This window comes from Muscardinus avellanarius (genome assembly GCF_963383645.1).
Source record: "Muscardinus avellanarius genome assembly, chromosome: 2".
NCBI classification, from domain to species: Eukaryota; Metazoa; Chordata; class Mammalia; order Rodentia; family Gliridae; genus Muscardinus; species Muscardinus avellanarius.
The window spans coordinates 22,748,145-23,029,717 of NC_137787.1; the positions used below are offsets into that span (position 1 = coordinate 22,748,145).

Here is a 281,573-nt window from a genome sequence, read left to right on the forward strand (position 1 = left end):
GCAAACAAGCCTTACCTCGCTGCATCTGTGAGGAGAGGTAGCGACCGCGAGCCGGCCAGCCAGCGGCGGCGGAGAGGAGGGAGGGGCGGGTGGGGGTGGCGGCTGGGCGCCGGCCGCGGCCGCCCTCGGTGGGGGTAGCGGGGCAGAGCCGCTGAGACCCGGCAGCCGCCCTCCTCCGCCCCCACCCACGAGAAGCGCTCTTTCCTGATCATTGGAGAACCGAATTATCACATTAGTATTATTTCGCTTACGATCATCCCCCCTCCTCACTCCCCAGCCGCCCCCACCCTCACGCCGGCTTCGTCTCTGGTTTCATGGCAGCACTGCCCGGGCGCGGGGGCTCAGGGCCGGCCCCCCGGGAAGGAGGAGGAGGAGGAGGAGGATCATGAAGCCGGGAGTCGCGACTGCGCCGGACCGACGGCGGGCAGCAGCCAGGGGACCGGCCGGAGCAGCCCCCGCCCCGGAGACACCCGGACGCCGACCGGCGGTCACCTCTGCAGCCTCAGCAGCGGCGGCGGGCGCGAGCGGACCCGGAGCCCGAGGAAGGCGGCGACGACCCCGGAGAGGAAGGGGAGGAGAAGGCGAGGCCGATCGCGCACCCGGACCTGCCCTTTGCCCAGCGCCCTCACCTCGCCCGAAGGGGCCTTTGATGGAACCCAGGGGAGGGGACCTCGGATTTACAGACTGCAGCAGGAGTGGGCTAGGGGCAGCGATCATGTAACTATTCTTTTTTTCCTGCCCCCTCCCACACGCCCCTCTTTACCCCTTCTCTCTGCTCCTCAGCCCTCCCACCCCCGCATACACACCCTTTAGCCAGGGTCTTCATGCTCGGGAAGGACGTGGCTCTTCGAGGGTTAAAGGGTCTTTTCTCTTTCTCCCTTCCTTTTCTCCTCCACAATCCCCTATGTCCCCACCTCTAATCGTCAAAGTGGCTTTCTTCTCTTCCGTGTAGCCCTTTGGCTGAATAGGCAAAGCTCAAGTCCCTCGCTCAATTTCACCGGCAACCTTTCCTCCTCTGCCTAACTGCTCTCTTAAAAACAACGCTGGTGCTCCGGGGGGCCAGTTGCTCCAGTTTTCTGCCCAAGAGAATTCAAACTTCTTCCAGCCTCCTCCCCCACTCATCTCCCTCAGCCAGTCTCCTCCTACTACCTGAAGAAAACTATCTTTTCTGTTTCACACATGCAGTCCTTAATTCTTAATTGAGCCACTTTCCCCCTAAACCCAACTCAATCCACTCCAAATGTGATTTATAATCTTTCCTACCCCCATATATATGAAAGATTTAGCACTGCCTTGGGGGTTTGAGAAGAACCCAGTAAATTCTTTCCTGGGGAACTTTTAACAATTAGACCTCAAGCTTCAGGCTTTACTAGCCCAGCCTCAAAGCTTCTTTGATGGCCCTGCTTTTTCCAGTGTCCTAGGGTCAAAGGCAGAAAGGAGACACCTTAAGCAAAGTCAGAGGTTGGGTTGAGCTTCGAAGGCAAGAAAAACTTTTTGTTTTGCATTTTCCAGGTAGAGTTCAGAACCAGTGACTCACAGTTCTCAGTCCTGGGAGCAGTTTACTTTGCTGCTTGGAGGGGTTGCAAGAAGATCCAGTGAGAAAGGAGATTCTTCCAGTAACACAGAAACACTGTGGACCCCAGAGCCCATCCTCTCCCTTCTTCAGAGACTCCAGCTGCCCCTCTTGGGTTCTCTGCTTCCTGTGGGCACATGCTGATGCCCCTGGGAGGGCTGCTCTGGTGGTGCTGCTGCTGCTGCTGTGGCTGGTACTGCTGTGGAACGTACACCCCAGCTCCCCAGATGTTGCGCCACCAGGGTCTCCTCAAGTGCCGCTGCCGCATGCTCTTCAATGACCTAAAGGTTTTCCTGCTGCGGCGCCCCCCTCCAGCGCCCCTGCCCATGCACGGCGACCCCCAGCCCCCCGGCGTGACAGCCAACAACAACACCCTTCCGGCTCTGGGTGCCGGGGGGTGGGCAGGCTGGAGAGGCCCTCGAGAAGTGGTGGGCAGGGAGACCCCTCCTCTGCCCCCACCACCACCTTTGCCACCTTCTTCGGTGGAAGATGACTGGGGTGGCTCAGCTACAGAGCCACCTGCCTCCCTGTTCAGCAGCGCCTCCTCGGACGACTTCTGTAAGGAGAAGCCTGAGGATGGCTATTCACTGGGCAGTAGCTTGGACAGTGGCATGAGGACTCCACTCTGCCGAATCTGCTTCCAGGGACCAGAGCAGGTGAGTCTCTTTTCCCCTTTGAAGGCTTCCTCGTGGTATCTCCAGGTCTTGCAGGTGACTACTCGCCTGCTTGCCCTGGGGAACCATTATGACATTGCTAGTGTCAAGGATTGTAAGTTTGAAGAGTTCCTCAGTGATATTACTTGTGGTTACATTTGCCCAATAGGTGTCTGGTTTCTGATGGGGTCTGTATGGTGGTTCACTTGTACTCTGGGTTTTGCATCTTTCTACCAATACTAATGTCTTCAATTCCATCCCAAAAGTTCTATAAACATCTTTAGGATAGAAGATACAGGAACACTGTAATAAAGGGGCTTGGTGGTCCATTCCTTCTTGCTGCTAAGATACACTTTTAGCTGATTTTTTTGCTGATGATGTTTCCCGCAGATCATCTTTGGCCCCATGTTCAAACTTCTCCACCCTCTGGAGTATGCCAACAATTTGTTCCTTCCCTGTCTCATAGGTTGAAATCCAATAAGCCTATTTTTTTCCACTTTGAGACTACCTTACTTTGCTAAGACACTTCTTAGCAGTTTCATGTTTTCCTCTGCTGAAGGCAGGGAGTGGTGGAGTAAGTTTAAGAAAATATGGAATCTTTCATATCTATGACTCTACTTTAGGCCTAATTCACATTGACTAGGAGAGTCCCTTAAAACTTTTCCCATCCAGGATAGTGGATGCCAAGATCTCAAAGAGCAGAGCTTTCTCAAGCCTGGCAGGTTTGCCATTCAGACTTTTCAGACACCTCACATATTACTCCACTCACAACCCACTATCGAGAACACTGGTTAGCATGTGTACATTCTTTGAGAGCCATGGGTTGTGAAAACACTTTCCATACACTGCCAGATAGAAAAAACTCACCTGAAAATCTTATATGGTTAGTGATGCAGGAAAAGGAATATTTGATTCCAGTGAGAGGGAGTTTATGTGCTCACATCAGTCACCCCTTCAGTAGTTTCCTAAGTGGAGGGAGGACTTGAGCAAGCGGTGGTGCAGTCCAATGCCACGCTGCTGCTCCTAGCTGGCCCGCTCTTGTTGAAGGCAGGCTTTATGTGATGTGGGCTTAGCTGACATTTTCATCCATTTTTTTTCTCTTTGCTCTGAATAGACAAAGCTCTTCAGGGACCAGAGATGTCCGGGGCTGCGGCCTGGAAAATTTGAGAGAAAGTGATAGAGAGATCTCAATGTGAATAAATGTCCCTGAGAAACTGAGGGCTGGATTCCTTTGTGTGACCAGGATTATCTGAGGAAACAAAGTAAAAAGAAAAAGATGTTCAAAGTTGAAAACTCCAGTTAGGTGAGAAGGTCCAGATGGCCTGCTCAGTACCTTTCTTCTGGTTTTGTGCTCCACTACTAACCCCAAGCCCCTGGCAGTGCTCCAGAGCAGGGTGGCTCGGTCAACAGCAAAAGGGAGCCTCCTTTTGGGTTGCTGTGGGTCAGGATCTTCCCAGTCAAGATCCTCATTTTTCCAAAATAAAGAATTATTTAGCTTCCTAACTTCCTGAGATATTTTTTTCCCCAGCTGGCTGAGTGGCTCAGGTGTGCCTGCCACAGGGGCTGCTGGGAGTGTGCTTTCTGGCAAGAGCATGCTTCTTTCTAGAAAATTATGGGATTTGGAACATGTCCTGGGGTCATATTTCAGTAAGTGTTGTATGAACTCCTTTAGATAGCTGTATACTTCTGGGCCTCTCTTCTAACTTCCATGAGGCACCATTTGTTGTCTTTTTTTTTTTTTTTCTGGAGGGCCCAGAAGACAAGGAGTGTGAGCATACCTTGGGAGAGATTCATATATAATGAGAATGTATTTTGATAATGTATTTATTTGAAAAAAGAAAAGAGGCCATTAACAATATCATGAATGTCTTCATGCAGTACAAGGTCTGGTCATAGGTCAGGAGCTTCCCCTCCTGTTCATTGTTTGTACTGTGTGTCTGAAGTAAAGCATTGAATAAAAAAGCTGACGCCAATAGAGGAATGGGTTCTCTTATTATGTGGGAGGCCTGTGGGGTCGTCCCTGCATTAAGACTGGATCAGATCAAGCACTTCTTACACATGGTCATGCTGTTTGGGAGGTTTACTATGTGCAGGAGCTGAGAGGTTTTAATGGGATTGTGTTATAGTGGTAATCAGAGTAATTAGGTGCAGAGGACACGGTTTCCTGATTTCTTCTTGCTTTTCTTCACAGCATTTCAATGAGGAAGGGAGACAAAGAGAAGAGATAGGGCTAAACTCTAGAGAAGAAAGTGAGATGGAGATGGAGACAGAGAAGGAAAGAGAGGGGGATGGAGAGAGAAAAATTGGGGGGACAGGAAGGCTGATATTTCTGTATTTCAATTTCTATTCGAGAGAGAACTGTCCAGCAATTGTATACATATGGTCCTAGAGGTAGAGATGTCTGCAATTTCAGTAGCTGAGTGTCTTGGTCTTTTCCCTGTCCAAACAAAGGAACTAGAAACCGTCTCTCCCACCCATTACCTTAGTCATTTGCTACTGCTTTAAGAGCTAAAAGACTACAAAAATACTTGGTTTATTCCTGCAAAGAATATATGTGCAGCATATATGGTGAAGGGAAAGGGGGGGTCTTGCTAGCTCCACCTTTGCACATATCTGCAAAGGACCTTGCATTCATTCATTCATGCTTGCCTTCATTTAATAAATTTTTATTGGGAACCTATAGTGCACAAGATGCTGTTCCAGGCACTAAGCCTCCAGGAGTGAACAAAAGAGATGAGATATTCGCTCTCTTGAAGCTGACATTCTAATGAAGACATAGAAATACATAAGTAAACTCATAGATAAATAAGGTGATTTTGATAGCCTGTGGTGCCATGATGAGACCAAGTGAGATAAAACCAAGACAGAAAAATGAGTTGGTCAGGAATGAAAAGGAAAGGGTGGGAAAGCCTCTGAAAAATGTGTCCAGCAAATACTGAGATGAACCCAGCAATGCACAGATGTGGGGAAGGGCATTCTAGGTGGATGAAATAGTAAGCTCAAAAGCCTGAATGTGAACAGGGTTAGCATGTTTGCAAAACAGATGAGAACACAGGAGGAGAGGGAGATGGGGTGTGAACCAGCACTTTGAGAACCCATTTGACTACATGATGGAAAGTTACTGTAGAGTCACCCTTTCAGCCATTCATCCATGGAGGACAGGAGTTAAGGGCCCATGAAAGAGTAGGAAAGAGCCTAGCTGGCACTCCCACCCCTCGACACTCTTTATTTGTGGTTGAAGCTGTGCCGGTCCATCTCAAGGGACAGTGTACCATGATGGATAAGCCAAGATCTCCAAATCTATATGGCCCCAGTTGAAGGGCTGAACAAGTTACTCAGCCTCTCTGGCCTTAGATTCCTCACTTGTAAAATAATAATAGTCCCCACTTCATAAGATTATTCTGAGCATCAAATCAATCAATACTACAAGAGCAGTGCTGTGACAGCATTTTGTTATTTTTTTCCTATTATCTCAGTTGCAAAGGAGCCCTCCCCTTGCTTTATTGAGGAAATGTGCCCCAGCTCACCGGCTGGCAGGAGGGATGGCTACAGTCATAGAGTGCTTTTTTTTGCACTTACAATGCTCTGGGCACAAAGTGTTGCTCATCTATTTCAGCCACCAAAGTCTTTATTACGCACCTACCCATGCCTTCTGCTGTGCTGAGCAGGAGCTGGAGATACACAGTAGATGTGGCCCTGCCTGCTAGAATGTCCCAGTCTAACCCAGACATCACAGGGTCTGACAGAGATCAAGAACATGTAGACAGTGAGCCTGAGTAAATTACAGTAATACCGGCACAAGAGAGAGAGGTATGTTTAAAAGTGGCTAGTGGATGGGGAGCTTATTCAGAGAGACAGGAGTGGGGGAGGACTTGCTACCTTTTCCCCAATTAGTCAGGGAAGCTTCTCTGTTGCTGCCAAAGGCCAAGTGAGAAGATATGTATTTTGGCTGCAAGGCTGAGGTTAAACAGAAGAGATCTGAGACACATGGTCCCTTCACAAAGAGGTGAAGAGGTGAGCCACCTCCCAGGCCAGGCAGCTATGGAGGGCCTGGAGATGGGCCCAAGGATGATATCCACCATGACACTCAGGAGCACGTGGGAAGGGCCTGTTGAGGACCTAACAGAAAGCAAAAAGACGACTCTGGAGTTAAACAAGCTTGTCTACCTTTCTTGTTCTTTTGGGGATGGCTTTCTTGGAGTATTTTTGTTCAGAGGAAAAAAAGAATAGCATATAATGTCTCAGTGTTTGGGGGTTATTGAGAAGTAGAATAAGAGATTTTTGGGGGCCTAGGAGTAACCTGGAAACCCCAAGATGCAATGAGAACCCTGGGAATAGAAATCAAGTAGAGTATTTTAGGAGGGACCCAAATAGTATACTTATTCTTCTAGGCACAATGGTTTGACTTTACGTTTATTAGTGTGCCTATTTTATTAATATTGGTCTCCATAAAGAACAGACCTGCACCTCACATTCGTGGGCCTTAGGGCGAGACTATAAATGGAGGGTCACATGTCACCGGCCCAAAGACTTAAAATAACAAGTCCAGCTGGCAAACTTAAATATGATGCATTCTATCTCCTCATTCTGACAAATATACCTTCAAAGAAACCTGGAGGACAGGTTTGAATTTAGAATTTTTAGGTGTGTCTGAATTCTGTGCTATCCAAATGAGAATGTCTGGCCCTTGGTCCACATGTCACTCTGATTCTATTAGTACCACTGACTTCATCCTTCATAAAAAAAAAAAATTTGGATGCACAAATATGGATACTTTAGCTGGAGTGTCTGAGCTCTGTTTCTATCAACCCATGAACAATAAGTAGTTCTTCACTTCATTCACCTGCCCTAAGAGGGAACAGCCATTCTCGCACCATGATAGGAGATCAAATGCCCTTCATGTCCAATAAGCAACAAATGCTACAGTGGTCCTAAGGATACAGAACCATCCTGGGCATGGGGAGCCTAATGACCACCCTCAGTTGTTCTATTGTTGCCTTTTTGTTCCTACTACCACCAGTCCTGGTGCCACTTAAAGGGGAAGCCCCAAGGATACCTTTCTTCACTCAAGGCCCTTAATAATGATTGTTTATTGGGAGATGGTGTAAGGATGTTCAAACCCCACCTTCAGGTCCCTGGCTGTTTCACACTTTTATCTACTTATTGCTTACAGGCACACACATGGCCATGCATACACATGAATAAAACATGAGTTTTATGAGTGTTTCTATCTCATGTTCATAGAACGTGGGGTGGGTGGAAGGCAGACACCTGATGTCTTGACCCTTGGGAGCCGTTCACAGATCAGTTGTCTGTCAATCCTTCACACAGTGTTTGTTCACTTTGGAAGAATTCTTCACTTACCTGCCGGCATCAGCTTGGGGTATGTTGACTAATTTATTGGTTATGGCTTCTAGCTGAGCCCCTCATACAGAAACTTAATATTGCTGGTAGGGCAGGAGGTTATGAAATGTGGATTTCAGAAGAGCCTGGGAGAAGAAAAGAGAAAGATCCGGAGTCTCTCTCTGCTCTCTTTTCCAGCTGGTATGTTGGAGAAGCCCAGCTGTGGCCTGTGAGTTGGGGGAGGGGAGGGGAGTAGGCTGGAGGGGGAGGAGATACTCAAAGAAGTGTGGGAATGAGTGAGCTGCTTCTTGCTGGGAAAGGAGCCAAGTTGGAAGCGAGCCGGGATGTAAAGGAGCTGGCAAGCAAATGCTGTATGGCCTGAGCTGCATCCCATCCCCCTCCTGAGATGTATCAAATGTTGGCTAGGATTTGTATATGTATATTACCTATAACACACACCTGATACCTCCCTCTGTGTATGTTAAAAACAAAAGTAGGATGCACACGAGGAGACTGCCTCATGACAAAAGAACAAAATTGAATAAATTATAGTTTGAGCTCCAGGTAGATATAAACTGTCAGATAAAGGTGGGGAATCTGCAAATAAAAGCTCTGTCCAACTTTATGACCCAAGGAATGAGTTTTTGCCCCATCAGAGGATACATGGGCCCAGTCTTGGACTCAGCTAATTGCTCTTATGAAGATTTTTTCAGGGCTTGCCTGAAGAATTACTGGGGAGAACAGATTAAATTATTTTCCATATAGAAAGATTACTTTGGCTGTGTTTAAGGAGAATGAACAACCAAAGAATCTTTCTAAAACAAACAACTCTAGTGGCTAGCAGAGGACTCTATACAGTAGAGGCTTAGTATTTGTTGATCCTTTCTCCACCCTCTTGACACATGTTTATTCCAGATTAATAGTGCTATCTTTTTGGTGTGTGTGTGTGTGGTACTGTGGATGGAACCTAGGGGCATTCTACCTCTAAGCTACACTCCCCAGTCCTATTTTTTTATGGTATTGGGGTTCCTGGAAGCCCTTCTACCTCTGGGCTATGCTCCCAGACCTATTTTTATACTTTTTTTATTTGGAAACAGGGTCTCTTTAAGCCAGCACAGCTGGCTTCGAACCTGCGCGATCCTCCTATCTCCACCTCCCGAGCACGGGGATTACAAGCGTGCACCACCACGCCTGGCCCCACTCCTATTTTTTATTCTTTACTTTGAAACAGGTCTTACTGGGTTGCAAAGGGCCTCAGTAAGTAGCTGAGGCTGGCCGCGAACTATGATCCTCCTGTCTCTTCCTACCAAATGCTGGGATTACAAGCGTGTATCACCATGCCCAGCTAAGAATGCTATCTTTAGCCTGTAATATATCATGGTAGAAAATGTGTGTGTGTGTGTGTGTGTGTGTGTGTGTGTGTGTGGTGTGTTTGTGTGTGTGTATGTATGCATCTGTGGGTGTGTATAAATTAAAATACCAAATAAGGAGAATGGACAATCCCTTAAAATCCCTTCCTTCCTTCCTTCCTCCCTCCCTCCCTCCCTCCCTCCCTCCCTCCCTCCCTCCCTCTCCTCCTCCTCCTCCTCCTCCTCCTCCTCCTCCTTCTTCTTCTTCTTTCTCTCTCTCTCTCTCTCTCTCTCTCTCTCTCTCTCTCTCTCTCGCTCTCTCTCTCGCTCTCTCTCTCGCTCTCTCTCTCTCTCTGTCTCTCTGAATTGACACGGGGGCATTCTACCTCCAAGCTATACCCCCAGCCCTTTTTTATTTCTTGATTTCTTGTTTTGAAGCAGGGTGTCACTATGTTCCTCATTCTCACTACGTTGTTGGCCCTCCAAGAACCTGTGATCCTCCTATCTCAGCCTCCCAAGTACTGGAATTATAGGCATATGCTACTATGCCCAGCCTTCTTTCTTCATTTCTTTTCTTTTTTGTTACCGGGGATTAAGCCCAAGGGCATTTTACCACTTAGCTATACTCCCAGACCTTTTTACTTTTTATTTTTGAACAGGGTCTCACTAAGTGGCTGAGGTTACTAAGTTGCCAAGGCTGGTTTCCAACCTGCCACCCTCTGTCTCAGCCTCTCAAGAACTGAGGTTACAGACATGTGCCACCATGCCCAGCTGATATCCCATCTCATTTCTGATTCTCTAATGACAAGTAGTGATGATTCTTTTCCTAGTAACCATAGTGATCATTATTCCGGCTTGAGACCCCTCAGCCAACAACAGACCTTTCCTCATTCTATTTCAGATCAATGAGAAGAGCACGGGTCTTGAAGTCCAAGGATCATGTATTTTGTTCCCATATAGGACCCTTCCAAAGTTGGATGATCTTGACCTACTTATTTAACTTCCTTGGATCCAGTTTTAGGATAACTGGATAGAATACTGAGCTTGAACACTTGTAAGGACTTGACATGATGTATCACAAATCTAGGTAGACAATAACTGCTCACGGAATAAAAACGATGTTCACCTCATTCCACCTGCGTGTCTCAGGGACTTTGGGTAGCACTTAGCTATGTTCCCGACTACCCTCTTAAAAATCAGACACTCTAAAGCCATGCTTGGGTTACAGTAAAATCTCATCTGATTTTGTGCCTGACCATTCGGAACATATATTAAGACCCAGTATCTCTGTCCTGAGGACTTTCTGCCTGTGTTGCCTGACTCTGCTGAACCTTGTCCTCTCCTCCCTGGTCCCTCAATACCAACATAGACCTCTTTGTCTGTATCCAGCATCACCATGTCCCTGACAGATCATTAATAAACCGCATTCTGCTTGGCAGCCACTGTGCAGAAAGACACTTTCCTCGGCTCTGAGTCCCCTGACGCCAGGAGAGAACAAGTGCACTGAGGAGCACGTGACGCAAGCAGCAGAGGACAGGCCAGTCCAGTGTGGGGGTGGATAGCACGGGGCTCACATTCAGGGTCATCCCTAGACTACTGTTTCAGAGAATCTAGGATGGGACAGAAACTCCCAGGCAGACATGATATTAAACAATGTGATTTACAATTGAGAATGTTGTTCCTCTTCAGTTTGGACTCATGCCTTGTGATTAGGTCCAGGGGAAATGTCTCATTGTAGTAATAACATGCATTTAACACCTTTAGAATGCTGTGGGTATCCTTTGTAAACAAAGGGAGGAGGCGTCAGACTTAGAGCCTTTGGATATACACCAACATCGAGCTGGAACTTGTTAATCTTGTTTTGTTTATATTTGTATGTATCTGTTTTTTTTTTTTACTAGACTTTATTTTAGAGCATTTTTATGTTCACAGTAAAATTATACAGAAAATACAGAGATTTCCTGCCTCTCCATCATCAACATCTCCCACTAGACTGGTGCATTTAACTAACATTGACACATCTTTATTTTACTATTTATTTATTTATTTATTTAGTGGTACTGGGGTTCCTGGAGACCCTTCTACCTCCGGGTTACACTCCCAGACCTATTTTATACTTTTTATTTGGAAACAGGGTCTCGTAAGCCAGCACGGCTGGCTTCGAACCTGAGCGATCCTCCTGTCTCCACCTCCCAAGTGAGGGGATTACAAGCGTGCGCCACCATGCCTGGCTTTACTTATTTATTCATTTTGACTTTTCCATGATACTTGGGATTGAACCTAAGGCCTCATACATGCTAGGCAAGTGCTCTACCACTGAGCTATATCCTCTACCCTTTTAACTTTATTTTGAGGCAGGATCTTTCGTGTGTGTGTGTGTGTGTGTGTGTGTGTGTGTGTGTGTGTGTGTGGTACTGGGGTTCCTGGAAACCCTTCTACCTCTGGGTTACACTCCCAGACCTATTTTTATATTTTTATTTGGAAACAGGGTCTCCTAAGCCAGCATGGCTGGTTTCGAACCTGAGCAATCCTCTTGTCTCTGCCTCCCAAGCACAGGGATTACAAGCCTGCGCCACCATGCCCGGCGAGGCAGGATCTTTCTAAATTGCTGAGGCTGGCCTCGAACTTGTGGTCCTTCTGCTTCAGGCTCCCTGCTAGTTAGGATTATAGGCATGCACCACCATGCCCAGTAACACATCATTATCACCCAAAGTTTATAGTTTACATTAGATTTTATTCTTGGTTTTGTACGTTCCAAACATTTGACAAATGGTGAATGACTTGGACACACCATTATAGTATCATACAGAGCAGTTTCACTGCCCTAAAAGTCTGTTCACTATCACCTGTTTGCCATTCTGCTTCCACTCCCAAACTCACGACATGTAGTCTGGCCTTTTTCAGAATGTCATATAGATGGAATCATACAATGTGTAGCCGTTTCATAGTGGCCTTTTCAGTTAGTAATATGCACTTAAGTTTTCTCCATGTCTTGGTGGGTTTTTTTTGGTTGGTTGATTAGTTGTTTTGTTTTTTGTATTTTTTTTAGTTTGATAGAACATTTCTTTTTAGAACTGAGTAATATTTCAATGCATAGAAGTCAAATCATTTATTTATTCTTTTATGTCAAGTGTTATCAGTTTTTCATTTATGGCAGTGACAGAAAGTCTCCTTTAAAACAAATTGATTGCAGTAAAATTGTAAAAGATTTAGGGATAAATACTAGGCTTGAAGAAAATGATGGTATATGTAGAATACATCATAAAATGTAAATGGGCACTAAAAAGTACTAAAGGAAGGGGGTAAAATGCTGAGTTCCAGGTCCTGGTCTGGTGGTTCCTGGAGTCTGTATTTTTACTCAATGGCTTTGGTAATTCAAAGGTAGATGGTTACTCTAGGAATACTGTGTGTTTGGGAAGCAGTCAAAGGGGAGAAGAAATGTGTCCACCAGACCTGAGATACTCAGATACACAAGGAACTCTGGACAGAGGAGGAGGAGGAGGAGGAGGAGGAGGAGGAGGAGGAGGAGGAGGAGGAGGAGGAGGAGGAGGAGGAGGAGGTGGAGGAGGAGATATATGGGAGGGCACAGGGCCATGAAACTGGGAAGAAAGTGACATGTGTCGCCCAGAGCAGAGGCAAGAAGAAATGGCTTTTGCATCTCTCGCTTTTCCTGCCTCAGTGATCTGAAAGCTGCAAGTTCCAGATGGGAGAGCCACCAGATGGAAAAGTCTAACCCGCCCAGGATTGTGAGAGGAGGGAGATGCTCACTTGATGTTAAGATACTGCGGTGTAGGGGTTTGTCTGTTACCAGTTACTGTTAATTTCTCTGACTAATACAACCATCAATTCCCACTCCTGAGCTTTGTTCAGAGGGTGTTTGAATGAAGTTGAATCAGGGGCTTCCCTGGGGAAGTCCAGGGATCCCAAGCAAAGCAACAGATGGCAAACAGCTCCATCCCTCACAACTCGCTAAGAACCGATGGCGCAGCGTTTCCCTCAGATGACACATCTCCTTTGCCTACAGCTCACTGACTATCTAGGAGCATGGGTCTGCCTACCAGCAACAACGATGGGGAGTGTAATCCTTCTGGGTGCCTGGAAGCAGGAAATCCAGCGATGAGTGAGTTCTAGAAGTCTCTCCCTCAACAGTCGTAGTACCACTTCTCTTAGAGTAGTTGGGAGAGTTGACTGACTCTCACGGGATGAGCCTTTAGAGTGCTACCTGACCCTCAACAGCACTCAAGGCATATCAGTCTCTATTGTTATCATTTCCTCGCTTGTAAAGGGAGGAGGTTGCACTCAGGAATTACCAAGCCCCTTCTACCTCTGCTTTCTTCCTTTGGGCTATATAAGGAGAAGAAGTAGTACCTGGGGCTGGTAGAAAGCCAATTTCTCCTTCTACCAAAAAGAAGTCTCTCTAGAAGAACAGCAGTAAAAGTGAGCATTCAAGATTAAACTGGGGCAAGAATTGGGAGATAAGAAATGAAGACTATTTCAGGCATAGGAACCATGGAAACAAAGAGTCAAAGATACTTTTGGAAGAAATTAGCATGGTGTATAAGAACATGGGACTTATACTCTTGGTCTTAGCCAAAAGGCTGAGAAGCTGGATGGTGGGGCTTTCAGAATCAGGCCTTCAAGCTGGCGTGGAGGTGCATGCTTGTAATCCCAGCATTTAGGAGGATGAGGCTGGAGGATCGCAGTTTTTGGACAACCTCAGCTACTTAGTGAGGCTCTTTGCAACTCAGTGAGGCCCTGTTTCCAAAATATAAGTGGCACACACTTGTAATCCCAGCTCTTGGGAGGCTGAGACAGGAGGATCACACAGGTTTGAAGCCAGCCTCAGCTACTTAGTGAGGCACTCGGCAACTTAGTGAGACCCTGTTTCCAAATAAAGTATAAAATAGGTCTGAGATGTTAACTAACTTTGAGAAAGTTGAATGAAGGATACATGGGAACAGTTTATGCTATTTTTTTTTTTTTGTACTGAGGATTAAGCCCAGGGACATGCTACCTCCCAGCCCTTTTTATTTTTATTTTAAAACAAGGTCTGGTTAAGTTGGTGAGGCTGGCCTCAAACCTGTGATCTTTCTGTCTCAGCCTCCCAAGTACTATGATGGCAATTGTATGTCACCATGCCTGACTTTGCATGCTTTTTTGGTATGTATGTGCTTTTTTTTTTTTGGTTCTGGGAACAGAACTTAGGAGCATTCTATTTCTGAGCTAAACCCACGGCCTTGTTTTATTTGGGAATAGTGTTTCACTGAGTTGTGGAGGGCCTCTCTTAGTGAGCTCTAAGTCACTGAGGCTGGCCTGCAATCCTCCTGTCTCAACCTCCAGGTACGGAGATTCAAGTCTGCACCACCATGCCTGGATTTTGCATGTGTTTTAAAGTAATTTTAAATTTATTTTAAGATAAAAAGTTAAAAAATAAAAATAATTTAAAAGGGGAGGAGTTTCACAGGCTTGGAAAAAATATGAGTTTACTAGTATAGAAAAAAAATATGGATTTGGTAGTTAGAAAAACTGAGGTTAAGCTGGGCATGGTGACACATGCTTGTAATCATAGTACTTGAGAGACTGAAACTGGATGATCACAGGTTCAAGGACAGCCTCATTAAGTAGTGAAACTCTCATCAACCTAGCCAGACCCTTTTTCCAAATAAGAAATAAAATTGGTCTGGGAGTGTAGCTCAGAAGTAGAGTGTCTCTGGGTTCAATTCCCAGTACCACAACAAACAGACAGACAGACAAGCAAACAAACAAAAAACCTGGGTTAGAATGCAGGCTCTAGCATTCTAGCTTTGGCAAAAATCAACCAGTTCCTCTGAACCTCAGTGTGACCTGTCTGTAGCATACAGCTAATAAAAATAGACTTTGAGGAATTGTTCTGAGACTTTATTTATTTATTTATTTTGGTGGTACTGGGGGTGGAACCCAGAGGCTTTCTACCTCCGGGCTATACTCCCAGACCCTTTTTATATTTTATTTGGAAACAGGGTCTCACTAAGTTGCTGAGAGCCTCACTAAGTAGCTGAGGCTGGCTTAGAACCCTTGGATCCTCCTGTCTCAGCCTCCCAAGTGCGGGGATTACAAGCGTGTGTCACCACGCCCGGCTGTTCTGAGACTTTAAGTAGACACCACCTTGCACAGTGTATGAAAGGGGCTCAGAAGAAATGTTGGTTCTCTTCCTGGTGTCTTCTTACCTCTCTCTGTCCCAAATGGATAGTAAGCATGCTTTCCTCCTTTCTCTAGGTCTGAATCTTGTATACTCCTAGTATGCCTTAGGAGTGACAGGGTGTCACCTGAGTAATGCAAAGTGTTGCGTGGGCAGGAAAGTTTTCCCAATATGCGAACTTAAGCATGTAAACAGAGTTAATAACCATCAGCACAAACAGCATTGGCCATTATGTAATGTTCTTTAACACTTTCCAACCTGACACCCAAAAAGGAGCATGCTGGCACTTTGAGTGAGTGTGGGTTGTATATTTTGAATCATCCTGTGGTGATTCCTCCAGGATCCACAGATTTTAAAGCCTCCTTGGAGCAAAAGAAAAGCTTTAGAAAGAAAAGCTTTCCAGTCTCGGGTCTCACACTTCTCCAATGCGTTTGGGAAACAGCTGCCAAAACTAGGCAGCTGCAGGTGAACGTGAGCAGGCGTGAGTGGGTGTGCAGAGGTGTTGCTCCTATTGTGAGCTTGCTTGTGGGTGGGAGTGAGTGAGAGGTGGGGGGTGGGCATGTGTCTGGGTGTGAAATACAGTATTTAATATGGAAGAAAAAGGCACTTGAGGGGGTTGGTCCATTTAGCTGTTCTTGCCTTTTACATATCTTTGTTCCAAAGACAGCCCAGAGGCTCTGGTCAATGCTGACATTCTGCACAATACTCTCTGCTTAGTTTCTCAATTTAAAAGAGTATGTATCATGACTTTAAAGATTCTCCCCCTAAAAAAGCCCTCCCACTTATTGGGAAATGACCCCAGAGAGAGGTTCCTCATGATTTCAATTAATCTTCATCCTTCATGTGAATGCAATTCAAGTCAAGAAGTATCTGTTTGACATAATGCCTGGAGTTTGTTTTAAAAAGAATACAGTGACTCTAGATGAAGTGAGATTGGCCATGCATGCAATTGTTGAAGTCGGGTGATGGGTACATGAGATCTGTTATACTACTATTCTTGCTATTTTATATGTGTTTCAATTTTTATAATATTATAAAAATAATAATATTTTTGGTTGATGTGTTACTCAACTTTTCATTGTTATAACCAATACCTGAAAAAATCAACTTGGAAGAGGAAATATTTATTTTAGCTCATATTTTCTAAGGTTTTAGTCCATGATTGGCTGGCTTCAAGGCAGAAACATCATGGCAGCCAAAGAGCAGGGAGAGAGGAAGGAGCCCTTAATAGGATATAGCCAAGGGCAGGTCCCCATAACCTACTTTCTCAAACCATTCTTCTGCTGCCTATAGTTTCTGCCTCCTTCGAGTAGACCCTTCAAATTATTCATGCATCAAATGGATTAACCTACTGATGAGGTCAGAGTCCTTGTGATCTGATCACTTCTCAAAGATATCTCTGGATATCTGAAGACTTGGGGACCCTTGTCTTCAACATACAAACTTTTGGGGGACATTCCAGACCCAAGCAATAACAGTTAATACAAATGTTACCAAAAGCTAGGTATTAAGCCAGGTGTAATGGTGTATGTTTGTAATCCCAGTACTTGGGAGGCTGAGACAGGAGGATCACACAGGATCGAAGCCAGCCTCAGCTGTTTAGTGAGGTTCTCAGCAACTTAGTGAGACCCTGTTTCCAAATAAAAAATAAAACCGGTCTAGGAATGTAGCCTGGACGTAGAAACCCCCCTGGGTTCCATCTCCGGTACCAAAAACAAAACAAAGCAAAAACAAAGCTGAGTATTAAACAGGTTTTATAAAAAGGCAGATGGAGATAGCTGAGGATAGATATGGTGGCTTTAGGCACCATTATGCTGAGGATAAGGGTCAAAGACAGGCAGGACCTGAGCAAGTCCCATGAGGGGAATGAATTTGCTTCCTTAAGGGAATAAATTTGATGACCTCTTCAAGGGATCTTTTACCATGAAAGGTCATGATTTAAAGATGAAAATATCCTATTGTTCATTTCCTTTTGTCCACCAGTTCTGTGGGCAGCTGAAGAACTATTGTGACCATTTCTCCAACAGACATTGAACACAACTGGGTGTCTGGCCCTGGGAATCCAGAAGTAAGACAGGAGTTCAGAGTCTAGTCCAAGAGATGGGCACGCTAGGACACAATCCCAAGACAATGAGATGAGTGTCCGAAACCAAGGTTGCACACGTTGCATTCTGTGCAGGAGGAGTAGCTAGTATTTCCTGGGAGAGCTGGAGAGGGACCCTGGAGAACCGAATCATTGAGTGATCACGTGGGCATGAGGTCAGATGGAAAGGAAGTAAAAGGTATTCTTTAGATGGAAGAGGATATCCAAGTATGGAGGTGAGAAAATGACCACCGTTCTCCTCACCAGAAACATATTCCTTTTTACTTGGCCTAATCCTCTATCCTTCTCATATCTTTTCAAATTGCCTTGCTATACTTCGAGGTGTAGTATAGTCTGTCTCAGAGAACTGGGTGATTTCTGAGTGGATGGGGCACAGACAAGGAAGGGGTGCAATTACTCCTCCCTAGTGACCAGTCCTCTCAATACTGGCTTTTCAAGGATTGGTACTAATGGATTTTCTATAATAGGAGCCTAGTGGCTTGGCTATGTTAGAGGGTCACCTGCCTGGGAGTAGTAACTCCTCAAAAACCCTCTTGGTTGATTGAGTGGAATTTAAATCCAGAAGCTTCCAAAGAGTCTGGGAAACCCTTGTGAATGCCAAAGCTTTCTTATACCTTAACACATGAAGAACCACCAGTTCATATTTCTGTGGTTAGGATGGAAAAGCAAAAATTATTTTCTAGATCTTTAAAAGAAAGAAAGCAGGATCTGGAGAGGTAAGCTAGCATACTCCGGATGGAAGGCAAGCCACTAAGCTGGGATATTCTGTTCTCAGCCTGGGAATTATCAGTGAATACATCGGCACCTTATCAGAGGAAGAAAATCCCTCCTCTTCCTCCTCTTCTCCAGCCTCAGAACTACTCAGCCATTCACTTCCTAACACATTAATATATTGTCATAAAGGTAAAATGTTTAGAAAATGGAAGAGACAAAGGAGGGAGAATGGATGGGAGCAGTGTGAGTTTATGAGTAATTTTACTTTCCAGTGAATTTGGAGCTAATCCTATAACTATTATTTCAACATTTATAGTTGAAAATCTTTACAAAATGTGAATCCACTTTGCAGTGCATTTGGACATTACCCAAGATTTCTTTTATGTTGAAAGACTGTTGTTTAAAGCTAGGCTCTGTGGTTATAGAAGGCACAGGAAATGAAGTTCTAGCTTCACAGACCACAGGATATCTTGTAGAAGCTGGTGTGTGGGTTTGATTTAAACTGTGACAACCAATTTATTTGGGCTTTCTCCCACACAAATAAAATTTCTAGTTCATTCATTTAGCAAATGTTTATTGAACAGCTGTTTTGGGGCAGAACTAGGTGGAGGATTCGGAGACCATGGTGAACTTGAACACAGATCCTGTAGTCTTGAAGCTTTGCCAGTTATGTGACTACAAGTAGGACAATTAAAACACAGTATAACTAGGACCACACACAATGCAAAGTGCTGTGGGAATATAGGCTGGAGAGCAGGGAGAACTTCTCACTAGAGGTAGCTACGGCAGACCTAAAGTTGGTTAAGAGAGTGGAAGGCATTCCAGGAAGAAGAAAAAACTTCTCCAAAAGATAAAGGGAGAAAGGAGTGTCACCGAGGAGGAATGGAAAGGCCCAGTGCACTTCACTGCACAAGCCTTTACCCATCTCCTTTCTCTGGCTTGTGCCTCCAGGAGCATCAGCTACAGTGGCTGTGAGTTTTGTTTAACTTGGGAGCTTCTTCTGTAGAAGGGAGAACACTTGGGGTGATCACCATGGTAACAACCACTCCAGGTTGAGGGAGTGGGGGCAACAGATTGACAAAGGGGATTATGAAGCCCTTGGACTCTATTTAACTGGGTGAAGTTTCCTCTGAAGCTTTTGGAAAGCAGTGACTTAAAATCCAGGCACACTTTTTTTTTGGTGGTACTGGGGTTCCTGGAAGCCCTTCTACTATATTCCCAGACCTATTTTATACTTTTCATTTGGAAACAGGGTCTCTTAAGCCAGCATGGCTGGCTTCGAACCAGCACGATCCTCCTGTCTCTGCCTCCCAAGCACGGGGATTACAAACGTGCGCCACCACGCCCGGCTAGTCTTTTATTTTTTGAAACAGGGTCTCACTGAGTAGTAAAGGGCTTCGCTAAGTAGCTGAGGCTGTTCACATACTGCAATCTTCCAGTCTCTGCCTCCCAAATGCTGGGATTACAAGCGCCCTTCATTTTTAAGATAAGACAATCAAGATCCAAAGAGGGTAAGCAATGTTTCCATAGTACCATCATACACCAAGGCTGAGCTAGCCAAGGCAATACAGTTGTAAACAGATAGTCTCCACTCCTGTGGAACCTGTGGGCTAGAGGTGAAGTCCAGCAGGATAACAAATTCTCAAGTCCTGATAGTGGTACTGACAATGGTGCCTAGCAGTTGAAGGGGTTCAAAAGGTATCAGAAACAGTGCAATCCAAGTCAATTAGGTATTTAAACATGTTCATAGATCTACTCAAGAAAAGCATTTTTTCCCTCCTAACAGGCACTTTCTCTTGTCTGCAAAGGTGAGGGAGGGGAGCCATCTTGGTGGCTGGCACATCATTCTCCCAGTCATTCCTTTGGCACAACGAGCATGTATGCTGATGCCCACGCTGGCATCATTGCTCTATTTGTAGTTGCTCTGTTAAGAAGCAACTACATGCTCTGCTCTCAAAGAGTGTCCCTACTCACTGTCAGAAGCAGAAACCTGAGGATAGCAGGCATACCTGAGTTGAGAGACACTGGGCAAAATAACTGATTAGTAGCCTTGAAAACACGACAGGCAGAGAGCTGTGACACACTGTAGAAGATCAGGAATAAATAAAAATGAAATTCAACACATGTCCCTGTAACCAGAAAGAGGCTGTCAAGCAGAAAGCAGTGAAGTTTGGATGGGTGTCAGTTTGTGCCACAGCAATTCCCTGGGTCTGACCACCGTACACTGAATATGTATAATGTTAGCCTTGGCAGAGACTTAATGAGGGATATATGGAAACCACTCTATTTCTGCAGTTTTTCCATAAGTAGAGAGACAGACAGACAGACACAGGCATGGTCCTCAATCCCTTTCTTTCTTTACTTCACCTTTTCTCTATCAAGGACACTTTCCAATCAACATCTTCTGTGGCTTTTATCTCCAAGATATCTATCCAACCCATCCACATTTCTGACTCTAAACCACTGCCTTTTCAGTCCAAGCTCCCTCCTCTCTTTCATGGATTACCAAACCTCTCTTGTTTTCACTTTTATTTTCTCCATTCTATTATCTGCAGAACCATAGAGTGGTTGATCATCCTTGGCTTAAAATTCTCCTATGGATTCCCATCTCAGGACCAAGCCTGACTTCTCCAACTTGTTTTACAAAGTTGCTTACAAGCCAGCCTCTGCCTTTTCCTTCATACTCCTTTATTGCCTGCCTCCATCGCCTCTTTTAGAGAGATGTGTCTTCCTTAGAGACATGGCCCTTCTTTCAGGTCCAAGGAACAAGGTTCTTTTTCTCCAGCTGTGGACACCCATTTTTCTCCAGCTGTGGACACCCATTACCCCTGTTTGAAGCTCTCTGCTTTTCATCCCCTGGGTCAACTTCTCCCAGCCCAGAAGTCTCTGGCCCTGTGTATGGGTTGGGCTCTCCTCCTTAAGCCTCTGCAGATACCTGCATTCATTCACAGATCAAGCGCTCACCCACTGTATTTCTCTATCCCCCTTAGACTGTAGTCCCCACAAGAGCAGGTGTCATGCCTACCTTGTGACCTTTGCTTCCCGGTACCTTGTATGGAGGCTGACATGTTGAGGACAATCAATGGATTTTTTGTTGAATTAATGAACTAAAGTTTTAAAGGATTAATGATGTGCACAGACATTGAAGCTCCTAGTTAGGTGTTTATCAGAGGTTGAGGAGTAGTGAGGAAGCTGGAGACCTCACCTCCCATGGCATATGTGTGTGTATATGTGAGTTAATGTGTATGTGTTGGGGGTAAAACCAGGGGATAAAATGTTATTAACATAGTCCTTGACCATTTCAGTTTTCCCAGTGCTGGCAAATAGCTCCAAATGTGAGATTTGCAGTGATAAAACTAAAACAGTCTCAGAAAAACCTGGACCATTGGTCACCCCACAAGAATGCTTCAAGTCACAACACTGTAGACTGTTAAACTCAAGTGCCAACCAAGAAAGTTGCATTCATTCACAGATCAAGTGCTCACCCACTGCATTTCTCTATCCCCCTTAGACTGTAGTCCCCACAAGAGCAGGTATCATGCCTACCTTGTGACCTTTGCTTCCTGGTACCTTGTATGAAGGCTGACATGTTGAGGACAATCAATGGACTTTTGTTGAATGAATGGACCAATGTTTTTTTTTTTTTTTTTTTTTTGTGTGTGTGTGTGTGTGTGTGTGGTACTGAGGTTCCTGGAAGCCCTTCTACCTCCGGGCTACACTCCCAGATATTTTTTTTATACTTTTTTTTTTTTTTTTTTTGGAAACAGGGTCTCTTAAGCCAGCGTGGCTGGCTTCGAACCTGCATGATCCTCCTGTCTCCGCCTCCCAAGTGCGGGGATTACAAGCGTGCGCCACCACACCCGGCTGAACCAATGTTTTTAAGAAAGTTGGCACTTGAGTTTAACAGACTATAGTTCCAGGATGCTGTCTGCTTGTTATAATGAGGAAGTACGTGACAATTGGCTGATGGGTACCTGTTTTCATACTCCAGGAGATAGCAGCCATCACCTCTTTGCCAGGTTTCTTGCAGATAAGGAGGTTTGAGCTCCAAGACCTTCTCATTTGGTTTACCCAAGGCAGGCAAGAGAGTTCAGTGGTTAGATCACTAGCGCAGAGCCTCTCAGACTTCAGTTTCTACAAAGCACCTGGAGTCCTTGCTGAACTGCAGATCTTGATTCTGCAGGGATAGGGTAGGGTCTGAGATTCTACATTTATGTAAGTTTTCAGGCCAATGTGGGTACTTCTGGTACAGAGACCACACTTTGAGTAGCAAAAGAATCAGCAGTTCTCATTCTTAGATATTAGAAATATCAGGGGGAATTTACTGATGCCTAACCACAGGGGAAGGAGGAGACCCATTAAGTTAATCTCTAGGGTGAGGCCAGGCATCAGTATTTTTAACTTTCTCCAGCATTTCCAATGTGCCGACAGGGTTTAAAATCCTAGGAAGGGGAAGTGGAAAAAAATATCACTTGATGATAAAGGCTGATTGATTGGTCCAGATGGGCTAGGCTGTGCTGTCAAGAGATTTATTGGAAGTAGAATCTGAAATCTAAAAGAAGAAGCTTATTTTGGAAAGCCTAGAGGCAGGATTCTTAAAAAAAATTGGGGTATAATGGTTTGTATTCTTTGGCATTTTGCAGAGACCCAACAATATTTCTTGAGCCCCCGCTGTGATGGAGCTCCATGTGCAGTCCTGGGACAGGAAGGCCCATGATTTGACAGTAGACAATGGTAGGGAACAGAGACCTTCTGAAACCAGGGAACCACAGGGCCCACAGAGCAAGGCATCCACGTTGGTCCTCCGACTACTCAGCATTTCTTTTATTCCTTTGCTTGTTGATGCTGCCTAGCAGCTGTTCTGAGCATTTCCCATTCACTTCAAGCTGCCAAGAAAATGACCTTGCCTCCTACTTTACTGAGAAAATTGGGGTCAGCCATTCACATTCCATCATCTCCCCCCTCCTGCTTATCATCACTTCTCTTCGCCTCTGCAAATGTCTATCTTTATCCAGGCTGTCGCCTTCCCTATTTGAAAAGAAGAACCAAGGCACCTCCTTCCCCAAGAGCACATCTGAGGCTCTTTGTATCAGCTCACCCCAGTGCCTTTCATTCCCACCTGCAACCACGTTCACACTGTGGAGACATCTCCGATACCCTTCTCTTCACTCACTCTTCTTCCCTTTGCCCACAGGCATGTTCAGGTCTCTAGCACTTCCCTCATGCCCACTCCTGTTTCAATATGGTTTCCGCCTCCAGCACTGACCTCACATGTGCTCTGGGAGGTCCCAGATGACCTAATTGTCAAAATAAGTGGCCTCTTAGAAGCCTGCCCTTCTCGGTTCCTCCCATTCCAGTTAGGCGCTCTTCATTCCCCCTGCTGGACAAGACGTTTCACTCTCTTGGTTATCTCTTAACGTCCACCTGTGGTGTCTAAAAGAACTGGTTACTCCTCCCCACTCCGCTTTAAAGAAAACCCTGGACATATTTCAGGACCATCTCTACCTGTTGTGATGAGTTCAACTGTTCATTAAATTGCAACCAGTGTTTTCCTTCTGCTTCTTTCCTCCCCCCCAACCTACCAGGCAACAGAGCACATTGGGGTAGGGAAAAAAATCAGAATATATTACATAGAGGAAGGATAAGGATATCTCGAGCTGCATCACGGTGTCTCAATGACAGACCCATGAGAGGACATGGGCTGGCAATGCCGTGGTCATCCTAGTTTGTATAAATACACTGTGTAGTGCTCACATACTGGCCAAACTGCCCCATGAAACATTTCTCAGGATGTATCCCTGTGGTTAAGCGATACCTGACTGGACAGTTAAACATTTACTCTAGCTCTGTATTAGAGTTGGGATGTTTCCGTTCTGGTTTGTCTTTCTTAATTGCCAGGCTTAGGAATAAAACAACATTTCCTACAGCTCCATAAGTAATGCAGCACTTCTAAGAAGAGTTTGTCTTCTGAAAACAGAGCCTTCTCCCAAATTTTCTATATTTATTTATTTATTTATTTATTTATTTATTTATTTATTTGTGGGTCTGGGGATGGAACCCAGGGACGTTCAACCTCCGAGCTACACCCCCTGCCCTATTTTTTTATTCTTTAATTTGAAACAGGGTCTCACTAAGTTGCAGAGGACCTTACTAAGTAGCTGAGCCTGTCCGCGAACCACAATCCTCTGGTCTCAGCCTCCTGAGTGCTGGGATTACAAGCATGAGCCACCACACTCAGATAAATTTTCTACATTTCTAATTGTTGCTAGGTTTTCTCTCTACTAGGACCTTTTGACTTGCCCCTCCCCTTCTAGAAGGTTCCTTCCCAGGACCCACATTCTGCCCCGGCGTCCCTCCTTGCTTCCCTGAAGCCATAGGCAGCGCTGCTCATGCTCAGGCAGCTCTTCCTGCTGCTCTTTTGGCCTCTAGTTTCTTCAAGTCCTTTGGGCTTCAGTTAGAACCCCAGACTGTCATCTACTAGCTGCCGTATGGCCTTGGGAACATTGTAGGACATTTCAAGACTCAATATCCTTACCTGCAAAGTGGAAGTATTCAACACTTTTCTTAAAGGGCAGTACTCAGAATGAGAGTTAGACAAAGGTACAGAAAGAACATATATCATGAAGCCCCTATGATGGGATTAGGGTATTTATATGAAAAGGAGGAGCCAGGTGTGGTGGCACATTCTTGTAATCCTTATACTTGAGAGGTTAAGACAGGAGGATCACAGGTTCTCAACCAGCCTTAGCAACTTAGGAGATGCTTCACAACCTACCGAGACTGTTTGGAAACAAACAAACAAAAGAACTGGGGTTGTAACTCGGAGCTAGAATGGCCCTGGATTCAATTCACAATACCAACAAAGAAAAAGAAAAAAAAAAAAAAGAGGAAAAGACTAAAGCTCCTCTTTCAGACATGTACACAGCAAGAAGGCAGCCTCCTGCGGGCCAGGAAAAGGGGCTTTGCCAGAACAGCCCATGCTGGCACTTGATCCAGGGTCATTCTAGCTCTGAGTTACAACCCCAGTTCTTTTGTTTGTTTGTTTCAAAACAGTCTCGGTAGGTTGTGAAGCGTCTCCTAAGTTGCTAAGGCTGGTTGAGAACCTGTGATCCTCCTGTCTTAACCTCTCAAGTATAAGGATTACAAGTCCCAGCCACCACAACTGTAAGAAAGAAATGCCTGTTCTTTTTAAGCCACCCAGTCAATGATATCTCAACAGACCAAACTAAGATTTTCTGCTGCCAAAATTTCTATGACTCCCCATTGTCTGCTGAATAAAATGTTGTGACTCTGGTCCTAGTCCCCAGACATCCCTCAGCTTGGCCACAACCTTCCAATGGTACCTTCACTAGCCTGGCCCTTTCGTCAGTGGGACAGTCTGCTGTTCCTCGCGCTTCTGCCAGGCGGTTCTGCCTGCCCCGTCCTCCCCGCTGCTCCTCATCTCCTTACAAGATCACAAAAGCCCACCTCACCTACCAGCTGGTAGCCCCCAGGGAGCTGGGCAGCAGCCAGGGCTGGGATGCAACCACAGCAGGGTCTCTGAGGGGAGGGGGCACTGCACGGCAGCACCAGGTAACCCGCTTCCTGGGGCACAGGGCAAAGGAGAGGTGGCATGTGGGCCTTTCCACAGGCCTGTGGGAGACAGAACCACAGCCCTCCCCCAGGTCTCTCATGGGGCTCAGACTCCTCCCTCCACCATGACCAAGCTTCCCTCATTCTTCTGGTTGGAAGAAACTCTAGACTCTAACACCCTGCCCTGTTCCCACATCTAGATATACACTATGCCTGCATCCCAGCCACTCCTTTCGCCATCAGATCAACCTCCAGCCACCTTGCCGGCACCTCTACAGGTCTGCCCTCGCCCCGGCCAGTCCATCAGCAGGACGGGTGCCCATCGGAGCAAGAGCACTAGAGAGGGGCCTTTCTCCTCTTGGAGAAAGGAAGATTTGGGTTTAGCCAGCTGCCTTCTCTTGTACCACATAGATGCCCCTGTGGGCTCCCAGCACCCCATAGAACACTGGCCCTTGATTTCCTCATCTTTCAAGTGTAAGGAATGACAGGAAGCTATGGTGGTTGTGAGGATCAACTTTATAATCTGTGAAGTTCAGCACACTTCTTGGTATCCTAAGGCCAGGGGGCTCCTGCCAGGGCCCCTCGGGGGTAAGTCGCCAAAAATACATTTTGTTTGTCCTGGGCTGGGTATGTAAATTTTTTCTTTTTCTTTTTCTTTTTCTTTTTTGTGGTACTGGCAATTGAACCCAGGGGCTTCCTATCTCTGAACCACACCCCCAGTCCTGTTTTATTATTTACTATTATTATTATTATTTTTATTTTGAAACAGTGTTTTACTAAGTTGCTGAAGATCTCCATAAATTATTGAAGTTGACCTCAAACCTGTGAATCTCCTGTGTTAGCCTCTCAAGTACTGGGGTTATAGGCATGTGCCAACACTCCAGGCTTGTGGTAATTTTTTTTAAATCAGGAGTTCTCACACACACACACACACACACACACACACACACACACACACACGGCAGATCTGGCTCCTCTTGAAAACTCAGAAAATGGGGAATCAACAGCTTCCTCCTCCCATGAGAAAGCTGTTGCCTGTTCCTTATTAGCGATCACCCCAACTTTGGCCCGTTGGTTGCAGTCACCCTCAACACCTTATCTGACCCGATTCTCTGGGATACAGCTGATATTTGACCCCACTGAAATTGCATTTCTTCTGTGCTGACTGATGAGCAGCAGCTGTTCTCTGGTCTCCCTCACTCTGGCTCCACTGACCTCGCCAGGGCCCAGCCACTAAAGGAGTCATGCCCAGCACAGCGGGTGGCCTCTGGAACCCTTTTTAGGACTAATGGGCAGTCAGCTGGTCAATCGCTGTCTGTACAGGTCCTGTTGCTATATACTTGAATAAAAACACCCCTACCCAGATGTTCTGAAGTTGTCCCCTGCCTTCATGACTGGGGCCCTAGCGCTGGGAACAGGGCAGCACACAGTAGGTCAACTGTTGACTGACTGTGGGTTGAGTCCTGCCTGTGCCCTAACAACATTAATTCCTCTCTTCCTCCTCCCCTCTCCTCCATCCACACTAACAGAACACTACCTGCCCTGGGCGCTGCCCAGCGGAGCCCCCTCCCTCCAGGCTCCTGCACTCGCTCCTCAGGGTGGGCTGGGTCCCTCCACAGCCAGAGGCAGGCAGGCAGGCAGATGGCATCCGGCCTGTGGGCAGCGGAGCAGAGTCATCCCTGAGCAACGGGGGCAGAATGAAAGCCATGTTCTTTTTCAGACAATGGAAACAAACACAAGAGCCATCTCAGGCAGGACAGAGACGCAGCGGCTGGGAGCTGTGGAGTGGCATAAATTAATGAAAGCCATTCTGCCTACGCTCTCTTCCTCCTGCTTGGCTGTCCTGGAAGTAGCTGCTTCCTTGCCACCCCGCCCCCACCCCACACTTGGGGGCGGACACCTGGGGAAAGCAAACCACTGAGGATCAGAGGCGAAGAGGAGAAGGCGGGAGGAGGAGGAGGGAGAGGAGGGAGAGGAGGGAGAGGAGAAGGAAGAGGAGGAGGAGGAGCTGCTGCCTGACAGCTCTGGGGTAGCCCACAACCTTGACAGAAATGTGGTGACATTTAACTGGGGAAGCCAAAAGGCTTCCATGTGAATACTGTGCTGCTGCCTGGCTGTGTGATTCAGGCAAGGTACCTCACCTCTCTGGGCCTCAACTTCCAAGACTGGGCTAGTGGAGCATCCAACTCCCCGTTAGTCCCAGTATCTATGGCCCACAGATACTCTTTCATATACACCCCACCACCACCACCCTAGAACTGACTTCGCTGTTGAAATTATTTGAGCTTGCATCTTTCTCTCCCCTACAGCCAGGGATGCTCCGACTCAAGGGCAAGGGTCGAGCTGTCTTAGGTGCTCAGAGGCTGGCCAGTCTGTGCTAGGGTGCTGGGTGGAAGAACAGCCAAGGGTTTGGGCTGGAGCGACTGCAGCAGGTAGCAGCCTCTTGGGACCACTCCCCTAGGAAGGGCAGGGTGGGCAGAGTAAGTTGGAATTGCTATATCCATTGGTCTCGCGTGGGGTTCCCTGTGTTCACACTGAGATGCAAGCCTGGAAAGTTCCTGCCCCGCCCTCCTCTCAACAAAGATAACCTTAAGGTGTAGGCTGTTGGAGATGGGAGGCTGAAAGTTCTTGGTTAAAAGTGATTTTCTACCCCTTCAAAAACTAAACAAACAACATTGAGATGGGCAAGTTCCCTCCCATCCCGCCTGAACAAGCCTCCTTCTGGCTGGGAAACCTCAGCACAGCTGCGGGAGGGAGCCCGGGGTGTCTAGCAAACCTGGCTGCAGCTTCGGGCTCCACCCTCTCCACTTCCGGTTTTCTTTGTTTGGGCCGAGGGATCTTGGGATCCAGAGATCAGGTGGGAAGGAGGCAGCTCAGCGAGGCTCAGAGGGGAAGCAGGGTGCTGGGGAGCGGCTCAGCAGGGAGGGCGCCAGCTGCTGCTTGATTTAAGAAGTTGTTTTCCAATCATCCCAGTAGGAGGCCCAGAAAGATGGTGGAAATGAAGTGCGTAACTCCCCTGAGGCTCAGTGGTACCCTATTGCCCTGGCTGAGTCCTGGTGATAATGGGATCTCCTGGAGGGTCTGTATGGGATCCCTGGTGAGACCCTCCATATACTTGAGAGACTCCAATGAAACCCAAAGCCTGAAGCCAGTGCCAGCCCCATAGTGGACCAATGAATGAACGAATGAACAGATGGATGGATGACCAGGAGGGCAGATGAGGATTTGAAAAAGCTTGTAAAACTGCCAGGCTCCCCGTGTTAATGCCACTTCCTCTCTTGCTAGAAAAACACGTCTTGGCTGAACAGCTAAGACAGAAAAGCATGTTTTACAAGAGGAGGGGGGTGGAGAGAAAGGAATGAATGGATTTTGTGTTTTGACATATTTACTAAGAAATGTGGAAACTGCTTAGCACCTGCTAATTAGAGTCAGAGCAACCCGAATTCCCTGCGATGTACAAATGCCAAGGGAGCTGGTGCCGGAAGGATGGGTGGATTTTCTAGAGGAGATTATGGGCTTTTCAGGATGGAGGATGGAGGACCTTCGGAAGTGGGAGGATGGAAATGAGGGACTGAGGTGGGTGCTCAGAAGGGCAGGGACATTTAACCCTTCACCTTAGATTTCTCAGCATCTCTTTTTCTCTCAAAGGCCAGGCACCTGGTGCTCTTGAAGATGCCCAAGAGGCCCAGATGCTGCTGGGGGTGGGGGGTGCACTGGAAAAAGAGGGTATGGTGTCTATGCTGTCAAACCATAGCTCAGGAACTACAGTAATGGAGAAGGACTGCTCCAAGCTTGGGCTCCATATCCCTTCTCTGTGGTGTTCTCTCCTCTCTTAAGAATCTTCCCTCCCTCCTTTCTCCTTCTTGTCCAACCAGAGGGCAGCCAAGTGATTAGGACCACAGGCCCAGCCTTCAGACTTGCTGGGGTTCCCACCCTGCCTTCAAATTTGCTGGAGTCCTCGCCTCCTGCCCCTGTTTGCTTGCTGTGTCTTTTAGGAAAGTGTCCAAGCCTACCACTCATTTATCATGTTTTAATAAAGATCAAGTGAGATGGTCCAGCTAAAGACCCTGACATTTACGCAGTGCCCATTGAATGTGGGATATCACTTTGAAGATTTTGGAGGGTGAGAGCCATGAGTTTCCTAGCTCAGCCAGTGACTGGGCGTGTGACTAGAGGGGTCAGAGTCTGTTTAGAAAAACAAGCTATGCTAGACAGTTCAAGGAGGGATTCGGATGCAGGGAACTACTACAGAAGTATTGGTGTCACTGTAAATGCAAGCGAGGTTGAATCCCAGCAGAGATATAGCAGAGGAAAAGATACCATCCCTAAGCTAGAGGGACAAAAGGGGGTGGTGGGTTCCTAGAGCCTCAGAATCCAGACTTCCTTGCGAAGGCTGGGACCACCTAGGAGGGGCTATCAAGTGTTGGGGATGAGCTGGGTATGGTGATGCAGGCTTGTCATCCTGGTACTTGGGAGACTGAGACAGGAAGATCGCAGGTTCGCAGCCAGCCTTAGCAACTTAGAGAGGCCCTCTGCAAATCATTGAGACCCTGTTTCAAAACAAATTAGAATAAAATTGGAGTTGGGGGTGTATATCACAGGTAGAATGCCCCTGGGTTCAATCCCCACTAACACACACACACACACACACACACACACACACACACACACACACACACACAGAGTTGGGGGTCTGGAGCAGCTAGAAGCAGTGGTACACACCTATAGTCTCAAATGTACAGAAAGAATGCATGAAAAGCTGGAAAGGGATCCATAAGATGCTGGCACAAGTTAGGGCCTCGGATGTTTTTAGCTTTCAGCCTCAGATCTCATCAGCCTCCACTATGGACCAAATATCTGCATCCTCTTTGTCAAATTCCTATGTGGAAACCCTAATTTCAGTACGATGGTGATAGTAAGTGCTGAGAGCCAGGCATGCTGGTCCCTGCCTGTAATCTCAGTATTTGGGAGGTGGAGACGGGAGGATTGCAGATTTGAGACCAGCCTTGACAACTGAGCAAGACCTCAGCAACTTAGCAAAATTCTGTTTAAAAATGAAAAAAGGTTGGGGTGCATCTTGGAGTTACAATGACCCTAGTTTCACACACACACACACACACACACACACACACACACACACACCTGGAGGTATGGAACCAAGGGGGATAAGACAGCCACAGTGGAGGCTGCTCCTCGAGCAGGGAAGAACTACCATGGTTTCTTCCTATCTTTCTGCTTGGCCAGGGCACTGAGGAAGTGTAGATCGTAGAAGTTGGTGCCCTGCTGTAGAGAGAGAGCAAAAGAGGCAAGAAATAACCTGGACAAATTACTCCGCTGTGCCTGAGTGTTCTAACCGGCTTAAGGAAATGTGGGGAACCCAAGAGAATGGCTGTTATGATGACTGGGAGGATTAGAGGCGATGGGCATGCGGGTGGGTGGTGCAGTTTCTGGTCACCCTCAATATGCAGGGGCACGTGCTATTCCTGCTCAGGATCCAACACCAACATGACCTTTTGGGAACATCATCACTGACCTCTGTGGTCTCACATCACTTGGCTCATACTTTTACTAGAGTGCGTCTCACATGGCAGTGCCATTTTGGATCCAATGTCTGCCTCTTCCACTAGAATGGGCTCGGAGCAGCATCTTTCTCTTCTTGGTACCTGTGTTTCTTGAGAACCTGCCATGCGATGGTTAATGATGTGCTCCCTGTACGCCAGCGTACAACTGTTCAAAACAGTCGCCAGGCAATGCTGGGTCTCTTGGGAGCTGGATTCCTAGTAGTGAGTCACTAACAGGATTTGAAAGCAAGGAAGGGAAAGAACTGGAAAGAGACATGAAGTTTAGGGAGGATGAGAAGGCTTGGAGAATGGCAGAGGGGATTACTCTCCTGCACAGTAAGAACTGTCAGGTCTTCTGGCTTCTAAGCTAATGGGTGATTTAAAACTTTTATTTTCACTTCTAAAAATAACACATACTTAATGTGGAAACTAGAAAATTCAGATAAAAAATAGAACATAAAAATTATCCATGATGCCAAACCCTAAAATAACAATAAATATTTTGGGTTTACCCACTCAGTCATACACATACGGCTTTTTTTCCTTTACCACCAAAGTACCAGTCTGTTTCACAATCTGCCTTTTTTTTAAAGCTTAACAATAATATTTGAACAACTTTCTGAAACATTAAATATTCTTTCACAGCACAAATTTTAAAGCTTCATAATAGATCACTGTACACATTCATTTGATTTATTTAACCAACCCCTTTTATTGAAATTTTAACATCTTTTTAATATTTTATTGCATTATATAATCTATTAAGAAATCCATGTAGCCCAATCTTTCTGCATATTATTGTTGTTTCTTTAGAATAATTTCCTAGAAATAGAATTGTTGGTCAATGAACATGCACAACTTTACAGTTTCTAACAAAGATTGCCAAATTGCTTTCCAGAAAGCTTTTCTTTCTGTCTTTTCTTTTTAAGGAAAAAAAAAAACTATTTGCATTTGCCACTTACTCTAGAGGAAATGGTTCTGAGTAAATTTACCAACACTGAATCAAAATCTAAAGCCATTTTGCCAAAAATCGATTCATCGAATGATCAATTCACAAAATGGCCAGTTGGGATAATAGATATGCAGACGGACATTGGACAGACAGAGAGTAAGCCAAAGCCAATTCATTAAATAACCAAAGAACAGAGTAAATAATTTAACAAACGTACCGAAGAAGCACAGTTATAAAGCAAAATCCTATGGTGTAGGAAGGCTCTCCTGCAGTTTTCGGAGATTGCTATCATGTGTGAGTGGACTGGTTTTCATTTTGTTCTTATGGTAACAGTGTAAGGATTGCTCAGCTTGTGGACATGGTGGGGGTTTGTGTGAACATCCTGAATGCTCAAAAATATATTTCCTCATTGGAAACCAGAATGTTGTCAGTGTAAATGGCAATCTTTCAGCATTTACTTATTTCCTTTTTTTAAAATAATAATGTCATTCTTTCCTGTTATCTTTAATTTTTTCATGAGTCTTCAGTTGATTCTTAACTGCTCCTCAGTCTGTCTCCAGTAATTGGTGGGTCAAGTGTAATGTGGGTCTTGGGTGCTGCTGTCTCTTCTCAGTGCCCCTCAGCTTCCCAGCCCATCAAGCATGTTTAGGATGAAGAACCGTTTGCTTTTTATCTTTTCTTGGCAATTTGATATTGCTGATGAGTAGGCACCGGCGCTGAGACATGCTGGGGCTTTGAACAGTTAGTTCACTCCTCACATCCACCTTCTCCAAACAACTCCGAAGACCTCACATCCCAATGCTCCTCTCTAGAAACCACAGTGTCAGGATTTTCTATTCGATCATGTCTGTTTCCTCCGACATCTTTAGGATGCTGGAAATGTCTTTTAATTTTTTCACTCACAGGCGTTTTTAGCCCTCAGCTTGCAAATTGCCGGTCAGCCTTAATGCATTTCTTCTTCCTGCATTCCTCCCATGGAGGGCATGTTTGGGGCATGCTCCCATGCCAGTTCCTAGTTTCCTAGTTTTCAATCATTTGGGATGTAATTCCATCAACTCTTTGAATAACATACCATCTTTAATTTTGAAGTTCTTTTTTTTTTTTTTTTCTGGGTCTAGGGATAGAACCCAGGGGCATTTGACCTCCGAGCTACACCCCTGCCTAAGTTTTATTCTTTATTTTGAAACCAGGTCTCACTGAGTTGCAGAGGGCCTCGCTAAGTAGCTGAGGCTGTCTGCGAACCGTGATCTCCCGGCCTCAGCCTCCCGAATGCTGGGATTACAAGTGTGCGCCACCATGCCTGGCTTAATTTTGAATTTCTGAAATGAAATTGATGCAACTGTTTCTATCTTTTTCTTACTCAGCCTATCTTCTGAGGTTTATAAGTTTGGGGACCAATTAATGTTTGGATTTTTCCCTAGTTATCTCATATTTATGATGGAACTCTACCCAGATTTGGTCATTCTATTTTGTCTCTGATACTTTTTTTTTTTTAATGTGTTGGTCAGTTTTGCTTTGAATTGTGAGCTATATTGACTTCCTGCAAATTGCTACCAAGATGATATTTTTAATTAACTTTATTTTTTTATTATTTTTTATTGATGCATTATAGTCGTACATCTTAATGGGGTACAAGAAGGTAGAGAGAGACATGCACATGTCACTCATTTAGCCCTTCCCCAATTCCTGCCCCACTCCCTCTCCCTCCCTCCTTATCATGTTTGGCTTAGTGACTGACTTTGATATCTTTGTGAGTGCACATCATGTACATTAGGGAATTTCCCTCATCCCTCCCACCCCCTCACTTAGGTCATCTATTTGCTCATCTATGGTTTCTTCTTCCTCATCTAGAGTTCCTCCTATGACCCTTTTTTCTCCCTAGCTTCCACATATTAGGAGAAGCATCTGATTTTTTACTTTTTGTGACTGGCTAATCTCAGCATAATGTTCTCCAGTTCCATCTATTTCCCAGCAAATGGTGTAATTTTGTTCTTTATGGCTGAGTAGAATTCCACTGTGTACATATCCCATAGTTTTGTAATTCATTCATCTCTTGATGGACATCTTGGCTGGTTCCATAATTTGGTAATTGTGAATTGTGCAACTATAAACATAGATACACATGCATTAGTTTGGTTCCCATTCTTTTGCTACCAAGATGATCTTACCATTTCTTTCTTTTTTGATGTTAGGGATTGGACCCACAGGCCAGAGGTGTTCTACCCTTGAGCTACCGACCCTAGCCTATTTTTTTATTTTTTGTTTTGAAACATGACCACAAAACGTTGCTGAGAATCTTGCTAAATTGTTGGGGCTGGTTTCCAACTTGTAATCCTTCTGTCTCAGCTTTCCAAGTACTGGGGCTATAGGCATGTGCCACCATGTCTGGCCATTTGCTTCTTTTATGACATAGAATCATACCTCATTCTCAGAGGTAGCATGGAGACATCTGAGCAGCGAGAGTAGTTCAGAAGCTCCAGTGCCCTCCCCAGTCCTCACAGTACTCTGGGTCTGCAGTTGGGTTGTAGTAGTTGTAAACCAGCACATTGGATACATCTTCTGACTTCTTCAACTAACTGACCACATGAAAAAAAATCTACATTTTCATGAATTATTTTCTGATAAAATGGGCTGCTTTTTCAGGAAAGTCCTATTTCTTTGCGTCCTTGCCAACTGTATTAGTTATTTTTATTGCTACAGTACCAAGTTGCTACAGACAAAGCAACTTTAAATACCAGAAATTTATTTCCTGATAGTTATGTGAATCTGAAGGCCGGTATGGTTCTAACTGGGCTAAAATCAAGGTATTGGCACACTGTGTTTTTCTCTAGAGGCACCAGGGGATGTTTATTTTCTGCTTATTTTGGTTGTTGGCAGAATTAAATTTCCTATGATTGGAGAACCAAGTCCCTGCTTTCTTGCTGGCTGTAAACTGAGGGCTGTACCTGGCTTCTAGAAGCTACCACATCCCTTGGCTTGTGGCTGCCCTCTTTCCCCATCCTCAAAGCCAACAGTGGACATTAGTTTTCCTGCTAAAGGCCCATGTGATTAGATCAGACCAGCTGGATAATGTAGCTAATCTTCCCATTTGAAGGCCAGGTGATCAGTAACTTTAATTCCTTGTTGTCACGCAGTATAACATGCTCAGAGGTTCCAAGGTTGAAGACACAAACACTTTAGGACACTTTCGGGGCACATGTTCTATTCTGCCTACCAAGGTAACATTAGGTTATTATCAATTTAATAAGAGAATCACTGAAACCAGACTATTTCAGGCTTCTATAGAGGGGAGTGATATAGGAGACCCAGTAGTTGATTTCATACTGTGTTTTAAAATTTTTCCGCAAATCCTTGATGGGAGTGATTGCAGGCTGTGGTCTCCTCCCCAGAGCATCAAAGAGACAAGCCATTGTTTTAAAAGTCACACTTCACACACAAAAAGTGAATTTCTGCTCTTCTTCCTGGGGAGGGGGAGGCTGAAGAGCTGGTGACCCTGACCACAGGTGTCACACCTGTGGCCAGTGGGCTGGAGTGGATTCCTCCCCTCTGCCTGAGTACACAAACATCTGCACTCACGTTGCCAAGTTCACTGCCCTGCCTGCTTTATTGCCGTGTGTGGCCCTGCTACAGCATTATATCAGTATTAGTTGTCAGTGCTCATTCAAGAGCCTGGGACGGAGCTTTCTAGTGTTAAGTGTTGCTAAGCGCTGAAACAGGTGACCGAGGGAAGTTGTAGAAACATTTCCCTGGAGACCTAAAAATAAAACAAAATTATCCACTGCCTCTCCAGGAAGCAGGAAAAGGGCAAAATGACCGCGCTAAGTTCTTCCAGGTTTCAGACTGACTGGGGAGGAGCTATTTTAGAATCTGCCTGTTGGAGGGAGAAATATAATATATGCTATCTAGAATCTATGGTTATATATCTATGTAAATTGTATGTTTTAATACAATTTAGCATTTGGAAAACAAAAAAGTCTCATAATACAAACCACAGAAAGGGCTTGAAGTTTTTTTTTTTTTTTAATCAAGATTAGTCATGGAGCTGGGCATGGTGGCACACACCTGTAATCCCCAGTACTTAGGAGACTGAGAGAGGAGGACCACAGGTTCACAACCAGCCTCAGCAACTCAGCAAGGCCCTCTGCAACTTAGTGAGACCTTGTTTTAAAATAAAACATAAAATAGGGCTGGGCATGTAGCTCAGAGGTAGAATGCTCCTAGGTTCAATCTCTAGTACCTGCCACAAAGGAAAAAAAATAGGCATGGGTTTGTCAAAAGTTATTAAACGGCATACTTAAAACTGTGAATTTCACTCTTTGTAAATTATATCTCATAATTTTAAAAGCACAAAATAAAAACAAAGTTCAAAAAAGGAGGTAAGATGCCGGGCATGGTGGCACACGTTTATAATCCCAGCGCTTGGGAGGCTGAGACAGGAGGATCACACAGGTTCAAAGCCAGCCTCAACTACTTAGTGAGGCTCTCAGCAACTTAGTGAGACCCTGTTTCCAAATAAAGTATAAAATAGGTCTTGGAGTATAGCCTGGAGGTAGAAAAGCCCCTGGGTTCCACCCCCAGTACCACCACCAAAAAAAAAAAAAAAAAAGAGATACAAAGCAAAATATAATTCTAACCTGTATCAAGCACTTATTGTGTGCTAGACAATGTACTAAGCACCATACATAGATTGACTGGATTATTTTATCTTCACAGTATCTTATAAGGGAGACATTATTATTATCTGCATTTTACCATGCATTGAAATTAAAGTCCAGGATGATGAAAGAATATACCAGTTTGTTTGTTTGTTTATTTTTGGCTAATAACTGGGAGATCCAAACCTGAATCCTAGATTAAAAGATTCCTGTGCCTGGGTTCTCACTCATTATCTTTCTACATCCTAATCACTTGGATGAATGCAAAGAAGGAGAAAATTACTGTAAGCTTGAGGGAGAGATGATATAAATGTAACTCACTGTGGTCTCAGTTTGGACATCAGTTGATGATCATACTCTGCTAATTCCATATCAGGTTACGCAGTTTGGAAACCCAAGCTGCACATTAGAGCCACCATTGGGCTCCCATGGCAGCGTGGTCACTCTCCCCGCCAGAGGGAAAGAGTTCTGTGACATTCATTACAACTTCATGGTAAACAGTTTTGTTTTCTGACAGGAAATTACATGGCAAGATATTTCTATCTTCATAGAACACTCTGATCCATCTAGGTCTGTGATCTGGGACAAGCTCTTAGTTTGAGAATCTGATGAATGTTAAGAACCTTTTCACAGAAAACATGTGCTCTATACGTATGTGCAAAATAATATAATTTCAGGAGGTTTAAAGATCCCCTGAAGGCTGCTAATGGACCACAAGTTCAAGGCCTTTGCACAGAATGAGGTTGGGGCCAGATTCCAGGGACCCCAAGTCAGCCTTCATTTTCTCTGATTATTTCAGGCATCTCAGCACCAGGAAGCCAGTCATCTGGTTTAAGTTTTCTCTTCTGCTAATGACTTGATGTCTACCTCTTCTCTTCTTCTTGTCTTTTGGTAAGTTGGTCCCAGTAGGCACTTTCCAGGATATGTTGCTTTGCTGGTTCTCATTCCTATACCTCCCCTTGGACTTCTTTTAGCCATCTTCGGCAATTTACATTTGTTCGCAAGAACAGAGAGACAGACAGACAGACACATCCTCAAGCATGCACCATCATGCACAATACTTTTGATCAGTCTGGTTCTAGTTTCATAACCATCTCAGACAAAAAGACTTGATAAGAGAAGTCTGTTCAAGGCTCCCATGTATAGATGTACAGTTTGTTTGCTGAACAGCAGTGGCTCGTTTGGGGTGGGGGAGCTAGTCACTGGAGTGGAAACCAGTTCTCAACTGAGGTACTCTGCCCAAAGCCGATCCTTCTAGAGGAATGGGCAACTTCTTCTAAATCACACAAATACAGTATACGGGACACCGCAGTCCTGCCCAAGTAGTGATGTCACAAAGGAGTCTAGAAGACAGATGTCTCAGAGGATGAAGCCCTGAGGGTCCTGTTCTGGTTTTGTATCTCCAGTGACCTTGTCTTCTTTCTCCATAAAGAATAAAACTTTCGCTCTTCCCAGGGCTGCATAGGCCTTGAAGAATGAGACCTGAAGGACCCTCGTCCTATATTGACTCTTCTCTTCATAGGATTTGAATTTCTACTCTGGCAAGCTGAGAGGGGGAGAGGAGGCGAGGGCTGGATAATTCACTTGTGTTTTCCTGCTTCTCTTTGTTCATTTCATCTCTAGCCCTCATTTATACCTTGGCTCAAACAACACCTCTCCAAGGACAGACCGCTTCCCTCTATATGCTGTTATGGCACTACATTGCGTTCTTGGATGGAACTTGCAACCATTACAATTTAATATTCAGTTTGGGGAGATCATGTATGTGTATGTTTACATGTGTATATATGTATGTGTATCAAAATAGTACCATCTATCTATCTATCTATCTATCTTTCTTTCATCTATCTATCTAATACCCATTATCTCCTGAAAAGTCAGCAGTGTCAAGAGAGTTGGGACCATTCAATTTTTACTGACCATTGCAACCCTATTTCTTGACACATAGTAGGTGTTCAATTAAATATTTGTTTGAATGAGTAAATGGATGAGAAGGAATGAATCCAAAGTGTAGGAAGCCTTGGAGTTTTTGACTGGGGAGTCAAAGACCCTCCTAGAGATAGTAGGAAGCCCATTACCTACGTTAAATGACCTATTCTTATACCAACCTTCTATTGTATTTTGTCTTACATCTCTGGCATTACAACATTATCATTCTTCAGAGAAAATGTCTCAAACTTTACTTAAAGGAAAACAGACTGCTATACATTCCTATCTGTCCTGAGAGGCTGTATCATGTGTTTTTTTTTTTTTTTTTTTTTTTTTTGCGGTACTGGAGATGGACCCCAGAGGCATTCTACCTCCGGGTTATACCCCAGCCCTATTTTATAATTTATTTGGAAACAGGGTCTCACTAAGTTGCTGAGAGCTTTACTAAGTAGCTGAGGGTGGCTTCGAACCTGTGCAATCCTCCTGTCTCAGCCTCCCAAGCGCTGGGATTACAAGTGTGCACCACCATGCACGGCTTATTGCATGATGGTTTAAAACTTGGGCTTTGGAATCAGGCATACCTAAAATATGGAACCAACCTAGGTCTCCATCAACAGATGAATGGATTCCAAAATTATGGGCAATACACAGAATGAAATTCTACTCAGCTATAAAGAAGAACAAAATCATATCATTTACAATAAGATGGGAAGTCCTGGAGAACATTATGTTAAGTGAGATCAGCCAATCACAGAAAGAGAAGGGACATATGTTTTCTATAATATGCTCAAGCTAGGGAGTATTAGGGACACCAGAGGGCCTCCAGACAATGGAGAAGAAACCTCACCAAAGCTAGAATGGAAGGATGGGAGAGGAAGAAGGCTGAGGTTGATTAATGAAGGAGCTACATCCGAATGTGTGTAAAAATATAAATATAGCATGGTTAACCTGGACACTCATTGTTGGGAAGGGGAAGGGTTCTGAGGGGGGAGGGCACTAAGCACAGTCTGAATGTATGCCATTTTCAATATGTTCCACATAAAAATAAAAATGTTTTAAAAAGATACAAAAATGGCCAAAAAAAAAAAAAGAATCAAGCAGACCTAGGTTTTAAACCCATGTCCTTTTCTTGCTGGCTCTGTGATTGTAAACAGATAGTTTAATGTCTCTTGAGCCTTGTTCTGTGGAACAAGGATATTTCCTTCCTCATAGGACTGAAAGGCTTAAGCTATGTGAAATGTACACACTGATCCACAGTATGTACTCTAGGAGTAGAAGAAGTTTTCTGATTACCTAAACTGGATCCTGGTAAAAGATATAGAGAATTAAGCACCCAGAGGACCTGGGCCCAAAGGCATCCTCCTTTCCTCTTTCCTGGAAAATGGGGGTGGGAGGAACTCCCTAAAGAGCCGATAGACTTTATTATTTGGTTTGTCTACTATCAAGTGTGTTTTGTTTTCTGAATATATCTACATATCTTTGTGTCTTCTACAGGTCCTAGGTGTGTGTGTGTGTGTGTGTGTGTGTGTGTGTGTGTGTATGTGTGTGTGTGTGTATGTGTGTGTGATGGTATTAGGGATTGAAGGCAGGCAGCAAGGGATGGTAGCGGTGGGGAGGGAGCTTTCCAGGCAACAGTGCCAGTGTTGTTTGTGAGGTCAGGCCAAGCAGCCTGGGTGTTAGCTCCATCATCCCAAGACAGGTGAGCCTGGGGGAGGTTGGCCTCTCAATCCCTGGGGAAGGAGGCACTGGGAGGGGCTGGGGAATTAAATCCAGGCTGGGCATGGTAGCGTATGTCTGTATGTAGTACATGGGAGCCTGAGATAGGAGGGTCACAGTTTAAGGCCATTCTCGGCAATTTATCGAGACCCTGTACCTCAGAGGCAGAATGCTCCCAGGGTTCAATCCCCAGTACGACCACGACCAAGAAGAAAACAACAACAAATTCCAGCATGTAGAGGTGGTTTCCTAATCCAGTCTGTTTCTCCCACCACTACCCAGTTTCAGCAGGAAGTCCAGCAGCCTTCTTTCTCGCCATGTTTTTAGCAAAGTGTCAAGGCCTGGAGTCAGCACCGAGAGGCTCCTCATGTTTCCTGAGAGGTGATAGAAGGTCTGTAGCCTCTTTGCTTAAAATCAAAGCATTTCTTTAGTCATCAAACTCTCTACAAGATGTGAATAATTTGAAAGTAGCCACCTCTGAAGATGAAGATTACCCCGGTCTTTCTTGGATGGGGCCTGGGGTTTCTTATTCTCTTGTTTTAGGGGACAAGAGACGGCCATCTCAGAGGCCCCCCTGACTGATTCCACCAGCGTTTATGAGTGTACACCTTGCACTGGGTACAATGCTATGTACTGGGGGTACAGAAAGACATGTTTTATATTTTAGAAGCATTGCACTAATCAGAAATTTACTTTTTGAAGAAAAAAGGAAATGAATCCCATACTCACACCTCTCCAACACAGACTACTTTCATTTTCTCCCATCTTGTTTTTTAGAGACTCCTGAAGAAGTAGTTTTACTGCTGATTCTTAATCATATCAGTAAAGAGTTGGGGCAAAAATCTCTTAAGCTGTAAGTGCTTTCCATTAGCTAATCCAAAATCCCCTCCAGCAGAGCCCCTGGTTTCTCCCTGATTTCATTTCCTGACTCACTCCCCATTTGTGGCAGCCTTCCTGGGGTTCTTTTTCCATACCAGTCTGCTGCTACCTCAGGGCCTGTGATTACCCCCCCTCTGCCTAGAACAGCTTCCCCTGACAGTCACCGCTTCATTCCTATCTCTGTTCAAGTCCATCTCCTGTGAGAGGCTTTCCCTGACCACCTGCTAACATCTTCTGTTGCTTTCTACCCATTTTTCCAAGTTTAATTATCTTCACAGCACCTAGGACTCCCTGATATATATTTTTAAAGTTCCTCATATTTTATAGCGTTGTGCTTCCCATTGGAATGAGTCACCTAACAACAAGGGCTTTGTCTGATCTCTCTGCTGCTGTAGCTCCAGCTAGAGAGCATTTGTTGGCCCAAGAGAGGTGCTCATCTGTCTGTTGAATAATGCTTCTGCTTCAGGTTCAACAGAGGTGGTGAAGAACCACCTGCCTCCCTTAGTATAACATCTATTCAGAGAGATCTGTGCACAGGCAAGTAAACCCAGATATCCCCATTGACTTGCGGATCCTTGAGATTAAGATATAGAGACCACTCTGCTTTCTACAAGTGATTTGGATCAAGTTTCTTGCTGCCAAAAGAGAAGATGTTCTGATGAGTAACACACTACCATTTCTGCAGCTTGTGCCGAAGGCCTCCTGGGAGGGGCTGGTTGCATTTACTTCGAAGAATCCTACTCTTTCCTGGTAATCTTCACATGCCCACCCTTTACCTACTCAGCGTCAAATAGCTGGTGCCATGGCTGAGATCTTTCTATTGTCTTCCATCAGCACAAACTGTCCTGGAATCACAGAATTCTCCTGGTAGCCAACGTGTCCATTGTTCATCTTTTATTCATACCCTTCACGCCATCACCACAAGAGCTGGACATATTCTTTCTCTTCTGTACCTGCCTATGGAGAAGTGTCAAAGGAATTTACTTTAAAATGAGTAGGAGGCTGATGTACATGGTACCCAAAGGGGCTGCACACAGGAGGAGAGGGGTTTCAGTGACCAGTGAAATCAGATCTGAGGTTTTAAAGCCCAACCTCTCTGCTGTACTTCCCTGACAACATATGATAAAAGCTAAATACATACAAAAATAGTCTCATTGCCCTAGAAACTTCTATGAAAATAGGAAAATAACACTGCCAAGCAGTAGCTCTGCTATCATCCAGCCAAAATCACTGGAAAGTGGTCTTCCATAAATATACTAATTAAATATTAGGACTTGGGTTGTGTTATGGCTTAAATATGATCTGTCCCCCCTGAAACTTGAGCTGGAGTTTAATCCCCATTGTGAGGTATTAGGAGGGTAGAAACTTAATCCAAAGACGGTGCTTTAGAGGTGGGGCTTTGGGAGGTGATAAGGACTGGGGTGGTGCTCCCATGGTTGAATCCTGGTGTCTTTATAAGAAGAGGGAGAGATGCCAAAAGAGGCACACATGTGTGCTCCTGTCTCTTGCTGTGTGATGCCCTGTGTCACCTTGGGTTTCTGTGGTAAAAAGGCCATTATCAGATGCAGGCCCTCAACCTTGCATTTCCAGAACAACGAATCAAAATAAAACCTCTTTTCTTTTTTAAGGAGCCTCTCTTAGGTGTTCCATTATAGTAATGAGAAATACAGGGAGGCATCATATTAGGCTTCTCCTTGTCAGGCTCATGTCTTTCTGGCCGTGTTGGACTGGAGAAGCTAGAGGGTTTTGTAGGCGTCTTCTTCTCCCACCTGACAGGTGGACCTCCTTGCCCATCCATCCCATCACAGCCTGTTATTCGCTTTCCTCCTAGATTTATCTGATGTTCCCAGCAACTAGTTTCTCGAACATGTCCATCTTCATCCCTCAGGATGAGTTTTTATTTTTTATTTTTTTCTGCTACTAGGAATTGAACCTCAAGGTGTTCTACTTCTGGACCACACCCCAAGCCCTATTTTATTTTTTATTTAAAATAGGATCTACGTCTCACTAAGTTGCTGAGGCTTGCCTTCAAAACTGTGATTCTCCTTTCTCAGCCTCCCAAGAACCAGGATTATAAGCATGCGCCACCACATCTGGCTAGGATGTGATTCTTAAAGCAGAGTGCCCAAACCATCTGCTCCCAAAGCACCCTGAGTGTTTTTGTAAAATGCTTCTTTCTGCACAGCTCTCCTGATAGAATCAGAATTCCCTTGTAGAATCGGAATTCCCTTTGCAGAATTACAATCTCCTTTGTAGAATCAGAATTCCATTGTGGAATCAGAATTTCTGTTAGTGGACCAGGCTGGGAGCAGGTCTTCAGAGTTTGTCTGAGTAGCTTCAGGCGCTATTCTTGGTTCCTTCCTATAGCAGAATGATTTTGGGGTGTGTCTATGTCTCTGACTCACCCTCCGCACTTCCCAGGGGCCTGCTTCTCTTCACCAAGGATGCACTTTCCTTCTTCTACTAGGTAATACCTATTCCTAGAAATTCATTTTGCATCTCTTTTGTTGAATCTGAGAGATGCCCCATTTTCGCAAGGTTTTGACTCCCCCTCCCCCCACTAACCCAGGTTCTAGAAGGACTAAGAAGATGGGACCTCCATTATTATAAGGATTGAGCAGGCAGGCGCACAACAATACAGGAAGCGTAATTAAGAATGTTCCCAGCAGGAAGACAGCTCTCCAGGAAGCACAGAGAGCTGTCAGGACAAGTGACCTTTCTAATCACGCCTGACATTTCACAGCCTCGAAGGCGGAAGGGCTGCCCTTATTCCAGAGCTGTGGTGTCGCGCTGTGTCACCCCAGACACCTGCGTCGGAGGCTGCGGTGACTCGGCCTCCAACCAGGCGATGAATCAGAGCACACAAAGGGCTTTGCTTCTCAGGGAAAGAGACAACGTTGAGCAGGGGGCTTATGTGGAAAGGGTGACTGTGTTTAAACCAGGGACGGAAGGCTCTGGAGTAGGATATTACCTTCCTGGGGATTAGCCGTTCTCCCAGGGCTCAGGTGCTGCGGATCAAACAGGCCTGCTCCCAGGAAGCCAAGGAGACAGGATCGTCTTCCAGCTCCTTCTGGCCTGAGGGGACTCTGGTGACTCACGTTCCACCCACCTCCATATGAAAGCAGCTTTAGCTTCCTTTTAGTATAAAAAAGAATACATGCTTACACTAAAAAGGTCACACAACCTATAAATGCATAAGGAAGAAAGTAAAAATTACATTCAATCACATCATTCAGAGATAACCATTGTTACTGCTTTAAAGACATTTCTATGCTTATAAACAATAGTTCAAAACAGAATGCAATCCTACAATAAATACTGCTCTGTAAGTTGCATTTGTGTGTGTGTGTGTGTGTGTGTGTGTGTGTGTGTGTGTGTGTGTGTTACTGGGGATTGAACGCAGAGGCATTCTAACTCTGAGCTATACCAGTCCTATTTTATTTATTTTTATTTTAAAACAGAGTCTCAGTAAGTTGCAGAGGGCCTCACTAAATTGCTAAGGATGGCCTCAAACCCGAGATCCTCCTGTCTCAACCTCCCAGGTACTAAGATTATAGACATATGCCACCATGTCCAGCGGAAATTACATTTTTAAAACTTAACCTCATAAACACATTTTAAGTCAATAAAATACGAATTGAACAAAGTCAACTTTAACAATTTCAGCATCATCCATTGTATGACTATAACCTCCTGGGGTTCTCTCTGGTTTGTGATTATCATGATAGAATATCCTAGAATAAGCATACTTCTGCTGAAATCTTTCTGCAGAATTTTGAGTATTTCCTTATGACAAATCCCCAGACATGAACTTTGCCAAGCTGAAGAATATGCATATTTTTAAGTCTTTTGCTATCAGTCTGCTATAGAAAGGTTTATACTAATGTACATTCCCACCACAAGGTATAGAAGACATGTTGCTTCCTACTCTTCTTGATTCCGTGATTACCATTGTTTTACATTTTTGTCAGCCTTGGAAGCGAAAAACTATACATCTCAATTGCTTTATTTGCATTTTCTTTAGGAGAGTTAAAAAGCTTTTCCTATGTGTTTCTTGTTCTGTGGATTCTCTTGACTTCCCTCTCTTGGTGTATTAACCTTTCTAGTATTTTGTCTGCTTGTTTGTGGTTCTGGAGATTGAACACAGGGGCCATTCTACCTCTGAATTACACCTCCGGCCCAATTTTATTACTTATTTTGAAACAAGGTCTTACTAAGTTTCTGAGAGATGGCTACAAACCTGTGATCTTCCTGTCTCAGCCTCCCCACTATGAAGATTATAGGCATGCACCGCCATGCCCAGTTGATATTTAGTTTTAAGGACTTTGTATATGGTAAGGATAATAACTGATTGTGATTGAAGTTCTTATTTTACCTCTTGCCTTCAAATTTTACAATTTGGCTTCCATTTTATGTGGGCTCTGCCATGAAGAAGTTAAAATTGCTGACATTGTCCGAACATGTATTTGGATTCGGCTGTGTTTGGAAGCACGTTTTGAAAAGCCTTCTCTATTTTGTGGTTACAAACATATTTATGTCTTTTCTTCTTGTGTGTTCTTAATCTCTCAACTCTCACGGTCTTTTGACCACTGTCTCCTGCTCGAATTGATCTTCCTTCTCTCTCCAACTGACTTTCTCCTTTTCCCAAGTCTCAAATAGAGTGCCACCTCCTCAGAGAACTCTTCCCTAGCCATATAACCTAAAGAAGGCCCCCTCAAACCTATTCTTTCTCTTAGAAGTCTGTGGTTTTCCTTCACAACTTTTATCAAGAAGTGTGGTTACAGTTTGTATACTCATTCAATGTCTGCATTCCCATAGACTGGAGGACAGAAATCACACCTGTTTTGTATTTAGGCTTCTAACCTAACATCTGGCACTGGTAGAGATGCAAAAAGTGTTTGTTAAAAGTCGCTATGTAGGAGCTGAGTGTGGTGGCGCACGCTTGTCATCCCAGTACTTGGGAGGCTGAGACAGGAGGATCGAAGGTTCGCGGCCAGCCTCAGCTACTTAGTGAGGCCCTCTGCAACCTGTTTCAAAATAAAAAATAGCCGGGTGTGGTGGCACACACTTGTAATCCCCGCGCTTGGGAGGCAGAGACAAGAGGATCACGCAGGTTCGAAGCCAGCCACGTGTGCTAACTTAGGAGACCCTGTTTCCAAATAAAAATGTAAAAATAGGTCTGGGAGTGTAGCTCGGAGGTAGAAGGGCTTCCAGGAACCCCAGTACCAAAAAATAAATAATAAATAATAAAAAAATAAAAATAAAAAAATTAGACTGGGGGTGTAGCTCAGAGGTAGAATGCCCCTAGGTTCAATCCCCAGCACCACACATGTGCGTGCACACACACACACACACACACGCACGCACGCACGCACACATACACTATGTGGTGGCACACTCAAGTAATCCTAGTACTAGGGAGGCTGAGACAGGAGTGTCACAGGTTCAAGACCAACTTCAGCAATTTACGGAGATCTCAGCAACTTAGCAAGACTGTTTCAAAACATTTTAAAAGGGCTGAGAGTGCAGCTTGGAAGTAGAATGCCTCTGGGTTCAATACCCATCATCCCTCCACACACATATATGAGCACATGAAGTCTCTAAATATAGCTAAACATGGTGGCAAACTTCTGTAATCCCAGAACTTGGACTTGGGAAGCTAAAACAGGAAGATCATAGGTTTAAGGTCAGCCTCAGCAACTTACAAGACCCTGTTTCAAAATAAAAATAAAATCCGCCCCTTATTAAGGGCTGGTGTGTGTGTGTGTGTGTGTGTGTGTGTGTGTGTGCAGCTCAGAGGAAGAATGTCTCTGAGTTCAATTTCCAGTACCAAAATAATAAAACAACAACAAAAAAATGAATGTCATTGCATGTTAATTTCATCTAAACTTTATTTTAGTATAAGGTGCTAACTAGAGATATAATTTAAAATTTTCCAAATAATATCTTATTAATTTTTTCCAAATAGCATCTTATAATTACAGCACATACTACTAAGCAAACTAGTTTTTACACTCCTCACCCGGCTGCCATGACGCGGGAGGAGGATAGAATCAATGGTTCCCATTACTGCCATTCTCCAGCCCGTGGTCTCCTCTCTCTACAGTGATTTCCCTTTCTCCATTACGGCCTTAGGCCTAAGTGCTTCCTATGATGCTTACTTCAGGGCTTAGCCTAGAGTGGGTTCTTAATTAATGGTACTTACTGACTGAGTCAAATCACTTAAATGGCAGGGGAATCAGATGTCTTTGATGTGTTTCTGACAATATTCACATTAGCCTTTGGAAGCCCTCAAAAATCTCTGCTCCCTCCACAACCCTGAGAAACTGGAATTCTCCACAGCCTTTACTTATCTAGGTATTACCTCTAATAGTGGGGAACAGGGATGAAAGAGATGGAGGTCTGTTGGAGACACAGAGGAAAATGGCGACACTGGCTTCCATGTGCTTTTAAAGTTCACATGCCATTTGCTCTTTTGAAACTTACCTGTGAAGTAGTGCCGACAGCTTTACAATCAGGCTTTAGGCAGACATGACTTTTAGTCTTTAAAACGTAATATTAGCCTTTACTTGGGAGGCTGAAATAGGATGATCACAGCTTTGAGGCCAGCCTCAACAATTGAGTGAGATTCCCAGCAACTTAGTGAGACCCTGTTTCAAAATAAAAATAAACTAGCGCTGGGGTGTAGCTCAGAGGTTTAATGCTCCTTGTTCAATCCCCAGTAACCTTTCTCTCTCTCTCTCTTAAACACACACACACACACACACACACACACACACACACACACTATCAGAGTATTTTTCATAAAATTTAGGTAATCTCCTTGGGATGACCTCCTCAGATGACTTAGGTCATGTGACCCATTTCTACCAATCACTGTGCCCCGGGGAAGGAGCACTCTGATTTGTCAGGACAAATTAACATGCTTACTTGGAACCCAGACATGGTGGGGGCAAGTTAGTGCCATGTAGACTATATGGCTTGAGCGGGCTTGGGAAGAAAGTGTCCTGTATCCACTATGGGGAGATCTTGCCTGTGTTAAAAATATTTGGAAAACACGATGTAACAACTGCCATGGAAATCTACTTCACGTGCAGACCAGCTGGTCACTCCACCTCTCATCTAGCTTGAATTCCTCCTGCTATAGTCCCACCCCCCATCTTATTCAGTTCCATCTTCAGGGTAGACGTAGATCAAAATCTCTTCCCTCACAGACACACTGTGAGGACTAATGAGGTTTTCCAGAACCATCTGTAAAGTACCATAGGATCCTCAGGACCAGATGCTTTGTAAAGATATGTTGCTATTAGAATAAGCCCTGCATTTTTATGCATATGGGGGATGGGGATGAGGATGGATCAAAAGGCAAGGTGATGGAAATCTACACATTTTCCCAAGACTTTTTTTTTTTTTAACCATGATGACCATTCTTTTCTCTCTCCAATTACTTTACCAGAGGCAAACATGAAAACCACAAATGGATTATTCTGAATGTCCATGCCCTTCTCCAAAAAGAATAGAAAAAGGTGTGAATAGGGAGTTAGGAATGACTAAACAGGTTGTAGAATCTGAACCAAACCAGGATCAGTGCCTGGAGGATTAGCAGCTGGCTAGGTCGAGTGGCTTTCCTTTTTTTAGCTCGGGTTAATGAGCTATGAATGATGTATAACTGTCTGGGCAGTAGGCAAGCATCAGAGTCTGGGCTCCTCTCTCTGCCTGCAAGATGCCTTTCTGGGGATTGTCAGGGGCACATGCTTTGAGGCACAGAGGGTTAGCAAGAGGATCACAACTTGGTGTTCAGGAAGTAAAGTGCAGACTGGCTCAGCAGCCACTCCTTAGGCAGGAGCCCGCCCCTTAAGGGCTCTTCTTTATGGTCTGCTCATGGGCCACGTGGACCCATCATTGGCAGCCGGGGCAAGGTGATGCAGAAAACAGGTTTCCATAGCTGTTTCTGGCAAGACTAGAAATCCAGGATAGAGCTCTATGTGCTTGACTTTGTATAATGAGCACCCACATACCTTTCACCCAGATTTATTTCTCATTTTAAATACTGTGCTCTATTCCTTACTCCTTGTCTATCTCTGTCGCTCTCACTGTAATATATATATATATATATATATATATATATATATATATCATACATTTCTATGTCTACTTCTCTATAGTTTCTCCTAAACCATTTGAGCTCCAGTTACAGGCTTCATGATACTTTACCTCTGGATATTTCTTTGTGAAGCTCCGAAGAACCACCTTATGTTCATATATACAACACAACACACTCAAGAAATTTCGCATTGGTACGACAGTAAAAGCTACTGCAAAAATCTATAATGTTCCGCAATGTCCTTTAAGCTAATTCCCCCTCAACTTGCTCCTCCACCTTTGTCGATTACTCAAGCTATCAGTACTCTGGAAGAGTTAAGTCTCAGCCAGGTGTTTTTCCCTCAATTTGGATCTGTTTGATCCTGGTCAGATTTGAGTTAAATGCAAGAATTCCTACGGAGCCTCAATTTACCCATTATGTTACATACTTCATAGGGTTATTGTGGGAACCAACAAGAGATGATAAGTAAAGTTCTCAGCATGAGACTGAGCAGGAAAAAAAGCATCTGAAGATCGTTAGCTCTATGATTAGCATTTTCATTGTCATCACCACCCAGAGCCTGTCAAATCCTGCTAAGAAACAGGTTCCCATCTTCCCGGGAAACTTCCAGAATCTCTAACTCCAGTCTCCTCATCTGCAAATGGCGAATAGCCCTATCCCAAATAGCTTACTGGGCTATTGCAAGAATCAAATGAAAAACATGTGATTCACAGCACAGTGCAAACTAGAACATGATATAAAAACATAAGAAAACATTGTTATTATTTTCTCTTCCCATGCTTTTAAGTTACTCTCTTGTATAACAACAAAAACCCAAAGTGAGAGTCCAAGTAAAATCAGCATCTAACAAAAATCTTGTTCTTAACTGTTTTTAGTGCAATCATTTTCAGCCACTTTTCAACACTGGCAGAACCCAATTTTCAAATGAAATTCACAGAACCCCCAAATATCAAGCAGACTAAAATAAAGCCACTCGGGTAAAGTCTTTGTGATGGAGGTGAAGTACCTAAGTCCACCCCTCTAGAGCCCCCAGCACAGGCCCCAGTGCTCACAAGGAAAGGGATTGCCTGGGTCTCCCTAGGGCACCTGCTCACAGAATCAGGCCTTCACTTCTTTTCTCCTTCTCATTCCTGGCCCATTTCTGCTGAGGAATGGTAATATCTATAAACCCCAACGATGATTTACTCAGTTCATTATTAATCATTATTAATTGCTTATAAACATCCTTCCCTGGAAACAGCATTAAATGCCTCACACTCAGCAAGGCAGACGTTGATAGATCACATAATGAGAACCGCTGTGTCCCAGACAGAGCAGCTCACGCCAGGAGTCTCCAATACAAGAATCATTTGCGTCGGCATGACACATGTCCCAAGCTGGACCCAAGGCTCCTGTATCCCACCTTAGTCTGAAAACTACCCCATCTTACTTGTAAGGGTAGGGCTTCATCTAAAGCCTGATCAGGTAGGCGTTGGTTACACCAGAGCAAGACCCTATAATGAGACAGAAAACTGATGAGTTCCGTCCCTACCGTGTGCCAGATGGGCCACCCACTTCTCATTTAATCTTCATAATCAACCCCACTGGGCAGGCAGGAACATCCTCACCTAGGTTGCTCAAGGTTATCTAGATGTAGAAGAAGGGGATTCAAACCAAGATCCTTTAAACTCTAAAGACTGTTCCCAAACACAGGGTCACACACTGACCTATTTTCTTGGGACTTCTGGTAGCACCATCTGTGCCACACGGCATCCCTGGATGACCGCCATGATCCTCTCCCTTTACCCTTTCCAACAATCATGTGAGCCAAAGTACTAATGCTATGAGTTACTTATGTTACCTACCATGTGCTAAGTGCCATTCCAAGTACAAACTATGTATTACGTGTGCAATTCTGAATATGACCAAATGAAGACTACTCATTTTATTGATAAGAATGAGGAGGAGCAGAGAGCTTCCGCAATGTGTACAGAAGACTGTCTCATAGCCAGATGGTGGCGGGGCTCGGATTTGGACCTAGGGAGTCTAGCTGTAAGGTCGAGGCTCTTAATGTCTGTGCTAACATTGAACAAGGGCTAATTTCTAGCTCCCATTTACTGACAAGGGAACTGGGAGGTTCAGAGGCATTAGGTGACCTGCCCAGGATCATGTTGTGCTCTTAAAGAAAAATATGAATGAGAGAAAGTCATAGAATAATGCAGACAAGGGAGCAAAACCTGGTCTATGAATAGAAATGGAGTTCCCTTCTACTGGTTGGAGCTGTCAAAATAGAGCAGGGTATGTCCAAAGGCTGGATTGTGAAGGCAAATCTGGAGTCGAAACTAGGAAAGTTGGTGAGAAGACAAAGTGTGATAATTAGGGCCAGATATATGTATTCCAGGTAAACTCCTGGGATAGAAGATAAATCCTGGAAGGGCCTCTTTTGAAGGGGTATGATGCTGTATTTAGGCCAATCTAAAAGGCTCAGGATTGTCAAGGTTCAGAATTTTACAGCCAACTGTAAGAGTTGGGCCTTATTTGGAATGAGATCTTCTTAATTCATCCAAGCCTGAAGCTTCCTGGGAAAGACTGCATGTGGGATGTTGGGGGGTTTCCAAGGAGGGGGACAGGTGGCGAGACGATGGTGGCTGAGAGGTTTGAAACTCACTGGGTGGTAAGACAGGACTGGCTTTCTTTGGTTCTTCTTTTTCTAGCGGTCCATCTTCTTATCAAGACATGAATGAGAATGTTCCTAGTATCCCTAAACATAAGCCATCCCAATTTCCATTAACAGTAGAGTGGACACTACACTATGGTGTCTTCACACAGGGCAACATACAGCCATGAGAATATCCATATCACTGCTGTTCACAACAACCAGAACCCATGGCAACTGTGTTCTGCCAAGAGTCCTTCAAAGGCTGGGGATCAGAAGTGCACCAGGTCAAAGTCGAGCCAGGCCAGATCAGGCGAGAACAAATGTAACCACTGAGCCCCAAAGGAAGGCTTGTTCTGGTTCTAAGGAAGAATCCCCTTAGAACCAGATAATCTGGAATGAGAATAGGGAAGGGCTTGTCCAGTAGACAAACAGGGACTGATAAGAAAGGCTGTGGCACTTGAGGGGCATGGAAGAGTAGGCAGAACCTGAACTCTTTTGCGACTAGCCAGACAGGGTGTTCAGACAAGAAAAGCCTCCAGGGTGCCTGGGGTCAGCTGGGAAGAGGGCAAGGGGGCATGTCTGCTTTTAAAAGAGCACACATGGGACCTTTGTCTCTATCTCTAGGTAACACTTCCAAATTGTAATGACTCACAACTCTAAAGCTTAAGCCAGTTACTGTTTGAACTGAAAGCTGCCTGTCAGGCATTACTACGTGCTAGAGGATCTCCAAGACTCCATGAGTGAAGCGTTTCAATGGTCTCCTGTAGTTCCTGGGGTCCAGGTGGCCACAGGCAGGTTGTATACTGTACCTCAAGGCCCTCACTCATATAGCCTACAATGGGACAGTGGTCCTTGGGGTTGTGCTGTACACAAATGCTCGTGGAGGTCCCGCCTGGGTAACGGGGCTCTCCTTGCAGAGGCCTAGGCAGGCTGACCTGACCCTCTCTCTAGCCTCTTCCCACACTGCTCTCTCTCTCACTCTGCTCTAGTTCCACTGGCCTTTCTGTACCATGCACCTGCTGAGGTAGATTAAAGGTGTCTACGTTTTTGACACTCTGCCTTTGAGGGATGGGGCCCATGTTCCCTCCTTTTGAATTTAGTTGGGCTTCGTGGCCACTTTGATCTATAAAGTGAATCTCTGCTGGTTTCTTGGTCCAATACTCTTATTCTCCTTAAAAGATGTGAGCCACCGTGTATAAAGGCCAGCTTCTCCAAGTCCACCATGCTGTGGTCTCCATGCACAGGCCAGCAGACTCAGCTAAGCCAGCTTTTCACCGTCCCCACTAAGACACCAGGCATGTAGAAGAAGCCAGCTGGGGCCTCCAGACCAGCTCACCTGCCAACTGAATACCACCAGCTGGCCTCAGGGAATGTCACATGGAACAGATGCCCAGGCAATCACTGTCCATACGCTGACACATACATTTGTAAGGCTAATAAAATGGTTGTTTAGCTGGGTGTGGTTGCGCACGCTTGTAATCCCTGCGCTTGGGAGGTGGAGACAGGAGGATCGCGATGGTTCGAAGACAGCCCCGCTGGCTTAAGAGACCCTGTTTCCAAATAAAATATAAAATAGGTCTGGGAGTGTAGTCCAGAGGTAGAAGGGTCTCCAGGAACCCCAGTACCACCAAAAAAAAAAAAAGTTTTGTTTTTTTTTTTAGCCAGTGAGTTTCAGGAGGGGTTGCTAGGTAGGAGTAAGTTATAGGAACCCTATCCCTGCCCTCTCCTGCCAAAGGACACTAGGATTTGCTGTCCCCTTTTTCCTAAATGCTTCTATATCTATTCGGTGTCTGTCTTTCAGCTCTCAGCCCAAACACGGCTTCCTCAGGACAGCCTCCTGTGGGGGACTCTTCTGGTCCCACATCCTCTTTTGCATAGCACGAGTCAAAGCAACCGTTTTACATGTGTTTGTGTGGTTATATCATGAATATTTATTTTCCCTACTAGGCCACAGTATCCCCAGTACCTAGTATGGCACTAGGCACATGATGTGCACAGTGTTTCATGAATGAATGAATGCATGCATGCATGCATGAACATGTGATTCCATGTTTCCATCTGCTTTCAGTAGAGCTCCCCCGGGAAGAAGCCAAGTGGGTGGGGATCTAGTAGCCGCCCACCTCTCCTTTCATTGGTTTTATATGTTGGCATTCATCGTGGGATACACTCAGGGAAAAGGTTCCGACTACTAAAAATGTGTGTTTGGAAATCACTATCCTAGACTCTGCTCTCCTCAGCAATCTCTTGCTCCCTCCCATCTTCCTTCTTCCTTCCTCCCATAAACTTCCACAGAAATAAGGCCTGGCAAGGGTTTAAAAATAGAAACCCTCACCCTCCCTCTTTTCTTCTATTTCCTTTCCTTTCACCACCCTGTAATTTGTTGTAAAAAAAAAAAAGAGAGAAAACTGCCTGGATGTGCTCCACCAAAAAGACACCGCTCGTCCTGACTAAATAAAACAACAGGCTGCTGCCTTCCCCAGCTGGAGGTAGGAGCTCCGGGGAGCCACCATGAGCAGCTGAGCCCTGGCTCCCTGGCAGCAGCCTGCTCCTCTTCCCTGTGGAGGACGGTCCTGTGCACACTTGCGTGGACACATGCAAATACACACTCACACATGCACACACATCATACAACACACGCCTGCTTTATTCAGGTTTCTCAGCTGAAACTCAGAGGCACATAGTGTATGAACCTGTGCGAGTCCATCTGAGGTGCTGCCCAGGTGGTCTCCTAGGCAATGTGGGGTTCACCTGCCCCTGGAGGGAGGAGAGTTTAAGTCAGGCTGCTTCTGAGAGTCAGGCCTGGAGCCTGACTGGTGGCAGCTTGGCTTGCTTTGTCAGAAGCATAAGAAGGGCACATGGCAGGGAGACGGGGGAACAGGAGGCAGGCACGAGCAGGGCTTAAGATGTGTTAGGAGATGTTGGAGATGTGTGTGCAGCCAGTGAACACAGCATATTTATGAATGAGGCAAGAGACACTGTGATACAGTAGGGGAAAACCACACACACAGCTTTTCACACTTGAAAACCTACTTTTCAATTCCAAGTCTATCACACAGTTGCAGCATGACATTGGGCAAGAGAACTTACTTCTCGCCTTGGTTCACTTATCTATGAAATGGGATAATCACACTCACCTCCCAAAACTTTTATGAGTTAAATAAGATCAGATTACTTGATGCCCACATCTACTAAGCAGTTAGTAAAGGGCCCTTGCAGTTATGTGGCAGACATCTTCCTTCACTCTGCTGTTGTTTATAAACATCCAATACAAGATAAAACTGATAATGGCTAAAACAGCCCTCAGTAAAGTTTGACATTAAAGTCTGGCAGAAGATTATAGCTTTTCGACCAAATTCAGATCTGTAAACTTTGACCTAGAAAAATTTAATCTTGGAAGGATAATAAAGCCATGAAACAAAGTCTTCAATGACAAAGCCATAATTGGTAAATTCTAATATGGATTAAAAATTTATCAACTAATAAAAATGCAGTGGTTTGTGCCTATTTTATTTTTATAATGATTTATCTTAATGAAAAGTTTCAATGTCATTAAGTAAGAAATTAGATAAATGAAAACAGTCTAACTGCTCTTTATTTAAAAAATGATTGATCAGAAAGTAAATTGACTTAAACTAAGTCTCTTTGGAGAATACATTATCAATGATAGATTTGTTTTGTGTTTTTTGTGGTACTAGGAATGGAACTCAGGGGCATTCTACCTCCGAGCTACACCCCCGGCCCTATTTTTTATTCTTTATTTTGATACAAAATCTCACTGAGTTGCAAAGGGCCTCACTAAATAGCTGGGGTTATGAACTGTGAACCTCCCGTCTCAGCCTCCCAAATGCTGGGATTACAAACATGCGCCACCATGACCGGCTCAATGTGAATGTTTAATGCAGATATAATTTTGATGAAAACTTTGCATACATAAATGCATAATCAAAATATCCCAGTAGTCCAAATGGTGAAATAAAATAGTGTGTTGGATGGTGATGATGATGATGATGATGATGAGGAGGAGGAGGAGGAGGAGGCAGAGGAGGAAGAGGAGGAGGAAGATGACAACTATTATGAAGAATGTTTTGGTTAAAGAAAGGTGAGGTGTGGTTAGGTAGATGAATTGGGATGTCCTGCTGAGAAAAGAGAATGGTCAGATACATGACAGCTGAGCTAAGAGGTATGTGGTCCTTCTGTCTCTTTATTCTTTTGGATTCATACTGTTATTTCTCTGTAAAGCTCAGGCAAAAGGAAAAGGGATGGGTAAAGGGAGTGATGGCAGTGAAAGTCAGCCCTTGATTCCCTTCATACACATGGCCAGGACTGCTCAGGATAAGACTAGCACAAACCACTCAGCTTCCCACAGCCCCATCACAGCTCCAGGCTGAGAGGTGGTAGGTCCAACGTGAACAGTCTGTGTGTATGGGTGCATGTGTGCCAGTAGAGCTGGAGTAAAGAGGGGCCTGCCACACCCATTCCACCACTTTTCTTGATGAGTTTTTATCAGCTCCCAAGCACCCCAGGTTGGCTCTTTTATCCTATGTCCTCCCTTTTTCTCCTCCATCTCCATTCTTCTTGCCTCTGGTATTTTCATTTGAGGTTTAGAGTCAACATGAGAAAGATTATGCTCGGGGCAAATGGGGATTTATTCCACAAGACAGAGATGGGACAGGTGATGGGGAAAATTGTTGAGGAAATGCTGGGAAAATGCACTTGGTCCATGTGCCATGGCCACACACACATTCAGAAAAATCCAGCGACCATACCTGAACTTAATATGCCTGCTTCCTTTCCTGTCCACATGCACGACAGTCTCCCCAATATAGATATATATCACCATGGATTCTGATCACCTTTGCATCTTTAGTAATGCCTTTTTGTAAGGCTTTCTCATGGCCCTGCCCTCCTGAAGCTTATAACTTAATATTTGTCCATCCCTCCAGCAAGCATTTGTTGCCTGGAACTCTGTGGTGTGTGTGTGTGTGTGTGTGTGTGTGTGTGTGTGTGTGTATGTGTGTGTGTGTGTGTGTGTGTGTGTGTTACTGCAGATAGAACCCAGAGGCATTCTACTTCTGGGCTACACTTCTAGCCCTGTTGTTTGTTTTTGTTTTTGGTTTTGAAACAGAGTCTTACTAACTTGCTGAGAGCCTCACAAAGATACTGATGCTTAGATTCAAATCTATGATCCTTCTGTTTCAGCTTCCCAAGTACTGGGGTTTCAGGTGTGCACCACCATGCCCAGTGGCTGGAATGATTATTTTTAAAAATGCAGTTTTTGTGAGGTAGCACCCTGCCACTGAGAGGCTAGTTAATGATTAGGAATGGCACACATAAGATGCTTGCATGCTGAACTGAGTGGCTTTCATGGGGTCTGTGAATGTTTTCTACACTGCCCTAGGGTGGCAGGCAGACTTGGCTAATGGGTATTTACAGAATGAAAACAAAGATGGAATAAAAACAAAACATATAATATTGGCCTAACATCATATACATCTAAAGAGTGATCCATCTCTTTTGTTGGGTGAGGATTTAGGGAGAATTAGAAGGAGAAGGGAAGAGGCAAACAACTTAAAGAGGAATTTCTCCCATACCTCCCTGCAGGTTTGAGCGGAGGGAAGCCAGTCGTATTTGTTCTTGCTTACTCCAAACAGCTTCTCTCGCCTCCACTCAAGGATGTAAGTATCAGTTTGGCAAGTATGGAGTCTTGGTTTAATAACCTTTTACTCTAGGGATCATATTCTGTAAAGACAAAAGTCGGGCTAAGAAAACTAATAAGAATTCAAGGTAGAGACCAGCAAACTGGTTTATACGTACAGTGGAAGATGTGCCTTTTCAATACCTAGAGTGTTTATGTCCCCACATCAGGCGAGCTCAATCTAGGATCTTACACAGCTGAAAAGCAAATGAAAGATAAGAAGCTTGCTTAGTGACCTGAGGCATTAGGAGGTAAATCAGATGCTTTTTAAAAGTGATTTTGAGTGAGCAATAGAAATCTACCTTTTTCCACTCTAGGGAGCAATTCTTTCCTGAGTACTACCATGGCAGTATGTCTCTCTTTACCATGTTGGAGATGCACAACCATAAATTGTTCTCCAGGTCCTTGTTTCATGGTTTTGGGATGGGCAGCGATGCTGGTGGTGCCATTTCTTGAGCTTCCTATGAAGTATGCTCACTTTAATTATATAGAGCTTCTGCTTCCATATCTATGGCCTAGTTTACTTTCAAGCAGTTCCTGGAATATGGTATTGGGTCATTTAAAAAATATCTATGAGGCCTTTGTATGATTTATAGAATCTTAAAAAGTCAGAAACTACCGGAGATTAGTAAAGATGATTAATCTAATACCCCTCTTAACCAGTAAACAAACAACAGCCCCAGAAAGAGAAATAGACTTATTTGAGTGGCAGGTGAAGGGGTCACGAATGAAAGTTAGGCATCCACCCCATTTGTTCCCAAAACTTCTTCTTTATCCCTTCTTCTTTATCCCTTATAGCATCAGGGATGCACCCACTCTGGGGACCCAGTGTCACCGTACTTAGCCTCACTCCCATTCAAGTGACCCCCCATGCTTTGTTTCAGTACCTTGGACAGCAGGGAGTGTGCAGGCTCTTCCTCCACTGATTCTCCTCACCTAGTAGCAGAATCAGAAATTATGAGGGGGAAAAAAAAAAAAAACACCTTCTTTGAAAGGGTGGGCTTATTTTTTCAGCCAATTCCTTCTTTAAATGGATGTCCAGTTCACTTCCCAAGCATCTGTGGGCCAGCTGGGAGAGATTAGGCACAGGAGCCTGGACACCCAAGCATAGTCTGAAGATCAGGTGTGGAGGAGAAAGGGCTGTTTGCAAGAATGCAAAGCCTGTTCTGTCTTCTAAGAGCACAAGCCACTGTCTTCTTCCTTGAGCTCTGTTTCCCAAAAGTCCAGACTTTTGTGGGACATAAAGTTCACGCTATTTTAAAGAAGATGCTGTGCTTTTCTTTTATCCTCACTGAGATATTTTATCCTCACTGAGATATTTTATTTTTTATGTTCTGAGCTTAAACCAGAAAGACATCTTATTCCTCATGAAGTATGAATGGGAAAGAAGAAATTGATAGGGAAAATAGAATTGAGTTGTGCTATTTGTTGTTGTTGCTGCTGCTACAAATTAAATGCTTGCCAGCTTGTCATTATATCTTTATAAATTATAAAATGTCATCTTCATGATCTCCTTCAGTGCATTGCTTTTCTTTCTAACTGAATTTGTGATGAACTTGCAATAAAAATTTGATAATGAAAATCAAGATGCACATCAAAATAAAACTTAGTTGTTATAAATGACGGTCTACTGCTTTGAGCTTTAAAGTATTAATGAAGTAGAGCTTCCCTAAAAATTCTGAGTTTTTATCAAAGTTTCCATCTCACAAAATAGTCTTCTGGAAGTATTAACTTTGGCTGTCTTTTTAAAATTGTTCTGCGGTGCTACTAGCATCTACTAGTAGGTTCACTACACCAACAGATGAACAGAACATGGGTCACTGAATAATTATCTCTGGCCTTCAATTTCCCCCAATACAAGTACCATGAAATACATATTTATCAAGTCTCTGTACTATTTTAATCTCTTTAAATATCATTATTCTTTCCAACAGTCCTATTAGACAAGTACTACTATCACCTTCATTTTATTTAAGACACAAAGAGCTTAAATAACCTAACAGTCTCCAAAAACTACATACATCATTGTACATGTGTGCTTTTAACATGTTAACTTGTTTCTCATAGTCACATCTATTGACCTTCACATGTCATTCTTTTTTACATGTGTTCCAGGAACTGCCATGGCAGAAAGGACACACAGACATTGCTACAAGAATAAGTTTTCCGCAAACATTATCACATTAATTTATTTGAGTGAAAAGATATTCATATTGCTCTGGAAAAAAAACAATACAAGGATTCTTTGCCATTGCTTCAAACCACACAAGCCAATGTACACACACACACACACACACACACACACGTGCACACGCTAGGAGGTTAAGCTTATTTTTGGAGAGTTTGCTGAAGTAGAAACTTGCTTGTACAAGTGACAGTAGCTATATAGTGCTTCTCCAGGAAAATCAGAGGAAACAGAGTCAGGAAAGTTTACCAGCATGATGCCCCCGTACTGAGCACCCCACCTGCATTGAGTTAGAAGATCCTTCACCCTGGACAGAGTCCAATCTTGGAGCCAAAGCTGTGGTGTCACAGCTGGAACAGCCTCTAAATGTGGCCTCCTCAGGGCTTTCCCCTTGAAGTTTCTCTCACCTGCTCAGGGTTGGGGAGGACCAGCCCTTCCCTGTGCCTCCTGCCACGATGCTTTCACAGCCAATTACAATTCTATTCCATTCCCAGCAAGGGAGCTGGCAGCTTTGGGTCTCCCCAGCAGGACTGGCTGGCTGCAATTAATGTCTCTTCTAGAGCTTGATTAGCGAAGGAGAGGCCAGAATACTTATTTTACCCCCAAGGCCACATTTAAATTAGGGAATGGGGGCCTCCCATCCTGTTGTCTCTACTCAGAGTCCTCAGTTAATTCAAACATGTTAACCCTTTTGTGTTGCATTCTTGGTAGCAGAGATGGATAAAGACACCATCTCTGGACTGGAAAATCCCAGGCACGAAAGGAGGGGAGACTCCTTGGTCCCTTGGTTCTAGGTCCCCACATTCTAGATCCTTGGTATGAATCTAGGCACAGGCTAAGAACTGGGAATTCAATAGAATCCATAGACATAATGTTTGGTGTTCTGTTGGAGCTTTGCATGTAGAAAGTAATGCATAGGAATAGTCACGTAAGAAGCAAGAGAAAGTTCAAGTGAAGGAAAAGGAGGAAAGAAGGAAATGAATAGAAATGAAATGCTTATTATGTGGCAGACATTTTATATATATCATAGCAAATGATTCCTACAGAAACTGCACTTTTACAGACTCTGGAGTTAAAAGCTCAAATTGAGGAAATTGTCCAAGGTCATCCAGTGATTGTGGTAGATTGATTGTGCTAATGGCCCTGGATCTTTATACTTCCCTTTGCTGATGCCCACTCACATTGACTCTGGACCGACCACGTGACCTGCTTTTTGGCCACTGGAACTTTGGCAAACCTGATGAAAGCAGAAGCTTTGTTGTCCCTCTCTTGCTGATGGGAACTCCCCTACCATTATACAGACAAGCTGTACAATCCTTTTTGATGAAAAGAACATGTGGAGCAGAGCTGAGTCATCCCAGCCTAGATTGGCCACCTCTGGCCAATTCACAGATACCTGAGTCCAGCCAAGATCAACCAAACGAGATCAGCAGAACCACTCATCTACTTGTAGACATATGAAAAATAATAATTGGTTGTAATTTTAAGCTGCTAATTTGGGGGTACACTTGTGGGAGTATGGTTAACAGCTGGAGTTAACTGATACAGCTAGCATATGGCAGAGCCAGAAGTTGTGTGACCTGAAAGTTTGTGAGTTATCCATTCACCATAAAAAGACAGGAAATGGCTGAAATTGCAGTAGGAAAAATACAGATTAGATTAAGATACATTTTATCCACATTTTTATCCACAAAGCCTCCTAGGCACACAAAGGTCTCACTGGGGAAGAGTGTGGGATTCCTATATCCAGGTATCTTAAAAAAACAGTGGTAGCCAATTATTTGACTGACAGGCCTTAAATGTTGTTCTTTCATGGCGGAGACCCTCCTCCAGGATTGCTTCAGCTGCATAGCTATTCATTCTTAATGTATCTCCACTGCATCCACATCCTGCCCCTTCCCTACAGTGCAGAGGAAGGTAGAAAGGCAAGGATGATTTGCCTTTTCTGCGCCTTCCTTCTCAGGATCACAGCTCTGATATCATTGACAGTTGTCTATGAGAATGCAGAGAAACACCAAGACCTCAAACATAGGGCAGTAGCAACCAATGCCGGCACTCTGATGACGTGAATGGAAATCGTTGTCATCTTTCCAAAGCCTAATTTGGCAACCTGTGCCCACAACCTTAAAAACATCCCTGCCCACTGAATTAGTAATTCCATTGCAGAATTGTTTTCTGAAGACACTCATGGGCATGACCCATGAAATTATGGATCACTGTGAAAAAATTTTATAACACAGTGTGAATGGAAAACAAATTAAAAATGGGTTCCTGATTTGGGTGGGGGGTTATATGTGTGAGAGGGGGCTGTAGTTATGATAAAAATTTAACTTATAGTCAATCTCTACATGTTTTTTGGCACTGAGGATCGAGCATCTACCTCAGAGCTGCATCCCTAACCCTTTTTGCTCTTTATTTTGAAACAGGGTCCCACTATGTTGTTGAGGCTGGCCTCAAACCTGCAATCCTCCTATCTCAGGACTCCCAAGGACTGGGATTACAGGCATGTGTCACCACGTCAGGCAATCTCTACATATTTTTAAGATGTGCCCCACCCTGCCCCCAACCTCTGGGCTGTTCATCTTTGGCTACCTGTACATAGCAGGAAAAATGGCTAATAAAAGACTGGGAAAGTTCTATTAAAAAGTGGCTGAAATGATCAATGAGATGAGAATAGGATTTAAAAATAGGACTTTTCAGTGTGGATGGATGATAGCTGACGGGAAAAATGAATCAAGTTTTAAACAGTCATGAAGTCTAGGAAAAGGGGAACATAGAAACCGGGCGTGGTGGTGCATGCTTGTAACCCTAGTACATGGGAGGCTGAGACAGGAGGATCGCACAGGTTCAAAGCCAGCCTCTGCTACTTAGTGAGGCTCTTGTCAACTTAGTGAGACCCTGTTTCCAAATAAAAAATATAAAAAGTAGGTTTGGGAGTGTAGCCCAGAGGTAGATAGCCCCTGAGTTCCATCCCTAGCACCACAGGGGAAAAAAAAAAAAAGAGAGAGAGAGAGAAAAAAGAGGAACATATTTTCAAGCAGCAAGTCTCAGTTGCTTTTTTAAGTATCTGGTCATCTGACAGAGGTTAAAAGCAAATAAAAGAAAGTAATATTTTATATACCAGCCCCTAATTAAGTGAAATGAAGACTAAACTCTCATGGCCAATGCTGAGAAGATGGCAGGTCTGAGAACTTGTGCCCCTGTGTATGGAAGCCTCTAGGCTGGGGCTATCTTGAAATGTTGACACCAGGTCTGAGTGTCTGTGGCCCACTGATGCTGATGAATGGCTGCAGGGGGGCTTGGCCATGGCCTCAGTCCTTTGAGGGAAGCAGAACTGGCCTGTGAGTAGCCTCCCCCGCCCCACCCCTGCCCCTGAGTGTAGAGGCCCAGTTATATTAGGAGTTTTCACCGTGTCTCATATCTGTTTTTACCTACAACTTGAAAACTGGGAGGCGCTGGTGAGCAGGGGATACCCTGTGTTCTTCCACCTGTTGGGGCTGGGGGCAGGCCATCTGAGCAGAGGCTGGGGGATGGGCAGGCTGTAGAGCCCTGCCCAGATCCAGAAGTAAGGAAGACAGAATTCTTAGAAACCGAAGATAAAATTGCCAAGATGACAGAAGCCACAGCCGCTTGGAGCAGCTTAGCAGAAGATTGGAGCCAACAGAATGGGCTCTATTCACACGCCAGAGTCATTCAAATTCTACTTAGCATGCTTTTTCCTGACAGGGAGCTGGAGCCAAGATTTCAGGAATAGTACACATCCTTAAAGGGATGGAAAAAGAAAAAAACTGGGCCAGGTTTGCAGCAGACTGTGGCATGGGTGTCCCCTGCCCGCAGGGACTGAAGACCCACTCTTTGGAGCTCTGGACTTGGAGGGGTGCAGATTTGAATCTTTTCCTGTGTCAGTGTACCATCATACCATTCTAGGAAAGGCCTGGACCCTCTTTCAGGTCCAGTTTCAGTTTCAGATTTTTAAGTAAAAATGAAGTATAATAACAATAAGGCTAATAATGAAGAAAGGCAAGTCCTGAATAGGGGAAGAATTGGAAAACAATGCACTTGTTAACCACAATCTCTAAAAAGCAAACAGGGGAAATTATAGAGCAAAAATCTTTCTTCCTCTCCTGCTCCCCTTTTGTTGCTACTCTTTCCCAGGCAGGTCTTTTTGGCTTCTCTGCCCTACTGTTCTTCCCTTGATGTCCTGAAGGCATCACAAAGCCCTCAGTATGTTCCATGAATACATTAGGTCACAGCTCTACCTGAAAGGGGGAAAGGGAGTGTCTCCTTCAACATTAGCACTGCTGTGACCCCATACGCCTGGCCACACGCAACTTAGGGGAAGGAAGATTTATTTGCTCACCGTTTTGGGAGATTTAGAGGTTTAGTCCATGTGAGGCTGAATCTGCAGAACTCAGGACATGGCTGTGGGAAGCAGAGAGGAGAGAGCAAGGGCTCTGCTCTCACATGATGAAGGCTGAGAGAGAGAGAGACAGACAGACAGACTTCAGGGGACATTTTATATCTAACTATACAAGGAGAAAAGAGTTATGGCCATACATACTCGCTACTTAATACCCTTCCATTTTTCCTGTCTCAGGGGGCAGAAATGCTTTCATGTGAGAAGACTCAGGGAGGGGCAGGTCCAGAGGCAGACAGATGAACGAAGAGCTAGGGCACCTGTTTCCTTCCCTCCTCCTGCAAGTAGCAGCACCTGAAGCCTGCTGGCTTTCTACACACTTATTACCTATTCATATCATTCCGGCTCCCAGCAACTGACAACTCACAGGTTTCACATTTACAAGCCTTATTCATAAAGCAGTAAAGTGAGGTGTTGATAAGGCAACAGACAGCAGGGCTTCCGTCTCCAAGAGTGATAGAGTGGCATCCTCTACCTACCTCCTTCCATTAGGGTGAGAAGGGATTCAGCCAGGATAGGTAAGCATACAAGGGACAACCAGCAGCGATGCTGCCATGAGGACTTCCTCTGTCAGTCAGGGTTCAAATCACTTCTCATTATGCATTAGCTCATTTCATACTCCTTAGAACCCGGGAAGGCAGGAAGTATCTTTGGTCCCACTTCGCCGCTGACCATGATGTACTGTCTTGTGATTTCAGGTGCTTAGGACAATAAATGATCAAAGGCATGAGCCAGCAAAAGAGGCAGCAATAACAGCAGAAGCACTAGTAAAACAGTAGAGATCAGACGATAGGATGGAAGCTGGAGAGGACATTTTGCCTATTGTCCCAATTTGCCCATTGTCCCATACCTAGCAAGGGGAGTTCCAGGATCTGAACCCAGCAAAGTTTGCAGACAAGGCTTGGCACACAGCCAGTGCTCAGTGATTTTTTAGCTATTGGCACTTATTTTTATCTTCGTATACATAAAAGTCTTAAAGTACTGTAGGAGACAGAAGGTTTGCTGAGAAGTATCTGGTCCAGCGTTTTGCAAAATGAACCTTAGCCAACCTTGCTTCAAGAGATGGAGAGCAGGTCTTTATGGAATCAGAATCTCTGGAGTGAAGTTGGCATGGGAATTCTTAACAAGCTTCCCAAGTGATCTTTATGCATGCTACACTCTCAGAACCAGTGAATCAAGACTTAGATGGCTTAAGTCCACAGTCACCAGACAGGGTAGCAGACTGGGACTGGCATCCAGAAGAGATCTGGTTTTTGTGCTTCGTGAGAGTTGGACCTCCATAGACATGGTCCCAAGGACCTTAGGGCAGGGATCTGGAACACTGTGAACTGCACCATGTCATCAGAGCTCATTTGCACCGGCAACATCTGCTGTATCCCTTACACACTCAGAATGACATTAATTACAGTGAGTGAAAATTAATTAGGGAAGGATTTCACTACAATCCCTCCAAATAGCAGTACTAGGGTTGTGCACATCCCTCTGCCAGAGTGGAGGCACCAGGAAAGGCTGACCCCAGGGGACAGTAAGTATTTGCCCCTTTACTTGCCAGATAACTTGCAACCTACCTTGGCCTGATTTCTGGGAGAGAAAGAGAACATGGTGACCTGGCACACCTGAAACTTCAGCCTAGTGGCCTGAAACCTTGGAAACAGGCCCAGCCCATTGTATGCAAATAGCCCACTTCTGACTACTCAAGGTTTATCTAAATTATGCCTTTCTATTAAGCCAGGCAGAGGACTGAGAGAAGATCAGCCTTTAATTTTAGCTCTTTGGTAATGATGGTGATGGTAATGAGTTATACAGAAAGACAAACAGACAGTATATTGCATATTTAGGTTGCTGGAAATACAGATATGATCATGAATATGCACATTAAACATGACCTTCTTTCTTCCTGCCGGCCTCATAGAGCGTGTTTTGTTTACTATTCAGATCTTGTTTGACTTCATAGAATTGGATGTTATTTAAATTCAATTATTGTGAGGTTAAGTTCTTCTTTCTAGTAGCAATTGAGTAAATTTAGAGGCAGTTAGAGGGAATAGGTACATTTGTCTTATACCCATTGAATTATAGGGAGAGAAGCGCTGCAGGAATAAAATAATTATCACAGAAACGAAAACCTCAGTTTGGAGGGATGGTCTGGCTCTATTTATTTTCCTTGTCTCTTTTTGCATTCCCCTTCTCCTCCTTTTTTTTTTTTTTTTGAGTTGACCATCAGATAGGCTAGAAATTTCACTCTGAAGACAGAGGTAGTGTGTGTGTGTGTGTGTGTGTGTGTGTGTGTGTGTGTGTGTGCACGCGCATGCACACACGCATGCATGCATATGTTTATGAAAGTATGTTGCTGGTATGAGAATAGAACTAGAAATCATTATGTAGTAAATTAGATTCAGTGTAGATAACTACAGCTCATTAAGGCCTTAATATTTTTCTTTTTAGTAATAGAATCCTTTTTTTTTTAAATCAAATGATCTCAAAACAATTTTTTCAGCCAGTGTTGACACACTGTTGGTCCCTTGGAGCCATGATTTGGCCTTGGTGCCTTCGAGAGGGGAAATGGGAAGTCTGGCTATGGCCTGACCCGGACGGGAATATGTTCGTGCTAAGAATGGTTGGTGCAGCTAAAACATTGACTGGAAAGGTCTCCAGCCAGAAGACTGCCCATACACCATTTGACCCAATATGCACAGAACTCAGAATGGCTTTTCTTGTGGAAAAAAATAATCTTTGGAGGTCATCTTGTCAACCAACCTGCCTTCCCCAAATAAGGAGGAAACTGTCTTATCATCCTGTGAGATAAGAAGGATGCACAAAGGACAAGCCATTTTGTTTTAAGCAAACTTTGCTGACAAGAAGGTCTCCCTGACCTGGTTGTTTTTCTTGATCCTGATATCAGGATATTAGGTTTGACCTCCCACAGGTCTGGAGAGTGAAGAAATCTTTGCCTGCTGTTTTGGAGGCAGAAGGTGCGGGAATCTTCTAGGATGCCCTAGCTTCTATTCACTATCCACTGACCCTGTTTGGACATCTCCTTTGTTTCCCTTCTCCCCAACTCTCCTCCACTAATGCAAATCACAGCTTCACAAATAGTTGATCAACATCATGGGCCAGTTTCAGTGTGCCTATGGAGTTGAGAGGGTATGTTATCAATAAAACTCCCTGTTAGCTAGTCCCCCAACTATGGGAAGCCCAAGAGGTGATAGTTTTTTCTGTCAAGTAGACTATCATCATTGAAATTTCCCAGGATGAACATTGGAAAGTCCCTGCTTTCTTTGCATCCTGCTTTTTCTCCCGACAATCCCAACGATCTTTTTCTACTCCTGTGACTATTCCTCTCCATTCCAAAACACACGGTTTCCAGCTCTATCCTGGAGGGGAAATTCTGTTTTAAAAGCTTTAGATCCTGTGCGTTTTCATAGTGGAACATCTACAAGACAGCTGGACTCTTCCTTGCTTATACAGACCAATCTCAGAGGGATCTTTAATGGATCACCATGCTCGCACACAAAAAAGTCTCAGTTTCTTTACTTTGTCTTAATAAATGTCTCTTCTGCACCAAGGGCATGAGTGTGAAGAAGTGAAGAAGTAAGACCCCATTCTGTCCCCATAACCCAGACATCAATTACTGTCCAGTGAATACAGCCTGGAAATAGGTGCAGAAAAGGAAACTGGGGGAGAGGGAGGGAGAACCATCAGGTTATCAGGTTTCTTAATGGAACCCAGCAAGGCCACCTCTCCTATGAGGATTAGAAAGGTTAAGGTCTGATGTACAGGCTACTATGAGTGGGAAAAGAGACAACAGGCAGTGACACTGGGGTGTTTGGAGATGATCTGGTTAAGTTACAGGCAGTCTAATGAACAAAGCTGGCTTCAAAGACTTACTCTTCCATTTTTTGAGCAGCTAATGGCCTTCCTGGGTGAGAAGATGGTCTGTAAAATGGGGCAGTTAAGGGTTTTTTTTTGGGGGGTTATAGGGGTAGTAAGTGGTATAATGCATGTGAAAGTGTCCTGCATACCCGGGGAATGTTTATAATATTGGGGTTATTAACAGGAGGAGACCCAGTACTTGGGAGGGTGAGGCAAGAGGATGGCAGATTCGAAGCCAGCTTCAGCAACTTAGTGAGATGCTACTTCCAAATAAAATAAAATAAAATAAAATAGGGCTGTAGATGTAGCACAGAGGTAGAATGGTCCTAAGGTCACTCCCCAGTACCATCCCCCAACACACACACACACACACACACACACACACACACACACACACACGGACACTGTTACAGAAAGAAGAGGAAGAGGAAGGAAGGAAGGAAGGAAGGAAGGAAGGAAGGAAGGAAGGAAGGAAGGAAGAAAAGAAAGATGGAAGGAAATTGATCATTTTAAAGAGGTGTGGAGGTGGGGTTAGAGATCTGCTAACCCTTATTGAACCCCCTGACATACTCGCCAGCATCTCCTGAGCGCTTCCTGTATACCAGGCATGATGGGATGTCTCTCACCACCTAGTATCACACATGAACCATTTTGTTTTAACCAAACTCTCTCTAAAACCCTCCCACATGACCATTTTATACAAATCTCAGTTCCCCATCTTCACTCTCAGCCCATGACTTTTGTCATATTTTTCACCTAGAAAACAGAAGACACCAAGATAAAACTTGCCAAATCCACAGCTAAGTCTTGGTTCTCCTACGCGGCATTTGATGAAGCCAGCAGCTCCCTCTTTTTATAAAATACTTTGTCTTCTTCCGTGCCTCTTAGAACGTCTCTTCTCCTCTCATCTTGCTGACCTTCCCTTCTCAGTCTCTTCTGGTTCCTCTACATCTCCTGACCCGTGGACACTGGCCTCTGAGTCCTCTTTCTTTTCCTCCCTATACTCACTGCTTTGGCTTCAAACCCATGATTTGGGCTTTTATTTATTTATTTATTTATTTATTTATTTATTTATTTAGATACTGGCAATTGAACCCAGGGTCATTCTACCTGTGAGCTACATCCCAAGCCTGATTTTTTTTTTTATTCTTTACTTTGAAACAGGCTCTCACTAAGTTGTGGAGGGCCTCACTAAACAGTTGAGGCTGGCCATAAACCCAGATCCTCCTGTCTTAGCCTCCCAAGTACTAGGATTATAAGCATGTGCCACCACACCTGGCTGCTTTTGGATTTTAGCCCCATCTCTCTGCCAGTGATTCTCACTTATATCCGCATCGCTCCCCTCAACAGCAGACTAACATGCATCGCTGGGCTTACTTGATGTCTCCACCTAGACAGCTAACAGGCATCTTCACTGCTGACACTTTCAGTGCTGAGCTCCAAACCTTTCTTCAAGGGCTGTTCCTCCTTCAGCCTTTCCCATTTCAGTTCAAGGCAGCTCCCATCCTCATTACTTGGGTTACAATTAGCATCATCTTTGACTTCTCTGCTTTACTAACGTAACATATACAATCCATCAGCAACACTTGACATCTATTTCTTCAAAGTATATCCAGACATTGACCACTTCTCAGGATTTCCACTGCTACCCTACTGGTCACTTATTTGAATTGTTGCCACAGCCTCCTGGCCCTGTGTTTTGTCTTTATGCCCCTCCACTCTGTTCCCAATAGAGCAGTCATTATGATCTTATGAAACATGTTCAGACTGTGCCATTTAAAGTAGGTGAGAAGTTGGGCTCAGAGACAAGGAAATATCTTCACTCTCTGCTTGAAACACTATTGATTTCTCATTTAATTCATAAACGTCAAGTACTTAAGATGGTCCATAAGCTTTGGCCGATACACCCCACTCTTGATCCCTGTTGACTTCCCTCTTCCCCTTCCTCTCACTTGCTCCATACCACATACACCAGCATCCTTGGTGCTCCGAGGACATGCCAGGCATGCTTCTGCCACAGGGCCTTTGTGCCTGGGCTTCTCTTAGGCCAGAATGTGTCCTCACCCCCATTCCCATATCTGCATGGTTTTCTCCCTAACCTTTCTCATGTCTCCCTTCCAATACTCCCTTTGGTGAAGTCTTTGGTAGTCGTTCTTTTTCGAAGTTCAACTGCCTCCTCCCTCACAATCCATTTTCCTTTGCCCTGCTTGTTTTTCTCCATAGCACATGACAGCATCTTGGGTGCTTATAGTTTTCTCGCTTATCTTACTTCCTTTCCTTCTCTACTAGAGAATTTAGTCAGTTCTATTTGTAGCTACATTCTTATAGAACAGAACTTGGAACAGTAGGTAAATATCAATGAATAAAGCTATGACTGAACAAGGCCCAGAAAGGTTAAACATCACACCCAGGTTCACACAGATCATAAAAGCCTAGATATACACAAGCCTGTCCAGGATTGGAGTATGCTCTTACCCACCATATTAGTCTCAATAAAGGAATATATTCCTAAACGTCAACCAAAGCTGGTGTTTTTATTCTCTTTTGTTCTGACCTCCCAGAGCTGTGAACTTGAGTAGAATGTAGGGCTGTCTTTGCTATACCAGGCTCTTTCTGCTCCATGGCAGGGATGCCTGGTGCTTGTGAGTGAAGTGAAAAGTCCTTGGCTTACCTGCCATTGCCATGGCAACCAGGTAACCTAAGGACTCCAGAAGCAAGACCTTCAGATCAAAAGAAAAACAAAAATGAAGCTGGGCACACTTGTAATCCCAGTACTTGGGAGGCTGAGACCAGATAACAAGTTCATGGCCAGCCTTAGCAATTTAGTGAGGCCCTCCACAATTTAGTGAGAACGTGTTTCAAAATAAAGAATAAGCCGGGTGTGGTGGTGCACGCTTGTAATCCCTGCGCTTGGGAGGTGGAGACAGGAGGATTGCACAGGTTCGAAGCCAGATGTGCTGGCTTAAGAGACCCTGTTTCCAAAAAAAAAATTAAAAAGTATAAAATAGGTCTGGGAGTGTAGCCCGGAGGTAGAAGGGCTTCCAGGAACCCCAGTACCACCGATGATAGATAGATAGATAGATAGATAGATAGATAGATAGATAGATAGATGATAGATAGATTTTAAAAAATAGGGTTGGAGGTGTAGCTTGGAGGTAGAATCTTCTGGGTTCCATCCTCAGTACTTCAAAAAATAAAATAAATAAACAAAGAAATCTATGAATGGAGAAACAACTGGAGGCTTGCACCTGAGTCATTGGCAGGGAGGAGAATCCATCCTGTTTTTAAGTGACATCGTAGGGCCAGAGGATTGTCTGTCCTGCCTCCTGCCTCAAGCATGACCTCAGGCCAGGAGACTTGTGCTCTTCTGTTTGGCATTCCCAAAGAAGAAACTTCCTCAAATGCTCTCGGTAGCTCACAGTAACAGAAGACAGTCCTGGGCTAGATCCTGGGAAAACTGTGCTCTGATTTCCTTATCCCAGAAGGGCAGACTCACACAGAAAGTTCTGCAATCTTTCACCTCTCTGTGTGGCTCAGTTGACTCTTTTCTTGAGGCATTTGCTTCCTCCTTGCCTATTTTATCTATCTTAGACTGATCGTAGGAAAATGAAATAGAGTTGAAGTAGAAAAAATGGTGACATTTAAGTCCTTACAGTAATGTGAATTAGAATCGTCACATTTTAACAGTAGGGTTGACTTGTGCCAGACACTGTGTCAGCATTTCACTCTTGATCTCATGTAAACCCCCCCTTTGGGGAGGTAAGAGTCATCTGCTCTGAGAAAAGGAAGAAACAGAGCCTCAGAGAGGTTAAGAAGCTTACCTAAGTTTGCACAGCTGGTAAAGGGGAAAAAGGCGTTCAAAACCAAAGTATCTGTTTTCCAAAAAGCATGTCAGCCACTCCCCACATGGTGCCCCTTAGGGGCCGGGGGATTAGAGAAAATCTCCTATCTCTTGTCTTGGCCATTCCCAAGTGGTGTTCTACCTCAGAGCTCTAAGCAAATCACTTAGGATGTATCTGGTGCCCTTTGCATTGACTGAATCCCTTCTGATCCTCAGAGCTGCTGAGCTCTACAGACAAGATCTTAGTAATCCTCCCAGCCCACATGCGGAGCCGCAAGCACTGGGCCACAGGGACCTGCCCTTTCCCACACTCTGGTTCCTGTCTAGTTAGTAAATACACCTTTCTTGTGCATCTCTGATGGATCAAATCAATGGGACATGTAGGAACACCCCAAATCCCAGAGGATTTGAAAACAATGAAGTGGCCAGCTGTGGGTGACAGGTCTGGAGCAGAGTCAGAGGAGGCCTGGCTGAGGGGCCTCAGCTGGGCCAGGCTAGATGGGATCTGGAGAAGAGGACACAGAGGGCAGAATCAAGGTGCAGGCGCAGCTGGGACATCTGGAATGGGGTCGAGGTGCAGGGAAGCTCAGAGGCTGACGTCAGAAAAGTCTGGCCTGCTGCCCTGCCACTCACCAACTGGCTCTGAGACCTTCATTTGGTCATTTAGCCTTCCTCTTCAGTAGGATCTTGCTTATACTTTTCCTTGAGGCGGGGACTTGTCCATCTCAGTTTCTGTGTTATGGTGTTCTAGTTTGAACAGTATGTGGCGAGGAGTCTGTAGTTAGTCTAACGTGGCCTCATCAGGCTGTCGAGCGTTTCCATTTCTGTTGTTCTTGAACACATGCAGGTCTGACCAGCAGGAGATGGGAAAGTGTCCAGGTCAAGGGCTTTTAGAATCCCTAAACTCTAAAGAGATTACGTCCTCCTCCAAAGGTATACAAAAATATAATATATAAATAACAGTATACTAAGTAATGCCCAGGTTTACAAATTTTCTTTCTGAGCCAGGCATGGTGACACATGCCTAATCCTATTACTTGGGAGGCCCAGACAGTAGGATCACAGGTGTGAGGTCATCCTCAGCAACTTAGATTCTCAGCAATTTAGCAAGACCCTATTCAAAACAAAAACAAACAAACAAACAAAAAATAGGGCTGAGGGTACAGATTAGAGGTAGAATCTCTCAAGATTCAATCCCTAGTAAAACACGCGCACACACACACGCACACACACACAGATTCTTCCTGAATTTTTTTTTCTAAAATTCTGGATCACTTTGCTGGGCATGGTGGTGCACACTTTTAATCCCTGAGCTTGGGAGGCTGAGACAGGAGGATCACACAGGTTCGAAGCCAGCCTCAGCTACTTAGTGAGGCTCTCAGCAACTGAGTGAGACCCTGTTTCCAAATAAAATATAAAATGGGTCTGGGAGTGTAGCCTGGAGGTAGAAAGCCTCTGGGTTCCACCCCAGTACCACTAAAAAAAAAAAAAAAAAAAAAATCCTGGATCACTTTTTTTTTCTTCAAAAAACAAACTTTTCTAACAGATTTGATGTCCTTGCTTTCTAATCTTTGTAATGCCAGAGCAAGTCCTCGTTCTGCCTTTTGGGCTTCCAGTCCCAAAGGCAAGTGAGAGGATCCGCAAGTGTGCTTCCTGGGCTCCAGGGTAAGTGGCAAGCCCTGGCCACCTGGCCCACCCAGAGCCAAGATGGAGAGCCCAGTCCTCGGTGTCCCTCGTGCCCCAGCCCACAGCTCTTCCCGCTGTTTCTTGGGGCTGCTGCTCCAGAAGCAAGGAATGTAGACTCTGCTGTCACTTGGCACCGTCCGGGGACCGGAAGTAATGTCTTTTACCTGATCCGCAATTTGACGTGGCTGTTTAACAACCCGATTAATCAAACCCAGCTCGTCCTGTTAGAATTAATGAGCCTAGGAAATGCTTCCATGAATAATGCGGGCCTCTGCCCCTCCCCCAGCACCACTCTCCCCTCGCTCTGCTCTCTCCTGGTTCCTTCTCAGGGCCATGGAACAGCTGCTCAACCCGAAGGCCGTTAGTCCTCAATGAGGGTGATGAGTGGCCAGCAATGTGGGCATCTGCTGCCTCTTCTTTTCCTCTCCCAGGCACCATAGCTGCCCACCAGGTGCCAGAGGCTAGCCCTGTCTCAGAGGCGCTAACCCTCTGACTCGTCAAACAGATATGCCTGCGCTCGGCTGTGGAAGTATGACTGTCTAAGCATACCAGGCACTGCACTAGGTCCTAGGGATGCAAAGATAGGTTAAAAAAAAAAAAAAATGGTCCCTGTGAGGGCATCACAGTGGAGTGACCCAGAGACAAATAGAGGAGTGCCATAGCGGGGGGTCTGGGAAAGGACAGAGGAAGGGGGCTGGTCAGCTTTAGAGGAAAAGAGTGGGGAGCCAGGGGAGTTTTGTGAGGCTGAGCCCTCGAGACTGTCTACCATCAAGTTCACTCGTTGCACACATATGCATGGAGTGCTTGCACTGCAAAAGGTTCGGCATTCCCATTCTCAGAAAGTGCGGAAAACTCGAGAATACACTTCATTTATTTGTATTCACTCATTCCAACCCAACAAGTTGCTGAGAGCCTTCTGTGTAGGGCTCGGTGCCGGGGGACAGGGGTGAAATGATGTAAACCTCACCCCTACCTCCCAGTGGTTCTGTGGAGCGTAGACAGGCACAGGCTCAGGTCCTCTGGTTACATGCTGAGTGCTCCTGCAGGGATGTGCCAGAGCACTGAGCACGAGACACTAGATCAAAGGGCTCAGCTCAACCTGGAGAAGTCGGGGATGTCTTCCTGCAGAAGGTGGCTTTAGAGCTATCTTGATGACAAAGAATACAGGTTTGGCAGATAGATCAGGTGCCAAAGGACCTTCCACACCTCTTCTAGGGCAAGAATAGGGTTATTAGTGATAGGAATTAAAGTAGAAGGGAAAGATAATTCCAGAAAACTTGGAAAGAAATAGTTGGTTCTATAGTCTGTGGCCAAAAAAAAAAAAAAATGTGATTAAATTATACAAATAGAGGTCTGATGCTTGGAGTCTAGGAGTTCCTAGACTTGCTTATTCATGGTTGGTAATGAGGTGTGGTTTCAAGAATGGCAAAATCCCTACGTTAGCAGGGATGTGGCTCAAGTGGCCGTATCACAAAGACAGCAGCATGGGGCTCAGGGATTGGGCTACACAAGGCATCTCCAGGGTCTTATGATAAAAGCGAGGCAGAAGAATTGGACCCAAAATAAATGAACCAGAGGTGGAGACACGCAGAGTCGGGCCCCAACTGCTCAAGTATCTGGGAAGGTAAATAAAGGATCTGGATGGATGGGGATGAACAAACATGGTAGACCCTGAGCAAGGAGGGAGAAAGAACAGACAAGTGTGAGAGAGAGCAAAGGGGGGGGGGAGAGGAATGGATGGGGCTCACAGAGGCACTTGGAGTGGACCCTATTAGGAGATGCAGACGCAGGCTTCAGTCAGGGCCATCTGACATATCACAGAGAATGGGAATGAACAGCCCAACTCTGTGGTCCACTCATGAGGAGTTTCAGGTCCGGAGCCCACTGAGGTTGGCCAGGTTCTTAGCCTCTGTGCTTCCAGGGCCCACAAGCTGGGCTTTTGTCTTTTGTGCCAAAGCTGGCTGGAGCGACTCAGGCCTTGGGCGAGGGCGTTGGCCTAACCCCCAGGGTTTCCAGGATTTGGGCTACCCCAATGCATCCTTTCTCAGGACCCCGGGTGGTAGACTTCCCCGAGAGGACCTGGGTGTGTATGCATAGGCCTGCAGGAGAAGACAAAGGCAGACCAGAGCTCTACCCTCACAACATATTTAGAAGCTACATTCCTTGATAGCAGTGGACTGTCAGAGGTTTTACATAAGGCTTCGCTTCGCTCTAGGGCTGGGGATGTGGCTCAGTGGTAGTGTTTGCCTAGCGTGCGCAGCTACAGCTGGCCCAAGCTGTGGTAGCTGTCCTTTTAATCCGGGCCTGAGCTCTCCAATCTACACCAGCTGTCGGCCTTCATTTGTGCTGCTTCTCAGGCTCTGAGGGAACTTCAGTTGGAGACCCTTGGCTGAGCTTTGAAAGAGAAATTCACGGAGCTTTGAAAGGGGAATTTATGGAAATTTAGTCGAACCCCCTGTGGACTGCAGAGGCTTCCACAGAAACCAACCCACTCATGTTCACAGCAGTCCTAGGACTTGGGTGGTACAAGAGATGCTGGCTTGTATCTTATCAAGTAGGAGCAGCGGCTCAGAACTCTTAGTGAAGCTGAATGAAAATGCTTGACCCCCATGATGGGGACACTGGAGCCCAGGTCTCCCCTGTGGAGTCTGGTTACTCCAAAGCAAAGCATGTGGTCTGGCTCAAACCTGTCCTCCAGCTCCCAGGGGCTCCTGCTCACCGCCCTCTGCCTCTCTCCCTGCAGGGGGAGCTGCTGAGCCCGTGCCGCTGCGATGGCTCTGTCAAGTGCACGCACCAGCCCTGCCTCATCAAGTGGATCAGCGAGCGGGGCTGCTGGAGTTGCGAGCTGTGCTACTACAAGTATCACGTCATCGCCATAAGCACAAAGAACCCTCTGCAGGTGAGCCCGGGGCTGCGGGGAGGGGGCCCCGATTCCCCTCAGGAGAATCACGCACCTTGGATTCAGGGTGGCTTAGACCCCAGGAGCGGCCTGTGACCAAGGGGAGGAGAGGGTTTTTGTTTTGTTTTGTTTTGTATTTTTCCTTGTGTCTCAACAAGAAGAGGAGGGAACTGGGCAAGGGAAGAAATAGATGTAGAAGAAATGAAGAGAATCTGATGGAAGACAGAGAATAAATAAGAGACTGGATGAAATAATAATGAAAGGAAAGGAAGATAAGAAAGAAAAAGAGAGAGGGAGAAAGAAAAAAGTCAGAATGGAAGGAAGGGAGAAAGGGAAGGAAGGAAGGAAGGAAGGAAGGAAGGAAGGAAAGAAGGAAGGAAGGAAGGGAAAAAGCCAAAGGGCAGAAGAAACCTGGACATGGCATAAAGCCAGGGTGAGGAAGATGGGACTAAGTTAAAGCTGGGGGCTGGAAAAGGAGAAAGAGGGGCAGCAAGACTCAGCGGCACTTTTCAAACTTTAAAGTGCACGTGGCTGTCCGGTGGCCTTGTCAAAACGCCAGCTAAGATGCGGTCAGTGCGGGGCCGGCCCCGCTCTGCATTCTCACAAGCTATTGGCTCCTGCTGCTGCCAGCTCACAGACCATACTTCCTGTGACAGGGATGGAGAGAGAAAGGGAGAAGAGACCAGAGGGGGAGAAAGGGGGGAAATAGGTTACCAGGAAGGAAGGAAGGGAAAGAACAGCGTGAAGAGGCTGCTGTGAAGACCAGGGCCGAGTAGGGCCAGGGCTGGGTGGGGGGACGGCTGCCAAAGGGATTCCAGCAGAACTTAGGCCCCCTCTGGCCACCTCTCCTGCCTTCCCTGACACACCCATCTGCCCCCAGTAGGTGGCTGGCCCCGCAGGGACCTTGGGAACACTCCCATATCAAGCAGTCCTCCCTGCGAGGTGTGCATTCACATTTTGCTTCTGAAAATACATCCACATATGCATGATCAGCCAATTAAGCTGCTACATAACCAATTAGCCAGTGTGGCGGCGAGGACGGGACTCACCCCGAGGAGGTGGGAAGGGAGCTGATCCTGAAAGCCCAGGGGGGGCTGGGGTTGGGTGGCAATGGTGGGATGAGGGGGTCTCTGTTTGGAGGTGCAGCTAGAACACCCAGAGTTGTGTTGCCTAGGGCCTTTCCTTTCAGACCCAGTGAGGTTTTCCATTGTGGCTTTCCCAGGAGTGTGTGTGTGTGCACGCGTGCACGTGTGTACACATGTGGGCCAGGGTGGGGACATTTTAGATGATGGCGTTGAAGCCCCAGGCACCTTAGCTCTTGATGGCGAGCCAAGGGGCCGGAGTAGGCGCTGTGCCTCCCCGCTGCTGCTTCCATCTCCAGCCATCCGATTCAAAATCCTGAAGTGTCTTAAAATAGCAGTGTCACAAGACAGCAGATTCCACATCCTCGGGTGCCAGCCAAGGTCTGAGTGCATTAACCCACCCCTTTCCAATCGCCCAGCTGAAGCCTGAGAAAAGGTCAGATCTCAAATCCATGAGCCCAGCCCGAAGGATCCATTCTTGTCTCTATCCATGGCTCATATAAGTAAAAATCATTTCAGGGATAGCTTTTCCTGGGAGTGAAAAAATTAGAAATAATAATAAGAAGCCGGGTGTAGCAGCGTACATTGGTAATCCCAGTATTTGGGAGGCTGAGACAGGAAGATCGCAGGTTCAAGGTCAGCCTCAGCTACTTAGTGGGCTCCCTGCAACTTAGTGAGACTTTGTTTCAAAATAAAAAATAAAATAGGTGTGAGAGTGTTCTTGGAGGTAGAATGTCCCTGGGTTCAACCTCTACCCCCCCCAAAAAAAAATTTCTAATCTTTATAATCCAGGTAAGCAAGTGGCAGAGTTGGCAATATTTGATTATTAATCTCATCTCAATTGCCCATCTTCAATTGTGAGTTTCTAGATACTGGGGTCCCCTCAGATTCTGTTGGTCCTCAAAATTTAAGGTGTGGGCTCAGCAAATGCCAGTCTGCTTTTCCAGATGGCAGTGGAAGTCGTCTGGATTAGAAGCTGTGTGTGTGGTTGTGGCCCAAAGCACCCCCAACTGTGTTCCTGGGCTCCGAGGGCCTAGCCAAGTGTAAGAGAGCTGTCGCATAGCTGCGCTGGACAACCTCTGTGCCCAAAGCCCTGCCGGACCACGTGCAGAGCAGAACGCGGCACACAGAGCCAGGGGCCTGCTATCAGGTCATTCCAGCGCTCGGGAGTCTCTCACCTCTTGGTTTAGGCCTCATACAGAGCTATGAGGAAGAGCACCACTTTCCAGGACTGACTGTCATATCAGGACTCTCTGGAAGCCACATTTCTAGCCTGCAGACCCGCTGAGAAAGTGTCACAGCACAGCCGTGTGGGTCACAGGCTCCCTGGCTGCTTCCTCCCCCTCTCTGCTGCATCTGAACTACAGTCACAGTGGTTCCTTCCCTTCCCCTCACATCCCTGGCTTTCCTTCCTATGCTTCTAGTTATCCATGGTCAGCTCCAGTCCAAAAAATATGAAATGGAAAATTCCAATCATTTATAAGTTTTAAGTTGCATCCCCTTCTGAGTAGCGAAATGAAATCCTATGCCATTTTGCTCCCTCCTGCCCGGGACATGAACCACCGCTTTGTGCAGCGCATCCACGCTGTATACTCACTCTCTGAGTTACCAGCTCAGCCGTTGGGATCACATGTCATAGTGCCTGTGTATAGGGTTCAGTACTTTTTGAGGTTTCGGGCACCCACTGGGGATCTTGGATTGCACTCCGCCTTAGGGGAACTAGCATATTAATGGAGATGAAGTTAGCACTTATTAGGTGCTAGTCAGTGCTCTAAATATTCACATATATTCCCTACCTTAACTCAAAAAAACATCCAATGAAGTAGGTCTTGTTACTATCATTCTCAACTTACAGGTGAGACAGTGACGGCACAGAGGGGGTTGTCTAGCTGTTAAGGGGTAGAGCAGGGTTGCTGCCTGTGGGAACTCTGACCCCCAGGTCCTGGCTCTCAACCCCTACCCTGGAGTGCCCAGGCACACTTGGGGTAACTCCCACCTTGACCTGCTTGTCTGCTTCTGCTCAAACATAGTAAAGCTTGATGCTGATGTCACCAACCCCCACAGACTCTAGGAAGCTAGAAAGACTATTTCTCTTGTTAAAGGAGAGGAAAGTGATGCTCTCCATGATGTATTGGCTTCTCGCTCCTGCTCAGTGAGGTGGAACGGAGCTCGACTGGAGCTCGACTGGGCAGGGTCACCTGAACCCTGCCCGGTGCCCCTTTCTGTTGCATATTCAGTCTTCCTGCCCCTCCTGCAGGCTTGTCTCTCTTCATTGGGGCTGCAGGAAAGGAATTTAGGGGATGGAAATGTCTCCTGATTTTGGAATCAGAATCTCGCTGAGCGAGGTTCTGAAGCTCCAGGCATCTCCCTGGAGGTCTCCCCCACCAGCCTTCCCTAAGACATCAGTGTCCTCGCCTGACAACGCCCTCCCCACATCACTGTGGAGTGGCACACAGGAGGGACAGGAGGAGGACTTTTGACCACAGCATCCCACCCAGGCCCTTCCTCATCACACAGAGGTCAGGGGCCCCGACAAGGCTCCTAGTTTCTAAAGGTGTCTGGGGGATAGCAGGAGGGGACTTGGAGACGAGGAGGACCTTTCTGTGCTTCTATATTTGGGATTCTTGAAGTTCAGACTAGTGGGAGGAAGTGAAGGTAATTGTTGTTTCAAAGGGAGACATAAAAGGCTCACTCCTTCCAAGCAGCAGGGCAGGCCCTGGAAAAAGCATTTGTGGTACACAAGAAAAGACTGTGTGATAAGGCCATCTTCTGGAAAATTCCTTTGCTATATGTAACCCTAGACTGGGGGAAGCAGTGGAAAATTTAAAGGCCCAATTCCAGGTAACGGGATGCTCTCTGTATAATTAAATGTCGAGGCCTGCGTCCTACATCTGGGCTGGCAAGTGAAATGTTTTCCAATGGGTACCATTCCTCAGGAGGCTACTGGCAGGTCCCGGCAGAAGCCAGAATTGGAACTTCTCTCTAGACCTGGAAGGCAGAGTGAGGGCTAGCTCAGGCCCGGGCTCAGGGTGGCAATGCTTCCTAGGGGTGTCCCCGCAGGGCATTCTGCAAAGCCCCCAATCAGGAGGCATCCTTCCCTCCACCCTCCTGAATCTGATCCTGCCAGTGCCCTGCTTACAACCATGCACAGCATCGCATTTACTCATAGTACAGAGTCCCAAATCTGTGCATCCTCTGCCTGGTCCCCCTTACTACTCTTGCATTCCCTCAGTCTCCTTCTGTCCCTCCACTACACTCACTGTGATCTCCTTCCAGATTTTCAAGTCCATCAGGCTTCCTTGGGATCTTAGCATATGCTCTTCCTTCCACCTGGGGCACTCTTTCCCTGTCTCTTTGCCTGCCTTAACTCCTGCTCAACTCAAGCATTACTTCCTATGGGAAACAAACCCCCCCCCCCCAGCACAGGCTTTTACAGTACCGTGCACCTCCCTTTCTTACCCTGGAATCACATCTGTAAATCCACAGGATTGTCTGTGCTTCACAGACTGTAAACTCTGTGAGGGTGGGAATCTTGTTTGGTTTTGCCTAGTATCGTGGCCAGACATGTATCAAGTGGCATATTTATCAAGCCCAACTCCTGGCTCATTTAAGCCAGTACTGCCTGAGCCAGTGATGGCATCATAAAATCCCAAAGCTGAAACTTACCCATACTCTAGCCTTCAATCCATCTGTCAACACAAGCTATAACTAAAGTGATCTAAGAACATTACTTTTTGTGTAAAAGAAAAAAGAAATGTCAGCATTAATATACATTCCTAAATTATGCACTATTTTTCTTATCTCTCTCCAACATCCTGTGTCCTCTCCTTATCTATCAAATTGGTTATCTCTAGAATGTATATTAAGTAGCGTGCAAGATACTGTAGTAGAAACAAAACAGATAAAAAGAAAGACCTATGCCCTCTTAGCACCTCTTGGTGAGAAAGTAGACCATGTTGCTCTGAAAAAAAGATTCGGGGAGCCCAGAACACCACCCACACTAACTCGTTGTTTTCTCTGTCTCCTTCCCATTTCTCTAACTATATAATAATCAAGTAGAAAGGTCTTCTTGGGAGCCCTGCCTGCCCCAATCCCCTTCATACAATAATTTCTGATCATTTCATTCCATACAGGTTTTCTTTGCATCAAAAATACAATGTAAAATTGCAAAATTATCCATTGTAATACAAGTTGCTGGGTTTATTTTTTATTTATTTTTTGGTGGTACTGGGGTTCCTGGAAGCCCTTCTACCTCCAAGCTACACTCCCAGACTTCTTTTAAATTTTTGAAACAGGGTCTCTTACGCCAGCACGGCTGGCTTTGAACCTGCTCGATCCTCCTGCCTCCGCCTCCCAAGCGCGGGGAATACAAGCGTGCGCCACCACTCCTGGCTAGTTGCTGGGTTTAAATATTATGGTCAGAGGGGAGATGTTGGAGCAGCAGAAGAAAGAGGAATGGGAATGGCATCCAAGCTATAGCTAACCTGCCGCTCTCTTCTCCCCAGTGGCAGGCCATCTCTCTGACGGTCATCGAGAAGGTGCAGATTGCAGCCGCCATCTTGGGTTCCCTCTTTCTCATCGCCAGTATCTCTTGGCTCATCTGGTCGACCTTCAGTCCCTCAGCAAAATGGCAGCGCCAAGACCTCCTGTTTCAGATCTGCTATGGGATGTATGGCTTCATGGACGTGGTGTGCATAGGTGGGTCTGGGGGATTGTCTCCATGGGAAGTGGGGAGCCATGTGCTGATGAGGTGGATGTATCCCTCAGGATCCCTCTCACTGGGAGGCCAGAGCAGAAATGGCACCAGGCTTGAGACCTGTGAGCTCAGGAAAGGCTACAGCTTAGATATGAAAGGTGGGTGGGAAGGGGACAGAGACAGGGCAAAAATGAAAGATCCAAGTCATACCCACATGCATCTGTCCTGCCCAACTGGATGCAAGGATGAGGAGGCTTGCTGCTAGGGATCCTGGAGCAAGGTCAGTTGGTCAGTCCTGTCCAGGCAGGCTCTTGAAGGCCTCTTCTTGGTTGCTGTCCCTCAGCAACCAAGACAGGGGTGTCTATCAGTCATTTCCTTTCTCTTTCCAGCAAAATGCCCAGAAGCGGCCGAGATGGTATCTGCCTTTTATTTGTTTGTTTTCCATCTTTCTATAAGCCTATTCCAATGTCGTGGATTTCTCAAGGCCAGTGGTTTTCATAGACCACTCCAGAGCTGCCTTTGAGAACAGGAAACAGAATGCTGCACAGACAGGCTGTGAATCCTCAGCCTGGCTCACCTGGGCTCCCGGGCTTTTATCTTTTTGCATATAGTTTTGTTCCAGATAAGATGTTTTTTAAAGGCCCCAGTGTTTTAGAAAATAATGGGGACCCGATTCTTTAGTTTCTATTTCTTTCCTTACCCTATCCCCAAATCTATGTCCTCTTCTATTCTTCTACTACTACTACTACAGCAGATAATTATGGCTGTTGACTCAAGGCCTTTGTCCAAACAACTGAGAAGATGAGGAATGGCCCTGGCTTCTGAGCGGAGCATGTATAGGCCTTGGCCATACATTTTATCCTGGAACTTTCAGGGTATTCCATAAGCTACAGTCCTGGAAGTGTTAGAATTCCATAGTTGTCTTCTCTGGGCACGAATGTATGTATTTCATCAAATAACCTAGGCTGCTCTGTTTGGCAGGAAGACATCTATTAGCTAGAATTTGGCTGGGATGATGTTGATGTAAATTTCTTCACAATCCTTTAATATTAGGAATCAGAGAGACCTGGAGACTTGCATACTGATTGCAGTGGCCACAGACTGGTGATGCTAGAAACTTGTAAATATATCTCAGCCATCGTTCTGCCTCTCCATGCTAACTAGATCAATATATCAACCTCGAGTTCAAGAGCCTTTCAATTATGGCACCCAGGCAGTGAGAGAAGCAGCCCAGGTGTGGGAGACTGTAGAAGAGAAAGGACAGTGAATAGGGAGGAATTTGACTTTGATGCATTTCAACCTACTTTCCTCTCCCACCAGACTCCCTTCCTGCCCTGCTGAGGCCTGGGCTGTTGATGCCAAAAGCCAGGTGTGCCTCCATATGGAGGAGTGTGGCATCTCTGGCACAGAGGGGAGAACAGTGGAGGGGGTTCCTGCAGAGACCCCTCCAGCTGTCCTTCATTCTCCTTCAGGCAGGTTTTACATCAGAGGTGTGCTTCTAAAGACTTTCCTATCATGTTGTGTATTAGTCAGCTTTGGCTGCAACAACAAATAATTCCAAACACCACAGTCCCTTACAACAAATATCTTCCATTCATGGATTTGAGACAGCTGAGTCTCTGCTGGGCTTGGCCGGACATGGCATCTGACTGTGCATTGGGTTCAGGCCCATTCCAGTGTCTCTTTAGGCTGGAATATAGACTAAAGGAGCTGGGTCTACTGGGCTGTTCTCATTTCTTAGGAGCACAAGAGGATTAGCAGAATCTTGCAATGCTTCTTAAAGCTTCAGCTAAGAACTGGCATGTTGTCCCTTTTGCCCACAGCCCATTGGACAATGCAAGTCACCAATAAGCCCAACATCAGTTGAGTGATGGGGCAGGGAAGTGTGCTACTCTTTCCCAGGGGACAGTGTGGGTAAGAGAGAGAAATATAAATACTGTCTACCACTGACAGCCACAGATTTGAGGGCTGCATTGAACAGAGACAAGACTGTGCAATCGAACAGTACAACTCCCTTGTTTTGCAGCTGAGAGGACTGGGGCCCAGAGGATGGAAGTCATTTGCACAGGTACTGTATGGTGGAGATTAGAAGCAAGGCCTTCCAACTCACAGCCCAGTGCTCTTTGCCTCAGACAGGAGTCTTGTGGTATCATTGAAGGAATATGTGCAGCTGCAACCTGTGACTTCCAGTACTGCAGGCCGTATTATAGGGGCACCCTCAGGAACAGGCCCTCTCTCTGTGCTTCTCAGCCAACCTGCATTCTTGCTTTGGCCTGCATAAAGCTCTGGTTTTTCCTGCACTCACTCGCTCTTTCTCTCTCTCTCTCTCTCTCTCTCTCTCTCTCTCTCTCTCTCTCTCAGTTCCACTCTCTCTGCCTGCCTCCCCTGGTCAACTCCTATCTCTCTAATTCCTTCTCCTCTTGTATGCATGCAGCACTCTGTCCTTTTATTTCTGGGAGAAGCATTGTGGGATGAATATTGAAAGCATTCGCAGGATTTTTTCTTTCTTGCTTGCTTTTAGGAAAACACAATTTCCCAAGATGCAAAGCCACACCACAATCTATCCATTCTGCTCAGACAATCCAGTGACAGCTTGTAGACAGCCAGTGGACAGGAGGAGAACACACAGGGCCCCTTGTGGCATTCGGTGCCATCTCCAAAAGGGATGGGATGGATTGACATGCAGACTCTCTTAGAGAGTTCAGACTGCTCTATTAATTTATTGGTTTCCACTGGAGTTAATTCCACTTCAGGGAATGTCTTTAGGAGCAAGGGCTGTTCTCACTTTTCAGATTGTAAAACTCTGAGACTGAAGGATCTGTCTTGGACTGACTCAGGCGGCACAGCAGGACTCTTAGTTCAGTGTCTCCCTAGGAGAGCTGTCTGTCCACAGGAGAAGATGCTGGGAGTTGATTTAAAACAGGGAGTGCTATGTGGTTAGAGAGGGGAGAGGCAGCAGCTGGAACCCACACACAGGTTCTTGGGGTTGTGATGGTGACTTTGATGATGGCGATGAGGTGAGGCTGGAGGTTCTGAGGGTAAAATCCAAGCAGCAGCCACGCCTTCTCTGCTGCCTTCTGACAAGTACCTCTGCAGCCAGCACAAGTGAGTGTACAGTACCTGCTTGGTAGGGCTTTCTGGACAAAGTATCAAGTGGAGGCACCAATGGCTACTGGAGATATCTTTACTTTTAAGCCCAACTAGACATTCCGACTCTGGGGACAACTAGAGAGTCCTGGACCTCAGAGTCACTAGGGAAGGGTAGGGGCAAGTCGGGCTGACCTCTGCAGGAGAGTCTGCTCTCCACGTCCCCAGCCAGGACTCATCTCTTAGCTCAGGATCAAGGAGACAAGATAAAGTGGCTAAAGGGTCCACTTGGGCATAGTTTATGGGGGTCTTCTGGAAATACTGACTGAAAAATATTGAGTGAAAGAATTTATATTCGGAGACCCAAGCTCCTTGGATGGATGGAACAATTCAGCACCCAGATAAAAACATTATCATCAGGAAAAAGGAAAATGAGCCTGTCCCTATGTTGGCTCAAAATGTTGGCTAAACAAAGAGGAGCAAAGCCATCTGCTGCTATGAATGGGTCTCTGGACTCTATTTTTTCAGATACCAAGATCAATTTATCTATTCCTGGAGACTTGGCCATAGATAATAAAGAATGTGAGTGAACATAAAATGGATAGTTTTGATGAATCCTTACAAATATATACACTTTTTCTTCTGGAGTAGTGTGCTGAAGGAGAGTTCATGAGAGTGTGTTTGGGGGGTAGGGACTCTGAGAAGATCCTCACCGGGAGCCAATAGCAGATGCTCGTTGTCACCAAGTCAAGAAGATGCAGAGGCAGGGGCCAGGTCCACTTGCTGCTCGTGAAGCTGCTTCAGCTGTATCCATCTAGCTGACTTCCAGAGCCATCAGTGGCTAATGATAAAATCCCAGGACCATGACTCTCTTAGATAATGGTCTTCAATGCTCATCAAAGTATTTTGCCTGAAATGGTTGCCAGGAAGATCTGGGTGCCCTATTTGATGCAGCATAGCTCGAGGTCTGAGGCCGACAGCACTGAACTTGATTATACTAGAGGTTTGTACATTTAGTGACACAAGCTGCCCCTACAGACAAAGCATCTCCAAGCTTGGAGTCCTAATTCCCCATACCAGTGCATGATACCGTGAAAGCCAAACGCCAGTGTTGAGGACAGAACAATCCACCCAGTTCCTGCAAGGAGTTGATGAAGGGTACAACCGTCCTAAGAAATAAGCAGGGTGGGTACTGCAATCCATATTTAACAGGTGAGAACAGGCTGAGATCAGCCGTGCTCTAGGTCAGACCACTGAGCAAATGGTAGAGCTGAGGATGGGATTAGGAAACTCTGGCTCCAATTCCAGGGCACTTGCTACTGTCTATTTCATCTCCGATTGCTCTGAGAAATTGCACCCACCAATCAGATGTTGTAACAATCAATGTTGTAACACAGCAGAGCTTAGGAGAGGCAGGGGGAGGAGAGGGTAGCCCAGTGATAACTGTTGATACCAGTCAGAACTTCAGTGAGATGGCTGCTCCTGTCTTGTGCTCAGGGTTCAGGAGGCTAGCCATTGTCGAACCTCCTTTTGAATCAGTTCTGTTTTGACACCAACTGAGGAAGGAGCTTGAGAAGTTGAGGTAAAATTTGGGTGGATTATTGCCCTATGAGATACTTTGATGAAAGGTACTTTGGATGAGGGAAGCTAAGTCTATTGATTAACATGAACTTGGGAAATACATTGATTCATTAAAAAATAGTGAGAGCCAGGAACAGGCACAATGGTACATGTCTGTCATCCCAGCTACTCAGTAGGCTGAAGTAAGAGAATTGCTTAACCCAGGAATTCAAGACCAGCTCAGGCAACATAATGAGACCCTGTCTCCAACAGCAAGCAAACAAATAGAGATATTTATTGGGAGGGCACTGGTTATGCACACTCAAATAAGAGAGTTGCCTACTCTTGAGGCCCTGACACCTCCTGGGGGCAGTGGAGGAGGCAATCACTGATCCTCACGTGACAAGAGCTGGCACTGAGGTCCGGACACAGGGTGAGTGAGCAGAGGGTTGAGGGACCTGAGCCAGCGGGCTTGGGATGGTCATATCCATTCACTCGCTAGCATTTATTAGCTGCTTTGTTTTGTTTTAAAAATTAGGAAATGAGCCAGGAGTACTGGTGCACGCTTGTAATCCCAGAACTTGGGAGGCTGAGACAGGAGGATCACACAGGTTCGAAGCCAGCCTCAGCTACTTAGTGAGGCTCTCAGCAATTTAGTGAGACGCCGTTTCCAAATAAAATAGGTCTGGGAGTACCGTCCAGAGGTAGAAAAGACCCTGGGTTCCACCCCTAGTACCACCAATAAATAAATAAATAAATAAATAAATAAATAAATAAATAGGAAATGTTCACAGATAAATGAGATGCCATCCCTTGCCCTCAAGGAGCTTTCAGCCTGTAATACATCACAACACAGTGGGGTGTGTACCAGGCAGAAAGAAGGCAGAGCAGAGCAGAGAGCGATCAACTCTTGGGGGAGTCTTGGGAGGCTTGCCAAAGGAAGGAACCCAGTCCTCGAGCTAGTTTCAGAAGATAAATTAAAGATTGCCCAGAGGAGGGAGAAAAGCCTTCCAGGCAGAGGGACTTGTCTACACAGAAACAGACAGAGTGAGCAAGATATGTCTAAGAAACCTCAGGTGGATTCACAAGGCTCAATGCCAAGAGTCAGTGTGAGGCTGAGGTGGGGTGGGACGCGGGGGGAGGCTGGCAGAGGGTCAGGAGTCATGTGCTAAGAACTTGGACTCTACCCTGCCGAGGAGGGAGGCATTGGTAACATATCACACAGGAAAGGAGTTTGATCAGATGTATGTTTTATTTTTTATTTTTTATTTTTTTGGTACTAGGGTTCCTGGAAGCCCTTCTACCTCCGGGTTACACTCCCAGACCTATTTTTTATATTTTTATTTGGAAACAGGGTCTCCTAAGCCAGCACAGCTGGCTTCAAACCTGCAAGATCCTCCTGTCTCCACCTCCCAAGCGCGGGGATTACAAGCGTGCGCCACCACGCCCGGCCACATGTATGTTTTAAACCCATAATTCTGGCAACTATGAGGAGGATGCGTCGGAGCTGGGCAATGCAGGTAGGAGAGACCAGATGGGGAATGCTTGTCATAGCCCAAGCATGAAGTAGAGAGCTTTGGTGCTGTGGCAGTGGGAGAAGTGCAGGGGTGATCAGCTGAGACCTGAGACCTGTGCCAGATGTGGACTTGATAAAATTGTCTGGACACCTTCCAGGAGAATGCAAGCCCAGGGCTCTGGGCCGGGATGGGATTGCAACCGTGGCTGAGCACAAGAATGGTGGACAGTGGGTGAAACAAAGGAGACCTAAGGGACATGTTTTTAGCAAAGGCAGCAAAACAAAAGGACCATCTCAGGCTTAAAATCTAGGCAGAAAAGCAAGAGTTAATTCCTAAGCCAAAGTTTGTTTGTTTGTTTGTTTGTTTTTGTGGTACTGGGGATTGAACCCAGGGGCATATTACCTCTGACCTATACTCCTAGCCCATTTTGAAAGAGTATTTCAAAATACTCTTTATTTTGAAACAGGGTCTCACTAAATTGCGGAGGGCCTTACTGAGTAGCTGAGGCTGGCCGCAAACCCGGATCCTCCTGTCTCAGCCTTCCAAGTACTGGGATTATAAGCATGTTCCACCACGCCCAAGCCAAGGGTTTTCTTTTTTTTGGTGGTACTCGGGGTGGAACCCAGAGGCTTTCTACCTCCAGGCCATACTCTCAGAACTTTTTTATATTTTATTTGGAAACAGGGTCTCACTAAGTTGCTGAGAGCCTCACTAAGTAGCTGAGGCTGGCTTCGAACCTGTGCGATCCTCCTGTCTCAGCCTCCCAAGCTCAAGGGATTACAAGCGTGCGCCACCACGCCCGGCAAGCCAAGGGTTTTCAAAAGAGAGAAACAAGCAAGACACAGGGAGTATACTGTGAACTGCTGAGAGAAGGCAGTGCCAGGCAATGTCTCTCTGTAGGAAAAAAAAGGGAGAAGGAGTTTCCTAGTGCATAGGTGGTCCCCTCCAATGCACAGAGGAAGAGGTTGAGGGCACTCAGCCATTTCTGGTAAGAGTTGGTGACTGCTGGGAAATGGGGCAGGGGTAGGAACCTCCCTCCTGTGCACACCCAGGTTTCTGTTGGCAGTTGGTTAAGGCCTGAGGACAGATTTGGAGGTCAGTGGTGAGAAGTCACTGAAGCTGTAGGTTTCAATGAAATAATGTAAAAGGAGTATTCACAAAGGAGAAGGCTAGGGACAGAGGAATGGGAGGTGTTTTACATGTAAAGGATAGATCAGAAAAATAGAAGGGACTGAGTATTCAAAATCAGACCAGTAGGTTTTCAGAGAGGCAGAGCAGGGCTACAGAAGGTCTAGGGCCTGGACCATGTCTAGGGCCTGGTCCATGTGAGTCTTGAGTGATTTGCATAACCTCTCCCTGTCCCCCTTTTTTTGTCTGTGAAATGGGCTGATAACAGCATCCTCCGAGGGTTGTTGAAAGGACTAAGATGGCATATATAAGGGGCCAGGCACTCAAAAATACCAGTGACCAGGCTAGGAGGTCCTTGAACAGGGTAGATTCTCCCTATCGTGGATACTGAAAAAAGGTTTGCCCAAATTGTGACACTCTGAATCTAGTAACAGCTGAGAGACAGGCCAGCCTGACCTGGTGTCCTCCCATAATTAAGAATCTGCCCTTATGTGGAGCAGCACATTTTCTTGAAGCTTCTTGGTTCCCTCACCCGCATCTCCTTGCCGAGATCTGATTACATCTAATGGCCTCGTTCCACCTGCCTCCTCGTCCATCATCTCTAGTGATGCTGTCTACTGCAGCCTGCAGGCTGACAGGGCCTCCAGCAAACGGATGGGACGCTCTCTGCTCCAGTGGGTCAAGTTATTAGGGCTTAACAAGAGCAAATTAATTAAGGGCTTTGGCACCAAAAAGCATATATATTTTTTTCTTTTTTTTACTCTGCCGACCTGAGAGATTAGCTGTCCGAAAGTCAACTCTCCAAAAACGACGGCCTTGCCACACCGTGGTTGTTTCTCACTTGTGAGCTAAGTAGGGTCGGGGATGAAAGGAGAGGAATGTTTCTGAGATTACCCCCCAAAACTCTAAAACAGTGGCATAGGAGCCAGGCGTGGTGGCACATGCTTGTAATCCCCGCACTTGGGAGGCTGAGACAGGAGGATCGCACGGGTTCGAAGCCAGCCTCAGCTACTTTAGTGAGGCTCTCAGCAACTTAGTGAGACCCTGTTTCCAATAAAATATAAAAAAGGTCTGGGAGTATAGCCTGGAGGTAGAAAGCCTCTAGGTTCCACCCCAAGGATCACCAAAAAAAAAAAAAAAAAAAAAAAAAAAACCAGTGGCATAGGGTAATCCACAGAACTGTAGAAATATATTTTTTTGTTAAGGTTTCCTCTGCACGTGGTTCTTTCAGGTTCTTTTCAGTGATGTAAAGATGCCTGCCCCCTGCCCTCTGATATACAGAGATTTAAACCTTACTTTATAAGCTGGGCCTGGTGGGCAATCCTAGTACTTGGGAGGCCGAGATAGGAGGATCACAGGTTTGAGGGCACCTTCAGCAGCCTAGTGAGACCTCGTTTCCAAACAAAAAATAAAAAAGGGTTGGGGTATAGCTTGGGGGTAGAATTCCTCTGGGTTCAATCTTGAGTGCCATTCACACAAATTATATATATACACATACATGTATATATCACTTTATAGCAAATGGACATGGGCAGCAAATTTGCAAAAAAAAAAAAAAACATTTTTTTAACCTACTTCTTTTGTGTGTATGTGTGTGTGGTACCGAGGATTGAACCCAGAGGCATCCTACCTCTGAGCTACACCCCCAGCCCTATTTTTTTTATTCTTTATTCTGAAACAGGGTCTCACTAAGTTGCAGAGGGCCTCCCTAAGTAGCTGTCAAACCTACTTTTAACTCACATTAACTAAACAACACATATGCCACAAAGACACATATATGTCACGTATCATCCCATCTGTCAAACCTGTTAATTCCATTTGAAAATATTATGAGGCAGCCTGGTGCGATAAGAGAATAGGAAGACCAGATTAGCCTCTCATGACCTCTATGACCTTAGACAAGTGACCTCCTCTCCTACAAGTGGTTTCTATACTTGATCATAGCCAAAAGGCCGAAAAGCAATACAAGTGGTTTCTTCATCTATAAAACGAGAGTCAAACTTGATAACCTTCAAGATTCCTTGCCGGGTCTGATGCCCTAAAATTTGGAAGTCACTTCCATCGTGATGGCACGGCAGAGCTCTCAGAGGCTGACAGCAGTGGCTGTGGGGAGCCCCAGCACTGTCGGGTTAGACTTGAGGAACACCAGCCACATATACGGGCATAGGAATGCGCAGCCATGTTCCGTGAGTTGCACGTGGCTCCTCCAGTTTGCCTGAATTAACCGTTAACTCATATGCCACCCCTGGGCTTGCGCGCAAGGCCGCCCCACTCCACAGCTGAGCTGCTGGGTACCCAGAGGATGGAGGTAACTGGTGAAAACCACAGACACCAAGTGAGCGTGCACTGCCCACTCAGAGGAGACCCCCTGGGAGGCACTTCGCTTCTTCCACTAGTGCTGACAAAGCTCAGAATATTTTAGGAACATCTCTTAGGAACTGTCCTGGACACAGAACCGATTCAGGAGCAGCGTGTCCACTAATGCTGGGTTTGTGGCTAGAAATAACTAACCCAACCTGATAAATAAAGCAGGCGCTCAAGACAGTTAATACATGCGGCATGAAACATGCCATCCAGTCCCAAACTGCTCTTCTTTCACACCCCAGACTGATCCCTGGGAGGGACCCAAGCTTTCCATCTTGTGACTCCACCATCCTCTAGTGGCTTTACATCTGTTGCCTGTAGCTAGTAGAAAATGAAAAAGAGCCAGATGTGGTGGTACATGCCCATAGTCCCAGTACTTGTGAGGCTAAGACAGGAGGATTGCAGGTTTGAGGCCAGCCTCGGCAGCTTAGCAATATCCTATCTCAAAAAAAAATATATATATATATATGTGTGTGTGTGTGTGTGTGTGTGTGTGTGTGTGTGTGTATGGGTACTGGGGATTGAACCACCTAGGGGCATTCTACCACCAAGCTATACCTATACCCAGCTTTTTGTTTGTTTTTGCAACAGGGTTTTGCAACTAGGTTGCTGAAGCTGTCCTTAAACTTGAATCCGTCTGTCTCAGTCTCTCCAGTATTAGTATTAGACATTTGCCACAGCACTCAACTCTAAAACTAGAAAAAAAAATTAAAGGGCTGGGGTGTAGATCAGAGATAGAATGGCCATGAATTCAGTCCCCAGTACCAACAACAACGACAAACATGAAATGAAAATGAAAGAGAACATGAATAAGGCGACCCCCCACACATACCCATGTCTTCCACCTTGTCCTGACCTATGTGCAGTTCAGTTCCATCACCTGACCCCTCTTAGAGACAAAGGGCTGGAAAATGTCATTCTGCTGAGTGGTAACTCAGTCCTCAGGAGGGATGGTGTGGATTTCGGGCAGACAGTTGGCCACCTCTGTTACAGAGGGCCTATCCCAGTGAGTGACCTTCAGAAATCTTAAAGCTGGGATAGTTTGATAGGAAAAAAAATACCTTGTTTCCCAAGGGTAATCTTTTAAAGTCCCAAGGATTTTAAAAAACAGAACTCTTTTTGGACATAGAAGTTTTGGCATGTCTGCTTGAATAAACCACTTTGTGATAGCTTATATGAAGTCTGGCCTGGCCACGCCGAGGGGAAGCGTGAGGTTGGACCACTGGAAATCGCTGGCAGGTGGAGGCCTTCCCCTGGCAACACCAAAAATAGCTGGTCATATTTACTTATTTATTATTTATGTAAGATAAAACCATGCAATACTTTTTAATAATAGTGATAAAATGATAACTCACATTGATTATTCATTATGCGCCCAGTACTGTGAAAAGTGCCTCTGTGCTTTCAGTGCATCATCTGGTTACTCCCTACAACTCTATGAGGTAGTCACTATTGTAATGCTCATATTCCTGACAAGAAAACCGAGGAGGAGTGGTGAATCACCCAGTCTTTCGTCTGGAATCCAGTTTCACCTGATCCCAAGGTCTCCATCCTTAGCCACTCTATTCAAACCAGGTAATGCACTAAGACACATACTGCAAAAGACATCATATTCTGAATTCCAATAAAAACTGAATACGCACAGGCACATTCTAAAACATTCTCGAGACTCCGCAGTTACTCGCTATTCGAGGGGTAGTCAGGACCTGGAGCAGTACCAAACACACGGTACTGTTCTGTTTCAGACAAATCTAGGGTTAAGTCCCACTTCAGGGACAAGCTGTGCATCCTAGGGCAAGACGTTCAGTTTCTCTGAGTTCAGGTTCCTTTTCATAAAGTAGAGACAATGTGGCTGTCCTCAGAGGATTTCTGTGAGAAGCATCCTGTTTTGCAAAGCCATTTCAGAATGATAGAGCATGGTGAGCACACAGTAAATACTGACTGTCACCATCACTGCCATCATCAACCATGACCCTCATCACCTCCACGCCCTGACACCACCCAGTGTGGCTGAGAAATGCAGTGTTCTTGTTCTTTCCAGACAGTGAGAAACCTAGGCCTCACCAACTCCCAGAGGAAAACTCCCCAGTATTTTGTGTTATATCTTCATAAATACATGGCCAGGAATGGGCCCTTTAGTGATATCCACACATGTTTGGGGCTCCAAAATTTCTCTCCCCTATCCAATCCTATTGAGTTAAGCTCCCTTTCCTCCCTCCCTCTCCTTCCTTCTTTCTTTCTTTTTTTCCTGGGGATTAAACTCAAGGGCATTCTACCTCCAAGTTACACCCGAGCCCTTTCTAATTTTTGTTTTGAAAAAAATAGAAATAGAGTCTCTCTAGGCTGCTGAGAATCTCAGTACTTGGTGAGGCTGTTCTTGAATCTGTGATCCTCCTGTCTCTGCCTCCCAAGTACTAAGATTACAGGCATGCACCAGCATGTCCAGCTAGCTCACTTCAAAGCATCTCCGGCTCCAACTGGCTTCCTAGGGAAGGGCTTCTCAAGGGCTGCTCTGTCCTGGGTGAGGACAGGGGCTGCAGTGGTTTGGTCCTTGAGAAACACTCAGTTGGCTTGTCCAAGGTCAACTAGCCTAGCAAGACCTGCCAGGAAGAGAACTGTGACAGTCGTCCCCTCCAAGGGTCATGCACCCCGGGCAATGGCCAGCCTCAGAGGAACGGAAAGAGCAGGGAAGGCGGCTACACATGAGCCCTCATCCAATACTTTTGGCATCTTTGTCCCTTGCGTCTTTTTTTGTGTGTGTGGTATTGGGGTTCCTGGAAACCCTTCTACCTCCAGGCTACACTCACTCCCAGACATATTTTTATACTTTTTTAAATTTGGAAACAGGGTCTCTTAAGCCAGAGCAGCTGGCTTCGAACCTGGGCGATCCTCCTGTCTCCGCCTCCCAAGCATTTGGGATTACAAGCGTGTGCCACCACGCCCGGCGTCCCTTGCGTCTTTATTGCTGGATGCCGGGGTATCAGGGTGAGCTTGCCCATTGCGGGCTCGGGATCCATCTCTTGCCACCTTCTTGGCAAGCTCCCCAGAAGCACAGCCAGGCCACTCCGTGAGAAGCATGAAGATGAACCCTGGAGAACATTGGGCTGGTGGTGTCCAACATGGCATCTCCCAGCGGTGATTCTCAAATCCACCCAGCATAGCTGGTTATGTTGGTGTCTTTCCCACACTTGCCTGACAGGTTCTCTGGCACAGTTGCTTAGCAGGGCTGGGTCTTTGATGGGTAGAAACTGGAAAGCGGGTGTCTGACCATTATGCTGCTTCAGGGTGTGACACGGGTACCCCCAGAGCTGTCTGGCTGGGGGGAATTCTGCAGGGGAGGGGCACTGAAGGCTGTGGCGGTGCAGGAGAGGTGCAGGAGGGAGGCCCCGTTGCTCCCTAGGGTGCCTTTCAGCCTGTTAGTCTCTAAACAAAGACTCAGCCTGAGGACTGGGTGTGAGATGAGTTTGATGGAAGAGCAGGTCCTTGTGGTGGGGATGGTTTGGCAATGAAGGAGGAAGAGATACAAGTGTCCTGTGGTCTCCCCCACCGCAACCATCTCCTGTGGCCTTGAGTGTTGAGTGTGTGCCAAGAGCAACATGTAGTACTTGTCACCTCATCTAACCCCCTCACAACCCAAAGAGGAAGAGGACACGGGCCCAGACCTGCTGATGAGAACACTAATGCCCAGAAAGAGGAAGCCATTTACCTAAAGCCACAAGGATGGCAAGGGGCAGGTGCTTATGATCAATGTGTGCTCATCATTAGTGAGTTAACTCTCAACTGTAGAGCCCAAAGATCTTTGAGGCTCAGGAGATGAAATATCCATTTCTTCTGTCACCCTACATCTTCATTTCTGTGACCTCTGGAAAGAGAGGGTTTTTTAAAAATAAAAATTAGTTCTGTTTTATTTATTTACTATGGGGGATTGAACCCCAGGAACATTTTACCTCTGAGTTTCATCTCTAGCTTTTGGTATCTTTCAATGGACAGGGTCCCCCAAAGCTGCTGAGTCTGGCCTCAAACCTGCAATCTTCCTGTCTCAGCCTCCCAAGTGTTGAGGTTAGAAGTGTGTGCACCATGCCTGGCCTCGTTCTGCTTTTGATAAACATTTGGAGGCTTCTGTGAAGGACTCTGCTCTAGGCAGTGCTGCTCAGGTGTGGCCCACCCACAGGCAGATCGGCATCACCTGAGGCTTCTCAGAAATGCAGATTCCTGGGCCTTGCCCAGACCTACTGAGTCAGACTCTCTGGGGGGTGGGCCCAGGAATCTGAACTTTACCAAGCTTTCTGAAGATTCTAGAGTGTGCTGCAGTTTGAAGAGCACAGTTGTGGGATTGTTGGCAACTTCTATGCCACTAAAGCCAGGCTTGTGGCAGGAGGCTGTGAGTGGGGAAGGGGTTCTGAGGGGCTCGGCAGCCTCCGCAGACCCCTCGCTCAGCCCCGGCCTCTTATTGGCTGCGTGGCGGGAGCCAGTGTTCTCTTCCATCACAGGTGCTCACAGGAGCACGTAGCAGGTACTCAGGAAAGACTGGATTAAATTTAACTGTTTCTCACTGCTCTGAACACAGGAAGGGGCAGTGGTCAACATCAGCGGGCAGGAGTGGTTTCTGTGTGCCATTTGGTTTCTTTTTTTAAATAATTTTATCTTTTTTATTGGTGCACTGTATTCATACATCATAATGGGATAAAAAAAACACTTTTGTAGACATACATGCACACATCGCCCAATTAGCCCCTTCCCGATCCCCACCCCATTCCCTCCCCATCCCTCCTTCCCATGCTTGGCTTAGTGGTTGACATCAAGTATTATAGCAATTTATCCAAAATTAACAATGATAATCTCACAGAACAGTTTCGTTTGTCTGATACCAAGCTTTTGATGGCTTAAAGATAACATTTCAATATTTCTTTTTGCTTTCTTTCTTACCAGAGAATATTTATTTTCTTTTTTTTTAGGTGAAACTATCATACATTTATTTACTTATTTTTCAGAAAAAAAAACTATCCTAATGTGGAATATAGACTCTAGATACCCAAAACGATCTTGAAAAAGAACAAAACTAGAAGATGTATATTTTTTTATTTCAAACCATATAAAGCTACAATAATTGAAACAGTGTAGTACTGTTCTAAAGGCAGATATATAAACCATGGAGTTAAATAAAAGCCTAGAGCTAAATTCTTCCCTATATTGTCAAATTATTTTTGACAAGGTTTCCACGAACATTTGGTGGGGGAAATAATAATCTTTTAACTAAATATTGTTGAGAAATAATAATTACATGAAAAAGAATAAAATTGGACACTTACCTAACACCATATACAAATATTAACTCAAAATAGATAAAAGACCTAAATATAAATCTTAAGACTATAAACTTTCAGAAGAAAATCTGGGTCATTAAACCTCACAACATTGAAATTGGCAGTGATTTCTTGGATATGATTTCAATGGCACAGGCAACAGAAGGGTAAACAAACTCCCTAAAAATTAAGAAAATATTGTATATCGAAAGACAATGTAAACAGAGTTAAAAGTTACTGATAGAATGGGATAAAATATTTCCAAATGCTATATCTGAAGGTACATTAATATTCCAACTAGAAATCCTAAAAATTAGCAACAATAAAAGCAAACAATACAATTTAGAAATAGGTAAAAGACTAAAATAAATAATGAATCTCCAAAGATAACCAATCTTAGTTGTCTGTTGAATGGAAAATCTTGTTTCTCTGGTTCTGATGTGTGTTACCTAACTCTTCTTTGTAGTTAATCTCTTTGAGTATTTTCTCTAGCGCTGGTTTTGAAGATATAAATTCCTTCAGTTTCTGTTTGTCATGGAAGCTTCTTATTTCTCCATCTAATTTGATAGAAAGTTTTGCTGGGTAGGAAATTTTTGGCTGGAAGTTGTTTTCTTTCAGAGTTTGGAATATGTTACTCCAAGCCCTTCTGGCTCTCATGACTTGGTTTGGGAAGTCTGGAGTGATTCTAATTGGTTTGCCTCTGAATGTCACTTGGCCCTTTGTTTTTGTTGCCTTTAAGATTCTCTGCTTGGCTTCCACATTGGTCATTTTGACAATTATGTGGTGTGGGGATCCTCTTCTCCGATCCTGTCTAAAGGGGGTTCTATAAGTTTCCTGGACCTGTGTATCAACCTCTTGCTCTATGTTTGGAAAATTTTCTGCTATTACTTCCTTGAAGAGATTGTTGATCCCTTTGGTTTCACCTTCTTTTCCCTCCTCTATTCCCATTATTCTTAGGTTAGCTCTCTTAAAATGGGCCCATATTTCTTCAATGTCAGATTCCTGCTGTCGGATTTTTTTTTTTCTAATTTAGAAACTATGCGTTCATTTTTTGAGTGATCATCTTTTAAGAGCGATATTCTATTCTCCATGTGGTCTAATCGGTTGTTTGTACTTTGAATTGAGGACTTTACTTCATTAATTGCATCCTTTATCTCTTTTTGGCTCTCTCTGAATTCTTTTCGAAACACCTCTATTATTTCTACAGTTATTTTCCTGATTTGATCTTCTAGAAATCTCTGAATTTCTGTTTTATCGGGTTCTGATGTTGTGGGGTTGTGGTCATTCATTGCTCCATTGTTATTCCTCTTTCCCATGATTTTGGAAGTTTGTGCCTTCTCTGGGTTCTTCCCTTGGGTCACTAAGACTTCACTTAAGTTGCTCTGGATCTCGAGTCTGTGGTATCTCAGTCCCCACTACTCCTTTACTAGATTGTATCGCAGACTCAGACCCAGGGAGTCAATCGAGGCTGCTTTAGACCATGGGGGATGCCAGTTTGGGCGTTCTCCTATGGTGTGATATCTCTGCCACTGCCACTCCCCCACTGGGTCAAGTCCCTGGGAGTACAGTACTGGGATTTCTCCTCTAGGGGCCACAATTGACTCACTGTTGTTGAGTGCACTGATGGAGCTGTAGTGGACTCGGTGGAATTCGCTGCTGCTGCCACCGGTGGCAATATGGCGCCGCTGCCACGTCCTTGGCCATGAGGCTGGCGTATTTCTTCTCTGGTTTTGCACTCCGCTCTGAGTCCCTGCAGGGTGTGCTGAGCCCAGCCACTGGGAGCTTTAGATGCTTCCTGTGCCGAAAAATCTGCCGAATCCCGCCCGGCTGATCTGCAGCGGCTCACTTCGGCTTGCTGTCTGCCGCTCCTCTCTGGAGCCTGGTGGGCTGTTGAGTGCGTTCGTCTGGAGCCGTCCAGTGAGCTCACCGCTGCCGCCGGCAGTAAGATGCTGCTGCTGCGTCCTTGGCCATGAGGCCGGCGTATCTCCTCTGTGGCTCTGAGCTCCGTTCTGAGTCCCCCGCCTCTCTGGGGCCTGTTGCTGCAAGGAAAGATGGTGCCCGCCACTCCGTGCCACGGCTCTGGCCGCAGCACTGCGATCTGGTTTCTTTCTGGTGTCTCGTTTTTCCAGCCCTCTTTTTCTCTGTCCCTTGTAATTACATTTTTTGTTTCTCTGCTGATGGTGTTTTCTGACTATGAAAGGCGCTGATTTTGTAGTAATAGAGATTGGTTGTTAGCGAGTCTCATAAGCCCCACTTTTATCCGTCGCCATCTTCCCAGAAGTCACCATTTGGTTTCTAAAGGCCATTTCAGCTGGAGGCTGGGGGAAGAGATACACGACAAAAGAAAGACCTGGCAACCTGTGACTTCTACAACTGTATGAGAAAGAAGGGCCCCAGAAGATGGAGAGACACTGGAAAGATGATGTTTGTGATTCTGCCCCAATTGGATTTTCCACAAATGTGGCCCAGTGTTGGGTGGTAATTAGATAGTTGTTAAATTAAACACACACACACACACACACACACACACACACACACACACACAGAAGAAAAGATTCACTCAAAACTTACTGATTATTATTTTCTTTTTTGGAATTGGGAATTGAACCAGGGGCTTCCTTTCTCTGAGCTACACCCTCAGCACTATTTTATTTTTATTTATTTATTTTTTGGTAGTACTGGGGTTCCTGGAAGCCCTTCTACCTCTGGGCTACACTCCCAGACCCATTTTTATATTTTTTTTATTTGGAAACAGTGTCTCTTAAGCCAGCACGGCTGGCTTCGAACCTGCGCGATCCTCCTGTCTCCACCTCCCAAGCACAGGGATTACAAGCGCGTGCACCACCACGCCCGGCTTTATTTTTTATTTTGAAACAGGGTCTCACTAAGTTGCTGAGAGCCTTGCTAAAGAGTTTCTGAGGCTGGCTTTGAACCTGCGGTCCTCCTGACTGGGATCACAGGCGTGTGCCACTATGCCTGGCACTTACTGGGCTCCTGATTTTACCTCACACCTTCATTTTCCATTTTCTTCTATAATATTTCTATCCCTTTCACCAATCACCTTCTTGCCATCTTGCCCAAATTCAGCCTTTCTCTGCACTACTGCTTTTCACCCGCTTCCTTACGTTCCACCATTTTAACCTCTCCCGTGTCACCTGCTCCATCAGATAATCCTTACCCATCCTTCTCATTTGTAAATCTCTGTCATCCAAGAGATCAATAAGTAATCTTTAGAGTAGGGAGCAGAGCAAGAGCTGGGGGGAGTGGACGTGAATGAGGTGGCTGCTTGTGTTTCTTTACCTTTTGCCAAACATGCATTATCTAGAAAAATAGATGTGCCTTCCTCCGCTTCAGCCACCTATCCATTAAGAGGGTTTAATTACTTCCTGAATACAAGACAGATCATTTTAAAAAAGCAGCATTCAGACCAAAAATTTAAGCCACCCTTTCCAATCAGGGCTTGTCAGATTGAGAAGCTAATTAAGAAGTGGAGTCTAGTGGCTCTCACAGGAAGTTAGTTTGGAGTTTCGGGAGATCCTGCTTCTCTCTGCCTGAGCCCGGGCTCCTGTACCGTCACCAGGTCTATTTTGCTCTGGATGTACCAATAGCTGCTGGAGACTCAACCAGACCTGGCCCTGTTCTCAAGAGGCCCATAGTCTAGAGAAAATAATGTAGTAGTGTTTGAACAAGGCTTGTGGGATACATGGACAAATGGACAGCGTCGGTGACAAGGGTGCACAGGTGCATCTTTAAGAGGTGGACAGAAGTAACAGATGGTGGTACACTTGGGAGAGGGTGAGAGGAAGTTTCCTGGTCTAGAACAAGTCTGTCAGGCCAGATCCAGGAGCCACAAGTGGCTGCTTGGGAACCCTCTGAAGCTGTAGGGATGGCCTGGATGTCTGCTTTTTGTTCTGCTTTGTTTCCCAAAAAGATGATTCTTCCCTTTTATCAGATCCTCAAAAGGGCAAGTAAAGGGCGAGGAGCCGGAGACTCCGACTTCCTTAATGAACGCTTGAGTGCTCGCTGAGCCAAGTGAGAGCTGCAGGGAGACTGGAGAAGTGGCTGTGGATGTCTACTCCTGTCTCCTAGAGTCTCTGTGTGTTCTTGTGTTTGTGTGTTGGAGCATCAAGAGCTTTGCGGTGTCCCCATCTGGACCCTTTGCTTTACATAGAGGAGGTGGGGTGACTCATCGCCATCTGCTCCAGTGAGCAGGCTCCTCCCTGGGACTGCCCATCACTGCAGGATGAGCCCCAGCCTGCCTCGATGCCTGGTCGTCTCTCTCAGCACCAAGGTACCCACCATACGCATTATCACCCTTTCTTGTTTTCTTTCTTTCCTTCTTTCCTTCCTTTCTTTTCTTTCTTTCTTTCTTTCTTTCTTTCTTTCTTTCTTTCTTTCTTTCTTTCTTTCATTCTTTCTTTCTTTCTGTGGTACTGGGCTTAAAATCCTAGGGCATTCTACCTCTGAGCTTCATCCCCAGTTCTATTTTTATTATTTATTTTGAAACAAGGTCTCACTAAGTTGCAGAGAGCCTCACTTAGTAGCTGTGAACCCCGATCCTTCTGTCTCAGCCTCCCAAGTACTGGGATTACAAGTGTGCACCACCATTTCCAGCCTTTTCTTTTTTTTTTTTTTTTTTTTTTGGTGGTACTGGGGTTCCTGGAAGCCCTTCTACCTCCGGGCTACACTCCCAGACCTCTTTTTACATTTTATATTTGGAAACAGGGTCTCCTAAGCCAGAACGCGCGGCTGGCTTCGAACCTGCGCGATCCTCCTGTCTCTGCCTCCCAAGCGCGGGGATTACAAGCGTGCGCCACCACGCCCGGCATTTCCAGCCTTTTCATGGTGCCCTCTGCCACATTAACCATCTCTTCTGTATATTTCCCCCTCTTCCTTTGATGTAAACATAGCAGGCTTCTGAGGACACCGTTTCCCCCACAGCTGTCTCCAAGGATAGCTGTTCTTTCTCCCACGCCCAGTGTGCTATGAGACCTGTAGGTGGCAACCCTGTACTTCTTGCTCCATTCCCACACTTCCTCTTCCTTTATCCTGCAGAAGCCCCAGACCCTTGAAGTTCATGTCCTCTTTCTTTTCTATCCTTCCCCCCTTCCTTTTTTTTCTTGTGGTACTGGAGATTGAGACCAGGATTGTTCTCTGAGCTCCAGCTCCAGCCCTATCTTATTTTTTATCTTTGAAACAGGGTCTCTCTGAGGGCCTGCCTGAGATGCTGAGGTTGGCCTCAGACCTACAACCCTCCTGTCTCAGCCTCACACATACTGAGACTATAGGTACACACCACCATGCCCGGCTCTCCTTCTTGATGTGATTGGCTACTGACTCCTGGCTCAGCCCTCACATCCCCTGATATAGATGGCTGTGTGGTCCCTCCTGTCATCCCTGTCCTCAGAGTCTGTATGTGTCAGAAGTACCAATGCATTTGAAGGCATTTTGAAATGCACGGGGTTTGTTTGTCTTCTAATATAGTTGTTTACTAGTATTTATATTGAAATTTATGTTATTTTGTGACAGATGATTTCTCTTTTATTTTACTTTGTGATATCCATTAGGACATTCTACTTTTTTAAGAAACCATAGTAGCTTATACCATCTTATGGATTTCATTTCAGGATAGGAGAGGGAATTTTAAAATACACTTGTTATAAAAAGGGGGCATGCCGGGCATGGTGGTGCACACTTGTAATCCCTGCGCTTGGGAGGCGGAGACAGGAGGATCAAGCAGGTTCAAAGCCAGCCTCGCTGGCTTAAAGAGACCCTGTTTCCAAATAAAATAGTATTAAAAAATAGGTCTGGGAGTGTAGCCCGGAGGTAGAAGTGTTTCCAAGAACCCCAGTACCACCGAAAAAAATAAAAAAATAAAAAACAAAAAGGGGGCTTGTTGTCCATAGCATTGAGGATGGCTGATACAGATAATCTATGTGACTCCTTGGTTTCTCTATTACTCCAAAGATCTTTTCCTCAGCTCCTAACCAAGAGCTCATCCCCTAAACCCGTAACAACACCACTTCCAAAACCTAGATTTAAACATCCAACCCTCTGACCACCATCCTCAATCTAGTTCATTGATTCCAGTAATCTTCCAACCTCACAAAGACCTCCGTATACTGTCACGCTCCATTTTCAATTACCCTGTATAGTTTTTGTATCCTCGGTTCCTTCCTCTCCAGCCTACACTACATGGTCCAAAGCGCGAACGTGTGTGTCGCGTCTGCCTGCCCCACCCAAAAAGCGGTTTGCAAAATTAGTTCATCCCAACTTTCTTTTTACTACACACATACACCCAAGTTAACAGGTAAAGGAATGGAGAAAGCTGCACAGCCAAAACCTAAATGTACTTAAGATTTATGGCCATGGACGTCAACGGGCCCTCAGCATCATCAGATCATCCCACCACATCTCCCTCATATACACTCTTCCCGAGGTCATTATTTCCCACCTTCTCTCTTCACAAATGCTCAGCAGATCCTCCCTTTTCCCTCCACCTTAGCTGATGACTCCATGGAGATGAAGGTACACTTGGATCAGAACTGCCTGCTTCCCCATCTCCTCTACCCTCTTGGCTCTGCCTGTGGCCACCAAGCCGGTGGCCGCTCCTCAGTCTACTTGTGTTGATATCTTAACACCATTTAAAATTAACATATTCTTCCCGGAAATATCCTTCTCCAGATGTCTGGGTCTCTGCCCTTGCTAGTCTGGATTCTTCAGAGCTCCCTTTTCTGGTCCTACCTCTATAAAAGCCTTCACCAAAGCCTGCACCAAATCCATAACCATCAGAAGTCTGGGGCTCTGTCATTGGCCCTTTTCTATTCCCATGACGTCTCGGCTATTTCCAAGGCTTCAATTCCTACCTGTTGCAGTCTGTTTGTATTGTTATAACGAAATAACCAAGGTTGGACAATTTACAAATAATAAACCCAGGGGCATCGTACATCTGAGCTACACCCCAGCCCTATTTTTTTTTTAGTCTCTTTATTTTTGAAACAGGGTCTCACTGAGTTTACAAAGGCCCTCGCGGAGTAGCTGATGCTGTCTCTGACCCTCAATCCTTTGGTCTCAGCCTCCCAGATGCTAGGATTACAAGCGTTCGCCACCATGCCCAGCTGAGGGATTTCTTCCTACACCTTCACAAGGCAAACATTAGAAGGGCAAAAGAGAACCAACTCTCTGTTGAGCCCCTGAATAAAGGCACAAAATCACATACATGGAGGAGCCCTCACAGACTAATCACTTCTTAAAGGCCCCACTTCTTCATTCTATCTCAGTGGCAACGTCTGAGATTTGAAGGTGATACATTCACCCTCTACACCCAAGACTTCTATTTCCAAGTTAGACCAAATCCTTAAGTTTTAGACTCTGTCTACATGCCCACCTAGCCTTCCGGTTAGATTTCTATCAGACATATCAAATTTATCATGACCAAAATATAACTAATCACTGTGGATGACTGAATGATTATCCCCCAAAACATTCACGTCCCAATTCTTTTTTTTGTGTGTGTGTGTGTGTGTGGGTCTGGGGATGGAACCCAGGGGGCATTCGACCTCCGAGCTACCCCCCCCCATGCCCTGTTTTTTATTCTTTATTTTGAAACAGGGCCTCACTAAGTTACGGAAGGCCTCACTAAATAGCTGAGGCTGTCCGCGAACCGTGATCCTCTGGTCTCAGCCTCCTGAATGCTGGGATTACAAGCGTGCACCACCACGCCCAGCTACATCCCAATTCTTGAACCTTTTGATGTTTCTTTAGATAGGAAAAAGATGTGATTAGTTTAAGTACCTTGCGGTGGAGAGCTGATCCTGCATTATTCAGGTGGCCCTCTGCGCGACCACAAGTGTTCGGGTAAAAGGGAAGTAAAGGTCTGATGACAGAAGAATAATAACAGAAGAAAGAAGTTGGAGTAATGTGCGAAGGGGAGGGAAATGCTGGGAACTTCTAGAAGCTGAAGAAGGCAAGGAAAACAGATATCCCCGAATGCCTCCAGGAAGACCCACCCTTGATGACGCTTTCATGTTGGCCCAAGGAGACTGACTTGACATCTGATCTCCAGAACTGTGAGATAATATATTTATGTGGTTTTAGGCCACTAAATGTGTGGTTATTTGTTACAGCAGCCATAGGAAACTCATACACCACAAATCCACCCAGTGATACTGGTGTCATCTCAATAGACAGCAGCCCTCCTTATCTAGCTGCCGAGGCCGAAAGCTTCAGAGTTATCCAGATATTTCTCTTTGCTCACACCTCACCTGTCAGGAGGTCTGTCAGCACTACCCCCAAGATACATCCTGTCACTAATGACATCTCCACTGCTAACGCTAACCTGGGTTCCCATCGTTTCCAACTTGAATCACTACATCACTTCCTGTGTAGCTTCCCCTCCTACTCTTGTCCCTACCAGCGCCTGAAGAACAAATCAGATCACATCATTCACCCTATTAAGTCTTTTAATGGCTTTCTGTTACACGCAGGATAAAATACAAATTCCTGACCGTGGCCTCCAAGACCTGATGACAGATGGGGCTCTGCCCACTGTGGCTCCCCCCACCACGCCCCCACACACTCACTGTGCTGGGCATGCGGACCTTCATTCCCGCCCTGTTCACCTCTTCATCTATTCGTTCCATTCCTACCTCCTGGCTCTTTCACTTGCATTTCCTGCCAGTAAAGTGCTTGCCTCCCACCCAGATCTTTGCATGGATCCTTCCTTCTTATCATTTAGGTCTCAGCTTAACTTCGCCTCCTCCAAAGGCCTTTCCCATCACCCCTGCTAAAGCAGAACCCTCAGTCTCAGCACTCAGTGGCTATTTCACCCTACTTTATCTCCCTGGTAGCTTTTGTTAGCACTTGAAATGGTCTGCCTGGTTTTCTACATGTCTGCGGTGTGTCTCTCCACTTGAATATAAGCTCTCTGAGGGTAAGTCTCTGCCCCTTTTGAGCACTGCAGTATCCCAGGGCTTGGCGCACAGTAGGCACGCGAGTCACACTTACTTGCCTTGTTCCTGGTGTGGCTTGTTCCCACTCTACCGCTCTCTGTGGCCAATACAACTGCATCAACATTACCTCTCCCCGGGTATTTGTATTTCAGTGGTTCTGGGCTATTTGTGCAAAGAGGTAACTGATGGGACTTCAGACATCATTCAGCAGGTATGGAATGACTATGGGGTTTCTTTGATGATGCTTTTAAAAGCACACTATTCACTCATCTGCCAAATACTGGGTGCCATGGATAGGTAATACAGGGAAGAAAAGATATTTATGTTATGCTTCAGTGAAAGGACTTGGATTCCATGAAGCTCAAAGGGGGCAGATGGAGAAGAGGGAGGCAAAGGCTTTGCATGTAGATGAACAATGACTTCATGAGTTTGGAGTGGTGGCTCCTCCAGCTTCTCCCTGCAATGTAGCACTCTAGGGAGGGAAACTGTGGTCCAAAGCTGGGAGAACACAGCTCAAACCAGTGAAGCCCAGCTTGCTTCAGGGTTAGCGCGTGCGCGTGCGTGCGTGCGTGAAAGCGTGTATAATGAGGGAGGGTGGTTCTCTCCTGGCCGTGACCCTTGTTCTTCTCCTCCCACTGCTTCAGGTCTCATCATCCATGAGGGACCCTCCGTGTACCGCATCTTTAAACGGTGGCAGGCTGTCAACCAGCAGTGGAAAGTGCTGAACTATGACAAGGCAAAAGACCTGGAGGAGCAAAAGTCAGGAGGCAGGACCAACCTCCGGACCTCGTCCTCCGCCCAGGCTGACATTCCCTCCTCGGAGGCAGCAGCAGTGGCCAGCAGCCCTGCCCCGGAGGAGGGCCCTGCCCGGGCAGCCAGCCACCCCGCAGGCCCCGAGTCCCATCACCACTGTGCTTACACCATCCTGCACATCCTGAGCCGCTTGAGACCGCACGAATCGCGGAGTCCCCAAGGGGGCAGTCGAGAGCTCGTCATGAGAGTGACCACGGTGTGACCCAGAGGAGGAAGGGGAGGCCCAGACCACGCGGATGCGGCCGGCGGGAGGGGTCGGGGAGCTGGTGTGGGAGGCAGAGGGCACCCGGCAGAGCAGAGGTGAGCAGAGTGGTGGGCCTCCGCGGAGCTGGGAGGGCTGTGCTATCCCACCACTCGCTGCCCTTCTCCAAAGGCAACAGTGCAAGGCCAACCCAAGCTCAGCAAGAAGGCAACATGGAGGGAACCTAACTAACCCACCAGAACCAGCCTCGGATGCACGCCTGGGCCAGACACCCCGGAGAAGAGGGGGCCGCAAAGCAGGGCCTGTGTGGCTGGTGGCGGTGCCTGCGTGTCCCTCCGCGGTAGAGAGAAAAGGCCAAGGTTTGCGGCCTGCTCTGTGCCAACCTGGAGTTTGTTTTCGTTTGTCCCTGGGCTGTGTTCCCAGGCAGTCGGGGGAGGGGGCAGGACCCATGTAGGCTGGTAGGGAGGCACAGGCTTTGGGGACCCAGGCGGGTGGTGTAGGGAGGGAGAGGTGGGTGTGAGTGGCCAGAGGGTGGGGCGTGTCTCCTCCCAGAAGAACCTCCCAGCTGGAACCCCCAATTTCAGATGGGCTCAAAGAGGGCTTTGGTTTGGAGATGGGTGTCTTTCTGTACCCTTGTTATTCTATTTTATGGTGATCTGGCTCCGAGATGTTTACATCACACACACACACACACACACACACCCCACCACCACCACCAATACCACCACTATAGGAAAGATTTCCCGTGGGTATCTCAAGCACATTTCTGCTTCTGTGGATTCAGCTTTCAAAGCTGTAGATCCTGAAGTAACTCTCCTAACTACCAGCCCCACCTACCGCCAAGACAGGCTTGGTGCCACACCTGTCCTGGGCATGCGCAGAGGGTCTCCCAAGGAGAGCGGCTGTGGCGCAGAAGGAAGTTGGTCCAGGTGCCCCGAGGAGCGGAGCAGAGGCTGGTCTAAGCGTTCTCTGCTGCTTTGGATCTTCCTGAAGAGGTGGTTTGGTGAATGCTCAGTGCTGTGTTCTCCCTGGTCCTTCCAGTTACAGCCAGGCGGGCCAGGGTTCTTGGAAGGGAGCACTGTCTTTGGAGCCCACCTGCGGTTCCTGGGACCTGTTGGGGAAGTCCGCTGGATGGTTACCTGCAGAGTTTCTTGTCATTTTGCAATGGCCGCGTCATCCTTGGGTATTAAAGGGACACTGTCAAATACTTTTTTAAACTAGTTTTTAGGGTTTTTTAAAACTCTCTGTTGTTTGTAATATTCTCTTAAAAGCTTGAAAATAAAATTTCTTTCCCTACCACTAGTGTCCCTTTCCATCCTCGAGTTCTTCCTCCCTCTTTCCTCTGTGATGTAATCTGCCCTCTCTTCCTGTGCTATTTCCTTCAGCCCTATAGAGTCTCCTCCTTAGCAAGAACCCGAAAGTGTTTTCATTTGCCCTTTGAGGGTATAGACAGGGCAGGGGAGGCAGGTAGGGTCCATCAGCATGAGCGCACGTGTATACACGGTTCATGTATGTGAGCCCGAGTGTGTGCATGTGAGTGTGTGCACATGTGTGAATGAACCTGCAGAAGCACTGGCACTCCAGGCCTCTTCTTGGTTTCCTAGTAGATGGAAAAAAAAAACTAATACTCCCTAGGATACTGACCAAGAAGCCTAGGAGCCAGGACATGGATGGTGGGAGAAGTTTTGGGAGCTCCACCCCAGGTCATTCCACAGAAGTGAAAAGACTAGAAGGGAGGGGTGTAGAACATGTTCCCCACAGCTTTCCTCTGAGTATCAGAGAACAGCACTCAAGTCATGGCCCCAGGAGAGGCGTGGAAAGGTCGCATGGACCAGGAGAGACCTTCCCTCCCTTTACCTCCAGGCCCATAGGTGGTCAGGTAACATCAGCAGCAGGAGTTGCACACCCTTAGGAAGCTTCCTCCCAGTGAAACATAATTTTGAGGGTCAGAAAAGACATCCCAATCAGTGAGAGACCAGAAGTCATACAATGCACAAAACAAATGGAAACCAACCACAAGCCACTCAGTGTAAGGAAATACTTATGACACCATGGTTATAATTCAGGGATTATTTATTTTCAAAAAAGCATTGAGATGAAATAAAATCTGCATATCATCAGAACTATTTGTGACCACCGTGCTATTTTCTGTGGTCACAGAATACCTGACAATCTTGTGGTGGTTCAGGGCCATCACTATGAACACATTTTCCTGGAGACGAGGAAAGTAATGAAAGGTTCTCAAAGAAGGCTGGAGATTGTGAGATCTTGATCCTGCACACTCCAGAAGAGAAAGGGCGTGTGATCTGTCTTGTTAGCTGCTGTATAATCAGGCCTTACAGTAGCACCTGCACACATTTGGGCTCAATAAATAGTTTAAAATGAATAAGAGTCTCCTGGAAGACTACAGGAGTATGTACCGTCATCATCCAGGAAGCATCCTTCCTCTTCTCTCAATTTACACACTTGTTGAAAAGGGCAATCAGAGTAGAAAAGAAAGGTCAAGTATTGACTTCTTTCTCCATTCAATAGGATGATAAACTCCTTGCTCCTTGGGGAATGGAGCTTACAGGTACCATGCCTGGGGCCAGATACTAGTTCTAGTAACAAGTTAAGTTTTTATTATGTGTAAGGCACCCAATTCAATGTTTTAGTCCTAAAATCTTTCCCCCACACGTCCTTTTCTACCCTTTCTAGTAGAATGGCGTATTGGAATTTGGGAAGTACTTGGGGTGCTGTGTACCCCAAGTACCTACCAAAATTCCAGGGTGCTCCCAGTGGTGAGTATCTATGGCTTGTCTCACCCCAGCTCAAAGCCAGGGCTGTCTTGGTGGCCAGCTGTTAGCCAGGCACTCATTTGTCCCACCACAGGCCCTGAGTCATACTGCCTCTCCCACCTCCCACATGTCCTAACTATAGCAAGAGTCCAGCACTTCCTCTCCCTGTCCACACCCCTGTACCCAGACCTACAGAACTCCAGAGTCTCTGGCTCCCAACCTCTGATCTTTAGGATGAGTCCTTCCTCTCTAAATGTGTTGCCCGTAACCACATATCAAGACACCTCACCATCAAACTTGGTCTAACCCAAGAGCCCATTGGCTGTTTAGATTAAGAGGAAACGCTGTGACTAAGAAGAATTTTAGGTTATAGATGAAAAGAGAAGGAGACTTTCTCTGTGCCTGTGTCCCCTTAATTTTTGAGAGGGGAAAGTCCTAAACACAGAGCAATCTCTGACCTTGCCGCTGGTCACAGCCCAGGTCTCTGCTGTCCATCTAAGGCCAACTAGCAAGGAAAGCATGGCATCTGGCTTGTCAGCACCATAGCTCGGAGCAGCTGTAGGGGACCACACTCCCGAAAGGCCCCCTCTGACACGGGACAATCTGTTAGTGCATTGATCCAACAATGCAGAAAGTAGGATGCTCAGGACATGCATCTCATAATACTGTCCTTTCCCCAACCACTGTGGGGTGACAGTAAAAGCTAAACACACTTCCCATCTGCAAAGTTTTGTCTCAAACCTTTGACTGCATCTTAACTAAATTAATTCTCAAAATCAACTGCACAAGTTGGAAAGTGCCGTTATTTCCATTTCCCAGGTGAGGGAAGTGAGGTGTTGAGACATTCAGCATGATGCCCAATTCCATGCAAGTGTGCCCGGCAGGGCTACAATACACACCTCAGCAGTCTAGTGCCGACATTGGGCTTCTAACCACTACGCCCCACTGCCTCTCAGAGAAGTGGAAAGGCATTTGGGAGGTCCTCATTGAAGAGGAAATGAAAGGAAATGAATGAATTCTACACCCACTGGATGGAACCCAGATCCACCTGTGTCACATGCCCTTCAAGGTCAGCTACGGTCAGCTGCAACTTCTCCATACCTCATCCCATGGGAAGCTTGATACCTTCACCAGGGTTTCTGATCATTCAGACCCTAAAAATGTCCCCATTTGCCTCCTACTTCAATATCCAGAATCTGCTGAACTCAGATGTCTATTCTCTATCTTACAGAAATTCCTTTCATTTGGACCCTATTTTGAGTTCAAATGTTGGATATGATTCCTGCACCTTGATTCTCCTTCCCACCCCAAATATGTTTAACATAACTTTTGGTTATGTTAAACAATTTTACTAAAAACTCGGAGGAATTAGAAATTTATTTTTATAAAAACCTGTGGTGAAAAACTGCCATGTAGAAGTTTCTTGCCAGGTGTATATCTCATATATAACTGAGATAGAATCACCTTCCAGGATCCCTTTGCCTCATTATTACATTCTAGTGAGAAGCTCAACATTTCCTATCAAAACTTTCTGAGCCAGGTGTGGTGGCACACGCTTATAATCCCAGCATTCAGGAAGCTGAGACAGGAGGATCATGGGTTGCGGACAGCCTCGGCTACCTAGTGAGACCCTGTTTCTAAATAAAGAATAAAAAAAAAAAATAGGGCTGGGGTGTAGCTCAGAGGTAGAATGCCCCTGAGTTAAATTCCCAGTACCGCCAAAAAAAAAAAAAAAAAATTTCTCACAATGAGCTTGTCAAGCTTAGTCTTATTGCCCATAAATAAGCTAACAGAATTCCTCCCCTGGGAAATTTGAATTTTTAAGTGAAGATAATGCCTAAGCAAGAAGAGTATCTACAGGGGGTGGGATGGATTGCAATAATCCACGTGGCAGAGTCGTGTTGCAATCTTTTAGCCAGAGGATCAGAGTCGTGTATGTGCAAATTATGACAGATAAACAGATACAAAAACATAAACACAGAGGGTGGATGCCAAATGCGTCCCCTAAAAAGCACCCTGAGTCAATGCCCATTGACTGAGCAGCGCTTTGATGTTCATTAGGAAGGCAAGACACCCAGGCAATGGGCGTAGAAAGGCAGAAGTCCCTCAGGACTCTGCAATGGCCCTGGCTTGAGCAGTCATATTGTGGAGGTTGGACGAGTGTTATCACTTCTGCACCAGCCAGTGGCCACTTCCAGGGGTAACTTGTTGAGGGGGAATCTTCCACACCCTCTAACCGAGAACACTATATCTCTTCCAAGAAAAGGTATATAATTCTGGAGCTTCCACTGCCCTGAACACGCTGAGTCCGCACCTACCCAGTGAATCATGGTGACATTATTTTAAGTGCTCGTCAAAAGACTCAAGGCTGAGGCCTTACCTCATATCATCCATCACTCCTCAGAACATTTCAGGGACACCTGTTGTTTTAGCACACAGAAACTCTTTCCCAGCACATGGGAAACCAGTACTGTATGGTTATGGTAGGGGTGAACCCTGACAATCAGTATAGGCATAGAAGTGGGACTGTGATCCAGGTTTGGATAATTAAAGGATCTTATTTCCCTGTCCACAGGGATTGTCCCAGAAATGGGTATGTGATTGAAGCCAGTCTGAGTCCTCCTTAGTACTTATCCATCAGGGCTAAAGGGAGACACTGTTTCCTCCCACAAGGATGACTGAGAGTCTGGTAAAGCGAAAGGCCCCATCTTCTTTCATGGGAGTAAGCATCTGTCTTAAAAATAATGTTAAGTAGACACACACAGAGCAAAGAGAAAGAGAGAGGCCCCACGCACGGTCCTGCTTCTCCTGGACCCACACATGACTGAGCGAATTCCTCCACCAGCTTTCCCAGGACCCTCACCTATAAATACCATTTTGCTTACATTATCCTGAACTGGATTTATGTCACTTGCAGTAAAAAACAAAAAGTTCATTGTGAATACAGAAGTTTCCAAATATCCCCACCACAAGCTTTGAGTTAAGCCCCTGGCATGTTGGTTGAGAGGCCTAGGAACCTGTAAGGAGTCTCCTCCCTCCCCCTCAAGTTTGCAGTGTCAGCCTTTACAGCTGTTAACCTCCTTCATTCTATTTGTGAGTCTGCCCCAAGTCATCGAATGGCTAAAGAGGGAGACAATATGATACCCGTGCACTTTTAAACCATGTCTTCTAGGAACTGTCTTCACAGCACATCAGGTGAGATAGTGAAAGCAAACCCAACTGTGACCAGACTCTGACCTGAGGACGGGATCCAGCAGTGAGGCCACTGGACAGAAGCCAGGGTTCCAGGATCCAGAGCAGAATGTAAGAGCAAAGCTGGGAGAGAGACCTCGACCCACTCGCCAAGGCCAAAGGGTTACCCATTATCTCCGTGGTATTGACCATGGCACAGCCCCGCACATGGGCCCCGACTCATTGTTTATTGAAAAATATCACCTGCAGGACAATATGCACAACGATTCCATATTTGAAGAAAATTCCAACATTAAAAAAATTTCGATGTCTTATATCTCAAAATGCCACAGGTTAATTACCAGTATTATTCCTATTAGGTTAAGTCACCCATTATGAGTTCCTGATTTTAGGAATAGGAACGAACCAATGGAAGTGACCAGAATTAGGATAAAATCTTTTGTGAATGTGGGCAAGAAATAGCATTCTTGGTCTCTGGTTCTGTGTGTGTGTGTGTGTGTGTGTGTGTGTGTGTGTGAGAGAGAGAGAGAGAGAGAGAGAGAGAGAGAGAGAGAGAGAGAGAGAGAGAGAGAGAGATAGACAACAGAGAGACTGGGTATTGAGCCCAGGGGTATTCTCCCTCTGACCTTCACCCCCACTCTATCTTGTTTTGACACTGTCTCACTAAGCTACTGTGCACTAGCCTGGAGCCTCTGATCCTCCTGTCTCAGCCTCCCATGGTTTCCTCTCTTTAAAATAAAGACAATCAAGTTCCCTCCTAAAGTCTTTGCAATATCAGAGATAATATATATAAAGTAGGCAGTGAATAAATTATTGTAATTATCTTTTTTTATTGTATCATTACCATAGCATATAAAAAGCACGATTAAATCAGAGAAAAATGGGTACCTGGAATCAACATTCTTTCATTTAAGTGTCATTCAGCAACAAGTAACAAATATCCAAGTAGGAGGTGCTTAAACCATTAAAGGTTTATTTTTCTCTTATAACAAGCCCTCCAGAGCCGGTGTCTGCTGACATCCATCTAGCTATTCAGCTATGTCACCAGCAATCCTGGCACTCTCTGTCTCTTTGCTCTGACATTCATAGCATGTTGATCTGTCACCTGTGACAGCAACCCCAGGCTCAAGTGGGCTGCTATCGTTGTCTCACAACCATGTCCCAGCTCCTACGTGCTTCTATGTGTATTATTTAGCCAGACATGTGCCACATAGCCACCTCAGTGCTGGAGACCCTGGGAAAGTGATTGTTTACCCTGTTTGACTCTTGCTGGGGAGGCATCAAAGGAAATAGAGGTGGGATTGGGTAGTGGGTAGGCCAGCCAGGGCATCTTCCCCCCACTGAGGGTAGGAGGATAAATCCATGTGCTATTTTTGAGGACCATTTGGTAGTAGAGTTCCATTAAAAATAAAATGCACATTCCTGTAGCCCAAGAATTCCCTTCCTTTGAAACTGTCTTAGGGCCGGGCATGGTGGTGCATGCTTGTAATCCCCGTGCTTGGGGGATGGAGACAGGAGGATTGCGCAGGTTCGAAGCCAGCTGCGCTGGTTTAAGAGACCCTGTTTCAAAAAAAAAAAGTATAAAATAGGTTTGGGAGCGTAGGGGAAATAAGGAAGCATTCAGTGTCACTGTAATAATGAAATACTTTGGAAAGAACCTAAATGTTGGTCAACATAGGGGTGATGCATTTAATGATAAGAATTAATTCATGTAATATTTTTGTAATTTTTATATTATGGTACATGGCTACAGTGGAATAGCAAGTAACCATTAAAAAACGACCATTACTCTCTTTTTAGAAAATAGACCTTGTACTTGGAGATGGGCTAGCTCTCCTGAGAACCCACCTGGAGGAGGGGCTTCCAAGTTTCTGTGGTTCTGGAGTAAGCAAAGTTTGAGACTTAACTTGCTGATTTAATGGCAACAGGGGCAAAGGATCTCAAACTGGATTACAGGCGTTATCTCCTCACCTTTAGTAAGGCCTTGGGTCTCCAGACCAGACGTTTTCTAGAGCAGCCTCTGGAGCAACCAGAGATCTAGAATTTTTGCTACCAGCACCAACTTTAGGAAAGAGCTTACCTGGATGAGAGGCACTTAGTACACCTGCTGCAGGATCTTTGAGACTGGCCACCTGCTATCCCAGTTCTGTTTGTGCCCAAAAGAAGCTGTAGGTAAAGCTGGTGAACACAGAGGCAGGATTGTCCAGGCAGCAGGCTGTTGGTTATCTACATTCCTTTCTTCTTCTCTTCTCCCACTTTCCAAGTTCTCCCTAAGCTAGGGTTTTCCTTCCAACAGCAGATGATGGCCGGCAAAGTGTGAGATGCCATGTGCCACCCCAGTGCCCCTGCAGCCTCCAGCCCTCAGGACCCGCTGGGTTCTGATAAGAGAAGCCAGGCAGTCCTTGCCCAGGGCCTTGGCAGCGGGAGATGGTCACCGCAGGTTGTGTTTGTCCAGTTGAAGGTCTGACCCACCCCCCGGCATCAGGCTGGCCTCAGAGCCTGCCAGATGTGACTCGGGAAGGTCAGTCAAGGAGAGTGACAGTGAGAAGGCCCTGAGCACACAGAGCAAAGGCAGATGGACACCTAGGGAGTCAGGCAGAGCAAATCAACGTCGAGTACATAAAGCCTTCTTTGGCTAAAATGATAGAAGAAGAAAGGAAAAGTGAGCCACTTTTTTTTTTTTTTATGTATGTAAAAAGAAGTTAGCACAGTGGGCCTTATCATCCCCCTGCCAGGCTCTGGCCAGAAGAGAAAGCCCTTCCTCTTTCCCCTCCTGTATCAATCCCATGGGTCCCACAGAGCCTGGTCCGAAGGCTGCATTCTCCAGGAAGCCTTCCCTGATTCTTCCTCCCTCTTCCACCACCAAGTGTGAAGAGCTGAGCCTTCCTGTGGGCTCTTATTTCGCTTTCACTGCAGAGCATTTGCAGGGAGTTGTGGCGGGACCACCAGGGAGCAGCCCAGGCATCACAGCCTTGTCGTGAATGTCGGGGCAGAAGCAGGAGGGCAGCAGCCAGGGGCAGGCGGGCGTGAGCGCCACTCTGGCTAGCTGGAGCACGAATTCCCAGGAGCTGTGGCTCTCCTGTTGAGCTCCATTCATTTCCAAGGCCAGATGGTGTCTGCCTCATTGACTTTCATTGCTCATGTAGCCTTGTGTGCTGGGTTTTCACAGGTTGTTTCATCCCCATTATTTCGTTCTTCCACTCGTCCCACTTTTGGGCTTTGTACCACGTTCATCACGATGGCAGAGAGACAACTGGAGCTCTCAGCAGGTGGAGGTGTTCAGGGAGCCAAACAAACCTAGTTCCCACAGCTTAGCCCCCTGGATCTGGGAAAACCGCAGCGGGAGCCCTGAGGACAAACGGTAAACACAGTTTCATTGAACAACACTGTTGAGTAAGTAAGATGGTAAGGCCATCAACTGCAGCCATGGCCAAAAGGATGAATTTCTGCCTCAGACGGGCCTCTTTCTTCCAAGACTTTGTTACCATCGTGCGTGAGGACTAAGTCCAAAGAGCAACTTCACGGATGTTTGCCACTGAGGTGATCTGATGTGATGCTTGTACCCCTTTGGTCGCCGGCAAGGGCAATCAGCCTCAGGCACCTACCCCAGTGAAAGCTCCGTCTTTCCTTCCTAATCAAACACCATCTCCATCCACCTTTAAAAATTCAGTTCTACTTTCTGTTAAAACCTTTGCTTTTAGCATTCTCTGTTACTCTATAGCCCCGTGTAGTTTGTTCTGGTCAAAATTTCCTCAAACATGAGGTGTTTCTGTTCTAGCGTCTTCTCCAGACTCTTGGAGCCTCTAGAGTGAGAATGAAGCCTCTCCTTCCTTCCAGGTCCCCAAGCCTCTGGAGACAGCCTGTCATTGTGCTACTGAGCAATGTCAGGGGCCGTGACTGGCTTCTTCCATTCTAGGGACGCTGTGAGCCTCAGGCCGGCACTGAGCAGGAAGGGCAGGTTCTGTCACCCACCCGCTTGGTCAGGGTTCGGACACAGTAAGTGTGATCTATAAAGTGCTTATGTCCAGAAAGTGCTCCACACCGGGGAAGACAATCCTGCTCCATAGTTCTCCTCTGTCTTCACCCCTCCTGTGTACCCTCATCCTTCCTATTTGTCTCCACCCTCTCTCATCCCCCTCCCTGCTTGCACTTATGACATTATGCAACTGCCACACATTTGGATTTAATTGACTCTAAGAGTATTGTCCCAAAATCTTTTACTGACTAGCATGTGGTTCCCTAGGCTCTGACTCTGCACTTGCATGGTGATGGTGGTGGTGGTGGTGATGGTGGTGGTGATGGTGGTGGTGGTGATGGTGGTGATGGTGATGGTGGTGGTGGTGATGGTGGTGGTGGTGCTGGTGGTGGTGGTGATGGTGATGGTGGTGGTGGTGGTGGTGATGGTGGTGGTGGTGATGGTGGTGGTGGTGGTGATGGTGGTGGTGATGGTGATGGTGGTGGTGGTGGTGATGGTGGTGGTGGTGATGGTGATGGTGGTGGTGGTGGTGGTGGTGATGGTGGTGATGGTGATGGTGGTGGTGGTGATGGTGGTGGTGGTGCTGGTGGTGGTGGTGGTGGTGATGGTGGTGGTGGTGGTGGTGGTGGTGGTGATGGTGATGGTGGTGGTGGTGATGGTGATGGTGGTGGTGGTGGTGGTGATGGTGGTGATGGTGCTGGTGGTGGTGGCGGTGGTGGTGGTGGTGGTGATGGTGGTGGTGATGGTGATGGTGGTGGTGGTGATGGTGGTGGTGGTGATGGTGGTGGTGATGGTGGTGGTGGTGATGGTGGTGATGGTGATGGTGGTGGTGGTGATGGTGGTGGTGGTGCTGGTGGTGGTGGTGATGGTGATGGTGGTGGTGGTGGTGGTGGTGGTGATGGTGGTGGTGGTGGTGGTGGTGGTGGTGATGGTGGTGGTGATGGTGATGGTAGTGGTGGTGGTGATGGTGGTGGTGGTGATGGTGATGGTGGTGGTGGTGGTGGTGGTGATGGTGGTGATGGTGATGGTAGTGGTGGTGATGGTGGTGGTGGTGCTGGTGGTGGTGGTGGTGGTGATGGTGGTGGTGGTGGTGGTGATGGTGATGGTGGTGGTGGTGGTGGTGATGGTGGTGATGGTGCTGGTGGTGGTGGCGGTGGTGGTGGTGGTGGTGATGGTGGTGGTGATGGTGATGGTGGTGGTGGTGATGGTGGTGGTGGTGATGGTGGTGGTGATGGTGATGGTGGTGGTGGTGATGGTGGTGGTGGTGGTGGTGATGGTGGTGGTAGTGGTGGTGGTGGTGGTGATGGTGGTGGTGATGGTGGTGGTGGTGATGGTGATGGTGGTGGTGGTGATGGTGGTGATGGTGGTGGTGATGGTGGTGGTGGTGGTGGTGGTGATGGTGCTGGTGGTGGTGGTGGTGGTGATGGTGCTGGTGGTGGTGGTGATGGTGATGGTGATGGTGGTGGTGGTGGTGATGGTGGTGGTGATGGTGGTGGTGGTGATGGTGATGGTGGTGGTGATGGTGGTGATGGTGGTGGTGGTGGTGGTGGTGATGGTGGTGGTGGTGATGGTGATGGTGGTGGTGGTGGTGGTGGTGATGGTGGTGGTGGTGGTGATGGTGGTGATGGTGGTGATGGTGGTGGTGGTGATGGTGATGGTGGTGGTGGTGATGGTGATGGTGTTGGTGGTGGTGGTGGTGGTGATGGTGGTGGTGATGGTGGTGGTGATGGTGGGGTGTGTATGAGTTAGTGGGGCAAAGAGGAAAGAACACAACTGCAAGTGCCAACTGGCAGCCTCTCTAGATCAATAATATTAACAATTTCAGAGACTTCCAAAGATCTACTGCCAACTCTTCTGGCTTTTTCAATACTATTATCACTATTACAAGGGCACCCCAAGGCCCTTTTACTTAAAGAAATGACAGAATGCCCTAAATGAGAGCACTGCTGATTTCTGTCTTAAAGGAATGCAAACCCAGTGCTTCCTACAGGGATGGGTGGTTGGGGTTCAGCTTGACCTTAATTTGGGGATCAAGGTTTTGAAGGGAAGAATGGGCTGATCTCCTGAGAGCTCATTTTGCCAATTGGTACCTATGTGACCACTTATTCTGCCTCACCCCAGGAATTTCCACCTGCCTATATAAAGGTGTATTTATAAACACCCAGGGCTTCTCTGGTGAAAAAGGTAGGATATAAGTGCCTAGTTTTGGGGAAAGACATTCTGGTTCCACTCACTGCTCTGCCATTTATAGAGTGTGTTCTTCTCAAAGCCCTCCATCTCTCTGGGTCTCCATCCTCTGTCATGTGGAGTGTGGGGCTGAGTTGGCTAATGATGAATGACACCTGAGCTTCTGTGGTAATCATGCATTGTCAGGGAAGGGGGCCGCCGAGAGGGCACGTGGGTAGAGCAAGAAGACAAGGGCCTGAGAACTATGGAAGCCATTTGCTCATTCATTTACGAACACCTGTTTCTTAAGAGCCGACTCTGTCAGCCAGTGCTCTAGGTTTTGGGCCAATGCTGTACAGTAGAAAGTTAATGCCAGCCACTTCAACAATTCTATTTTTTATTTTTCTTCATGGCACAGGGGATTAAATCCAGGGGCATTCTACCTCTGAGCTACACCTGCAGCCCCGTTTTATTTTTAAAAAGGTCCTTGCTAAGTTTCTGAAAGCTTCACTAAGTTGCTGAGGCTGGCGGTAAACCTGAAATTCTCCTGTCTCACCCTCCTGATAACTAGGATTATAGGTGTGCACCACCTCACCCAGCAGAGTTTTAAACTTTCTAGTACCCATATTAAAAAAGTAAGGAGAAACAGGTGAAATTAATTTTAATGTTATATATCATTTAACCCAATAAAGCAAAAACATTATCATTTCAAAAAATCTATAAAGTTCTAATGAGACATTATATATTCTGTTTTTCATCCTAAAATGTTGAGACCCAGTGTGTATTCTACTCTCATGGTACCTCTTAATTCTAGCCGTCCTGAATGTTCAACAGTTGCATGTGGACAGTGGCAATCATATTGGACCATTTCCAGAATATTTCCCCATCCCAATGAGGGTGAGTGAGCCTTTCTGAAAGTCCAAATGCAATCACGAGGATGATGGTGATGAGCTAAGACCTTTACACCAGCCTCAAATAAAGGCTGCCTGGGCTTTGACATCTGATGATTTGGACCTATAAAAAAATTGTCATGGCTACTATCTACAGAGTTCTCATTAGGAGAGAGGCACTGTGCCAAACACTTTTCATATGTTAAATAATTTCAGCCTGTAACACTTCTAATAGGTATTGCTTTTACACTTATTTTATGAGATAAGGAAACAGAGGCTTCGGAACTCTAAGTTGCTCCAGACCATATGGCTGTTGCATGGTGAGCCAAGGAGCCCAGCCTGGCTGATTCCGTGCACTTGGGCATGTATTTACTATTCCACTTCCTGTGTTCCCTCAGGGGAGTTAGCCCATCTGAATGTGCGAACAACATGTGGTTGTTTTTTCGCTCTCAGGGCTGTTGCAAGGGATACAATGCAACTGCGTCAAGTGGTGTGAAGTGCTTGCTCTGTCGCACTGAGGATGCCAAGAATGGTCACGTTCCTTTGGTTTCTCTGATTTAAACCAAGCCACTGGTGACTACTGGACATTTCAGTTTCATGTTTCTGGGGTCTTCATCCATGGGACTTACAGACGCCAAGAGGAGATCTGCCTAGCTCCACAGGCACCTGCTGCTCTCCCCGTGGCCACCCCCCACGGGTGGGGAGGTCACCCTCAGCTAGACCTGCGGTTCACACTGAGGTTGACCAGAGGTAACCCACAGGACACTACCATCCCACAGTGGGCTCTCCAAGCTGCAGTACAGCAAACTTAATATGTCCACCTTTAAATAACCAATAATTTTCAAACAAAAATCTGGATGGATGGTTTTTCTCAAAAACATTTTTAAAACGGATGACATTAAGTTCATATTCCCACATGGTCACCGACAGCTGGCACAGAGTAGCAGCTGTCTCTTTTAGAGGAGATACACATTGCAGTTGGCCACGGTCCTCACTACTCTCTGTTGTATCCCAGGCACTTGAGATTATAGTTTTCGTTTACCATCACATTTGCCATTGCTTCTGATTGTAGAGACCTGCCTCTCTGGATGCATGTCTCTACAAGACAGAGCACATGGGACAGTCTGTTTGTTTCTGAGGCCCACGGCTTTACTTTTTTCTTACTTGGTGCCATGTGTCACCTGCTTAGCCCTTGGGGTGCCATCCCTCAACCCCCCACGCAGCCATTCTCCTCTGCAGATCTGCCTGCTCAGAGGCACGGCGCCAGGGCAGGTTCTGGCATCCGCCCTCAGATCCTACAACCGCCATGCTTTCTTTCCCGTTCTGGAGAGCCTTTGAACCACTCCATGTTCACTCTGTTGTATGACAACACAACCTGAGTGTGCAGTAGGCTTCTGAGGAACAAACTGTGAAACCCCAGGGTCCATTTTCCCTTTGCTAGGGGTTGGGGAGGCATTCAACTGTCTTCCTAAGGAGAACAGGTAGTTAAGTGGCTGGGTGCACACGTCTGAAGCCAGACTGTTCAAATGGGAATCTGGCTCCCACCACTGACCACTTGTATGAATTTCCAGAAGTTACTCGCTCTTTTCATGCCTCACTTTCCCAAATGGAGACATGGGAGGATAGAAGGTGCTCATCTGAGTTCCGGGAACAGGTAGGGCTGTGCGAGAGATCGCCAACATCCCGACAAAAACACGAACCAGGTTTTCAGCAGGTTTCCACTCCTACCCACTCTGACTGGCACACAGGAGGCACCGCAGAACTGGTAGCCATGTTCTCTCTGAGCTCCATCGCCCCAGAATGCCAACTCTGACACTTCTTTTAGAAAGTTTCTAATTTTATATTTGGGATTGAGGTATGTTGTCACTTTGGGGCACAAGTAAACATTCATGATGACATGCTACCAGGAAACAGCCCAACAAAACTGTGTTTATTGCTCAACAAACAGGGCGATGTGTCCCATGGAGCGTGCAGACACCCAGCCCTACCTAGTGAGGAGTCCCAGGCCTGCCCTGTGCGGACACTCTCTAAGTGGACAGCCTGGCGCCATGCGCAAGTCCACCTTCATGGCTCAAGCTGCAGCAGAGAGGGGTCACTGGGCAACGGTGCCCCCCCACAAGACCATAGAAGGAGAAAAGTGGGATCCTGCTCAGAAGAAAACCCATCTCAAAGGGCAGGACTGGCACAGGAGAGCCAAGGACATCGGGATCGCGCAAGCAGGTTGTGGTTGAGGGTTCAGGTGGCCTGGGGATATGGAAGGGACAAAGAGGGACAAGGGCCAGACACCTGGGTCCCAGCAGGCCTGTGCTCTGGCCAGTGAGTGGCCTTAGATGAGCCCTTTACCCTGCTGCTCCTTGGATGCCTCAGTCCCTGCTAACCGTGGCCCTCCGTGGCCATTTTCTGGCCTGCCTCTCACACCTGAGTGTCATTCTCATTACATGCTTCGTCTGGCCCAGTGCTGTTAGTGTTGTATGCAGTCCCCAAAGCAAAACCTACGTCTATGGTAAGATCCAGGTTTCTGCATTCGGAGCCGCTTAGACTCTCGGATTCAAATTGGGCTTAATAAAAAGCCTTTTGTTCTATAGCTACGGCTTCCACGCTGGGCATTTGCTACTTTTTATTTTTATTTTTTGGTATTGAGGATTGAACCAAAGGTTGTTCTATCTCCAAGTGATATTCCCAGTCCTATTTTACTTTATTTTTAAAAATTTGAACTAGGATCTCATTAAGCTGATAGTCTTGCTAAATTGCTAAGGCTGGCCTTGAACCTGAGATCCTCCTGTCCCAACCTCCCTAGTAATGGAATTAGAGGTGTGCATCATGACACCCAGCTGCATTCATTCACTCCTTCTTTCAACATTTATAACGTGGTGTTGGTACTGGAAAGAATAACTCAGACAATGCAGGAACATAGAATCCAGCAACTCATCCATGGGGCATGACCCCTTCACCCGAGAACTGCTAGGTCAAAGCTATGATGAAATGCTAGCAGAAAAGAATACGTGCTGCAGCTCACACTCACCTTTTCATTAGCTAGGTAGGCACAGGGATACCAGTGAGCTGGGACATTTCGAACATCATATGAAATAACAGGCCGTCAAGATCTCGTCCCAAGGACTGGGGTGTAGATCAGTGGTCGAGCCCTTGCCTAATGTGTACAGGCCCTGGTTTCAATACCCAGCCCTGAAAAAGGGGAGGGGCCTCTTTTTCACGCAGCCTGAGCTACAACCTCATTCCACAGCACAATTTCCCTTTTTAAGGGCTAGTGGAAGTTCTGAAATCAAGATATTTCCAGAGATTTTCCCCAAACTGCACAGATCCTGGGCTCTGGCGTTAGAGGTGCCTCTTTTTTCCCCAGAAGCCTAGATGGCCTCCCACTGATGAAGCCTGATAATAAATGAGTTCATTACCCTGGCTGCTGGGGCTCGTGACAGCCCATCTGCTGGCATGATTAATTAAAACTGACTGGCAATGGAGGTGCCATCTCAAGGCTGGAAAGCAATTAATCGAAGCATCTTCCAGATCGTCATTTCTTTTGAACCCTAGAGAGACCCACGCCGAGGAGATCAGGGGCTTTGCGGATCAATCCTGCTGGCACTCTCCTTTATATTCCCTGCAGGGTCTCTTTCTCCAGGCAAGTTCACACCCTATTTAAGTAGAGGCAGAGTGCTGGGGACCTGATCTTCAGGCCTCTAAGTTGGTCAGGGAACACTTCCATTGAGGAGGATTTTTCAATCTTTCCAGGAGCAGGGAGAATAGGGGTTCAAAAGAGGGCTTTATCCACTTTTTCTGACCCTGGGTTCAGGCACAGTGAGCCCCCCCACTTTCTATCTCTGTATTTATCAAAGTTCTCCAGAAAAACAGAACCATTAGGACCCATATACGCACATCTCCTCCTCACCTCCACGGTTGTTCTTTGACTTAGAGTGGGGATATGTCTTGACAAACCCTTCATAAGAGGAAAATATCATAAGTTTAAAAATGCATGTAATAACCTACTGCTATGATTTGGGTAAGTTTTGAGGTAAGCTTTAACACAAAGGCACATGTGTTAAAGGTTTTGTTGCTAGCCTCTGGAGCTACTGGGAAGTAGTGAAACCCTTAAGCGTGAGGCTTAGAAGGAGGAAGTTAGGTTACTGGGAGTGAGATCTTTTTTTTTTTTTTCCCGGTACTTGGGATGGAACCCAGGGGCATTCTACCTCCAAGCTACACATCCAGCCCTATATTTTTAGTCTTTTAAAAACATTTTTGAAACACAATCTCACTGAGTTGCGAAGGCCCTTGCTACGTAGCTGAGGCTGTCCGCAAACCTCCGTCCTCTGGTCTCCGCCTCCAGGATGCTGTGGATGTGATCTTGAAGGAGTGAGACGCGGGTCCCTTCTCTCTCTCTTTGCTTTGGAGCCTCCATGTGGTAAGCAGTCCTTCGCCACTTACTCCCATGATGTACAATGCCTTGCTACAGGCCCCAGAGTAATGAGCCAACCAGTCACGAACTGAAACCATCAAAACTGTGAGCCAAAATCATCTTTTTCCTCTAAGTTGATTATCTTAAGGTACTGTGTAACAGTAATGCAAAGCTGACTAACATGCTTATCAAACATAGTAGCTCAGTGACATGGCACACTCGAGATTATTCTTTACTTTGTGATCATGCGGCTGACATAACTGTGGCTTGCTGCCACGGCCCAGCATTAAGAGTAATGGTTCTACATATCACTAGATGAGGAAAAGATCAAAATTCACAATTTGAAGTACAATTTGTATTGAATGAGTATTATTTTCACACGAGCATAAAATTGAAAAATTGCAAATAAATGAGTCGGGGACTCACTTAATAAATTAGAGAGAACCATTACAGGAATTGGTTCTCTCACAATTATGGAGGCTGGAACATCCCATGATCTGCCATCTATAAGCTGGGGAATCAGGAAAGCCAGTGATAAAATCCTCCAAAGGCCTGAGAACCAAGAAGGCCAATGTCCAAGGGCAAGAGAAGATGGATGTCATAATGCCAGGAGGAGAAAGAACATATTTACCCTCACGCATTTTGTTCTATCTGGGTCTTCAATGGATTGGATGGTGTCTACTCATATTAGTGAGGGTAGATGTTTTTTATTCAGTCTATCAATGTAAATGCTAATATCTTCCAGAAACACCCTCAGACACACCCAGAGATAATGCTTAACCAGCTATCTGGATATCCCCTTGGCCCAGTCAAGTTGACACATGACACTAACCAGGAATCACCATGTGGAGACATTCCTGTCTGTCTGTCTGTCTGTCTGCTCCCTCTCTCTCTTTCTCTCTCTCTCTAACTTAATCTGCAGCCAGGACCCTCATCAAGATGCAAATAATAAATGGTTTAAACTATTACCTTTATTTTAGCAATGACTAATGCCTTGAACTATGGGGACAAGACAGGTGCAACCTGTGGTCAAGATGTGTGCCCCTCCTGCCCCAGCTCCTGTGTTGGACAGAATCCCCCAGTGTTGAGGAGGGATCTTTAGGAGGGCACTAAGTCACAGGGCTCTGTCCTCCTGAGAGGACTGTCATTACTGTGGGAGTGGGTCCATTACTGCAAGGGGCATCCTTGAGTTTGGCCCTCACCCTTTCTCTCTCTCACCGTGTGATGACTTCAACTATGTTATCATGCAGCAGGAAGGCCCTCATCAGACGTGGGCCCGTGAATTTGGACTTCTCAGACCTCAGAACAGTGAGCAAAACAAATTTCTACTGTTTATAAATTGCCCAATCTGTGGTATTGTTTTAGCATCACAAAATGAACTATGCATTTTCAAAACAGTGAGTGAAGACGGGAGTTTTGGGGTCTCTGGACTTCCTAGAAATGACTTCTTATGCTAACACATTTGACATCCCTTCTCTCTATATCCCCGATACCAGCCCTTATTGGAATTAGCACCATTTCACCATATTATTTCCAGGAAAAAAGTGGGTGGCAGCCCTCCTCAGGCTGGGCTTGTCATGTGAGACTCACTCATGGAAGTGAGATGGGGTAGTCTTAGGTTAAGTATAACCTTGAATGATATAGTCCAGTAGGCTTTTGTGCTTTGAGGTACCATGTAGGCACAGGAGATGGCTCAGAGACAGGAGTGGGAGGAATCAGGCTGAGGGGCACTACACAGCATAGGTAAGAGAGGAGGGAGCAGGTGGGAACTGGGGTCATGTGACTTGCACCAAGAGCTGACTTAAGAGTTCAGCTCCAAGGGAGAGACTACAAGAGGATTCCCTGTCCTGTCCTTCCTATTCCTGAGATCAGGAGTCCAAATGCCTCCATGCTATACCACAAGTAGCAGGTAGCAGCCTCAGCCAATCTTGTACCACTCAGATAGAGCTACCCATTGCCAAGAAACACCAAGACATAGTTCCTAAACTTGGCTGTACATGGATCAGCTGACTATCTTTAAACACTACTGCTGTCTGGCTCCTATTCTTTAATTAGCTGGCCTATGGCCTGGACCTTGGGAGTTGTCAAAGCCCTCCAGGTGACTCCAAGTGCAACAAAGCCTGAGAGCCACTGCCCTAGGAGCCCATCTGCAGTCCTGCCTGCTGCCGCCCCTGACCAGCCTCTGTGATCCTTACCTCTCTTTCCCCAAGGCCTGGGGCCCAGGGCAGGAGCCCAGAGCCGGCCAGCACAGAACTTCAGGGTGCTCAGGAAATGCGCCTCTCACGCCCAAGGGCAGGGCCGGAGCACCTGCAGCCCTGGGGAGGCAGTGCCCTGTCCTGGTTTCCTCTTGCTGTGGATACAAGCAAAGGCAACACAGCAAGGGCTTTGCAGAAGGGGCTGCAGTGAACAAGAAGCACTTTCCTGAAAACAGGGAAAAGGGGGTCAGGTGTGTTGGGAGGAGCAGTGAGCAGGCCAGAGGCTGTTCTAAGGGGACAGGCACAAGCTAACCCAGCCTGAAATGTGGGCTGAGAAGCCTTGGGAGCGCGTGCCCTTCACACTGGGCTACTTCCCCTCAAGAATCTCAGGATGCAATGGGAGGGGAGAGAGAGAGATTCCCACCACAGAGCAGCTTCCAGTCCTCCCTTAGCCTCCATTCCTCGGGGGATGCCCTCGTTTGGACCCTTGTTATCTCCCGAGGCTGTGACAGCAGCTCTCTTGCATCCCGTATCTTCTGTGCATACTGCTGCCGACACAACCTTGCCGATGCCCACCCGACTGCTTTTCTCTCTAGAAATAGGGGTTCTCCTGTGATAATGACTCTTTGCAGTTCAAGTGCTCTCTGCTTTCCTTCAGGTACCTCGCCTCCAGGCAAACCACACCACTTACCCTTCCCTGCAGCTGTCATGAGTCTGCTGTGTCCTCCATTTGAATGGCCTGCCTCTCCTCTCCATCAAATTCTTGTTTCACTTGTGTTCATCTTAAATGCTACAAAGGCCAAAAATCATCCCCAGTTAGAGACTGAATGAATCTCTTCAATGCCGCAGAAACTCTTCTCGTGGTTTTTTTTTTTTTTAATAGCCCTCTCACTTTGTGGGTTCTGGTATTTGTGATCTTCTCTCCCTACTGGCCCATAACCATAAGGTTCCAGAGGACAAACGAGGTATGTTCTTCAAACTTTGTCCCCTGGGGTGCCTAGGGGGGCTGTAGATAGGACAGGTGCTCAATGTGTGTTTATTAAATTGAATTCTATAGAAGGGGAATTGGTAGGCACAGGGACCTGCTTGTAGGGCAGCTGGAATACCAGAGGCATCCCTTCCTGCCACCTTGGTGTCTGATAAGATCCCTGCAGCCCACAGGAGGACAACCATAAAAGGATAAGTAACGTGCCAGGGACCACGTAAGACACTGTGCCAGGGACCACGTAAGACACTGACCTTGTAGTTTCTTTCCTCGTAACACAGGATCCGCAAATAAAAGGACCTGAGGCGCACGCACATCAGTAGCAGCTAACAGTGATAGAACATTTGCAATTTCCCAATCGTGTTCTCAATAAATGCAGACACAGATAATTTTGTTACAATTCAGCAACCTGATCTTCACTTACACCAGAGGGATAGATGTCCATTACCTCTGCACACAGTGGGATCTAACATACATACATGTTTATTATATTAGTAGAAATAAGAAGGGATTCAAATTATTGAGCCCCATATATATTTCAGGGGCCGTTTCAGATAGCTGACAGATACAAAAACACCCCCCCCCCAACAGCCTGCTTGTATGTCCTCAGTTCGACCTTCCTCCCTTCCCACAACCACATCATATAGATCTCCCACCCCCCCAAACTTCACGTGTGTATTCTCTGCAGTCATTAATAACCAGTCTTAGTGGCTGGTGTAGGTTGTTGGGTTGTGCTTCCCCCAAAAGCTATATTGCGGTCTGAATCCCTTAGAAGTGACTGTTAGGAAATAGGGTCTTCACTGATCTGATTATTTAAGGTTGCACTGGAGGAGGATGAACTCCTAATCCAATATGACTGACCCTTGTTAAAGGCCCCAAGGAGACACAGTAGCCCAGGAAGGGCACGTGTGCTGGGTCCGGGGAGCAGACCCTCTATGTGGAACGGCAGTGCCTGTGTGTTACAGGGCTTAAGCCTGTGTGAGCATATAAATTATGCCTGTAAAGCTAAGAAATTAATTTTGCCCCTCTACCAGCACACACTTACACAGCAGTGCACTTTCTTTCGTCATGCCCGTCAGTCCTGCAACTTCAAGTGTCCGCGTGGACTTTTAATTAGAAGCATGTACTTCCCTACCTCCCTTTGCCCGTGGGTAGATGGTAGTTTATGAGTGGTGATTAAACCTCTATCAGAATACTAATCAAAGTGGCCCATAAAAGGCACCTAACCCTGTTACTATTGGGAGGACCCATGGACCAGATGGGGATCAACTGATCCGCTGAGATTCCAAGGCCTGCCTCTGCCTGCCTCCCTCCCTCCCTCCCTCCCTCCCTCCCTCCCTCCCTCCCTCCCTCCCTCCCTCTCTCTCTCTCTCTCTCTCTCTCCCTCCCTCCCTCTCTCTCTCTCTCCCATCTAGAACCTAAGCTAAGCTTTCTTTCTATTCTTTACTCTTAAGCAAGCTTCTGATTCCTCTTCTGCCGCCAACCTCTCCCGAGAGGCAGATGTCCATTTTGTAAGCCTATTTGAGAAATGCGCACTGGATCACAGTGCACATTATGGAAGAAGTTGGAGCTGCCTGAATGTCATTCTTTACTGGCTAACCTATGTCAGGCTAGGGGTATCTATTCTTCAAAGGCAGAGCAGGGGGCTGTAAAACTAAACAAGTGCTGAGGTAGAGGAAGAATAAATATAGAACTAGAGGAGCCAGTAATAAAGGTAACTATTTACCAGACATCTCATGCCAAGCACTTTGTGATTCATCCTCATTTCATCCTGCAACCCTGGAAGTTATATTAATATAAACCCTGTTTGAAAGCTGCAGAAGCTAAGCTTGAGAATAGTTGAGTAATTTCGCCCAAATTGCACAGCTAGACATGGTACAGGTCCTGTGTGAGTCTGTTTTCTACCACTATAATGAAATGTGTGAGTGGCCTGCTTCTTAAAGGCTTGTTTTGGCTCATGGTTCTATAGGCACAAGGTCTAGGGCCACAGCTGACGAGGGCCCTCTTGCTGGCAGAGTCCTGAGGTGGCGTAGTCACATGGTAAGAGAAAGGATGCTTGTCTATGTCTGGTCTCTCTCCTTACAGAACTGCCAAGACTCAAACATGGGGGCTCTACCTTAATGATAGCATCTAATCCTAACAATTCCCCAAAGACCTACCTCCAAACACTCTAGTTTCTATACTCTTACACCTCCTGGTGATTAAACTATAATGTGAGCAGAGGGGGAAAAAAAACTCAAACCATAGCAGGCAAGATTTGAAATGAAGCCAGGTGTGGTGGTGCGAGCTTATAACCCCAGTGCTTGGGAGGTTGAGACAGGAGAATCAGAGGTTTGAGGACAGCCTCAGCAAGTAATGAGACTTTCATCAACCTAGTGAGCCCTTGTTTCAAAATAAAAATAAAATAGGGCTGGAGGTATAGCTCATAGGTAGAATGCCCCTGGGTTCAATCTCCAGAAACACACACACACACACACACTGATTGTCGGCTGGCCTCATTCATAATATTTGGTGGAAATTAAAAAGTAGGCTTTTAGGAAAAAAAAAAAAAAGAATGGAAAAGGAGTTGTGTTGTGAAATCAACTAACATTGAAGCCCCGGATTATGGAACTAAAACTCCATGTCGGTATCCCTCCAGTTCCACAGGTGCCAAGTGTGGGACAGCTCGATGCCACTGGGGATCATGGTGGGGGTAGCTCCAGCTCCTCAAAACATTCACCTAGATTCTATGAGAGCTAAAAAGGCTGTGGAAGGGACATGGTACGCCTTCCCAGGCTGGTTCTGGGAGGCCTGCGCCGTACGACAGATGGTGGGATTTGTTCCAGCTCCATTTCTGCAGAATCTCTGGCAGTGGCACAGGATGCGAAGAAAGACAGGTGGAGCAGAAGGGCTGGGAGAGACTGAAGTTTCTGATACTCCATGGGAAGTGTTACTCCAGTGAACTGATTTTAAACCTCAAACAAATCTAGCAATTACCATCTGTACAGTAGACAGAACCAAAGTCTAAAAGCTGAGGCCACTTCGGAGTTTACACAGGGCTGCAGCCTCGGTGTGTTCCCAAAGTCCATGTGTTGAAACTTGATCGGCAACGCAGCAGTGGTGAGAGGTGGGTCCTCAGATCATGGAGGCCACGTCCTCAGGAATGAGATAACGCTGCTATCTCACAGGTGGGTTAGTGATGGGGATGGTGAGTCCCTGATAAACAATGAGTTTCCCCCTTCCTGCTCCTAGTTCTTCCATCTTCGCTAGGGGATGACACAACCAAGCCCTAACCAGAGGCAGGTTCTTCTACTTTGAACTTCTCAGACTCCAGAATTTTAAGGACCAAATCGCTGTTCATGATAAACTAATCACTCTCAGACACCCTGTTAAAGCAGCACGAAACTGACTAAGACACACAGTACGTGTAGGAGCTGGGTGGCAAGCTGCCAGCTAACCCAAGATCCATTCTCTCCTCACCTCTCCTTGAACAGTCTCGACTGGAATGGCCAAAACAATGTTCTCACTTTTCCAGCCTCTCTTGCTGAAACATGCAAACAACTTCTGCCCAAAGAGGTCTGCAGGATTAGGACCAGCTTTTCCAGCCACAGCTGGCGCTCCCTTTCTACCTTTACTGATTTGAAAGGGAACAAGATGAGGAAGAGGACAAAAGAATAGCAAAGTCTCCACCTTACTGAGCTATGGAATCATCTAACAGCTGCCTATGACAGACTTCTTGCAATGTGGGTAAAAGAGGCCTGATTTTATTTTAGCCAGCACTAGTTGGCATTCCTGTGTTTAGTCAGAGCCAAAGCACTCCTATCTGACGGCAAAACTCACATCTACACCACGGCACCCGTCAGGACGGCAGGAGACAGGCATTCTTTCATGGCATTCCTTCTAAGAAAAATTGGGATACAGATTAAAATGGTCACCAGTGTTTTAACCCTAAGCGTAATTAATAGTATTCTGGGTTTGAAGAAATGCTTTATTTGAAAGATTCTGCGGAACGGATTGTCAGAACTCTCAGTGTTCTGGGCTTTGCTAAGATCACTCTGTCCTCACACTGCCTCATTTGCCAAGTGGAGAGACAGATAGGGACAATGGCTCTTTACTGTGAGGACAAGAGTCCACGAATCTGTTTAAATATGTACAGCCGGGCATGGTGGTGCACGCTTGTAATCCCCGCACTTGGGAGGCAGAGACAGGAGGATCGCGCAGGTTCAAAGCCAGCCGTGCTGGCTTAAGAGACCCTGTTTCCAAATAAAAATATAAAAAAATAGGTCAGGGAGTGTAGCCCAGAGGTAGAAGGGCTTCCAGGAACCCCAGTATCACCGAAAAAAAAAAAAAAAAAAAAAAAAAAACAAGTCCTGGGAAGGACCCTTTGAAATGGAAGCATGTCATTTGTACCAAATGAGTAAAATTTTCTTTCAAATTGTCTTTGGAGCTGGTGAAACATCATTTTGATTATCTGTAGTGATCTCCAACTTTTTAGAGTATATTTGATGTTTGAACAGTAAAAAGTTACCTTTGGTCAAACCATATGAATAATGATCAAAACAATCATATGGCCTGCTTTGTAAGGATGAAAAAGCTGGGCATGGTGGCACACACTTAGTACTTGGGAGGCTGAGACAGGAGGGTCACAGGTTCAAAGCCAGCCTCAGCAACTTAGACCCTATTTCCAAATAAGATATGAAATCAGGCTGGAAATGTAGCATGGAGGTTGAATGCCTCTGGGTTCGATCTCTAGTACAAAAAAATTTTAAAAATAAAGCCAGGTATGGTGGTGCACGCCTGTAATCCCAGCTTTTGGGAGGCTGAGACAGAAGGATCAAGGTTAGCAGACAGCCTCAGCTACTTAGTGTAGCCCTTTGCAACTCAGTGAGACCTGTTTCAAAATAAAGAATACAAAGTAGGATTGAGGGCGTAGCATGGAGGTAGAATGCCCCTGGGTTCCATTCCCAGTACCTCAAAAAATAAAAATAAAAAGGATGTGTAACACAAAGGTATCACCTCCCTAGCCTTTTTCCCCCTTTAGTCCTCTATGTTAACTTTAACAAGTTACTTATTTGTTGTTGTTGTTATTATTATTATTATTATTATTAGTAGTAGTAGTAGTAGTAGCAGTACTAGAGACTGAACCCAGGGGCACTTTACCACTGAGCTACATCTCCAGGCCTTTTCTCATTTTTTATTTTGAGACAGAGTCTAAGTTGCCCAGGCTGGCCTTGAACCGGCAATCTTCCTGTCTCAGCCTCCCAAGTAGTGGAATTACTTTGTAAGGATGAAAAAGTACAAGTCCTGGGAAGGACCCTTTGAAATGGAAGCATGTCATTTGTACCAAATGAATAAAATTTTCTTTCAAATTGTCTTTGGAGCTGGTGAAACATCATTTTGGTTATCTGTAGTGATCTCCAACTTTTTAGAGTTGCTGTGCTGTGCTCTGCTGTGCCTGGCTCCCCGTCGGCTTTAGGTGCCCTACACGCGGAGCACTTCCAGCAGCCAGAGGCCCCCTTTGCCCACTGTCCTCAGACAGAGGCAGGGGAGACTTAGCCCGCCTCAGTTCTATCCACTTGATGGGCTGATGGTCTCATTCCTCAGTTTTTTATCTGGCCCAAGAGAGAATCCATCTTTTCTGAGATAAAGTCCTTTCTCACCTTGGAGTGGTGGCAAATGTTCCTCATCTCATCTCATCTCATCTGGTGAGTGCTGGGACACAAGAAGTGAATGTTGACAAAGAAGGTTCCTGGGTGTTGCTAAAGCTGTGGGAAAAATAGGACAGACCCAGGAGAGCTTTTGCTACTTTTTTTCAACGCCTCTTAGACATTCCCCAGGTGGGACTTGGGTATTATACCATCTGGCTTCAGAAACATCCACATTTCTGTACCCAAATCCTCTGCCAACTTCTGTCAACGCAAACTGATAAGAAATGGAACATGTTTTTCAACCTTTTATTCTTACTAAAACAGAGACAGAGAAAAGCCATGCATATATTATATGACTGCCTAGATCTGCCAGGAATTCACGATATCCATCCCTCTGCCTTTGGCAGAATTGTTTCTAATCTGAGTAGGAAGACTACCAGAGAAAGAGAAAACATCTTTCCTGTTTTCAAAATCACCAGGGGAAATCCTTCAGTAGGAAAGAGTCTTTTTGTGTATGTGTGTGGTACTGGGGGTGAAATCTAGGGGCATTCTACCTCTGGACTATACCCTCAGCCCTATTTTTTTATTTGGAAACAGAGTCTTGCTAAGTTGCTAAAAGTCTTATTTTGCTGGCTGAGGCTGTCCTTGAACCCGCAATATTACCGTCTCAGTTTCCCAAATACTGGGATTACAGGTGTGTGTTGCCACATCTGGCTGGGAAGAGTCTTAATATCACCATCACTTGTTGGGGGTGGCGTTAGATAGGCACCTGTATGTCAAGTTTAACTCAGGCGTGCAGAGTCAAGGGTTCTAGAGACTCAGAAACTGCTCCTTTCTTTCCCCAGTGGAATGACTAATGCTTCATCTTGGAGATCCATTTTCAATCAATACACAGAGGGGCTTTACTTTTTAGCACAGCACTGAAGTTTTTTTTTGCACACAATTAGTTAATTAGCAGTCATCCACAGAAGAGTGATTCACTTATGCCTTTAACATTGCATTTGCAAAATGAAGTCTATCCACAACCATTTAATGGGGGTACTTAGGATATAGATGATCGGGCACCAAGAAGTCTGTGATACCAAGGAAGAACAAGGAAGAAGTTGGGGAAAGAATGAAGGTAGGAAGAAAAAAATACAGACTTTGTAATTTTCTTATTTTGGAAAAGGAAACATTATCAAAAGAGAATGAAAGTTGACTTAGACAGAGATGGGAGAGCCTGGAAAATTGAAGTGCTTTAACATAAACCAGATTTTCTCTTTTTGAGATTTGTAAAAAGAGAGTAATGGGCTGATAAAACCTAAATCCTGGCAGTAAATTCTGTTATTGTTTTTTGCCAAAGTTCACTGATGTCGCAGAGCTTGGGCCAAAGAGGGCCAGTTCTTCATGAGAACACCACTGCCATTTTCTGCTTCAGATGCGGATGCAGGAGGCTGTGTTCCGGTCCCACCCCACTTAAAGAGAGCCATCTATTTACAGAGTCCAGAGTCCCAGTAATGCAGTGATTAAAAAGGCTTAACTAAAAAGAGAAGTGGGTCAGTCCTTACCCATGATTTTCCTAACTCAACTACTTACTGGTAGGAAACAGACATTCCTACTCCATCAACATAAGCTGGGACTGTAGCTGGAGATCAGAGAACTCCTGGGAAGGGTTGCAAAATGCACCAGTGGCCGTGCCACATCTCCAGAGGGAAGGCCGGTCACTTCTCAAGGGCTGCAATCCTCACCAGCATACCAGGCCAGGGTGAAAGTCTTTTCCTGAAACTTCAAAGCATGTGTGCAGTATACCAAGAACAAGACTACAAAAGAAATGATGTACCAATCAGAAAATCACAATGACTCTTTATAAACGCGTGTGGGGTCTATAACACGTATGTGTGTGTTCACTCCACAGAGACTAGGTGAATCATTCCAAGTCACTTCCTGGGATGATCTCCAGGGCTTCCGTTCCCCTGAATGGCCTCCTCCAGGGCGTTCTATTAGAGTCTCCAGCACCACAGAGATGGCAGCCCTCAGAGAGTCCCCAAACATCCACGACCTACATCATGTCCAGCTGCAAACAAGAACAACACAGTTAGAAGGGGACCAGGCCAACTTCAGGCCACTGTTGCTGAGAGTTCAATGAAAACATCACTGGTCAGGCACGCATGGACTCGCACACTTATTTTAGGAGTTAAAAATCAGTTATTTCCTCATTTCAGTACTAAGAACTTTCACAAAAAGGCAAGAAGTGAAGTATGTCGTTTCGGTTGGACAGTTATCATGTGAGGTAAAAGGCAAGGAATTCCAAACTATAAAAGATGGATGCAAAAGTCGACATTTACACAGCCTCCCAGCACCCATAACGTGGTGTAATGAGGTACAGAAATCCTCACATGCCTATCGGTCTGTTTTGTTTATATTAAGTTAATTGAGAACACTTATGAAGTAGGTTTCTTACAGGCTGGTTTTATTTGTCAACCCACACAAATTGCATGTTGTATTGCTTATTTTTGGTTAAGAGCAATTTTGGTAAATTATAACATTTTGCTACAAAGGAAATAGCCTCCCCTTTCAAAGATTAATCTGAATGAACAATATAGTTGAAACCACAGAACACAGGAATTTCTATTATAAAATTACCTATCTGGTTAAATTTATAATGGCAATAAAAATAGTATAGAGAACTTCTCGAGTGTTAGAAATTAAGACACAAAAAACAAGTCTTGGATAAGCAGCTTTTGTAGATAAATTTAAGCTCAATTTCAATCTCTAGAACATCCAGTATTTATTGAAAGCACTTACTAAGTCATCCACGTCGCCAACTTCTTCCAATACAGCTGCTGCACCTTCATTGGGTTTTTCTTTAGGGACCAGAAACTGTGAACAGAAAGTCAGTCATGTTACCAAATGACATTTTTGCCTCTTCTGATGAAGAGAACAGTCTGCTAGCGTTGCCAAGGGCAAACGGCCCAGAAGAAACAACACCTGAACGTATTCTCCTTCCTTTGGCTCTGGATGAGAGGACCACTGTTGAGGTTCAACAGTACACACTAATGCCTAAGTACCAGAGAAAGGCCTTAGGAGGAGGGAGAGTATCAGGGCTTGTCAGGATGGCATCTGAAGGAGGGCCCCACATCAGCTTGATGGACACCTGGCATTTAATTTCTGCTTCCATAGGGGGCGAGCTGGTATGCTGAGGTTACAAAAATAACTAAGTACTCCAAACAATATGTCTTGGCCTCTTGAAAGATGCATAAAAATCAAGATTATAATGATCTATTCTAGACTCTCACTGAGGACAAGAGATAAAAGGAGGACTTATTTTGAGAGAAGTCGCACAAAAATGGATGCGGTTGGGAGGTTGCTTAATTCTGTTTATGGAAATTCTTCTATTTGCATTAGAAATTCTTTGAAAACAGGCAAATGAGAAGTGGTTGAGAAAACTTCTGTTGAGTGTCAGTGTTCTAGACCTGGAACCTCCTAAAAAGCAGGGACGTAGGCGGGCATGGTGGCACACGCCTGTAATCCCAGTACTTGAGAGGCTGAGACAGGAGGATCACAGGTTCGAAGACAGCTTCAGCAAGATAAGGAGACTCATCAACCTGGTGAGACAGTTTCAAAATTAAAAAAAAAAAAAAAAAAAAAAGAGCTGTGGGTATAGCTTGGAGGCAGAATGTCTCTGAGTTCAATCCCAAGTACTATAAAGCAGGGGCATAGAAAAGCAAAGGCCCTATGTGAAGTCTGTGAGGATCTAGGAATGACATTCTGATTTTTAAAAATTACTGAGTGCTTCTTTTCTGTTTTCTTTTTCTTTTCTCTTTCTGAGGGTTTGGGAATGAAACCCAGGGGCATTATACCTCCGAGATACACCCCCTGCCCTATTTTTTATCCTTTATTTTGAAAACGGGTCTCACTGTGTTGCAGAGGGCCTCACTAAGTAGCTGAGGCTGTCCTCCAACCACGATCCTCTGGTCTCAGCCTCCGGAATGCTGGGATTACAAGCGTGCACCACCACGTCCTGTTCCCCCAAGAGATAATGGTGGGAGTCTTTTCAAACTTCAAGGCACTGGCAACTGCATCTGAGAGCTGGATTCTACCAGCTCTTTACCCTGTGAAGTGTCTTCTTGCAGCAGAGGCAAGCCTAGATGAGGGAAGGGGGTCTGCATGCAGCGGGGCCTGCAGGTGGGAGGAGCTCCCAGGGCTGCTCTGCTCCCCTGCAGCTGCCTCCACCCAAAAGGAAAAGTGCAATTGTACTTTCCTCATTTTCTCAACATGAAAAAAGTGGCAAGAACTGCATGCCTTATACCTTTCTGTTATTATTATGGTAATTATTATTATGGTACAATGACCTCTGAAACCTAAGATCCAGGAAATAAAGTAAAGCATGTCTAACAAATTATAAACCAGGAAGTAACCCACTAAAAATTAGGCTGCAGGCAGCAAGTCTCAGGAAGCAAGCTCTGCCTGTCCACCCATTCCTGCAAAGTGTCTGCATTTCGGGGCGCGGCCTTCGCAGCACCTTGGATGTGGCCTTGATGGCAGTGGGTGGACTCAACTTCTCTCTGGATACTTTTCCCTCACTATTCATTAGCTTTCATTTTGATTGAGAGATTGAGCAATTTATCTTCTTTTCAGGACATTTCTAGACCTTTTCATAAGCCTTTTGTTGACTGTAAACGGAACCATGTGCAGAACCAGGAATCAATGCTGTAAGATGCAGAAATCCTAGCAATGGCAGACAGTCTGGAAAAGAACCGTGACGCAGCTTCTGTATCATTAATTCTATTTATTCTCGGTGTTTATTAATAAAGATATTTGAAGGCCAAATACAGGCATAAGTGAATAAAATGAACATTTTTTTTGCATACAGTTTATGTCAAAAGGTTAAATACACTTTACTCCAAATTCCCTCAACTCTCAAATTAATCTTTAAGGTTCTCCTAATTATTATCATTATTAAGATAATTTTTATTTTGCATCTTGCTTCCTTTACTCACTGTAATTAACTGCTGGATGCTTTTTAGTATAGCAGAAATATATGCTTAATGGATAAGACTTCTCAGGTTAGCCTGAGGACTGGGGGTGTGTAGCTCAGTGATGGTGCGCAGGCCTAACTCACACAAGGGCCTGGGTCCTAACCTGCGAAGCTTCTTTCATAGTGAATTTAAGGTCAAAATTATGACAGGCCTGTCTGCACAGGATGATCCTGATCCTGGTATATATAATTAAACACAAATGGCACTGCTTTGAGACCAGGTCAGCTTCCTAGGAAGAAAATGGCGGCAGCAGCAGAAAAAAAAAAAAAAAAAAACCTTCATTTCCATAAATACTAAACATCTGCAGCTGATTTTCTTGACAGATCAGCATCACATTCCTGGGTAAGCAAATTATGGCTCTAAGCTGGGCTACCATCCATTAGTCTTCCCCAAGCCCCAGGCAAGGCTAATCTCTAGTTCTTACACATATCACTCCTCCTCATCAGTTTTTAACTGCAAGTAATTTCCAGGCTGTGCATCGACAAAGAAGCCAGAGAAGCAGCAGCGAATTCAAGGATTGGCCTTTCTCAATAAAAGGAACAGATTCTCTGAACACAGCAGAAAGGGGTAGGAGTCAACTCTAATCTCTCCTGTACTTTCCCTTTGCAATATGCTAAAAAAGTAGAGAACAAATAAACGGATACTGTGTGATATACTACTCAAAACGACATCGTCCACTTGGAGGTACCACAAAGAGCCTCCTGCCTGGAGCTCTTCATGAATTGAATAAACTACTACTTTTTAAGTGTACTGAAATACAAGTTTGGCCACTTGCACAGAAATGGATCACTGACCTCTGTATACAGAGGGAGTACTAGTCCTGTCCCTCCGTAAGATTAAAAACTAACAATCGCCTAGCGCTCAGACCCTTATCAGTGCCTAAATTAAAAACATACAGCTTCTGTCCAGCTGATTCCAAAACCATCAAGTGATTCTAGATGTATAAAAAAGAATCAAGATGCAAAGTTTGCCTAAAGTGACATAAATTTGGATTTCATTAATGTCATTTTTAGATTATTTTATGTGATAACTGTAATAAGAGTGCAGAAGAAGACATTTAGCAGCTTAGTTCAGAGAATACAGCTGTAACCTTGGCAAACCACAGAACCATTTTAAAATTAATATTCTTTTTTTTTTTTTGCAGTCCTGGGGATGGAACCCAGGGGCATTCTACCTCTGTGCTACACTGCCAGTCCTACTTTGTATTCTTTATTTTGAAACAGGGTCTCACTGAGTAGCAAAGGGCCTCACTAAGTAGCTGAGGCTGTCCACCAACTGTGATCCTCTTGCCTCAGCCTCTCAAATGCTGGGATTATAAGCATGCGCCACCATACCCAGTTTATAATTAAAATTCTTTTTTTGGGGGGGGGGGGTCTGGGGATGGAACCCAGGGGCATTTGGCCTTCGAGCTACACCACCTGCCCTATTTTTTATTTTGAAACCAGGTCTCACTGAGTTGCAGAGGGCATCACTAAGTAGCTGAGGCTGTCCGCGAACCGCGATCCTCCGGTCTCAGCCTCCCAAATGCTGGGATTACAAGTGTGCGCCACCACGCCCGGCTTAAAATTCTTAAAAAACAAGTGGATACACTACATTTGACCCTATCTTTTTAGGTGTGGTGAGCCTCAGATGAAATTAAGTGTACAAAAATGCTTTGTGGCCGGGTGTGGTGGCGCACACTTGTAATCCCAGCATTTGGGAGGCTGAGACCGGAGGATCGTGATTCATGGACAGCCTCAGGTACTTAGTGAGGCCCTCTGCAACTTAGTGAAACCCTGTTTCAAAATAAAGAATAAAAAATAGGGCAGAGGGTGTAGCTCAGAGGTCGAGTGCCCCTGGGTTCCATCCCCAGACCCGCAAAAAAAACAACAACAACAAAAAAGCTTTGTGGCAGTGTAAGCTTTGCTTTGATTTTCAGAAATATACTTAATATATGTCCACCAAGGATAAGTAGGGGAATATCTATCATATTTTTATTTATCTTTGCCAAAGTCTGGAAATAATCAAATGTCCATCACCAAGGAAATGGATGAGAAAAATAATATAATTACAAAAAGCATACTACATAGCTATAATAAAAAATGAATAATTATAATATCGATGGTTCCAATTATAGATAAGTCAAAAACAGATAAAGTTATTCTCAAGTGACAGAAGTCAGTAGTGGTTATTTTGGGGGACAGGAGAGTTCTGACTGGGAAGGAAGGTACCAGTGAGCCTTTTGCGTGTTGATACATGGGTTTATTATTGAGTAACTGTCAAGTTGCACACCCATGATGTGTGAATTTAGCACAGGTTTATTCCACCTTAACAAAGGTTTAAACATGTATCTTCAAAGTACCAAGTTCTAAAGAAATATTAGGTAACGTAATGATACACATTATTGCATCAGAGATTTAGAAAAGCAAAAAATGAGCAAAGGGAAATGTCACAGGTCTAAACAGGGTTGGCAGTTAGAGACGGGATTCTTAACCTGTCTTAGGATCCCCTTCACCAGGCTTTGGCAGTTGCTCACCCCCCCCCCACACACACACAACTGGTGTACTCGTGAAAGAGGGAGCACGAGTATCTCTTCTCTGGGTAGGTGGTGAGGGCAGGAAAGGTGGCCCCCATGTTGTGGGGCTGTGGCTGCTCAGTTCTGCAGGCCACTAGCTTGTCCACTGAGCTACTCAGCTTCACCTTTAGAGATGCCGGTGAAATAACCAGCTACATTAAACTCTGTGCACCTATGATACTACAGTGGACAACCAATAAATGCCAACAAGAACAGATTAGGCAGTTGCAAGGAAAACAAGTGCCAAACCCAACCCCCAGAGCTCGTATGGAATCATTATTTAGATCTATCTCCCCAAAGCCATGGGCTAAACCCCTTTCCTCCTGTGCTGTCAACATGGAGTAGAAGGAATGCATGCGGTCAGTCCTAGAACTGCTTTCCTAACGTGACCTGCTGTGAGGTCAGAGCCACCTTGGCTCCCTCTCCTGCTCGCCACAGAGTTGTGCGCGTGGCTGCCCTGATGTCAAGGCACGCCAGGGGTACACAAAGACTTGACGACCCAGCGTCCAAGGGAATGGGGTGTCTAACACCACAGCTGGAAAGAGAAGAGCTTGACTGAAACTAATGCCAGGCTGTAAAGACAATGAAGACGAATTACAAAATATGGATAATATTTATTACCCAAGCTTCCACGTGAAGTGAGAGTGCCAGAAATGTAAAAGCAAGCGGCTACCTACATTTATGAAGAACTTTCTGTGTCTGCAGCAGGCCTGACTTGCCGCTATTTCTCAAAGGAATCATGCAATCAGGTATTTCTAGAAAGTCCTGGAGGGAAATGGCTCTTCCTAAGATGTTGCATAAGTGTAAAGTTATAATTTAGTTTTCTCTTAAAATGGGCATCCCTGGATAATTATTTCCTTTCAAATGTCAACATTTCGTGGCAAGATTCAACTGCTTGCTATCTTTAAATAACTTATGATAAATATCTGGAAATAATTTAAATGGACTGTGGGGATTGTTCTTCCATCTCTCTTCTTATAGTCAAGTTTCCTTAAATGATTATTTGACAAGTAACCAAACTTAACACACAAAGGTAATGGAAATGAATATTTCAGTGCACGGCCAAAAGAGATTATACTTCCCTAAGCTAATGGAAAAAACTGAAGCATATGTGTCTCTCCTATTAGAACCATGTCAGAATTTTAGTCCGTAATTCTTCCCTTATCAATATATGCCCTCTCCCTGCTACACTTCTCAGTAAGAACCATAGATGCCATTAAATACAATGTTAATACAAAGGATCACGTTTTCACTCTGAAAAACAAAATAAAGCGTTCCGATGATATTAAAGCAAACACAGAGCCTACTTTTTTCAAGTCAGAACTGAGATGGGGAGTCAGAATCTAGGCTCTACTCTGTGGCCCTGCGCTCACCGTTACCACCACCTGGCTGTGGACCAGAGTCGTGTGTTGAAGTAGACAGGGATGACTATAGCTTAGAAATTCCTGTCTAAAATGTGTCCACTGTGTGTCCACTGTATGTCCACTGGTAAGACTCAATCCCTTTAGGAATGAAGGTTCAGTGCAGCGCACAGGGACCAATTTAATCCTCCTGCTGCCTCTGAGTACTCGTGGCCTAACACCATTTAACCTTTCTGGGTCTTCAAGTCCCAAAGGTAACAGGGACAGAATTCAGCTCCTGCCACTTCCCAGAAGGTCACTATGAGGATCACAGATATAATTCTAGATATTTTGGATCTGTAGTTAAGATACATTAAAAAAAAAAAAATTGTGTTTTTTTTTTTCCTTTGGGTGGCGCTAGGGAATCAAATCCAGGCCCTTGTTTATGCTACTCCAGCCCCATACACAATTTTATTAACATTATTTTCTACCATTATCTAAATATGTATATATGTCTTAGGCGAACACCATATATTCACATATAATGTAAACTTTTTTTAGAAGTAAAAAAAAAATTTTTGGTACAAATATTAAATGGCCAAAGTACTTGCATATGTGAAAAAACAGAAAACAGCATTTTCTAGACGTAAAAAAGAGTCTGTTAGGCTAATGTGCAATATGCTTCTCCAGAGGCTAGGAGACGACCGAGAACGTGCAGAGCTGATGCTCAGGACATCTTGTTGAATTTCCCAGCTTCTCAGCTGCCGGGACAGTGACATTCTGCTGGTACGGCTGGATGCGTACGTACCGTGCCTTCACCGTCAACACTGATACTAAAGGATGAAGATGCCGGTCAAAACCAGGCAAGTTACGTGAGATGATAATGTACCAATAAAAGTATGTTGTTGTTCTCTTCTAAAAAAAGGGCCAGGTAACAAGTGATGGGAGGAGAAGAGATTTTATTTATTTTTATTACGCCCTCTCTATTCAAAGATGGTGACACGCCCACAATTATCTTAAAGCACAGCTGATGTCAATTTTGGTGATATCAGAATCATCTAAGGACACCACCTCATACCTAGCAATTAACTCCAGTTTCTCTATATAGCTTAATTATCAGACTCTGTGCCCTTAAATTCCAAAGATGATATCACTTTTGCAAGAGAGAACAAGCCTCATGCAATTTGAAAGTGCATTATCCCTTTTTAGATTTCTTTCCTGTCTAATATTCTGAACTCACTGAGCGGTGACACTTTTGGTTAAGATATACTGCTGAGAGGGACATTACTTTTGCAGATCAGTGCTCTCTATTTCTGCTCCCAACTGTAATATGTACTCAACTCTTAGCTGGATGATAAAATTTTTGTAATGCAATAATGACTAAAATTTTATGACTTGACTTCTTTTGCTTTTACAGTTTAACAAACACCGATAAGGCTTCTACCTATGTGAAAATATCATGTGTCGACTCGGATAGGTATTCCATCAAGTACTACTGTAAATATCCTTGTGAAGGTATCTTGTAGGTGAGATTAACATTCACGGCTAGGTGAGAGGGTACATGCCTGTACTCTCAGTCCTTTGGAGGCTGAGACAAGAGGATGGTAGGTTAGAGGCCAGCCCTAGCAACTTAGCGAGACCCCGTTTCAAAATTAAAAAAAAAAAAAAAAAAGGGCTGAAGGCATAGCTCAATCCTCAATCCCCAGTGAGTGAGAGAGAGAGAGAGAGAGAAACACTTACAACCAGCTGATTTTGAGAACATTACCCTCAATGTTAGTCGTCCTCACCTTATTGAAGGCCTTAAGAAGAAAAACACGTTTCCTGCAAAACAAATTCTGCCTCAAGACTGTAACACAGAGACCCTACCTAGTTTCAAGCCGGCCAGCCTACCCTATACATTTCAGATTTATCAGCCTCCACCATCACATGCGTGAACTCCTTAAAACCAATCAATCAATCCATCTCTGTGTGTATGTGACTTTTCCTGTCTTTATGTCTCTGGAGAACCCAAACCCCTGGCATTCGGCACTGACTACAGAAGCAAAGGGCAGACAGCACACACCCCTCCAAGGCGACAGTCAGCAGTAATCCACACAACAGTCAGCATGCATCTAACATCCCAGGATGTCACTCCCTGAAGGCGGGGACCATATCTATTCTTTAACAACAAAAACTTTAGCCAGGCACAGTGCTTATTGGGAATTCAAAACTGGGTGTGGCGGTGCATACCCGTAACCCAGTACTTGGGAGGCTGAGACAGGAGGATTGCAGGTTTGAGGCCAGATGCAGCAAGATCCTCAGAAACCTAGTGAGACCCTGTTTCCAAATAAAAATATAAAATAAAATAGGGCTGGTGATATAGCTTAGAGGTAGAATGCCCCAGGGTCAACCCCTGTACACCCCACCACCACCACACACAAGTTGAAAAGAAAATTCTTGTATATGCCGACTAACTTCTCTCCCAAACGATATTAAGATTTCTGACAAATGCTTTTGTTCCGTTAAAAAATGCAAAGCCTTTTCCATTTTTCCTGAACTGATGTACGATGAACATTTCAAGCCTTGCTCCTGCCATCCCCGTAACAGATGTCTGTCTGCCAGCCCCAGGTAAGATGTGTAGTTATTTTTTGAGTCTCAACTACCACCGCATTCTTTCTTGCAACATGTTATTCAAGCATCTGGGGCGGGGTATGGTTGGCACCCAACACAGACTACGGCAGGATCTTCACCAGGCACCCGCCACTGAGCCTGGGTCAGTCAGTGATAGTAACTGAGTTGAATGACACAAACCAGAAAAGAGCATCACAATCCTGAGGTCTAATGAAAGATCACTGAACTAATGAAGTGCACGTGGCTTCCAACAAACACACATACTTGACTCAAAACGTCTACATCAAAGGAGAGGCCTTGGCTTAACGGCCAACGCAATCAAAAGCTCCAGGGGCCTTTTACGGAAAACACCTTGATCTCCCTTATGTTAAAATATGGGTATTCACCATCAACAGACCAATGGATAGCAAAACTTTGGGAAATGCACACAATGGAATTCTATTCAGCCATAAAGAAGAACAAAATTATATCATTTGCAAGAAGATGGAAAGCCCTGGAGAACATTATGCTAAGTGAGATCAGCCAAGCACAGAAGGAGAAGGTACATATGTTTCCTCTACTATGCCCAAACTAGGAAACACAGAGGATACCAGGGGGACTCCTGATAATGGAGGGGAAATACCAGCAAAATTTGAATGGAAAGATAGGAGAGGAGGAAGGCCGATCTTAATGAGGGTCTACATCTGAACATGTGTAAAATTATGAATAAGACATGGTTAACCTGGACAACCATTGGTGGGAGGGGGGAAGGGAAAATGGGGGCGGGGGAGAGAGGGCACCAAATATAGTTTAAATGTATACTATTTATGTTCAATAAAAAATTGTTAAAAAATAAATAAAATATATGACTGCAAAAAAAAAAATATGGGTATTTCTCTGCCTGCTACACATTATAATCACCTCAGAGGCTTTAAAAATTTAAACAAGCCTCACCCAGGACCTATCCATATCAGACAAGCAGAACAGAATCTCTGGCATGATTCTGATTTTTAATCAGTATTAAGAAAAACTCCCCATGTGACTAATGCATGGCTGGGGTGGGAAATCACTGGGCAAGATGGATTCCACAGTGGTGAAAAACTGAGTGGGGTGTATCTCCCATGAGGATGCTGCAGTGGCAGCAATGTGCTTATTGGCTGAATAAGGACTGGGCATACTGCTTTAGTTACCCTTAAAAATGCAACTACTTCAAGGGAGTCAGGAAAAATAACATTCACTGCCGTACACTATCTAAAGGAAAGGCGTTTTCTCTCAATACCTTTTTGGCTTCCTCGGCTGTGACAGAGCTTCCAGAGGCTTCATCTTTGGTGATGAGAGTAATCCCATCTGAAAAGTAATTCACAGAGTAAACTCCAGACACAGAGACGAGCCCAACCCATGCCTCCCTCCTTCACTCCGGAGACTCAAAACTACAAAGGCGCTCTGTTCTAGAAAAAGTGTAAAACTAGAAAAGCCGTTAATGAACACAACTCATCTCACCTTCACTCCCCTTTCTATCTTTGTCGTGTAGTGAGAAGGCCACAGGTCAAGCCCTACTCACTCCATGAAGTCTGCCTTAGCAGACTCCAGAGACAGCCTCTCCTTGAGAACTCTCACCTCATTTGTTGATCTTGTTGAAGCCACTCTCGTCACATCCTAAAGAACTATTTGTATATATGTCATCTGCCCAGAATTAGGTCATATTCGTCTCTATATTCCCCTCCATGAACACGCAGTTCAATAAATAAATGTGTGAATGACTGGATACTTCTGTCCAAACCCATCAGGTACCCAACGCTGGATTTGACACACAAAATGACTGGGTCAGGAGGAGACGCACTCTTACAACTGGCATGGGTATCATTTAATACAATGCAACACTTTTAGCTCAGCGAGGGCAAAAGATAGAAAATCCACCCTTTAGTTTTCTCTTCTTCCTAAGATTCTTTCCTATCTCAAATGGCTGTTAGATGCTACACTCTCAGAAAAGCACATCCATTCAAGATCTATTTGTACCTGGAAATGGCACAGGTTGTGTTTATACTCTTGAAGTATAAACCAGTAATATGCATCTCGTGCATGCCCCATAGGTTTCTCTTCAACAAATAATATGCTTTAGGCATGCAAACCAACCTCACCTACTGGGTCAGCAGCAGACACACAGCGATCTGAGTAAGTCCCATTCACCACACTTCCTAATCACTTTTGCTCTCCAGTGTGGAGGCTAAAAGGCTAAGATATTAATGGTTGGGAAACACAAGCTTGTGTGATAAAAGGCTGCCTGTCAGAAGTTGCATAGACAGGGGTGCAACTCCTCTTACACAGAATTTACACAGAAAGGCAGGTTGAGACTCATTTTGCCTCTTGATTATGAACAAAAAACTTCAAGCCATCTCTTTAATGTATTTACATAATGAACAGTGTGTGAATGTGTGTGTGTGTGTGTGTGTGTGTGTGTGTGTATGTGTGTGACACAGTAAGAACTGAATCCAAGGGTGTTTCACTTCTGAACTACACCTTTACCTCCTTTTATTTTTCATTTTGAAACAGGATTTTGCTAAGTTACCACACTGGCTTCAAACCTAGGCTACCATACGCAGCTTCACAATAAGTATTTTTTTTAATAGAAAATATCTTTTTTTTTTTTGGTGGTACTGGGGTTCCTGGAAGCCCTTCTACCTCCGGGCTGCACTCCCAGACCTATTTTTACATTTTTATTTGGAAACAGGGTCTCCTAAGCCAGCACGCGTGGCTGGCTTTGAACCTGCGTGATCCTCCTGTCTCCGCCTCCCAAGCGCGGGGATTACAAGCGTGCGCCACCACACCCGGCACTATTTTATATTTTTGAAACAGGGTCTCTTACACCAGAGCGGTTGGCTTTGAACCTGTGTGATCCTCCTGTCTCCGCCTCCCAAGAGCGGGGATTACAAGCGTGCGCCACCACGCCCGGCCAATAGAAAATATCTTACACTTGGGCTCTAAACATAAATTGGCTCATGTTTGAAAGAACGAATAAGTCATGAAGAATATGAAATGTGAAGACTAATGTTAAAAGCTTGCATGCTTCCTTCTCTCTGGGACTGACTCGCAGTGGTCACCGTGAAGAAAGGACTTAGTGTCTCTGTGCCCGAGGGTGCTGGGCGATGGGCATGAGGAGCCCAACAGCGCAGCGATGGACGGCAGTGGGAGGCAAATGTGGGTGGTGTTTGCCCACAGCCGCTCAACAAACAGCACGGCACAGTCTTGGAAACAGGTCAGGCTAGACAGGCTGGAGTGTAAGACAGGATATCCATGTACACTTGTCATCTGTCACTCTCGACCAATCTTTTGAGTTCAACTAACCCTGAGCATCTCCCAAAGCCAAATGGAAAGTCGCCAAGACGCCGTAAGATAGAATATAATTTATATGTATAATTTGTTATAGGTATATTTTGAAAAATAGCATAAATATTTAGAGAAAAATATGCCTTACCCTGAATGATAATTTCCCAGAAATGATTTAATTGTTTAGTTTCCACTTTCTCTCGAAGGGCTTTCAGGAATTTGTTAAAGCGCTGTTCTTCTGAAAACTGTGGGGCAGGTAGAGGTAAAGGAAGCGATAAGTCACAGCAAACACGAGATCAACTTATCCCCAGACCAAAGTACTATAGATTTTGAATCTATCACACTTATCAAAACAATCATTTCTTTTTTGGTAACTGGAAGCTGGAAATTCAAATTGAGCTTTGTTGCAAATCAGAAATCCTTCTGTCTATGGAAGGCACACAGCTTCCCAGAGCCACACAGTTTTTGGATAGCTGAAGCTGTTTTTAACTTTTAATACAGACAGTTGTAAATAAAAATTACTCTGTTTGAGAGAAGAATTTAGTGAGTGTTCATGTACTACCATTCAGCTTCAATAATTATCAACTCAGTTTTGTCTCATCTATAGTTCTACTTTCTTCTTCTTCTTCTTCTTTTTTTTCTGTACTAGGGTGGAACCCAGGGGCCCTCTACCTCTGGGCTATACTCCCAGACCTATTTTATATTTTATTTGGAAACAGAGTCTCACTAAGTTGCTGAGAGTCTCACTAAGTAGCTGAGGCTGGCTTCGAACCTGTGCGATCCTCCTGTCTCAGCCTCCCAAGCGCGGGGATTACAAGTGTGCGCCACCACACTTGGCTCTACTTCTACCTTCTTTTCCTACAACTCTCTGATTATTTTGAAGCAAGTTTCCATCTTATTACTTCATTTATGCATATTTCAAAACATGAATAACAATATTATTATTATTATTATTATTATTATTATTATTATTATTATTATTACAGCACTGGAATGGAACCCAGGGGCATTCTACCTCTGAGCTACACCCCAGCCCTATTTTTTATTCTTTTTTTGACACGGCCTCATTGAGTTGCAAAGGGCCTCTCTAACTGAGAATGTCCGAGAACCGTGATTCTCCTGTCTCAGCCTCCCAAATGCTGGGATTACAAGAGTACGTTACCATGCCCAGCTAAGAATACATTATTAAAAAAAATACTTAGGCATCACATAAAAATCACTAACCCTTACCAGGAGCAAATAACTATTTATTGATATTTTCTAAATTTTCCTTTTTCAAAATATGTTTTTTTGTGGAATTAGGGATTGAATCCAGGCCTCTCAAACACTGAGCTGCACCCCTCCACACACTTTTTATTTTGAAATAGGGTCTTAAGTTGTCTCAAACTTGTGATCCTCTTGTCTCAGCCTCCCAAGTACTGGGATTATGGGCACCACTAAGGCTTAAAAATAGTTTTGCAGTTTAAAAAGGTTTATATTAAGATTGACTGATAAAAGACACATGTGATGATGCAGGCTTGTAATCCCAGTACTTGGGAGGCTGACACAGGAGGATCATGGTTTGTGGACAGTCTCAGCTACTTAATGAGGCCCTCTGCAACTTAGTGAGACCTTGTTTTAAAATAAAGAATAAAAAATAGGGCTGGGGGTGTAGCTTGGAGGTAGAATGCCCCTGGGACTGAAAAATCAATACCCAGTACCAAAATGAAAAAAAAAAAAAAAAAAAGATTGACTGATATATTTATAAAGTTCCTCCTGTTCCTCTTCCATCTCTATTTCTCTTTTTATTTATTTTTGTAGTGCTGGAGATTGAACTCAAGGCCTCAGCTAAGTGGTCTACCACTGAGCTACAGCCCCCACCTTCTCTTTCCTTTTTTGGGGGGGCGGTAGTACTGGGAATGGAATCCAGGGGCATTCTACCTCCAAGCTATATACCCACATCTATTTTATTCTCTTTTTAAATTTTGAAACAGGGTCTCACTAAGTTGCAGATGGCCTCACTAAGTTGCTGAGACTGGCTTCAAATCTGTGATCCTCCCGTCTCAGCCTCCCAAGTACTGGGATCACAAGCATGTGCCACCATGCCCAGTTTCTCTTTCCTTTTTATAAAAAATCCAAGCTGGGTGTGGTGGTGCACGCTTGTTATCCTAGCATTCCGAAGGCTGAGACAGGAGGATCGTGGTTTACAGACCTCAGCTACTACTTCATGAGGCCCTATGCAACTCAGTGAAGCTGTTTCAATATAAAGAATAAAAACTAGGGCTGGGAGCATAGCTCCAAGGTAGAATGCCTTTGTGTTCTATCCCCAGTAGTGCAGCCAAAAAAAAAAAAAAATCCAGTGTCCTGGTACTTTTAAAGATATGTGGTGGCAACAGTGCACAAAAGTATTATCAGATGTTCCACTGAGCTGTGGGGGGGGGCAGTGCTTATGTAAAAAAGCAACACATTTTGCCAGGATTGATGCACATGCTCCTAATCCCCGCGCTTGGGAGGCTGAGACAGGAGGGTCGCACAGGTTCGAAGCCAGCCTCAGCTACTTAGTGAGGCTCTCAGTAACTTAGTGTGATCCTATTTCCAAATGAAATAGAAAAATAGGTCTGAGAGTGTAGCCCGAAGGTAGAAAGCCTCTGGGTTTCATCCCCAGCACCACAACAAAACAAAACAAAATACATTTTTACTATCTTTTTCCATTGAACCAAATCTTTTTATGCTTAACTGAGTCATCCTTAGTCTTACCTTGACTCTACTTTTCTGAGGATTTGTCTTTTACCTTTAAGGTATTTGTGTCATCTACTTTTGACTCTTTTATTCTAATTCAGTTTTAAGGGTTTTCTCATTTTCTTGTCATTCTTTGTAAGCATCTAAATTATCCAAGCATCAATTTGTTCATCTATTCAGTAAGTATTTAATAAGCACCCACACAAGAACATATACTACAACTTCTTTAAAAATACTTTCTGCCAGGCATGGTGGCACACGCCTGTAATCGCATCATTCAGGAGGCAGAGACCGGAGGATCTCGGTTTGCAAACAGCCTAGCAAGGCCCTTTGCAACTTGGTCAGACCCTGTTTCAAACAATAAAAGACTAAAATATAGGGCTAGGGGTGTAGCTTGGACGTAGAATGCCCCTGGGTTCCATCCCCAGTACCACACACAAACACACTAAAAAAAACAAAAAACAAACAAAAAAAAAACTTTCTAATTTAAATTTGTTAACCTCTTGCCTAAAGGTATAATGTATAAGATTTTTAGGCATTTCATAAAAATTCCTAATAAAACAAACAAGCACCCTTCAAAATGTGGTAGTGGGGTGCTGATTGTTTTTTCTTTTTCTTCCTGGCATTCAGATCCCTACTCCTGTTCTTGTAAACTTTTTTTCATTAATTCCACCAAGATATGTTTTCCATCAATTTCCCCAAATAGCCCACCCTTTACAATAATAATTGGACTATCAGAGGTTACAATGAAAATTTCCTGGGTTCCTCAAGGACCATAAGGCTAGGGCTTGAGTGTCATGACCAGCTAGCTTCAAGGCATCAACCCCCCCACCCCATGCCATTTATTCCTCCTCAGGATAGTACAGGAGCGCAGTCGTTATCATTTCTCTTGGCACACACTGCTATTCACAGTGAGACGGGTTATTCTGAAAGGCCAGATGTCTTGGTGGGATGTGGTGTGTCCCTCCTGTGTGACAGTTGCCAGATGTTTGGGAGGAGAGGACAGGTGAGGACAGAGTTACCTGAATGGCTTCTTCCCGAAAGGCTTTGATGCAGTCCATGCTCTTCATAAAATAGGGTGTTTCGTTTGTATCCAAGAACTGCTCAATCTGATTTACTAGTTGGTCACTTGCTAGAATATAAGAACAAAATGTATTTTCATAGTGTGAGCAATGCATGTTAGAGAGAGAATATGGTTCTTGATGTGTGCCTACAAGAACAGGGTCAAAAGCCTCATGATCAGTATGCACCAGAGCCAGATTCTGATTTCAAAGGTCTACATATGAGGGATCTGGGTGATACTTATTGGTATTTGTCAAGAAATAATATCTACTTTCTAAAATGTCAAGCACTGGGTTTTGATAGTTATTTTTTTAAATCTTACTGCTGTTTTTAATATTCCTCCCAAAATTGAGGGGACATTTGGACAACTCAAAATGACCTTTCCTAATACTATGTTCTCAGTAAATAGAGCCTCAAGTCCTTCCCCTAACTCTACTCAGATTAACTGTCAAACAGTTCCAGACAGTGAAAGGTAACGCGCCAGAGATATCCTATCTTTTACCAATCCCATGTAAATTAGAAAGAATGGTCCCAATCCTAACACTACGTAGGTCCAGGAGGAATGAGAAGCCATTACTACGTATCTTTGCTCTTAGGTGAACCTGAATATTCTCCATCTTGTAAATCATTTCACAAACTATGAACACAATAAAAATAACTGTCAGCAAAGTCATAAGTGCTCAGAAAGAGGAAATATATTAATAATGTTATCATTTTCAAGGTGGGTTGCAAATTGAAGCTGTCTTACAAAGAAACCAAAAATTCTTCAGTATGAAAAAAAGCAGAGGAAAATAAAAATCTATGAAAGCCACAAGGGAACTTAAATTTTCTGAGTGGATCAAACTGACCCTTCAGATCTCTGTCAAAGGATAAACCAGAGATGTGAAATTCAAGCCCTCAAGGTCACTCTCCCTTGTGCTCTGAAGCCATTCACTAGCTGGCTGTTCCAAAATTTATGCTGAGTGGTCAAGAGATTCTGCTACTGCCATATTTTTCAAAATCATGATCTCATTTGAACATTCTAATAGCTAAAAATGCATATTAACACAGTATTAAAGAAAATTACTCTCCAGATTCACCCACAAAGGCTCAAGGCCACTAACTTTAGAGACCTGAACACCGTTCATGCCTTATGAAATGCATGAAATTGGCACTATCTACTTTATTTCCTGAGGACCTTACAGCATGTAGAAAGGTTTAAAAAACTGGACGAAGCATTTTCTTATTACAGCAATTTTACAGCAAGGGAAAAATATCCCCAGTAACCATTTCATCTCACCTATCAACTAAGAGATTACAATCTCCATTATAAAAAAGCATTTAAGAAACTTGAGGGATTAAAGAAACACTTCCTTGCAATTTCATAAACCTTTATCAATATATCTCCCAGCAGTGAGTTAATATTCAACTAAAATTCAAAGGAGAGAAAAAAATGTTCAGATGGTCTTTTTAAACAAGGTAAATAATATATCCCTGATTAGTAGGCAGAACAGGAAACCATCAATAAGAAACTCAAAGCAAAGAGAATCTATCTTCCCCTTTGAGCTTAGAAAGGCAAAAATAACAGAAATGTTTGATATTTCTTACATCACTTACAGAAGCCTACTTTCTCAGAGAGTTTGATATAAAATTCACTTGGTGTTATATGTCTACACAAATAAAAGCCTTTATAGGCTAAAGGCAGTAATAAAAGAGACTCCACGTCCCCTATTTCTTTTGAAATAAGAATGAAAAAATATTAGGAAGCTCTAAGTGTCTCCTTTTGCTTGATTTAATGCTACTTTCATTAACTTATCCAAGTAAATATTTATTGTGCAACTACTATGTATATGTTATATTAATGTGTGGGAGACACAATTAAGTTGAAGTCCCTGGCTTTTAAGGAGTTTACAGTCTACTATGGGATATCTACATGCACTCAAAAATAATAGTAGGAGGTAAATGTAAAGGGGGCTATGAATGCTATAAAATACATTAATTGATCTGATCTGAAATATATTTTTTGTATATTTATCTTAATTTTTAAAAATCTCTGGTGATTACAGAAAGTATCACAAGTTAACATGACTTTTTTTTTTTTTTTTGGTGGTACCGGGGTTCCTGGAAACCAGTCTACCTCTGGGCTACACTCCCAGACCTATTTTTTTAAATATATTTTTATTTGGAAACAGGGTCTCTTAAGCCAGCGAGGTTGGCTTCGAACCTGCGTGATCCTCCTGTTTCCACCTCCCAAGCGCGGGGATTACAAGCATGCGCCACCACGCCCGGCTACAAGTTAACATGACTCTTAAGTGGGGTAATGAAAATGAAATACACACACACACACACACACACACACACACACACACACACGAAGGAACCCAAATGTAAAGAACAGAGATAGCAAAGTGGAGGATATATTTGGAGAAAGGCAAATGGCTCAAAGCTGGACAAGAGTAGGCAAAGGAAAAAAAAAATCAGCAAGAATTAGAAAAGGTTGGAAGGACCAAGTCCTCAAAAGAAGTAATAGTTTGTATGAGGGTCCTGAGGCATCATATAACTTGGGTCCATAGAAAGTATTAAAGAAAAAAGATTTAAGACCAAGCCTTTTAAGGAACTATACCACTTAGTGGTTGGGTAGAGGAACTGGGTTGTCTGGTGTGTCCAAAGATAAAAAAAAAAAAAAGGAAAAAAAGGAAAAAGCACAATGGATTAGAGACTAAAATTTAGGGAGTCCTTTGGCCTACAAGTCTATGTAGCAACTAACGGTACTGAACTGCTTTACAAAACATATTTTCTGGCCCATTTTTATCCTGCTCTCTCTCCATTTTACAGAGAAAAATATATAAGACTAAAAGTAACCAAATGCCAAAGACACCAATTCATTTGCAATAATGATATGGTAATCAAGGCAGACAGAAAAATAAGGAGTCTCCATACCCAGTTTCTATTTAAGAATGAAGTCCTCAGGTATCTGTAGACCTATCTGAATTTATTTTTCCTTATTTACATGTCAGAATTTTTGTCCTTTCTTCCACACTTCCAAGTCCAAGGAGTACAAAGAGGCAGGTTTTGCCCTTCTAGGGACAATCCATTTTATGGCCAGTGCTTCTGGCCCATTGTTCTGCATTCTGTCCCTCTACCTAGATTATTTTGTAGTTCACTGACTATAATGAACTACTTAACACCAGGGAATAGTAGTAGTGATGAGGATGGTTTATATGTTAAATATTAGAATGGAATGTGGACAAGAGACTTCCTTTCCAAAGTCTGGTATTACTTCCCACTTCCCTGACATTTTTAATAAAAGTAGAATGCAGAAATCGCTGACAAAAATAATCTTCTACTTTGGCTGGATCATGTTCTTGACTCTTCTGCTATCCTCTGCCCCATATAAATGAAATGCTGCTCATCAGGGTGCTTCTACAGTAATTAGAGGGCGAAGGAATGGCTTGTCAGTCTTCATACTCAGTAAATCATAGCTCCAATTACAATTCACCAAGATGTTCTTCAGAATTAGTCAGTGACTCAGTAATTCTCATTAATAACTAATATAAAAAATGGTCATTGGAAGGACCATCCATCTTAGGATACTAAGTCAGGCAAAGGCTGTCATTTATCTCTAGGAGAACTTCAAGATTTTGAGGTATGGCCATATATTGACTCATATTATTACATGTGTGCAGATATTGATATACAAAATTAGTCTCAACACAGTAATACTTTAGTGTCATATTCAAAATGTTATCCAGATTCAGAAGTGTCATGTAACTGAAATGACAGAATTTAATGTGAATACACGTTCTCCTTTTCTACAAACACTCAGCACCATCCAATGTCCTACAAAACAGACCACCTCCCTGCGTGGTGCATGGTTGAAAGGGCCAAACACTCAGGGCTATGGGTTTATCTACATAGATGCTTTTTTTTTTTTTTTTTTTTAATAACCACTCATTACTTCTGTTCTCTACAGAGAGGTTTCCAATAAAGTGAAAGGAAGTCATCTATCGTGACTTCTTCCCCTCTATCTGGTAGAGACAAAAAAGTAGGTTTGCTTATCTGCCACACATTATATAGAGAGGGCTGTTAAAGACATCTCAAGTGATTCTGCTGAACCCAGGTAGCATTCAGGATATTTCTCAATTTAATTATCCTTACTATCTTAATGCCTCATGTGGATTCTACTTACTGAAACGATGTTCATTTTCAGGTGGCAGCAGTTAATCATTTTTAAATGTTAAGAGGAGATTGATATGCCCACTAACAATATCTTTATAAAACAAACTTAAAGAAAAGGTGACAATAAAAAACACTTAAGTAAAAAAGTACAATGCAGGTCATTTATTATTATTAATAGAATAAAAAAGTAATATTCATTAGCAAATAAAACTCTAAGCAAATAGTTCAGTCTGCCATCATTAAATCCACATGTAAATTACATTACTGTTTTAAGCTATAATCTTCAAAGAGACATCTGTCTGGTTACAAAAAAGGCATTTGTGGTTTTAATACAGGTAACCAAAACAGAAACAGACCACAGGCTTCCTTTACATCTTTTTAGGCTATCAATTGGCCATTGTGGGTAAAGGGTAAAGGCTGTGTGTTTATCAGTCAAGTCCAACCAGAAGAACAGAAATTAAGAACAGAGATCACTCTAAATATTTAACACAGGAGATTTACTACAGGTAATTTTTTCTTTGGAGGTGAAGAGCTGTAAGCCAACTGAGAATGGTGTTATAACCCAAGGACCAGAAAGAGCAGGAAGTGTTTAGCTATTGTGGCATGTAGGAAAAAGAAAAGGGTGGATGTAACTAGAGTCCAGAGACCTGTCCTGTGGGAGGCAAAGTCACGAAGGACTAGTGATGGCTGCCCAGCAAGAGGAAGCTGCCTAGGCTCCTCCCTCCTCCCACCAGAGTCTCGCAGTGGCTCAGCCTAAACCTTAAACACGAGAACCCAGAAAAGACAACTTACAGGAGCCAGGTCCACTCGACCTTCCTCCTTCCCCCACATACGGAAGCTGAGGAGTAGATCTAAGAGCCACTTGGTGTACTGCGTGATTAGGAGCTCACAAAAGAGACCCCCATTTTATGAACTGGGTATTTCCAGGAGACAGAATTAACAAGGCATTATGTAATTTAAATAATAAGGAAGATAAAATTTACAGGGCTGTTTCAGTCTAGTGTAGTGGGCCACAATGAACTTCAATGAAGTCACTGAAAAGGTTTACAAGCCTATTCCCCAGCCACTTTATTTTTTGAAAATTATATATCTGCAAATACAGAACTGTATAAACAACATTATTTATACTTCTGCTTAAAAGATCTTTAGAGCTGCATACCTTTTTCTTTCATTCAAATTTCCCTGACAAAAGAAAGCAAAGAGTTTCCACACAGCCTGTGGATCATGACAGGAAACTTGAGATACTGAAGGTATCTGAACCCCTCCTGGTATATTCCTGTTCTCTCGGAAATCAAATATACTCCTTGATATTTTAGGTACAAGAAGACATCTTAAATACTTTCCCTCTAAATGACAAAAGATAAGCCCACATAAATATCCTTTATGTTTCTTTCTGAAAGAGTTCAAATCTAAGATTCTGGGAAGAATATGCCCTGAATATCTACTCCTTCTGATATTCCTGTATTTAGTTTTTGCAATCTTTAATGAAATATTCTTAATGAAAATAAAATCACTGACTGGCAAGAAAAGGAAATCTATGAAAAAAGCATAAGCCTTATGGCCCTGACAGTGACTTTCAAAAGTTGTCTCTCCATTCTCTCCCCCGCCCCTCTCTCTCTCTGCCTTCTCTTTTAAGCAGCTACAATGTGAAGTAGGAGGCAGAGCTCTGCTCTGCTGATATTGTCCTCCTGTCTTTTAGAAACTGTTCTGCTTGACTCTCTGCCCTCACAGTTCTTCAGCTAGCAGAAGTGGCCTGTCTCCCTCCTAAGAACAGAGGGTCAGGAGATGTGGCACAGATTCAGAATATCACAGCCATAATGAAGCTATGCATGACCGGTGGCACAGGAAATTGAACGAAGGTATTTATAAGTGCTGGTCACCTCAACAGTACAGATGTAGCCCTGGGTTTTTAGTATTATTATTATTTTTCTTTCCAATAACTAAAAAACTCAATTAAAACCTCGCCATTTAAACTCCACAAGTTCCGTCACAGGCCATTTTTTCATGCTTAACGATTTTCTCATTAAATGCAGTAATTTCTTACAAATTGCACTAATAAAAGTAAGTCCTGCTGGGTGTTTTCCCCCCTTTTAAATGCTGCCTTTTCATTGATGTGTTAAATTAAAACCCCAGGCACTAGGAGCAGAGTAAAACCAAAGTCTTTATCGTCAGAATCCACTCCTGCAAATTCTGAGATCTCTCTTGTTTTATTTTTGTTTTCATTTGAGTTATGAGTCCTACTTTGTAGGCACAGGAAAAATAATACAGAAGGCCTCATTTCACTTTGTACAATAAAATGGTAGAGTTAGCTCATGAGAAACTAGAAGAGGACACCTAGTTAGTCCACTGACTGTAAGCTCACCCTATGTAAGAGAACATTATGACATACCTTTTTTATTATTCTGGATGAAAAATATTTCTTATCTTAAATAGTTTGGACAGAAGATCAGATCTATTACCAAGTCAGATGGCAGATTTTAAGCTCCATGGTTGCTATGGGTTGGGTTTAAAATGTCACCTCAGAAGCTCATGTGTTGGAAAGCATAAGCCCCAATGTAGGACAGTTAAGAGTTGGGGCACGGCTAAAGGAAACGGGTGAGTGGGGGTGTGGCCTTAGGGACTATTGATACCCCTAGTCCTCTCCTCTTGCTCATTCTGCTTCTAGTCTTCATGATTGGCTTTTCTCTGCCGTGTGTCCTGCTTTCTGCCTTGCAGCTGGCTGACCATGGACTAGACCTCTACGACTTGAGCCAAATAAACCTTTCCTCCTCTAAGCTGTGCTTGTCAGGTATTTTGGTCACAGTGAAAAAGCTGAATTAAAGAAAAAATGGTTAATGGATGATTTCCACGAAATGCTATTGTCTAATAATTTTTTATTTTCTTAAAAAGAACTCCTAAACATTCCCTGTAAGCCCAACGGTCATCAATTAATATTTACAGGAAATCCAGGTCTTAAATGCAGGATAAAGATTATTCAATCTCTAGTGAAAGCGATTTTCTCCAATTTTAGAAAGGAGTATATTTAAATACAAAGTTGAGACATGCTAATAAAAAAAGAACCTACAGGAAGACTTTCTCATTAAACAGCGCAACAATTTCTTTGGCTCATTTATGTAATGTACATGCTATTTGTTTATGTAATATATATGCCATACTCCTGAAACAACATGTTGGAAGTGGAAGTGAGGGGTAGGGAGGGCAGAGGAAGAAGAAAAACTGTTTCCACAGTTTCTCAAGGCCCTAGATTCTAAAACTTGGCAAAGGTTAGCAAAATTTGCTAAAATAAAATGTATATAGAAGAATTAAAAATGCAACCATCTCAACTTGACTTGGCTTCATACCTGAGTAGATGTCATCAAACTAATGCAGGAAGTAAGCAGAAGAAACCAAGTAGCCATAGAAACAGCACAGCCAAGAGGCAACAATCTGGAACAGGAGGCCAATTTGGCAATTGGATCCAATTAAAAGTTGATAATTGAATGGCACTGAAATTCATGTATCAGTTGAAAAGATACAGGAAGTGAGAGTCAGGTTCTTCATCAAGGGGAAAATAGTCAGCCACCGGTTGAATGTGCTTTTCCTGGAAGCACTGAAGCCCAAATATGTATGACCAACTCAATCTGTCTTTCCCTCCTTGGTCAATGGCAATTCCTTGCAGTTGCTCAGGTCAAGAAATCTGGGAGTTATCCGCAATCTCTTTCTTCTCCCACATCCCACTCACATGATCTGCCAACTGCACTTTCAAAACATATCAAGAATCTGACCTCTTCTCACTGGGGAAGTATCTCCCTGTCAAGACTAATGCAGTTGCTTTCAAACTCCACTACTTACTTTGAACTTGCTCATTCTCAATGCAGCACATGTCAGTCAGGGCATCCTCAATTTAGAACCCTGCAATGGATCCCCATCTCACTCAGAGTACAAGCTGAAGGTCTAGGTAGACCTGTGTGATATGTGCCCAACTTCTCTGATCTCTTCTCCTACTTTCCTCCAGACATTGGCCTCTCTGATGGGTGCCAAGCACATCCTCTCAGAGAAACCTGCTGCTCCCTCTGTCTGCAAAGCTCTCCCCACCATCCTCAATCCTCTGTTCAAATGGTGCCTCAACAGCGAGTCCTTCCACCATACTCTATATAAAATCACAAGCTTATCTCAACCCCAGCACCCCCTACTCCACCATCCTGTTTCAATTTTTCTCCATAGTGCTGTCATGGGTTGAAATAGATCCTCCTAAAATTCATGTTCTTTCCAGAATCTCAGAATGTGATCTTATTTGGAAGTAGAGTACTTGCAGATATAACTAAACTAAGATGTGGTCATTACGGTGGGCCCTAATGACTGGCCTCGTTATAAAGAAGAGAAATATTTGGACACAGACATGAAGGGAGAACTCCAAGAGGGCAGCAAAGTTTAGAGCAATGCATCCACAAGCCAAGGGATGCCAAGGTTGGCCAGCTGTCACCAAAAGCTGTGAGAGTTGCTCAACAAACTCTCCCTTTGAGTTTTCGGAAGGAATCAACCCTGCTGAACCTTGATTTTGGACCTCTAGCTTCCAGAATAGTACAAGAATAAATTTCTATTGTTTTAAGCCACTCAGTTTGTGGAACTCTGCTATAACAGCCCAAGAAAACAAGTAACAAGTACCTATCACCATTTGACACATAGAGTATTTTCTTATTTATTATCTGTGTCTTGTCATAATGACTGGCTCAAGGAAGGTATTCAATAAACATTCGCTAAGCAGATGAACAAATGATCTAGGTCCCACTCGTATGCTCCTCTAAAAGCTCATGGAATGAAGATGGTTTTCTCTTGTTCCTTCAATTTAAACCCATATATAGTATTTAATGCTTGTTATCATTGAGGGCAGTGAACAGTATGTAACTCTCTTTTATAATATTATCTTAATTCTATCTAGAGGTGGAAATGGTTATAATAAAGCTGTATGGAAGAAAAAAATATAAGAAAAATATATACAAAGAGTAACAGGCTATGAGAGACTGTATGCTGACATACAGGAACGAGACTGTCATGATTATATGCATGCACACATCTTAGCTTGTTGTTGCCTACAAAGTATAACCTAGCCCCTTGTAAGATCTTTTCCTTCTCATAGACAAAGCTGCTTGATCCTACTGGGCTTTGGGGGATTTTCCTAAAAAGTACTACCAATGGCAATGACTTATTGCCCCATTTACTATAAACCATAAAAAAACAACTGATTACAATATAGAGCACCAGCAAGGATTAAAATGGTTATTTCTATGAAGAGAATGAGAAAGCAAGATCGGGGGAGAGTTTTGGAAGAGGAGGGACAATGAAGAAGCTCACTTTGTTAACTATATATACATTACTACTTACATTTCTTCCAATAGGCAGGCACTTATTTTTTTAATAAGCAAAAGCTAGGGAACAATTAGATCATTTTAAAACATGTAAGAGGCTGTCTTATAAACAATAAGTTCTAAATGGAAAGACAGGTTTTCATGGGCTGACATTTACTTCCATGTCATTGATCCTTCCATATTTTTTTTGTTTTTTTTTCTGTACAATAGAATTCATTCCTTTTGTTTATTACTCATATACTCCAAGAGAGGCAGTAAAAAGGACGTTATAAAATATTGGTTTTCCTCTACTGTCCTCTATTGAACCAGATTTGCTGGAGGCAAATCTTATGTTTGATTTTTAAGTTCTATCCTCCTTATATTCTCACACACTTAAATCCAGAGGATAAGTCTTGTGGGCTTCAGTATAGTCCACCTGGGTAATTTAGAAACAAGGATAAGTTACAGTTACAGGATTAAGAATTCTAGTGTCTTCTTGCACTGCAGGGTAAATATTGAGAACAATGAACAATAATGTAGATTTCAAAAAGCTAGAAGGATTGTGACAGTATTCGCATAAGAAATGATAAATCTTTGAAAAGACAGATATGTTTAAATTGATTTAAGCCTTATATACTATATATATGTACCTTATTAAGATATTCAATTTTGATGTTACATATTAAGTTTAAAAATTAGATTTTAAAAGTTTATTGATAAAGAAATGGGGCAAATCATGACATAATCAAACCTTAGTTATTCCATATATTTTATTCTCAGTGTATGAAACAAATAATGAACTACACAAAACAAACACATGCTTGAGAAAAATGGCAAAAAATAAGAAACAAAAAGAGGGAATAGTGAACCTCTAAGCTTTTCAAATCTATAAACACTGGTCTTAGCCTTATCGTAAAATATCTATTTTCACTATAATTGCCTTTTATTTCTCAGAACTAATCACCTTCATAATCTAGCAAGTTCTTAAAGTCTACATAATTTTATGATACTGAAGAAGTTTACTGTTTATAAATGTAAAGGAATTCTTCCCATGAAGCAGAGGCTTCTGAATAACAACCAACTTGCAGCATGTGCATCCAAGTGTACTTTTCTTAAAGCTCCAATGCCTGAAAACTTTAATTTAAAATACTCTATTATCTAAGCTGGGCGTGGTGGCGCACGCTTGTAATCCCAGCATTCGGGAGGCTGAGACAGGAGGTGCGGACAGCCTCAGCTACTCAGTGAGGCCCTCCACAACTTATGAGACCCTGTTTCAAAATAAAGAATAAAAAATAGGGCAGGGGGTGTAGCTTGGAGGTCGAATGCCCCTGGGTTCCATCCTCAGACCCGCAAATAAATAAATAAATAAATAAATAAATAAATAAATAAATAACTCTATTACTAAACAATGTTTTCTTTCTGGTATCCTGTAGAAATTCATTTGGTTCTCTTGACCCATGCTAGCTAAGCCAGATGAGGCAAAGAGTACAGAGGACTTACTACCCATAACGTCTCAAGGTGAAAGCTTTCAATACTCAAGACAGCATGGAAAACGACTAGATAGAAAATCAACAAAAACATAGAGCTGAACAAACTATCAACTCAACCCACCTGCCATCACAGAACCCTTGATGTAACAACTACAGAAGCTCGTTCTTTATAAAGCCGTAGAGAACATTTGTTGGAGCAGACTTTGGGTTAGGCCATAAAACAAGTCTCAGGAAATGTAAAAGGACGAATGCCATTCCAAAGATGTTTTTTAATTACAACAGAATTAAACTAAAAAGCAGTGAGAAAAAAAAATTGAGGAATCCTCAATTTGGAAATTTAAAAAACTATACTTCTCAATAACCCAAGGGTCAAAGAAATAATCATAAAAAAATGAAAACTACTTGAAGTGAATAAAAATGAAATCATAACACACAATTTGTGGTGTGCAGCTAAGAAACGCTTAGAAGGAAACATGTAGATTTAAATGCCTGTATTAGAGAAGAGGTACCAACTTTAAGAAAATAAAAAGAACATATAAAATCCAAAGCAAGCAGAATGAACGATAAAGATCAGCACAGAAATTAATTAAATTAAAACAATAATGGAGAAGAACCAACACAACTAAAAGGTAGGATCTTAAAGTTGTAAAATCCATAAGCTTCTACCTAGGCTGGCTAAAAAAAAAAAAAAAAAAAAAGAGAGAGAGAGAGAGAAGAATCCAGGTATGCTGACACACGTTTGTAATTCCAGTACTTGGGAGACAGAGACAGGAGGACTGAAGGATTGTAGCCAGCCTCAGCTACTTACTGAGGCCCTCTGCAACTTAGTGAGACCTTTTTTCAAAATAAAGACTAAAAAGTAGGACTGGGAATGTAGGTCAGAGGTAGAATGCTCCTGCGTTCCATCCCCAGTATCACCAGAAAAAAAAAAAGAAAAAGAAAAAGAAAAAAGAAAAAGAAAGAGGATACCAAATACTAAAATCTGGAATAAAAGAGGAAACAGAACTCAAAAGTACTAAAAAATACTACAAGAAATAACAATGTGAACAATGTCATACCAATAAATTAGATCACTGAGATGAAATGGACAAATTCTTATAAAAATATAAATGACTAAAACTGAGTCTAGAAGAAATAGAAAATCTGACTAGATTTATATATAAAAAAACACTGAATTAGTTATTTTAAAAGCTTCTCACAAAAAAGCCTAGGCCTACCTAGATGGCTTCACTGGTGAATTCTATTTCATATGTAGTAAAATATTACTTGAAGAGAACACAACTTTCTAACACATTCTATAAGTCCAAGATTTCCTTGATATCAAAGCCAAAGACTTCAGAAGAAAAGAAAACTACATAGAAATATTCTTCATGAACATACATCCAAATATCCTAACAAAATATTAGCAAAATAAGTCAAGACATATAAAGAGGACTTTATGCCATGATTAGAATTTACGCCTTATTGATTTAACTACAGATCAATTAATGTAATATACTGTATTAATAAAAAAACCCACAAGATTATCTCAACAGATCCAAAAAATGCATTTGACAAAACTCAGCACCAGTTTTAATAAAAACTTCTAATCAACTAGAAATAGGAGGAAATCTCCTCACACTGACAAAAGGAACTGGGGAAAGACTCAAAACTAATATCCTAGCCAGGCATGGTGGTGCACACTTGTAATCCCAGCATTCGGGAGGTTGAGACCAGAGGATCGTGGTTCGCAGACAGCCTCAGCTACTTAGTGAGGCCCCCTGCAACTCAGTGAGACCCTGTTTCAAAATAAAGAATAAAAAATAGGGCAGGGGCTGCAGCTCAGAGGTCGAGTGCCCCTGGGTTCCATCCCCAGACCCGCAAAACAAAACAAAACTAATATCCTATTAATACCGAGAAACAAAGGTTTTTCCATAAGGTGAAGAACAAGCCAAGTATGTTTACTCTTATCATTTCTATTCAATATTGAGTTGGATAAAGTTCCTGCCAGAATAATTAAGCAAACAAAATGAAAGGCATATAAGTTGAGGAAGAAGTAAAAAATTTTAATTGCAGACAACATATCTTGTTTGTTCAAAACCAGGGAGTATGTAATAAAAAAAAATGACTAGAACTAATAAACTAGTTTAAAAAGGTTGCAGGATATAAGATTAATAAACAAGCAAAAAGCCCAAGGCAGTACAGTGACACATGTCTGTAACCCCAGCAACCTGAGAGGCTGAGGCAAGTGGATCACAAGTTTGAAACCAGCCTCGGTAGCTTAGTAAGACCCTGTCTTAAAATAAAAATAAAAAGGTCTGGGGATGTGGCTCAGTGGTAGAGTACCTTTGGGTTCAAATTCCATTATTTCAAACCAAACCAAGCAAAATAATTATGAGTATATATTTTTATATACTTGAAGCTGCCACCACAAAAACAATTCCACTCACAACAGCACCAGAAAGAATAAAATATGTGGCAATAAATAGACATGTATTACTTATACAGTAAAAAACTATAAAATATTATGTTGAGAAAATAAATAAGATTTAAATAAATGCAGAAATATTCCATGTTCACTGATTAGAAGGCTCAATTACATTAAGATAGCATTTCTCCCTTAATTATTCTATATTCAATATATTACCTGTCAAAATCAAAGTGAGCTTTTTTACATAAATTGAAAAACATTCTAAATTTATATGGAAATTCAAAGAATCTAGAATGGTCAAAATAACTGTACAGAAGAGTAAAAAATAAATTTATACTCATGATTTTAAAACTTACAATAATCAAGCCAGGTGTAATGGCACATGCTTGTAATTCCAGCATTTGGGAGGCTGAGACAGGAGGATCGCAGTTCGCGGACAGCCTCAGCTACACAGTGAGGCCCTTTGCAACTCAGTGAAACCCCGTTTCAAAATAAAGAATAAAAAATGGGGGTGGGGTGTAGTTTGGAGGTAGAATGCCCCTGGGTTCCATCCCAGTACTACAAAAACAAAAGAACAAAAAAAATGACAATAATCAAAACAGTATCTTAATAAAAGGCAGACATGTAAATCAATGTAACAGAATTGAAGAATTATTGAATAAATCTTTATTTACAGCCAACTTAAAAAAAATGTGCACAGTAAATTCAATGGGAAAAGGAATCCTTTCCCATTTACATGGATAATTGATTGTCACCTTGTCACCTGGTATAACAATGAACCTAGACCCTACATGTTCACAGAGGTTAACTAAAAATAGATCTAAATAAAAGAACTAAAACTTTCAGGGCAAAATTTGTGATCTGGGCTAGAAGGTGATAGAAATTTTTATATATGACACCAAAACAACAATCAAACAAAGAAAAATAACAATAAACTGGCCTTAATCAATATCAAGCACTTCAAAATTCAAAAGACATGAAAAAAAAAAAAGTAAGCCACAGACTGGCAGAAAATATTTGCAAATCACATATCTGACAAGGGACTTTATTCAGAATATATACAGGACAAGTCTCTCTACAAGTCAATTAAAAGTGATTGAAAGATCCAAAAATACATTTCGCCTAAAAGGAAATGCAAACGGCTGGTGAGCCCATGGAAAACGACCTCTAGCTTCAGTTTTCAAGGAACAACATACGGCATGTTAACATTGAAATGAACTAACATAACACAACCATGTTTAGTTAGTGTCCGTTAACTACAAATGAAAAGACCGACAGCATAAGCGTTTTCAAATATGTGAAGAAACTGTGACCCTCATGTGTTGTGGGTGGGGACAGAAAATGGTAATTGGCTCTGAAGAGTTTGGCTGGTTCTAAATGGTTAAACCTTAACTTTCTACATGGACTGGCAAGTTCACTCCTACCAAGAATAACAAAAACATACAAATGTGTATGTCAATGTTTGTAGCAGCAGTATGCTAGTGCCAGTCTATAAACAATTCAGATACCCATCAACTGGTGAATGGATAAATACAATGCGATGCTTTACTACAATAGAATGTAATTCTGCCATAAAAAGAAATGAACTATTTCCATTTTTCTGCATGTGGATAAACAGTTTTGTCAACACCATTTGTTGAAGAGTATCGTTTTCTAATGTATGTTTTTGGCCCCTTTGTCAAAAATCAATTGGCTGTAAGTGTGTGGATTTGTTTCTGAGTCTTCTCTTCTGCTCCACTGGTTTATGTGTCTGATTTTGTAGCAATATCATGGGGGTTTTATTACTATGGTTCTGTAGTATAGTTTGAAGTCAGCCATTGTTATGTCTCCTGCATGGGTCTTGTTGCTGACAACTAGTTTGGCTATTCTGTTTTTTGTTATTTCAAATGAATTTAAGGACTGATTTTTCTATATCTGTGAAGAATGACTGTGGTATTTTAATGGGTACTGCGCTGAATTTGTAGATCACTTTGGGAAGAATGGCCATTTTGATGATATTTATTCTGCCTATCCAAGAGCATGAGAGGTTCTTCCACCTTCTAATATCTTCTTCGATTTCTTTTTTCAATGTTTTGTAATTTTCCTTGTAGAGGCCTTTTGCCTACAGAGTCAATTCAAGACAGACCAAAGACCTGGAAATTAGACCAGAGACCTTGCAGCTACTTGAAGAGGGTAGAGGAACAACACTCCAACATATAGGCACAGGTAAAAACTTCCTTGACGAGAGTCCAAAGTCACAAGAAATTAAAATGAGGGTCAATACGTGGAACTGCATTAAAATGCACAGCTTCTGAGCCAGGCGTGGTGGCGCACGCTTGGGAGGCTGAGACAGGAGGATTGCGCAGGTTCAAAGCCAGCCTCAGCTACTTAGTGAGGCTCTCAGCAACTTAGTGAGACCCTGTTTCCAAATAAAATATAAAATAGGTCTGGGAGTATAGTCCGGAGGTAGAAAGCCTCTGGGTTCCACCCCCAGTACCACCAAATAAATAAATAAATAAATAAATAAATAAATAAATAAATTAATTAAAATGCACAGCTTCTGTGCAGTGAAGGACACTATCAAGAACCTCAAGAGAGAGCCAATGGAATAGGAGAAGATCGGCCAGCAACTCCTCTGAGAGAGGACTAAATCTAGAATATACAAAGAACTCAAGAAACCACCAAAAAAATCCAAATAACCCAATTTAAAAAATGGGCAAGGAACTAAATTGACACTTCACAAAATAAGAAATACAAATGGCCAATAAATGTATGAAAAATGTTCAACATCATTAGTAATAAGAGAGATGCAAATCAAAACTACCCTGAGATTTCACTTAACCCAATGGCAATATTAAACATACAAACAATAACAAATGTTGGTGAAGAGGTGAGGAAGTAGGAACTATGATACACTTGGTGGGATTGTAAATTAGTGCAACCACTTTGGAAAACAGTGCGGAAGATTCTTAGAAGAATGGGAATGAACCTACCAATGACCCAGCTATACTACTCCTGGGTATCTACCCAAAGAATGGAAACCAAACTACCAGAGTAATGCATGCATACCTTATGTTTATAGCTGCACAATTCATGACTGCCAAACTATGGAACCAGATGACATTTTTATCAACATATGAATTATTACAAAGCTATGGGATATGTATACAATCAAGGAGAACAAAATCATGTCATTTGCAGGGAAATGGATGGAACTAGAGAACATTATGCTATGTGAGATTAGTCCGTCACAAAAAGTGAAAACTCACTTTTCTCTTTTCCACATATTCTCCTTAATATGTGGAAGCCAGGGAGAAATCGGGACATAGGAGAAACCTTAGTTGAGTGAAGAAGGGGCCATAACTGAGGGAGACAGGAGGGGGAAGAGGGAAACACCTCTGTGGACATGATGTGTGTACACAAGCTTACCAAAGCCAATCACTGTGCTGACAGGGGAAGGAGAGGAGAGAGAAGGAATAGGGTGGGAACTGGGAAGGGCTCACTGAGTGCTTGTGCGTGTCTGCCTTTATCACTCTAAACTTCATCAAGACGTATGATTATAATGCACCAATTTTAAAGAGAGAGAAAGAGGCTGGGCGTGGTGGCGCACGCTTGTAATCCCAGCATTCAGGAAGCAGAGACCAGAGGATCACGGTTTGAGGACAGCCTCAGCTACTTAGTGAGGCCTTTTGCAACTCAGTGAGATCCTGTTTCAAAACTAAGAAGACTAAAAAGTAGGGCTGGGGTGTTGATCGAAGATACAATGCCCCTGAGTTCCATCCCCAGTACTGGGGAAAAAAAAAATCCAGGAATGAACTATTCATAAACACGACAACAGGGACAAACCTCAAAAACATTATGCTACTGAAAGCATCCAGATGCCAAAGACAATATGATATACTTATGCAAATTTCCCAGAGAAAGCAAATCTATAGAGACAGAAAGTGGTTGTTTGGGGTGGGAGTAAATGAAAAAGTTGACTACAGGCATGGGGAACATTTTGGGGTGAGGAAATTGTTTTTTAATTGGATAGTGGTGATTACTGTACAAGTCTATAAATTTATGAAAGATCACTGAGAAAGAATACAAGAATACGTCATAGTAGAAAAGTTTCCTTCAATAAAGCTATTAAAAACTGAAAATAAATTGGGCATGATGGCACATGCCTGTAATCCCAGGACTTGGGAAGCCGAGACAGGAGGATGGCAGGTTCAAAAACAGCTTCAGCAACTTAACAAGACCCTGTTTCAAAATAAGAAAATAAAAATAGGACTGAGGGTGTATCCTGGATATAGAGTGCCTCTAGGTTTAACCTTTAGTATTTAAAAAAAAAAAAAAAAAAAGAATGAGCAGGGTGTAGTGGCACCCTCTTGTAATCCCAGTACTTGGGAGGCTGAGACAGTAGGATTGCAGGTTTGCAGCCAGCCTCAGCAACTTGTGAGGCCCTCTGCAACTTAGTGAGACCCTGTTTCAAAATAAAGAATAAAAAATAAGGCTAGGGGTGTAGTTCAAAGGGAGAATGTCCCTGGGTTCAATCCCCAGTACAGCAAAAATAGATAAATAAATAAAAATAAAAGAAAAAGAATAATATATACATGCAATTTATCTCTGAGATTTGTGGAGATCTATCACAAATAGTAGGGAGATACTACATATCTTTACTATAGGATAATTATTAAAGCTCAGATCCCCAAACTTACTCTCAATGTGCAAAAAACATTACTAGATTCCAAGAGGAAAAAAATTATAAGAAGAGAGTCATATACGAGGAATGGATCCTGACTTTTGAAAAATGTTAATTTTTATTCTATTTCCAAATGTTAATATTCATTTAATTAAAAATTATTTTTGTATTGGGGATTGAACCTAGGGCATTCTACTTCTGAGCTACACCCCTAGACCTTTTAAATTTTTTTAGTTTGAAACATGACCTTGCTAAGTTGTCAAAGGTTTTGCTAAGTTGCTGAGGCTGGCCTGAAACCTATAATCCTCCAGTCTCAGCCTCCTTTAGTACTGGGATTACAGCTGTGCACCACTGTGCCTGGCTTGATAACGTTCTTAATCCCTGTGGAAACTGCCATCTTTATAAGAATCAAACTTTATTCTCTCTTCCCCTCTAGTGGCCAGAGAAGCAAGCATGCTATTTTGTTTTTAAAGTTTTAGGTGGACATGCACGGATGTAAGAGATGGGACCAACTGCACTAAATTGCACTCGGCACTTTTTCCTGCATCAGCCAATTTCTGGCCTTGGGCTTGCAATTTGAAAGGAGAGGACCCAAACACTTTTATTACATGTAAGATGGATTCCAAGCTGTTCCTAGGCTCCTCTAAACACGTTTTAGCTGATTAGTGACTATTTTAACAAAAGCCGAACGTCCTTTCCTAAACATCTTAATTGGTTAAGAGCTTCTGCTGCTTGCCACAAGCAGTCACTCTAAGTCACTGATTAAAGCAGTTTGCGCGTCAGCACAATCTGAAATCAGTCTCCTTTTTCAACCAGCTGGGCTTTAGAAGCAATCTCGAAGACAGCTCAATTCAAGAAGAATCACATGTAATGGCCAGTATGACAATGATCTACCATGCAAGGGAGAATCACAGAATTTATAGGAGGAGAGAAAGAGCCCAAATGCCATGAGTAAGTACTTCAACCATTTTCTGCCTCACAAATCATACTCGTGTGCACTAACTGCCAGGGTGAACTCCAGTAGTGAGCTGGAAGACACACCCAAGAACGCTACATCTCCACGGGATCCACCTGTGAGCACGGTGGCTTGCTACCCTGGTGGCACAAGTCACCAACAAAAGTGTTTGTCTGTGCCTATGTGTTGCAGTGTTGGACCTATGCCCTCTTCAAGGAGCCTCAAGGTCTCTGGTCTAATTTCCAAGTCTTTAACCTATCTTGAATTGACTCGTGTGCAGGGTGAGAAAGTGAGATTTATTTCCATTTTTCTGCATATGGTTAACCAGTTTTGCCAAGAACATTTGTTGAACAGGCTATCTTTTTCCCAGTGTTTTGGCCCCTTTGTAAAAAATCAGCTATAAGTATGTGAACATGATTCTATACTTAGAAGACCCAACAAACTTAACCAAAATGCTTATAGTACTGATCAAATTCAGCAAAGTGTGTCGGTATACAAAATCAATCTTTAAAAAATCATCTCATTCTAAAACAAGTTACATTCCTTCTTATTAGCTGTCTCCATACATCCATCTTTCCTGACAGGCTCTTAGAGCCTGTTTCTGACACACAAGGAACATTTTAGCAATTTTACATAATGCCCCACACTCAGTGGGAATTTATAAATTCAGACATATCTCAATCACACAGGAATTGTATAGAAGACTAAAGCAATGCAGCTTTTCCTTCTCCTCCAATTTGCTGTCTATCTTTGGACCATTGTAGCATTCTTCCTAAGTGCAGCAGGGAAAGGGTAAGGAGTTAGAAATCTAAGATACTCCTCCTCAGCCGTTTTGCGGATGAGCTGGATGGAGGAGTTTGTTCAAACAAGTGGACAGACTTGATTTGAGGACCCCCCCCCCCAGAACTCTGGTGTCCATGGTTGCAGATGACAGACCACAGGCGGTGGTGACGCTGCACTTAGTGTATAAGAAACGACCCCACTGTCACAACTGACAGGTGACTACTATAGATATAAAACTATGGTGACAGAATGACAGGGCAAATAGGGAGGGAAGAGGAAAGAGACCAGAAAAAGAAGGGCAACTGACAGCTTCAAAGACAGCTCACAGAAGCACCAGCAGCCAGGAAGAAGTGTAGCCTGGGGTTCAGCGCGTGTTATCTCCTCTCTGCTCAGAAGGCCAGAACAAAAGCATTCCTCATCCTGAAAACCAAAGGATAAGATGTACAACAGCCTATTCTAGACTGATGAGGTCAGGAGATAGTAAAACATATTCTCAGTGTGCTTATGCTACATTTAGGATAGACAGAATGTAACCACACCCACATTTCAGTCTATTTTATATTTTATTTTTTGGTGGTACTGGGATGAAACCCAGGGACTTTCTACCTCCAGGATACACTCCCAGACATACTTTTTATATTTTGTATGAAAACAGGGTCTCACTAAGTTCCTGAGAGCCTCACTAAGTAGCTGAGGCTGGCTTTGAACCTGCACGATCCCACATACTGGGATTACAAGTGTGTGCAACCACGCCTGGCCACATTTCAGTTTATAACAACTGAAATGGCCAAGTTTTACCTATGGGTTTAACAACTCTCACCAACTGTCTACTGATAATCACATTTTTGGCAATTGAATAAAAAACAGACTGAAGGGAAGGGAAGGGAAGGGAAGGGAAAGGAAGGGAAGGGAAGGGAAGGGAAAGGCTTCCCCTCCTCTCCCCAGACAGCTGTCCTCACAGGGAGAAAGGAGGTCAGCGCCGTGGAGGCCGCTTTACATCTGCAGAGTACTCGTCAGTGGGCAAGGGAAGTGAGTCCTGGCTCATAAAGGGCTTAGTAAGGAGATGCCCACGCTGAAGAACAAAAGCAGGAGAAGCAAAGAGGAGACATTTCTGGAGCAGGGAGGGATAGAAGAGAACCTGGAGAGTCACAGAGCAGAACCAGTGGTTTGTGAGCATGGAGTCCCATCTGCGGACAGTGCGTGGAAAGGCTGGTTTTATGACATCACAGGAAAGCTCTGATTCACCAAGTCCTAGAAGGAGGGACGGAGGGATGGCCACTGTCACAACATCAGCGAGGCCCTAGGACTGCAAATCACATTCAACATAAAAGGGCAGTCAGCTCGCCAAAGTCCTGTCTTCGTGCACAAAGTTTTACATACGTGAAAAGTTTACATACATTATTATGATACTTTTTCTTTTACTATAGGAAAGGAAGCTGTGAGAAAATAGGAGAGTCTAGCAATGTAGAAAAATCCAGCATGTGAAAGAGACATGGTGTGAATCCCTCTGTGGTGTGGGGGAAGTCCATCTCTGCCAATTGTATAGTTTTTTTTCCATTAGTAAAATGGAGATAATAAACACCTATTATAACCTACATGCCATCTGGGTCCACTCAACCTTGTTTTTTCACAAGACTGCTTCAAATCTCCAATTTCCTAGCCTGGGGGAAATCATGTTTTCCTAAGATTGAGCCAACTCCTAGGAATCTCATGCTCTTCAGACTCTGGCCTCCTGGCTTCTCAGGTGTGTTCTCTGCCCTGCTTGAAGTGATTCCAGATACCAACCTGCCTCTTCACTAACCTCCCCAGCAGAGTCCCAAATAGCATCTTGGAGCTATGCTGACCCTGGGTATTTGTGCCAGGATGGGAGGCATGCTGTAGAAGGCTCCCACTTCCTCCTCTCTCCTTCTCACCCCTCCTCTCCTCAGCCAGCTCCAGGTCTTCTTCTTCTAAGAGGCAGAGGTGCCTCCCCTTCCTCTAATCTGAGCACAGGCTCACCACCAAGCCTGGGGACGGAGATTTATTCTCTACATAAGCACCTGTCAAAGTATTTTCCCAATAAACATAATTCTCTCCTTCAGAAAACTGTGATACCAGCTATTAAAGCTCTAACATTTTCTCCACTTCATCACATGAATTTGAAGGACTGCTATAAATAAAACAAGGAGTATAATATAGTGCTAGCATAGTGCGTTGTACATGGTAGACATGAAATAACTAGTGGATGCCACATAGTAATGATCCCTGCCAGATGTAACCCCTGAAAAGAACATGTATATGGGTCTCCCATCCTGGGAGCATAACTATTTCTAAAGAGAAGACCTTGAACTTTGGTCACCATAATTAACAACATGCAATTAAAAGTTAAGAACGTCTAAATCTCTGTTCAAAAACACAATAATCTTGACAAAAGAGTCCATTATATTGTCTACCTCTTTCAAACACAATCACAGAATATTGAGCCAAACAGAAAATAGCAGAGGTACACACAACACCATGAAAGTCTCTTCTGATTCACACAGAAGGAAATTCCGAAGCACTGTTTCCCCAATCCTTATGGAAGACTGCCACATAAAAAAAAATTGGAGGTCTTTATTAAGATGAACTTTTGTGTTATAATCCAAAAATCTCCCCTACAGAGCAACTCCGAGCAGGACAAAAAGCTCTTGCTCATCTCAAAACATAGAACATACAGGCTTAAAACCCACTTAAGTCTGCAGAGGATGGTGAAGCTGGTCCTCCTAGGAAATTCTCATGGGCGTGGCCTCTGGTTTTCCTGCCAACAGGATTTGGCCTGGTAGACTGCTCTGAGGCCCCACTGGTTATAACTGCCTTTGGGCAACAACACAGCAGGCCTCATCATCTTGCCAGATTCCTAGAGTATTAAGTAGTAAGGCGCCTTACATCTAAATTAAGCGTTTAAGGGTTAGTTCCTTCTAAAATGCCACAATGTTAGAAGAGAAAGTTGTGTACATACATAAACAGAAACACACACAGAAAGCAGTTCACAAAGAGGCCCAACCCTGGGCAACAAAAGATAATACACTGTATATAAACACAAACCTACAAGATTAACAACCTTAGTTGCTGCTCTCCAAGAGCAAGTGGATGAGAAGCTGAATGCAGTCGAGTGAGTGAATGTTGGCCCTACATTCTCCATCCACCCCTGAAGGATGTTTTGATATTAGTTCCATCCGAAATGTAATTCTAGGTAATATCTGATAAGAAAAATATGAGAACATATTCAATTTGAGAGGGATCAAATTTAGAAGGAATAGGCCTTTTTTGGACTACTATGAATGGGGCCTAAACTCTCAGTACTGGAACAAGAATTGCAAATCTCTGAAAATAGGAAGAGATGATCCAAGTTCAGTCACAGGACACCGAGAACTTCAATGCATGGCACTAAGAGTCCCATGGTTCTGCTTCCCTGCTTCAGTAACAGGAATACCTACTACTAAGTTCTCTACCTTTGGGCAGAAATGTGGTGTTTACTTTCATGTGTTCATAATGTAGCCTCAGTGAGCAATTACATTGTAATTGTCAATGGACAATTACAAAATCTGCCAATAAATATAAATACTATATAAAGCACAACAACAAAGTCTACAAGTATTAATCTGGACTTGAAGCCAGTTAGCCTAAGTGGCTTCACTGGAATGCCAAGCCAATGACACACACAATTTACCTTCTTCAAAGCTGGCATTCTTCTGTCTCACTAGGGCTCGGAAATTTTCAGCAGGATTCACACTTCCAACCTGAAAAAGACCCACAGACAATAAACCTGTAGGTCACTTCTCTTTGGCAGCCCCCAGGAAACCCAAGATGGCTTAAAGTAGTAAGTGTGCTCTTAAAGACAAAGAGAGGCTTTGTCTATCATTTTCATTTCCAGAGCCCTGTTAACAGCTAGACGATTCAAGTGGTCGCATAGCTGCCCAACTACTTTCACTATTCTTTCTTCATGCAAACTGACTTGTTTCCAGAGGGGTCAGAAGTATTACAACCCAATCCACCAGCCAGCGCAGCTTGAAGGCTCTGTGTGGTATAGCTATTGTCTATATATCCTGATACCCAACCAATTAGAAGAAGGAGAATGCCACAGTGTAGGGTCATACTAAACATACCTGCCCCAATACAATGATATGAAAAGCAGTAGCTTAATGCTTGATTCACTGAACAAGCTTTCTGGAGACTGTTGCTGGCTCTTTGGATAGAAGTTTTGGTAAACACATAAATGTACCCAAGCTGAACATGTCCTTAAGAATAAAAACAAATTATATATAAAGATTTACTATAGGTTGGAGATGTAGCTCAGTGGTAGAGTGCTTGTCTAGTATGTGCAAAGCCCTGGGTTCAATCCCCAGTAGCAGGAGAAAAAAAAATGACTGCAATGTTAGGTGGGAGAGTTTCAACACTGCAACTCTGCCATACTATATGGCACTTTCTGACCACACCTATGACTTAAATTTGTTGGTTAAAACCCTAAGGGGCCTGAGTACTGCTCAGCTCACAGGGGAAAAAAAAAAAAAAAGGAATTTCTCTTCAGGCTGGTAAACTGAATAGAAAACGTATTACTGTTTTCAGTTTGCTTTAGAATAGCAAGCAGGAAAACTCTCAGAAAAAATGATTGTGATTTTTTCCCCCCTAGAATGTAAAACAGCCAAATGAAATCCAAATCACTGACTTTCAAAAACTCAATTTTTTTGAGCGCATTTCTGTTTGAGGGGGCATAAAGGCATGGCCTGGTGCTGACCATCCTTCCTAGCATAAGTTGCTAATAATGGACAATTTTTAAGATCCATTAGTTCAAGACAATACAATTTAAAATAAGTAATATTTTCGGTTCCACACCATTCTCATTGGATGGAGTTCTCAGGTGTCAAAGGATAATTAGTTTGGAGAAAGCCTAAACTTGTGAATCTTGTCCTGAAGTTGAGTGTTAGAAAAGAAATAGGAAAATAATAATAACTTAAATTTTACATACTTAGAAAGTAAGTCTCATATCTTATGCCACACCCACCTATCCATCATTTTTATTTAATGGAAAGCTGTAAAACAAAGCTGGCAAGAAAACTTTGTATAAAAAGTGATACCACTGAGCATTCTATGGTCTATATATTATTTGGAGCTCTATAACATACAGAAAATTCTATAGGTAATTCACCAACAATTACTGGAAATAAGGATAGGATGGGTCTTTATGGTTCACACAGGAGGAACAGAGAAGGTATGCTAACAAGATAATGAAACTTGATGTGATCTGACCCAAGCCTGTCCTTCCTAAAAGGGAGCATACTGCATACTGGAAAGGCTCTGCTTACCCTGGTGACACTGCCTTCAGCCAGGCTGGAGATGCTAAAATTGGATTCACCTTCTTCAGTCTTGCATTTTTTAGAATTGGGACCCTCTTCATGGCTAGAAGAAAAAAAAAAATTAACCTTAAAACAAAATACAAAACCCGAAGTTCTGATCTGAAAAGTATAAACTTATTTCTTAAGCATCAAAACCAAAAAGCCATAGCACTAAGTCCTGCTTTACGCAGAGCTCCCTCTTTTCCCAGCCTAGGCTTTGTTTCACAGCAGTAAAGAAATCAAAACTAACAGTCACGCCACAAGTCCTCACAAAAGATGAAAGTTCATGCACTAGTGATAGAAATTTAACAGTGAAACCAGAAAAATCTATCTGCCCTTCAGATATTATTTGCTAGTCCCTGTCTTGGAACTGACAGATATTAGCTTTCCATGTATACTGAAGAATTTTGTGTCTAATAACCCATCTGCCCCATCCTGTATGCAAGATCTTTATAAGCTTCTACTTTTAACTGTCAAAACTTACTAGACAATCTTTAATTAAATATTTAAGAGCTTCTTAAAGAAATCTTAAACTATATTTTTAAGAAATTTACAAAAATTCATTTTAACTTTTTCTTTTATAACCCTAACTCTGTTTTGGGGAACGTGTTACTAAAGTCCAGTATCTATATGATAAGGAAAAGATGAGCCCAAGAAAGTGCATCAAACACCTTGCCTGGAGTGAAGTGCTGGCTTTCACAGCCTGCCTAAAGTCCTGAGGGCCAAGTTCATTATGAGGGAGAAGAAAATCAAACTCAAAGACTGCCTACAACCTTCCGTCTGTTGCAGAATATACAGATATATTTTTCTGCCAGGAAAAAAAAAAAAATCGATGTAGGTCGAAAGTAGTCAAGAAATGGCTGAATAAAATTAGTAAACAATAAACTAACATTTCTTTAAAAAAAAAAAAATTGTTGTAATTGCCAGGCGTGATGGCGCACGCTTGTCATCCCAGCATTCGGGAGGCTGAGACCAGAGGATCAGGGTTCATAGACAGTCTCAGCTACTTAATGAGGCCCTGCAACTCAGCGAGACCCTGTTTCAAAAGAAAGCGTAAAAAAATAGAGCAGGGGGTGTAGCTCAGAGGCAGAACGCTCCTGGGTTCCATCCCCAGACCCGCAAAAAAAAAAAAAAAAAAAAAAAGTAATGAGCAAATGAAAATTATATATGCATATCAATGTATAATATAATGTTTGAAACACGGACATTGTCAACTACCTAATTGAGCTATTTAACATGCATTGCCCACACGGTTACTGGTTGTTTGGGAAAGATCAGTTACAAAGTACTTTCAGTGATTTTCAAGACTAATATCAAAAATTAAAAAAGACTAATATTTTTAAATGTGTTAGTTTTTAGTTGTTGTTTAAAACCCCAACCTTTAGACAATGAGGCTTAAAGAAGCTATCTTAAAATCAAGCAAGGAAAAGTAAGACAACGACTGGCTTCCTCAACGTTCTTTCAATAATGAATCTTTTCCTAAGTAGGCAAAAGAATGAAGTAATCACATCCATCCATACAAAAATTGAAAAGTTGCAATATTTGACATCTTTTTCATTTACCACTGACTGTTTTCTTTTTTCCTTTGAGAAGCAGAGATGAGATAAGCAGAATACAGAAAGACTGAGACCAGGAAACACAAGTAAGTCATCTAGGGTTCTTTCCTTGTTAGTAGAGTAAAAAAGAAACACATAAAGCCTTGATGGCAAAAATGGAAGAAAAATGCACAAACCAAAGGAAAAATAAAATTCTATTAGAAGTTGAGTCCATTAAAAAAAAAAAAAAGAGCCGGATGTGGTGGCTCACGCTTGTAATCCCAGCATTCAGGAGGCTGAGACTGGAGGATCGCGGTTCACGGACAGCCTCAGCTAGTTAGTGAGGCCCTCTGCAACTCAAGTGAGAACCAGTTTCAATATAAAGAATAAAAAATAGGGCAGGGGATGTAGTTTGAAGGTCAAATGCCCCTGGGTTTCATCCCCAGACCCGCCAAAAAAAAAAAAAATGAAAAAAAAAAAAAAAGCCAACTATTTCAGTTAACTTTGCCAGTTCCCGAGAGAAAGGCAATGACGGGACTGCTGGACATCTGGAGACAGAGGGCTTAGATTGTAGTGTCAGTTTTGCCACTGATGAGCTCTGGAATCTTATGTTTTTTAAATGTTCACTGTGTATTTTTTTGGTATATCTAAAATTCAGTAAGTTACTATCTTGGCTAAACTTCATTTTTTTCCCTAAGAAACATTAGGTGAAAAGTACCATTAGAGTTGGGCGTGGTGACACACACCTGTAATCCTAGTACTTGGTAGGATGAGACAGTTCAAGGCCAGCCTCAGCAACTTAATGAGATCCTGTTTCAAAGTAAAATATAAAAAAGTATATTTCAGAGGTAGAATGCTCCTGGGTTCAATGTCTGGTACCAAAAGATAAAAGTCACCATAAAACAAATACCATGACGGAAGTGGTGGCGCACACTTGTAATCCCCACGCTTGGGAGGCGGAGACAGGAGGATCGCACAGGTTTGAAGCCAGCCGCACTGGCTTAAGAGACTCTGTTTCCAAAAATAAAAAAGTATAAAATAAGTCTGGGAGTATAGCCCAGAAGTAGAAGGGTTTCCAGGAACCCCAGTACCACACACACACAAAAAAAACCCCAACAAATACCATTAGTATATCAACAATTTCGTTCCAAAAGTACTAATTAACTTATATAGTAATATTAAGAAGAATTATACATGCAAGACACTAGGATAGTTCTGTGGAAATATAAGGCCGAATCACATGAAGAGTTTCTTAAATCTTTCAAAATAAAATACTAGGAAAGGAAAGGAAAAATAGACTTATATAGAAACACTTCAGAAAATAGTGAAATTTAACATGGTTAGTATTCCATGGCAAGTGGGTTACAGTATGAAGTACAAGTTAAGAAGTAGAGACAGCTAGAAAATATGTAAATTAACGGCATGGAAACTTTGTGGAAGAGCTAGAGTGTAGCTCTGGCAGAACACATGTTTAGCACACATAAGGCCCTGGAATTTAATCCCTAATACCTTAAGAAAAAGAAAGGGGAGGAAAGAAAGGGGTTTTCTCTAGGTAGCTGGATTACAGATACTTCTTTTCTTTCTGCTTCACTGGGTTTCCTCATTTGTGCAACAGAGTCTGATGATATTAGGCTGAAGGTAATGAGAGGCCATTGAAGGCAAGAGTTTTTAATCAGAGTCCAAAGATGAAGTCAATCAGTGAACTGTCTGTAATCATATTCAAAACACAGGATGTAAAAACATTTTTCTGGGAGGAGTGTTCACAATTTTAATATCGAATAAGTCCATCACCAAAATAAATAAATAAATAGAAAAGATTAAGACTCATAGCATGAAAGAATTTTAAGAAGGAGTGATATCAAATTTGGTTTTAAAAAAAAATCAATCAGGTTGGTTGAGAGCTCCAGGTAGCTTCAGGATGAAGGCTGGCCCTGAGAAAGATGAAGTTAGAATTGGCAAATTGAAATTTTCACCCCAACCCCCACCTTTCGGGAGAGGAGCTGAGGGTTAGGCCGACCGCCAATGACCACTGATTTAATCAAATCAATCCTATGTAATGAGGTCTCCATAAAAATTCAAAATGATTAGCTTCAGACCGCTTATGGTAGCTGAACACAGGAAGGTTTCTGGAGAGGGGCACGCTGGGGAGGGCGTGGAAGCTCCGCGCCCTGCTGCACACGCCTGAGCTTACGTATCTCTTTGTGTCCTTTGTATAGCTTTTATAACAAATCAGCAAATTAAAAAAATCACTCCAGTAGAATAGATTGGAAAGGAATGAAATTGGAAAGAGAAAAAATCAGTTAGTTATGAGGTTATCTCAGTACACAGGGTAAAGTGAGAAGACATACAGAAGAGTAATGCCAGTGAGTGATGCTGTTCAGAGGTAACACTGTGCGCTAGTCACTATGCTAAGCACATCTAAATATCTCAGTCAAGTGAAGAGCCCTATCAGTTACCTGCTGCACTGTCCTTTTAGAGACAAGCAAATGAATGCTCGTCTAAGGCAGGTATCTGTTACTGCCACTTGACACAGGGCGACTTGCTAACTTCAATAGCTATTAAAGGGAAATGCCTGGGTTTGGACTGAAATCCAGCTGACTCCCAAATCAATGCAATTAGCCACCATACTAAACTGAAGTGGAAGGAGGGGATTTGAAGTTAATTTACTACAACTTGGTAAACCAGTTATAGATGGAAAGTAAAAAAAAAAAAAAAAAAAGGTGACTCCCAAGAAATTAGGTATCATTCACTGAAATGGAAAATAACAGCATAAAGAGGGGCTCAGAAGCAGTGTGGAAGGAGAAAGATGATGATGTTATTTCTGGATGTGCTAATCTTCAGGTAGCTAGAGACACTGAAGTTACCCAGTGGATAGGATGAAAATCCGGGCTGCAGACAGATATTTACAGGTTTTTGAAGCCCTGTATGCAAAGTAATACAAGATCTAGGGACATACATTGCTAAGGCAAATGGAATTATGGCCCAGAATAAGCTCTGGAGCCTGCCTGCATCGTCAATCCAATACCTATCAAGTAGGATCTTAAGAAAGTTTCATATCTTCTCTATTCCCCAGCCTCCTCAACATTAAGATGGCATTAAGAGTGTATAGAGAGAGCCTACTGAATGGGACTAGATCTTTGCCAGCTACTTCTCTGATAGAAAACTAATATCTGGAATATACAAAGAAATTAAAAGGCTTAACACTGAAAACACAAATAATCCAATAAAAAACTGAGCACTTTAACTAGATAGTTCATAAAATAATGCAAATGGCCAATAAATATATGAAAAATATTCCACATCATTTGCAATTAGGGAGATATAAATCAAAATGAGACTGAGATTCCATCTAACCCCAATTTGAATGGCAATCATCGAGAATGCAAACAACAGTAAGTTATACACTGTGGGTGGGATTGCAAATTAGTGCAGCTGGCAGCATGGAGGTTCCTCAGAAGACTGGAAATGGAACCACCACATGAACCAGCTATACCACTCCTCGGTATCTCTCCAAAGGAACCGAACAAAGTCAGAATATTATAGTGATACATGCATATACATGTTGATACCAGCATAATTCACAAGAGCCAAATTATGAAACCAACCTAAGTGTCCATAGACAGATGAATGAATTACAGAATTGTGGCATTTTACTCAGCCACAAAGAACAACAAAATTATGTCACCTGAAGGAAAATAGAACTAGAGAATATTATGCTAAATGAAATTAGCAGCCAGGCACGATGGCACACACCTGTAAACCCAGCATTCGGGAGGCAGAGACCAGAGGATCGCAGTTCGTGGACAGCCTCAGCTACTTAGTGAGGCCCTTCGCAACTCAGTGAGACCCTGTTTCAAAAAATAAAAAAGACTAAAAAGTAGGGCTGGGGTGTAGCTTGGAAGTAGAATGCCCCTGGGTTCCATTCCCAGTACCACACAAAGAAAAAAAAAAAAAAAAAAGAAATTAGCTAGTCACAGAAAGTGGAGAGTTTTATGTTTTTTCTCAATGTGGAAGCTGAGAAGAAATTGGGATAGAAGAGGAACTCTGGATAAAGGAAGAGAAACAGCAGTGGAGCGATGGGAGGGGTCAAGGAAGGAAGGCAGGGGAGGGGGGAGACTGAGGGAAGAAAACAGTGCAGGTGACATTCAAAACTATCAATGCCAATGTCAATGTCACACACAGAGAAGGGGCGGGGGGAGAAGTGGGATCTGGGGGAAGCTCACCAGGTGTCGTGTGCATGTATAACCCTATCACTCTGAGCTTCCTTATAATGTGTGATTGCAAGCATCAATAAAAATATTTTTAAAGAAAGAGATGGCATTAATAAAAATAACCTACTTCATAGAAATGGCCAAATGAATTCAAACAGCTAAAGCAGCATCGTACTTGGTTCAATGAACGATGGCTACTTCTGAGGACATGTACTGTAGAACATAAACAGTTAAGGTTGTGGGGAAAGAAAGGCAGCCTCCAGCAGAATCTTGACGCAGTTGTCAAGATTAGAAAGAAAAATCTGGGGAAAATGAAGTTAAGGAAGATACATGAGTTTCAAAAGGGAAAGAATAACTGACAATGTCAAGTGCTAAACAAAAAATGAAAAGGTCACGGAAGGAAGGGACCACAAAGCAGAAGGGAACTGAGCCGCTGATGTCTTTGGGAGACCATGTTCAGAGATGGGGGCAGGGGCAGAATAGAATGAGCACAGAAGAAAGCAGCAGCGCAGACTTTTCTCCAGCAAGACTGGCTTGTGGCAGGCAAGCTAACAGTTAGATTGGTAATTAGTAAAAGGTAGCAATTAGAGGGAGGAGGCTGGGGGACTATTTTATTTTGTTCTAGATGAGAAGGGAAAGGAGCTGGGAGAGAAGATGGAGCTCAAAGTATGCAAAGAGAGCAGCTGTTAAGGGACTGAGGTACCAGATGAGGCACAAGACAGGACTCAGGGCTCAGGTGAGAGGATGAACTTTAAAAAGGATGAGGTGCCCTATTCCAGAAACAGGAGAGAAGAAAGGAAGATGCAAAAGAGATGTTTATAGATTACAAGGCCAGAAAATGGAGGCGTTCCTACCTATCGACTTCTAGTTTTCTCTATGAAATCATCACTATCATTGTTATTGTTGTCTTTGTTGCTTATATGCTAGGGACATAATTAAGATTTTTTAAAATCATTTACTCATAAACGCTGTTTTTTGTTGTTGTTTTGTTTTGTTTTGTTGGTGGTACTGGGGTTCCTGGAAGCCCTTCTACCTCCGGGCTACACTCCCAGACCTGTTTTTACATTTTTATTTGGAAACAGGGTCTCCTAAGCCAGTGCACGTGGCTGGCTTGGAACCTGCGGGACCCTCCTATCTCTGCCTCCCAAGCGCGGGGATTACAAGCGTGCACCACCACGCCCGGCTATAAACGCTGTATTCTTGATATGTGGTAGGTACTGTGTCAGGTTCTAGGTAAGCAGTATATATTACTCAATTCACCCCCAAGATAACTATGAGACAGACATCCTATCATCCCTATTTTACCCACGAGGAAACCAGGGCTTACAGAAGACAAGCAACCTGCACCTAAGCTCTTTCTGCAGAGCACCAGGACCAACTCACACTGGCTGACTCTGGAGTCTAAGGCCTGACCCATTAACTAGGTGACGGTGTTGGCTGAGTGTGTGGGGAGAACTCCTAAGGGACTTGAAAAGAGCAGAAAACTTTTGACTTATCTGCACAGAGACAAAAAGAAGTCAAGATTACACATGTGTCCATTGCACGAGCATTATACCCTCCGATATCCAAGTTCTGACATTTTCATTTCAAGGTTATATCCCAACATCAAGGGAAGCAATGCTTTCATAAAATAAGAGTACTGCTTAGGACACTGTAGGACTAGTGTCAAGTGGTGCTCTTTCCTTCTTAAATTGCTAAAACTACTTCGAACACTAGGTCTTCCACAGGTCCATGATAACTAGAAGTCCTCATATGTTCAATGTTGTCACTTATGACCCTATTGTTTGAGTTTTGACTACCACCTTCCTTACAGATAACTCAAAGTGCTTTAACATCTGTGATTTTGTTGTTATAGTAATCTCTTAAGATGAAGAAATGTTTTTATTTCATTTTCTTTTATTTCGTACCCAAGATTGAACCCAGGGACACTCCACCTCTAAGCTATAACCCCAGCCCTTCAATTCTTTTATTATGAAACAAGGTCTCAATAAATTGCTGAGGGTCTCACTAAATTCCTTAGGCTGGTCTTGAACTTGCTATCCTATCTTAGCCTCTCAAGGACTAGTGTATTTCATGTGTGTGCCTGGCTGAGATGAAGCTACCTTCAGATGGAGAGAATCTCATAAAGATAAAATTATTTAACTAGAATCAGATCAAAAGCGACAAAGCTAGAAAAAGCAGTCGATCCCAGCTCAGGCCTCTTGTCTGACTATAAAACTTTCTGAACAGACATTTGCCACTCACTCCCTGATCTTAGCCCCCTCTACCCTCCACTGGAAATACAAACCCTGGATTCAGGAATGGTGAATATACATAAAATAGAGCTGAATGTTAGCAATCCTCCTCCACTGCCCTTAGGGAAACAACCTCTGAAGCCTTCTCATAAAACTGGAGGTTTTTAAGAACTTTGCAGAAGAGAAAGAATCATTCTTCTTGAATACAGAAGGTATTTAATAAGTATTTGCTAAGTGCACTATTTCCACAGTTCTTAAAAACTAAAACTTCTAAGAAGAAAGGGCAGAGAACAGGAGAGTGGGTAGGTGTGTATGAGTTAGATAATTCCCAAGCCCCAGGCAGATAACTTGGTGTGTCACAAATCATTATAGGAGCGAAGAAAAAGAAGCCCAATACAGCCAAGCTTCCAGAAGATTGAGTGATAGGACTGCAGCTGAAGGTGTAATCACTGCGAGGATCAAATCACAGAACAACAGCCTTTGGGCTCTCTGCAGTGTGTTTTTAACCAGCTAATTTACATTTTAATCAAAGGAGGAAGAGAAAATGGTCCATTTCTTTCCCACAACAGGAGAAGGCAATCCCGATCATGAACGGGAGCTTTAATACACAGAGGGAGAATAGCCCTGTGATTGCAGTGAGACCAGAGAAGGCTGTCAGGGGAAGAGGCTGCGGACTTTCATTAAAGTATTCTAAACTACAAACCCAGACCCAGAGTCATATATGGAGATAAAGACAGAAGGGGGAAGGGGGATTTTAGAGACAGTCTTTTTGTGTAGAAGAAAGCATGACAGATAAAAAAAAAAAAAAAAAAAAAATCTCTCCAGGATGTGTTAGGAACACATACAAAAGAATCTAGAGGCAAAGGAATCTAGAGGGTAGAATGTTCTTTCCCCCAATTCTGACTACATTTGGGATGTTAATCTCTTGGAAGCCACAGAAAATACAAAGCTTTCTATTCAACATGGACGATAATTCACTAAATCGATGATTTATAGAAACCAGTGAAGATTCCTGGAAATTACTCAATAGTCCTCCACTGGGGTTATTTATAAGTAATAAGCTTTACTTTGTCAATGAAGACACAGCTGTGGGGGGAAAAAAAAATCAAAGGAAAAAATAAAAAAAAACAAGAAAGTACCCATTGTGGAATAAAGCCACATCTTAAAATGCAGTATAAAGAAATGGACAGATTATTTTGGTTTGAGAAAAAAAAAAAAGTCATCAATAACCAGTTGAAAACTGGTAAAATCAGTGTTAGATACACGAATGATTCTGAATAATCAGAAACAATTTCTTCTAGCTTATTTTTGTTTTGTTTAAATGGAAATGAATACATATTCTGAACAGAATCTAATGAGGAAAAAAACATAATAGCTACTTGAATAAATCGCTTGAATGATCAGATGAAAAGCACTTTGCAATCCTTAGCCCATATGCCTCCCTCGCAGCATAGCTAAGCACACACTCACAGAATAGTTAAAGGGCTGGTTTTCCACTCCCGTTTCCACTTCTACAAAAGTCTGATACCCGAGCTCCCTACTGAACAATCTCATGACCTTCACCTCACTCCTCTTATCTCCAGTTCCTTATTTTGAAACTGGTAAAATTTAACCTTAGATATTAAAAGGTTTGATTAGCTTCCATGTATATAATCACCAAGAATTTGATGATGACCCAAAAGTCAACAACCTACAGCATGGTTCAAAATCCCAAGTGAGCAGTCAGGATAAAACAGGACTACAACAGCCATATATGAGGAAATACTTCGACACCAGGGCCAAGCAGCAGAAGGCTTCTTCCACCCACCTCTGCACCTCAATTCCAGAGCTCCTCCAAGACAACCACAAGTCTGAAATGCGACCACACTGGGTGCTTACTTGTCTTGGAAAATGTCCTGAGCAGTCACTTGTTCTCTTTTCTTGACGACTTCAGTCAGAGGGAAAAGGGTTTTTATTTCAGAGAGAGGAGTCTGACATTTTGCTGTCACTTCTGTGGGGGGATCGAGCATTTTCAAAATATGCTGCTGAATGGGGGGCAGAGGCTCCTTGGGATGTAAAGCTCTGTGCAGCAGACACTGTTGGGAAAGATATAAGGATTTTAAAACACAGACACGAGAGACGACATATGCAGTTCCTTTGCATTTTTGGTCAGGCCCCTCCACCTTCAGTTTGGGAGGGCTATGTGACTCACCAAATATGGGATAACTAAGTTTGGCTCATAGAGCTTTTGGTTGGCAGGACACTGGTCATGTCTAAAACCAACTGGGGAAACTGACACAAGCAGCAATACCTTCTGCAGACTTAGAAAGGAGCTTCCTCTTACACAAAGAAACTGTCGCTTTAACTACTCGGGGAATAAGCAAAGTTCCAAGAGAGTCTGACAACTGGAGATTCTAGCTGGCACATTTTAAGTCCTTCATCTCCCGTAATCCCACTGCTTCCTCCTCAATCTCACAAATCCACGTGTGGTGGTGAATGGGTGGCTCAAGGGAGCTAGCTGCCTGTGCTGAATTCCTGAAGGACATCTATGAAAGAAGTGAGAACGCTGAGCTGTCCCAAACCTCCCGGATGTGCAGTGTGCGCACGTCTCCATAAGGGTCCACCTTCCTCCCCCATCCCCACTGCCACCACTCTGGCCCACCACGGCCACCTGCGAATGGCCTGGCTTCTGTTTCTACTGTTCTCCCGTAGCTAAAGCCGTCTGAAGATGAACTCCTTACCCTATCCTAGGCGGTCCTCCATGATACATGCCCTGCCATTCTCCCGGTCGCTCACAACCCCACAAGGCTGGCCCCTTCCAGTTTCGCACATGCCAAACTCATTTCAGCCTTTGGGTCCTGGGCTTGCTGCTCCCCTGCCTCTTCTGAGTCCCTTTAGACTTCAACAGAGTTTCTCCTACCCTTTTTGCAGAACTGAGGATTAAACCCAAGGATACTCTATCACTGAGTTATATCCCTAGCCTGTTTTATTTTTTATTTTGAGACAGAGTTTCAGGTTGTTCAGGCTGGCCTTGAACTTTTGACCAACTTGCCTCAGCAGCCCAAACTACTGGGATTACAGGCATGCACTACCGTGCCCACACTGGTTCACCTCCCCGCTCAATTTTAATCATTCTCATCTTTGCTCATATATTATCTCTTTAAAGAAGCTTTTCCTGATATTGTAAATACCATCCAGTCATATTCTATCATTTCACCTATTTAACATTCTGTCGCATTTATCATCTAAAACTGTCAATTTTTTAGTTGACTTCTTTACTATCCAGTGCTCTTCTACCAGTAGAGATCCTGTTTACTGCTGAATGTCAAGTACAAACCATCAGGCCTGGCATGTAAGCAGCACCGGGTAGAGCTGACTGAAGGAATGAAGCTTCTTTTCTGTGGACAGGCATCAGGAAGCAGCTCCAAGAGTGGGCCAGGTTCAAGGCCAAGGCAGGTTCTCCACTGCTCACAGGAGCGGAGCGGGATGGGAAGCCACTTCCACTCAACACCTGTGCTGCCTGGAGGCTCCTACCACGGCCCTCGGCAGCACTCACACCTGCTCTGAGAAGTAAACACTCTCACTCTCACAGGAGGTCGGGAAGACAAGCACTGAGATGCTATTAAGAAAAAAATTCACTGATGTTCTCTTCCTGTGACACAGACAAATTCCAAAATAAGACTGGAGAATAAGGTTCTAACTATTCCTCTCTTAAGGTTTGGCCATGCTAGGGCTAGAGCCCAGGGCCTCACACATACCAGATAAGTGCTCTACTACTAAGCTACAGCCCCACTTTCAAATAATTTCAATTAACAGTTTTGAAGGAAAAAAAAAAACCTAGTAGCTGAATAGCTCCTGCAATTTCAAACTTCAATATCACAAAGTGGATGACTCATATCCCATGAACGATTCCCTACAATGATGAAAATGTAAACTAGGAAAAGCCAGAAGCTGCTTAGGTTTAACAGTTGTTAGGGCGTGGATGCGGAATGTCCTCAGAAGAGCTGCGTGCTGCAAGGCTGCCTCAATGCAGGGTGATGGGGTGTGGCTGGAGGGCTGGACTGTCCCTGGCTGCTCCCGCCCCTGGCCCTGACCGCCAGGAGTTGACCTGCTTTTCTTTGCCACACCAGACCACCATAATGTTTATGACTCGGAGTCAGCCAAGTATGGGTGAGCCTCTGCAGCCGGCAGCCAAAGCAAACTTTTTCTTCTCTAAACTGTTCCTGTCAGGTATTGTCGCCACAGCAATGAAGAAGCAGATACAATAGTGAATCTCCCCCAAGAGTCAATGCCCTACAAGTCTGGAAACTCCTCAGGTAGGAATCAGACCTATTTCCTCTAGAAACTCCACGTGCTACCTCTCTCCTCCAAGTTAACCATACCTCTTCCTTCTCTGTAGAACATTCACTCCTTTCAGAGTTCGACTCCTTTCCTCTTTCTTTGTTGCTTGATTTTCCCTCGAGCATCACCATGCCTTTTTAGTGTAATGCAAAAGGAGAAACCAAAATGGCCCCAAGACCTCTGAATCTACCTGCAGCCTTCTTGTGCACAATCCTTGCTCAGTGCTACCCCTCAGATCGTTACTGTATCTCAGCTTAGAAATCCCTAGACCTGGCAGACTTCTATTTTTAAAGGTACTGTGATATCCAACTGGCATGTTTAGAAAAGAGTTAGGACAGCCAGTAGACGTATATACTAGCCAGTATTCCTAACGGGAAAAGTAAATTCCAGGCAAGCCTCTTAAAAACTGCTGTCACCCATCAATCGATAAAAAAGTATCAACAGAGATGTTTTGAAGCCTCAACCACTCTCTCCCATTTTCGTAAAGGTCACAATTTAGATAAATAAAGCTAAGTGGGGGGATACATATAAAATTTACTGGAGAAAAGAAAAATCTCAATTTGCTAAAAAAAAAAAAAAAGAGGGTATGAGAAAGTGACATTTTCTAAGCAGCTAGGAAGGTCTATTTATTAATTTTAAGGAACTGTTTACTCCTTGGTGTGATTTTTACAATTTGAAAAAGTTTAGGGAAAAAAATTAAAGGCTGCATGGCTAGCGGAGAGAGTATTAACACATTGATTTCAGAACTACTGTATCAATTATTTAGAAGGTGGTTTTAACTGTACTCCTGACAAGATACATTTTTTAGCATTTCATTCCAAAATTAGAATTACCCTCTTGCCACCAGATTGATTATTTATCTCTCTATTCTCCTAGCATATTCACTGTCAGTTACAAATATTTAAAATGGAAAAAGGTGGCTTCCTGGATCCCAAGTCCCCCTGTGGGCCCATCGGATCCTCCCTGTTTTCCTGCATCTGGAAAGCGGTCTCCTCCAGGTTTTGCAACTGGCTTCCACCTCTACTCGATGGACACTGGAACTACCAGCACCCAGAGTTCCCCTGAGCTTGCTTTAGCAATATCTGCAGTGGGATTCTCCCTCTGGACACTCTTCTCTCTCTGTGCCTTTCCAGATGCCAGCTCCCCCTGGCTCTTTCCACCTCTCCCCTCTGCTGGGGGTATAGGCAGGAGCACTGGTTTTTTTAGGAACACCGATGTCTGTTCCTAATTCTTTGCTCACAGACTGCAGTTCAGTACTTTGCTTTCTTTCCTGCTCTCCCAGGCCATCTCATTCCCATCTCTTTCTACCTACATAAGGAAGACTCTCAAAACTATTTACTTAGACCAGATTTTCCTATGGGCTTTATTTCTAACTTTCCAATGTGTGTCTGTATTGGGATAGCCAATAGGTAAATGCATACACTTGTGAAAATAGATGTGTTACCTTCCCATCTGCTCATTCTACATTCCTTATCAGTTAATGGAGACACCATCCTTTTAGTCACTGCAGCTCAGATCCTGTTAGCTTGGATTTCTCATCATCCAGTCCCTTAAGTACCATCTCTTTTCCCCTCTTAATGTCTGCAAAATCTATTTCCCAGCCAGGTGTATAAGCTATTATCTAAGTACTTGGGAGGCGGAGACAAGACAACTTAGTGAAATAAGTTGCTGATTCTTCATCCTGGTGATTATAAGGACTTATATATTCTTTATATAGATAGGCCATATTAAACTGCCTACAAAAGAAAGCAAAGTGGAATATGCTATAAAATCCATGTAACTAGTGCTCACAGCGTTAAGAGATGAAACTGCTGGTATTTTTAATTATGTTTTTATTGAATATGAACAGGGCCCACCTCTAAATAAACCTGCCAAGTAGCAGAAGTTTCTCCATTTTCAAAAGCTTTCTCATTGGTCATTTTGCCATAGCTTTCAGGTTTTCACTTCCACTTATCAAACACCAAAGAAGTTTATCCCAAGCATTAGACAACTACTGCTGCTGCTGCTGCTGCTACTGCTACTAACAACAGCAACAATACTAATAAAACCCAAACCAACAAGAACCAAAAACAATAAGGGAATCCCTTGAATCTCAACAGGCCTAGTACGACCTTGAGTTTGTGAAGGATGATTTGTGAAGTGAGTCCAAACAGACATTACATGGGCTCTACATTATACACTTAGCCAGGAGTGAGTGGGCCCTCCACTCCTCTGTGGGGAAGTTTCCTTCATAAAGCTGCCTGTTATGTTCTCCAATTTTGTGGGAGTCAGAGAAGTCTATGTCCTGCTGACATGAACCTCACCCGGGACTGGAACGTCCCGTCCCCTTCACTCGTGGTCTATCGCTCACACTCTTTCATCAGCATAATAAAAAGTCAGCTTTCTTGTCAACTCCCCTTTTACCTTAATCCAGTCTCTAACTTACAGTTCCTCTAGCCCAAGATTCAGAAATACATATTTTATATCTTTCTATATTTTAGTTTCATAGTATAACCCTTGAATAAATTCATAGAATAACTTTTGTAAGTGACCTCTATGCTAATTTAATTGGAAAATTTTTTGACAAATTTGACTTTTCCCCTAATAGTGGTTATATTATTACACAGCTCATGTAAACACTTCTATTATTTTAATAAAAAAGAAAGAAAAATGTCTCCTTCATATAATATATAAGAGAAAAGCCTGAAAAAGCAAAAAAGAGGAATCTGTTTATTAAGCCATCTTGTATTAAAAAAAAAAAAACTAGCCTTCTTCCAGAAAAAGAGAAAAATTCTATATTTACATTTTCCCCCTAAAAGCTAAGAACACATTTTATCTTTTTAAGTACAATGAGGAAAATGTTATTCTTCCATTAAGTAAAACAACCTAGGCCCCCAGAGGACAGACGTTTCTTTGGGACTAACCAATGCCCGTACCTTTTCACTTAGCTTTCTTTCATTTAAAACAAATGTACCTGGTTTACCCTTCTTCTCTCACCTGAAATAATCTCTGAAATTCAGGGTTTGGGATTTTAGTGGTCTGAAACAAGTCTTCAATAGTGTCTTCCTCCTCGTTTTTCCTTACCAAGCTCATGGAGTCAATCAAAGCATCAACAACACTCAGCTGTGCCTCTTAAAACAGGGACCAACAGAAAAGCAGAAAGAAAAAAATGATCATTTCTATTATTCTCCACCAAAACAAATACTTTCCATTTATATACAATTACAGTAATATTGACAGGTTACATAGTCCTGTTTCTGCAAAAATATTCTCTACTAATGCAAGTACTTAGCCTGAGTCTTGCTTTTCTTATGTGTATAAAGAGATATTTCAGACTTCTTAGGTCCTTTCCAGATCTGTACAATAGTGATATTCTACATTTAGTGAACCCTGTACAATGGAGTACCATATCAAAAGCGAAGGCATATTCCAGAAGACTGTACTATAGCTACACGAACTCAGATTCCCTATGGAGATTCAAACAAAATTTTCAGTATTCAATGAGTTACAGAAAAGAGAAAAGAGCTTTTGGAAAGAAAAGCTGGAACCTTTTTGCTTGTTTGTTTGGGACAGAATGCAGCTGAATGCAGAGGCATTCTACCTCTGAGCTATACTCTCAGCCCTACTTTTTATTCTTTATTTTTGAATCAGGGTCTCACTAAGTTGCAGAGGGCTTAAGTAGCTGAGGCTGACCATGAACCTGTGATCCTCCTGTCTCAGTCTCCAGGTACTAGGATTACAAGTGTGTGCCACCATGCCTGACAAACCTTTTTTTATTTTTCTTAAAGAAAGCTATAAAAAAATACACATGTGCTTAATAAAAAGCAGATTCTTCTTTTATGGTTTTTAAGCTTTTTTCCCCCCTATATTTTAGGTGAATGAGATTTTTCTTTGTTTTCAATATCAAAATAACAGGAAAGCTTATATATGAACTGTATAATGTCACTATCAGGGAAAAAGTATTCTAGTGCCAATTTGTCTAACAGGTACCACAGAGGTCACAAGAGGTTATACTATGAAATTATTCAACAGTAACAAAAATACAGAAAAATATTAAAATATGTTTCTGAATCTTAAGCCAGAGGAACTAGAAGGTGGAGACTGGATTAAGGTAAATGGGTAGTTGACAAGAAAGCTGACTTATGCTGAGCGATACACCACGGGTGAAGGGGAAGGGACGTTCCAGTTCCAGGTGCAATTGATGTCAGCAGGACAGTCTTCGGACTCCCACAAAACTCAAGAATGTTACAGGCAGCTTTATGAGGGAAACTCTTTCCCACAGAGGAGTGGAGGCCCCATCCTGGCCAGCGTGAGTAAATGACAGCGACCAGGGATAAGTCTGTTTTAACCAATTTTTAAAAATTAGTAATTAGCTAAAACAAAAAAATTAAAAAGCAAAAGAAGACCCCTCTAGAAGTGAAACATAAGCTTTTCTTTTTTTTAATTCAGTACTGGGGATCGAACCCAGTCTACCTCTGGGCTATACCCTCCCTCCTTTTATTTTTATCTGGAAGCAGGTTCTCACTAAGTTGCTAAGAGCATCACTAAATTGCTGAGGCTGGCTGTGAACCTGTGATCATTTTGTCTCAGCCTCCCAAGTACTGAAATTACAAACTTGTGCCACCACGCCAGACGAAGCATAAGCTTTCTATGGCATGGTGACTTATCACCTTGACAGGAAGACACCACAGGACCGGGGAAGCTGACTGCCTCACTGTCTCCCGTCAGAACCAGCTCTCTCCTTGGGCCAGCCTCCTGACACTAAGCACACTGCATGCTTGCACACCTCTGTACACTTTTTTTACCCTATTCCATTCCAACTCTCAAGTTCCTTGCAGCAGAAAAATGACAACCTCTTCAATGTCTTTTCTAATACCCAACAGAAAGCAAGTGCTCCTCAGCAAAAATCTACCAACTCAAGCCCAAAGGACACAGCCCACAGTAGCGTGGGTGACGGGCAACTCTCCCCAAATGCTCTGTCCTGTGGATCCACGAGTCAGACTTCCAGTGAAAGCACGGTTTATGGGTTCAGTCACTAGGCAAAAGGGAGAAAAGAATAAGTTCCTGAAAATGCCTTATGCTTCATCTTTTCAGACAGCCCCTTTGTACACCTACAACAAAATAAAATTGCGTACAGGCATTTACTGTGAGGCAGTCCTTTCTATCTGCTTCTGAACTTTCCAGGGGAGGTTCAGGAAATCAGTGGCATAGCCATTACCATCTTAAGCTGACTGGTGGAGGGTCCACGTGGAAAGAGCTGGGGGCTGGCACCTGAATGTAAGAACAGTCAGTGACTGCCACCTGCTGCTGTCAGCTAGTATAGGACAGTACCAGGACAGTTATGAAATCCTACATCAATGTTGACTTGGGAATACACCAAACAGCTTTAAGGATTTGTTTTTCCACTGGAGAGGATGTAAACAGAAATATGTAAACTCATAGAAAATATACCAACAAAAAATACACTTGATTTCTTAAGTTCTGAGTGATTTATGCTTACAAAATAATTTGTCAACAAATCCCCCCCCTCTCGCTTTGTAATACTGAGGATTAAGCTTAGAGGAGTTCTACCTCTTAGCCACATACCACCACCCCAATTTTACTTTTATTTTGAAACAAGCCCTTACTAAATTATCAAGGCTGGTCTTGAACCTGCAATCTCAGCCTCTATGTACTGTGATTATACAAATGTACACCACCATGTCCAGTTGGCAAAGTTCTCTTTTTTAAATATTCTCATTTAAAGATGGGTATGGTGGTGCGTGCTTGTAATTCCAGCATTCAGGAGGCTGAGACAGGAGGATCACGGTTTGCGGACAGCCTTAGCTACTTAGTGGGGCCCTTTGCAACTCAGTGAGATCATTTCAAAATAAAGAATAAAAATAGGGCTGGGGATGCCCCTGGGTTCCATCCCCAGTACCGCAAAAAAAAAAAAAAAAAAAAAAAAAAAAAATCTCATTTAGGCCTGGCATAGTGGTGCATGCCTACAATCCCAGTACTTGGGAGGCTGAGACAGGAGGATCTCACTTTTAAAAATAGTCTCAGCCAAGTAGTGAAACTTTCATCACCCTAGTGAGACCCTATTCCAAAAACAAACAAAAAAGAAAATAGGGCTGGGGACATAGCTCAGAGTTAAAATGCCTCAGGGCTTAATCCCTAGTGCCAATAAATAAATTAATTAATATTCATTGAAAGTCTGAGAATGATCAAGAGGTAGAGGCAGACTGAAAACAATGCCAACTTCTGTGCATTTAGGTCAAGCCTGCCTACACTGTGATGCAGAGGGATTTACCTCTAGGAGGAAGGTAAAGATGCAGCCACAGGGACCCACCTGATTCTCAGGCTTTGTTCAGCCTATTGCTCACAAAGGGTCTGGCCAAAATAACACTCAAGGAAAACTCAACTCACAATCCCTTAATCCTAAGAGGAGACAGATAAAGTAACACAGCTGACATCACTCGCTCTTCTGTTTGGTATGTTCTCTACATTCTGTCCTCTACTGCACTGTACTACAATTGTCTTGGTGAGCTCTCTGGACGACAAGACCTGTGGCTGTAGGAATCACTGTGTAGCAACCTGACATTTGTAGCCAGATGCTTAACAGCCTTCCTCATCAAGCCTGAAGTAATTCCCAGAAGCTAGAATTCAGTAAGAATGGGACTTACACTCAAAAAGGGCAAAGGGAAAAGCTAATCTCCAGCACTGTCACGTTTATTTCAAAGATACATCAGCTTGCACGCAGGACTAGTGTGCCAGGTTTGATACTATACACAGCATACAGCAGGGCAAGCCTGCTCAAAACTAGAGAATGAACATCAGCACCAACAGCCCACTTCTCAGATACACACGTATGGTCAGAAGGGGGGTGAGACAGTGTTGGGAGAGGGCAGGGCAAACCGATCCCTGCCATGGAAAAACAGCTGGTAAACCACCGCCATCATACCCACATGTGAGTGCATGACTGGAATCCAACGAATTACACCCCGTGAAACCTCAGCCCCTAAGAACCGCCGCAGCCGGGCGACTTCCCAAGAACAGTCTGCACTTGGAGCCATTAGAAAGCTAAACAGAAATAAGCTCACCTGTGGGAGTGTATTTCTTATTATTTTTCAGGGATGGAAACATGTATTGCCGCAAGTCTTCCATGAAAGGCAGCTGCACGTATGCCAAACACTAAAGAGAGAAAAATGGGGAGAAAAGAAACAACCAAGAAATAAAAAATATATAAAAACGATCCTGAGTGTTGTAAAAGTAGCACAACAGAAATACTTTAAAAATTCGATGGCTCAAATCTGGCACATGAAAAAAATAAAGTGAGCCGAGCATGGTGCCACATGACTGTAATCTCAGTATTTAGGAGGCTGAGACAGGAGGATGGCAGGTTCAAGACCAACCTCAGCAACTTAGACCCTAATTTAGTGAGATTCGTTTAAAAAATAAATAAAATAAAAAAGGGCTGGGCATGTAGCTCAGAGGTACAGTGTCCTTGGGGTCGATCCCCAGTACCACAATAAATAAATAAATACATAAATAAGTAAATTGGTAGGTAGGTAGATAGTGTTTTGACTTTTGCTCTTGACTCCACAACTGCCACCAGTATGATGGAAATTAAACACAAAAGAAATGCTTAAAAGAAAGACCACTAAATGATGACTATAAATTGCATGACCAAATAAAACAAATAAGAAAAGTCAGGGTGCCTAAAGGCTGACCTGGAAGTCAAGATACTTGCTTTTCTTTACAGTTGTGCCAAATAGGAAGTAAGGAATCCTGTCCTGCATTTTAAGTACAGGTCTCTTTAAGTAAAAGGGCCCCATATAAACTGAACTTCACAAGGGCCACAACAAGATCACAACCTCGGCCTTTATGCATAATTCCTATTTGTTAAAATGGAGGTAATTTAGCCGGGCATGGTGGCGCACGCTTGTAATCCCCGCGCTTGGGAGGCTGAGACAGGAGGATCGCACAGGTTCGAAGCCAGCCTCAGCTACTTAGTGAGGCTCTCAGCAACTTAGTGAGACCCTTTTTCCAAATAAAGTATAAAATAGGTCTGGGAGTATAGCACGGAGGTAGAAAGCCTCTGGGTTCCACACCTAATACCACCAAAAAATTTAAAAAAAGAGGTAATTTTTTTTCCCAATTTGGTTCTGAGAAGTCAAGAAGGATGAGAACTGCGAGGTCAGCTAATCTTACTAATTTAATAATTTTAAAAAGTTCCTTAAGTACTTTGATAATTCATATTGCTTCTTTGAAACTGAAAGCATGTTTCACAGACCAGCAATATCAACATGATTTGGGAGTTTGCAAGAAATGCAGAATCTGGGCCCCTCCAACCTACGGGATCGTAATGTACACTTTAATAAGATCCCCAAGTAATTCTCATACATGCCCACAAGTGAAACGCGCTGCTCAGAATAAAAGAATGGAAAGAAAAATAAACGAATAACAAAGACCAGTAGGCTTTACCTCATAAGCATCCTTCATAAACGGAAAAGCCACACCAACTTGTGGATTCGTTCTTTTGTCATACGCATACCGCACGATGGCCACCATGTCCAGTTCATCCAAAGCACGAACCAGCGAGGAAAGAGCAACTGCTGCTGCCTTTAAGAAAGATTCGTGTATTAACAGCCCAACACGCAACGGCTTTCACACGAGAAAAAAAATACTTATCTACTTTCTTCCTAGTTCAGATTATTTTTCAAAAGTGTCTCTCAGGGCTGGGGATATAGCTCAGGGTATAACCTGCTAAGCACACACAAGGTACTGGGTTTGGTCCCCAGCAAGGCCAAAAAAATAAAATAGCCCTTTGATCCCTTTCAAAGCCAAACTGTACACTTAGTGTACCTCTTCTGGGACTTGATTAGCTCAATCTTCAATCGCCTCAGTCTTCCTTCTCCTATGAATGATACCTTTGCCCTATTAACAAACTCAAGTCTCAACCTTCCTAATCAAAACCTCTCTTTGATCTTCTCTCTCCATGAATTACTACTTTCTTTCCTTCTCTCACCCTCAACATTTCATGAAATAACAGCCTTACCATTTCCACAGCTTTGGGCACAATTATTCCTCAGTCTAATCTGGCCACTACCTCTGCTTGCTTACTGAAGCCATCCTGCGTGAGCTGTTGCAGCCGGCTGACTGGCAGTACTTTTGGCCTCTCCCCTTGTCCTGCACCCTGCCCTGGCTCCGAAGCATCACCGCTCTCCCCTGATTCTTCTGTGTGGGCAATCCTTTCCAAGCTCTTCTCTTCTCCCAACTAATTCTTAAATTTGGTCTTTCCTCCTCTTACTTTAAAATTTTACCTGGGATGATTTCATCTAATATCCAGCTTTAAAAAGTCAACAATGTCAATTTTAAGTCTCCAAAGATACAGACTCAAGATTGCCTACCATTTAGTTTATATCTCATATGGTATCTAATATAGTATTCGGGCATCTGAAACTGTCCATGACCAAAACTACACTTTTTTTTCCCAGTACTAGGGATTGAGCCCAGGGACCCTCTACTTCCAAACTATACTCCCAGCCCTACTTTTTTATTCTTTATTTTGAAACAGGGTCTCAATAAGTTGTGGAGAACTTCACTAAGTAGCTGAAGCTGGCCGCAAACCTGTGATCCTCCTGCCTCAGCCTCCCAAGTACCGGGATGACAAGCCTGTACCATCATGCCCAGCTCCCAAAACTACACTTATTATCTTCCCCTCCTCTTCCGGAACTCCCCATTTCCATTAACACTACCACCCACTCAACCAGAGTAGACCTTAAAGTCTTTGAAAATGGCTTTCTTATCCCTCAACTTAATTCTACATCTATGTGGTCCCTCAAATTCATCCCGGCCTCCCCAGTTCAGAGCTGATCATGTCACTTCCATCCATAAACCTCCATGGTTCCTGAATTCCACCCTCACTGAGCTCGTCAGTGACTGGAGGCAGTCCTTGTACTTTCCTTCTCTTTTGCTAGTTTTCTCCCAGCTAGTGTGCCCCCTCTAAATCTCTGGCTCTCTGGCTTCTAACCCATATTCATGCTCAGTAAACTGATACCCTGTCCACTTCTGATTTGATTTATTCAGTCCTCTCCCTTTCCCAAACTCCCCAAATACCATATACTTTTCTTAGTATCACAGCTAGCGTCTATCAAGTTAGCTATGTATATTCTCATATCCTCTGCTAAAAATCTAAGGTCTCAATACCTCGCCATCAAAATCCTCTACAGATTTCACAATAGATACAATTCCCTTTTCAGGTTAGTTTAAGGATTGTTTACTTAGTGCCCATTCTGTTAGATACTGTCATAGGCCCTAGAAAACAAAGATGAGTCCCTGACCTCACATTCTGTATTAGCAATAATGAGGTACATACCAAATACAGGATTCGCACAGTCTAATAATAAGTCCATTAAAAAAAGACCACGTAAGTACAATGGGAGTCTGAGGAAGAGATTCCTTCCCATTTGTTTGGAAGTTTTTGTGTGTCTTTGATTGGACCAATTAAGACATTTAAAGGAAGGATGGGATTATGAATGATTTCTACCTTGTAATACAATACTAAACTCATGTTTAACTCAACCAAAGCTCCGTTTCCTTTCCTCTCTCTTTTCCCCTTCTCTTCCACACACAGTGCAAATTGGCACATAAAAGTATAGATCATACAAAAATATTTATATGCTAATGACCACTCAGGTGCCTGATCCAGGAATGATCTCACAGAACCACTCCAGTAAGACAGCCTGACCTATCTTTAAGTCTATCTTTACTTAGCAACTGATGACAGAACTACCAACTATAACCTTAAGACCAGCTCTACATGCACCTGTCACAGGTCACCAATCAGAGTCCACTACCTCCCTCAAGCACCAAAAGTGCCAATGAACTTTCTCTCATAACAACTGCACAGATTTCTCTGTCCTGTAAGATCCCAAACTTTCTTTGTTCTTCAAACATACCAAAGCCAACCAGGCCTGTGCACTGGATTGCAATCCTACTCTTTATTTCCAAATACAATTTCCTTTACTAGAGATTTGTTTCTACATTTTTATTTGCTAAGAGAAATTAGTTAGCACTATGAGGCCAGATTTCCATTGTGTAATTCACAAGGATGCCCGTAGAGGACAAGTTCACTTTGTCACCCAGTGTGCGTGCCCCGACACAGCTTTACGATACGACAGTCTTCACAATTCTTGTGAAGTGATCAGAATTTTCTTTGTGTAAAGGGACGATAAACAGGAGTTAAAATTCCAGCAGAGGTTAAAAAGAAATTGTGGTTTGACAGTACATACCAAACCTGCACGATTTCTGAGGATTTGATTCAGAAGAAACTCTGAAGTAGAATTTCTACATTTGAAGACTCATTTATTATCTACTGTGCTCTAATGAATCTGCTCAGGATAGTGGAAGCCAAGCACTTTCTTCTCCTAATTTTAACTGTTCTCATAGAATAATGCCATTCCCAACCGCTACATCAGCAGCCAGTTCCCTTTTAGAAATGAAGAGAAAAAGAGGACTGACTATACCTGTTACACTGACACTCTACTCCCACCCCAAACAAGCCTTCTGCATTCCATTTATTAATTTTAATTGCAAATATCTCAGAAACTTGGAAACCTGTTTAAACTGTCTGAAATAGATACTAGACTGCAATCTTCCAGTTCAGATTAGCATCTCCAGGAAACTTTAAATTCTGACTTGGAGGCAAGAAAGAAAATATCTACAAAGAGAGTAGGTATGAGTATAGGATGCAAAAATCATGGGTTGTTAGCCAGACAGAAACCAGCCTGGGAACAGCATCTTGGGAAAGTGGGAAGAGAGTATGAAAAGGATGGGAAAGAGATGGCTTCCTCAGTGATGGAAGCCATCCAGTGAGTCACTGAAGTGCCTCTCCAGCTGCTTTTACACTAGCATTAAATGTTCAGTGTTTATGAAAATCACCATGTTAACCTGACGCAACCCTCCTAACATTTAACTATGAAATTTCCACACCTAAATAAAGTTGTTCCAAGTGTTCTGGTTCCTAATGTACTCCTGGTCTCTAATAGCAGAACTATGTCTTCAGTCTTCTGCCCATGGTGAGACAAACTACTTATCATTTCTTTATTTCAGAGTTAAAGGTCAGTGAATTTGTGTCATTTTAAACTATAAAAAGAGCCAAAAAACCTATTTTCATGAGATGAAAATTCCATTCCACAGCACTACTGCAAGGATCCACTGTCAACTCACCTCATCATCTTTTGCCGGAAAGACCTTTAGAACTTGATTTCCCATAAAAAATTTTCTATGGACCTAAAAAAGTAAAAGAGAAAAACAATTGGTTTTGATCCAATGTAAGAAAAATATGTAACTATAATGCCACACAGTGTTAAGAAATTCTACTCAAAATGTTCTCAATAGAAAACATTCAGTGCTACTAGAAAAAATTTACTGCTGGAAGCTCAAGTCAATTCAACACAACAAATACCTGAGTACTTAGTATGCATCCTATATAGTTCTGGATACTAAAAACACAATAATGAACAGAATATAATCTTGTCCTTGAGGATCTCAGACGGACAAAATATGAAATTAATTGCTATGCAGTATTCTAATCCAAGGTTATATGAGGTTATAAGAGGACATGAGAGCCGGGCGTGGTAGCGCACGCTTGTAATCCCAGCATTCGGGAGGCTGAGACCTGGAGGATCACAGTTCGCGGACAGCCTCAGCTACTTAGTGAGGCCCTCTGCAACTCAGTGAGATCCAGTTTCAAAATAAAAAGAATAAAAAGTAGGGCAGGGGGTTTAGCTTGGAGGTTGAATGCCCCTGGGTTCCATCCCCAAACCCGCAAAAAAAAAAAAAAAAAAAAAAAAAAAAAAGAGGACATGAGAAGGGCAAAGTTTGGTCATGAATGCTTATGCAAATGGTGACACCTTAGTCAAGACTTACAAAGTAAGTAGGAACCAGCCAAGAGAGAAACCTGGGCACAAGGTCCTGGGCAGAGATAATAGTGTGAATAAAATTCTGGAGTGACGGAAAAGTGTGGTACATCTAGGGAATGGCTTTGGAGTAGTGCAGTGCCACAGTGTGAAAGATAAAAACTTAAAGATTAACAATTATATCATGACAATTCCTTAGGAACAAAGTCAGTTGGCAGTCTTGTTTGGACTCAATCTGAAGAGGAATGAAAAGTGCTGATGTATTGCAAAGAAAGAGACTCAAGAACGAACTAGAGGGTCAGAGCTGGAGCAAACACTATTAGCAAAATCCAAAGAACAACATGTCCTATTCCAATTCAATTAAATTACTTAGCAGAGTATCAGCAGGGGCAAAGCAGTCTAACGATACCTAATTAGAAAGTAAATATTAAAGAGATCCTGAAATCACAGCCACATGCACCTATTTGCCAAGATCTACTGCTCTCTGATCTACATAACCTGAAGCCTACAGCTTATTCATAGCATACCATGTGCTTACATTTATCATAGGTCCTTCTCCGGCCCTCCTACCTTTAAAGGTAAGAAAATAGGAGCACTATTAAGGTAACAGCAGATAAAGAAGACTGAGTCTCAAAGATGTGAGGCTGAGACCCATATAATTCAAACCCCTCTCATTTCTTCTTCTCTTCCTCATTTGAAAGCCATTCCTTTAAGACATATGGGAATAATTCCACATTTTTAGTTTGCTACATTCATAGATTGGCTTGCCCTAATGGAATCTATAATAGTTCTGATTTATTAAAGAACAGCTATTGATATCTTTTCCTAATGCACCTAAGCGACATTTCAAAGAACAAGCAGACATTTGGGGAAAGTTCTGGTTAAATTCTTACCTTGTAACTGGATACCCAGAATATTTGACAACTTTGTGAGAAACAAATTAAAAGACCTCTTGAAATTTTAGAGAATAATTCATAATTAAAAAGAAAAAAAAGGCTGGAGTTACGTATCTATAATAAGGCACCTGCCTAGCATGTGAGAGGCCCTGAGTCCCATCCGAAGCACCACAAAAACAAAGATACAATCATATAAAAAACTCAAAACAAAATTTAAAAATTCACATCAATTCAATCCAGAAGTGTTAGGTTTTTTTTTTTCAACATTCCTCATATAAGGGACTGCCTAACAATGTGTGATTTTGTCAATTTCATCACTAGTCTGTTGAAAGCTGTATGCTTACAGTTTATCACTGTTGCCATAGAAAACACTGCACTTTTTCCCTTTTTTTGTGTGTGTGTGGTAGTGGGGATTGAACTCAAGGGCATTCTACCTCTGGGTTACACCCCTAGCCCTATTTTATTGTGAAATAGGGTTTCACTAAGCTGCTGAGGCTGGTCACAAACTTGGCGATCCTCCAGTCTCAGGCTCCCAAGTACTGGGATTACAGCCCTGTGCCACTATGCTTGGCTAACACTGCACTCTTGATACCTGGTGTCCTTTTCTTAATATATGAAAGCGTGTAGATAAATTGGACTATTTGAAAGTGAGCTTGTTCAGCTGGTGAGCAGATTATCACTAACTAATGAATGCATAGGCTTTGCAGTTTTGTTCAACACTCATCTCTACCATCTGTTAGCTGTGTGATCTTGGGCCAGTTACTTAACAGCTCTGAATTTCAACTTCCTAATCTATATAATGCATTTCACAGCTCCTACTTGAGGGGGGTTATAATGAGAATTAATATAAAATGAGAATTTATATAAAATAGCACATTGACTGAAATAACTATTCAATAAATGTTAGCTCTTATAATTAACTTAGAGCTTGAAAACAAAAAGTTACTTCAGAAAACAATGTTTTTAAAGTTAATTTTACATTAATAAGTCTTCTAAAATGGAAAGTGTATTTTTTATTTTGTTCACATTTTTGTTTCATTTAACTAAAATAGACCCCCCCACTCCCAACCTGGCATAGGTGATTTCAATATTTTGAGTCCTTAATTATACTTGAAGGTGTTCTGCATAAGTCTTTCCTGCTTATCCAGACCAAGGCAGACCCAATTCTCAAATGGTCAGTTTCTACGAACTGGTGTAAATGAGATTTCTGCTTCACTGAAGACTTAAGTATTACTGGTAATATACATTTTAAATTCACATTTAAAATGTGAGTAATTTTATTTTTAAGAAAATAAATTTTATTTTTAAGAATATGTACCTTGTTAGATCATTGTCAGAGACGTTTTACAGTGAGTAATTTTATTTTTAAGAAAATAAATTTTATTTTTAAGAATATGTACCTTGTTAGATCATTGTCAGAGACTCTTCCAAAATATACTTATTTCTACCAGTAATATCTTATAGACTTTAAGTAAATACTCTCAATTTTTTGGCTCATGAGTTATGAAAACAAATGTAACAATTTGGAAAAGATAAAAACAATTCCCTTCAACCTCTCTGAATTATTCTAACAGTGGAGTACACAGGAACTATATGCTAGAACAACATTAAGTTCAAATTCAGAGTAACGGATCCTTTATTTTCACTATAATTCTCACATACATTTTCCCATACAAATCTCTTCATTTCTATTGAGTGTGGGTAAAATACACATAAAGATTTTTTTGTATTTATTAATTACAATTCATCTCTGGCTACCTACCTCAAGAATATTTAAGACCTCTGGGAATTTTTTTATAATTCTAAGAGTATGTGGTATTTGCATGGTGAATTACTGCATTTCCCATCTTGTCTATGTGTATCTGCTTTGGAGTCTAAAATACATCTGACTTATGGATGAGTTTCATATCCTAGAATGCTATACACTGGACATTAAGAAAGGCAACTGGTATAAATTAATAATATTCGAAGAGTTAATGGTCATTCAAATCCCAGCCAGACTTTCAATCAACTAAAACGCTCTACTATACATAACAGTTTAGAGAAAGTACAACAGCAAAAAACTAGGTACTGTTTCTTTAAGGTTACTATGAGCTCAGATGGTCAGCAAGGTGAAGAAAGTACTTAATTGGATTTATTCTTCAGATTTATCCTAACATTTCCCTACATCGTGGTTTCCTCTTCAAACATCAAAGATGGCAATGCCAAACCCCAGGCTACATTTTAGAAGACTAAAACTGAAATAAGTATATGCTGTGAATGAAATGAGCGATCAGGAGCACACCACCTCAAGCAGCAGCGGGGAAACGCTTGCGTGCTCTGTTCAAGTGCAGAGTAATGGCTGTACCTGAGAAGATCTACAAAATCCCAACACAGAGAAGCACTTCCCCTCTGATTTGTATTTCATTTGTTCTTCGTCCACTTTAGAGAAAGGAACGATATCACTTCCGTAGCGGAACCCTAGAGAACAAGAGAAGAGCGTTGGTTACGCACACGGGCCTCGTTTTCTCGAGCTAAAGTGAGTTCCACACGTACATTAACAATATACACACTCTCCATCTTCTGCTCCTGGGATCAAATTACTGCCCTGCGTGATCAATTGGAGAAAGCCGCAGCACATACACAACCACATACAAAACAGAGAAGATTAAAATCTAATTACATTTTTTAAGCACCATCTTCTGCAATCTGGTTACCTTAATAATTACCCAGCTTGGCGAAAAGAATGTCAAGTAATATATACCAGTTATCCTCCAAAGGTAAACCAGGGCTGGCTAAAGTACAAACACAACTTATAAACATAAAAAGAACACGTTTATTCAGAAACCCGGAGACCCACAGAGAAAAAAACCCACAGGAAATTTTCAGAACAAAATATTCTCTCCAGGTGTGGTGGCGCATGCTTGTAATCCCAGCATTCAGGGGGCGGAGACCCGAGGATGGCGGTTCGCAGTTCACAGACAGTCCCAGCTACTAAGTGAGACCCTTTGCAACTCAGTGAGACCGTGTTTCAAAAAAAATTAAAAAAGACTAAAAAACAGACTGGGGGTGTAGCTTGAAGGTACAGTGCTCTTAGGTTTCATCCCCAGTACCGAAAAAAAAAATAATAAAAATAAAAATTATTCTCCAAAATGCATGCTGGGGATAACAGAAACACCTAACAGAGGAAGGCAAAAAACTCTTCTGTGTAGAACCATTCAATGGATTGCTTATTTTTCTGCATTTAAATTTATTTGGTTTCTTGAATTTGATTTCATTTTGTTTTTAATAACTTAGGATATTTATATAAATAGAGGTGCTTCCTTCCCTACTCCCTCAAAAGACAAAAACGCCAACTCTCTTCCATGACTTTTGCTCATGTCCCACCACCCCCACCCCAAACTGGGGATCAAACCCAGAGGCATTCTACCTCTGAGCTATACTTCAACCCCTTTTTTAAACTGTGAGACAGGGTCTTGCTAAGTTGCTTAGGCTTCTCTAGAACCTGATATCGTATCATGCCCTGTCAAAATACGGTAACTTATATGTTTGGTGAGGGAAGCATTATCAAAATCCAAAGATTCTGGCCTTGGGTAAATGCAAAAAAAGCACATTCACTTTTTTTTTTTTTTTTTTTTTTTTTTTTTTTTTAGTGGTACTGGGGGTAGAATCCAGCTTTCCACCTCCGGGCTATACTCCCAGACCTATTTTATATTTTATTTGGAAACAGGGTCTCACTAAGTTGCTGAGAGCCTCACTAGGTAGCTGAGGCTGACTTCTAACCTGTGCGATCCTCCTGTCTCAGCCTCCCAAGCGTGGGGATTACAAGCGTGAGCCACCACTCCCGGCTAAAGCACATTCACTTTTAACTCAAGAATCAAAACCACTGGGTATCTGGGAACATATCCTATGATTCACTGTTTATTTGTTCCTGTTAGTCTGTTGATGCCATGTATTTAATTGAAGTTTCAGTTTGTTTTTTTCTTTTTCTTCTTTTGTTTTCATGTACATCTTCTTTTAAAAGCCAGAAACAAAACCAAAGGTGACAACAAACAATTAAATGTATGGCACATGATTAATAGGAATATCTAAACCAATTTTTTTCTAACTTTTCTCTGTCATCGGTGATCTTCTTACATGAATCATTTAATAGTCACTTGGAAGTTCTATCTTGTGTTTTCCAGTTTTTCTACTTAAAGGGCAAATAATTCTAACTTTTATACATGACAGAAAGCACAGAATAGACTATAACATACAACCACATTCCTTCGATCCCATGTGTACTCTAGACCTGCTGCGTAGGAAAGAGACGACTACATATTAGGAGTAGAATATGGAAGACAGACATGATACCCTGCTCCTCAAAACAATGAATGGCACCATGTTGCTTTCAAAATTATATATAAGCGTATTCTATCACTCAAAGTCCTTCATTAGCCAGTCCTGACTGAGAAAAGAACGTAGGCACTGAGCCTCTGGAGGAACACAACCCTCGATTCAAGCTCTGCCAGTTGTTGGCTATGTCACTATGAACATGTTAGTGAGTTCCTTTCAGCCTTGGGTTCCTTTAGTTGTTGTGACAACTAAAAGAGAAAACACAGCCTGTTTATTAGGAACCACCCAGCTTCCTCTATTTTCCCAGACTTCTGCTTGAAATCATGCGACTCTTCCCACTACGGGCCAGTCAAACCCCAGGATCAAATGAACCACCAATGATGAAATCATGATTCCAACCAAGGTCTGATTTCAAAATTCATGTTTTATGCTACTTAATTGAATTAAAGATGATTACAAATTGAAGAGTTTTAATTATATCCCACACATAATCCAGCAGAAAAAAGTCAAAACCACCCCCACTTTTAAGCCAGCCTACATTCCAACATACAGAGGCGGCAAAATGAAATACAGTGCTAGAGATGACATTTTTTTCAAGACTTTCAAATCAAAACTATACGGGGTAGTACAAAGCCTCACAATAAAATTTCTAAGGATGCTGGTTGCTATCTTAACTATCAATGGGTATCTTATAATATTAGCTCTTATTCCCGCCTTGTTTCTAAGCGCTCTGAATGCCATCTAGGACCAACAATCAAGCCAAATGTGTAAGTAGATGAATACAACATGGAAGATCCTTGCGAGCATCAAGGGGTGTAACAAACACAAGTAATTATTTTTCCTATCCCCTAAATGAACATAAGGAAACATATCTGGTAAGATAGAAGACCTGAAATTGGTACTAGGAAGAATAATCATCACGGAATTAAAAGATAAAACCTTGCTTTAGTCATTTTAATATAGACATTCTCTTAGCTAGTGAGTTTCAACTTTAAAGTCTTTTAGTTAAGAGAATTAAAATTCAGAGGATGAGATACCCAAGTGCTCTTCTCCTAGGAGCCATTCTACCCAAAACCAAACAAATGAGCTAAAAGGGCCTAGTGTCTCATTAGCTTCTGGAATAGTTACATCTTTGTAGCTCAGAGACATATCTTTAAATGAACACTAATACAAACCCGAGCCTGTCTCCTATCACCTTGAACAAAATCTCTTTTAGGCAAAAGCACAAACTCACTAACATACCTTGAATAGTATCCTCTTTGGGAACTTCAGTTTCATCATCATCATTTAAGCAATAAACTGTTTCTTTTTGTATATCTTCTTTCTTTAGGGTTCTGGCGTCCACAGCTATCCAGCTCTTTCTAATTTTTGCCTGTATAATCTTATTTCCAAAAGATAAATAGAGGAGAAATAAGAAAAGCTAAATTTCTGACAGAGATGAAAACCTAACACACTCTGGTTCACAAACAAAAATCCATAACAATTTACTCTTGCTGCAAAAGTTTGCTCTTGCATTTTATGAAAATCTTATCTTATTTCATAATAGAAAATGCCTTAATAACTCAAATTCCATTTTTCCCTTAGGGTAACCCATATGTGTTATTTTCTGAAAACATACATAGTACTCTCTATACAAACCCTCCGACTGCCTAAATAAAGGACCATATAATTTTATCACAGCTTTACTTTTTTTTTTTTTTTTTTTTTTTTGCGGTACTGGGGATGGAACTCAGGGGCATTCTACCTCTCAGTTATACCCTCAGCCCTATTTGCTATTCTTTATTTTGAAACCAGGTCTCACTGGGTTGCAAAGGGCCTCATTAAATAACTGCCCCTAAACTGTGATCCTCTGGTCTCAGCCTCCCTAATGCTGGGATTACAAGCATGCACCACCACGCCCAGCACTATCACAGTTTACTAATTAAAAAAAAAAAAAAAAAAGAGAGAGTAATAGATCAACAGTCAGAAATCAACAAAATTTGAAAAGGAAAGCCAAATAAGAAAGAAAGAAAAATTGAAAAAGAAAGCTAAATAAAGAAGAAATGTATTCTCATTCCTAGGGACTATATTCTAGACTTTAAAGAAACCCAAAGTAAACAAATAACTAAATTAGCTCTAAGGTTCTTATGACGTATCATACATTTTGGAATTAAGTGCTTGAATATACAAAAACATGTCTCTGTGTGTATTTTGTACACGCCATGTTTTACTTGATTTCATTCTGTACAGTTAAAGTGAAGACGAGGGAGACCATGTGGAGGCATAGATCAGATTCTACTCACACTGAAGGTTCACCAAATAATTACCTAAAGCTGCTTGTTTTTGAAAGTATGCCATTATGTATAAATGTACATGTATGACAAATATGATTTTACAATAACACCACTTTCAAATGCTTCACAGATGCTGTTACTGTTATTAATAACTGAATTAGGTCTGACTGAGTCTCCAAAACTAGGATCTTAAGTCTCGTACATTATCTCCATTTCTGCTATCATATTACAATGACAATGTAATGCAATTTAATGACAATTACATTTTCTTAAAAAAAAAAGACAGGATAGGAGAAAGAGAGAGAGACACACACGGAGAGAATATCTGAACTCACGATCAACAATCAATTATCAATACAGAGAAAGAGAATGGAATCAAACTCCATTATAGACAATTCTTCAAACTTCTAGCATGCCTTTTACATAGAAAGCTAAAAAGAAACTAAATGAAAAGCAAGAGTAGCTAGAGAAGCAACAATCATACTTTGAATAACCCACACATTAATTGTCAGATGCTCACATAAGCATATTCATCTGCCTGGTGACATTTCTTTTAAAAAAAAAAAATGTGTACCTACCACTTACCGATTTATAAGCCACAATCCTTATGGACAAATTGGAGCCAATGGTCAGTTGGCAGGGCCAGGCCATGGAACGTCTCTCAATTTTCTTAAACACACACAGTTGTCTCAGACTCTCACTTAAAGAAAAAAAAATTATATATATATATATACGCGCGCGCGTGTGTGCGTGTGTGTGTGTGTTAAAAAACAATTTTAAAATGCTAACTTGTGCTAGTTGATGCACTCAGTTTTCTAAAATGAGAAGTGAGCTGTTGATTATAGAGAAAAACAGCATGTGATGGCAGGAAAATGTCAACCGCAAGTTGGGAGGGAGCCATATTACACGTGAGTTGCCTTAGGAGGAAGTAGGACTTGTATTATTTTACTGACAGGTGAAACTGAACAGCTGCCTTCCCCTATTCAGTCATTTCTTCCAACTCTGCCAGTGACTCTCAGAATTGTTTTTCAGGACCAAGGACACCTCTGAGGAGATGATGAAAGCACAGTCACACATGAGCTTATGCACAATAGAAAGGGTTCACCAACTCCTGGAAAACAATGGACCCAAGAACAGGATAAGAAGCCTCTTCCGAACACTGAGTGTCATCCTGTAATAGCACTGCTCACAATGCTACAATTCCTATGGCTCATCAGTTAATTACAATAATAAAAATATGATGTTTTATATGCACACCATAGAAAAATTTAAATGCAGACTGTTCAGAGGATAAAAGGGTTTAATAGTCTACATTTAGTCTTAAAGTAAAGTAAGTAATTCTAAATGTTTTACTGCTGGGAAGGGCTGCACCTTTTAAACAAAAGTGAAGCTCAGTTCTATTTTTATCTGTTCATAATCAAACATAGCAGAGAAGATTTTAGGATAAGTGGATCTGAGGTGTTCACTAAAACAAAGAACAATGGAATTAATGACCAAATACACTGGAAGCATACAGTCTAGCCTTTATGACTGATCTCCTTGGTATAGATGAAAACCAGATCTACACAGAAGTAAAGAGAATTATCTTCTATTACCCACAGGGTTATAGACAGAATGACCTCAACAGACTCCAACTCAGAGAAGTGATTTTCAACAAATAACTGGTATTCTACTTGACACCCTGCTTCCAAAGTTTACAGCACACCTTCACTTTGGTTTTGTTGGGAAATGAACGGGTTTAAACCAGGTCCAGCATAGTCAAGTAGAAGTCGGGTCTAAAACCATCCTGAGGGCATGGCTTCTCTGTTCCAGGGGAAATTCTAAAGACCGGTATCTAATATGTAAGATCTGAGAACAACTGGATCAGTTCTGCATCCCAGTTAAATTTCTCAGGAGATTCAACTAATTTAAGTGGTCTTTCTAAGATTTTTCTATATGGGGTTAAGTCTAGTCACTGTCTAGCAGTATGACTTTCTTTAATGATGGAAATATTCCGTTTCTAACTCTGTCTGCCCAACAGTCAAAGAAATGTGACTAGTGTGCCTCAGGGACTGGATTTTAAATTTTATATAATTTTAACTAATGTAAATCAAAATAGCCATTTGTGTCTAATGGACACTGAATTGCATGGCAAAGTTCATAGCTGACCTAAAATCAAAGTAGGACAACACTTAGTCAATAACAGGGAGGAAAGAAACAAAAATTGAAACTTTTAAAATAGTTTATACCAGCCTATCATTTTTCTTGGGTATCATGGTTAATGTGTCACTTACAGCTTGTGTTCCCAGACTTAAAAGCAGTAACGTAGGTAACAAATCACACACATTATGACAACCATGCACACTACTATGCAAGGAAACATCACAGAATTCCCCATTGATTCTTTTGGCAATCCCTTTAACATTCCTTTTCTAAATTTTTCATTTACCTCCAATTTTTCAAGAGTGACTATATTAGAAAATCAGAATGTATTATTTTCCAACAAGAGCTCACCAGAAATATCTAAACATTGTGGCTGAGAAAAAAATTAGAGCAAATATAACTACAGTCATGATGCAAAAAAATTCAAGTTGTTGAATCTTTACTTCAGTCAAAAACTTTGTATTTACTGACAAAGTGGAATTCATACGTGAGCATCAAGCTGCATCATTCCTGAAGATCTGAATCCACAGACACAATGCTCGGTAAAATGTTCTGCTGCAGCCTCTGCCAAATCAGGCCCCTCAAACACATACTATACTAAATGTTAATAATCACTTTCTGGTTCTTTGCTCCAAATAAATGTACAGTTCTAACCAAGAGTAAAAGATAAAGGAGGCAATCCCTAAAAATGGAAGAGAAACATTGTCTCATCTACACAAACTCAAAAAAAAAAAAAAAAGATTAGGATAAGTATGCCATTTACTTAACAAAACTCAGAATACTTATTAAAGAATAACTATTAATTCAAGAGTAGCTCAGAAAAAAGAAAAGCATTATGGGGACCTCTGATCAAAAGAAACTCACTTGGGCATGATTAAAACTTGCCATCCCTGTTTGCACTGCTTACCTGAAGGAATATATTTCTTCCAGCCCATCTTCGCCTTCTAAAGACATCATCACCTTTTTCACCATCTCAACACCTTCTCTTTGCTGCTCAGTGATACCCTTTTGAGGAAAGGAGGATCCATGGTGCAAGTTGCTATCTCCTCTGTCCCCAGGTCCATCCTTCTTGTCAATTGAAAATGGCAAACTACCAAGAAAAAAGAGCAGAGGCAGTTTCAATTAAGCAGTAAAGCCAAATGGTAAATATGTTCCAATGCTGTGACTGTTACTCGCTGGTCACGAGAAGAGGGGTCTGTCAGTCAGTCTCACCGAGTTCCATATTTCCATCTGTCAATAGACATGTATCTACCTTAGCCAATACTCTTTCAGTTTCCAGTGACTAAAAGCTCTTTGATTTGGTAAAAAGGGGAAATGTATTAGCTTATATAGCCAAAAATTTGAAAATGTTAAACATGGCTTTAGGATGGCTGGACCCAGGTCTCATGTGGCAGTTTCTAACCCTTCGCTACCTCTCTCCACATTTGCCTTTATTAGCCTTTCTACTGGCATCACTCATTCAGAACGGCCTCTTCCACATTCAAGCTCTATAGTCCCTGAAATTCCTGTGTTAAAACTTTTGCAGTTCTAGGCGAGGAACCCAAGGCCTCACAAATGCTCGGCAAGCACTCTACTGCTGAGTTACGTCCCCAGCATCCTGCACTGAAACTTAACCATCAATGTGATAGTACTAAGAAGTGAGACCATTAGGAGGTGAGTAAACCATGATGGTGGAGCCCTCAGAAATGGAACCAGTACTCTGTAAAAGAAGCTGACGGGAGGACCAAACCTGCTAAGAATGCACTGCTTCTTTGTGCTGCTGGTATTTTTTTAATATGTCTGACAACTGACCAAACATGGAATACACTGAACAGTTAAGAACTATAAATTCTGAATGCTGGTATTTTGTAGCACAGGAAGAAAACCTATGACCCAAGGAGGGGGAAATGCAATCAGTCAAATAACAAATAAGTAGAGGAAAGGTGCTATTCCTTCTTTTACACACCTCACTGTGTTTCTCTACCAAAAACCAAACCAAACCAAACAACAACAACAAAAGAGCACTCTTTCAAACACAGTGCATTATGCTTCAGCCATGGGAGGCATCCTGAGATCACAAACAGAGACAGAAACTGAACTGGGGTACTGAAGCACTGAGAAACCCTCACCTCAATAAGAACTGTCACTTAAGAGCACTTGATTTCCCTGAAGTCTTAACGAGTATCAGTTTCATGGGTTATTCTGAATTATTTTTCTACAATCCTACAAAAAAGAGATGTCCCTCAGCAGTCTTTCAAGATACATACATGCAAAAGAGGTTCTTAGTTCCCCACGGCAGGCATTGAGGAAGCAAAAGGCTTACCACTTAAGCCAGAAGCTTCTCAGTACAGCTCTCAATGTGGAAAACGAATGTCCCAGATTAATAACTCAACATCCTATATTATTGCTTTGCTTTGACCAAAAATAGGACAAGATAAAATAGATTTCAAATATAGAAGGAAGTGAAAAGCATTTCTTTGTTAGGGATATAAGTGTAAATACTGGAGGGGAAATTCAACTTATTTCAATAGACTGTGAAAAATATATTCCTCCCCCTAAATATGTATATTCCATCTCTAACTACACTGTAAATTAGATTTTACACAGGTGTCTGCATTGTCAGATCTGAGAAAAAGTTAAAATAGAAACATTACGTGTTAGAAAATGATTCCCAAGTGGATATTTTTGTCTACCCAAAAGCTTCTACTATTGATAGGATACAGCTCTGTGAGCAAAGTAAAGAAAAAAAATCAATCTGATTTTTGTGTGTGTATGTGTAAAGCCTTCTATGCAGGTGATTCATTTTCTCTACTGAATATCCTCAATATTCCTTTACTTCCTCGATTCTTTGAGTCCCAAAACAATGCACAACTGATCTGTTTCTGAGTTCAATTCCACTGTGCTTTTCATCTCCTTATCACCCAAACTCAGAATAGTTCCTAGGACACAAAGAATAATCAGGGTTTGCCGAAAAGTCAGTCATCTGACAGATTCCCACTCAGCCAAAGAGAAGCGTTCCATAACCAAGCACTCTACAAAGGGCCCCACGCACAGTAGAGATGACAGGATTTGTCTACATAAGCCATTCTTAGGATCTTACAAGAATTGCAGGGAGATGCCGGATTTCTTCAAGTTATGAATTATAATATCCAGTTGATCTTTGCTGAACGGGCTGCTGAGGTCAGTGAACACTTCAATATGCCTCTTCTCAAACTTCTTTCCTCTAAGAAAGAGTTATCACATGAAGGAATTATTATGAATTACTTTCTACAAATTCAAATCCACTTGGCCACTGAGTAGAGTGTGTGTTCAAATACATACATTTTCATGGCACAATAATTAAATAAGTAATGAATTAGCAAGTTGGTCAGAATGATGCACTTACTATCAATTACTTATGGATCATACCACTTAGAATTTTTACTTTTTATTCTTTTGTTTCTGCAGTGCTGATGATCAGGCTTACACAGGCGAGGCAAGTGTTCTATCACTTTTCAGCACCCACTTAGCATTTAAAAAAATATTTGGTAACTGAGTGAAGGGAACTGAAATATGCAGTTGTCTTTTTTCCTAGAGAAATTTCCACCAAATATAGCCCTGTCTCTTTCAAACTTTGAAAAATCAGAGGGAATGAACCACTGAATTCTCAGATGTTCCTTTAGCCACACAAACATGCTCCTGATTAACAACAACTCAAGCAGCACAATGAATATCTCAACCCACACAATCTTTGCTGAAAGGCTCACTTCCAGACTTCTTCAGGTGAGTACTTACACACTTTCGCGCTGAATCAAATCCATGCACACGACCAGAGCATCCAGGACTCAGCCAGTTAAGGGTAAAGATGACACCAATCACTTCATCCCATGAACATGCAACTTTTTTTTCCCTAACAAAGTCTCGGACTAGAGATTATAGACAGTAAGCTAAATGATGACTTAAAAATGCTTGCGCAAATGAGCGACCTTCTCAAGTTTAGTTCATGGACATATAGTCGCAAATGTTACATATCTAAGAATACATATGTCTTGGCACACCATGAGAAGAAAGTAAACAAAAGGTATCTAATGCGTTCTGTTAATTTAACCAAAAGTTTTTATGCCATTTATGAGCATCTAAAATCCAGTTTTGGCGATCACAGTCCATTTTTGAATAAGAAGTGAGCTATAATATGGTATTTGCAAGTCATTTCCAACGCAACAGCACCTCCCAGTGATTAGAGATAGTACTGCTAATTGCTTAAAAAAACTAGAGTAAGCCCTTAAAAACATTTGGCACCTATGGAAGAAACTAAAAATTTCAGTTTGGATTACCAATCTGATTTTTGTCACAAAAATATTCTTCATTTAGAAAAGGGTGAAAGGTAAATGCTATACTCTTTTAAAACTATCTTTTTTTCTACCGCTAAACTTTTTTGGGGCAAAGAGGTACTGGGGATTGAACCCAAAGATATTCTACCTCCAATCTACACACTCCTAGCTCTTTTAACTTTTTTGTTTTGAATCGGGGTCTCATTAAGTGGCTAAAGGTCTTGCTAAATTGCTGAGACTGGCCTCAAACCTGCAGTCCTACTGTCTTAGTCTCCAAACTACTGGGTTTGGCTGGGCGTGGTGGCGCACGCTTGTAATCCCTGCTCTTGGGAGGCAGAGACAGAAGGATCACGCAGGTTCGAAGCCAGCTGCGCTGGCTTAAGAGACCCTGTTTCCAAAAATAATATAGGTCTGGGAGTGTAGCCTGGAGGTAGAAGGGCTTCCAGGAACCCCAGTACCACAAACAAACAAACAAACAAACAAACAAACAAACAACTGGGATTACAGACAGGTACCACCAAGCCCAGTGCCTCTAAACATTTCTTTTCTTTTTTTTGTTGCAGTATTGAGGATTGAGCCTAGGGGCATTCTACCTCTGAGCTACACACCCAGCCTTATTCTTTATTTTGAAACAGGGTCCCACTAAATTGCTGAAGGTCCTCACTAAGTAGATGAGACTGGCCACGAACCCAGATCCTCCTGCCTCAGCCTCCCAAGTACCAGAATTACAAGTGTGCGCCACCATGCCCGGCTACCTCTAAACATTTCTAACCAGCACCACCATTAAATTGTCTGCATACAGTCAATCCAAACATATACATTCTCATACCTTCCCCTTCCTGTGCCTCCTGATCTCTCAATATCGGTAGTGCAGAGAAGGGGCAGGTAACTGGAGGACCTGGAGCCCAGGCACCAGCCTAATTAATTTCACACGAATCCTGGTACACATCACCTCCCTCTCATCAGAGCAAAATATCCTCAGTCACTCAATGCCAGGACCTGAGAGAGCCCCGCCAAATCAGACTATGATTCCTCGGTTGAAAGAAAATTTCTTAAGTCTTCTTGGGCTGAAAAAGGATACAGTCAGTTTGGTGAGAACCTGGTTGGATTTTGCTTTCAATGTCTTCCAGCAAATCAAAATCTGGTAGCATCAGGTGCCTGTGCACAGTGATATGCTGATACTGGTCGCCACTAGCAAGCGAATTCTCAGTGCCATCTGTACCAAACAGGACTAACGCAATCTCATCCTTGCGCTCAGAAAACACCTACAAAACAATGTCAGAATGTTGAAAACTGTATTAGAACAACCTGAAAGCAGCAAGTTACCTAAACTTCATAAAAGAGGATAGTTTTATCTCCCAATGGCAGGTCCTCAAGGCCATAAAATATCAGGCTTGATGAAACATAGGACTTTTTGGTTTTGGGGGGTTTTTTGGTGGTACTAGGGTTCCTGGAAGCCCATCTACCTCTGGGCTACACCCCTAGACCTATTTTATATTTTTATTTGGAAACAGGGTCTCCTAAGCCAGAACTGCTGGCTTCGAACCTGCACGATCCTCTTGTCTCCGCCTCCCAAGCCCAGGGATTACAAGCGTGCACCACCACTCCCGGCAACATAGGACTTTAAAAAATTTTTTTTTTATTCTTCATTTTGAAACAGGGTCACACTAAGTTGCAGAAGGCCTAAGTAGCTGAGGCTGTCGGCGAACTGCGATCCTCCGGTCTCAGCCTCCTGAATGCTGGGATTACAAGCGTGCGCTACCACACCCAGCAATATGGGACTTTTTGACAGTGACAATTACTAGATTGGAAGCAGACTTTTTCACTGACTAAGATTCCCACCCTTCATTTCAGCACAAGTTAAGAGTAAGAGAATGGGAAGGTAGTAACTGTCCTTGATGTAATCCAACCAAATCAGAATCCAATCTAAATAATAAGTAATCATAGAGCATTTAAAAAGACTGTAGTGTGTCTTTCTGGAATAGACATTCCAAGGTTAAAATTTTCTAGAGTGTTAAAAAAATTTTTTTGCAAGTTCATACCCTGTAACCCAGCAATTTTACTAGTATATATACCCTAAAGAAATTCTTGCATGTATACATAAGACAATGGCCAAGAAAGCCTATATTTTAGCACTGTTTATAACAGGGCAAAAAAACTAGCCATCAACAGAACACAAAAATACACCGCAGAATACCTGTCAATGGAATATTACACTCAGTATAAAAATGAAGAATTTTATGCAACATTTTATCAATATGAGGAAATCTCAAAAACTAAGACTAAAAAAAACAAGCTGAAGAATTATATGTACCACATAGAAACATTTACATACATTTTTGACAGCTTTATACAATACTATTATTTAAGAATACATACTTATTTCCAGTAGTATAAGATATGCATGGTAATAACTACCAAAATTCTAAGGAAAGGAAGAGGAGGGGAAAAGAGCATTAGGAGGGGGCTTCAGGTTTATCTGTAATACAAGGCATTTTATTAAAAAAAAAAAAAGAAATTAAACAAACATGGTAAAGCATCAAGGTTGTACAGCATGAGACAATAGGAAACTAGGTTTCCATTATATTACTTTCTGTATCTGCCTTTCACAAAACATTTCATAATAAAATGTGAAAATAAAAAACAGTATTTGGCACAAACGGCATTCTCATCTCCACCTAATCATGAATGTAAGCCTTTATACACTGACAGAGAGAATTGCTCTACAGGAGAGAACTGAACCAAACTATGTCATTATTTTTGTGTAGTCTGCTAAATTCCTCCCCAAAATTCTAAGTACAATTCCTGGTTGTACATGGAGCAAAGGTCTTGAGCCCTGCACGAGGGTTCACGAATGTCTTTCATACAGGCAGCCATCTTACTCTTGTTCTACTGACGAGAACAAGAACTCTTGGAAGGGGAGGGAATTTTAAAGGAGGTATAGAATTGGCACCAGGTTTTATCTTCCACATTCATTTAAACTGCTTTTCTTTAAGAAAACATAAAAACAAAAACCCTAGAGACTGAGGGTATAGCTCAGTGGTAGATATGTACTTAGCATGCAAAGGCCCCAGTTTCATCCTTAGCACCCACCATCTCCCCCAAAGAAACTCTGTATGATAGTGGGGCGCGGCAGTACTAACTGAAATGCTACCAACAACACAGATAAAACTTCTAAGCAAAGGATGGGATTCAGCACTCTCCTCTTTGACCTCAAGGACTCCAAGTCATCAGAATTTATGAAAATCTAGAATGAAAGGAAGGAAGTAGCAGTACCCTGTGAAAGTAAGTGACAACACCCAGAAAAACAGCAGCGGTACTCAAGTGAATGAATGACAGCACGCATGGCAGCCATGCCAACAATGGGGGAATTAATGATAGTAGTCAACAATTTCAGTGTTCACACTGTGCCAAGTACTGTTCTAAGCACTTTACCTAAATTAATTCTTTTTTTATTTTGTAATACTGGGAATTAAACCCAGGAGCATTCGACCTGAGCTACACCCCCAGCCATTTTTATTTATTATTTTTATTTTATGCTTTTATTCTGAAACAGGGTCTTCCTAAGTACTGAACACTAGCCTCAAATATAGATCCTTCAGTCTCAGCCTCCCAAGTACTAAGACTCCAGACATATACCACCATACCCAGCTGCATTCATTCTTGTGCTCCTCCAAAAAGCTATGTGATATTTTTCTCATTTTACATACAAACTATTAAGGCATTGTGGTAGACAGTTCTAAGATGGCCACCACCCCACTCCTTTTCTTCCTGTTTTTGCAGGCTACTCCTTATTAAAAAAGGAGAGTCTAATTCTCCACCCTTAAACTTAAGTTGGTCTTAGTGACTTGCTTGACTAATAGAAAACAATAGAAACGGTTTCCTGGGATTTCTAAAGCTAAGTCTGAAGAAGCCACTCAGGCAGGGTCTCCTAGAATGAATACTCATTCTCTCTCTTAGAACCAGATGCTTCACTGCAAGATTCCCAAGCTACACAGGGAGGCTCCATGTAGGGCTTCTGATGGAGAACCCAACTGAGTTCACAGCTGCCACTGTTGGCGTCTTCTGGCCACATGAGTGCCATTTTGCATATGCGGCCCAGTTGAGCCTTCAGATGATGCCACTCCCAGCCTCCATCCACGAGCAACTAAGAGGCCTCAACAGAGAATCACCCAACTGAGCCCAATCATTCCATAGTCCCATAAACATCATAAAACAAAAAGTCACCTAAGATACTAAGTTTGGGGGTAGTTCATTACACCACAAAACATAACTGGACTAGTCACCTGGAAGGTAAGGGCCTTGCTCACTATCACCTGGTTAGCAAATGACATGAAGAACAAGGACTCACACCAGGCCACCTGGTTCTAGAGGCTGTGTTTTTAAGTGTTACTTTATGCTGCCTCTTATTTGTGTAATAGCCAGTGAAGGGGTTAGGAGAGGGGAAGAAGAACATCAAGCTCTAGTAGTAGGTGGACTTGCCAGTGAGTACACATCAAAAATTCACCCAAGGTCCCCCCAAAAAACTTAGGCTGGACATTATAAGGAGGCTAATATCTTGCATTAGTAGCAGGAGTATTTAAAACAAGAGTTATAAGCTCAAGGTCAGTCTGAAACTTACCTGTCTTTGGAGAAACATGGTCATCACCTTCTTTGCTTGTTCAAATGGGGATTCCTCACCAGGACAGGAATTATTCATGGCAAGGCCCACATCCATACACAGCACAACAGCTGCCTGCAAACAAAGTCCCAAAGAGTGTGTGAGAAAAATAAGTCAAAAGAAAAGATTCTGAGACACGTCCCTTGCTCATAGCACTCATAGAACCTAGTATTTAGAGCATGTGATAAAGAGAGAGATATGTTTTATAGAGAGAATGTACTTAGGGCATATAAGAATTTGAAGAATCCTTAAATAGCTCTATCACAAACCAAAAGCTGCAAAGTATCTGCCAGGAGAGCAGCATGCTCCAGGCAACTGATGCGCCTTTCTCTTAAGCCCCAGAATAAACTCAAGGTGAGCAGAGCTGAGCCAGCATAGGCCAGACAAGCTGCACCTGATATGCAGTCCTACAAGCATAAGAATAAATCTTTTGTTTTAAGCCACTAAGTGGCACACAGTACACGAAGTATTTTTGTGACAATAGGTAACTGCTTCAATCTGTATAAGTCAAAGTGGTACACCACAACAATCTGAATCAGCTGGTAAATTGGGGATCTGAAATGAAGATTAAGACACAGTCCCATAAATAATGCCAGCCTAATGTTACATGACAGAAGTTTGCAGTAGTTACTAAGAGACACAGAAGAAGCAGAAGGAGCATCTACCCAAGATAGGGGGAAGGGCTTGAGGGGGGAGTAAGAAGAAAGAGGCAGAAAAAGCTTCTTGAACCAGACCCTTGGATGAGTCTTATTAAAGAATGAGTAGGAGTCACTCATAAGAACAAGGAAGTTAGAGGAAATCATATAAGCAAAAGTACCAGGCCACTGGATAACAATCATAAATGTAGGGGCTAAAGAAATAACAGAAACACAAACTGACAAACTGAAAGTTAAAGGGATACATGTGGTATTCTTTTTTTTTTTTTTTGGTGGTACTGGGGTTCCTAGAAGCCCTTCTACCTCCGGGCTACACTCCCAGACCTATTTTTACATTTTTTTATTTGGAAACAGGGTCTCCTAAGCCAGCGCGCAAGGCTGGCTTCGGACCGGCGCGATCTGCCTCCCAAGCGCGGGGATTACAAGCGTGCGCCACCACGCCCGGCATACATGTGGTATTCTATACTACTTGGCATCCAAAATTTCACTGAATATGAACTGCAGGAGATCGGAGCTAAAAGCAATTCACAATCTGAGTGGACTGAAGAATGAATCAATGACATAATATGGACTGAACATTATATTTCCCATTCCCATTTTACTCCAGCTTCCATTCCTCTAGTATTTCAGGTTGTTATCAACAGTATAGTGAACTCAAGAAAGAAAAAGAAGGGAATTATGATGAAGAAAAAAAAAAAAAAAACGGACTAGATTTGAAATCCAAAAACCTGGATGCTAGTCCCATCTCTACTCTTAGCTCTGAGTCCTTGGAAATATCCCTTAGCCTGTTTATGCAAAGCAGCAGGAAACCATTGGGCTAGCTGAGGGCCACTCTTTGACTCTGACTTCTAGCCTCACCTGTGCTTTGTACTGCTCAAACTGAGCCAATTCTGGGTATCACATCTTTTGAGGAAAACTGAATATAAAAGATTGGACAAACATCTGGAGAATATGTAACATAAAGAATAGTTGGGGAAAAAAAGCCTGCATATTTGAGCCAGAAGAGAAGTTCAAGGGGAACATGATAGTTCTCCATAAATATTTGACAGCTATGTTATAAAAGGATTCGTCTAGCCAAGCGTGATGGTGCACACTTGTAATCCCAGTACTTGGGGGGCTGAGACAGGAGAATCTTAAATTCAAGGACAATCTCAGCAAGTAGTGAGACTCTCATCAAAACCTAGCAAATCTCTGCCGGGCGTGGTGGTGCACGCTTGTAATCCCCACGCTTGGGAGGCAGAGACAGGAGGATTGCACAGGTTCGAAGCCAGCCGCGCTGGCTTAAGAGACGGTTTCCAAATAAAAATATAAAAAAATAGGTCTGGGAGTGTAGCCCGGAGGTAGAAGGGCTTCCAGGAACCCCAGTACCACCACCACACACACACACACAAAAAAAAAAAAAACCACCTAGCAAAACTCTGTTTCATAATAAAAATAAAATAGGACTGTGGGTGTAACTTGGAGGTAGACTGACCCTGAGTTCAAACCCCAACCACCACACACACAAACAAAAAGGATTAGTCTGCAGGAGAGTAATAAGCTCAGAGGTTTAACTTCATATAAGGGGGGGAAAAAAACCATTTAGAAGTGATCAATAAAAAAAAAGTGATCTCCTGACTCTAAAAGTGTTTGAAAAACCTAATTGAGGTCTATCAGGAGAAGTTACCGATAATTTCTACAATTAGCCATACCCTTGGCAACCCATGAAAAGCAAAATAATTAAGACATTGCATTAATATTAAAAGTAAATGTGGAATAAAGATAGCTTATGTGGAAAAAAGATGGTAATAAACTACAGAATTCCTCTGAGGGCAACAAAAATTCACATCCCATAATTTCAGTGTTGTGAACATAAAAATTAAAAACAAAAACTTTAGAGTCACAAAATATTCTGTTGCGTTTTTAATATACATTTTCACAAAATCTACTTTTAAACTAGAAAACTCTAAAGGACTGAAGGTCTTTTGCTAAGAATTGGGTATCCAGAAAATGGCATCAGTTTCACAATATGGAATTCCACGTCTGGAAGAATGGTCTACAGAATATTTTGTGTTCCCTTCTGGAAACAGTAGAAAAACTAGAAATGGTAAATTGAGCAGCACAAATACTCTTCTACACTGAAGCAGTACATGATGTTAGGATTTTTACTTCAAGTTTATTTGCCACAAATAGCTCCTCCACTGGAGATACAGTTTTCAGCAGCTGAAAAAGGTACAAAGGAGATAAGCACTATCATAATGAATTCATAACTATTTAATCAAAATTTCCCAACATGGAGTTCAGGGGACTAGAGATCATTTATCTGTATTGAATGAATGAATGGGTGATGAATGAATGAATGAATCCCTGCAATGACACCTCCCTCTAGTAATCCAAAATGTATTTTAAATTTCAATGTAATGTTATTAATCTGGATACCAAGGATCATGGGTTCTTCGTAGCACGTAAATTCTACAAAGCTCTGAAAACAGCCTGGGTTCAAATCCGATTCCATTACTCGTGTAGTGAGTGGGTGACTACGGGATAATCACTTAGTTCTCCATGCCACCGTTTTCCCACTTGCAAACTGGGACTAAGCTTTCGCCTCACGGGATTGTTATGAAAATATAACGAGATAGAACGAAGGGTTTAGACCTGTGCCTCGCAATGAATACGCTTCCAATAAATTCGAGATAGTAAGTTACTACAGAGGTTCCTTCATTCACAAACTCTCTCTTTGACGTCTTACAATAAGCGAGTAGAGTAGGTGCTTAACATGCTTTAGCTTCCATTCTCATCCATTTTAAGAACCCAGGCTCACGGTCAACAGAGGAGGTGGGACTAGGGAGCGGATGCGAGTGTGGAGGGAAGTAGGATGTGAAGCCTCAGGGAGAGGAAGAGAGAAATAGGAGGGAGGAGTGAAGGGTAAGCGAGACTCAATTCGGACTCCATATCCCCTGCTCTTTTCACTGGGCGTCTCTAGGTCTCGGCCCTAGGTCCAGCCCACACCAAGATCTTCCCTCTAGCCCCAGTGCTCCGCACCGCTGTGATCTCACAATTCCCGCCACCGATCCACCTTCTCCAGATCCCCGGAATGAATGAGTATCAAGCCCCAAACTCCCTCTACCTTATTCCCCAACCACGCCATGCTGCTGGTTCGCGGGCGCCTTGGAGATGTCTTCCGGGCGGGAACCTGAAGCGCCGCAACTCGGTTCCTGCGGACTCGCGGGCTCAGCGAGTGGGAGCCGCTTCCGGCGGGGACTCCGAGCGGGCGGGGGAACCGCGCGCCGGAGTCTGCGCATGCGCAGGTCTGGTGAGGCGTTTGCGGTCTTGGGAGTTCCTAAAACCTGTACTGGATTAATAGTAATCCCTTTTCCGAGAGAGCCACTTTCTTTTGTTTTCGTTGGCAACGTTTTCTCTCAGCGTTCTGGAATTAGATTCCCTTTAATATGGCTTCAAAGAGTCACTTAACTACTCAAAAATGTTAAGTTTCTTCCGAAAAGGGGATCCTAGTACCACCTCCCAAAGAGTAGTTTTCCAGGCAACAAAAGTAGAAAGGGCATCCTACTTTGCAGATAAAATGGGGTGTATAAATGCCTTTAGGCATGAAACAGCATCTGCTAAGGATCTCCCCGTAGTTTTGAATCTGTTGGTGTGGCTTGGAAGGAGAAAGCTAAGATTAATTTAGAAGAAAATCTAGGGAGATATTGTAGAAATTGCAAGCATCAACCACAGTGCTTGGCATGCTCATTAGGCAAAGCATCTGCAAACCTCTGCCCAGTCTGGAAAGATAAGTTGAATCAAATTCTTCACTCTTGAAACTTGGGCCTGGGAAATGCAGGAACTAAAGCTGAAAATAGATGGAGAATCCATGAGGAGCCCGGCGTGGTGGCGCACGCTTGTAATCCCAGCATTCGGGAGGCTGAGACCTGGAGGATCGCGGTTCGCGGGCAGCCTCAGCTACTTAGGCCCTCTGCAACTCAGTGAGACCCGATTTCAAAATAAAGAATAAAAAAGGGGGGGGGGGGGGTAGGAGGTGTAGCTCGGAGGTAGAATGCCCCTGGGTTCCATCCCCAGACCCGCAAAAAAAAAAAAAAAAAAAAAAAAAAAGGAACAGAGTCCTTCAGGGAACCCAAGGAAAGACATTGAAGCCGAGAGAGTCAGTCACTTTCAGACTGTGCTTATAAATCCAAGGAGGTTGTTCCTGCTTTTGACTCAAATTGGAAGAGTTCTCTCGAAGCTGAAATATTTAATAACATTTTTACTATAGTTGGTAAGTGGAATTTATTAATTGACCACAGGGAAGAAACTTTGCATAAATGTCCATAAATTTACCTTGTGTGTTGTCTGTATTTTCTTTCTCTCCCTCCTCCCTTTCTTCCTCTTCCTCCTCACTCTTTTCTTCCCTTCCCTTCCCTCCCTTTTCTCTCTCTCCTCCCTTCCTCTCTCCCTCCCTTTCCCTCTCCTCTCCCTCTTCCTCTTCCTTTCCCTCTCCCTCTCCCTCTCCCTCTCCCTCTCCCTCTCCCTCTCCCTCTCCAGTAGAGGTCTGTTGTCTGTTTCCTTGGAAAAACAAAAGAGGTTCTAGCAGCTGTGCTTGATTTCATCTGAGCTGTCTTTATAGAAGTCTTTAGAGCCACTCGCTTCTAGGCAATTAGAGAGCCATGATTCTGAGAATAGATATGGCTTTTAAGCATTACTTACCCTGTCAAAAAGGCTTCTATTAATCCAGGGTAAAGGGGCAAACATTATTAACATGGGTTATACCTTTCTTCTCTACAACAAAAGTATTCTTCCTGTGTTGGTTACATTTCTACCTGTCAAGTGTGTGGACCTTTTGGACTTGAATGATACTGAATTGGATGTAAAGGGGTGGACTAGAGATGGATGGGCGATGGCCAGGGATGGTGATGGTATGTGTACTGGGGGTGTTGCAAAGAGAGATATGTATGGGAGCCACTGTGGTACATGAAAATAAATAGGATAGAATAGGAAAAGGGGAGGTTGACAGATTCCTTTTTGGTAGCTCTGATGAAGCATGCCTCCCAGCATCCACCCTCATCTAGGCACTAACTCATGAATTTGGACTGGCCTTATGTCCTTCTTTCGCCAGTAAAATGTGACAGAGGTGACACCGGGACAGTTCTGCACCAGAGCCATCAAGACACCTGGAAAATGTGGCTTTTGCATTCATGAGCCCAGATACCATGTAAGGCTGACTACCCCAAGACTGCCAGGCTGAGGAAGCCCAAAAGAGACACATGGAGAATTCTTATGGACTAAAAGTTTGTCTTCCCCAAATTCATCTTTTGAAATAATAATCCCTGAATGTGATGGTATTTGCAGTTGGGACCTTTGAGGAGTCAGTAGATTTAGATAAAGTCACAAGAGTGGGGCCTTCATTATGGTATTAGTACTCTTATAAGGAGAGATGCCGGAGGTTGTTTGTGTGTGTGTGTTCTCATGTATGTGTACGTTCCCGTTTTCTCTCTCTCTCTCTCTCTCTCTCTCTCTCTCTCTCTCTCTCTCTCCCCTCTCCCTCTGTATTTATTCAAATAGGTCATGTGATCACATAGCACAAACTCAGCCAACCACAGCCCAAGAGGACAGCCTTCACTAGACATTGTTCATACTGGCACCATGATGGTGGACTTCCTGCCTCTAGAACTGTGAGAAAATTAATTTCTGCTCCTCTAGCCTATGGTATTTTATTGTAGCCTGGGCCATCTAATACAAACACTCAGCCCCAATAACCCCAGGGGTGCACCTAGATGGCAGGCATATCAGTGAAGCTGTCTAGGGAGAAGATGCTCTAGCCCATCCAGAGCCATTCCGTATTAGAACATTGAGCAAAGACTAGTTGTCTCCACTGAACTCGGCCCAAATTGCAGAATCATGAGCAAAAAAATACAATGGTTACTATTATATTAAACCACTATATGTTAGGAATTACAGTAAGAATAGATAACTAAAACAATATATTTAACAACAGGAATTTTTTAAACTATCACTAAAAAATAGACCATGTATTTTTTTTCAGGATAGTAAATAATTTTATTAGGGCTTGGGAGGCTAAGATATGAGGATTTCAGGTTTGAGGACAGCCTCAACAACCTAGGAAGACCTGCAATAACTTAGTGAGACCCTATTTCAAAATAATATAGGGATGGGAGTAGAATTTTGAGGGAGAATGCCCTTGTGTTCAATCCCTAGCACCACAAACACACACACAAAAGTTTGTATTAGTAAGGTATGGGTTTGAATGTTTTTAATCCTAGACTTGGAGGCCGAGACAGGAGGATCATAGGTTTAAGGCCAGTGCACTTTAACTTAGCCAAGATCTTGTTTCAAGAAAAAAAATAAAAGAAAACAAAGCCAGGCATGGTGGTGCACGCATGTTATCCCAGCGCCTGGGAAACTGAGACAGGAGGATTACACAGGTTCAAACCCAGCCTCAGCTACTTAGTGAGGCTCTCAGCAACTTAGTGAGACCCTGTTTCCAAATAAAGTATAAAATAGGTCTGGGAGTATATCCCGGAGGTAGAAAAGCCCCTGGGTTCCACCCTCAGTACCATTTAAAAAAATAAAAAAGAATGGAGAGTATAGCTTAGAAGTAGAATGTCACTGGGTTTAATCCCTAGTACCAAAAAACAAAAACAAGAATTTTATTTTGAAATTTCAATTTAAGTTGCTGGAATATATTTGAATTTGATATCACTCTGAGTGGACTATGTGAACTATGGCTTCATGAGTATTATACACACACACACACACACACACACAAAGATAGCTCTTACAGACAGCTGCGATGAGTTTATGGACAACTGGGGAAAATAGTTAAAATCTTAGGGTACAGATGTGAAATAAAATTTTATATCTGAAAAAAGATGTGAGTAGTAATAGTTCCATGTTCCCTTCCATCAAACCTGTGTGTGTGTGTGTGTGTGTGTGTGTGTGTGTGTGTGTGTGTGATACTGGGGGTGAAACCCAGGGGCTTTCTACCTCTGGGCTACACTCCCATCCCTATTTTTTATATGAAAACAGGGTCCCATTAAGTTGATGAGAGCCTCAGTAAGTAGCCGAGGCTGGCTTCAAACATGTGTGAACCTCCTGTCTCAGCCTCCCAAGTACCGGGATTATAAGTGTGCTCCACCATGCCTGGCTATCAAACTAAATTTTTTTAAATCCACATAAGAAACCTCATCCAGTAATCAAATCAACTGAAGTGAGGAAAACACACCCTCTGATGTTAACTACTCACCTTTTCAACACTGTAAAAATTAACCCTATTTCAAAATGGCAGAATAAAATTTCCAAAGCATCCGAAAAATGAGTATAGTTTAAGATTTAGGATTTGTTTCGTAGGAACGAGGGTTTGGACATGATCTGGAATGAAGAGTGCTTCCTGTGTTAATGTCCAAGAGCGCCCTGAAGCATTAGTGTCCCAGCACTGGCTTAGACACGGCTTCTCCAGCCGAGCATACCCTGACTGCCAAGCAGGTAAGAGATCTAGCCACCCTCAATATTTACCATGAAGAGCAAGTAACTGTGAGCTAACAGAATTATTTAAATATGACACCTAACACTCTAATTTCTTCTCTAATGTCCTCGAGGTGTTTACTGAGAGAGGATGAGGTTGCTTTAGTTCTGTTTGGTTCAGTTTTCCTTCCTCTAGGCTAGGCACTTACATACTTCTTCAGAGCCCTTTTGAAATTACTTTACTTTAGAAATCTCTCTCTCACACTAGGTGAGGACCCTAACTAGGGTGAAGGCCACGTCAGCTTCATCCAGGCATCCTTTGGGCACACTCTCCCCTTCACCCCCTCTCTTCCATTCCACCACGTCCATCTTCCCCTGTCCTAATCATGACCGCGTTTGTCTGTGCCTATTGTATCTCCCCCACAATGCAGCTGAAGACCGTGAGCAATGCGGTTGCAATTTTGATGCAAGCTTAGATATAAATGTGCCTTGTGGTCACAGTTCACCTACATAGACATAGAATCCTCAGAAATAAGAGGTGTGTGGAAAGAGGCAAGACAGAAGGATCCACACCGGGACCATTACATAGAGACAGGACAGCCCCCAGGCTTGCTGGGCTGTGTAGCCTTCAAAGCTACCTTGGAGAGCCTCAAAGACAAAGTGAACAAATGCTAAGCAGATTTTGTTTTTATTTTCTTTATCTTTGATTCAATTTTTCATGTTTCTGAAAATGTACCAGAGAGAGAAAGCACCAATGTTTTATTTATATTTATTTATCATTTTTATTTATGTATTTTTATTTTATTCTTTATTTTTATTTTCTTTATCCTCATTTCAATTGTTCATGTCTCTGCAAATGCACCAGAGAGCACCAAGGTTATTTTACAAAATGCTGGGCATAATTTTTTTCTCAAGTCAAACTAATAATAGTTTAAAAGAAAGAAAATATACAGAGAAGTTGCTCTGCAGGCGGAGTTCAGCACCATACATAACACCAGTGTCCCTGGATTTCTGTGGGGGAGTATGGCTGACCTCTGGTTTGGGTCACAACAGTTCTTTCAATAGGTTTTTTTTTTAAGACATAAAAAAATAAAATGAGCACCAATGTTTTTGTAAGGACCCGAACCTTCAAAATCTATTCACTTCTTAGGATTCGATATTTGAGAATCAGAAGGATACCTTTAGGTGATTTTTAAAAATTCAGAATTTTTAAATCTGGATTAAACTGGGGTTCACCCCCTAGGCCAGGAAGACGAGCTTCTCAGCATGGACAAAATCATATTCCTTGTTAAACTAGAAAAGTCTGAGTGATTAAGGCTCCGAGTGAGATTTTGCCAAACCACAGAAGGCTAAATCTCTCTTATTTGTGTTTAGGGCCACTGGTCCCTGCTTGAGGGAATAAGTAAAAGGTGCAATCTCTTTCCTGCCAGGCTTTAATCTATAGATTAGATTAAATAGCACCAACACCCTGTTCCACCTCCACCAGAAAGAAGGGTTATGCTACTATTACATAATCCTCTATTTCTTTCAAAACAAACAAATAAAGAACCCTGAAACTGCATGACATTATAGAAGATTAGTTGCAAACATGAGATGCTAATATCTATGTAGACTATATATCTCATATCTATGTATAAATTCTCTGTGTAGAATTCAGGCCAAAATAAATAAATAAATGAATGAATAAATAAATAAATAAAATAGTATTGGCAATTTGGGATGCTGCCTGTATTTTGATAATTATCATAAGGTAAAGATTCTTCCTTGCCTACCAAAATAGCCATTATTTTCTCTGATCTGAAATTAACATAACCCCCGATATTAGCTGAGAATATAGACAAAAGATTACCTTTCCCAGCCTCTTGTGATTTTGAGGTCATGTGACTAAGTTATGGCCAAGAAGATATAAGAAATGTTGAGGGGAGACTTCTGGGAAGACTCTTTGGGGAAGGTGTGTCCCTTCCTTGCTCTTTCTTCTGTCTTGCCAGAAACAGGAGTATGACAGTGGAAGGTATAGTCAGCACAAGGACCTTGAGGATAAGGGCAATGAGGACTATGTCCTACAAATAGAGGAACAGAAGAAACCTGGGGCCCCATCACCGGATCTTGGTATGGTCAGCCTTCCTAATTATATACAACAAAGAAATAAACTTCTGTGTTTAAATGGGTGAGATTTTAGGGCCTCGATTACATGCAGTTCAATCTAAATCTAAGTGATACTCACACATCTTTAATTACTATCACACCATAGTAGCCCAGCTCCCTAAACGTTTCACTCTGCCTTAATATATCCCTTGATAGACTTGGTTATACCGAGCCTCTTTATTCTCCCTGTTCCATATAGTCACACACTCTCTTGTGTTATAAGCAGTAGTAATAGCCTCACGTTTCTGAATTGATATACACGGAGCTCCCTATCCAAGATAAATGGTCATTTTAGGGCACAGAATCAAGACGAGTTTGTCCACTGGATGGACTCTTTTGGCACAGCTTGCTTTTCTGTTCCCTGCCTTCCTAGAACCATCAAGATGACAGGGAGGATGAGACTGGGCTGGGGTTTTCCAGAATCATAAGGAGTAGGGGATAGTTGAAAGAAAGAATCTACTAGGGATACAAGATGATATATAGAGATTACTGGGGTCAGTGAAAGAAGGAAGTTGGCGGCAGTTTAGACTGTGGAGGTTTCCACTTCCTGGGTGGAGTCCTTGTTGGAGAGATTGCCTGAGATATTGTCAGATTCAAGTAGCTCCACAATGCTGTAGGGAGAACAGTCCTCTAGACCCAGCTTGCTGCAGAGCCAGCCACAGAAGCCTTTCTCCATGTCCCGGGCAGCTTGCCACCATGCACCCCAGGACCATGAGAGCTGGACCACAGCAGCATAGAGGCCCAGGGCAGAGGCCATCGCCATGATGAGCACGGGGTAGGAGAGAATGAGGCAGGGGCAGTAGGAGATCTTGTGCCAGAAGGTCCTCTCCTCATTGTACACAAGGAAAATGTTGTACCAGGTGATAGTGCCATAGTAGAAAGAGACAATGAAGGAGAGGATAAAAACCACGGGCAGGCAGACCAGTGTCCAGAGGACCACGTGCGGCCCCCGGTCTGCTCCCATCTCACAGGCCTCTCTGCCTTCAGGTGCTGTTTCCTTTGATGACTCTTTGGGCTTGGTCAGTTCCTGCAGCTCCTTCTCTGTCAAAGTGACGTGGATATCTACCATCTGGCCCTTTTTCTTTCCTCGTGTGATGGTCCCAGTTAATGTGACATAGCGGCTGTCCAAAGGCATGTTCCACAGTTCTGCAGAACACAAAGAGGTGAAAGTCAAGGTCTGGGGAGGACATTTCATCACAACACCCCCTCTGAGGCTGGGGCTGAGTATAGAGTGTCCTTTTACAAAACATCTAGCACAGTAGGGGGTCAGACACTGTTTGTGGAGTGAATGGGTCTCCATTGGAAGGCGACCACTGCTGCTATTACTCCCATGCTGACCTCCTGCTCCTTGAGTCTGGGCCCTGGTAAAATTGTGAGACAGGATAAACTTGCTTTTCATGTTCTCTCTTAATTTTTCTGGGCCCCAATTTTGGCAGGATCTCTGTGACATACAGACACCACTTCATAATGATCCCATTTTTAGTTAACAAGTTCCATGAAAATATTGTTTCTCAGTGTCAATCAGTGTGTGCGCTAGGCTTCTGGGCATTCCACCGCCCTTCCCTTCTCATGCCTAGCCCTACACTTCTCTGACAAGGACCTTCTCGAATGCCTGTAGACATCTGAGCCCTGAAGCCAAGCTCTGTACACACAATCACTTCATACACACACAGAGACACATACACACACCACTACCACCACCACCGCTATATACACACACCACAACCAACCACACCTGGTACAGCATCTTGTGCAGACCTTGAGCAAAAGCTCGGCCAGGGGACCTGCAAAGGCTGGAGTCCCCCGTGAGAAAAACTAGCCCTTCCCCCTTCAAAAGAATTATTTTAAAATATTTGAATTAATATGTATAATTGGAATTTTATGTATAAGCATTATCACTAAAATAGATGGGCAGCAACATGTGAGAGACTCAGTCATCAAAGATATTTTTTTTTCCCAAGAATAAAGTTTGGGCCAAAGATTAAGCACAAGCTGACCTTAGTTTGGGCCAACATATAAGATTAAGTTCAAGCTGACCTTATGATATGAGGCAAAGCATACTTTCTATGATTTATTAAATGTCTGGCACCCTGTCCTGAAGTCTGTTAAAGACTTTTTCTGTCCTTGAAGTTTCCTGCTTGCATGACTGTGGTTTCGTCTATTCTGCCAAGAGAGAAAGTATAAAGATTGTAACAAATCCTGAATAAAGTTGGAGAAGCTTGCATCTGGTCTGTGTGTCAGAGTCTGCTCTCACTCAACCTCGACTCTTCTCTCACCAACACACGACCCCCGACACCTGCTGGACCCCGGCACACACCCACATAAATTCCCCAACCTCCACATCACATACAACATAAACATAACATACCCTCTGTCATACCACATACCCACATGAATGTATGTGCACCCATACAGACAACACATTCACATATACATCATGCACCCCCACATGTACACATATATTTGTATCACACACCCTATATATACTACATCGATACCACACCCACACCCTACACCACACACATACACAGCACATTTGTACACCCTGCTCATTCACACACACACACACAAACCCACATGACAAGCACACCACATACACACACATACACACAAATATTCATATCCACACATACATTATACACACACATTAGCAAATAGCCATCCTCTGGCTATAGTGGAAGGGGGTTTGAAGACTGAGATAGGGAAATCTGTGGTTTTTGGTATGTAAAATGTAGTCTAGAGGTGTGGGGGTGGTTGAGGACTACAAGCTTAGGTAGGCATATCCCCTGGGTCTTGTAGCTGGAAGACTTCTTGACCAACAGCTAGAAGAGAGACAGACTAGAGCCATCATAGAGCAGGCTGGGGGACAGTGGAAGGGGCTTTGACTATGAGAAAGGTTGTATTATTCCCCAAAATATAATGATTTCACATTATCCTTCATTTCAGCAAATGACACCGTTGTCTGTCCTCTCCTTTGCTTCTGTCAAGCAGCCAGGAATCATTAGCAAGTCCTCCACCCCTAATCCAGCAGCAAGTTCCACACTGCATCCTGAGTCCAGCCTCTCCTCTCCAGCGCTCTCTCTGCTATCACCGCAGTCCACGCTGCCACACTAGGGTGCCCTGATATGATCATCTCCCATCATCTTCCACTCTAACTCATTGCAGCCCGTTCTTTAGAGAAAAACCAGAGTGGTCATTTTAAAATAAAAGCAAGACTACGTGTGTTCTTTGCTTGAAAGTCCTCTATTGACTTTTTCTTGCACTTATAACAAATTCCAAACCCTTCACTCTGACCTTCAAAACTCACAGTGATTTGGCCCCTGCCCCCTTTTGACCTCCTCTTACCATCTTCCCTTATTTTCCCCCTTCCATAGGGGGAAATACAGGCCAATACAGCCTCACCTCATGACCTTTGCCCTTGCTGTTACCCCTCCTCAAAAAGCTCTGCCCCCTAGCTGGATGTGGTGGCTCACTCTTGTGATCCCTGCGCTCGGGAGGCAGAGACAGGAGGATCATGCAGGTTCAAAGCCAGACGTGCAGGCTTAAGAGACCCTGTTTCCAAATTTAAAAAAAGTATAAAAATAGGTCTGGGAGCGTAGCCCGGAGGTAGAAGGGGTTTCCAGGAACCCCAGTACCATAAAAAAAAAAGCTCTGTCCCAAAAGTCACTTCTTCAGAGAGACCTTCCATGACCACACAATTCCTCCCTCTGCCAGTACTTGTCTTCCCATCAAAGTTTTAATGTCTTTGGAACTCATATCAGTACCTGATATTATCTTTTATTTACTTATTCACTGTTTACCTTCCTTGACTAGGAGGTCAACACCATAGAGCAAAGATGTTGCTTGTCTTATTTATTATGTGTGTACGTCTTAAATATCTGTTCTTCGCAAATAGATCTACCTCATCTATCCATTGTCATACAATAATTCTTAATACAGACATGTTATAGTTTCACTAGCAGCAGCAAATATTCTTAGAAATGCTTCCTTATAACCTGCAGAACATGAGCATAAGTTTCATGGAAAAGATATGGAGAACTTCTGGTACATAAGATATGAATATCTTGATTTTTAATAATATTAACAAATCCCCTACAAAGTGGTTGAAGTAGATTCTGCTTTTTCTCAAGGTGCCTGAGAGTATATCCATTTCTTCACATTCATCTTATCATATTTTACCCAACTTTTGGCAATCCTAATTGTAAATCTCACTGTCATAATTTTAATTTTCTTGATTATCATGAAAGTCAACAACTTACTGACTTTGTCTTACATACATCAATTAGGTAATTAGCATGGTCTACTTTTATTACTATTTTTTCTCTATAATCAGCTTCTTACATTACACTGGGAGTATTTATTTACTTGTTTATTTTTGTGGTACTTGGGATTGAACTCAAGGGTGTTCTTTCTCTGAGCTATACCCCACCTCTATTTTACATTTTATTTTGAAGCAGGGTCCTACTAAGTTATTGAGGCCCTTGCTGAATTGTTGAGGCTGCCCTGGAACTTATGATTTTCCTGTCTCACCCTCCCAAATATTGGGATCACAAGTGTGCCCCACTACGACCTGTTGTAATAGGAGTTTGGGAAGGGCTGAGGTCTACTCCCTATCACCTAGGGTAAAACATAATAGATACTAAGTAAATATTGTCAGTTTGTTGAATAAAGGCTACAACACTGGGAGAAATGCATCACTAAGAAGAAATAGGCCAGTGAGCAGACATCTGTCTGTCTCCTGGATGAGGACCTCTTTTAATTTCCTTCCCATAGCTTTCACTAAGGGGCCCAAGAGAGACTCACCATCATCTACAGGATAGTCTAGGAAATCCTCTCCCTCCTCTTCTTTAGGCCGATCTCCACCTTCTGAGTCCTCAGGCTCCTCATCTGTTTTCTCGTTATCTGACCGGTAAATGATAATAGATTCTGGGCGGGATTCTTTCCTCTTCTTTTTTCTGCGACCTATTGTGGATTCCCCATCCAGGGCCAGGGCAGCAGCCACAGCCCTCCTCAGAGAGCCATGGTGGGGGCTTGGGAGCTGGCCCTGGCCTTCCACTGGTACTGGCTCTTCCATCCCAGGTCCAATGTCTAGCCGTGCCTAATAATGAGTCCGACTTGCTTAAGCAAGTTCACCATCCACACATCACAGAGCTTCCTCCTGGATGGAGCTATGCAAAGATGTCCCAGGGATATGTACTGCCTGAAAGATAGGAAAACACAGCCATCAACAGGGAGTGAATAGGGTAAGATGGAGAGAGACTAAGAAAATCATCCTCAACTTGGCAGAAGTCTCTCCTCCCTTTACTTCTTATAACACTTGGTTTGTGGTGTCCAGAGAAAATCCTCTTACAAACATACATTGTGAATAAAATTTTACTTGTGCCTCAGTATTATTTTTTCATTCATATAAATGTATAATATTACAAAAAATCAGTTTTATTAGGAGCTGCAGAGTATAAATTGGTGAGGATGACATAGGCAGAAAGGGGTTAAAAGACAGTCTTACTCACCACTCCCCATAGCTAGAGACTGAAATGGCTGGGACTAGTATTCCTTATTTTTGGTTATCAAGTCATACATTACAACTATACCCGAATGGTTGAAAGCAACTTTGAGCAGGCCAAAGATGGTGCAATTTCACTTATCATATATACCTTGGTATTTTGTAAAGGAAACCCATTGCCTGGCTTCTTATTGGCCCAGGGCCTCAAAAAGTTGCAGGAATCTATCCTATAACATATTGAGAGAGCAGTGGAAAAAATGCACTTCCACTCTTAACACTCCATCTTCCTGTTTGGTACTCTGGGTGAACAAAGGTCAGGAAAGAGGAGAATCTTTGAAACAGCTTTTAATAAATATGATGTGTTCTTGGTACACTACTTATGTTTGTAAAATAACCCTGAGCTAATATTGATTCTTCTAAAAGAAAATTAAGGAACCTGGAGCTTGAAATTTTGAGCCAAGGCATACACATAAAATTAAGAAGACTGAAGAGTTTTGATTCTTAAATTCAGTTGATCTCTCAGAGCACAAAGATGTGTACAGCAAGGGTCAAGGCAGAGGAACTTCCCAAGGTAAATACCCTCAGAGGACAAGGAATCTAACCATGACAATACTGAGTATGCCTTGAGAATGAACGGGCTCATCAAGGGCCCTTACCCAAAGTAGCTGCAATACAGAAGAAGGACATCTACCCAGAGGAAATGTAGAGGCTGAGAGAATGTGATCCTCCCCAGGGTTAAGATTTCCAAGCTTCCTTGTTGCTTTATTCAAAATTTGTGTCACCACTGTGACCAAAATACCTGAGAAGCACAAATTTGGAGGAAGAAAAGGCTTATTTGCTCACAATTCTGGAGATTTCAGTCCATGTTAGGTCTGTTCATAGCTGTGGAGCTCAGGGCATGATGACAGCAAGGAGAACAGAGAGAGGGAGGGAGGGAGGGAGGGAGAGGGAGAGGGAGAGGGAGAGGGAGAGAGAGAGAGAGAGAGAGAGAGAGAGAGAGAGAGAGAGAGAGAGAGAGAGAGAAAGGATAGAAGAGAGAAAGAGGAGAGAGGAGAGAGGAGGAGGAGAGAGGAGAGAAAGAAATAAGGAAATAGTCCTTGACCAAATAAAGACAAAGTTTCCAATCACACACCCTGGGACTCACCTCTAGCCATGTCCCACCTCCCAACATGGCTGCAATGGGAACATGATCTTTAAGGGGGACATTTCAAACCCAAACCATAGCACTTGTTAAAAATATATATGTTAGCCGGGCATGGTGGCGCACACTTGTAATCCCAGTGCTTGGGAGGCTAAGACAGGAGTATCGCACAGGTTCGAAGCCAGTCTCAGCTACTTAGTGAGGCTCTCAGCAACTTAGTGAGACCATGCTTTCAAATAAAAATACAAAAAATAGGTCTGGGAGTATAGCCCGGAGGTAGAAAGCCCCTGGGTTCCACCCCCAGTACCACCAAAAAAAATATGTATGATATGTGCCAATAAAAATAAAGAAAAATATGAATTTTAATTTCTATTCTCTAAGTGTGAGTTAAATAGGAAGACATTTTTCCTTGTCCAAATCCTTTAACAAAACAATTCAGGAAACCACATCCTGGTAATCCTATGATATGACATGAGTGACCTCTGAGCACCTTACAGGTACAGATATCACAGCTGGAGGCTATACTCCAATCCACAGTGTCATTCCTACTTAGAGCTTCTGTTTTCCCCTGAAGTTTCCTTCTCTGGCTATCCTATACAATGTGAGCTTTTAAAACACGGCTTGGGAGTGAGACTTCAAGCAGATTAAAGGACCAGAGCTGCAGAGTTGGGAGAGTTCACCTTCTTTACCCTATTTCTTTCTGTTGGTACATGCCACATGTTCAGAGGGAGACACAGATGCCAAAGAGTGCAGTGAAAAGGCAAGTTGCAACCCTCATACTCCTTGCTCACTCTTTGTGGAAGGAGAGGAGCTCTAGGGAGATGTGGGGTAAACACATGCTTAGGGGTGATAACCATTGTTGATGGGCTTTAGACACAAGAAAACGGGTAGTGTTCTAATATTCCTTACTTGGGTGGCCACAATGGCGAAGGTCATAAATAACACAAGGAGCTTCCTGAACCCAAGGATGAAAAAAAATTATAGAAAAAAAAAGGCTCAGAGAAGCTTTAGAGTCACTTGGGGATATAGAGACAAATATATCTGGCCAACTGATAGGTTGAGGGAACAGTCCTAGTTGGAGGCAAGGAGAGAGATGACCTCTGAAGACCCTACCAAAACATTTGATAAGGCTGGTGTGGTAGTGTGCACACCTATAATTCTGGCTATTCAGGAGGCTGTGGCAGGAAGTTTCCAAGTTGGAGGCCAGCCCAGGCAACTTAGAGAGACTCTGTCTTAAAATGAAAAATTTAAAAGGGCTAGAGGTATAGTTCAGTGACAGAGTACTTGCCTAGTATGTGCAAGGCCCTGGATTCAAAAATCAGCACAGAAAAAAATTACTTTCTTAGGAAATATGAAATATAAAGAGTTGGTGAGCTCCTGGTAATTCCTCTTAGGGGATCATCCTTCACTTCAGACACAGCTCTTTTAATTAACTAATTTATTTAGTGGTACTGGGGATTTAACCCAGGGACATTATACCTCTGTTCTACGTCCCCAGCCATTTTTCTTATTTATTTATTTATTTAGTTTGTTTTGAAACATAGTCTCCCTAGGTTGCTGGGAGCCTCACTAAGTTGCTGAGGCAGGGTCTTGAACCTGTGATCCTTCTGTCTCAGCCTGTTTAGTTTGAGAAGTAGGTTCTGAATGTTTTCCTTTCCTTCTAGGTCCCATAAAATAAATGGTAAAACCAAATTTACCCAGTTCCTAAGGCTTTGATCAGTAGAATTTTAAAAAGACATGACTTTGTTTCCTTTTTCGGGTGTTAGGCTTTGCCCATCCTCCATCTCTTTTCCAAGTCCAAAGTTTAACATCAAATATGACAATGAAGAGCATTGACTTTTAACAACTTCTTGGTCCTTTGAAAAGAAAAATCATGGTTTGAGATTGGAGGTTGAACCCAGAGGCATTCTATCTCCAAGCTACACCCTCAGCTCAATTTTATTTTTTTATTTTGAAACAGGATCTCTCGAAGTTGCTGAAGGACTTCTCTTAGTTACTGAGACTGGCCTTGAACCTGTGATCTTCTTGTTTCAGCCTCCCAAGGACTGAAATTACAGGTGTGTGCTACCACACCTGGCTGGTAAAACACATTTTGTAAAACATATTTATACTCTGAAACTCATAACTAGAAAAACTGGCTTTAAGCTACTCCTGAAGGAAATTCTCCATATAATTCATTAGTTCATCCATCAGTGCCCCCATCTCCAGTTAAGGAGGCCATCATTTCTTGCACATGGTTCTAAAAAATGTTTCTCAACTTTTGGCTTTTCCTTCTGAGGCCTTCCTGACACCCAAATAAAGAACCCTGCCCTCCATGCCTCTCTTTATTCTTTGTTTCTTATATAAGACTTATCAACAATAGTAAGTATTTGTTTATTCTTTTACTTATTATCTATCTTCTCTACTAGAATATAAACTCTATGAAGAGGTAAGATTCATATAAGTAGAGCAACAAATAGGTGTTTAGCAAAAAAACTTTAAGGGACTTGGTGAAATTGTAGCGATTAAGGACTAACATGATTTTTGTCAAAGACTAAGACTGGAGAGATGTTTTACGAATAGACATTAACAAGCTCCTTTATATGTTAGTTATGGCATGATTGCTCTATTGCTCTTATATATATTTTCTCCTTTTTATAAGAAAGATTTTCCTGGTAAAAAGGACATTTCCCAGCATCCCTTGCAGTTAGATGTGATCACATGACTAGGATCTGATGATAGGATATAAATGTGCGAATTCTCTCTGTCTGGCCTCCTCTCCCCTTTTTGCCTTCTTGAAGCCTGGAGAATGGGCTGTACAAGTCATCTGCGGTTCACACAGACAAAAGCAGCCCTATAGGAACAGAAGAGAAAAGAGATGGAAGGAGGGCAAGCCACTCCTAATGACCAGAAACCCTCCTCCTCCTTTGTACTGCAATATGTGGAAAATAAATATCTATCTCGATTTAATACACAGTTATTTTGGCTTCTTAGGGCAGCCACACAAATCCAAACACATTCACTAGGATTATCCAGGGTTATTTTATTTTTTAATCTCTCTACTGTGTGCCAGTTTGTCAGCCCTGGGACATAGGCAGATGTTGACATTTGAGTTGGAGTTAGAGCATAACTTGACACCATTCATGATAATGAGTGGCTCAAGTAGTTTTGATTCTCCTGGTTAGACCAGGAAGCTGAAACCCAGTTGTCCAGTACAAAGAATATCACATTGAAACTGGCTAAAGCTCTGCCAGAACCCCCTGCAGAGCTGAAACAGTCCAATATATGACACTAGTCCCTGTTTATAATGCAATGGCTAACAATGTACTAAAAAGAAGTTTTGTTAAAAGGAACCAGTAGTCCTTATACATTCAGCAAAACTGCCCAAACTCTTCAAATCACAAAATGGATGAGCCTACTCAGCTACACATCTTTGTGGTGCTGGTTCATCAACAGGAAGTCTGGTCCTTAGTCCCTTCTGGCCAGATCTTATCCAGTCAGCCACTCACTCGCTACTCCCCATGCTAAACCCATGGGGGGGTCTTAGTAGACTATCAGGCATGGTTTCTCTGTAGTCTTCTCATACCCCCCTGTTCCCAGGTGGCCGCCAGAGCAGAATTGATGGAGTTCCTTCTCCAAACCCATCCAGACTCTCAGCAGACTGTGTGGACTTGTGCTTGGAAGCCTCTGCTCTGAATTCATTGTAGGTAAGCAAAGAACAGACACGGTAGAGGTATGGCTGGAATAAGCTTATAAAGGCAATGACACCAAGACTTCAATGATAGTGATGGACACAATAACAAGTGGTGTTAGATCTCAAGTCTCATTTGCAGTAAAAAGCTACCGTTCTTCTCTTCTTCACCCAGCAAGCCCACTATTTAGCCAATTCCTTTCACAAAGAAATACAGACCCATTTGGTATGAGTTGTCTGAATTTCATGTGAAAGTTTCTGACTTTAATCGTTGCAATTAGCCCAATCTTATATAAATCACCACATTGACAAACAGCCCAAACAGGCTAGAAGTGGGCTATCATTTGCACCTTAGGCTGACAGTTCCCAAATCAAGGTGGACTTGTTCTGCTCAGTTAACACTGGGAGTTGGCTTTTTGCCCCTTTTCTATGATGAATTTGAACTTGTGGGGCTGTAAGGGTAGAGTATCATTGTCTTGAAGTTAGTTTATCACTACTACAGTGAATCTTGTCTCAGTCCTGCTGTTTTAAGAAATTTCCTCCAATTTCGGTATCTCACACAGTCCAAACACCACATACCACATCTCCAGGGTGGCCAGACTTTGCTAATTACATCTTAATTTATTGCCATTACATTTTTCATTAAATAAAACTTATCATTTCACCACTGAAAATTGTCATTAGATCCTCTCAGGAAGAAAGTCCCATCAACGCGAAGGTGGACAGGGATGCAGCTCACGTCACTGCCAAGTGATGGCAGCGGCAATGGAGGAGCCTCTTCCACTCCCCAGCCTCCAGTCAGTTGCTGAGTCTGCAGAGAGCACAGCTGGGCTGCACTGGTCCTCTAAGCAGCATTTCTCCTATCATTGCATAACCTATCCTGTACTGAAATGCTCTAGTACTGAAGCAGGTTCAATAGCATCTGACTGTCTACAAGAGGAAATAGTTACCAACAGCCAGGGTGATTGGTTACAAGGATCTTGAGCATCTCTTTTATGTAGAGAGCTGTAAGACTATATCTCCACTCTGTTATTTTTTTTTGTTTGTTTGTTTGGTTATTGTCCTGCCTGTCATGTACACACAGACCCCTCTTACCTGCTCCCCTCTCCCATTCCTATATGCTAGAATAGAAACTATACAAAGGCAGGAAAACTCATCTCACTGGCTGCACTGTATCTTCCATGCCTAGTGCAGTACCTGGCTCCCTGCAGGTACTCAGTAAACAGTAAACATTGGCGCAACTGGCTGAGAGTCTTCCTCATGTGGGCAGGTGCACAGGGCTGAGACTAGATGCCTCCTTGACTTTCCTTCAGCACTGAGATTCTGCGAGTCTCCATGCTGAGAATCCCACAAGCTCCTGTCAGTCTGAGCCAGCAGCTGCTTTGCAGAGGGGAGAAAATGAAGTTACCAGGCAGATGGGGTGGAGGAGGGGTGAGGAGATGGGCGAGCAGCAAGAGCATCTCAGAGGAGGGAGGGAGTCATTGCTAATGGGGTGTGACAGGATGGTGCTTGTTTTCCCCAGGACAAAAGGGGAAGTGGTACAGATTGCAGGGAAGAACAGTACTTGATTCAGCCAAAGGGGTGAACCAGCATGGAATGGTGGTCCTCAGGAGACTGCTTAGCCAGGGGCCAAAATTAAAATCAGTTAAAAAAAATTTTAAAAAAGAGCTTCCAAGCAGTAGAACTGCTGTGCCAGCAGCCTTTTGTGGTTAACAGACTTTTAGACCTTGAGGTCAGAGGCAGAGGTAGAGGGCAGGTCTCCTTATTTTTAACAAAAGATCCCTCAAAGAGACCCCATACCTCTCCATCACAGGTCTTACCCCATGAAAAAGAGCTTTCTGGCTGTTCACCTGCAATGTCCTTGCAGATGAAAAATGTCATCCTGTCATCCTCAAGGACATTCCAGGCTCACAGCCCCTAGTCACCTTTTCAGGAGAATATGTCAAAATCCTTCTCCCAGTCTGCACACAGGCTGAGATATCACCAGGCCCACATTTCACGGCAGTGACATGCAATCACCCACACTGGCACAACTCTTGAGTCCCACAACAAATCATATCTTAAATATGATCCTTGAAAGGAAGTTAAAGTGCTCCCACCCCAAGAAAGAAGGCCTGGAGTTTTCTAGAATGATATTCCTCAAGTCGATATTTATTTTTCTGTTTAAAACGTATTCTGGGGGTGGTGGGGGGCATAGTTCAGTGGTGAAGCCCTTGCCTAGCAGGTGCAAGGCCCTGGGTTCAATCCCCAGCACCAGGAAAACCAACCAACTAAACAGACAACAACAACAATTTATCATTGAGATCAAAACACCAGGAATGAATTTTTTCGCAACAGTAATTTGAACATTTTTATTTAAGTTTACTTTTTTCTCAAGGTCAAGATGGCATTGTAATGTTTTACAATTTGGTCACACTTGCATAATGGACTTAAGTAGAGAGGGTAAGCAATCCCTCTCTCAACTATCTAGCCAATGGGAGCCAGAAGAGCATTCTTCTTTTCTTAGTGAGCATAGCAACGAGGTTAGCAGGGTGTTTCCAAAGGTTATGGGAGCAGGGCAGGGCAGGGAAGAACAGGGAGGGAATGTGGCTTCCAACAGGAACCGCAGCTTCACTGGTGGAGGGACCCAGTGAAGGGACCTAGTGAAGGCAGTGATAGTCTGTTCCCACTATCTACCAGGCCCATCTTCAATTTAATTTGTGAATATTTAAGTTTATGGCTCCAACAACATTATTTTAATACATTGCAGGGGAAAATACAGCACTCTTACACAGACTTAGAAAATGCACCTTGCAGTCAGGTGTGGTGGGGCCAAGCCTGTAATCCTAGTACTAGAGAGGCTGAGGCAGGGGATAACAGATTTGATTTGAGGCCAGCAGCAACAATTTATCAATGCCCTCTGCAATTTAGTGAGATCCCTGTTTCAAAACAAAAATAAATAAATAAATAAATAGGTCTAGGGATGTAGCTCAGAGGTAGAGTGGTCCTGAGTTCAAGTCCTCCTTCTTCCCGCAGAGAGAAATAGCATCTTGCCAGGATTAAAATCACTGCACCTTACACATTCCATAGGTCTGCCAGATTCTTAAGGCAAAAATAAGGAGCAGAATCCGAATAACAAATCCCTGCCACTGGGCACCAGCACACAGACGAGACATTTCCCCCATCCTCAGCATCCTCTCGACCTTCTGCATTAGGAATGAATTAGAAGATAGGATCTCAAGCATAACCTACAGGCACCCTCCAAAAAAAAAAGACCCTCTTTCTGACTTGTTATGTAGCCCGGCTGAAAAGGACCAGACCTCAAATCTGGTAAAGGTCGCTTCTCCCCTCCATTCCTGGGTGGGGCGCGTGAGATGCGGTGGAAGTGGGTCCGAGTTTTTTTTATTATTATTAATTTATTACCTAGGTTTTGTGGATTCCTGCAGCCGTACATCCGTATTCCCTTCCCCTGCTCTCTCCCTGAGGATAAAGGGTCTGGAAGTGCATTTCTTTCCCCTCACTAAGTCTGCCCCTCTCCCCTTCCCAGACAGTACCACACAGCAGCCAGAGCTCAAACACAGCCGGGCGTGTGACCAGCCGCCAGGGCCGTGAGCTGCAGCCTTTCTTTTCCCAGATGCACTGGAGATTTAATTTTAATTAACCATGAAGGCCATGCCCCAAGGATTGAATTTTCAAAATAAAGCATACCCTCCCCCACTTCACCTTCCCATTTCCTTTCCCTTTTCCCTAGGGGTATGGGGGTGGTGGTGGAAAAATCGAACGCGGAGTCTCACCCACAAGTGCCCGGGACTGGTCCGGGCGGAGGATGCTGACTCCCGGAGGCTGTCACCGGAGAGCAGTCCAGCGGTAGCCAGAGGAGCTGCCGCCGCGGGGGCGGGGCCTGGGGGCGGGGCCTGGTCACGTGGGCGCGGCCCTTAGCCCTGCCCACCACTGAGGGCTGGAGGGACCTCTGCAGTCCAGCGCTTGCCACGGTCAGACTCTCCCCCGCCATGGACTCTTGTACAAAGTTCAGGAGCTGCCTGGCGGCCGGCTTGCTGCAGAACCAAACAGCCATTGTCACTGGTGGAGCCACCGGCATCGGAAAGGCCATCGCGAAGGAGCTCCTTCAGCTCGGTACGTGAGCAGTCTCTGCACCTGGGCACTTAGAGCCACCTGTCCACGAGGCGCGGCTGGGGTAACCTGGCGCTGGCAGGGCAGGGCTGGGGCAGGGCCAGGCCAGGGTGGTGGTGGTGCCAGGCAGAGGGGTCAGAGGTAAGCAAAGCTACCAGCAGAGGGAGGCAGAAGAGTTCTTTTATATCGTGGATAAGAGCCTCTGGGTATAACTGAGTGTTTGGAGTCAAAGATCCTGGGCCCTAGGTAGGCAATAAAGAGGCCTGTGGAACCTTGTGTTCATATTTAAAATCAGTTTGTTCAAATGTTGCCTAATTCAGAGATTAAGAAACACGGGGAGAAGTCACTGAGCTGTAGAAGGTTATTGATCCGTTGAGAACCCCTCCTCCCCCAGTATTACCTTCTCACATCTCTTGCCACAACCACCCCATGAAAATATAGTGAATATCTACCTTAACTTGGGTAACTGAAGGGCCTTGTAAACATATACGCAAGGAAACAACCACGAAGAGGAAAATAGTTAAATTTACCTACATGAGCAGGGCATGGTGATGCATGCTTGTAATCCCAGAACTTGGGAGACTAAGACAACAGGGGGATTGTAGGCTCAAGAACAGCCTCAGCAATTTAGCAAGACCCTGTTTCAAACTAAAAAATAAAAAATAAAAAAATAAAAACGAGCTGGGAGTTTTGACCAGAGGTAAAACACCTCTGGGTTCAATTCCCAGTACCAAAAAAAAAAAAAAAAAAAAAAAAAACTATATAAAAGTGTACATCTTCAATAAGTTAAAATAATATAAGTAAAGTTTAAAGGTATATGAAGAAAATAATTGCCAGGTGTGGTGGCTCATGCTTGTAATCCCAGCTCTTGGGAGGCTGAGACAGAAGGATCGTATAGGTTCGAAGCCAGCCTCTAGCTACTTAGTGAGGCTCTCAGTAACTTAGTGAGATCCTGTTTCCAAATAAAGTACAAAAAAAGGTCTGAGGGTGTAGGCCAGAGATAGAAAAGACCCTGGGTTCTACCCCCAGTATCACACACAAAAAAAGAAAATTTTATTATAAAAGAGCTTTTACAAGCCGGGCGTGGTGGCGCATGCTAGTAATCCCCGCACTTGGGAGGCTGAGACAGGAGGATCGCACGGGTTCGAAAGCAGCCTCAGCTTCTTAGTGAGGCTTTCAGCAACTTAGTGAGACCCTGTTTCCAAATTAAAAAAAAAAAATATATATATATGGTCTGGGAGTATAGCCTGGAGGTAGAAAGCCTCTGGGTTCCACCCCCAGTACCACCAAAATAAATAAATAAATAAATAAATAAATAAATAAAAATACAAGAGCTTTTACAAATAAAGATCTAATATACTAATAGAAAAATAGGCTAATGATGTGGAATAAGCATTCCAAAAGAGGAACTATAATAAGCAAATGAGAGAGTAATCAACTTTATTTGTAAACACACACACACACACACACACTAAAAAAAAGATACCATTGTTTTCTTAATATGATGTAAAAGCATTGGGCAAAATGAAAGTGTTGATAGAGTGAGAAAAGCAGACAAGATTATAAATTATTACATTTATGGAGGGCAATTAGGAAACAAAGATCCAAACGCCTTCACAATATTTATGCTCTACTAATTCCTTTTTAAGAGTTTACTCCAAGGAAACAGTGAGACAAGCAAAGATTTGTATTCAAGGATGTGGTGTTGAAGAGTGAAAAGTTAGAAGTGAACTAAATATCCTTTATGAGAGAAATGGTTAAATCAACAATAAAATATTATGTTGACACTTAGATATTTTGTTATTGAAGACGTTGATATGGAGAAATGCATACTGGATGAAGCAGGGTCCTAAAGCAAATAGTATTCCAGTTTGTCTGTAATGACATATAAATGATAAGAGGATACCAAAAGCCCTTTCTCACAAGGAAAGGTTTTATTTAGGGAACACAGCTGGATCCCCTTTCTCTCTCTGGTTGACAGATACTGTTAGGCAGAGGGTGTATAATTCTGTCAAGGAATGTCCAAGACCACTCAAGCTGAAGTCAAGTCAGACTTTTACTTTGTCTTCAAGTTATTTGCTGTCTATTATTCCAGCAGAACATAAGCTAGATGCAGATGATAAAAGGAAAGTAGAAAACGCAAGTGGCAATTGTGGGACTCTGTGACTGGTCAGTTAGGAAAGTGCTTAATAAATGTTGTGGTCCATGTTGAAGATTAAAGGCCTCTGTCACCTCCATGTGCTTCCTGGTGCCTCTTGGTACCCTTTACCTAATTTTATTCCCCTCACTTATCCCAGGCAACTCCTGATCTGCTTGTTGTTAACATGCATTTGTATTTCCTAGGGTTTTATGTAAATGGAGTCACACAGCACAGACTCTTAATGGTCTGTTTCTTTTCACTTGACATTTATTTTGAGATCAATCACACAGTTGCATGTCTCAGTAGTTCAGTCTGTATTACGGAGTATTTATTATTCTCACTTATTATTATTCACTCTTTATTTACTATGGCATTTCCATACTAGAGTTTGTCTATCCCATCAAGTGTTGATGAACACTTGGGTTGTTGCCACTTTTTGACAATTACGTAAAAAACTGCTATGAATCTTGTAGACAAGTCTGTGGATAGATTTATGCTTTCACTACTTCTGAATGCCTGGTATAATATCTGAATTGCATAAAACATCAATATTTAGCTTTTTAAGAAAAAAACCTAAATTGGTTATACCAATATGTTCGTCCTATTTTCTAATTGACTCATGTAATCTATAAAATATACCTCTTTATTTCTGGAAGTATTCTTTGCTCTGAAGTATACTTTGTTTGATATCAATAAAACTACTTTAACTTTTTTGATTATATTAGCATGATATATCTTTTTGCCATTCTTTTATTTTTAAACCTATTTGTATCTTTATATTTTTGGAGCATCTCTTATAGGCAGCATATAGTTGTTCTTACTTTTCATGTAGTCTAACAATCTGAGTCTTTAAGTGGGGTGTTTAAATCATGTGTGTGTGTGTGTGTGTGTGTGTGTGTGTGAGAGAGAGAGAGAGAGAGAGAGAGAGACAGACAGACAGACAGACAGACAGACAAGGGCTTTAAAGTATTTAAAGTTAGGGGCATTCTACCTCTGAGCTACACCTCCAGTCCTTTATTATTATTATTATTATTATTATTATTATTATTATTATTTTTGAAACAGTGTCTTGCTAGGTTGCTGAGAGTCTTGCTTTATTACTTAGGCTGTCCTTGAACCTGTGATCCTCCTGTCTTAGCTTCCTAAGTACTGGGATTGTAGACATGTGCCACTATACCTGGCAGACAATTTGTATTTAATATGATTTTCAATATATTTGAATTTAAATCTACTGTATTGTTTTTTGTACAATCTAATCTTTGTTCTGTTTTTCCTTTTTTTTTTTGCCTTGTGGATTACTTGAGTATTTTTATAATGTTCCAGTTTATCTTATTTGTTAGAGATAATTCCTTTTGGTTTTTATTCATATGTATAGAGATGGCTTGTGGGTTTATAGTATACATATTTTACCTATCATAGTCTACCTTCCAGTGATATTGGACCACTTTACATAGAATATAAGAACCACTTAGCAGGTTATACATAATCCTGGCTTTCACAGCATTGCAAAACCATGACAATAATTGTGCAAGCCGAAACCATGCAGAGAAAACTTAATAATCAAAAGAAAACATTAAAATATTTCATGACTTTTACAATTTTTGTCAAAGCATTAGAAATTTCTTTACTTTCAGTTATGAATATAAAGGGATGTGAAATTAAGACAACGCCAGTTGTACTGGAGAAATGTTAGTCAAAGGTACTGTGTTAATCTTTGTCCCTGTAACTCAAATAAGCACAGTCTTTCAAATGAGTGTACATGTTTACACCCTTTAGCCTTAAAGTATCTTTTCTATTGTACTGATGCAAAGTACTTGATTTTTCTTTTTTGGGAGGGGCAGCTGAAGCTTGAACCCAGAGGCATTCTATTTCCAAGCTACACCCATAGCCCTATTTTATTTTTTTATTTTGAAACAGGGTCCCACTAAATTGCGTAGGCTGGCCTCAAACCTGCAGTCTTCCCCTCTCAGCCTCCCAATTACTGGGATTACAGGTGTGAGTCACCACACCCGGCATTAGTTTCTCTTTAATGGTGTGAATCTCTCCAGCAACTACACCTTCCTTGGCTTGATTTTTATATATGATTTTCTGGGAAAACTGCAAGTTTTTTTCAGAGCTTTCTATTGTACCCTTTGTTCATGATTATCAGAGTAAACCTGGCTAAAAACAGCCAGCAATATTCATACCACCATATGAATGCTACGCTTTCTTGAAATTTTCTCCACTAGATTACTCATCAGCTTTAAAATCAACCTCCCACAAAGTCTTAGAGCATGGAGAAAAATGTAGACAAGTTATTGCCGGAATACAACATGAATGGCCTTTAATCTATTTCCCAATAGAGTTCTTATTTCCATCTGAAAATTGATGAACAAAATCTTTACTGTCTGCATTCTTTTTGGCATTGTGGTCTTCCAAGATCACACCACATCTGTCCTTATAACTGTCTAAGGCTTCTCTCGCCTACATCTCCAGACTTTTCCAAGCTCCTCATGCAAACCTGTTCCAAAGGCATCCGAACAACATAGTCAGGTGTATTCACAGCCACAATTCAACTTGATAATACCATATTTTCATATTAATTAGCATTTTATTACTGTTACCAAAATACCTGGTACTAGTAACTTGGAGGAAGAAAGAATCATTTTGGCTTACAGTTTTGGAAGTTTTAGCCCATGGCCAGCTGGTTCTATTGCTCTGATCTTGAGGTGGAGGAAAGGCTTAGCTCAACAGAGAGAGAGGGAGGGAAGGGGGAGGAAGGGAGACAGATACCAGAAACAAGACATAGTCCTCAAGGATACACCCATGATCTCCTACTTCCTCCAGACTTTTCCCACCTGCTTGCAGTTTCCACCTCCTCCCATCAGTTCATTTCAATTATTAACCCATTTCATATATTAAGCCTTCATGACTCTATCACTTCTCCAAAGCCCCACCTGTGAATATTGCTGCACTGGGGACCAACCCTTCAACACAGGAACTTCTGGCATCATTCCAGATCCAGACTGTAATAGGTATAAGGTTTCAGGGCTGTGGGATAACTTATTATACAACATGGTTATTATAGCTAGTAGTAATGTATCTTTCAAAATTGCTAAAAGAGGAGGTTTTAAATCTTCTCACCACAAAGAGATGAAAAGTATGGAAAGTGATACCTTAATTAGCCTGGTTTGATCATTTCATAGTTTGTACCTGCACCAAAATAATATAATATGTATAAATATGTATAATTACTTGTAAATTAAAAATAAAATAAGGCTTGTTGGCACAAACCTATAATCCCAGTATTTGGGAGGCTAAGACAGAAGGATCCTGTGTTTGAAATCAGCCTTAGCAACTCAGTGAGGCCCTGAGCAACTTGTGAGATTTTCTTTTCTTTCCTTCCTTCCTTCCTTTCTTTCTTTCTTTCTTTCTTTCTTTCTTTCTTTCTTTTTTTTGTGTGGTACTGGGATTGGAACCCAGGGGCATTCTACCTCTGAACTATACCCCCAGCCCTAATTTTTATTCTTTATTTTGAAACTGGGTCTCACCGAGTTGCAAAGGCCCTCATTAAGTAGCTGAGGCTGTCCTCGAACCGCAATCTTCCTGTCTCCACCTCCCGAATGCTGGGATTACAAGCGTGCACCACCACACCCGGCTCTATTTTAAAAATAAAAAATAAAATAGGACTGGGGATGTAGCTGGGAGGTAGGATGCCCATGGGTTCAATCTCCATTACCAAAATAAATGAATAACTATGCAATTTAAGGAGGGTAAATTTCTTTTTACAGGAACACACAAAATATTTTTTAGACATTATTACTGTTGAAATTTGAACACCTTTTGAAATGGTATTTATTTGTTCTCTGCCGGTTTGCCCCCCAGGGTGTAATGTGGTCATTGCATCCCGGAAGATTGACAGATTGGAATCCGCAGCTGTTGAACTGAGAGCCACCCTGCCTCCCAGCAGCCAGGCTCAAGTCACTCCCATCCAGTGTAACATCCGGAAAGAAGAGGAAGTAATGCAAATTGATCTGTACCATTTACTTACTCACGTTTATTTACAGTAGTGGTTCCTAACCCTGCTTGTGCTTCAGGGTCTGCTGCAGCAGCTGTCTTAGCTGATGCTCATCTAGAAGCAGAGCCTGTAGCCGGGCGTGGTGGCGCATGCTTGTAATCCCAGCATTCGGGAGGCTGAGACCTGAGGATCGCGGTTTGCGGACAGCCTCAGCTACTTAGTGAGGCTCTCTGCAACACATTGAGACCCAGTTTCAAAATAAAAAAACATGCAGGGGGTGTAGCTCGGAGGTCGAATGCCCCTGGGTTTCATCCCCAGACCCGTAAAAAAAGAAAAAAAAAATAGAAGCAGAGCCTATAAAGGGATTCTCCTGCTAATGATTTATTGAACCAAGGACCTCAGGAGAAGCAAGACAAGGCAGGCTAAAGGAGGACATGGCCTCTGCTTGAGACTACCTTCTGAACCTTTGGCCTTTCAGGTGTTTCCTAATATTTATTTTGACATGATTTCATTACTATCCACTATTCCAGGTCAATAAATTACAAAATACTATGCATAAGACCTGCTGTAGTTAGTTAGAATTTAAATTCCTGGCCACCAAGTCTTCCTATTGATCCAGACTCTGCTGGTCTATCTTGTCATAAAAATTACAATTTTAGCTTTATGATCTGTGAGTATTAGACGCTGTTACATTAATCATTGGTATAGGATTTGTAAGTTTTTGTTCATTGGTTGTAGTCCTTGGGGTTGCCGGCTTCATGTCCATTAGTTAGAGAACTCAGATTTACTGTTCCCTCTGAGAGAGTGAAGCTGTGCGATTCTTCTAGAACAAACAACCAGTCTAATTGGCCACTTAGGTTATTAAACTTTTACTTTTAATGTTTTTCTCTTTTTAATGTACTTTTTAATGTTTTTCTTTAGGTGAAAAATTTGGTCAAATCTACCTTAGCTATTTATGGTAAAATCAATTTCTTGGTAAACAATGGAGGAGGCCAGTTTCTGTCTCCAACTGAACACATCAGTTCAAAGGGATGGCACGCTGTGATTGAAACCAACCTGACAGGAACCTTCTACATGTGCAGAGAAGGTATCATCAGTAGTCAGAACCAGCAGACCTTATGGAGTGATCGTCAAAATACCGAAATAGAAGCTATTAGGGACCCAGAAGCCTCATTCATGAACACTTATTCCCCATTTATTTTTGTTCAGGATCCTATCAACATTTCTACATTGCGTTTGTTTTGTATGTCTCTGTAGTTCAATCGTCTAGTCTAAAAATCCATATCTTTGTTATTTTTATCATATTTCATAACACTGACTTATAGAATAGCCCATATTCTGGATTTCCCTTATTGTTTACGTAGTGATTAGATTAGATTCATTTTAAACATTTCGAGGAAGAACCCTACAGATATATCCTATATACTTCTTATTGCATTATATCTGGAGGTCTGTAAAGTTGTCTTACTATGTGGATCCTAATTAAATTTGCTTACTAATTTAAATTCCTGACCACCAAGTCTTCCCATTGTAAGGACATACTTCTCTATTTGCAAACTATGGGTAATCTGCGGGGTAACACTTTGAGATCATGTAAAGATGCTGTTTCCATTTGTCGTCTTACCCAGTGGCTTTGAATTCCATTTTCAGTCCTTGTTGGACTCAGTTTCTAATTTCGAGTTTGCAAATTGTAGTTTTAAAAAAACTCACTCATTACAGCCGGGTGTGGTGGTGCACGCTTGTAATCCCAGCATTTGGGAGGCTGAGACCAGAGGATCGGGGTTCGCGGACAGCCTTAGCTACTTAGTGAGGCCCTCTGCAACTCAGTGAGACTGTTTCAAAATTAAGAATAAAAAATAGGGCTAGGAGTGTAGCTCGGAGGTCAAATGCCCCTGGGTTCCATCCCCAGACCTGAAAAAAAAAGAAAGAAAGAAAGAAAGAAAAAAAAACTCACTCATTACTTATTGGTGCTAAACCTGAATCTTTTATTTTGCAAGTAATACAGGAGACAGAATCTATATTGAGTGATACTACAGGGTGTTTTTGGCAAAATCCAGACTGTATAGAATTGCAAAGCAACCCAGCTACTTTAACAAATAAAATGGGAGAAGGAGAAGAGTTTGGAGTGGAAACTGTATAGACTAGAGCAGGAGACATATCCATCAGTACTATGTGTGGGTCTGATTTGCAGCTTAATTCTTTTTTTTTGGGGGAGGGGGTATGAGGGTGGAACCCAGGGGCATTTGACCTCCGAGCTATACCCCCTGCCCAATTTTTTATTCTTAATTTTGAAACCGGTTCTCACTGAGTTGGAGAGGGCCTAAGTAGCTGAGGCTTTCCACGAACCGCGATCCTCCGGTCTCAGCCTCCCAAATGCTGGGATTACAAGCGTGCGCCACTACGCCCGGCTTAATTCTTAACAAACACATTGTTAAGAAGTTATTACGCAATCAGAGAAATGTGAACATTGAGTGAATGTTTGATGATAGAGGTTACTGTCAGTTAAGGGAATTAGTAGTATTGGATTGTATTGGTAAAAACTGACTTCTTATTTAGAGATGAATACAGAAATATTTTGTAGATGAAATAATAAGATGTCTAGAGTTAGCTTCCAGAATTTCTGGAGAGTTTGGCAAATGAGTGGGGATACAGATTAAATAAGATTAGCTATGATACTATTGAATCAAAGTGATTAAAATCTGGGATTCATTATGCCAATCTGTCCTTTTTGTATGCATTTGGCATTATTGATAGTACATTGAGTTCATCTTGGTGTCTTAATTCAAATCCAGCACTACTTTTTCTTTTTTCCCATTCCATATTTGTATCATTTTCACTGTGAAAATAAGATTTTTTGCTTTGTTTATTATCTTGAGAGTAAGCATATAAATGTGATTTCTTGTGGCCTTTTTCATGATATTTTTATAGTTGGTGGCATCTTGCAATGACAGATATCAGGGGCTTTTTACTTTATTAATAATATGTTAATAAAATATATTTATATATTATATGCTTATATATATTTATATTATATTATATATTCATATTATATATTTATATATTGATAAAGTAAAAAGCCCCTGATAATCTGTCATTGCAAGATGCCACCAACTATACAAATATACTAATTTCAACATCGTGATAATAATGGGAAAATTTGACTCAGATTCAAAATGTATTTTATATTTTATTTTCTAGGATTTTGCCTTCTTTTTTTATGCCATTCTAAATAAATTGGTAGGAATTCACAGGAAGCACTGGGAATGGCAAGGTGGCTGGGTGCCGTAAGAGGCTAAGATAAGAGATTTGCAAGCTCCAGGGCATCCTCAGCAACTTAGAGAGACCCTGTTTCAAAAGTAAAAAGACCTGGGTGGGGGGTGCTCAGAGGTAGAATGCCCCTGAGTTCAATCCCTAGTACTCCTCTACCCCCCCCCCCAAAAAAAAAAGCAAAAAGAAAGTAAATGCAATATCTTATTTTTGCTTAACATTCTAAAAGAATTGGGTTTTAAACGTTCTCTGATCTTTAAGTTGTAAAAATCTGTATTTCTACTGAAGAGACTAGTAAAGCATATCAAACAAACAAGGTGCTGGAAGAGTATATCAGGAACACTATTGGCTGTGAGAATCATTTGTTTCTGTCCTGTAGTTTACAAGTCCTGGATGAAAAATCACGGAGGGTCTATAGTTAATATCATTGTCCTTATTAACACTGGATTTCCTGGAGTTGCGTAAGTATTATTATGTTTTTCTCTTCCTATGTCTTTATGTTTTATCCTCTGAATGGGTTGGAGGAAGTCTGGTAGGGAAAAATTAAATCAAGATGCTTAATCCCTTTAATGAGTTGTGACCTTAATACTTAGCATTTCCGTTTATTTGAACCTTAAAAATGTATTTCTAAAAGATACCCATTCAGATAGGATTGCCATCTTTACTGAGAAAAGGAGAGAAAAAACCCAGAATTCTCAATTTAATAAATTTTTGTATAAATATGTTCTAAATATTACCTACAGGTACACTTGTTCTAAAATGTTTTTGTTATATTTATCTGAAATGTATACTTACTTGGATGTCCTATAATTGATCTAATCTAGATTTTACTAAATTGGCCATCACTGTTGGATGACAGCTTTTTTGTCAAGGTGTGGGAATGGCATTGAAATGTGTTAATTTAGTTTTGAATACCATTTTACCTTAATTGTTACTCCTAGCAGAAACCCAGATTTTTTTAAACCAAAGTTTCTGATATTTTTGTACTTTCATTGGCCACTTACAATGCTTCATAATTTAACACCCTGTTCATTTCTAGTATTATTCAGGACTCCTTCAGTTGTAGGGGATAGAAATAAAGTTCATACCACAGCAGCGGCTCTCCAAGGGTTGTTGCTGAGCCAGCAGTATCAGCCTCACCTGGAAACGGGTCAGAAGTGCACACCCTCCAGCCCCCTTGGATCTGCTGGTTCAGAAGCTCTGGGAGCCAGGCCAGCAGCCTGTGTGCAAGTCCCCAGGCGATGCTGGCCCCTGAACTTAGGGGCTGGGTAGATTTAGGGGGCAACGGTGTCAGGAAGCTGTCTCTTCTTTTGGTTTTTACTTCAGGCTTGCTTTCATTCTCAGGGACAATCTTGAAATAGTCCACAAAGCAAGCCAGGCATGGTGGCACATACCTATAATCCCTGTACTTGGAGGCTGAGACAGGAGCATCACAGGTTCCAGGTCAGCCTCGGCAACTTAGCAAGCGCTCGTGTGAGCGCATGCACATACACACGTGTGTACACACATGTGCGTACATGCTCACAACACAAACATAGCCCCCCCACATCCAGCAGGAGATAGAGGTGAATTGTACAGCTGTTCCTGAGTGCTCAGTGAGAGAGTGCTTCTCAGATAGTACCAGGAAAAAAAATATAATAATGCTAGTGCCAGCAAGTCCTCAAGAGGACTATCATTTGCTGAAACTGCTGTGGTCCTGTGTGCAGCCAGCAACACAGTACTGTGGAGAGGGTGTTGCTGTGCTGTGCATGGCCAGCCCAAGAATTGAGGAACTGGGGTCCCCACCACCTCAACATGGACTAAGCATAGGTGGTGGGTCCTCAAGTGGGAATCAAGACGTTATCAAAAACAGTAAAGAAGGGAGGCCGATGATGACCCAGTAGCTTCTTTTCTCACCCAATATTCTTGCTTTACCTTTTGTAGGGTCTTGGAGAAATAACGGCGGTTCAGATTGTAGTTTCTGTCATTTTTCATTCACACAGTCAACTACTATTACTAGTTTTTACTTTCTTTTGTGGTGTTAGGGATTAAACACAGAAGCATTTTTTTGTTGTTGTTGTTTTTGCGGGTCTGGGGATGGAACCCAGGGGCATCTGACCTCCGAGCTATACCCCCTGCCCAATTTTTTATTCTTAATTTTGAAACAGGGTCTCACTGAGTTGCAGAGGGCCTCACTAAGTAGCTGAGGCTGGCCATGAATCCGCATCCTCCTGTCTCAGCCTACCAAGTACTGGTATTAGAAGCATGCGCCACCACACCCAGCTCCTATTATTAGTTTTGGGGCATATCCTTTTTTCATTTTTTAAATAGAATTGCAGTATACTATAAACACCTTTCTGTTTTTTCTCTTCTCAAATGCACAACATATTTTGGAGATATTTTGTATCAGTATTTTTCTTGTTATTTTTTGGGGGGCTATCTCATAGAGTATAACTTTTTTGGACATTTTCAATCTGTTGTGGTTTTGAGGGGAATCCTCCAGGGCTCTATAGATAAAGGGTTGGTCCCCAGGGCAGTACTGGGAGGTGCTGTATACCTTTGAGAGGTGAAGCCTAGTGGGAGATCCTTGGGTCACTGAGGACATGTTTTCAAGAGGGATTGTGGGCCTGGTCTCTTTGTTTATCCTCTTTCTGGCTTGAGATGTGAGCACTTGTTCCAACAAGGCCACCATCATATGCCTCCCTTGCCAGCAGCCAGATTAAACAGGCCGTCCTGTCTTGGACTTGGACCTCGAAAACCATCAGCCAAAATTAATCTATCTCTCTCTCTCTCTCTCTCTCTCTCTCTCTCTCTCTCAGAGAGCCAGTTCTTTCCCCATGGTTGAACGGAATCTCAACAAGAGAGGGAGAGATCTGTAGTGAGAATGTTCTTGTAGAGGTCTGCCTGGTCACAGGTACATTTGTTAACTTTAATTCATGAGAACGATATTCGACAGACGCTGATGAGAATGCTTGTCTTTTCCCCTTCAAGGCATAGCGGAGCTGCAAGAGCAGGTGTTTACAACCTCACTAAATCATTAGCTGTGGAGTGGGCCAGCAGCGGAGTGAGGATCAATGCTGTTGCTCCTGTAGGTAAACACAGTATTGGATGTCTGTTAAGAAATTGTGCTCTTCCGACTCCATGTGTGCTGTCATTCGCTGTGGTGGTAATATCAAGCTAGATAGTGTATAGTTAACAGAAATGCAATATACTATTAAAGATTGAGTTAAAAATAGATAAGACTCCCAAACTTGTATTACAGAGTATTCTTTGGTTGGCGATCAGATTGTCAAAAAGGTTAAATTAAGCCAAGGATTCTTAATCTAGGATGTATCTTATAATTATTTGTGAAATGTTTAAACAGTAGTGATCTGTGAGCTTTACTCCCAATCATGAGATCCAGGCATCTGAATTAAAAAAAAAAAGCCTAGAAAATTCATATACAGAGTAAAGGTTAAGAAATAATGCTTTAAAAAGTAAATTTTTCTAGCTGGGCATGTGTATACTGTAATCCCGGTACCTGGGAGACTGAGACAGGAAGATCACAGGGTTGAAGCCACCCTCAGCAACTCAGTGAGACACTTTCCAAGTAACAAAGGGTTGGGGGTATAGCGAGGAGGTTAGACCATCCCTGGGTTCAATTTCCAGCACCACCACTCCCTCATATACACAAAAGGGTAAATTTTTTTTTAGATCATTTTGTTGCTTCTTGCTCTCTTAATAACTTTATTAGGAGAGAAACTGAATGTTTGGGTTCTGGGAAGGAAATCTCAATTTAAGATAGACTAAAAGTCAATAGAAATTCTCTCTGAATCATAATGTAAATGATAGAGGGCAATTCACAATACAGTTAACTTCAAAAACCTCTTTTTGGAGCCGGGCATGGTGGTGCACGTTTGTAATCCCCGCACTTGGGAGGCTGAGACAGGAGGATCGCACAGGTTTGAAGCCAGCCTAACCTGGTTTAAGAGACCCTGTTTCCAAATAAAAAATAAAATAGGTCTGGAAGTGTAGCCTGAAGGTAGAAGGCCCCTGGGTTCCATTCCCAGTAACACACACACACACACACACACACACACACACACACACACACACCCTTTGTGTGAAATGAGCTATATTTTAAGCCTCTTTGGTATTTTATACTAACCATGGACTTCCAAAGAGACAGCAGATGAAATATCCCACTCCTGTGCAATTCAGCTCCAGTCCTACTTTTTCTGTGATGTTTTCTGGTCATTGGGAAAATAGTCATATTCTCTCCATCTGACATGCTGAAGGCTTTGAATATTTTCTATGCATCTAACTATGTAATAGCTACAGATATTATCAGTGATGCTTAATGGATACTAAGTGGGAATGGATTTGAAGTCAGTAGATAAATCTTTCCTAACAGAACTGCAAGCTCCGAGCCAGAAACCTCGTGTCTCTTCAGTCCTTCACAGATTTATTTCCTAACCTATATTACACTCAACTATTTATGGGATATGTCGATTATAGTTCCATTCTTAAGGCTGATACCTTAGAATATTGGCCTCCAAAACTATATTTCTTGAAAATCTTTTTTTTTTTTTTTTGGCAGTACTGGGGATGGAACCCAGGGCTATTCTACCTCTGAGCGACACCCCAAGCTCTATTTTTTATTCTTTATTTTGAAACACAGTCTCACTGAGTTTCAAAGGGCCTCCACTAAGTAGCTGAGGATGTCTACAAACTGCAGTCCTCCTGTGTCAGTCTCCTGAATGCTGGGATTAAAGGAGCACCACCACGCCAAGCTCTTGAAAAAATAATTTTTTTTGATGGTACTGGGGTTCCTGGATGCCCTTCTACCTCTGGGCTATATTCCCAGACCTATTTTATACTTTTTTATTTGGTAATAGTGTCTCTTAAGCCAGTGCGGCTGGCTTCAAACCTGCAAGATCTTCCTGTCTCCGCCTCCCAAGCCCAGAGATTACAAGCGTGCGCCACCATGCCCGGCTATGAAAATCTTTAATGTGTCAGTAGGATAGACACAATACTAATCTATACTTGTTCTTCAGATTTTATCAGGTTTAATATCTAAACTTTAATACTTTAGATATTTCATCTCTTTGAAATAAAATGTTATGAATTGTTTATCTAGAAACCAATATATGTCCCTAGTATTCAGAGTTGTTAATATTGACAAATGCCTTCATTTGACTTGGATTCTTCTTTCCTCCCTATAACAACAATGATTACATCTTTGTCATCATCTTTTCTTCCCCTCCCTCTCCTCTCCCCTCCCCTGTGCTCTCCTCTTCCTCCTCCTCTTCCTCCCCTTCCTCCTCCTCCTCCTCCTCCTCCTCCTCTCCTACTTCCTCCTTCTCCTCTCTCTCCTCCTCCTCTTCTTCCTCCTCTTTCTTGTTACTGGGGATTGAACTCAGGGGCATTCTACCTCTGAGCTTCTTTTTTTTTTTTATTTTGAAACAGGATCTCCCTAAGTTACTAAGTCTTTTAGCAACTTAACCTCAAACCTGGGATCCTTCTCTTTTGGTCTCCAAATCACGCTGTTCACAGGCATATGCCACCACATTTGGTTCCTATTTCTAGTTAAAAATCCATAACAACTTTATCCTGTGTCATATAGTTTTCAAGTAACTTTCTTGGCCTTCTGCCCTTGAAAGCTAGTAAAAGATGAAAGTATTCTTAAACTATTAAAGCTGTGGATTATTTACTTTGGATTCCAGTGTTTTACTTTTTAATTTTACTCTAAGGAAAGCACTGTATTTCTAAGACTGACATAGGCTGTACCTAATCCTCCCATATAAACCAGAGATGCCTAGTGGGAATTAGATAGATTTCCTTGACCTGCTGTTTCCAGTTAAGAGTCTTACTGATATCCGCATATAGTTATGTTCTTTAGAAACCAAGTCTTTCCTGAAAAAAAAAAAAAAAAATCCCAGGCCAGACCATGCGTAGCATGCCAGACCCCTGGAGAAACCGGGCCCAGTACCCTGGGTCCTGGGCAGGGGTCGCACGGGGCACGCCAGCCGGGGCCTGGGTCGCGGGACTCTGGGCCCCGGACTGGACTGCGTGTATCACACCAGGCCCCTGGAGAAACCAGGCCCAGTAAGACCCTGGGTCCCGGGCAGGGGTCGGGAGGGGCACGCTGGACCCCGGAACAGCCGGGGGCCGGGTCGCAGGACTCAGGGTCCTAGGTGGAGTAGTGCGGAGCACGCTGGATCTATGGGGAAACCGACCGGGTCACAGTGCTACTGAGTGCCTGATCCCACTACCTCCTCAAACCACACATACTGTCTTCTCATTTAAAAAAAAAAAGGAAAAGAAAAAGAAAAAGGAAAAATATTGGAGAGGGGTTAAGAAGGCCGTGGCATATGCCAGGACACTGGAGATGCAGACAAAACTTATCCAAATGCACTGGAACTTATGGAAAAATCCCCCATTTTATTTTTAAACACAGGGAACCATTTATTCTCAGACTGCTGCTGACAACTACGGTGAGCTGGGTCACAACTTTTTTTCCGGCTTCTTTCAGAACATCCCAGCTAAGCGAATTGGAGTGCCTGAGGAGGTGATGGATATTTTTAACATTGATTAGAATGACTGTGGCTTATATATATTATTTGGTGTCCTTTTTTATGTGGTCTGTTTGGCTGATGATGATTTCCCCTCCCTCCACCAAACTGTTTCTCCTGTGCTATCTGGTTCCTGGGAATATCTCCTGTCTGCTGTGAGGACAGAGTGTATGAACAAAGGGCTTCTGTTGTTTTATTTTGCTATTCAGTTACATTATCCTATCCCTTGGCCTTGGTTGGTTCACAGGACCCTAAGTAAGTTAGGTGTGAAATTTCATATGAGACTTCAGTGAGGTGGCCCAGTTGAAGTACGTAAAAATCAATAGCTTTCTCAATGCTAGCAATGTTCAACAAGGGTATCTCTTTTAGAAATTAATTAATTAGTGTGTGTGTGTGTGTGTGTGTGTGTGTGTGTAAATGGGGATGGAACTCAAGGTCATTCTACCTCTGAGCTACATCCCAGCCTATTTTTTATTCTTTATTTTGAAATAGAGTCCCACTAAGTTGCAGAGGCTGGCCAGGAACCTGTGACCCTCCTAAGTTTTGGGACTGCAAGCATGCGCTACCACACCCGGCCAAGGGTATTTTTTCCACAATAAGAGTAAAAACGAAAATACCTACGATAAACTTAGCTGTCAATGAAAAAAACACTTTTTAATGAAGAACAGAAAAAAAGACCGGAATAAATAGAGACATCATATTTCTCAGTGAAGATAATAAATTTTATTAAGAAAGAAGCTGTTTCCCAGCCAGGAATGGTGACACATGCCTGTAAAGCTGAGACAGGATGATCAGAGGTTCAAGGCCAATCTCAGTACTTAGAAAGAATCTCAGCAACTTAGTAAGACTCTGCTTAAAAATAAAGAATAAAATAGGGTTGGGAATGTAACTCGGAGGAAGAGTGGCCCTAGGTTCAATCCTTAGTACCCCCAATACACAAACAATTGCTTTTCTAAAATCAAAAACATTTTGGAATGTAATACACTGATTTTTAAAGTTAGAAAAATATTTATGTAAACATTGACAAAAATTGGAAAGGAATAATGAGAAAATTGCCCATCTATATCAAAACATACTATAAAGTATATTACAATGCCTGGTGCTGGTACTGGAATAGATTAAAATTAGTGGAACTCACTGGATTCTTTTAAAAAGTCAAAGCTATGTATATATAACTATATATAAATGTAGCATTTTAAATCTGGGAGGAAAGGATAAATCATTCAGCAAAAGTCTTGGAACAATTGGCTGTCCATTTATAAATTAGAAGCTGGGTGTGGTGGCACACACTTGTAATCACAGCACTTGGGAGGCTGAGACAGGAGGATATGGTTTTGCAGCCAGCCTCAGCTACTTAGCGAGGCCTTTTGAAACTTAGTGAAACCCTGTTTAAAAATAAAGAATAAAAAATCAGAATGAGGGTGTAGCTTAGAAGTAGAATGCCCCTGGGTTCAATCCCCAGCACAAAAAAAAAAAAAAAGAAAGAAAGAAAGAAAAAGAAAAAAAAAAGAAATAAATTAGAGAGCTCCTTTTTGTTGCTAAAGCCAAAACCATAAAACTCAGAACAAGTTTTCTCTGTTTCTAATTTCTAGAACTAGCTTTTAGTATGTTTGGTGTATGTATTTTTAGAAATTTACTATCATACCTAAAATATCTACATTTATCGACTTTTTTTTTACAAAAACATTCTGCTTTTCAGATAATGTTTTGCTCTATGCTCTTTTCTGCGCCTTGTTATGAATATACTATGACACATTTAATCAGACCTTATTGCATATTGAGTATGCCCATAATTTTTTGTTTGCACTGATTCTGCAGTGAACATTCTTGAACATAGTCATGCATTGTGGTTTGAAGGAGTCAGTTTCCAGAAGTGAAATCCCTGAACTAAAATAAATTTGTTATTAAATTCTAGAATGTTATTAAACAAAGTCTTTTTATGAGCCATGTTAAGGGGGATATTTAATTTGTATTCTGAAACCTAGGGGTGGATTTTAAATGATTTTTTTAAACAAGGAAATAAGATGATTGCATTTTTATTTTGGGTAGAATCCTTTTTGTGTGTGTGTATGGGTCTGGGAATAGAACCCAGGAGCATTTGACCTCCGAGCTACACCACCTGCCTTATTTTTTTAGTCCTTATTTTGAAACAGGGTCTCACTGAGTTGTGGAGGGCCTCACTAAGTAGCTGAGGCTGTCTGCCAACCGCGATCCTCCGGTCCCAGCCTCCCGAATGCTGGGATTACAAGCGTGCATCACCACACCCGGCTGGTAGAGTCCTTTTTAATGAATTACATTATCTATATTTACCATTAGCCATTTAAACAAAGACATTTCAGAAATATTAATTCATTTCAAAATAATGACATAGGCAGCATGTGTTAACAAAAATAACATTTTAAGTAAGAACAGCTCTATTTTTCAAAACAGAACAACTTTTTTTTTTTTTACATTTGTTTGACGTATTTGCAAATATCTGTAATGAATGACCTAAGAGTAAACATCTGGATTTTTACTTTGGCTTCTGCTTTCAGTCCTTTTGCAACCTGTTGTTTTCATTAAAATAAATGAAGAAAATCTGGCTCCTTGTAGATACATAGTTGGAAAAGGAAGAGGATTTTAATAGGCATTTCAGATCATTGTAAGCTTTTTTCAATATTCAACAAGTGCTAGTATCTTAAATGCTAGTTGGAATGTAGACTATGAAGCTGTGTCAGTGAACTTTTTGCACACTTACATTAAGTTCTTTTTCACATCTTGGATCTTTCACCTCTATATGATTTTATAACATCAGGCTTTGGACCTTTGGAAAACATTGTTGACTGAGTTATGCAGTTTCTCTTAATTTTGACACACAGTTCATCGTGTGTTTTCAAAAGGTCATAACTATTGAGCTGGGCGTGGTTTTGTCTTGGCCATGATTCATGTTAAACCTTTAGCTATTTTCCCCATCATTGCTGTGGTCCCATCAGTACAAATATCAATACTGTGAAAAAGACAAATTAGGCTTTGGTAATACTAAAATAATTTTGACCTTGCAAGTCCCCTAGAAAGGTTTTAAGGACACCCAGTATTTGTCCACTTAAACTTTAACAGCTGTGGATATAGTTAGGAAGAGAAGGGAAGAAGATATAATGGTGGCTATAATGAGATTCAGAATAAGGAGAGAGTGTTGGTACCCCTCTTGACGGTATCCAAGGTGAAGAGGTGGACAGAACTATAGCATCAGGCTGTTGGCTGACCTATTAATCTTTGCTTTACCCTCTTTTAAGTGACAGTCCCTGGAGGGAGAGTTAGGAAGGTCAAGTGTTTAGGATCATCGCCCTTGGAGAAACTCTGCTTCTATTTCTCTATGCTCACTCAAATAAATTCTCTGTTTGTTTTGAGAGTAGATGTTGCTGAACTCATCGACTAACTCTGGCATTTTAGAGGATGCTGTGGGATTTGGAAGTCCCTCTTGTAGAAAGCTCCTGTGATGTGGGCTGCTGGGGTTTTGGCCTGACAGTTCCATAGACTGAACACATCAGAATGCCAACACAGACCTTGGGACTATTTCAGGAAGCAAATACAAAAGATATGTGGTAGTGATGGAAAAAGGGATGGTGACAGCCACTGGGAGGTTGGAAGGAACTGGACTGCTTGAAGTGGGAAAGGACAGAGACTGAGCCTTGTGCTCGCTGTTGGCTTCTTACTGTTTAGCCTCAGCACCATCGAAGACACCTTTCCATCTTGCCACCTTTACCCTGATCACTTACCTAGTTTCAGTGATGTTCAAATAGAAAAGGGAAGTTGCTTATGTACTGTCCGCCCACGGTGCGCACACAGGAAGGACTCATGTTACAGCTGTTTGGCTGGAGGTCTGAGGCTCTAGGAATGGAGACGAGCTTTGGCTTTTATACGCGTGTGTGCTTCTTCCAGGTTTCCTCCATTGTATGCTTCCTGCTGTCTCCTGCAGCTTCCTTTATCACCGGACAGTTGGTGAATGTGGACGGAGGCCAGTCTCTGTATACTTCCTCAAAACAGGTACCAGGTGAGTAGCCAGGGAATGAGTAGTCACCAAGTGTATGCCTTTTCATATTCAGGAGTTAGCTACTTAAGAGACGGATTTTGCCGGGCATGGTGACACATACCCACAATCCCAGTACATGGGAGGCTGAGACAGTAGGATTGCAGGTTCCAGGCCAGCCTCAGCAACTCAGTGAGACCCTCAGAAACTTAGCAAGGCCCTGTTTCAAAATAAAAAGAACTATAAAGGGCTGGAGGTTTAGCTTGAAGGTAGAATTCTTTGTGTTCAATTCCTAGTACCAAGAAAAAAAAAGAGAGATAAAAATACAAAATGCTTATCTTCATAATATGATTTCAGAGGAAATGTTCCTAGGCATAGAAATATCCTAGGCACAGAAAATATCTAAGCATAGAAAATATCTAAATGCAGCCAGTACAGAACTTAGCTTTATATACTTAAGAAGCCTTTGAGTGTGCATAAGTGGGTGGAATTTAAGCCTTGACAAATTTTCTGTCCATGAATATATGCATATGATTTCTTACATGTATATGTATATCATTCCATGTATATATATATGTGTGTGTGTGTGTATATATATATATATATATATATATATATATATATATACATACAGAATGATATAAAAGAGGCAAGAAGTTGCCATATATTTAGGATTTAATTCCTCTTTTTTCCTCCAATAAGTGGTTTGCATATCTGAGCAGAATGATATTATGCTACTTCTCCCCTTCTTTTAGATATATAGCAAGTGAAACTATACAGAATCACTATATTCAATTATTTTTAATATATAAAACAATCCTTTTTATAGTTTTAATCAAATATTGACATTGCACACAAACTTTTCTCCTTGTGGGGTGTGTGTGTGTGTGTGTGTGTGTGTGTGTGTGTGTGTACATCTCATGGCTGGAACAGAGACATTTAGAGTTGAAGGTTTTCTAAAAAGTTAGATACTCCAATATCCTAATTTTACAAATGACAAATCCATGGAAGTTAAAAAAAAGTATGCTCAAACTCCAAATCACTTAGAGACACAGAAAAGAGTACAAAATAGGAATATATTTGATATTTTTTCCCTGAAGATGAAAGATTAAGTGACTACTAGCAAACTAATGTGTGGTTGTCTGGGTGTGAATTTCCTACTCTTTTGTCTTGGGTTTGTTTTGTGATGACAGTCTGCATTAATAAATGATTAGTGCAGAATTTTAATTTTACTTATTTCTCCCCTCTCTTATTTTTTTTTTTTTTACTAATAGCATCAATGTGATGTGTGTAGAATACTAAGTTTATAAGAATCTGGGTTGGAAAGGTAAAAATCCCTACACAGTTGTGCATTGTTGTTTTAAAGGTGCTTAAAATAACAAGAGTAGAGCTGGTCTCAGTGACTAATGCTTTGTAATCCCAGTACTTGGGAGGCTGAGACAGGAGGATCGCAGTTTTGAGGCCAGCTACAGCAACTTAGACCCCTTTTCAAATAAAAATATAAGCTAGGGCTGGAAGTGTAGTTCAGAGGTAGAATGCCCCTGGGTTCCATCCCTGTCGCCTGCATCCATACTTGTGGGAGGAGGAGAGACCTTTTCCCCTTTCCCTCTCCAGTAGAGTCCAGTCAAATGTTTGTTATGGTGAGTTGTACTGTTTTTGTTTTAGAAAGAAAAAGAAATTCCAGAAGGCTGCTTCTAGAGGGCTTCAGTGAAATGATTTTCTTTTGTAGTTCTAAAACCATTTTTATCAGTACATAATATTCTTTAAATTTTTGAGGAAAGTAGCTACATTTACTGTGTGTGTGTGTGTGTGTGTGTGTGTGTGTGTGTGTGTGTGTGTGTGTGGTTCTGGGGATGGAATTCAGGGGCATTCTACCTCTGAATTACACCCCCATCTCTATTTTTATTCTTTATTTTGAAACAGGGCCTCACTAAGTAGGTGAGGCTGTCCGTGAACCGCATTCCTCCTGTCTCAGCCTCCCAAATGCAGGGATTGCAAGTGTGCACCACCACGCCTGGCTTACATTTACTCTTTAAGAATCTGCTGCCGGGTGAATTTGTTTGAACCCCCAACCCCCATGCCACTCCTGAATGGCCTGGGGCTGTGACTGTCTTCTGTATTTCTATCTTTTTAATAAACTCCTTTAAATCTTCAAAAAAAAAAAAAAAAAAAGAAATCTGCTGCCCCCACATACTGGCTGGGAGCATTCAGAGATTAATTTCTGTATGCTTTGTTTACTTTTTTGTTCATTTTAACATTTATTTCCTTAGAGAGAGAGAGAGAAAGAGAGAGAGAGAGAGAGAGAGAGAGAGAGAGAGAGACAGACAGACAGACAGACAGACAGACAGACAGAGAGACTGGGATTGACCCCAGGGCCTTGCACATACACCAGGCAAGCACTTTGTCACTGAGCTGCCTCCCAGCCCATGAGTGAGCTGGCTTTCCCTCTAGTCTGGCTCCCTTGGTTGCAGGATGGCGCTGCCCCACCTCTTGCCACAGCCTTCTCTTTTGTTCACATCTATCTGGTTAGAGAGAGAAGACAAGGGAATGAGTTGGTTCTCAAGTTTCTTACAAAATTCTGAGATTCCTCTGTTTTAGACCCATCCAAGCAGATGCCCATTATAACCCATATCCATCCCAGCCGAGAGGGCGGAGGGGACTGACCTAGCGTACATCACATACCCTCTTCTCCCCGAAGCCAGGGCCAATCACCTCTCAGACTCTTGTGAATTCTGAAGTGGAAACGGTGGCTGTTGGAAAGAGGAGAGGGGAACGGGATGATGGGGATGCAATTCTCAGCTCCTGGTGCAAAGTAGCGCCTTATTGAGCAATTACTATTAAGGAGATACTATTTATGGAATGTCTACAGTAGGCCAAGCTCTGTGGAGGTGGTGTCACATTCTACCCTCATAACTTTAAAAGATAGATGTTATTCCCCTCAGTAGACAGGAAGACCGAGGCTCAGGAAGAGTAACTTCCCCCAATCTGGAAAAGCTGGGATTCAAATCCTGGTCGTTTTGCAAAACCTCTGTCATTTGTCTTAAGGATTTCTTTTTTTCTTGTGTGGGACAGCCATGGAAAATAACAAGAGGACTGAGCAGAAACTAAGGGGAAAGGGCGGTTAAGGGATCTGCTGACTACATAAGGCTTTCCGCTTAATAGATCATGACAACTGGCCGGAAGGAGTCGGGGACCTTTCTGCTGTCAAGAGGATGAAGGAGTCCTTTAAGCAGAAAGCCAATCTCTAAGCCAGGGGCACAGCCAGCTGTCTCTTGTTCTCAGGTGCCTTAACATCTTGAACTTGCATCTGTATTTTATAAGAACTTATAATTTGCTTGGGGAAAAGTTTGTGGCTTTTGAAATGTTATCAATTATATCTAAGCAAAAATTATTCCTGAAAGAAATGCATTTTTATGCCCTCATGTCATGTCTTTTAACCTGTGATTATATTTTTAAGGATTCAGATACTTAAATGTTTAAACTTATTTCTAAGAGAGATATTCTGAAAATGAAATGATTTTAAATTAATAATAGAAGGAGCATGAATTCCCCAAAAGTTTTATTGTTAAATTATAAGAGAGAAAAATACACCTAAATTGTGGCATAATTATGATTATTGCAACTAGAGTTATATGATGTCTTATTTCTGGATCAATAAAGCCTTATGGCAATTATCACTTTTTGGTTTCTTTTGTTCATGAAGTCGTGTTTGCACGGACCATCCGGCTGGTCCACTCTCTCATCTCTCTCCCAGGGAAGTGGGTCACCTGGCAATTGCCTGGGCTACCACACCTATGGGTGAGGCTTTCTCTAAGTCCTCAGATAGGTGGCTCTGAGTGCCTTTGGGCAAGGAAGGCAAACTCTTACTTGGAATCATTATCTACTGCTTTGCAGAGCGGCCCAGGTACCACACTGTAAATTGAACAGGGGAAAGTTTAATACAAAGAATTCTCAGCCATCACAAGAGATTGGTATATGGAGGGATTGGGTAGAAGAGAGTAAAGAGAACTTTAAAGGCTAGGAGCATAGCAGAGGTAAGGAGCAGCCAGCACTACTAGGGTTGAGATGGAGTACCCAAGAAGGATCCCTCCCAGACCCCCAACACCCAGATCTAGTAGGGGGAGCACAGGTGTGGCTCGGCAGATGTGGGGAAGTCACTGTGGTGCTCTGTTGATGGAACTTGCTGGAAATTCATCCTCTAGGGAGCCATCGCTAACTGCACTGGGTGGAATCTCACCAGAGGCCTCGGGCTGTGCCACCACCCAAGAGAGGTGCCAGCAAACCTGGTGTCCCTGGCCGTCATGTAGGAGCAGCGCTCACCCCAGGAGTCCAGAAACAAAACCTTCATTTCCTCACAGTGTCTCCCTCTGGCCTTCTACTGACAAAGCCTCAGAGCCAGCTGGCAAAGGAAAAAATTAAAGGACCCAGTTCTCTTTTCACAAGGCTGAGAAGCAATGGGCTGTGGCCTATTGGTCTCCTTAAAAGACAGTGCCACATTGGGATTCAGCATTGGTCTCTATTGCAGACAGGCTGGACATCCAGGGCAGTAGTACCTACATCAGCCTTGGTTAAGTAGGAGTCCATGCTACTGGGCCCATTCAAAGCATCCCTCCATTCCCATGCCCACTGTGCCAGGGTGGCCAGTGAGGACGGCCAGTCAACACTGGCTGGTTGAGTCATCTTGTCTACTTGGTGTTTCTGTGCCTCTTCTGTGATGGATACTTCCTGGGGGGCACTGATATGTAAGACAAAAAAAAATACATTTTTCTCCCTTCCCTGTGTTCATTCATGAGCCTCTACCCTCCCCAAACCCCTGCATTTCATGACCAATTAACCAAACCCTTGGCCACCGTGTAGGAATCTATATATTCTCACCACGGGCTGCTTTTCTTTCCAGTGTAGATACCAGGTGCACCACTTTGCAGATTGCCCAGCAGAGAGATTGTTTATCTTCACTGTCATATGGGACACCTCTGCTGAGGCTACAGGGAAATTCTGACAACTGTGAAGGGGAGAGGCAAAGGAGGATCGGAGGATTGGGTGGGCAGAAGCTCAGGGCACAGCACCGTCCAAGAAAGAGTGGACCAGGCTGGTGGGGAGTGCTCACCCAGAGACCCCCATTGGAACAGCTCCATATCCTCCATGAACAGGCAGGGATAGGGAGCCAATCTGTGCTTAGGCAATGGCTGGGGGCACCCAGTGAACACAACGGGAATCCTGAGCAGGCCACTGGGCTGATGATCATGTTACATTTCTCCATAGCAAGAGATATAAGGGGTGGTGCATCTTCACAGCGGCCATGTGGCTATGTCCTGTAACCATAAAATGATGTGTGTGTGTGTGTGTGTGTGTGTGTGTGTGTGTGCACGTGTGTAGAGTACTGGAGACTGAACCAAGGGTGTTCTACCTCCGAGCTTCACCCTCCGCCCTAATTTTATTGCTGAGGGCCTCACTAAGTTGTTGAAGTTGGCTTTACACCTGAGATCCTCCTTTCTCGGCCTCCCAAGAACTAGGATTACAGGTATGCGCCACCATACCCAACTCAATCTTTTGAAAAATACTTTTATTGGAGCATTGTAATTACACATGAGGTTGAGGGTCAAAGCGATACAAACATGCACACGCACAGCACTTGGTGTGTGTTTCTCTGGGTCTCAACCCGCTCCCCACCCACCCCAGTACGTGTTAGTGAGGTTGGCCGCCATGCCTTCTTAAAGGCCGCCATGAACCGTTTTTTTCTCAAGCCTCAGTTTTCCTCCTTCTCGCCTCCTCCCCCATCTCTTTCCACTGTTCTCCTGGTCTCTCTCCTCATTTATCTAAAATCTCTTTTGTTTTCATTTTCTCTCTAGTTTCCACATGAGAGGAAAACATCCAACCCTCCGCGTTCCGAGACTGGCCGCTCTCAGTTAGCGTGATATTCTCTAGTTCCATACGTTTTCCTATAAATGACATAGTTTTGTTGTTCTTTACGGCTAAGTAAAATTTCATTGTGTGTATAGTTCTTTATACACATCGATCTTGAATACGCCACCTTGTGGTTCCTTGTGGAACACCAACCTGTCTGGGCGATGCCTTCTCAGAATTGAAGACCGGGCCGCAAAGCTTCACCATGAGCTTTGGTTTTTTCTTTTAGTATTTCTTCTGCACTCCTTGGTTATAGGGCCTATAGCCACAGTCAATAAGAGCATATTAGATCAACAGCTAGCAATGATTATGTAGCCCCCCCAAGAGTCTCTAATGATTATTGTTTAGTGGCAGCTTTTGAGCAGGGTGGCTCTCTGCCCCAGTAATGGTCACACTGTCAGTGTCCTCCTTTAGTGTCCATGCTGCTTTCCTGGGGTCTCCTCACCTCTCCATCTGCAGCCTCCAAACTTGCTGTCCTTGAGGTTGTCAGTCCCCTAAAAAGAAACGTCCTGAACCCCCTTCTGATGGAGACCACCTGCTGCTGAGGTTTCTAGCCACCTGTGGGCTCACTGCTTCTTTTCGTCCTATCCCATGCTCATCTGACCCTTTTCTTTCAGTTTCTGCAGAGCTCTGTGTGAACTGCTTTCTGTAAGTTACAGGTGTTTGAGTCCACAGGTGTTCAACTGCCTGGGTTCAAATTCCAACTTCTACCACTTGTTTGCTCTTATGTAGGCTTTGAGTTGATTAGGGAACTTGAATATGAATTTGCTGTTAGATAATATTTAAGATTTACTATTCATTTGGCTAAACATAATACTGTCATGATTTTAAAAATGTCCTTACTCTTTAGAGAAGAAGTATTAATGTCTGGAATTTACTTTAACATACTCTGGTTGCTTAAAAAATGGAGGATAGGGGGGCAGGTGAGGCAAGATTGGCAGCCTGGTAACAATTACTAAAGCTGGATGGCAGAGAGTTCTATGTTATACGAGCTATTATCTGTACCTTTGGGCCAGTTTGGAAATTCTCAGAGTAAAAAATTATAAAATAATTTAATAATTAAAAAATTATGCCGGGCATGGTGGCGCACGCTTGTAATCCCCGCGCTTGGGAGGCGGAGACAGGAGGATCGCGCAGGTTCGAAGACAACGGCGCTGGCGTAAGAGACCCTGTTTCAAAAATATAAAATAGGTCTGGGAGTGTAGCCCGGAGGAAGAAGGGCTTCCAGGAACCCCAGTACCACCAAAAAAAAAAAAAATTATAAAATAATTATAAAATAAAAATGGTGAATTACTTGGATAGGGGCGATAAGGGAAAGAGTTAGCTGATTGGATATTAAGGTTATTGAAGAGAAACAAGGGGGGGTTTGCACTGAGGACCCAGGGGTTTCTGGGGGCTCACGAGTGTGGCAGAGGAAAGTATAGCGGGGGCTCACGTTGCAAATGGGACATAGATTTGGTGGTGATAACAATTGCCTCTTGACCTGTCTTTTCTCATGTAAGTTTTTAAGGTTCATCCACATTGTACATATATATCAGCACCACAAGGTGAGAGCTGTTAATCAATTTAATGTGGGTGGGACTGTCTGGTGGACAGAATTTATTGAATCTTATTTCTAGATTTTTTTATTTCTAGATTTTTTTTTTTTGTAAGAGCAGAAGGCTTTAGTGATAAGTGCCTGGATGGCTTAATATTATATTATAGCAATATGATTAAAAATTCCTGGCTTTTCTAGAGGAAGAAAAGTCCTGAACTGTGAAACTCCCCACAGGGGCGGATTAGGTGAAGGGTTGTAATGGGGGGATGGGGTGGTGCATCCACACATCCTCCCTGAGGAAGGAAGGAGCCAGCCAGCAGAGAGCCCTCAGCCATTAGCTCTTCCCCTGACAGCCTCAGCAGGGAGAGCTGCCCATTCAACGTCCACTTCCAAAATGGCCCTCACCCAGAGCTCAGTGGAGGTGTAAAGGCCCAATTAGCCTGGTGTGGTGGTGCATGCCAGTTATCTCTTATCCCAGTACTTGGGAGGCTTAGCTAGGCAGATCAGAGCTTCAAGATTGGCCTCAGCAACTTAGCAAGACACAACAACCTACTGAGATCCTGTTTCAAAACAAAAAATTTAGAAGGGGTCTAGCTCAGAGTGAAATGCCCCTGAGTTTAACCCGCAGTGTCACAAAATAATAATAATAATAATAATAATAATAATATAAAGGTCCGATTTTCCTGCACCAACTCAGAACAGCTTTGAAGTGTTGTTCTAGCATCAGGACTCCCTGTAGGGTTGACTGAGGCCAGTCCTGCTTCTTCCCTTCTCTTCTGTTGGTGCTGATTCTGTGAGGAGCGCTCTTAGAGTCAGCTTCCTGGGGAAACTTCATCTATAATAGCAGATTGTTTGCATGGTTAGATGAAGTGTCCAGCAGAAGAATGGAGGCCTGACCTCCTCTAAGCTGAGGAACTTTGCTCTTTTATTACCAGACCCTTTCTTTGGGAAACTAGAAATTTCCTTTCCTACCTTAAAATCATCCCTCTGAGGCTTTTTTTTTTCTTTTCTTTTCTTTTTTTTTTTTTTTTGGAGTATTGGGGATGAAACCCAGGAGCATTCTACCTCTAAGCTACACTCCCATTTGTGCTTTTTATCTTTTATTTTGAAACAGGGTCTCACCAAGTTGCAGAGGGCCTCACTAAGTAGTAGTTGAGGCTGGCTGAGAACCTGCAATCTTCCTGTTGCAGTCCCCCAAATGCTGGGATTTCAAGTGTGCGTCACCATGTCCAGCTCCTCAGAGGCTTTTAAAGAGCCTGTTCTGCCCATCTGTGAGGCGGCAATTAAGGATTTTTGCCTTTACTTGTCTTAAGTTTCCTACAGAAACCATCTTCTATCTGGCCAAAATACTCATTTTTGAAGCTTCTTTTACCTTTTCAGGTGCCAAGAACCGTGAAAGTGGTATCATCAAACTGGGGTCAAACTGCTTTCCTAGTAGTTCTTCATCTTTATGAACTGTTTGCTACAAGAAAGAAATTGTATTTGCTTGACATGGACTGGACAAGGAGTACTCATGATGTAAAGTACCCTAGGAACAAACACCAGGGCACCCACTCTTCCCATAAGGAGGGGTGGCTTAGTTTAAAATCCGTGCCTGAAATGGCAAGGTGTGTGTGTGTGTGTGTGTGTGTGTGTGTGTGTGTGTGTGTGTTGGGGTATTGGGTTGTTAGGGATTGAATCCAGGGGCATTCTACCTCTGAGCTACACCCAAGGCCCTTTTCTAAATTTTATTTTGAAACAAAGTCTTGCTAAGTTGCTGAGGGTCTTACAAAGTACCCGAAGCTGACTTTGAACCTGTGACCCTTCTGTCACAGCCCTTCAAGTACTGGACTTACAGGTGTGTGGCACAGTGCATGGCTGGCAAGGTCCTTTAAAACTTAAAACAGCTCAGAGACAAAGATCAGGTAGAGGAGACTGGTGAGGGGCTCCATGTGTGAAGGGAGACTGGAATTTATAGACACGAGTCAGCACACTTTTGCACAGTCAAGGGAAGGGGCACTTAACTTTGGTTAGGTAAAGTGTTAAGCATCTGTCATTTTGTTGAGAGTGAGACTTCCCCCATGTAAGTCACACGAGGGGCTGACTGCCACCGTCCTCAGGAAAGGCTTGCTGAGGATGCCCTTGGGGAACCAGCCTTCCTCCTTCCCACTTCGTCTTCTGCTCCAGCTCCACATGGTTCCTGGTCCCTGCTCCTAGCATCATTTCTGAGGGGAACACCATTTCCTTCTTATTATACAGAGCAATATATGTTCATGTGTCATTTAATAGCAGCGTAGGCTTTTAACAGCTGTGCCCTTACGTGGTTTTGTCATTGTGTGAACATCACAGGGCATCTTACAGAAACGAAGATGGGTACCACATCACTAGGTGACCTGAACTTCTGGTCCCACCGTCACTGATAGTCGGAGTGTGGTTACACGGTGCGTGACCATAGTTCTCTTTTTCTCCCTCCCTTTCTGTTCATTGGAGAGAATTTTTCCTCAGCCAAATGGCTTATCAGCACATTTCATCAAACGGTAGACAGTTTCTCTGGGGAACAGTGTCCCCCAACCTTACCAAGCTATTGTCAAGACAGAGTTATTTAAATATACAAAACAGAATCAGCGAATGCATTTAAAAACTAAACTCCTCAATTTTAGTCATTTATTGAAATTCTTTTTTTTTAAATTAGGAAGTATATATGATGGCCTGTGTACTTTTCTATGGGTTTTCAGACTACTAAACCAAGTACTAATGCTTAATAAAAATCAAATGAAGTGATAACATGAGAATCAGTAGTGTTTAGTTCACAGCTAAAAGAATTACTGTTCCATTTAGCAGAGCCCCTGTTGGCTGAGAGTCTAGTTTCTATCAGTTTTCTACCTTCAAGCTATACCCCCAGACAGATTTTACTTATTATTTTGAAAAAGGGTCTCGCTAGGTTGCAGAGAGTCTCCCTTAGTTGCTGAGGCTGTCCTCAGACGGTGGTCCTCCTGTCTCTGCCTCCCAGGTACTGCTGGGATTCTATCAAAGTGAGCTCCTTAGCTCCAAATCCAGGCTGCAGTTCATTTACAGGCCACAAGGTGGCAGCATGAGGAAACATAACGGGGTTTCTAAGCCCTTGGTGTGGAGGTTTTCCTGGTACCTTTTCCTTCATGGAAGGTGCCTGGAAGAGTTGCAAGATTCTGGTCTGTTTTATGTCTCTGCAGATGTTATGGAGAGAAAGAATTATTGTAAAGGATCAGAAAGCTGAAAACCCGCAGGCATAATGTGGTTATCTTAGGTTGGTGGGATCCTGGCTCAACATCAGAACAAGCCTTTGGAGGCCTCTCAGAGGAAATATGATTGGTGTTCCCTTTCATCCTGTTATAGTTCTTGATGCACGTTTTCTCCTGTTTTGTAACTTCCTGCCACTTTGCAATAAGCAGGTGCTTAGTAAGTATTTGATAGCATTTAATTGAATTGGGAAAAGGTATGGCATGAGGGGTAGGCCCAGGCTTATGCTTAATTTTAGTCTAGTCTAGAGGCAGTGTTACTTCTGCATGTTCCTGTTTCTTGAGAGAGCAACTGTGCTTTCCACTTAAACCAGACTGAGTGATGTTTTTGTCATTCACGAGTAGTGACTGACCAAAGGAGGGGATATTAAAATTACTCTGTTTTGACAATAGCTTGGTAAGGTTGGGGGACACTTCCCCAGAGACACTGCCTACTGTTTGGTGAAATGTGCTGATGAAAAACTCTCTCCAATGAACAGACTAGGGGATAGTAGTGGCTATCCAGAGGGTAAAAGCCACAAACATCTGGACAAAAAAATTGTTAGATGGAGCTGGCACACAACAGGGTTAGTTTTCTTTATGAAAGTGGTTAAGAATCCAGCATCCTTGAAGAGGAATCTCTTGGTATGCTCTAAGCCTACCTCTCATCTGCTCTGATTTTCCCCAAAAGCATCTTTTTATTTTTGTGTGAGGAGAGGGGTACTAGAGATTGGACCCAGTTCTACCTCTGAGGTATATCCCCAGACTTATTTCATTTTTTACTTTGAAACAGGGTGTCACTAAGTTGCCAAGGCTGACCTGGAACCTGTGATTCTCCAATCTCAGCCTCCCAAGTACTGGGATTACAAGGTATGTGCTACCACAGCTGGCTTCCAAGGGCATCTTTTTAATTGCCAAATTACTCTTGAGTATGAAGTTGTCTAGAAAAAGACTCTACTTAATTTTGAGGAGAGCAGAAATGTGTATCACTTGAAACTGTTTAAGGTTTCTTAGATTATATATTCACAGGAAGGAGGGAGAGAAGTGCAATTAACCAGCAGACAGCACTGATAAAAAAAAAAACAGTTTGAAAGTATAGAAATTATTTTGCATTATAGGAAACCACAAAGTGATGGGTCTGCAGGAAGCTTGGATGGCAGACAGTGTGTCTCTCTTCAGGGTGGAGAAGCCAAGCAGAGAAACACAAATACAAGTCTCACCTGGTTAAATCCAACTTTGGCGGGTTGTATGACGTCTACACGGGAGAACTGCTTTTAATTAGTTCTCTTTTCCGGTGACCCCTTTTCTGCCTCTGAACTCACTTTGGTAAGAAGTTAGTCCTGAAAGCAACAGGATCTGCCCACAGTCAACTTTAAAAAGAAAAATGACAGGAGGAGGAGAAGGAGAAAGAGGAGGAGAAAGAGTCTGTTTACAAGAAGGGGCTTCACACAGGCTTTGGGAAAACTAGATATCTGAAACAACTCAACCATGGAAACCAAGAACACAGGAACTAACCAGGCTTCCTTCCACACAGCCATGGCCTTGGGCCTGCTCTTTGGGGTGCTCTCCCTGACAGTGTTCATGTCTCAATTCCAGCCATTTCCCGTCTTCAGGTCCTTGCCTTCACATACTTCCAAGTTGTGGAAAGAGTGTTTGGCCCATTTTCGTCCCAGCCTATCCCTTGTAGGGGGCTAGGAGGCTAGAGATGGGGGTACCTTCATTGTCATGCCCTACCCATAGACCTAGGGAGTGTTCCTCAAAGGAGAAAAAAGTTCTGCTACCAAAGAAGAGGGGAGAGATGCTGCAGAAGTAGGAACAGGAGACCTTTGCTTTGGTGACATCTGGTCCTGTGACTCCCCAGTGTGACTTCTCTGAGGATGGGGCTTGCTGGTTCTGCATCTTGGGTGGCCTGGGGTGAATGAGGCTGCTGAGGCTGAGTCCTAGCTTGTCTAGAAGATCTCTGTTTTCCCTGAGAAGAACATTGTTCTTGAGCTTTCTTCTGCTTGATTTGATCAGCTACTAGACCCCTGGGAAAGTCAACATAACTTTCCATGCAAACACTAAATAGCTCTTTTTAAAAAAGTCACACATTGATCAGATATATTTATCAAGTGCCCACAGTATGGCTGCAGTCTTCTAGATGTTGCTATATAACTACTTTTTTATTGAATCTTGGTTGAGGGTTTGCACTATTCTATGTGCTGGAGATATTGCAAAGAACAAAAGAAAGGTCTTTACCATTGTGAATAGAACCTCCATTTCTGGCTCAGTAAGTATTTGTTGAGTGCATATTTGAACAATGCCAACTTGTACTATGTTCTGGAGCTTATTAGTGGAATACATCTATGGCATAGCATTGGAGCTTAAATGTTTTAGTTTTCTAATTTTTCCTTCTTGCATATGTCTTTTCCTTCAACTCTCAGAAGTTGTTAGTAAATTATTATTATTATTATCATCATCATCATCATCATCATCATCATCATCATGATCATCATTAGTGGTACTGGAAATCGAGCTCAGGAGCGTTCTACCTCTGATCTATACCCCCAGCCCTTTTTATGTTTTCTTTTGAAACAGGGTCTTGTTATGTTGCTGAGAGTCTCACTGCATTTCAGAGGCTGTCCTCAAACCTGTGATCCTCCTGTCTTGGCCCCCCAAGTACTGGGATTACAGGTGTGCGCCACCATACCCGACTGTCAGTAAATTCTTAAAGATGGAGGTTGAAAAAAGTGACTGTAAACTGCACTAGTTGTTTTCAGAACAGACTCTAGATTATATTTTCTGCCAGGAGACATCTGAAAATAGAAAACCAAAAATGAACCTGCCCATTTCCCCCTTCTGCCTTGAAGAGTAAGCCGTGACTCACGGCTGCCCCAGGGGACCCACCCCCACATCAGGTGCCAGGGGCTTTTGTAAGTGTCAAATGCTGCTGTGTGTGGTTGGTGGGGTTGGCGTACACTCAGGCAGTGGGAACAATCTAGCACCACTCTGAAAAAAAGGGAAGTTCTCGCTCCCCTGTGAATGACGTCTGAAATAGGAATGAAGGTTGTCAAAGTGTGGTCACAGCTACTTTGAAGCCAAAGTTGGAGAGTTTGGTAGCATTGCTATTCTTGCGGAAGGTGCACTTTATCAAAAACAGAAGATTTATAAAGGCATTCTACATCTGGAAAGAGGAACGCTATGAACAATGCTACTATGGTAATTCTTAAAAGACTAATAAATAGAATAACATCAGTTAAAAAGTGAGTTTGGATTATACATCTAAACAGGGATAGATCTCTAAGACATGTATTAAGTGGAAAAAACTTGCAGATAAATGCATGAATACCTTCCATATTAAAACAATTTAAAACTTACCATTGATAATAAAACACACAATGGATGCTATATCACAGGGGCTACATATGACAATATGTTTCCAGAAAAATGGTTGTACCAGATTGGAAACAATGGTTATGCTGGGGAGATCCAGTCTGTGAGCATGGCCAAGGGGAACTTGGACTGTAATATTTGTATTTTTAAGAGTAATGTTTCATTTATAAGCTTTAAATTGCAAATTAACTTATAAAGAAAAATATTAGTAATTAATTGAGTAGGTATATACTACACGTAATCCTTAACAAGGTGGGGCATTAACCTCTTGATCAAGTTTATTAAATAGATGTGGTTCTGTGGTCCTCTGAAATAGACCACATAAAAGATGCTCACACATTGCAGAGGTACAAATGTGAAAGGAAACACTGCCAAATGCAAGCCAAGTCTTGCTGGAACTCTTTTCCCCAACTGGCTTATATTATTTGGATCTGATCCGTTTTGTTGAATTCTGCTAGTTCTTCTGACTCTGTGTTTTTTTAAAATGGCTTCAGCTGAGTTTCATAATTGTGTCTAGGAGGGGTGGGCCAGATTTGTCCTCTCCATTTTACAGATTCCAAAATTTAAATTCAGAAAAATTAAGTGACTTACCTAGAAGCCAAAGTTAACAAAATATTTCCTGGAGCTAACATAGTATTTCCTACAGCTAAATAACCTGTATTTCCCAGGAGCTGAACGCTTTCCTAATTTCTCAATTCTCAACAGTTCCAACGGTGGTAGCTTATAGTAGCTGTCAGACCCTAGATTTCACCTTCCCGCTAGCCCAGCTCACATTTTGGCAGCACACTTTACCCACTGTCCACTTAAACCTAGGTGGATTGACTCAAAAGCCAAAATCCAATTTCAGAGCATTGCCTTTTCTACCATGGGGATTTTCCGGCTGTTATGAAGTTTGCTCTCTTGAACAACACTCTAATCCCACACCAGTTCCAAGTGATAAATGACACACGGTGCTGGGCTTGATCCCAGAGTCCTGAGCTGCCTGCTGACGGCAGGTACTTTGTTACATCCTATTAATAGTTCATGATGGTTCTGTATCTTGTCTCCCCTACTAAGTCAGAGGCCACAGGGACTGTCTATTTATCATTCCTTGTCCTAAGGAGGCACTTGGGGCTTCTCCTCAGCCTTGTACTGTGGTCAGAACAGGACCAACCTATAAGTGGCAACACACTTTTGAAGTAACACCACCCACAAGCATTGACTCTGCTGAAAACAAGCTATTGCCCTCCTTCACCTCTCCAAGCCACACCTCCCACCCTCCTGTCTCAGCTAATGGCGATTCAGCCTTCCCAGTTCATAAACCCCAAACCTTGGAATAACTCTTTTTTTTTTTTTTTTTTTTTGCACACTCTACTCAATATATGCTTAGTAAATCTTCTTGGTTCTACTTTTAAATTCCACCCCCAGTTCAACCATTTCTTACCACCATTTCTTAAGCCACTGTCATCTGTCACTGGGTCCTTAGGATGGCCTCCGTACTCACCCAGGTTCTTCTGAGGGTGGCAGCCAATGGAGCTGATTGGTATCTAGGTTGGTCCAGGTTACTCTCTCTATTCAGAGACCTCAGTGGTTTGCTCAGCTTTAGCAGAGCAGAGTGTGATGCCCTCCGGGGGTCTCACCTTTCTCATCTCCTGATACTCTTCCTCTAGCGCCCTTGGCTCCAGGGCCCCTGGCATCCAAACTCTTTCTTGGTTACCCTATAGTTTGTCTTCTCTGGGAGGTTGCACATTGCCTTCATTTTGTCTGAAATACTCTATTCCCCAATGTCATGGCCAGCTTGCTCATCTTCAGGCCTTTGACACAGTGTCACAGCCTCAGGGGTCCTACTCTGACCACTCCATTTAAAACTGTAGCTGTCACCCCCCCCCCCCCCCCCGTCTCCCCCCTCACCACACACACCCCTGGCACTTCTTATCTCCTTTCTCCATAGTATATACCATTATCTTGCAAAATAAACAATATACTTGTTTTCTTTTTC

General features: G+C 43.1%; 4 protein-coding genes across 4 annotated transcripts; 2 read left to right on the forward strand and 2 right to left on the reverse strand.

Moving 5' to 3' along the window:
* Positions 1-1,601: 1,601 nt before the first annotated feature.
* Positions 1,602-107,216, forward strand: MARCHF4 (membrane associated ring-CH-type finger 4; the record flags this gene model as incomplete). The annotated part of the gene is made up of 4 exons (XM_080719932.1): positions 1,602-2,229; positions 76,358-76,513; positions 82,101-82,293; positions 106,846-107,216. The coding sequence occupies exons 1-4, from the start codon at positions 1,711-1,713 to the stop codon at positions 107,214-107,216; spliced, it is 1,239 nt and encodes a 412-aa protein (XP_080576058.1). The 5' UTR covers positions 1,602-1,710.
* Positions 107,217-122,629: 15,413 nt separating this feature from the next.
* On the reverse strand, positions 122,630-224,709 carry XRCC5 (X-ray repair cross complementing 5; the record flags this gene model as incomplete). Its single annotated transcript, XM_080689330.1, has 25 exons — positions 122,630-122,735; positions 125,841-125,921; positions 126,818-126,972; positions 131,262-131,415; positions 135,472-135,482; positions 136,214-136,288; positions 146,210-146,277; positions 148,403-148,499; positions 151,995-152,104; positions 175,506-175,575; positions 177,139-177,232; positions 187,027-187,223; positions 192,445-192,578; positions 196,530-196,620; positions 197,914-198,051; positions 201,661-201,723; positions 205,596-205,708; positions 208,805-208,943; positions 210,421-210,535; positions 212,885-213,067; positions 215,057-215,179; positions 215,731-215,779; positions 217,348-217,531; positions 220,888-221,001; positions 224,689-224,709. The coding sequence occupies 25 exons, from the start codon at positions 224,707-224,709 to the stop codon at positions 122,630-122,632; spliced, it is 2,685 nt and encodes an 894-aa protein (XP_080545456.1).
* A 6,996-nt stretch (positions 224,710-231,705) lies between these two features.
* TMEM169 (transmembrane protein 169) lies at positions 231,706-236,256 on the reverse strand (the record flags this gene model as incomplete). Its single annotated transcript, XM_080689937.1, has 2 exons — positions 231,706-232,328; positions 235,986-236,256. 2 exons carry the CDS (start codon positions 236,254-236,256, stop codon positions 231,706-231,708), a joined length of 894 nt encoding a protein of 297 aa, XP_080546063.1.
* Positions 236,257-245,485: 9,229 nt separating this feature from the next.
* Positions 245,486-268,797, forward strand: PECR (peroxisomal trans-2-enoyl-CoA reductase; the record flags this gene model as incomplete). The annotated part of the gene is made up of 8 exons (XM_080688815.1): positions 245,486-245,609; positions 251,611-251,744; positions 252,665-252,830; positions 255,390-255,471; positions 257,981-258,077; positions 261,429-261,539; positions 265,462-265,573; positions 268,712-268,797. 8 exons carry the CDS (start codon positions 245,486-245,488, stop codon positions 268,795-268,797), a joined length of 912 nt encoding a protein of 303 aa, XP_080544941.1.
* Between the last annotated feature and the right edge of the window lie 12,776 nt (positions 268,798-281,573).